We start from the raw sequence: 282,702 nt of genomic DNA on the forward strand, positions 1-282,702 counted from the left end.
CAATATAGCCCTAGAGCCTACATTCTTAGCCACTATGCAGACCCTCAACAACCCATTGGCCCAGAGCAGTGGTCCCCAATCAAGGTCAGTTTTGTCCCCAGGATACATCTGGCAGTGCCTGGAAACGGTTGGTTGTCACCACTGTTAGGGAGATGCTACTGGCATCCAGTAAGCAGAGCCAGGGGTGCTGCTAAATCACCACAACAAAGAATCATCCGGCCCCCGTGTCAGTGCCAAGGCTGAGATGTGCTGGCCTAGAGTAGAGGTTTCCAGTCCCAGCTGCATGTTAAAATCACCAGAGCTTTCAAAAACCCTAGTGCCCAGGCAGTACCCCAGACCAATGAAATTGGAATCTTGGGGCACAGAACTCAGACATTCACCATTTTTGAAAGCTCCGGTTGACTCCAAGGTTGAGGGCCTCTGGCCTAAGAGCGGCTACTCCTCCTTGACCACCACGTCCCGCAGTGGTACATGGGAAATGCACCAGGGCCACAACTGCAGGCCTGAAAGCCACCTTCCTCCCAAGTACCCAGGCAGCTACTGGCCCGCGCGTTCCCCATTACCTCCGTGACTGATGTGGGTGTCCCCCCAACTCACTTTTGGAAAAACACTCTCAGTGCTTTTCGTAATAAGTGAGGAGTCTGTCCCCAACCCGTCATTCCCACACAGAGCACAGACCTCAGGGATAGAAACAGAATGACTTTAATCTGTGATGAGCTGAACTTTAGAAACCAGGTGGGGGTGGGGAAGCCCTGCAGTAGCAGAGGCATGCTACTTGGGGCACAGCTGAAGCACAGAAACCACTGGAAGGGTGGAGGGAGGGGGTGGGAGGGACTTACAGTCAGCTTCCCCTGACTGGCCAATAAGAAGTTGAGGTTGCAGTATTAAAAGTGGTTCCTGAGCCCACAGGAAGTGCCAGCCCCAACCTGGTGGTAGGGTAGGCCTCTAGGCCCCTGGGCAACCCCATGTGACCACAGGGCAGCCTCATCCCTTCTTGGTCCCCTTCCTCCTCCTGCCCCATAGAGGGAAGCAGGTCCCTGAGCACATTTGGCCCAGCCCTTGACCAAGCTGGGCCAGACAGCCAAGCAGGATCTTAGACCCACTGATGCTTCTGGTTGAGCCCCAGCAGCTCCCATTCTGCCATCTGTCCTCCAGGCTGTACCCGAGGAAGGCAAAGGAGCAGGACACCAGGCTGGCAAAAGTGGCTCCTGCCCAAAGATGCAGGCAGTGTCCTCAGCAGGGTGGCCTTGCCACACCTCTCACACTGTCTTAATGTCCAGGGTTTGGGCTTGTGACAGATTCTGGCGCTGGGCTTTGACCACGTGCAAGCGTCTCCCGTGCAATGTAAACTTGGACCAGGTGAACAGCTGCAGCAGAGCACAGGTGATGGGCACCAGCACCAGCAGGTAGAAGCAGCCCTGGCGGAGCGTCGGGGCCTGAGCTGGGGGAGGGGCCGGGGGCTCTGGCCAGGGCTGGGCACTCCCCACAGGGATCAGTGGGGGCTGCTGGAAGAGATCATGACCTAGGATGAGAGAGCGCGCAGAAAGAACAGGGTCAGCCCTGGGCTCCTGCAAAGTCCAGTGCCACATCTCAAACGCCACATGTACATGTCCAAACCACAGCTCTTGATCCCTCCCCCAACCCTGCTTCTCCCGTTCTTCCCGTCTCCCGTCTCGATAAATCGCACCACCATCCACCCAACAACTGGGGCCAAAAACCCTAAAGTCTCCCTAGATTCCTTGTTTAATTTCAGTGCTCTCCAACAGCCAATCGTTCACCTCCCCCCAACTCTAAAAACTTCCCAAGCCCAAACACACACTTCTTTCCAGCCCCCCAGCACCACCCTGGTCCAAACCTCCATTGCCTCTGCCACAGCCTCTCTACAATCCATTCTCCATACAGCAACCAGAACCAGCTCTTAAAAAATAAATCAGACCATGTCACTCTGCTCACAACCCTTCCAATAGCTTCTCTTCGCACCAAGAATACAATCCAAACCCTGACCCGCTCTCCAGAGCCCTCACCACTTTTCCAGCCTCATCTAACCACCCCTGAAACCTTGGGCCTTTGCACTGGACACTCCCTGTGTCTGGGATTCAATGAGCTCTTTCTAGACCAAATCCTTCCCAGTTAGTTCACATCCTGAGTACCACCTCAGAGAGACCATCCCAGACTATACTAAATAGCTTCTCAGTGACACTACAGTAAGCACTCAGTGCCATCGGGACGTTCTGCGACCTTAAGCAAAATGATGTATAACAAACCAGTGTTACTACAGGCTAACTGGTAGGAACAAGAGTTAAGTTCCCACGGCACCTCATCAATGTTATAACAAAACCATGCTGAACAAAACGACGTTATTTGAGGATCTGCTGTATTTTTACCATCGTACTTCTTACTACCTGCTATTTTCTTGTTTGGCTGTTTATCACCACCACCCCTTGCCCTGACTAGAATATAAGCTCCATGGTGGCAAAGACCTCGCTGTCTTATTCATTGTTTATATCCCTAGCACCCAGAGCAGCACCTGGCAGAGATGGTATGCTATACACATTTATTGAATCGATGAATGAACTATTAAAAGAACAGAAGAATCAAAGACCCAGTTCCTCTACCTATGTGGGGGAAGACGGGAAGTGTGGCAGCCCAGGGTGGCCCAGACCCAGCCTCTGTCGGCCAGGTGCCATTTTCTCTCCCTCAATGGACTTAGAGCCAGGCATGTCAGCTGGTGTGCCAGGTAAGCTGTGCCCCCTGGAGCCTCAAGAGCCCCTCACCAGTCCCTGGGCCCTCACCTGTGTAGAAGCACAGCAGCCAGGTACCCAGCAGCGGGGCGAAGGTCTGGCCTGGCTTGGTCACCAGGGCCACCATGCCAAAGAGGAGCGCCGAGGCCGCCTGCTTGCGGTGGTTCAGTACCAGGTCCTCGTCCACCAGGTCAGTGACTACCAAGGTCAACAGCTTACAGGTGCCCTCAGTAAAGACACGGTTGCTGCCAGCAGAGGGAGAAAGCAGGCAGGAGTGAGGGGGTGGGCCAGAGGTGTGGGGGTGAGGGAGGGCAGAGCATACCTGGCAATGAAGAGGCAGAGCAGGCCGGGGTGGTCCGGGCCAGCCAAAAGCATGAGCAGACTCAGGCCCAGCTTAAGCAGGAAGAGTCCCCGCACCACGGTGTAGACACCCCAGCGCTGGCACAGGGGCAGGAAGTACAGGTTGTTGAGATGGGGAGCGACATAGGAGACGCCTGGGGAGAAGGGGTGCAGCCTTGTCAGGGGGCATTGCCACAGCTTCCACAATTCTCCCCATTTTAACAATCGGAATCAGTTTGCATAGGGACCTGCCAGGCTCTGTGCTAGGAGCTAATTCGCACCCTTATATTTAATCTCACAGTCCTTTAAGGTGAGTACCCTCATTATCCCGACTTTGCAGGCCTAAAAATATAGAGTAAATGAAAGACACCCAACGCCACACAGTAAATATAAATAAGTACAGTCAAGACACACACCCTGGCCTATCTGTAGTCCTCCCTGTAAACCAGCCACGGTGCCGCGTCGCCTCTGGGTGGCACCATCACCAGAAGGACCACCATGACAGCCGGAGCCCCTCACACCCACAGCCCTGCCCCTTCCTACGGAAAACAGAGCTGGGGGCTGGAAGTGCAGCCCCACAGCAGATTCTGCTCTCTGTCCCCTGGGCTCCAGCTGGGGAAGTGGTTGTGCCTGCCGCTGGGCTAGGGGTTCTGGGGTGCAAGCCTCCGTCCTTCCAGCCTGCCCAAGGCACCCACTCACCCAACAGGAAGGAGCCTGTGGAGAGGGAGATGTGGTCTGACAACAGGTGCTCCAGGAAGAGGGGGAAGAAGTTGCTGTTGAAGTGGCAGTGAAAGACCTGCAACCCAACAGGGGCAGTGAGGAGGCGGCTGGGGTGAGAAGGGAGCCGGGGACAGGGCAAAAGCCAACAAGAGCAGCCTATATCCCCATGTGCCTGAACATGGAACATTCCAGAACAAAACCTAAAACCGATTCCTGTTGCTTATCTAATTTTGCTAAAAGTTAGAAGGAATGATAAAATTGTCATTACAACAAATACGTTTTTTTTTTCTAATTTGAATACACTCTAGTAAAACGAGCTTGAGGCCATATAAATAATCTGTTTCTAAATTTGGCCAGCTGATACACTACATGTGTTTTAGTGTCGTGACACTTGGTATTTTAAAAAGATTGTCACGGGGTAGCCGGTTAGCTCTGTTGGTTAGAGTGTGGTGCTAATAACACCAAGGTTGCCTGTTCGATCCCCACATGGGCCACTATGAGCTGCACCCTCATTAAAAAAAATTGTCACAGAGTCCCCAAAGGGGCGCCTCTTTTCATATCCTCACTTTGCAGGTGAGGACATGGCTGTCCTGAGAGGCTGAGTCTCCCTAAAATCACACAGGGAGTTAGGAGCTCAGATGGTGCTAGAATCCAGATCTCCTAACTACCCAAACTGTGTTCCCATCCTCGAATCACCCACCAGTCCTCACTGATTTCCCAGCACTTGAGGAGCCTGTTCTGTTGAGTGAGACATATCCTGGCCACACTGGGCATAGGGACTGCTCCCATACCTGCACCAGGTCCATGCCCACGAACCACAGGAAGTTCCGGTGATGTGCTAGCTGCCGGAGGTACTGGCCCAAGGTAACGCTGCCCACCTCCTCACTGCCCACAGGCAGCTCCTCTCCACACAGGCTGTGGGGCAGAGGGGAGTCAAAAAGGGCCTAGGGCTGGGCCAGAGCCATCCCCCACCCCAAGGCAGCCACCCATCAGCCAGAAGACCCAGGGTTGAAATCAGACTCGAAACAGTGTTGGTGGGAACCTGGAGAGCTGGAGCTGACCACTCACCCGCTATCCACAGCCAGATCTGGGTAGCCCGGCTGCCTGCCGGTCACTTCAACCCGCCGCCTCAGCAGCCGTGTGGCCCCCACAAAGCCTAGCCCAGAGCCAGCGGCCAGTGCCACGCAGAAGGCGCGGAAGGAGGAGAAGTCCCCCTTGTTCCAGAAGGCGTAGGAGGCAAAGACAGAGAGGGAGCCAGCTGCACTGAAGAGGGAGCAGTAGAAGTTGAGGTGGGTGCGGTCGTGGGCTGAGAGAGCCAGGTCAGCCAGCAAGGCGTGATGGTGCAGGTCCACGAGCGTCAGGAAGCCATCATAGAGGCACAGACACAGCAAGAACTGCAGGCCGGCTGGGGCCCATGGCACCCAGAATGCCAGGAATGACAGCGCCAGCAGTGGCCCGTGCCAGCCCAGGGCCCGCACCCGGGCCAGCACCACAGCCCTTGAGGAGAACCCAGCGCCCGACCTGCCAGGGAGACGAGCGCTGTTGGGAGATACCCTTGCAGCCTTGGGCCCCAGGTCCCCCTGAGTCCCAAGTCCTCAGCCTCCGATTTAGGAAGCACAACTCACCAGTGGGTACTCTTTCCTCTGCTCCCTTGTCAGCCTGCCAGGGCTGATACCCATTTTTCAGGGTTGGGGGAAATGATGGGCCCACGCCAGGATGGGGTAAAGGAATCTACCAGAAGTAGCAGAGTGTGTGCAGTACAGCACCTAGTGCTGAGGGCCTGGCGAGCCGAGCTGGAGTCACTCTCTCCCCCAGGTGATTAAGGCCAACAGTTAGTCAAGGCCACTTCTCCCACCTGGACAGACTCTGCCCTGACCTCGGGAAGGAGGAAGCCTGGACAGCATCTGAAAATGATGTCCCTTTCTTTCCCTACCCCAAACACAGGTAGGGGGTCCTCCAGCCCTGGGGAAGGATGGGGTGGGAATAGGACCAGTTATGAGCCATCCCCAAGACACAAACCGGGGCTGGGAGCTGAGGAACTGACGGTCACTCAACCAGCCGAAGAGGGGGTCGTTGAGGCTGTTCCAGAGGAGAAACACCGTCTGCAGGCAGAGGGAAGATGGGGCAGGTGGGCTCCAGGCAGCCTCTTCTCCGGAGCTTTCCCTGCCCAACCTGCGCACCCCCCCTCAAAGATAACACCAGCTTTCCTGCTGCAAACCTTTGCTCGGGTCAGTCCCTCTGCTAAAATCCACTCTAGCAGCCACTGTCCCCATCAAACTCCCACCCATTCAGGGCCCAGCTGGTAAATGTATCCAGCTGATTAATATATATGAATACATAAGACAGTCCCGGGCACATAGGACAGCGACCAGGAGAGCTGGTGTAATCCCCACTGAGGAGTCAGCAGGGCTCCAGCTTTTCTTGCTGAGTCTTGGTGGGCAACCTGGCCTGCCCCATGCGCCTGTCTGGGTGGGACTCAGCACTGCAATCTGCCTGGCTCCCATCCCGGGTGGCCACCGAACCGTCGGCCTACCTCTCCGACCCAGAAGGCAGTTTTGCTGATCTTGTACACTGAGACAAAAGTGTCCACATAGTAAAGCAGGAACACGTTGTGCAGGATGGAGATGAAGAGGGCCAGGGAGCCATAGACCACAGCCGTGGGCAGGCCCAACAGCCAGTCCTGGGGCCTGCCCAGCCCCATGGCTGGCAGCCCAGCTTCAGCCTAGGAGCACTGAGAAGTACTCATGGCCACGGGCAGTCTGGCCATCCTCGTCCCTGGGGAAGAAGGAGCCAGTTAGCTGCAAGGATCAGAGCCAGCTCTGCTCGTAACCCCAGACCTGTGAGTCATTTAAAAACTCATTTCCAACTGGGAGAAAGTTTTCACGTAAAATAAAGCTGAGGGATCGTTAATGACATACAGCTGAAACAATGCTGGGCCAGATACCATACCCAGGAGTAACCTGAGGAAACTGATACAGGCGTGGGAAGCAAAGGCAGGCATCCAACAAGTACTGAGCCAGGTCCAACTGTGCTCAGGCCGTGTGCTTGGTATCTTCTTTCATCTGCATTACCCGACCTTAACGGTCTAAGCGTGACAACCCTGGGCTTGGGTGCACAATGTAACTACAGCATAACCTCAGGCAAGCTACTTAACCCAAGCTTCAGTTTCCTATTCTGTAAAAGGGAAAAGGGGATGACCATGCCTACTCTTCAGAGAAACGTAAGGGTTAAATGAGGGAACTCATAGAAGGGCTCAATGCATGGCTATTGGTGGTGTCATTATTTATAAAATCCCTACAAAGTGTATAGCACTATTACAGTGTTATAGAGCAACACCAAGCTCAGAGATGTTAAGTAATTTGCCCAATGTCACACAGCAAAAATGTAGATTTGAAACTTGGCCTGTCTGGCTCCAAAGCCTTTTCTGCCACCTCACTTCCCAAATCAGGTTCCTATGCACTGTTGGGTAGAACAGAGAAACCTGCTGTGAGGAGATATAAGAGTCCACAACTGCTCGTGCAGTTTGATTCCAGAAATTCCACCTCAAGAAAATAACCCCAAAGAAACGTGTATAGAGATGTTCATGGCAGCAACATTTATAAACAGCAAAACGTTGGACAAAGCCCAAGACCGCAACAAAGGGGAAGCACATGGGCAACCTCGACATGTGGGAGAGAAACTGAAAAACATGTTACAAGAAAACAGAGAACAAAAAACACCTGGGTGCCCGGCTTCCAACCCCGCCAATTCATGCACAGAAACTGGCAGGCTGGGCTGACCATGGGTGGGATTTTTATTAGAGCACCATTTCTCACACTGAAATGTGTTTTCAAGTCACCTAGGAACTTTATTAAACTGTAGATTTTGACCCAGGGGGTCTGAGGAGGAACCTGAGCTCCGCATTTCAAACAGGCTCCCAGGTGACACTGAGCTGGTCCTTAACCACACCAACCAGTGAGGCATTAAGTCTGCGTCTTTTTTTAGGCTCAAAGCTGCTGTTCTCTTTTCAGAAAAATAATCCCATGTGTGCTTGTCTGACCCCTAGCCGGAAGCTATGGGGGCTTCCTTCTCTCAGACTTCCTGTTGTGAGTTAAATTGCATCCCCCCAAAAGACAGACTCAAGTCCTAAGCCCCAGTACCTGTGAGAGTGACCTTATTTGGAAATAGGGTCTTTGCAACCAAATTAAAATAAGGTCAGAATGAATTCAAGTGGGCCGTGATCCCATGACTTGTATCCTTATAAGGAGATGGAAATTTGGACCCAGAGACAGATACACACAGAAGGAAGATGCCAGGTGAAGACAAAGGCAGAAATTGGAGTGATGCAGCCACAAGTCAAGGATTGGGGGCAATCACCAGGAGCTGGAAGAGGCAAAGGATTCTTCTCTAGAGCCTCCTTCTAGAGGGAGCATAACCCTGCTGACACCTTGATTTTGGACATCTACCCTCCAGAACTATGAGAGAAGACATTTTGGTTGTTTTAAGCCATCCAGTTTGTGGTCATTTGTTACGGCAGCACCAGGAGACTTATACCCACCCTCAGGGGCTGATCCTCTGTGAGTCCTTGTGACTCAAGCCTGCCCACGGGACTCATCTACATGTCCCTGCGCGTGCACACACACGCACGCACGCACACACACACACACACACACACACACAGAGAACTGAAACTTCTGTTTCCTGTTAGGGAGGCCCTGCACAGATGACTTCAGCCCCAGTCCAAGAGTAATGACCCCACAAGACCTGCCCTTGCCCCAAGACCCACCATGGCTCCCCCTCCCTGCCCAACCTTCAAGGGCCTCTGCTGTCTGGCCTCTCCTGGCCTCTCCAGCCCGGCCTTTCTTGGATTTTCAAGCCACCTTCTCCTCTGGCCAGGCCTTTGTTCTGCTTGGTGCCTCCCGATCTCATCACCAGCTCACCCAGCCTTCAGTAGCCAGCGCTGTGTCCAGTGGACCTTCTCCAACTCCTTGGGCACTCACTGATGCCTCCAGCCTCAGCTGTGCCTGCCCCCCTCTCCAGCCTGACTGGGGGTTTCGGGGGCAGGTCCTGGGTCTCCTCCCTCTATCTCACTCAGAGAGAATAGGCTGGACTCGATCACTCTTAACTGTGGGAGTGTGACTGATAGGTAAAGAGGCTCTGATGAGAAAATAGGAGAGAATCTCACTGGGGTTGCTCTCAGGCTCTTTGGAAGTCAAGTGGCAATCACTCAAGAGATCTGTATGCACCCTCACCCTCACCCCCGTGCCAGTCTACGCCGAGTGGTGGGGGAATGAGAGAAGCAACAGCCCAAACTATCTGAAACCAGCTAAGTCTGTGAGACTCTCTCACAGGCCACACTGATCCTACCTTGCCCCAAAGCAGGAGGATGGCCAGGTGGCCTCTCCCTGGAGTCCTGCAGGAATGGTTGGTAGGAAATGCTTTTCTTTTCTTTTTTTTTTCCCCCACAGCTTTATTGAAGTATTGTTGACATACAATAATCTGCACATACTCAAAGTGTACAGTCTGACCAGCTGTAACATGTATGCACCTGTGAAACCATCACTACGATTGACACAGCCATCACCTTGTAAGTTTCCTCGGCACTTTCTAAGTAACATAGCTGAAAGACACACTGGAGGTCTCCGAAGTCCTGACTCCATCCTTTACTACCTGGGTGACCTGGAGCGACTTGTTAACCTCTCTATGCTTGTTCTTGATCTGCTATGCGGGGCCAACCTTCCTAGGGCTATTGTTAGCAGTCAATGAGGAAATATCCTAAAGCACTTAGATAAACGTGGTGAGCACTTTAAAGAGTATTACGATTGAACCTCTCAGGCCTTCCCTACCCACCACACAAGCATGGGGTGGGGAATTGATCTAAAGGTGCCTTGGGGCTAGAAAGCACTTTCTCTGATTCCCCATGGCCCTCCAGAACTCCCCCACCCCACCTCCAAAGCCTGTGGCCCAGGGAGTAAAGCTCCCTGTCTCCACCCAGATGTCCAGCCACTTGCTCCAGTTGCTAGAGAAGGTGAACCCGGCATGCAAGCTCCCAAGTCTCCAACAGCTGGCTCCCAGCAACCGCACTGGGGCAACAGTAGAAGAAATCCTCTAAGGAAGTGAGACGGAAAGGGTATGTCTGTGCCATCAGAAGGGCCAGGTCTTAATGCCAACTGCAATTCCTACTAAGAGTGTAACCTCAGGCAATTCACTTAACCAGGTTGAGCCTTGGTTTTCTATCTATAAAATGGAATAATATAAAATGCCTATCTTTATAGGGGTGCAGGGAGGACTAAGCAAACTAATGTCCAGGAAGCCTCAGCACCATGCCAGTCACGTAGAAGGTGCTCAGAAACTGGCTTTTTCTTGGGCTCACTTATAACAGATCAGGGTAGCAGCAGGGTACTATCCTGGTCATCAGTCCCCTTAAAGTAGTAAAGGAGTTCAAGAGATCTGGGAAAGTCAGAAAAGGAGGGCCTGCAAGGAGCAGGGACACATAGATGCATGGGAGTGCCAGAGGCAAACCCCTACCAGACCTGCAGGCAGAGCTGCAGGCGAAGCAGCTAAACCCAGGTAAGCCTCTGCCCAGGAGAGGGAGCTGAGCCAGGAGTGTGCCGAGTCACCAAAGCGGTTTCTCTTTCATATTCTGTTCCTCCATCAGGAAAAGCCTTCCCCTACTAGCCCTCGTCACCCCAGCAGAGAACAACAGCTCTGCCTCTCTCAGGGAGAAACAGCAGGAGCCCACACCAGCCTGGTTGCATAATCTGGGTGAAATATCCTGTAACCTGCAACCAACTCCACCCCCACCTTGGCACCTTGTGGGTGAGCCTGCTGGAGGCCCCCACAGCCTATCCCGGCAACCTGCTGAGACGGCCCAGTTGTGTGGCCTTGAGCCAGCCACTCCCCTTCCCTGGGCTTCAGTCTCCTCTATAAAGTGGGAATGATAAAGCCAACCTCTGCGATTGCTATGGGCTAAAATGCACAAGGTATTTCAAGCACCAAGTATAGTGCCTGGCACATAGAAGACCCTCAATAAACAGTAGCTATTATTACTTTTTTTCATGTCTTTGAAGTTTGATTTCGTGATCTGCCAAATCCATGATGGAAGTGGTCTTTCCAGCAGCCAACATTGATGCCTCTCACTGCTGGGTGTATCCTGCCACCCTCCAAATTCTTTTTTAAAGGCCACCTCCACACCTTTCTTCATGCTGTTTCTTCTACCTAAATACCCCAGCTGTAACTATATACCATTTCTCAGGCGTATAGGATATGCCTGGCTTTTACATCCATTATCATGAATCCTTACAACTCCTGTTACTACGTATTTCCATCTTCATTTTATAAATGAAGAAACCAAGCCTCTCAAGGTTAAATAACTGGCCCCAAATCACACAGGCTATCTAGAGCCAAGATTGAAAACAGGTGTTTTTGACTTAAAAAAATTCAGCATTTCTCACGTCACTGTGCTGACCCCCCCACCATCTTATCAAATCCTGCTACTGTGTTTCCCCAAAAATAAGACCTACCCCGAAAATAAGCTCCAGTTAAGATCGTCAGCCAGGTGGACGCATTTAGTACGTTATGATGATGTTCCAGAAGAAGATGACATAACTGTATTTGAATAAATGTAGATTGTTGTACATGAAAAAATAAGACATCCCCTGAAAAATACGCCCTAATGTGTCTTTTGGAGCAAAAATTAATATAAGACTCGGTCTTATTTTGGGGGAAATACAGTATAAGACCGGCCTTATTTTCGGGGAAACATGGTAATTCACGGTCCAGGTCAGTGGCACTAGACTTCCCTAGTCAGGTGTTCTCTCCCCTTTTCAGGTCCCTTGGCTCCTGTATCAGGATCCAAATACCTCCCTTATCCTTCTCTAACTCCCAAGCTCCTTAAGAGCAGAGCCAGGTCAGATCCGCCCTCCCTGCCTCCACCAGGCTCCTTCACCACAGTAGGTGCTCAACTAATACCCATCGGGTCAATTTGCCCCTAACAGGCCAATATGTACATCCCCAGCCCCAGGGAAGAGCAGCAGCCATAGGCAGAGTGTTACCCCCAGATCCCTCTGTGCCCCTCGGCTCTTCATTCTGCTTGGCAATGGGAGTCAGAAATTGGCAACCTGGGGAATCTGTCAGGATTATTATGATGTGCCCTGCTGAGTAAAACACTTACAGCAAGGCAACAGGTGAACAAAGAGGACTAATAATAACAAAAAGTAACATTTATTAAGCTTTTACCACGTGCCCAGCACTGTGCTAAGAAATACAGAAACAATATAGGAAGACTGCTCAGAGCAGGGAGTTAGAGAGACACCAGATCAGGAAGGGTTTTATAAACCACACAGAAGATTCTATCTTGAGGACAATGAGAAGGGGGGGTGGGAGGGCAGACACTGAAAGTGATGAGGTAACAGAATCAGATCTGTTTGGAAGGAGCCCCAACATTATGTAAAAACTCTCCCTTCTTCACCCCATCAGGCTTCTGGGAGATAAAGACTAGGAAAGGATGGAAACTGTAGCATCTCCCTGTTTGGGTGGCGGGGGCGATGGACGTGGGGGAGGAAACCGAGGATGCCTGGGGTGAGGAGCATTAGAAGGAAGGTGGGTGTTTGCTTCTGAGGGGAAATGCTCCTAATGAGCTAAATTCGGAGTTGGGAGCCCTGGGTCCAGTCCCATTGTTAACACTAACAAACCATCTGAGTTTATTCCTACCTCTGTGAAGCCGGAGAAACAAATCCATTCCCTGCCTGTCCTCAGGGGGATCAAATGAAACTGAAAAGTATAATACCCTACACAAATATTAGGTGTGTCCTTTTCTCAACAAGCAGCTGACCTCGGGATTGTCTGCTGTGTTTATTGTTTCACACCCCAGAGCCTTATCTCCCTGCCCAGTCTCCCCACAGCAAGGTCCCGCCCTGGCAGAGTCATTGGGGGTGCTCCACGCTGGTGGGACCTTCTCCCTCTCCCTCTCTTGCAGGTGACTACAGCAGCACTGGAGGGTCAGCAGCTTCACCCTAGGACCACCACCCCCTCCCAAGCCACTGAGGAGTCTGAGGTCAACCCAGGATCTCTTGACTCAAGAGCTGGCGCTGAAACACGTGGTGGTTCCCCAACACGTCTGCACATTAAAATCACCTGCTCAGTAACACCGAGGACCAAGCCTTAGCCCTGATCAATTAAATTGGAATTTCTAGGGATGGGGTTCAGCATAATGTTTTTTTAAAGCTCCCCTAGAGGTTCTACTACGTCACCAGGGTTAAAGGCCATTATGTTAATGAAATGGATCCCGACCTGATGCATGCCGCGATCCCAGCCCCAGAGAGACTTTCTGCAAGGATTCTACCCTTACCCCTTAAGCCCAAGCTTCTCCCACCCTGACCCAAGGACTCTTCCAACGCACAACCTTATCACCGCAGAGACCCCCCACAGACACCCAGGACTCCCAGAGCAGACGGCATTCCCGTCCCCATAGGTCTGTCCTTTGCGTCTGATTGGCCCCCAGGCCGGCCCGCTCCTGCCCCAAAGCCCCTCCGCCGCCAGCCCCTCACCGATACAGTGGCAGCGAAGCTTAATCTCGGCTGCCCGGAGCCAGATGCGAGCCAGTGTTCCTGTGCGCGCCTGAGGCTGCTTCCCCAGCCTTTCCCTCCGCCCCCGCCCAGCGATTGGCTCCGCGCGGCTCCGGGGACTGCCGCCTGGCAGGTGCCCCCGCCCGAGGCTGCCGCCGCCATATTTATCATGGGCGCTTGCCCTTAGGGACCAAAAAGAACGTGTATGCTAGTTAAGAAGGGGGCGGGCAGGTTGCCTGGATTCCTGACCCGCATATCCCCTCCTGGATGACTTCATGTCATTTCAGTTTGAGGAAAAAGTGAAGAAATAAAATGGAATCACTGTAGTCAAGCTGCTCAATTACTAAAATCAAGTAGGCTGGGGCATGAGGAAAAGATTCTATTCTTGCTTTAACTAGCCTGGGAACTTAAACGTTTTCAGTTGTGCATCAATGCCTGCAAATATATACGTAAATCCTATGGATAACCCCCTGAAGATCTTAGGAAAGAATATTTAGTGTCCAGACCACCTGACATCTGGAAGATTACCATCCCCAGATCCCATCAATTCAGAGGCTAAGAGTGAAGGGACTGATTCTTCTCAAGAGAATGTATTTTTTACTGTAAGAACTTTCAGCTTTTCTTTCTTCTTTGGAACACTGTGTATTGCCTAGCTGTATTTCCCATTTGCAAATTCCAAGACCCTTGAACAAAATCTTTATCATTTATTTCTAGCCAAAGCCTCCTGATTTATACTCAATTGACAAGTTCAAATCAACAAAATTTTTCTAAGCATCCCCTCCCTTCTCCTCCATCCTTCCTTAGTCTTAATTTAGAGAATGAAGAGAGCTCAGCAGCTTCCTACAAGTTATTGTCTGACTGGATGCACAGCTGAGATAGATAAAGAGATGGCAGTGGCACGACCTGAGACTCCATAATGCTTGATTGTGAGCCCCTCAAGAGTGGACAGACCCAGCTTGGGCTATGGGCACCAGAGCTTAGGCCACAGACGCCAGGCTCTCAGAAAGCGACCATGCATCCCAACCTCCTATTCTTAGTAATAGTAATAATAAAATATAAGGAGTATTGAACTCTCAATGTGCCCTGTATTATGTCAAGCACTCGATTTGCATTATCTTGTTGAGTCCTCACACCATCCCTCCTCCCCAATCCCACCCCTTCAGACCTTCTTCTTACTTCCTATGTCTCCTCCAAAGCGCGCGGGGGCGCACACACACACCCCTTCTCTCTTCTAGACTTCAAGCAATTGTAGAAACCCCTCCTGCTCCAGAAAGTACTCATGAGTAGAAGAAGGAAGGTGACCATTTCTCCCCATCCCTACCCTTACCCTCATCTGTGCATTCTTGGCTATGAGAATAGAGGGCAAGAAACCCAGCATTCAGAATGGAGCCTGGCACACTACAGCCATTGTAAATTGACAAAAGGAGTGCCCCCTGCCTTTCCATCTCTGGCCAGCATGTTCCTTTATTTCAAAGCAAACCCTGAGTCTTTATTTAGCTCTCCCTGTGTGCGGGGGGCGGGGGGGGGGGGATTGGGAAGGGCTGCCAATGGGCCAGAACTGGATGTGAAACAACAGGAAAGACTGTGTTACATTTAATGCCCCATGGTTACATTCTGAGGCCCCTCAGCTCCGATTTTACAGTGTAACCAGTTACCCTTTTGTGTCAGCACCAGGGCTGGACCTTGTGATGATCTCTGATTTCCCTTCCTGGTTGCCAAGCACAGAGCTAACTGGGAGGGGACATGGAGTTCCTGGATTGTGGGACAGATAGATACACAAATACTCTCTCTCCTTGAAATTCTCTCCCATGGCTTCCGGCCTCTGCTCTAGGTCCCACCATGTTCTCCTCCTACCTAACAACTCCTCCTCACTCCCCTTCACTGGGGCACTTTTTCCCAGGGCTTTCTAAAGGCGGAGGGAAGGTCCCCCAAGTTTCCATTTTTAATACTCTTCATTTGTTCAAATTTGCCAGGCCATTGGCTACAGGAGGTAAAGGAGTTTCAAAAATAAGATCGATGTCCTCAAAAGGCGTAAGTGGAAGCCAACAAATTGGCATCGCATTGTGATGATAGTGCGATGTAGGGCTAAGTAGCAGCTGTTCTGGTAACTTCACCTCGTCCCTTTCTTCATAACTGTCTCAGGTCTCATCTCCCGTCTCCAGTCTGAATATAAAATAGCCTGCTGGACAGCTCCCCTAATATCCTAAAGGAACCCACCATTCCCTCAACTTCCAATCGCCCACTAAGGATTTTATCTCCAGGATTGCCTTGATTACCCACCCAGGCGGCCAAGCTAAAAGCATGTTTATCCACCTCTATCCTACCCTCTCCATCCAGGCAGTTATATGGGATCAAGTCCAGGTGAATATGCTCCCATTTCTCTCTTCCTTCCCCTGTGTGTTTTGGTTGTCAGTTTTCCTGGGCTAATGTGAGAACCTCCTCTAAGACTGGCTTCCAGCCTCTCTCTTGCCAATCTGTCCTCTACTTTGCCCACAAGAGCCTCTGATCATTAGCCTTCTAATCAGAAACTACTCAGGTTGCTTTATTTTCAACTTTCTAATAATAAAATTCTAGGGGCAGGTGGGACACATTCAGAGTGTATTATTGATGCAAGCAACAGAGGACTCCACAGTATAATCCAAATCTAAAGACTTAGATGATAGTACCTGGTAATTTAAAAAAATGCCCATTTCATTATGTCATCTGTTGATATATATGAAATATAACTGCCTATGTGGGGGAAAAAAAGGAAGACTCCACTCAAACTACATTAAGCAAGAAAGGTATTTATTGAAAAGTGGGGGGTGGGGGGATGAAGGAAGGTGGTCAAAAGGTACAAATTTCCAGTTACACGATAAATAAGTACTAGAGAGGTAATGTACAACAGGATGACTATAGTTAATACTGCTCTGTGGTATATTTGAAAGTTGTTAGTAGATCCTGAGTTCTCATCACACACAAAAAATTTTTTTCCTTTTCCTTTTTGTATATGAGATGATAGACATTAACTAAATTTTTGGTAATAATTTCACGATATATGCAAGTCAAGTCATTATGCTCTACCCCTTAAACTTATACAGCAGTGTACATCAATGATAGCTCAATAAAACTAGAGGAGAAAAAAGAAATTTATTGGCTTGTGTAACTTTGAAGTCCAGGATTCAAATCATGTCATCAGGGCCAAATCACTCTCTCTGTCCCTTGGCTCCACTTCTGGGGCTCCATGCTCAGACAGGCCTTCACCTCTCCACCCAGATTGCATTCTTTTGAATTTCTGTCCAGAGGAAAAAAAGCACTTCCCTCCACACAAGAGAACAAAGTTCTGTGACTGGCTCCCATTGGCCCAAATTGAGTCACATGGCCACCCTTAAAAAGAAAAAATCACCATAGCCAGAGGGATGACAGTGCTGATTGGTTTAGCCCTAAATCACCCTAACTTAAGGATGCAATAGCACAAACTCCCCCAGAACCACTTTACTGAGAGTAAAGTGTGGGACCCCAAAAATCTGGGGCTGTTACTGGAATCAAGGTAAATGAATGCTGAGAAATTCACAGCTTGGTTCTTATTTTTCTCATTTTGTCTGAAAACTCCCTCCCCAGAGGATGCAGAGGTCTATGCAGAGGTCTTCAGCAAGCATATTGGGACCACTATTAAAATGCAGGCTCCTCACCCTCCCAGGCTCCAACTTGAGCTTGGTTTCACAATCTCCCCACCACCTGGTAATGACCAGATTCCCATCGATGAGTGGGAACAGGTGGAGAAATTGGCTCGTCCCACACGGTCCATCATTGATCTCCATGCTGGGATGAGATCAGTCTCCAGGTAGTCTTGGACATTCCTCATGTGTTGGGTTTTGGAGGGAGGGGCAAAATCATCAACAGGAGTAGAGAGGTGTGTTAATTTCCTATTGGTGCTATAACAAATTACCACAAGCTTAATGGCTTAAAATAATACACATTTATTATCTTATTCTGGAGATCAGAAGTCTAAAATGGGTCTCACTGACTAAAATCAAGGTGTTGGCAGGACTGCATTCCTTTCTGGAGGCTCTAGGGAGAATCCATTTTCTTGCCTTTTCCAGCTTCTAGAGGTTGCCTGCATTTCTTAGCTCACGATCCCCCTCCAGATTTTCAAAGCCCAGAATGGCTGGCCAACTCTCATATTACATCACTCCAACTCTTCTGCCTCCCTCTTCCATGTTTAAAAACGCTTGTGATTATACTGGATCCACACGGATAATCAATGATGATCTCATTTTAAGGTCAGCTAATTAACAACCTTAATCCCCCTTTGCCATGTAACATATTCACAGGTTCTCAGGGATTAGGCCATGGACACCCTGGGGGTGGGAGGGTGAGGGTAAGTGTAGGAGACCTTCCCAGAGGGTAGCTGGGCATTGACAAATGCTGAGAACCTAGGAGAACCTATGGGGATTACTCGTAATGCCACGTGAGTCAAAAGAAGGGGGAAGGAAAGTATGACAGCCTGGCAGCCCAGCAGCTGGGAGAGGGCATCAGTTTTAATCTTCCAGCAACAACCAGTCACCCCTCTAGGAGAGAGGTGGAGCGTTATAACCAGCAGTAAGACGGGACTAGAGCTCAAACAGGGCTCACCCCATCTGGATGAAACAATCTTTCTGGCTTCCCCCAACTAGCTTCTGGGCTTTACAATCAGTTGCACTGGGTTCAAATCCCACTGTGCTACTTACAGTGTGACACTGGGAATATGGCCTAACTTCTCTGAGTCTCTGGTTCCTTATCTATTAAATGAGAATGATATCATCATGTTCTTCACACAGTTATTAAGAACTTGAAGTTCTCATGTAACATTCTAGAGGGGGAAGATTGTGAGATAGCCAGAAAGAAGCCCCAGCATAGATTGGTGGTAAGGTTAATATCTTGAGAGAGACATGGGGTTAAATATTCCCTTACCACAACGGACTGTGTGAGTCTGAGCCAGTTGTGCGGGCATCACCGAGCACAAGCCTCAGCATTTAGTTTATCACTGGTACGACCAGTAGGCTCACCCAATGTAGACACTGGCTGGCTGGCTCCTGGCCAGCCGATGTTTCCTTTGCCTAGAAACCAGGAGGCGTGGCTGAAGCAGGGCACGGAGGGGAGAGAAGCTCAACTAAAAAGTGGTGGAAAGGAGTCCAGCTCTGGACCTCTCTGGTTCCCCCAAATGCTGAGGACCAACTCCTCACAGCTGAAGGAAACAAGTGAGTGGGAGAGCATTTCAGGGCTGGGGGCTTGAAAAGGCCTTGGGTCCTTATTGTCTGCCGCGAGCCTAGGGGTCAGTCCCAGCCCTGGGACAAGAGGGAAGGTGGGAGCTGAACACCGTAGGAAGTGCTCCCCAAAACCAGGATGCACACACGCAAGGGCTATGCTATGAACCAGAGCCCGGGAATATGAGGCCCCAGGGACAGGGAGTGTGTTCATGAGAACAAAGTGTACCCACACATACCCCCACCACAGGTTTGGCCCAGGACCAGGACCCAGTAAAAATGCGCGCTGCCTGAGCTTCCCACCAGGATGTACTCATACAGCTGCCTGGCGCCTGGGGAAGGCGTTTGGCCTCCACCGCAGCCCCTCACCTACACCTACCTGTCCGGCCCCCTGCTACTGCCCCCCATCCAGGCCCACAACTTCTGCAGCCGGCCCCCAGCCCTGGGTGCGGGCGACTGGATGGCCCCGCGGCAATACCACTGCTTCCACGGCCTGGGCGCGTCCCCGGGGGCCATGCTGCCCTGGTGGGCCTTCCCGCCGGCCTACGCCGCGGCCCTGCGCCCGCCGTTCCCCGCGTCCGGCTACCCGGGGCCGTCGCTGCAGTCGCCCGCGGCAGCAGGGACTGCGGTGGCCGAAGGCTGGGCGCCGTGGCCAGAGGGCAGCAGCCTAGGGTTGGAGCTGCGCTGGGGCCGCGTAGAGCGCACCCTCGGCCCGCGCCGGGAGCTGCCGGACTTCGTGCACCGGGAGCTGCGGCGCGTGTACGGCACGTACCCGCGCACTGACGTGCGCGTCACCTTCCGCGGAGGGGAGTTCCTGCTGCAGGCCACGCCGCGCGTCGGTGAGCCCGAGTACCGTGTGCAGAGGCGACTGCTGCGCGCGTCCCCCAGCAGCAGCAGCAGCGGCGGCGACAGCAGCCCAGCAGGGGCAGCGGCGGAGCACGGCGGCCGGAAAAAGAGGAAAAGCCTGGGCTGAGGGCGCCGCAGGGCCTGGCCACCGGCTGGGGGAGCACACGCGCAGATGTCCTCCCAGGCGAGGAGGGAGACAGCTGTGCGTCGTAGTTGGGTACACCTGTCACCTGTCTTTTTGCTTTTTTACCAAGATACTGCAGCCCGTCTCGTGCACTTCCTTGATTTCTCTTAAGTTATTGCTGGAGGTGGGGGAAGGGCGAGAAGGGCTGGAGGACATCTCTGGGTGCGTGTCCTGTTACTCTTTCCTTCTGCTTGGGCTTGGGAAGCCTGGGTGTGGGTGGAAGAAGGGCCTGAACCCTTTCTCGCATCCCTCCCTTCTCCCTATCGTCCCCTTAGAAACCTGCCCTGCAATAAGCCCGGACTTTTCCTTTTTCTTTCCTCCCTCAAGCAAAGCTTCCCAAACTCCCCAAGCCAAGGGCCCACCTGTCCCCAGCTTGTAATAAAAAGAAAATAAATGAGTGAAGTCAAGTGTATGGTGTGAGATCGTTTTTTATGTTTGGAGGTGGGGGTGTTTCCTCATCTGTGGAATGTGAGCCTTACTCCTCTGCCCGGGGCACAAGAAGTTGGGGGGATTGGAGTGGACCTCTGGAGAAAGTGTGCCTCTTCTTCACCATTTTCCTCGAGTGTGCAGGATGACACCCGTCCTGCAGCCACAGGATTCTGAAGGTATAAGTTCTTTAGTTGAAATGTGGGTGGCAGGCATGGCTGGGGAAGGGATACTTAACACATAGATTTAGAGCTGGTGTTGACATTTTCTATCATGTAACTAGACTCTCAGAGCTTTAGTTTCTTCATCTGTAAAAGAAGTATAAAAACAACCCAGCCTACCTGGAAAATTCACTAGTGTTGAAATTTAAGATGAATGTCACTTCTCGTCTCCTGATACTTGCTACTTAGTCTTTAATAGATTGAATTTGCAATATGGTGGGAGTTTGCTGGAGATCCATCCAATTTTAACTATAGGTCTAGCCAGACCACCAGATCTGATACCCAGGCTGTATAAATTTGGCTTCTTGTGGAGTTGCTATTACTGAACTTCCATTTGTAGCTGGCCAACTGCTACCTGGGTATCCAGGTACATTATTGAAGCTGTGGACCACTTGATTGAACACTGCTGTGTTTATGAGCTTCATGGAGAAGTTCTCTCAAACCTCAGCACTTTGGACAGGTTTTCTCCTGGTGATTGTTTTGCTTTATCTTTGAAGCACTAAGGATCTCATAACTGATCATATGTTTCTCTTTGCCCTGATTTAGGGAGCCTAGAGCCATATTTGCTTAGCATCTTTTGTGTAAAGCCTGGATCCTAAGCTGTTACCCTAGTTTCATCTTATTTTCCTTTCCTTTTTATTTTTATTTTTTAATTATAAAAACACAGGGAGTTAGTATAGTGTGATGGGTCTGCTGTGTGACCTGAGGTAAATTAATGTGCCTGAACCAATTGCAAATGGGGGTGGTGGTATTAGGATCCATCTCATAAGGCTTTTTGCGAAAATGCCGTGTAGTCCTGCACTTAAAATGTTTACCACAGTGCCTTGCATTTACTAAGTGCTCAAATATTAGTGATTAATAAAAAGAAGTTTGGGGCTGGCCCAGTGGCTCAGACGGTTGGAATTCCGTGCTCCTAACTCCGAAGGCTGCCGGTTCCATTCCCACGTGGGCCAGTGGGCTCTCAACCACAATGTTGCCAGTTCAACTCCTGGAGTCCAGCAAGGGATGGTGGGCTGTGCCCCCTGCAACTAGCAACGGCAACTAGACGTGGAGCTGAGCTGCGCCCTCCACAACTAAGATTGAAAGGACAACAACTTGACTTGGAAAAAAGTCCTAGAAGTACGCACTGTTCCCCAATAAAGTCCTGTTCCCCTTCCCCAGTAAAATCTTAAAAATAAAAAAGAAGTTTGCAATACAGAAATATAGGAAATAGGAAGTTAAAATATTTTCTAACATCCCTCAACTCCACATGGTCACTGGGGGCCAATCTACTTTTTTTTTTCCTAATTTTTTCTGGGCACTTGGTATTAATTACATGAAAAGAACCTCACTGTTTTGCCAGCTGTATTTTACATTAAGTATACCTTGGACATCATTCCGAGCCTATACACATGGAGCTACCTCATTCTTTAACAGCCATCCAATATTCTATAGCATTTGGATTCCTTCCAGTTTTTAGCCATTAGAAGTCCAACAAATTTCTTGGGTGCCTGTTAATTGCCACAACTATTCTAGGCCCTGGGGATCCAGTAGTGAATAAGACAGCCATGGCAGTCTCTGCCCTTACAGAGTTTGCATTTTAGTAAGGAGAAATGGGAATGCGACAACAGGCAACAGACTAAATGGAAGTTGTTATAAGTACTACAGCAGGAATAAGAGGCTAACATAGAAAATGTGAGTGGGGTAGTGGAACTTAGAATAAGGTAATCAGGGAAAGCTCTGAGGAGGTGACATTAAGCTAAGATCTACAGAGTGTGGAGAAGCTAGCCATGCAAAGAGATGGGTGAGGGGGAGGCCAGACAGAGGGTATGGTGGGTGCCAAAGCCCCAAGGAGTGAAAGTTATCTTCATTCACTCAATAGGCATTTGAGAACCCACAATACACCAGGCAGTATTCAAGACACGGGCTACAGGAGGAAAGCAAAAAAGTCCTTGCCCTCATGGAGCTTACTTTAGAGGTGCAATGTAGAGACATAGAGACAACAAGCAAATGGGTGAATATATGATTTAATGTCAGATAGCGGTAAGTGATGGGATGCTGTTTAGTAGAATAGTTAGGGAAGAGGTGACTCGAATGGAGACTAATAAAGACCTTTACAAGTCATTTGAATACCTAGGGGAGAAAAGCAGGTTGTCATGGAGGGTCTCTGGTCTCGTTCCCTGCACCAGAACGCAGGACATGTGAGGCCAAAAAGGAACACCAACGGAACCATGGATAGGGGGCTCAGAGCACTATATTCTCAATGGCAGCTGGTCGAGACACAAAAGCAAACATCCACCAGTACCCCAACAAGGGGTCTTTCTGCACCCCAGTCTCACTGGCGGCCGGGCGAGACACAGGAAGTAGGATCCACACAATCTGCAATCTGCCATCCACACTTGCTAAGCCCACTTGCTGGCCGCAATCCACCGTCCGCTTCTCCGCCAACCAACCAACCCCCTTGCTAACTGCAATCTGCCCTTGCTAGTTCAGCCACAGCACTTATATCAGTGGCCAATGGCTAACCGGTTACAGCTGATGACCAACTAGTTACAGCTGATGACCATCTACTACCTGAGTCAGCACCTTTCCACGTGAGGTCGAGAACCTGGAAACTGCTCTCTAGACTTTGTCCCCACACTCCACCCCTACAGGTTCTCATCTCACAATCTATGCGACAAGCATTTTCCACGAGGGGTCCTGTGTCAGGAACCCAATTCACGAGAAAAAGTTTCAGTCCAGTTCAAGTAATGTCCCAGGGGGTGTCCCTCAATGTCCACCTCCTTTCTGGGCACAACCAGGGTTTCTCAGGGTACTGTCAGTCTTTCTGGGCACAGCCAAACTTCCTGGGCACAGCCAGGGTTCTCACATATTCTCAACAGCGGAGGGTCAAGACACAGGAAGTAAACATCCGCCTGTACCCCAACAAGGGGTCTTCCTACACCAGTCTCGCTGGCGGCCGGAAGCAAACATCCGCCAGTTCCACTACATGGTGGTATGTTCCCAAGCAAACAGTCAAATCAGGGATGGAAGGCACTGCAGCGTACACAGGTGGCATCACCTTACTCAATTCCCCAGAGTCTCCAGTCATTTGCCAGGGCTGTGCGTTGGCCTCACAATGTGTGCCCTCTCCACAGGGCGAGGGCTCCAAGTCCTCCCCAACCTGGGGGTGAGGGACGACCTTGACCTCACCCGCATCCTCCACGGAGGACTCAGCAAGCGTTTCCTCCTGGGATCACAAGTCTCACACCTGGGCTGCCTCAGCACGCACTGCCCAGCCCACACAGCCGCAGCGACCTTCGCTTTCTCCGGCCTACGCTGACTGGAGAACCATCCACATCTTCCCACCCCTCCTCAAGGGTCCAACTTCTGAGAACAGTGGCCACCAGGCACCACACACTGTGTGGGGGGCTACATGTACTCCTGCCCAGGGTCAGACATCATTCTTACCTGGCTGGAATTCTGCTTGCAGTGCCAGGTGTCCGGCGGGGTGGTGGCCTCGGTGTAAAATGTCCACAACTCTAGGAGCCCACAGCAGCAGACCACCAAAAAGCAGACGACACTTGCTTTGACCAACAGGGTGGCGTGCCATCCGGAGGCTTGAGAGAACCACCAATTCACCACGGGGTCACGTTTCTCCCTGGCAGATCGCATTTTCTGCTCCTTGCGCTGCTCCTCGCGCTGCTCCTCATGGGCTTCTGGAGACAGTGTTCATACGCACAAATTGCTCCACTGCCCTTTGGAGAGTTTTGGCCGGCACTGTACCCTGCTCGCTGCACCATGTGTCATGCAGGGTGTCGTGCGGGGTCTCAGCTCCCACTCCCCGCATAAGGACGTGGAATATGGGTGAGGCCAAAAAGAAACACCAACGGAGCCATAGATAGGGGCTTATACCACTATATTCTCCATAGCAGCTGGTTGAGACACAAAAGCACACATCCGCCACTACCCCAACAAGGGGTCTTTCTGCACCCCAGTCTCACTGGCGGCCGGGCGAGACACAGGAAGTAGGATCCACACAATCTGCAATCTGCCATCCACACTTGCTAAGCCCACTTGCTGGCCGCAATCCACCGTCCGCTTCTCCGCCAAGCAACCAACCCCCTTGCTAAGTGCAATCTGCCCTTGCTAGTTCAGCAACAGCACTTATATCAGTGGCCAATGGCTAACAGCTGATGGCCAACAGGTCACAGCTGATGGCCATCTACTACCGGAGCCCGCACCTTTCCACGTGAGGCCAAGAGCCTGGAAACTCCTCTCTGGGATTCCGTCCCCACACAGGTACAACAACTCTGACTGGAGTGTTGTCCCGTGAGCAAGCGAAAAAGTAGTTAATGAAGTTGGAAATGAAACCAGATCCTGAGGTGCCTTAAAGCCATATTGAGAATTTTGGATTTTATCCTTAGAGGTAGAGGATTATGAGCAGGGGAGAATGTGATCTGACTTTTTTTTTTAATTAGTTTCAGGTGTACAAAACAATGTACTAGTTAGACATTTACACCCCTCACAAAGAGATAACACCCCCCCCCCCGCCATCTACTACCCCTCTGACATCATAAATAGCATTACAATTCCATTGACTCTATTCCCTATGCTGTACTCCACATCCTGTGACTATATATATATTAAATTATAGTTGACATTTAGTATTATTCAACTTCATCTTCAGGTGTACACTTCAGTGGTCAGGCATTTATACCATCCATGAAGCAGTCTCCCTAATAAGACAAATGTCCATCTGCCCCCCAAAAATCTTTACAACATTATTGATTATATTCCCCAAACTTACTTTTGTATCCCCACAGCAATCTTGTAGTTACCAATTTGTGTTTTCTAATCCCCTCACCTTCTCCCTTATCCGCACCCCCCAACCATCTAGCAAGCCTCAGTTTTTTCTCCATATCTCTGAGACTGTTTCTAATTAGTTTGCTCATTATTCTTTAGATTCCACATGTAAGTGAGATCATATGGTATTTGTCTTTCTCCATCTGACTTATTTCACTTAGCATAATGTTCTCTAGGTCCGTCCATATCGTTGCAAATTGATCAGACTTTTTAAAAAAATATTCTGGATGTTGTATGGAAAAGAGACTGTAGAGGGGCCATTGTGGAAATAAGCAGATTAGTTAGGAGTTAGGAGCCTTTTGAAATAACACAGGCAAAATAAGATGATGGCTTTGTCTTACTTGGAAGTAGTGAGGGTGATGAGAAAACAAATGTCCTTGAATGTGTAGCTTTGTCCACAAATACAAATGTCAAATTGTAGAATCTAAAGTCTTAAAATTAGAAATTAATCACTGAACAAGGACAACCTAGAAGCAACAAACACAGCCAGCGCCCCGATCTCTGGTTCTAAATTCCATTCTCCACTAAAAGGAAAATGTCTGATTCCAAGGCTGTGACAGGGAAGGTACAAGAGAAAGGAGCCAGTTTGAAGGGACTTCCACTGGCCAAATCAGAAATGATTTAAGCATCAAAACAAATAATCACAGTAACAGATTATAACCTACTGAATAAAATCGGGATCCATAAGTCCATACTAATATTATCTAAATAAATAAATATGAAAGTTCTTCTTTACAGTAGAAGGAATGATGAAATTAGAAAGTCACCATTCCCCACCATCACAGTAATTGATTCAGAGGAGAATCATTCATGGATACTAAAATTAATGGATGAAAGCTTGATGAGAAACACTATATAATATAGGTTAAAGTATGTTCCAACAAGGTATTTATGAATTACAAAGTAAAAAATAGTAACCTAGTATAGTAGGGAAAACTGGTGTATAACACTTTAACCCCATTGCAGCAACTCCTTCTTGAATGAAGTCTTTCTTAACCGTCTTGAATGAGGGTCTTGAATATTTATTCTTTACCAGAGACAAATCGACATCATGAGCTTTCTGAGTTAAACTGAGAAAACACAACATCAATTCAGGAGTAATGTATAATCATGAGGAAACATCAGATAAACCTAAACTGAGATACAACCCCACTGGTCTTTATTGTTAAAAAATGTCAATGGAACATTTGAGACAAAGGAAGGCTGAGAAACTGTTTTGGGTCAAAGGAGACTAAAGAGACATGAAAACAATAAAATGCACGATCCTAGATCTCAGACCAGAATGAAAAGTGTTGTAAAGGACATTATTGGGACAAGTAGCCAAGATTTGAATAAGGACTACAGGTTAGAGAAAGCAACATGGCAAAAGTTTAACAGTTGTTAAATCTGGTACAAGGGTAAGCAAGAGTTCTTTGCACTATTCTGGCAACTTATCTATAAGTTTGAAATAATTTCTAACTAAAAAAAAAAAAGCAATAAGTAAATTGAATCTCTGGGTCAAAAAGGATACACATTTAAAATGTACTACGTATCTATGGCACAGATTTGATGTTTTAATCTTTAAGAATTGTTTTCAGGCTTATAAGCCTCCTCAGATCTTTTTTGAAACAAAGCAGGTTTGTGCATCTCACACCAAATAAGGTGTGCTGTCTCCCCTTCTCTAGCCTCTCGGATCCAGACCCTTGAAGTCTCTCAACTTCTCCCTCTCTGAGGATTCACACTGCTCACAGACATTCCTCCCAAGGCTTCCACTTGTGCCCTGGAAGTGCCCATAGGCTGCACACAAGCTTACTCCTATCCTCTGATTATAGGCTTTTGAAGGGGGTGCTGCCACTCAGCTCAGTCCAGCATGCCCTGTACTTCCAAACCCCAGGGCTGCTCCAGGCCCTGTGGATGTAGGGAGCCCCGCAGAGAGCCTAGATGCTTCTTTCTTTGATCTTCTCTTTCAACTTAACATTAGACGCTTAGAACTCATAAAACATCTGGACTGCCACGGACCTTGCTGGTCACCTGGTCCAACCCTCTCAATGTACATTATGCTGGGAAACCGAGGCCAGAGAGAGGGAGTGACTCATCTCAGGTCAAACAGTAGGTGGGAATCCAGAGGTCCTGTCCTAGATCTCAGCAGGTCTTGGGCCACCAAACCCTGATACTGATGGCCTCCCTCTCCTGGCCCTGCCCCAGCCTTACCCAACCCTGGCATCTGGTCTGGAGCCCTTCATTAAATGAACCCTGACTGACCAATTTTAAGCCATATCCTACCTCTCAACTGGGTGGCTCATATTCTACTCAAGGGAGCACAGTAAGAATCATAACCTCACATAACCTCACATAACAAAATTTACTATGTGCAAGCACTGTGCTGATGCTCTGAAGAGAAACTATCAACTCAGTTTAATTGTCACAAAACCTTGAAGTAAATATAATTATTCCCATTTCCAGAGGAGGAAACCAAGGCCTACAGAAGTTTAACAACTAACCCAAGGTCATACATGGAGGAGGCACCTGGGAAATCTGACTGCAGCCTTAACCTCTAGGCCAAACTGCCTCTTCACACATGAGACACACTCAGCAAAATTCAAGGAACATTTATTGAAAGGCTACTATGTGCAAAACACTGGACTAGACACTATGGGGCTCACAACTCAAGCCTGATGGAGGGGAGAGTGGAGGATTTGCAGAGATCATGTGCACTATTGGGGCATTGAGAGAGGCTTCTTGGAAGAGGCATCTGAAAGAGGCTTTGAAGGATGTATAGGATTCCAACAGATAGTAATGGGAAGGTGTCCCGGGAAGGACAGAGGAGGTATCAGCATGAGTAAAAAAACCATGGCAGCAGAAGCAGGAAGCAGCAGGGTTTCATTGGAAGATCGGGCTTGAAAGCTAACCGGCAGCCACACTATGAAAGACTTTAATGGCAAGGTCAGGAGTTTTGGGGAGCTGCTGAAATCTTTGAGCAGAAGAGTAGCACAAGTTGCAGTTATTAAAAGATCTGGCCCGTGGGCAGATGGGTGCCTGGAGGAGCACCTGGCTGGGATGCCGTGAGCCTGAGCCGCAGCTTCCCCACAGCCTCAGCGTTGATGGCATAGCCCAGCCGGGCACCAGAACTGAGTCCCTAGGGCATGTGCTAGAGCTCACAGCCTATGGAATTCAGTTCTCAGAGCCAGGTAGGCAAAGGTCTCTCAGCCTTGATGCTGCCCTCCCATGCTGTCTTCTGTGAACGTTCCCCCATTCCCAGGACTGATCAGATAAGGAAACTGGGATCTCAAGATTCCTTTTATTCCAGGGAGGATTTGAGTTTAAAGCTAAAAATAGGGGCCCATTGCTAGGAAAAGGGGCAAAGGTTCTTTAAATTCCCAAACAAACTGATGTCGGATATGAGGGGAAGGGGCTCAGGACCATGGCAGGGATTCTGGGGGTACTGCCAAGTCAGTCCCAGTGCCTCCTGCCCAGATGTGCTCCTGGTGAAACCAGCTGTGAAGCTGGAGAGGTCAGGAGCTGGGAGAAGAGCCAGAACATGTACTCTGAGAAGGGTGTCTCTCTAGAGACTGCAGGGCTTCCTGAGCCAAAGGGGACCTCTAAAATGTGAATCCCCAACATAGAGGCCCAGGAATCCCAGCTCCCTGAAAATCTCCCCACCTGAAGTAAAGATCTGAAGTACCCAAAAGATAGAAGAGTAGAGGAGAAAGATTTCCCTGAAACACACTTACATTTTCTAGAGAGTTATACTGAGGGCTGGGTGCTATTCCCATTCACAAGGCAGAGCTGCAGCCTCTCCCCGGAAAGGGGAAGGCAAGGCAGCAGGCTCAGGAGCCATCCTACCCTCACCCTGCTTGAGTTGAGAGAAAGGGACCCACACTTACCCAAGAGGCCTCCTCGCTGGCTGCTGGGACTGGCTCTGCAGTGATGGTCTCCAAGAGCGCTCCTTAAATAGGGCCCTCAGCCGCCCAGCCAACTCCCGCCCCCGCCCCATCCTGGCTCTTCTGAGAAAGGAGGAAGGTGTGGGAGGGCTGGGCACACTGCCCAGAGAGCCCTTTCTGACCTCAAGCAAGAGTGGGACCTTCCCCTCATTCTTCCAATGTCTCCTTCCTCACCTCAGTCTCTGAGTCCTTCTCACCCCTTGAGACCAGCCAGCTGTGTTCCTTCTTTGCTCTTAATGTCTGGGAAATCTTCCCTTTATGCCTAATTCAAGCCCAATTCCTCAAGCACAGGCTTCTAGCTTTTCCACTCAACTAAGGAGACCCAGGCACCCAAACACCAGCTGCAAAATTCATTTGAGGAAATGGGGAGAAAGGAGGCATCACTTTACCCCCTTTCACTCTGTGTGGCTTCAAGCAGCACCCAAAGGGCAGGAAGAGTCTGTTCGCATCTTGGGGAGGGAGAGACTGATTGCTGAGGGGATGGAATATAAGGGGCTTAAGGTCCGGCCAGCTATGGAATGCCCAGCAGGACAAATGTTCCCTGGAGCGCTTACCTTACAGTTTGTGTGTGTCTTAGCCTCTGTGGTGGTCCTTCTCCTTTGCCTACCCTCTGTCCTCTGACCCCAGAACCTGAACCCTGCTGCACAGAGTTGTCACCCTCCAGAGTTTGAGCTAGGAATTGAGAGGCTCCCCCTAAGAAGTCTTTCCCATCATCCGTCCCCAAAAGCTCAGGAAGTTCTTTCTGATGATGATATCTAACTACATCCAACTGCCATCCAAGAAACAGGCAGTGGGGGAGGGGATTGCAGTGTCAGGGATGGCGGTAAGGGTTTGGGGCCAAAACTAGGGACAGCTCTACTGAGGAAACCTCAGAGTTCTCGTAATGGGGTGGTAGGGAGAGAAGAGTCATCATCTTGTATTGTGCAATGGCAGGCGCAGGGGGGGGTGCGGGGGGGACGGGGGGGGAAGGAAGGGGTGGGATGGTCTGTCTTTAGAGGGCTGGCAGAGGTCTGATGGAGCTACCCATCATCCCCTTCCCAGGGGCCTGTCTGGCCCGAGTTCAAAGTGGCTGTCACCCCACCCCTCATAACCTCAGCAGCACCAGTTTGGCAGCAGGAGTTTGTTTATGGGAGACACAATGACAAATGTGCTCCCTCCTTCCTTCCTCCCCTTTTCTGTCCCCTTTCCCCAGCAGCCAATTGTGCTCTCTTTGAGGCCAGGGACACTGGTGGGACGGTGGGAACCTGCAGTGAGGGTCAAGGCTGGAACAGGGAGCAGTGATCCCTGTTTTCTCCATATTTTGGCACTGCCTCAAGTCCTTAGAGGAAATGAAAGGATGGGACTTTCTACCTCGGGCTGTGAGCTACTGAGGGCATGGACAGTCTCTCGTTCCCAGCACTCTACAAGGAGACGAGCCCTGAAAAGTGGCTCATCCTGCTGATTGATGAGTTCCATCCTTGAAGGGGACTCTTTCCTTCATGACCCATTGCGGGGTTCCTGGGAAGAGATGGCTGTGGACTTCCCCCCAAGGTAGCACCTAGAAGCTGAGGCAGCAGGAGCAGAAAGAGGAAGCTGAGGCCTTGCTGGGTCCTGGAGTTCAGCTCTCCTGTCTTAAATGACAAGCTCTGCCAACAAGGACTTGAAGGCATTAGCCATAAGCATGACCTCAGGCCATCCTAAATCTGGGCTCAAGATGATCCTCACCCAGAGCATTTGCTTCTTTCTCCCCAATCCAAACCAGGCTCCACGGTCCCAAGACCCAGACCTTGTAACCCATCCTAATCTTGGGGAGATACCTCTGTTAAGGGAATCCAAAGGGAACACATATGGTGGGGAAGTCAGCACCTAGGAGTTGATTGGGTGACTACAGGGCTTGAACCTGGACTGGACAGAAAGGGGGAGAGACACGTGGATTTAGGAAGGAACACCAGATCTGGGAGAAGTCCCCTGATCCAACCAGGGAGCCGCGTCTGTAGAAGTATGGGGGAGACAAGGAGAGTGGGGAAAAGCTATAGGATTAGAGGACAAAGACTTAGGGGCAAGGAAATAAAGCGGATGGACAGACACTAGGTGGGGTCGAAAGGTTCTAGGTCTCTGACAATTGATAAGGAACTAGGCGGGGATACACTCAGCCACTGCGACTGCATCCACTGGCGGGACCTCCACATACAACTCCTCCCTACCTGCAACAAAAATGGCCACGGCGGAAGCCCGTCCAAAACCCGGAGACAAATGAGAGTGAGAGCAGAAGCTCCGCCCAGTTATGGGCACTTGCCCTTCTCAAAAATGGCTACTTCGGTGCTTCTGGAAGGGAACCGCTCTGGGCCCCTCCTTTGATCTCGTTGGTGGGGCTGGGGGATGAGAGCTGCACCGCGCGGGACAAGTCGCCGGCGGCGCCTGACCGAACAGGTGATTTCCCCTCCAGCCCCCGGCCCAGGGCTAGGAGAGTCGCGGAGAGCGTTGGCCCAGGGTACCTGCCTTGTGCGTTCCCCCACGGTACTCCCCGGGGACCGCCGGACCCCCATCTCTGATTCTCGCCGTGGCCTATATTAAGGCACACCCCAGCTTGCTCAGGCCTCCCTCGTCCTATGTCCCCCAGGGCCGCAACCGCATCCTTATGCCCTCGGTCCCGCTATTCTGGACCCTTGCGGGTACCCCGCTAGCTTGTTTAGGGAGCTCCTGCTTCAGTAGTCAGCCATAATTATGGTCCCTCTTCCTGTGTTCCCCGCTCCACCCGTTAGTTCTCCCGCCTGATTTTCGACGCCGGAATCCCACAGTGTCCTTGGCGCCTCTAAGACCTGACTTGCGGGTCGGGGGACAATGACGTCCTCTGGAATTCGCGTTATGGAACTAGGGCCTCAGGAGCCGGGCTTCATAGGGCGGTAGAGCTTATGAGTGCCCCAGGACTTCTTCCACACTGGTTCCCAGGACGACTCCTCCCACATGGCCTTCTGCTCTCCCTCCACCTTGAGCACTTCCGCACCCTAAGGGAACAGCATGGTACTTTTTCCCTCAGGATCATTTAAATTTGTCCAGAGAGTCTGTATGGAGCTTCTAGAGAGTTCAGGCCTGGTCTTGGGGATGCCCTCAGGCCAGCTGGGGACAGTGAGGATGGGGCAGCCAGAGTTGGCTGCAGGAGAGAAAGGAGTCCTGCAGAATGAGGCAAAAGGAAAGGTGTTCTGAGTGGGGAGAAGGGTGTGAACAGACATTCTGAGGGTGGCAAGAGAGCTAGCCAAGCAGGAGAGGAGGATTTATACTGTGAGAGGTGATGTAGTGTAGTGGTTAACTGAAGGTTCTGGAGCCAGTGCGCCTGGGTGTAAATCTGCCAGTAACTTAGTGTGACCTTGGGCAAGTTACTTAACCTATCAGTGCCTCCATTTCGTTTTGGGTAAAATGGGATAATCAAAATTATAAGGTTATTGTGAGGATTTGGTAAGTTAATACATGTAAAGTACATAGGACAATCCCTGGTGCATTGTAAGCAGTCAGTAAATGCTGTTATCAGAGGTGTTTAAATAGGACTCATGACAGGATGACAATCACATTTCATGGCTCCACTAACCAGTGATTCCTGATTTAGAGGCCTCAGGAAGTAATGGGGCTGTGTGAGCTGCATCCAGAATTTGAAAAGTCTCGTGAAAATCATGTTCTTAACCTGGAGAAGGCCGGCTGCTCAGGTGGCAGCTTCCCCAAATCAGGGAGAAATGTTAGAGGAGAAGCCTCTGGGCAGGAAAGAAATGCCAGGAAGGTTAGTGGGATGGAGAAGGGTGAAAGAAAGAAGTGGCGAGCTTTGAAGGTTGGGTAGAATTTGGGCAGCCCAAGAACAGGAGGAGGGAGGGTGTTCACTTGAGAGACATGCTAGAGCAAAAGCTTGGGGGAGCAAGACATTTTATTCAGGCAAAGTGAAGAGTTTCCCAATAACAACTCCCTGGCCCTCAGACCTTGGTTAGAAACCTAGAGGCATCAGACACATCCATGAGAGCTTCTTTCCTAGAAATTGGGCTTTCATGCAGCATCCATGGATCTTTGTCCCAACAGAGGTTGCCAGGCAACTGAGAGCAGCCAGGATTCGATGTAACCAGGGTAGATGTCGGTCTCCATAGGGGGCTTACATCTTGGGGGAACTGCATGACGGGATCTGTTATGCCTGGTCTGAGCAGTTCTCCTCCTCGGGACCCATATTAGGGTCTGGAGCAAGAGGCAGGCATCCCCCTGGTAGGCTAGGGCTTCTCAGTCCTGCTGTCCAAAGCAACCCCTGTGCTGTCACAGCAACTCTATGTTACACTTGGGACCAGGAAACTGATCATAGATGGTGGGGCTGTTCCAACCTACTTAGAAGTCTTGATATTCCCCATCCATCCCAGAGCAGCCCCTAAAATATACACTCAACGAGGCAACCTGGATTTAAATCTTTACTACCAGAGTCAAACTAGCTGACTTCGGGCAAGTCATTAAACCCACTGAGCTTCAGTTTCTTCATCTGTAAAGTGGGGAGTAACTATTTGATGAGCATCTGTCTTCATTGGAGATACCGAGTGTATGAATAAATCGATGAATAAGCCAGGTGTGTGATCCCTGCCCTCATGAAACAACTGGAAGAAATATTAAACATTGCCCAAATAGTTATTTTTAAAAGCTGGAGGGAAAAAAAAGTGCTGCTAAGTAAGGAAAAGGGTAGTCTGCAATGAGGGTGTAATGTGGAGGGGACCAAAACAGTTCTAAAGGGTCTGGGACAGCATCCCTTGAGGAAGGAAATTATAAACTGAGACCTGATGGAATTAGATGAGTGAAGGGGTGGAGGTGGAAGATTGCCCAGGCAGAGGAAACAGTTTGTGCAGACGGCCTTGCCATGAAAGAGCTTGAAGGTTGGCAAATTGAAAGAAAGCCGGAGTGGAGGGGAGTGATCCAGGGAGGGTACATGGTAAGGTAGAGAGATGTAAGCAAGTATAAGGCCCTGAATCAAAAGGCCACAAAAAGAATCTGGAATTATGTGAAGGAAAGTGGGAAGTCACAGATTTTAAGCAGGAAAAACATGATTTTTGCTAAAGATCCCACAACTGTGATCTCTGTGGAGAACAGGTTGTTGGGAGAAAGATGGTAGTGGGTAGAAGGATTAGGAAGCTCTTGCAGTTAAGAAGAGATGAAGCAGAGTGGGAGTAGAGATGGAGGAAAGTAGAGTTGTTGAGAGAATGGTCAGGGCTTAGTGCCTGATTGGATATGGGAAGGCAGGAAGTAGGATAGTGGCAAGGATTAATTCCCAGACTTGTGGCAGGAACAGCTGGGTGCATGGACATGCATTTCCCGAGGATGGCCTCGAGGAGGAGTAAAAGACTTGGGAGAATGTCATTTTGAGACATCCACGTGGAGGTGTCAGAGTGGTAGCTGTACAGGTGTGTACCTCAGAACAGGGGACTCTGGACCGGAGGATTGGACATTTGGGGATTGGTGACATGGAGTTGGTACGTAAAGATGTAGGCCCAGAGGCGATCTTCCAGAGAGAGAGGGTGCAGAGTGCGGACAGAGGAGGAGCAGCTTTGCGCCTGGCTTTGCTGCCACATTTGGAAGGTAGCAGAGGAGAGGGGGACAGAGAGAGGAGCCTGGGAAGAAATGGCCAAAGAGGTAGAAGAGAAACAAAGTGTGATGCCTCAGAAATCAACATTGGTGCTGTTTGAAAGGGCAAATGTTAGGGGAAACCATAAGAAATTGCCTTTTTCTTTCTTTTTTATTTTGTAGATCAAAAACAGGCAATATTGGCAAGCTCATAGGGTTCAACCTAATTAGAGCAAACACTGAAAAAGTAACTTGTGACCTTAGCCTGATAAGTTTTGGTAGAGATGTTGGAACAGAAACCAGACTAGAGTTGGGGAAAAGCAGATAGAATGGAGATGAATGAGGGAATAGAGTCAGCAGGACTTGGTGACTGATTGAGTGCAGCAGCTGAGATTGAAAGAGGGTGAAATCAGGGGTAATCCCCAAGTTTCAGGGTTGGCAACTGATTAAGTGAGTGGTTGTGTGAGCCGGTGAAACAGGAGGAGGTGCATATTTGGAGAGGGAATGTACACAGATTGGAAGGATATAGTGAATTTGGAGTAGATGGAATGTGAGGTGCCTCTGAATCTTCTGAGGAATGGAGAGCTGACGTTTGAACCTATGGGTCTGGAGCCTTTCATTACCACCTATGTGTTCCTGACTGCTCAGTACAGACTTGGGAGTCAAGCACATGAGGTGGGAATGAAATAAGTCAGTAAGTATTTATTGAGCACCTACTAGTGCAGGTACTTTTCTAGGTGCTAGGGTTACATCAATGAGTAAGACAAAGTCCCCCCCCCCCCCAGTCCTGTACCTCCTTTTTCTTGAAGCTTACATTCTATGGGGGAGGACAGACAATAGGCAAACAAACCTAAAATAACATTAAGCTGTAGTAAATGCTATATAGAAAATAAAACAGGATAACAGATTAGGGAGTATGGGGAATACCTATTTTGGTAGGTTGGTCAGGGAAGGTCCCCCTAAGGAGGCAACATTTGAGCACAGCCCTGAAGGAAGTGAGGGAATGAGCCATGTGGATAGCTGGAGAAGACAGGTAGGAAGAAGCTGGGCAAGTTTGAGGAAAATGAGCCTCATGGGGTGGGAGTGGAGTGAGGAGGGAGGAGGGAGTTTGGAGAGGTGGGCAAAGGCCAGACCTTGTAGGGCTCTGCAGGCCTAGGGAAGGAGGTTGGAAGGTCCTTGGGAGATAGTCCCGAGCTGCTGGAAGAGCGAGAAGTGGGCAGGAAGAGAGAATTTATGAAAGACTTACCCTCCTATCTGGGCCCCGGAGCCAGAAAAGCCCCTTTGTGCCAGAGGTGGGTGGCCCATTCAGGGTGGGGGAAGGGCTATGCTCAGTCCTGAGGACTGCTCCTTGGGGGTCTGGACAATGGGCCCCTTGTGGTTGGACTTGGGGGCCAAGTGGCCCTCTCAATGATGGGATTCCTCGGCCAGGAGGCATGTGACCCCAAGACCCTGGCTTCTTGCCACGAGGTCTGGGGCCTGCTGTTGGCGAATGAGGTGGAGAGATGGAGAGAGGTCAGGGGGAGGGGCAAGGGACACTGCCACTAGGGAGTTCTTCTCCTGAGACAGTGCCCTGCCCTGTCTTGGGCTGGAGGAGGTGGAGAAGTGGGCAGGGAGGGGGCTGTGGCTCTGCTTGAGGCAGCGGGGAAAGGCTGGAGACCTGGAAGCTGTGGACAACATCAACAAATGGTTTCCACAACAGGGCAGGAGGGAGGAGTTAGTGAGTAGGGGCAGGCAGGAGAGGGCCTGAGAAACTTCCATCTTGTGTCCCTTCAGAAGAGGAGAGAGAATGGAGCTGGAGAGGATTGTCGGCGCAGCCCTCCTTGCCTTTGTCCGGACGCACCTCCCAGAGGCTGACCTCAGGTAGCAGCAGCTCTCCTTAGAAGGGTCATGCTAGGGCCAGGGTTGGAGCTGCTGGGCAGTACTCTGGGCCCTGGCCAATGGAGACTGGGGTGGGAACCCTCGGCCCTATTCCTGAGCTGGGGGAGGGCTGGTTATGATTTACTGGTATGGCTTTACTTCATATCCTGTCCGTCACCCTTTTTGGACATATGGGAAACCAAAGCTCGGAGGGAGGGTGGGATATACTCTGGCTTTAAGGCTTGAGGTCTGGCTCATGGACCCCATGAAGCCTAGGGCTAGAGCCTCAGGCTAGACGGGGGTGCTGGTGGTAGCCTAAGTCCTACCCACAGCTTATCCTGTCCCTTTCCTGCAGTGGCTTGGATGAGGTCATCTTCTCCTATGTGCTCGGGGTCCTGGAGGACCTGGGCCCCTCAGGCCCGTCAGAGGAGAACTTCGACATGGAGGCCTTCACGGAGATGATGGAGGCCTATGTGCCTGGCTTTGCCCACATCCCAAGGTGAGGCCTGGCTGGGGCCAAGACGGGTGGGGGAGCCGGCTGACTGTGGAGGGTGAGCGAAGTTGTCCTCTTACCACCCTCCTTGTCTTTTCAGGAATATGATAGGGGACATGATGCAGAAGCTCTCAGGGCAGTTGAGTGGTGCCAGGAACAAAGGTGAGTCTGGGGATTGGGTACTGGGTGACTCATTAACCCCCTCCCCAAAGCCCTAGCAAACCTGGTGCTCCCTCTGCCTCTTTAAGAGAACCTGCAACCACAGAGTTCTGAGGTCCAAGGTCAGGTGCTCATCTCCTCAGAGCGTCTGCAGCGGCCTGAAAAGCTCAAAGAAGAGACCAGGGCTTCTCCTGCTGCTGGGGACACCCAAGATGAGGTACTGAGACAGGAGGGGACCAATGAGGGAGCTAGGGGGCAGGAAAGGAGGAAGTACTGCCTTTTTTCTACATTTATGCCCACAGGCAGCTGGCGCTGAGGAAGAGCTGCTGCCAGGGGTGGATGTACTCCTGGAAGTGTTCCCTACCTGTTCGGTGGAGCAGGCCCAGTGGGTGCTGGCCAAAGCTCGGGGGGACTTGGAAGAAGCTGTGCAGATGCTGGTAGAGGGGAAGGAGGAGGGGCCTACAGCCTGGGATGGCTCCAACCAGGTATGCTTTGCTAGAGCCCCGCTCCCCTGCAAGCCCTGTAGCCCCAGCTACATTCCACCTTAGTGTTAAGCCCCTGCCCCTGGCCTGTTGCCAAATGCTTCTCAGGCTGGTGCTCTAGGGTCTAGAGCAGGTTTCCCCTCTCTGCAGGACCCGCCCAAGCGCCTCAGAGGCCCCCAAAAGGATGAGCTGAAGTCCTTCATTCTGCAGAAGTGAGTCTGGGCTGGGCTGGGCACTTAAAGGGTTTTCCCAGGGTAGCAGGAGCTTCACGCAGCCAGTTTTTGGCAGGTACATGATGGTGGATAGCGCAGAGGATCAGAAGATTCACCGGCCCATGGCTCCCAAGGAGGTGAGAGTTGGGTTTGCTAGGGGTGTTGAATGGATACGAGTATCTTCTGGTTTCTGCTACTCACTGCCTGATTCCCCGACAGGCCCCCAAGAAGCTAATCCGATACATTGACAACCAGGTAGTGAGCACCAAGGGGGAGCGATTCAAAGATGTGCGGAACCCTGAGGCCGAGGAGATGAAGGCCACATACATCAACCTCAAGCCAGCCAGAAAATACCGCTTCCATTGAGGTGTTCGCCGGACTCTGCTAGAGCCTTCTAGGCTCAGATCCCAGAGGGATGCAGGAGCCCTACACCCCCCCACAGGGCCCGCCCTAACTCCTGATCCCTTCTCTTACCTCCTTGCCCCACAGTGTTAACCTCCTCTTGGAGCTGCACAGTAAAGGTGGCCCCAGAAGATGAGTGCATTCTGGTCATTTCTGCTTCAGAGCTGGGGTGTTGGGGGACTGTGTCTGTCTGACCTTCTCTCCCAACCTCACATCCCCTATCTCCAATAGGGCAGCAGCGCCAGGCAGGAGGGGGTAAAAAGCTCTTTATTTGAAGCTCCAGGGTGGGGCAGGGCTTTGGCCTTTCACCAGAGGCCCCCACAATCCAGTTTCCCTGCAGTTCATAGTCAGGCCCCGTCACACAGTCCAGCTGTGCCCCATCCGCGGGCGGATCAGACCTGCAGGTTGACAAAGGGTGCAAAGCCCGCCATATCCTGCAGGAGCACTAGGGCCTGATGCAGCGGCGGCTCCACGTCGATGTCCACCCCGCGCTTCCGCAAGCGGCTCAAGCTGGGCTCCGCCACATGGTGGCAGTGCCGCACCCGCAGCGAGCGCAGTGCTGGGCAGTACTCGGCCAATGTCCTGGGGGAGGAGCGGGGTAAGACTAAGGGCATGAAACCGCTCCACCCACGGTGAGCAAGCCAGCAAAGCCCGTCTCCCTCCATCTCAGGGCATACTTTTTTCTTCCATACGCGACGGAGGGATCTGGAATGGGGTCATACACTCAATGCCTCCAGTGAAACGGAGATTTACTGTCCCTTAAATGGGGAGCTGCTGCTCCCCTGGTTGAAGAAAAGCCAGAAATCTGACTTTGTACGTGAATACTGCCAATGTGTAAATACTGGTTCAAAAAAGTTTTTAAACTATGGGCTCTCTGGTGTAGACAATCCTAGAGGTCTTTCCTGTTCAGAATGGGGGTGCCATGGTAGCAGGAAGCTCCAGAAACCGCAGTTCTACCGCTTGCCCCTCCACCCAGAGGCTAAGTGCTTGCTCTCCTCCCATCCCACCGACCCCAGGCCCAGGCACCTGACGCCGTCGCTTCCAACGCGGAGGCAGCCGGTTAGGTCGAGGTGCTCGAGTTCCGGGCAGTTCCGAGCCAACTCCTGGACCGCGGCGTCCCCCACATTGGCGTTGACTGCCAGCGAGAGGCTGCGGAGGCCTGCGCCGCGCCTCTGCGCCAGGTACACGATGGCCTCATCCTTGAGCTGACGGCAGGCGGTGAGGTCCAGCTCCTCAAGGGCCGGACAGCGGTCGGCGAGACCACGCAGCGCCAGCCCGTCTACCCAGTCACAGTGCGCGAGCGACAGGCGCCGCAGGTTAGGGCAGCCCTCCGCCAGCGCCCCCAGCGCGCGGCGGCTCAGTTGCCCGCAGCCGGCCAGCGCCACACTCCGCAACTGCGGGTTCCGCGCCAGCACCGGCACCAGGTCCTCGTCGGACAGCCATTCGTGACACGGCGCCAGCGCCAGCTCCTGCAGCCCCTTCGCGTCCCGCAGCATCCAGGCCAATGCGGCCCGCGGGATCTGCGGACCCACCTGCGGGCGGGCAGGCACCTCGACTCTCAGCTGGTCCCGGGGCGGGCGCTGCCTATCCACCCCTGAGGAGTTCTTTCCTAGCAGCAGCCTGCCCTCGGGGACCCTCCACCTGCCCTCCCAGGATAGACCCTACGTGCCCTCCGAATTGATACCCAGTACTCGCCCCTTAGAGTGCTTCCCACTGGGTGGAGCTCTTCCTGGGCATTCCTGGAGACCCAAAGGGGTCGGGCAGAGTAGACAGAGGGGCTGGGGGCTGGGCTGGAGGCGGGGGCAGTACCCGGCTCACCTGAGCGGCGTCGAAGCGGCGCAGCCTCTCCAGGTACAGCTGCACTAGGGCCCGGAAGGCTCGGCTGACGCGCTGCAGCCGGAGCAGCTGGCACAGCGGTACCCGGCTCAGTACGTGTGGGAGCAGCACGTCTTCCCAGGGCAGGTCCAGGAGCCTGCGGGAAAAGGGGCGTTGGCGGCGGCGTCCCTTGGCCGCTGTTACCTGCGAGTCTGCCTCCGTTATGCTCCTGCGCCTCGGTTGCTAGGAGCGGCCTCCAGGCTCGGCCCTGGTTCAGTTCCCCTTTTTCAGGTCCTTCCTTCTCTCGGCCCCTCCGGTGCTCGGTACCTGACGGCTCCGGGCTCTCGCTCCCCTCCGGACGGCTCCATCCGTGGCTCCATCGGCTGTCTATTGCGCGTGCGTAGTACGGTCTTCACGCTTTGGCCTAGGAGCAGCCGCCGCGAACCCGCCTCCTTGGGCTGTAGTGACAGACCGATTTAATCGAGTGCCGTCTCACTGAGGATCCTATCTGAAAGGATGGATCCTGAAATTAAGGGCGGAACAGACCGGTGGTGTAACATTAGATCTCGCCTTCTCCGCTGCAGAGCTTGAGAGCCGAGGCTAGAGAATGCGACGGTGCAGCACAGACAGGCTTCTTTTTTCGTTTTGGGCCAGTGATTGTCTCTGAGTCAAGTGGTGATGGGAGGAGCAGGCAAGGCCAAACGCAGAAGGGGCGGAGCTAGGACTCCAAGGTTCTGGGCCTACCCCTCTGCCCTCTGGTCGCTTTTACTGACTTTGAAAAAAGGGGAGGAACTATGCAGCCTCTTACTGTCTGGCACGTAGTAGGTGCTCGATTAATTGTTGAATTAATTGAATGGGCGAAGCTGCAATTTTTCTTACTTCATCAAGCAACTTGCCCAAACCTCCCATTTCTAGTTAATTGTGAAGTACAGAGCTATCCAGCCCCTTCCGCTACCGGATGATTAGGAACGGATTTACACCTTGCGGGTAGAAACGTAGGGGGCCCTAAAGGGCTGTATCTCCAGCCGGGTTTCTTTCCTTCCCCAGGAGGTCTAGAGTCCAGAGAAGAACGCATGCTCAGCCTTCCAAGAGTACTGCTTCTCGGTTGGCCTGGGGGTTTAGTTGTGGGGTCTGGTTCTGGGCCACCCTGGGGCAGTGACACCCCAAAGCTCTGAGCGCAGATTCTGCGCCGCCCTCTCACCGCGTGCCCAGGTCTTGGTTCCTGGGTCCAATCCGGGGGAGGAACCCCTAGAGCACTGCTATCTCCATCCATCGGTGGCCACGGTGTGAAGGATGCCTAGAGCTACTGCTGTCGCAGAAAGCTGGCTCCCAGCAAGGTTGAGCTCTCCCTTGGTGCAACCGCTTCACCTGCCTCTTCATAACGAAAACTGCTTCCCATTCATTATCAGGGCTTCCGGCACCTCTGCAAGGTGGGCAGGTCTGTGCTGTCACTCCACTTTACAGATGAAATCAAAACCCTGGAGAGGAAGCGCCTTGTCCAGGGCCAAGCGAGTCGGGATAGAGAACTCAGGTATCCTGGTTTTCCCAGAATTCTTTCCAAATTCCCCCGTGCCCCAATGCAGCGAGAAGAGAGAAGCCAGCAGCAAGGAAGGACCAAAGAGGGTCAACTTGGTTGAGGGACTTGCTCCTTCTTCCTCAGCCTGCTAGGGGAAGGGATAGCTGGAAGGATCGACCTCTGCTAAGAGCCACGTGGGCGCGCACCACCTCGGGCCGCGCGCCTTCTCCCCCTCCCCTGCTTTGTTAGCGCCTCTGCGCCTGCGCAGTGCGACAAATCTGGCGCTGTCCCCTTCAGCACCACGCGGAGCCCGCGCCGCCCCTCCCCGCGGTGAGCCCCGTGCGCCCCCGCCTCGCACGTACCTCGAGCCCCCTCCCCCCCGACCAGACCCCTTCTTCCTTCCGAGGTCACCATCTGCTTGCCATAGCTTTCCCAAGGAGAGCAGTTGCCATAGTGACTCTAGCGGCGCTTTCTTAAAATAATCGGGCCCCCTTTTACCTTGGCCAAGGGCACAAGGGTTGCCTGTCCCCCACTTCCTCCAGTCCCAGCCTCATCCCGCGTAACCTCTTACCCTCAGACGGGCGGGACACCTAACTCAGGCAGCAAGGAAGTTCTTCCTGAAGTCTGACTAATATCCCACCTATGGTCAGGGTTGAGTGTCCTGGGTCCAAGACTCAGAACCTGGAGGCTTTGAGGCAGTGTTCCCTAAATCTCTCTCCCATAAATTGATGCTCTTCTGGATTTAGGGGATGGGTCCGGTCTACACCCATACCGTGTGCTTGGCGCGGCCGTGTGCTCGTGGGGGCGGGAGCGCCTTGTGGCATGTAACAGGTCATGTGGCAACCTCCTAGGGACACGCGTGGGGTCTGCAGCGGGACACGCGTGAGCAACTGGGTCCTGTGTGTGGCTCACGGGGCGGTGGGCGAAAGGGACGTGGACACGATTGGGGTGGGGCACGTGAAGATCCTGGGAACATAATCAGGGGCTCCATATGTCCTCCCCTTCGTCAGGGGCAGGTCTCAGGTTGGCGCGAGAGCCCAGCGGGGACCTAACGTCGAGAGGGGGGGCAGCCTCCGGGGCCCAAGGCCCTGGGAGAGGCCGGGGGTGGGGGGTGGGGGTGGGATTAGCTCTGCGGGAGCCGCGCGTAGGGGGGAGGAGGAGGGACTCAGAGGCGGGCGGGCCTGGAGAAAGCGGGAGCAAGCGGGAGCCGCGCTGTCTTCACAGCTGAGCCTGGCCCAGCCTCTCCTTTGCCTCCTCGGCCCCAGCTCCAGGCGAGCAGCGGTGAGTACTGAGGCGGCTCGAGTCCGGGCTGCACTGGGGATACGCTGGGCCCCAATGAAGCTTCAGGAATCTGTCTGGGTTGCTGCCCCTGACCTCTGCCCCTACCCTGCATTGCCACCAGAAGCCCCTTTACCCCTTTATGGTCCCTCCTGGTCTGGACAAGATCTGTTATACCCTTGGCGGGGGGAGGGGAAGAGGAGGAGAGTGGTCTGGTGCAGCTTCCCCCTCCAGAGGCCAGAGACTGGTGGGGGTTGGGGGAAAGGGTGTGTGTCCCTGCTTAAGTATGTGTGTAAATGTGCATCTGTGTTTGTGTGTGATTGTTACCAGTAGGTCTCTGTATCTGATATGCCTGTGTGTCTGTGCATGAGAGAATGAAGGCTTGTGTGTATATTTGGGTATCTCTTTGTGTGTTCCTCCTGTTTGATGACAGTGTGTGTGTAAAACAAGCATGTGCCTTTCCATTACAGGCATATTTGTTATGACCATGAGAGTGTATGAGGGTGTGTCTTTGAGCAATGTGTGTGTGTGCCTGTGTCTGTGTGCGCTGGAAGGTGTAACCTGTGAATATGTTTAACTGTATACTGACATATTTGTCCCTAAGCATGTGTGTGTGCGTGATTATGTGTACCTGTATGGAGAACAAGAGTGTCCCTTTCCTATTCAGCATGTATGTATTAGGGGTAGTGACCTCTGTTTAGGCCTTTTTCCTCCCCTTCACCCTATGCCTCTCAGCTCCTCATGGTCCCTATATAATCCCTCTTCTTTCCTCTCCTTCCAGGGGGCCTGAATTGGGGCCTCCAAGAGAGGGACTGTGGGGGACTCATGGCTGTATGATAGTGATGGATGGCTGACACTCTTGGTTCAGAGGGCGGGGTACTTGCCTTCCCCCTCCTCCACCAAAAGTAACTCCAAAATGCCACAGGGACTCTGGGCTCACTCAACTTCTGAAATCGCTTCCTCTGTCCTCCCGGAGTGATGCTCAGGGTCCCCAGGCAGAAGGAGAGGATCCAGGGTCCTGTTAGGGGGGACAGTTCGTTTCTCCTCAGGCCTCCATGGAAGAAGCCTAAGCAGGAGGCCTGATCACCCCCAGGGCTGGTACCAATGATGACATATTCTCAGAGTGGGCTAGTCCCCTAGTGCTCAACAGCCCCAGCTGGCTTTCCCCTCCTCTCTGCTCTCCTGCCCATCCAACTCCCCAGCAGTTCACTCCCTGCTCCCCTTCCTCTCTTGCAGACCTGTCTGAAGAGCATGCTGCCCCCTCACTCCCCGCCTGGCCTCGCCATCCCTGCCCCCCCAGCCTGACCCCCGGCCCCAGCATGGCCCAGGGTGCCATGCGCTTCTGCTCGGAAGGCGACTGTGCCATCTCCCCGCCACGATGCCCGCGCCGATGGCTCCCCGAAGGCCCCGTGCCCCAGAGCCCCCCAGCCAGCATGTATGGCAGCACAGGCTCCCTGCTACGACGGGTGGCAGGTCCCCGAGGCCGGGAACTGGGACGTGTGACAGCACCCTGTACGCCCCTGCGTGCCCCCCCCTCACCCCGTGTTGCTCCCCCACCCTTGGCACCCTCTTCACCCACTGGGCAGCCCCCTCCAGGGGCCCGGAGCTCCGTGGTCATATTCCGCTTCGTGGAGAAGGCCAGAGTAAGGCCACTGAATGGGCTACCTGCTCCTGGAGGTTTGAGTCGGAGCTGGGACCTGGGTGGGGTCTCTCCGCCCAAGCCCACCCCAGCCCTTGGGCCTGGCTCCAATCGGAAGTTGCGACTGGAGGCATCTACTTCAGACCCACTCCCAGCAGGAGGAGGCTCAGTTCGGCCTGGCAGCCAAGGCCTTTTACATGGGCCACCAGCCCAACCTCAGGTTGGGGCAGATGGCCTTTATTCCTCTCTCCCCAATGGGCTGGAGGGGACCTCTGAGCACCTGGCCACACTATTCCGAGGACCTACTGACACTGGACTCCTGAACCAGGTATGCGACCTCTTGGGCTCCCTGAAACTCCAGAGTCCCAGTAAAGGGGCAAGACTTGGCCCCTTGGTGGTTTTGGACCTGTGAACTATTCACTCTGAATCCTTCAGTGTAACCTAAATCTGTCTCTTTTTTGACCTCTGTGCTTGTCCCTGTGTGTTTTTCTTTCTGTGTCCCATATTCTTGTGTCTTTGTATGTCTGGCTTTATCTTTGGGTGCTTGTGTCTATCTCTCCCTCCTTGGCTTAGGGGAACACTTGGTCCTCACCCCGGGAAGTCTCCTCTCATGCCCAGAGAATCGCTCGAGCCAAATGGGAATTCTTCTATGGCTCCTTGGACTCCCCCAGCTCAGGTAAGGCCTGGGACTGAGGCAAGGAGAATAGGATAGGGCCTTCTCCACTGTAGCTGAGGTATGGTAGGGAGGTTTAACCCCCGCAATCCTTTCCTGGGCTCCTGAGTCAGCAAATGCCTCTCCAGGCCTCAGTCTTTCCATCTGTGTTAGGACGGGGGCTTGGAGAATGGCGGCTGGGTTGGTACCTGCAGGAAGCTGGGTAGTGGAGGGAGGGGATGGCAGGATATCAAGGGTCAGTCCTTGTAGTAGAAAAGAGGCTGGTTCCCTCAGGCCCCTCAAAATTGTTTCACAAGAACTTGATTTGAAATGAGCTCCACTGGCACCAGGAACAAGCTGAGTTTGTAGCCGGAAGAATGGTGGTTAGACAGTGAAAGAACTTCCCTGCCAATACTAGGCGGTGGGGGAGAGTTCCTTCCTAGAACAGAGTCAGGACAGGAAGCTGACCTGGATTCCCTCCTGACTGGGATGCCTGTGCACACTGCAGGTGCTAAGCCCCCAGAGCAGGCCCCCCCATCTCCACTGGGGGTGGGGTCAGGGCAGGGCTCTGGGGTGGCTGTGGGGCGAGCAGCCAAGTACTCCGAGACGGACCTGGACACAGTGCCCCTGAGGTGCTACCGTGAAACTGACATCGATGAAGTGCTGGCTGAGCGGGAAGAGGCTGACTCGGCCATCGAGAGTCAGCCCAGCTCTGAGGGCCCGCCTGGCACTGCCCGTCCTCCTGCCCCACGTCCCAGCCCATGCCTCGGCCCTCGGCCCAGTCTGGGCAGTGGCGATGAGGATGAGGATGAGGCAGGTGGGGAAGAAGATGTGGACGACGAGGTGTTTGAGGTCTCAGAGGGGGCCCGGTGAGTGGGGTGGTGGGAGAGAAAACTGGCTTGCTTCTTCCCACTGGCCCAGAGGCAGGGCTGGGGTCAAAAGGACTGGAACAGAGATGAGGGTGGGGCTAGGAGGGTCAGGACCAAGCGCGTGGTAGCAACAGGGCAGTGTGGCAGGAGATTCTGGACAGAGGTCTGGCAGAAAACTGGGGGCGTGGGGGGTATCAGCAAGAACCCAAGGAGTGTAGGGGGCAGCCAGGATAGAGGAGGAAAGGGGTTCTATGGAAGAACAGGTCAGAGCGAGAGGCCAGAGACTGGAATCAAGCTTGGGGCTGTGGGAGCATCAATCCAGAGCCTGGCTCTTGGCGGGAGAGTAAGGAGTGTGGGGACTTTCTGTCTCACACCCTCCTGCAGCTTGGAGTCTCATCTTCCTCTCCTAAGATGTTGCCAGAAATAGAAATGGGATGGCAGGAGGGGAGAGGATCAGGCAGGAGGGGGAGAAAGGGAGATTAGCAGGGAGGGAGAGAGGAAGGAGATTGGGTGCTGGGGAGGGGGCACTGAGTAGCATGGAGAACCTATTGTGGGGACCCTCTACCCAGGTGGCTTTTTTTAGGGGGCTGGGGGCCTGTGAAAAGGAAATGATAATCCCCTTCACAGAATCTGTATGAAAGTTCAATGAAATGCTACCTGAAAGCTGTCCTCTGGGCCCCTGATCAGAGATTCTCCCTGCCCCTGCAGGCCAGGCACCCGGATGTCTCACCCTGGGCCTCTCAAGTCACCTGTGCCCTTTCTACCTGGGACCAGCCCCTCAGCTGATGGGCCTGACTCTTTCAGTTGTGTGTTTGAAGCCATCTTGGAGTCACACCGGGCCAAGGGCACCTCCTACACCAGCCTTGCCTCACTGGAAGCCCTGGCCTCACCAGGCCCAACCCAGAGCCCCTTCTTCACCTTTGAGCTGCCTCCCCAACTCCCCGCTCCCCGGCCTGACCCACCTGATCCTGCCCCACTTGCCCCTCTTGAACCCGATTCTGGTACCAGTTCTGCTGCTGATGGGCCTTGGACACAGAGAGGGGAGGAAGAGGAGGCAGAGGCTGCAGCCAAGCAAGCCCGAGGGAGGGAGCCCCCTAGTCCTTGCCGCTCAGAGGACAGCTTTGGGCTGGGGGCGGCACCTCTGGGCAGGTGAGTAATTCCTTTGGTTTCTCAGACCCGAGACCCCAGGGCCCTAGGAACAGCTGTTCCAAGGGACAGAGCTTGAGTATGAAGATGTGGTTTATATTCCTGACCCTTGATAGGGGTGGTTAGGGAATACAGATGCCTGTTTTCCCGTTTGGAGGACTAGTCCCCTTCACAGCCAACCTCCTTGGTCTCAGATCCAGTGACTTGAGAAACCATGACTCAGGATTGAAGGGTGCCCAGAGAAAACCCTCCTCTCTCTCCAGGAGGGCTCTTCCCTCCCCAGACAGAGCCTCCAAACTGCTTAGAATTTTTGTGACCTTACCCCCACACAGCCTGAGGGCTACTGCCAAAGATGCAGCCACCAGCCTCTCCCATCTCCTCCCTCCCATGTCGCCTCCCCCCTCCAATCAGGAGTCTCACCCTTCTCCAGGAAGTCCATTCACCAGTCTAACCTTTCTGCTCTCCCCTCTGCCAGCTACCCTCTCAGTCATGGAAGCCATGGCAACATGAGGGGGTGGCCAGGGAGATGGTTGCCTAGCAACCAGGAGTTTCCGGCCTCTGTCTCTGGGTGACAGGTGGCTTTGCGAGTAGAGCAGCTGGGGTGGGAAGGGAAAGAGTGAAGGAAATAGGGGATGAGGGGTTGCACTCTGACCCTGGTATCCTCTACCCCAGAGCCTGCTTCTTTGTGGGTGAAAGAGAAAGATCAAGGAGGAGGCTCCTCTCTCTAAAAGGCGTTGTGAGGAGGAAAGACACAGGAGCGGGAAGGTGTCCCTGCTGCCCTCAATTCTTTGACCGGCTACTGTTTCTTCCTGACAGCCTATGTGTGCCACATTTGCCTTCTATCTCTCTCAGAGATAGACTATATTCTGGGTAGGGCCAGTGTGGGGATGGGGAATCTATGTCTAATAGTAAAGTTAGGGAGCTTTGGGGAAGCAGCCAGAACTCCCACAGCAGTAAGATGGATGTGGGTTAGACTTGAGGCAGGACTTCCACAGAGAGGTGGTAATGATGGAATAGGGTGATGGAGGGAATCTGTACACTCTCCGCTGGAGAAAAGAAAATGCCTTCCCCATGACCCAGTCACCCTTTCTCTGCCTTCCGTGTCTGGAGGCAGAGGAAGGATCTGGATGGCCCCTGAGAGCCTGCCCCACCTCTGAGCGGGTGTTCTCTCCTGGCAGTGAACCACCCCTGAGCCAGCTGGTGTCCGATTCAGACTCAGAGCTGGACAGCACAGAGCGGCTGGCTCTGGGAAGCACGGACACCTTGTCCAACGGGCAGAAAGCAGACCTGGAAGCCGCGCAGCGCCTAGCTAAGAGGCTGTACCGGCTAGACGGCTTCAGGAAGGCTGATGTGGCCCGGCACCTGGGCAAGAAGTAAAGCCACTGGGCTGGGATTGAGAAGGGGGTCGGGGGATGCATCCTGTGGGCAGCACCTCTACATCCCCTCTATCTAATGCTCCCAGGTCTCTAGGTAACCCCCACCTGGCCCCTTGACACTTCCCCTTGAGACTCCACCTGTCTCTCTGCCCTGCCCACAGCAATGACTTCAGCAAACTCGTGGCTGGCGAGTACCTCAAGTTCTTTGTCTTCACGGGCATGACTCTGGACCAAGCTCTCAGGTGGGTGCTGAGCCCTCTGAGGGCAGCCCCCATTCCCCAGGCCTGGTATGCAGGGCCTCAGCTATGCCTCTTCAGTCTGTGCCTCCCCTAAGCTGCCCGGACGTCACCCTTTCTAAGTTGGCTCAGCATGGCCAAGAACCAGGGCTGCCTGGTAAGAGAAACTTGGGTAAGGGTAACATGCTCCCTCTTTCCTCCTCCCCAGGGTGTTTCTGAAGGAGCTGGCCTTAATGGGTGAGACCCAGGAACGGGAACGTGTGCTGGCCCACTTCTCCCAGAGATACTTCCAGTGCAATCCCGGAGCCCTGTCCTCAGAGGGTGAGGAGGCCAGGAGCAGGGCTTTCCTGGCTGGTCACTGAGGCAGATGGGCACTGGGAGTGAACATAGGAGCATGCGTGTGTGCGCAGGAGTGAACCAATGCACAAGACTATAGGCATGTCAGCATGCATGTGTGCAGACAGTGCTGATATGGCTGCACGGATATGGAACTGTGCATGTGGGCAGGCATATTGTTAGAGTCTAGTGTGTGTTGTGAAGAGGTAGGTGGCACGTGGGTTTGCATGCCATTGTTCACATATGTGTACAAGACAGTGCTTGGCTTGAGTGGCTGCACTGGTCTGCATAGTTGTGTGGGACGCACTTGTGTTTAGTGCAGAGACACAGAGGCATGTGGGTGTTGGGCGGCAAGCAGCGTCCAGCACCTTAGGGAGCTCGGGAGGGTGACCTGAGAAGAGGGTGAGGTCCCTTCTGAGGGATCTGCTGGAGGAGAGACTTTTTCGGGGGGAGGGGGGGTTCGCTAATAGGGTTCAGGACTTACAAAAGAGTGGTTGTGGGCCAAAGAGGGTCCTGAAAGGGGGCAGGGGATGAGCTGGAAGGCTGGGGAAGAGAGCTGTGGGAAGAGTCCCTGGGAGGTGGCTGAAGCTGAATATCAACTCTCCCGCAGATGGTGCCCACACGCTGACCTGCGCCCTCATGCTACTCAACACCGATCTCCATGGCCACGTGAGTGGGGTCTGGTGGGAGGGGACCTGGAGAACCGACCCCGGACCTACCGGGGATTTTAAATCCTGGGAGACGACAGGACGCCCAAGTTCACCGGTGCCTCTGTTCCCTCCCTTAGAACATTGGGAAGCGCATGACCTGCGGAGACTTCATCGGGAACTTGGAGGGCCTCAACGAAGGCGGCGACTTCCCCAGGGAGCTGCTCAAGGTGGGGGGCGGGTCAGGTACAGGTTGCTGGAGGGGAGGGATAGGGGACCTGTTAGCACCGTCGGAGGGAAGTGAGGTGAGGGGCCTACCAGCCTCGTGCCACCGGAGCCTGGACTCTTGTGACTCAGCCTGGGGACCAACCCCCTCCCTCCAGCCCCACACTCCGGCTCTCAGTACATGCGCACTGGCGTGCAGTGGTGGCTGTGCGCTGCGGGGGAGGGGAGGCAGCTCTCTAAAACACGTGATCAGGCGGCCCTGGACCCCGTATTTGCCTTCATTAGTGCCCCTCCTCCAGCGTTCACTGAGGATGGGAGGGACCGCCTGCATGGAGGTGGGGGGCACAGGTACACCGCTTCCCTCCTGCCCCTTCATTCCCCTGCCACAGGGCAAACAGTCACAAAGGCCATCCTGGTACCACTGCGCTGGAGTCACCCGGAGGTAGAGGGGCCTGAGAGGGACAAAGGCTTTTCCAAAGTCTGGTGACGAGTTAGTGCCAAACTGAGACTAGATACTTCGTTTCTGGTTCTCAAGACCTGGCGCCAGCACTTGAAGGGTTAGCTACCCAGGAGCTGGTCGGGATGGGAGGAGGAAGGGGCATCCTGGTCGCATGGGTTCGCTCCTCTCCCTGATGCATGGTGTTTCATCCTGGGAGGCCTGGATTCACTTGAAAACACCAGGGTTGGCAAAAGGGTCTCTGGGCCACCACATAAATGTGACTGCATAGGAATGTCCTTGGGATTGTCTGTGACCTTAGGCTGTGCTGGGTTTCTGAGTTTGAGACTGTAAATGGGGACGTCCATTTTGAGTTGGGGATATGCTTGAGTTGAGATGTATATATGTGTATATATGTATATATATGATTTAGGGTATCGGTGAATGAAGGGGCTTTGTCTGACTTGGGGTGTTTTGTGCTTTAGGGCTTATGATTTAGAGTGTGTATTTGAGTTGGGGTGTAGGTTGGGTGTTTACTTTTGTTGGGGTATACATCTGTGAATTGGCTGATTTACGACATGTGTCCGTGTGTAGAGGGTATGTTTGTGCGTTAAAGACTAAATTTTGAGGTGTGCATCTGAATCTGTAGTGTCCGTGAATTGTGGTAAATGTGAACTGGTGCATCTGGTTAGTTGGGATGTATGCCCGCAAACTGGGGTGTGTGTACATGAGTTGGGGTATACACACGGGTGTTCGAGGTATATGCGGCTTGGTGAGTTGGACGAGGCCGGTGCGATTCCAAGGCTGCCTCCATCCTGCGCCGCCGTGGCCCCTCCATGCTGGGACAAAGGGGCCAGCAGGAGGCGTTCCGACCTCTCCTCTCACTCCCCACCCCCAACTCTGACGTGCCTGGAGAGCTCTAGACCCCACAGGGTCCGCCCACCTTCACAGCCTCGGGCCCAGGGGCTCCCTGCGCCACCCCCCAGCGCCCCCAGAGCAGCCTGCCCCCCTCGCAGGTGCTCCCCTGGTGGCCCCGCCAGGCCCCACCCTCACGGCTGCGCACCGCGGGGGGGCCCCCCCCTCAGTCCACCGCCTCCATTTTGCGCCGTCCCCGCCCTCCCCTCCCCGTCGGAGCCCCCCTCCCGCTCACCGAACTGCAGAGCCTACAGCGCCGCCACCGCCACTGCGCGTTCCTGCGTCGGTGGGAGCCGGCCGGGCTCGAGCCGGGCCGGGCTGCTCGCGCCCGCTGTCGAGGGAGCCGTCCGCGGGCTGTCTGGGCCGTCAGGGGCCGAGGGTGGGCGGGGGCATGGCTGGGGGCCGCGGCGCGCCGGCCTGGCCAGCATGATTGGCGTCAACAGCATCCACAGCAGCGCCGGGCGGCTGCGCTCGCGCTCGCTGTGCTCTGTGCGCTACGGGCGCACCCACCGCGGCGCCGAGACCCTGTGCTACGGCTGGCCGCAGCGCTCGCGTAGTCTCAAGCCCGTGCTCTACACCGACTTGGTGGTCAGCCGCCTGCAGAGCCGCAAGAAGAAAAAGGCGGTGAGGGCGTTGGGGCGGCGGCCCACGCCAGGCTAGGGGGCGACCGAGGGGGGTTGCCGAGGGAGGTGAGGTTGAGGGGGGCGGCTGGAGGCAGGCAGTGAAGGCGGCACGAGATGAGGGGGACATCGGTGGGGCTAAGGCAGAGCACAACAGGGACGTAGCCTATGGGGTGGACATGGACTGGAGGGGGAAGGGCAGAGACCCTTGGATCAAGCTGGGCATCTCAAACTAAACGGTCTTTGGGTCTTCTAGATGTGGGCATGACGTGGGTATCGCGGATGGGGTTTAAGACTTTGGAAGGAAGACATGGTTGGGGGCCAAAAAGGGCAGGGGATAAACTGGAAGGCTGGAGACAAGGATCGCAGGTTGATTGTCATTGTCCACTTCAACCTCTGGCTAGAGAGTTGGAGTAAGGGTTTCAGGTCCGGGCTATGCTGGGTTTGGGCTGGGTGTGAGCTGGGACAGAAGCTTGGGTTGTGCTGCGTGGAGGGTGGCGGCTGTAGGGTGTACTCAACCCTTGACTGGGTATGCTTGGCATGGCAGTGGGCAGTGAGAGAGTCAGAGACTGGTGTGTTGGGGTGGGGGCTGTGTCCCATCACGGAGAAGGCACCGACGTCACCACTGCACCCAGCTCACACGCAGACAGCATCACACGCCACGCTTAGCCTAATACGCACATGCTGGGGACACACCCACTCACAGACAGGCTGTTGGAAGCGCCCCCACAGTGGGAGGCACTCATGTGGACCCATATTGCAGGCCACTCCCAAGAAGAGGGGTCCCCTACACTACTCCTGAACCCCATTCTCTGACTGCCCCAAGGTCCCCACAGGTCCCCCAGACCAACTGAATAGAGGGGAAGTGACTGGTTCAGGAGCTGAGAGGGAGTTTGGGGTGTACATGGTTTGGAAGCTAGAACTACTGCCTTTTAGACTAGTGTTCACTCCCCAGTAACATGAAGTGTGCGAGTGAGCGGGAGTAGGGGGTGGTGGACCACCCTGGCATTTGGCTTGGTGGGCAGTCTGGTTTGGGGGAAGGTCTCACCTTGTCCTGGGATTGGGAGCCAGGAGAGTAAGTTCTCTATTAGCCAAAGAAGGAGGTGACAGGGTGAGTCCCCTTTCCTGGGCCTCAGTTTCTCCATGTGCTGTGTGGGTTTATCCTGTGGAAACAGGCTCAAAGCACATGGTTGATGAAAAGGAGAGATTCTTTGGCTGCATTTTTCCATTCCCTCCAGAGCTGTGCTGCTCCCTTCCAGGATCTGAGCAGGATGACCCCTCAACAATAACAACAGTAAAGATAATAATATAATAGCAGCTATCATTTACTGTGCATTAACGATATGCAAGGATGCCCCGTGCGGCTTGTCCTTCATTAAACATGTGTTACTATGTTTGTTCTTCCCCATGAATATTTGCTCAAAGTCATGCAGCTAAAGTGGCAGAGCTGGGCCTGGGTCCTCGAAAACTGTTCCAGAGCCTGTATTCTTGGTCATTACACCCAGTTGCCCCCTTGCCCAGTTCTGTCTCCTCTCTCAGGTTGGGAGGGAGTGCTCTGAGCTCTGGCATTGGGGTACATTGGAAGGAAGACACGGTTGGGGGCCAAAAAGGGCAGGGGATGAACTGGAAGGCTGGAGACAAGGATGTGGGGGTGTGTGGTGCACCCCCACACACACACGCCACCCTGATTTGTTCTTCCCTCCCCAGGCCTTGTACAGCTCTATCAAGAATGAAAAATTGCAGTGGGCCATGTGAGTTCTGGGGCTGCGTAGTGGGGGTGGGATGAGGCGTGGGGGAGGGTAGGCCTGGAGAGGCCCAGGAGGTGAGATGGGCCCTGTGAGTCCTGGGGCTGTGGGGCAAGGGAGGCGGGGGAGGCCACGAGAGGCAGTGAGATGGCCTCACTTCCTTCTTTGGAGATGCCTGTCTGGACTTGGGGTTCTGTGTCTTGTCTCTAGCTGGCTTGTTATGACAAGCTGGGTTGGGGGGTGGCCATTGTCCGCTGGCCTAGGAGGAGGGGTGCTGAAACAAAAAGGGGAGGTCCCTTGGCAACCCTAGTGGGAAAGCAGAAGTCTCTGAAGTTAGGGCCCTAACCAATAGCATGAGCTCCCCCTCAGGTCCTAGGAGCCCAGAGTGTCACAGAACAAGGGACCACATTGTTGACTCTTGGCAGCTCCAGTGGAAACAGAGAGACTCCGAGTGAAGTCTTAGAAGAGTGCAATCTGAGGGAGGAGGTCCAGTTTTAGCCTTGCGTACCCCAGTGTGAGGGCAGAGCCCTCATCTAAACAGTCAATAGATCACTGATATTTGCTGGTACCTGCTGAGAGTTCAGTCACTGCTCAGGTTAGCTGGGAGCTCCCAGTAGGCAGGAGAGAAGACTTCAGGGAAGGCAGAGCTCAGGACTGGGGTAGAGGGAAAGATCAGGGAAAGCTTCTTGGAGGATTGGGACTTGGGGCAAGCCTTGAAGAGGGGAAGCATTTGTTTGGGGAGTCAAAGGGGAAGTTGATATTTAGGAGGCAAATAATGTGGTGGCTGAAATGAGTGTGGCATGGGGAGACCAAAAGAAGGCAGGCCTGGTTGGAATGGAGTGGAAGGAGAAAGAGACAGTGTTGGCGGGGATGTATCATAGGCTCCATGTGGGAGGGAATAGGGAACTTGCAGGTTCTTGAGCAAGGGAATGGCCAGACAGAATCAGACTTTATATCTGACAGAGCCTGCAGACCAGGGTGTACTAGGGGACAACTAGGAAGCAGTACTTCTGCCACCTTTTAGCCAACAAGCTGAGTTGGTGCTGAGTGTGGTTGAAACAGCTGAGTCAGACGTGTGTGTCCTGGTGGCAAAGGGTGTGAGATTTGGTATGTGTACAGAAATGGAGAGGATGGGGCTATTACACGAGGGGAGGGACAGACATGGCCCTACCCTTGGAAGCTTTAATCTGAGAGAGGAACAATGCTGCCTCGAGAAGCCCTGATCTGAGCAAGGGGACACAGCTGAGGAGACCTGGTCTGAGAGCAGCTGTTCCCCTACCTCCATGTCCACAAACACTGGAGGAGCTTTTCTGGGGGGGGCAGAGGCCAGGATTGAAGGGGGCTGAGTGGCTCCACGGCCAGCCCCTTCTGAGGTGATCACATCTGCAGAGACGAGGAGGAACTGAGACGCTCTCTGTCTGAGTTGGCCGACCCCAACCCTAAGGTCATCAAGAGGGTCAGCGGGGGCAGTGGCAGCGGCTCCAGCCCTTTCCTGGACCTGACTCCTGAGCCTGGGGCTGCCGTCTACAAGCACGGGGCCCTGGTGCGAAAGGTGCACGCAGACCCTGACTGCAGGAAGAGTATGTGGCCTGGTGGGAAGGTCTGGGGGATGGATGGGAGTGGGTCTGTCCCAGAACCCCCGTGACTTGTCTTTCTTCCCCCCAGCACCTCGGGGCAAGCGGGGCTGGAAGAATTTCCATGGGATCCTTAAGGGCATGATCCTCTACCTGCAGAAGGTGCGGGGCCAGCCCATGGGGTGGGATCCCAGCTGGCTCAGGGGTGTGGTTGGCTGGGCTGGGCCAGGCTGCGACTGGCCAGGACAAGATGGGCGCCCCTGCAGGAGGAGTACCAGCCTGGGAAGGCCCTGTCAGAGGCAGAGCTTAAGAATGCCATCAGCATCCATCATGCACTGGCCACGCGTGCCAGCGACTACAGCAAGAGGCCGCATGTCTTCTACCTGCGCACAGCTGACTGGCGGGTCTTCCTCTTCCAGGCCTCGTGAGTGCCTTGCTCCTGCCCATCCCAGACCCCTTCTTCCAACTCTCAACTTGCTCCCCTCCCTTGTCCCTGGGTTGCCTCTTTCCTTCTCAGGCCACATCCTGAACCAGGACCGGCACCCCTGGGCAGGAACCCTGGGCCCAGGTCCCAAGTGGCTGTGCTATCTCCTCAGGAGCTTGGAACAGATGCAGTCCTGGATCACTCGCATCAATGTGGTGGCTGCCATGTTCTCTGCACCCCCCTTCCCAGCTGCTGTTAGTTCCCAGAAGAAGTTCAGCCGCCCCCTACTGCCCAGCGCTGCCACCCGCCTCTCTCAGGTACCCTCAGCTCTGTTCAGCTGGCCAGTGGGATGGAGGGGGGCAGGCCCAGGCCAACTACATTCAAGGCTACCGTGTATGATTACGTAGACAGCCAATGTACCAGGACACTGGCCATGGGGTACTGGGTTTCAGCCCCTACTCCACTTGCCATGCCGTCAACCCAGATGTGGTAATTTGTTCAGCCAAAAGAAGGGGCACCTTTCAAATAAACTTGCACAAAGGCTCTGTACGTGCTCAAGTGACCCTGATCGTGTTCCCTCTGGCCTCTAGGAGGAGCAGGTGCGAACCCACGAGGCCAAGCTGAAGGCCATGGCAAATGAATTGCGGGAGCACCGGGCTGCCCAACTGGGCAAGAAGATCCGGGGCAAGGAGGCCGAGGAGCAGCGGCAGAAGGAGGCCTACCTGGACTTTGAGGTGAGCCTCCCAGCCTCTCGCACCTCTGTGACACCTCTGTCTATCAGCAGGACCTCTGTGTTCCCAAATACAGGCTCAGACTAGTGGTTACGGGCATGGATTCTTAAGAGCGGGACCAGTTGGGTGACCTTGGGCAGGTTGCTTAATCCTTCTCAGCTTCAGTTTCCTCTTCTGTGGAACCAGAAGAATATTCAATTCCCACTAGGGTAATTAAGTGAGATGGCTGTCAAGTGCTCAGTTTTCCCAACTCTGGTAAAGGCTTAAGAAACATTGACTGTTACCATAGGCAGTCTTGAGAGAGCCCAGAGAGTCACCAACCTACCAGGGGATTATGTCAGTCCTTGGGGCTTTAGAGATGGGCAAGAACCTGCCATCTCCTAGCCTTCTTCAGCATCCCTCCCTGATCCAGACGGGGTAGAGAAGGGGTGGGATGGGCAGAGGGTGGAAAGTGGGCTCACAGCCGCTGCCCTCTGCCTCAGAAATCCCGCTATGGCACATATGCAGCGCTGCTTCGGGTCAAGCTGAAGGCAGGCAGTGAAGAGCTGGATGCGGTAGAGGCAGCACTGGCCCAGGCGGGGAGCACAGAGGATGGAGTCCCCCCACCTCACTCCAGTCCCTCCTTGCAGCCCAACACCTCCAGCCAGCCCCGGGCTCAGTGTCACGGCTCAGAGCCACGGGCAAGGGCAGGCAGTGGGCGGCGGAAGCCCTGAGTTGGGGGTGGGAGTGTGGGGTGGTGGTGCCTGCTGGGCGCCTGCATGACACGGCCCTGCCTGAGCCCGGGCTGGCCTCGGGCCACCCCTGAGGGCTCCTCGGCCCAGGGCCCAACCGCGCCGGACGCGGTGTCCGGGGCAGGGCAGGGCTAGGGACTGACCTCGGGAGCCCAGGCGAAGGGCCCCTCTGAGACCCCCTTTTTGTGATAATGTTTTGCACTTTTTCGTACTGGGGGCTGGGGCGGGAGGGGCCAGGGCCCCTGGACTTTTGATGCTTTTTTTTTGTGGGGGAGGCCTGACCACGTTTCTGCTTTCTGCTGAGACCACCCCCACCCGACACCAGCAATCCCCCTCCATCCTGGGGCCTGGCTCAGACAGAGGCCAGGAGTTGGAGCTGAGCTGGTTTTCCCTCCTTCCTCCCTGAGGGCTCACCCTCTCTCTTTCCAGAGGTGGAGGATGGGTGTCCATGCCCAGGCCCCCGTACACAGGCTGGGGCAGCATGGCCTTGCTTTCCCTCCTTCAGTGGGCCCTGCCCTTTGTACAGCCTCCACCCCCATTAAAACTGCTCTGGACTTGCTGGCTGGACCTCCTTCTCTCCCCAGTGCCTAGCTTGGGGCCAGGGTCAGACAAGTCACTCAGGGGCTGCGATAAGTTGGAGAGGGGGCCGAGCCCCCTCCCTTTCCCATGAGAATCCTTTATTTACCCCAACTGAGGGGTGGGCCTGGGGTATTAAATAAGAACTGGAATAGGTGGGGATGCTGTACAGAGGGGCCCAGGAAGGGGGCTGGTGTGTGGACAGCAGTTCAGTGCACCTGAGGCTGGGGGTGCCCGTGGCAGAGCCCTCCTGGTGGCTCAGGGGACAGGCGCAGCTTCTCGGTCTCCTGTTCCACTGACTGGCTCCCATAGGCGCTGTCCTCCTTCACTTCTGCTTGGGGAGTGGACACAGGGAAAGGGACAGGGAAGAGTCAAGGTCTTAGGCCTCCCACTCACGAGGCCCAGATCCATCTTCCAGGTAGGACCCTTTTACCTGTACTGGGCAGCTTGTCTCGGGCCTCGGGACCCCTCAGCAGCCTCACTCCTTCCTCTAGGCCCATGTCAGACAGAGCTTCCAGGAGGCCTGCCAAGTCCCCACCAGCCAGCTGGAGAGAAGGAAGAGGTATAGTTAGGGTGTGGGGTCAGGAGTTCTGGGGCCAAGGAAGCACGTGGGATCTGAGACCGGGGAAAGGAGGCCAGTCACAGAGCAGGAAATGGGGTCAGACCGACCTTGTAACTGCGCAGGAGGCTGCCGCTGGGTGAGGTCGTCTTTCGATAAGTGTCCACCAGACTGCGCAGCCCCAGCCGTTCTGCCAGCTCTGCCCAGCTTCCCTGAGCTTCTGGCCCATCTAGCAGATGCTCCAGGTTCTGTAGGACTGTATCCTCAAGTGGCAGCTCTGGCCCTGAGGGGGACACACACACAGATTGTCAATGACCTCCAGAGATGAGTACAGGCACAGACCCCTGGATATCAACCAGGCAAGGCAGAGCCCTTCAGACGTCCTGAAGGAGAAGAGACCTCTGTGAGCAGGGGCAGGGGGCTGGCAATGGGTGAGGAGATCTCACCTGCAGGGCTGGGTGGGGTCAGGGGGAGCGCCATGGTGTCCTGAGCAGCATTTAGCAGCAAGGTCTTCACCTGGGGAGACAGCCTCAGTCTCGACTACTCCCATCCCAGCCCTAAAGCCTGAGTACCACACACGCTGCACCCCCTCTCTAATCCCAGGCCCCCTGTTCCCTGGTACTTCTAGTCCGAGGCTGGCTTCACCTTGGTGCTGCGAGTGAGGTCCACAGGTGTGTGGCCCCGGAAGTTGCTGTGGGTGTCCCTCTCGGGCTCCTCAGAATCGGAGTCGCTCCCAGAGGTGGGGGGCGAAGGCAGTGGGCACAGGGGCTCCTCGTTCTCTGCGTGGATGTCAGCACCTGGGGGAGGGAGGGAAATGGGAGTCCACGTTAAGGACTGCAGAGGGGGGGATTGGGAGCCACCCCGTTTTCTCTTCCCAGTCCTGTTCATATGCCCACAAAGGTGAGACTGACCAGCCTTTAAAAGGAGGCGCGTGAGTGTCGGGGATCCCAGTCCAGCTGCCAGGTGTAAGGGTGTGTTTCCCGCAAAGGTTCGAGCATTCACATTGGCACGGAGCTGTGGGGTGCAAGGGAGTGGTTAACGCAGCCCCAACTGACCGGCTGCCCCCTCGCCCCTGTATCTTCACCATCCTTGGTCCCTCCACAGTCCTCATTCCCACCTTGGTGACCAGATGGGTAACCAAGCCCAGCTCCTCCATCTCTGTGGCTAGATGCAGAGCTGTTCGGCCCCCCTGCCGCTCTGCAGCCTCCACTTCAGCACCGCTGTCCACCAGCAGATCCAGGCACTCGGGGCTTCGGGCACGGACCGCCAGGTGCACTGGGTACAGCCCTAGGGACACAGGAGTCTCAGCCTGTGGCTGTGACTCCAATGTGAGCCCCTAACCAGCTGACTTCTACATCTCATGTTCACCCTAGGCACTCACCAGTTACCCTCCCTGGTCCCCACCCTTGCCCCTGCTCCAGATGAGGTGAAGAACTCACCTTCGAAGTCCGGCATGTGCAACAGTTGGGGCATGGCAGGAACCCCACTCTGCAGCAGTGCACGAAGCAGGTTGGGGGCACTGGCACCTGCCCGCAGTGCCAGGTGCACCGCTGAGTCTCCGTGCCGATCCAGTAGTGCTGGGTCTGCGCCTACCTGCAGCAGGAAGCTCACCACGCTGGTCTGCCCGGTGATCACCGCCAGGTGCAGGGGCGTCTGGGTACGCAGGCAGAGTGAGCCAGGCCTGCCCCTGGCCTAGACCCACCTGCCTTCCAACCCCTCCCCTCTCACCAATAGGTGCCCCTGACCTGGTGCAGGTGGTTGGTGAGGTTGACAACACCGAGGTGCCGGGCATGGAAGATGACATGGGCTATCTGCTCGATGACACTGGTCTGCCCGTGGATGATAGCTAGGTGCAGGGGCCTGGGGGTTGGGGAGTGAGACTCTGGCCTAGCAGGCCCAGCCACTCAGATCACCCTCTACTCTTAAAACCCCCACCATCTCCATAATCTCCTTGCCTGGGGCCTGTTGAACCCAGATGTTTCCAAGGGCAACACAGCACCTGAACTTAATCCTTCCTGAGCACTGTTTGAGGTAGATAAGTGCTATTATTGTGCCCCTCTAATGGTCAACAAAACTGGAGAGACTAAGTACCTTGAACAGAACTACTAGTACATAGCGAGGTCAGACTTGAAAGCGGGTCTGGCCAACTCCAGGGCCCTGGCTCTCTGCGGGTCTTTCCCGCCCCGCACCCCACGACCTTCCACTGGGCGCCGAGTCCCGGGCCCCCCACCCTGCGAGCCCCAGTCTCCCACCACTCCCGCCCACCCGCCCACCTACGTGTCTCCGTTCTCGTCCTGCGCCATCAGCAGGTGGCGCTGTCCCGCCAGCAGCGCGCGCGCGTCCGCCGTGACGCCGTAGTCCAGCAGGGCTCGGGCGCTGCGCTGCGCCAGGCCGAACAGGCGCGCGTTGTACTCCCGGGCTGGGGGCGACAGGGGGCGTGGGCGGGGGCGAGGTTTCCCACCCCCAGCGTCTCGACCGCCCGGATTCTGGGGACCATACCTCGCTGCAGTAGCTCCGGGGCTTGCGGTTCAGGTTGGGGGGCCTCGGGGGACGCGCTCCGTTCTGCTGCTGCTTCCCCAGCATCCCTGCCAGGCGCCCCGGCAGCCATTTGCGCCCCGCCCCCGCCTCCTGGGTAACAGCCCATTGGAGCCGGGCCGGACTGGTAGGGGCTGTAGGCCAAGGAGGAGGGGAAAAAGCCGAGGCTGCCACCTGTGGAGACAGGCAGGGCTGTGGGGAGGGGGCAACAGCCAGGACTCTCCCAAATTTCTTCCCCCACAACTTCTCTCCCTTTTCCCCCTCCCTCCTCCATCGCCCTTCACTCCACAAGCACCCCCTCACCTCCTCCTCCAGCTCCTCCATAACCCCCAGCGGAGCCCCCAGAGCCTCCACCCATGTGGGAGCCGCCCCCGAAAGGCTGGGAGAAGGTGGGCAAGGCTTTCCTTCGCTTCCGCTGCACCTCCTCCTTGTCTGGGGGCAGAGGGAAATGAGACGTTAGAATCCCAACTCATGGGCCAATCCTTAAGATCCTTGTCCCAAGGTTGGTAATGGCCCTTTCTCCCAAAGCCCTCAGGCTGGCTCCTAGGACCACTTCTTCCTGAGACCCTCCCCACTCCTAACTTGACTCACAGGTCCCCTGATCTAATTCTTGGGTCCCTCGCACCCAGCTCCCACACTCCAGCCACCCTAGGATCTTCAGCCCAGCTCCACCTTCCACCAGCGGGTAATAGGTGAACTGTTTGGAATCAGAGACATCCCCTCCACGCTTGCGTTTCAGTTGCAGGAAAACGGTTACAGGACGCTCGATCTTCATCTTGTGATAGGGTGGCGTCCTGAACACAATGGCATACTGGGGCAGAAGGAAGATGTAAGGTGTCACCGAGGCCTTGGCCTAGATGGGCCCCCAGGCCTGGCCCCAGCTCTAAGGTACCTGTTTATGAACATCTGTGGGAGAGAAGTCCCCAAAGGCCTGCCATCCATTCTCATCATCCTCATAGAACCGAACCTCAATGTCATCTACAGGGAAAATTGAAACGTGGCCACAGCTCCTAGTGGAATCTCCAGGGCCATTTGTCCTGAAGTTTCCCTGGCCCTCAATCTTTACACTCAGTGTCCCTAGCTCCCAGCTTGGGCTCCAGCCTCACCTTTCTGCACCTTGTCACAAAGTAGATAAACCTCGTCTCCACCCCGCACAGAGCCGGCTGTCTTGTCCATTCGGGAAATCTTCAGGTTCGAGGCCCCAGGAGACTCTATGGGGGAGAGATATCAATTATTTGAGATGATGTAGGAGTCAAGGCCCTATTTGTGGAACCAGGTGCTTTGTGTCATTATCTGAACAGCACCACGAGATACAGGAACCTCTAGTATCTTCATTTACCCAAGACGGAAGCCATGCTCAAGAGACGGGAAATGACTTGCTCAAGATCACAGAGCTCATACATGGTGGGGCAAAGTTCAAACTCAGGCCTTTTTGACTCCACAGCTTGAGGTTGCCTCCCATGCTCTTTCTGACACCCAGGCCTTGCCTTCCAGGTAGTCAGGATACTCACTGCTGTCGTGGATGGGCTGGGAGATAACAGGTTTCAGGGGCAGGGAGAAGGAGCCATCACTGGCTCGAAGGAAGGCAGAAAAGCGCAGTCGCACAATGCTCAGATCCATCACCTTCTTCAGCTCCTTGGCCTCCTGCTCCAGCTCCCGACGTTCAGCCTCTGGGTGGTGACACACGTGACCCTTGGACACCTCCTCCTCTATTCCTTCCAAGAACACCTCCCATGGCCCCCTTCCTCCCCGCCATACCGGTAAGGCCCTGAGGCCTGGAGCGGAGTCGCTGCCTCTGAAGTTTTTGTATCATGATCTCCATCATGTTCTTCTTGGTCACATGCAGGACACCCAGGTTGTTAAATCTGGGTGAGGGAGGGGGAGTCAGGGATCTTGCAGACAGTTCTTTCTTCCTGAGGCACCCCCCCCACCCCACTGCCCAGGCTCAGCACAGCCCTACTTCCTCTAGGAAGCTTTTCTGGTTTTTACTTGGAGCCTTGGGTTCTAGGGCCAACCTAAGTCTTTCCCCTTGGTCAGACGCTAAGTTCAGAGAGGTGGGCTGGGGCCTAGGACTGGCAGGCAATGAGGGGGCATACCACTGGGGGGGCCGGGGTGGGGGACACCTACTGGGCAGTCATGTCCTTGGGCCCCACAGACACGGCGCAGACCCCCAGTTCCGAGCACTGCTTGCCCACCAGGCTGTGGGCGTGAGCACGAGGTGGGTCACTGTGCGTTACCAGGTCCACCTCGATCTTGGCTGGTCCCTCGTAGTTACAGATCTAGGAGGGGTGAGGGCTGTCAGTAATGCCCCTGGACACACTGTCCACTAGCCCACCCTCAAGCACCACCCTTGCTCACCTTGACAGTGGGATACGTTTTCCGGCCCTTCTCACTAGAGGCACCTGGCAGTCCTCCATGGGAGGGGCCTTCACAGCCATATCGAAATCGGAAGCCTCGCTGAAGATTCCAGGGCAGAGTGACATTGTGACCAGGAGGCCCCCCCCCCCAGCCAGCCATACCCCCTGCCAGCAGTGACCATAATGACTGGTAGTGCCTGTCCTGAACCACAACCACACTACTGATTCAGCAGCGGACAACCATCCCAACGCAACGTGGCTTCTGTGGTCAGTGACCCTCCCCAGGGCCACCCAGCTACAACTACCCCATCTGCCCTCAAAGCTGAAGCCATCCCACACCATCCCTTCCACCTCACTCACCTGCTTAGGCTGTTCCACAATCACCAGGTATGGTCCATCAGCTGGGGACAGAGGGGCCTTGCTGATCCCGGCTCTCTGACCCATCCCCAAGGCAGAGGGCACATACTCCTCCCTCCCCCTCCCTCTAAGACCAGGGGAGGTCAGAGGACTTATCAACCTGTGTCTAGGGCTGGCTCCTTGGGCTCCACAATGGATGGGTTGAATTTGAAATCATCGTATTCAATGATGCCATCCAGATCCTGGTTTGGAGACAGAATGGGATGGCAGCTGATTCGGAGCCACCCCCAGAGTCCTCCACCTCCCAGCTCTCTAAGCCCTCAGTAATCACCCCCTCTCCTCCCCAGGTCCATAAGAGAGGTCCCATTGGAAGCAGTTTTGCAGACAGACCAACAGGCAGGCTGAGATAAAGTGAAGGTACTACAGGTGTAGGGGAGCAGAGGGGACTCCGACAGACCCGCAGACAACCAGACAAACACAGGGGGTCAGCCAGCCGGGTTTGGGGCCAGGCGGAGTGACTCACTGGGTCGTAGCAACTCTCCATGTCTCTGGGCTAGGCCCGACTGTGTGGCGACTCCGGCCGGGTTCTCTTTCCCAGTTTCAGTCGCCCGCCTTGGGTCGGGGTTGGGGGGTGGGGGGAAGTGGCAGGGGGGCGGGAAAGACAGATCAGGACCGGAGTAGAGAGGAGAGGGGGGCCCAGATTTGGAGGAGGGTCGGATCTCCTCCAGCCACCCGTCCGGGTGTGGCGGACGAGATCCGGTGGAGCGCGAGATCGGGAGCTGGGCTGGGCCGGGCCGGGGAAGGGGCAGGAAAGTTAGAACAGCTTAGGAAAGTCCCGAAAATACCAGGGGGGAGGCGGGGCCGGAGGGGGCGGGCCTGGAAATGACGCCACTGGCCACGCCCCCGCGGCGGGAGGGGCGCCAGGTTGGCGGCGCTGGCCTGTGGACACTCGCAGCTTGTCTGTGGGCAGAGGGGCAACCAGACCTAGCGAAGCCCCCGTGAGGGTTGGGCCCCTCTCCTCACTGCAGAGCAGGGGTCGGGGACCGGAAGGTCTTTCACGGCTGGGAGAGGCTCCAAGCCCCGGGCCAGTCCTACCTCCCGCCCCTTTCACCTCCCCCATCCTGGAGTAACCTTGGGATTTTCTACCCTGAGGGAGGCCACGGCTGATTCACCCCGGGGGCTTTTGGGGGGACATTCCTGCTGTAGGAAGGCCGCCTCCCCGAAGGCCTGTAGGCGGGGGCTCTTCCCAGCGAGGGGCCCAGGGGTTCTGCCCCGAGAACCAGTCTCTTGGGCCGCGGAGCTAGGGGAGGAAAGGTGTCTCCTCCTTGGGATGGGTTCCTCTGTTCCCTCTCCTCGAAACACCTCGATAGCCGTTGACTCCCACGCCACATGAGTTTTGGGTGCCCACGCCCCTGCCCCAGTCCCAAAGCCGTTTGTAATACTTGTGTGTCTCCATCACAGGTATACAAGTGTGAGTCAGCTCATGTGCTTGCGTGCGTGTTGTGTGTGCATGGCGTCAACATGCGTGTGCAGCTGAGCATGTCTGTGTACAGGTGAGTGTCCTTAAAAGTCTCAGTGTGTACACATGTCTGAGCATATCTTGATATGTAGAGGCGCAGGTGAGCATATATTTGAGTTTGTGCGTGAAGGGTATGGGTCCAGGCTCACCTGTGCACGGGTGAGCGTGTTTGCGTGTGCATTTGTGTGCGAGTTTGAGTGATGGACTGTACACTCGCCGGCTTACGTACAAGTCCGCGTGTTTTGTACAAGGATGTCGATGTGTATCCGGGTGTCTTGTTCGTGTGCGTGCTCTCTGTGTGTGTGCATATGCTTTCTCCAGCTCTGAGTCTCCCTCAGTTTAGGACACACTCCTCCCGCCCTTCCCAGAGTCCTGGCCACCCAGGGGTCTGAACCCGGCCACTCACCGCGGCGGCGGCTCCGGTTCCGGCTTAGCTCCCGGCCCGACCCACCTGGGACGGGTCGCGACACCTCTCCAGCCACCAGCGCTCTAGTGGGGAAAGCCCCTTTACCGCCCCCGGGAGGGGGGAATTCCCGTGACGTTGCCGTGCGTCACGCCCCATGCCCTTTTTCATTGGCTGAAAGTTTAACTCCCGACGCGCACAACCAATCCGGAGCGACTCAGGCGCTCCCCTTAGGGGGCAAATATTCGCGCAGCGCGGGGAATCGGGAGTGGGTATGACGGTCAGCCAGGCGTGGGCTCTGGTGGGGGGACCAGTCCCAGGCGGGATCCGCTGAGCGAGCACCATCCCCCTGTCGACGCCCCGACTCCAGTCTCCTCACCCACTCAGGCCTGCCTCAGACGGCTGGCAGCCCCGCTGCTACTCGGCTTACGCTGCGCCTAACGCTTGGCCACCTCTGGAATTGGGGAACCCCAGGGGGAAGCTGACCGACCGGCCCAAGTCCTCCTGTCCCCCGCCCGGAGCGGGGCCCCGTTGCCGGGAAGTTAGGGGAAGAGGAAGGAAACTGATCTTTCAGTCGGTCCCAGGGTGCCATCTGGCGGCCCCCCTTTGGAGCCGCAAGGAGACCGCGTAATCCTTTTACTCAGTCTCTAACTCTTTGTCCCCTGGAAAAGACCATCTGGACCTAAACTTATTCTATCAACGGCAGGTTTACTGAGGGCCAGATTTTAAGACCTAAGCTCAGGAGCTCCGTGCTGGGAGGGAAATAAGGTGTTTATCTGAGAGACTCAGGCTGTGCTCATCCATCACGGAGATTTGGAATGTTAAGAGTTAAAAAGACATCCACAATCTTAATAGTTCAAACTTCCTCTGATGTAGGAAATTGCCTTTTATATAGTTCCCAAAGTATGCCTCACACTTCTAGTGGCAGCAAGGTCACTTTCACAAAGTACTGACTCCCAGGCCGGACATCTCTGGTTGGTAGAATTTCTCTTTAGAAGGTGCCATGAGTAATCTCCATTCCTGGAGTCCTACATTGGGCTCACAGTGGAACACAGACTGTTTGTTGTTTCGGATCTTTCCTGCAACTGCCTCCTGACCTTCTAAATAATGGACTTACAGGCCTGCACTAGCTATGCATAAAGGGAGACTATTATGGCCCTTGATTTGGGCTATTTCCTATTACTTCCCCTTCCTCTTCATCTTGCCCACAAATGGAATGTGCCAGGTACTATGTTAAGGTACTTCAGTGTAAGTTCTTGTTCTTCCTCCCAACAACCCTAGAAGGTAAATATTACCTTTCTTTACTGATGAAGTAATTAAGTCTCAGAGAGGTGAAGTAACACCTCTAGCTAGAAAGGGACAGAGTGAGAATTCAAACCCAGTCTGTTAGCTCTGGGATGAAGCTTTCCCCAGAAATTCATATAAAATAAAGCAGGCCTTTCCACCCAACTGTGGGCCTTTCAAGTGATTATCATAAGATACCATCAAACAATTTGCTAAAATCCAGGGATACTGTCTACGACATTCCCCTGGTAAATCAGTTCCTTAACCCTTAAATTAAAATGGAAGGTTAAATTTTAAAATGGGCAGAGGACCTGCATAGACGTTTCTCCAGAGAACATACGAGTACAAATGGCCAACAGACATGAAAAGATGCTCAAAGTCACTAATCATCAGAGAAATGCAATTTAAAACCACAATGAGCTATCACCTCACACCTGTCAGAATGGCCATCATCAATAAATCCACCAACAAATGTTGGTGAGGATGTGGAGAAAAGGGAACCCTCGTACACTGTTAGTGGGATTGCAAATTGGTGCAGCCATTGTGGGAAACAGAGAGGAGGTTCCTTAAAAAATTAAAAATAGAATTACTTCATGACCCAGCAATTCTACTTCTGGGTATTTATCTGATGAAATCCAAAACACTAATTTGAAAAGATACATGCACACCTATGTTCACTGCAGTGCTATTTATAATAGCTAAAATATGGAAGCAACCTAATTCCCCTCGATAGAGGATTGGGTAAAGATGTGGTATATATATGTATAATGGAATATTACTCGCCATAAAAAATGAAATATTACCATTTGTGATAACATGGATGGATCTAGAGGGTATTATGCTTAGTGAAATAGACAGAGAAAGACAAATACCATATGATCTCACTTATATGTGGAATCTAAAGAACAGAATAAATAATAAAACAAAACAGAGACAGACTCATAGATACAGAGAACTGATGGTTGCCAGATGGGAGAGGGGTGGGGGGACTAGGTAAAAAAGGTGAAGGGATTAAGAAGTACAAATTGGTAGTTACATAATAGTCATGGGGATGTAAAGTACAGCATAGGGAATAGAGTCAATAATATTGTAATAACTGTGTATGGTGTCAGATGGGTACTAGACTAATCAGGGGGATCACTTTGTAAATTATATAAATGTCTAACCACTATGCTGTACGTATGAAACTAATATAATGTTGAATGTAGAATGTAATTGAAAAAATAAATAAAATGGGAGCTTAGTTTGGAATATTCTAACTTAGTGAACCTGTGCTGATCACCGTTGATCACGACTGTCCCTTTAAAATGCTCATAAACCACCAGCTCAAATTGGCATGAATTTTTCTAGTTTCCACGTTTCTAAAAGCACCCCTAAGGTTTAGCTATTTTAGTTATAAGATTCTGAACTATAATTCATTTATCTGAAGATTTTAAAAAAGCCTTTATTATAGAAAATTTCAGACATATAAAGAATGGAGAGAAGAGTATAATAAACCCCCATGTACCCATCAATCAACTCCAACAATTCTTGATGTTGACCTGGAAATTTTGACTGACTCAAAGTTTATAGTCAGTTTCTATAGCCTCATCTATCTGGGCTTAGAAAACCCATTGTTTGTTCACTAATTTCCAACCGAATGATTATCTGTTTCTGTACCTAAGGCTAGCACTGCACCTGGCCCAAAGCAGACACACCATAAATTCACTGTCTTCATTCACCAATGAATAGTGAGGGCCTACTCTAGAAATCAGTGTCTTTGTTTGCAGATAAAAGTCAAATGAATGTATGTCAGTTGGTGATCAGTATGATGGAGAAAAAGTGGGCAAGGGGAGGGTGATCAGTATGATGGAGAAAAAGTGGGCAAGGGGAGGGGGTCAAGAGTGACAAGGGTTTCATACGTAGCAGACAGGGCAGGCTTTTCTGATAACATTTGAACAGTGACGTGAAAAAAGTTGAGGGAATGAGTTGTGTGAATATCTGGGGGAAGAGCATTCCCGGTGAAGGGACTAGCAGTGTAAAGATCTGATACGAATGTGTTTGGCATATTTGAAGAAAAGCAAGGTTAGGTAAGTGGGATAAAGTAAGAACTTTGCATTTTATTCTGAATGAGATGGAAAGCCACTTGAGCAATGGAGTGAAAATGATATGACGTTTTAAAAAGGCCCATTTTGGCTGCTGTGTGGACAGCACACAGATCATGGGACTAGAATATAAGAGGGAGATCGGTAGACCAGTAGTGGCTTAGACTTGGGTGGTAGTAGGTGAGGATGGTGGGACGTAGTATTCACATTCTGCATAAATTTGAAAGATAAAAGCAACACTACTTGCTGAGGAATTGGATGTAGGATGTGAGAAAAGAGGGGGTTGAGTTGTCCTTTAGTGACATGGGGCAGACTGGGAGAAGAGCAGATTCCTAGCGGGGGTAATCAAGAATTTTTCCTTTGAAGTTTGTTATGTTTGAGAGCCTATGAGGCATGCAAGTGGAGATGATGTGGGTGGTTGGACATAAAGTCAGTGCAATGGATGGTATTTAAAGTCTTGACTGTGGATGTTACCCAGCAATTGAGTAGAGAGAAAGGACTTGAGGACAAGAGCTGGGCCCTGAGGCGTGCTCATGTTCAGAGGCTGTGGAGATGAGGAAGAGAAAACAAAAGAAATTGAAAAGGCATGGCCAGTATCTCAGAAACCAGTGAAGAGTATTTCAAGGAGGGGGTGATAAACTGTTTACCTGAACTAAAGTTCCTTCTCAACTGAAGCCCAGGAACTGAGGGGGGGTTCTGCTTCCTCAAGGCCATTTGTCTCCTAAGTGGTGAGCCCTAAGCAAAGGTATATACTGAGAGCTGGAATAGCCACATTTTTCTGTTGTTCCTAGCAATGCTGTCCATTGTAGCTAATTCTGTACAGTTGACCTCTGAACAATGCAGGGGTTTAGAGGCACTGATGCCCCCCCAGTCAAAAATCCACGTACAACTTTCAACTCCCCCAAAACTTACCTAGTAATTAATTCTTCCCAATATCATTGTTTTATGTGCTTAGAAAATTCACATTTATTCTTGGTTGTGTATATCTCTTTCCAGTTTTCTAATGAATTCTTAGCTTACTAGGTAATAGCCTGTTTTTCAGATGGTCAACCTTTTATTTCTCATGAGAAGCTACAGAAAAGATATGTACAGACAGTCCCTGACTTACAACAGTTCAATTTAAGATTTTTCAACTTTACGGTGATGTGAAAGTGATACGCCTTCAGTAGAAATTGTGCTTTGAATTTTGATCTTTTCCCAGGCTAGCGATACGCTTGCTGTATGATACTCTCTTGTGATTCTGGGCAGCAGCAAGCTGTAGCCCCCGTCAGACACTCAATCATAAGGGTAAACAACCAGCACTCTACATTGTATTCATTGTGTTAGATGATTTTGTCCAACTATAAGCTAATGTAAGTGTTCTGAGTACATTTAAGGTAGGCTAGGCTAAACTATGATGTTTGGTAGGCTAGGTGTATTAAATGCATTTTCGATTCATGATATTTTCAACTTATGATGGGTTTATTGGAACATATCCCCATTTTGAGTCAAGGGGCATTTGTAGCTTTTCTTTTTTTTCCTTCTTCCACCCCCCCCCAGTTAATGGCAATGTGTCTTTTACTGTAGTAATTTAAACATTCACCATATTGTTTGATCATACCTTGTATATGTCAGCTGATCTTTCTGTAACAGAATGAGACTTCCCACAGGTTTTCTTTGCTACCGGCAGGGAGATCAGTTAGCAATCACTCCAGCTTCATTCATCTAATATTTGCAGACCAACACAGACTTGCCATATTCCTTTTTTCATAGGATGGTTTTCGGACTTCTTTGCAGCAGCCAACATTCTCTCCCCCACAGGGAAACACATAGAAGCTTCTAAAGCAGAGCTTGTGGGGCAGAGCTCTGTTCAGATGGTGGAACAGAGACATCATAGCTGTCATCAAGGCCTTAGTGTCTACCTGAGTGTAGATCCAGGCTTTTCTGCACTCATACAGAAAAGTGCAGATTAGAAGTGTAGTCAGAGTCCTAAGTTTCCCAGGGTCAGGGTCACGAGTCTTCTGGTTAGGGTAGAAACTAGGCATGGTCTGGACTACTCGGGGAAGAAGGAAGGGAAGAGGTTAAACTAGTGTGGGAGTTGCAGGCTTCATGTCAGTACTTTTCCACATCAGGCTGTTCTCATTTCCGAGGAGCCCTTTCATACACCTGAGGGAGGCACTTACAGAGTTCCAGACTTTTGGCAATATCCACATGAGTATCCACATCCACATGGCTGAGCAAAGGGAAGCCTTGGGTGCTGCATGATCACAGAGACAGCTGGGCCCAAATGAAGAGGGTGAGTGCCCCTAACTCTCCATGAGGAGGTCAGCTGGTAGTACAACGGCGTACCAGTCCCTGTCCTTCCCCCACCCCAGGGGGAAGGGACCATTATGGGGGAGGAAGTCTAGATGATGCAGATGCTTCACCGGGAAAGCTTAATACATAGCATTCTGCATCCCACCCACAGTACCTCAGCCACACAGCCTGCCCCATGCACACTCCCACCTGTTTTACCCTGACTCAAGGGACAGAAGGGAGGCGTTTTCCAATCATGCTTCAGTGACTGGGATGGATGGAGGCTGTGGGGTGGAAGAAACTGTTCTCTTCAGTTTGGGGCCAAAATGAATGTCCTGTGTCCATACACACACGATCACAGCTGTGGGCAAGATGGCCCTCTCTCCTAAGCCCCATGGGCTCCTTTGTGCTCCTGGACCAGGAGGCGCATCTGAGGGAAGACTTCTGAATAACCACAGCTCAGCTCTGGTTTCCCTTTGCCCACAGTCTAGGCTGTCTCAGGTGTCCCTCTTGGAGCAGTCAGGGAAGAGGACAACTGCACTAACCGCTGGGACACCCCTGGTGACAAGGATGCACTACTGTGCTGGGGGAAGGGGCAGGCGGGCAGCAGCAGTGAAGGAAAGCTGACCCCAGACCTGCCATCTGGCTGGCTAGTGGCCGGGGCCACATGGGCCAGACTGTTGGAGGCTCAGTGTGACTTCTGTCAATCAAGGCCCAAGCCCTGGGTATCCTAACAACATGGTGCCCACAAGCTCAAGAAGGAAACCAGAGGGAAAGGCAATGATGTTGCTAAGACATTTATTACATCATAAAAAGTCCACTGTTGTCCTGTTTTTCCATATGTACATGCTCCTGTGGGCAGTCGCCCATCCAGCCCCACCTGCCCACCCTCCATGGTACCAATCAACTCTCCAAACTGACCAACTAATTGATGAAAGAGGAAGAACTGGAGGAAGTGGCCCAGGGCTGATGGGAGTGGGGATGGGAGAGAGAAACAAAGTGCAGAGTGGTAGGTTGGGCTCTCAACACCTGACCACAGGCAGGAGGGGCATGGGGGCGGGCACTGCAGGGCTGGCACAGTGATGCCTCCCCAGAGCTGCCAAGCTGTAGGTGATACCTGAATGTGTTCTCAGGTTGGACCTCCATGAATGGAAAGCAGAGGAGGAAAAGGTCCTGCAGCCTGACTGGGTCCCAGGAAGGGCTACAGAAGTTCTTTTTCAGGTCCCCATTATTCATATAGCAGCAACGGCAGCTTGGGCTGGGCCTGAAGAGTCTGTGGCCCCTGGGACAGCTGGAAGGGGGGGCCAGGTACGGCCTGGTAGTACTGGTCGTGATATCTGAGGGGCTTGTCTTAGTTCACCTCAGAGGTGGGCATGGAGTCTGTGGGGCGGGGTGTGGCCAGGAGGGGCACTGGTGAGGTGGCCTCGATGAGAGCAGGGTTGAGGATGATGGGCAGAGTCATGGGTGGCACGCCCACCTGCAGGGGGGAGGCCAAGGGCTGCAGGATCAGTGGGGGCTGAGCCAGGGGTGGAGGCCCATCTGGGGCAGGGCTCAGCCTGCTGGGGCTAGATGCCACAGGTGATCCAGGGGAGCTGCTGTTGGCAGGTCGGGCGCCCTCAGGCTTCTCAAAGTCTACAGGGAAAGCAGGGTGGCTGCAGTCAGACTCCCTCACACTTCCTACCTGGTTCAGCTGCTCCTCCCCAGTCCTGTGAGCAAAATGGCCCCTTCCCAAGATAAACAGTTGGAAGTCTCCCTTGAAACTCATTCCAATGTCAGCTCTCTTATCTTTACCTTCTACCTCCTTTGCTGTACCCCTAGTCAGGTTAATTTTGGTCTGGTCTTTACTAGTATCCCTGAAGGGCAGCTTCTGCATATCCTCCAAGCCCTGACCCAGCCTTCTCCTCCCAAGCAGCTAGCTCATCATAGCTTATCTGGTCCTGCCATTTCCCATAGGAAGAACAGGCAAATAGGACTCTCCAGTTCCCTCCTTCCCCTGGCTCACAGCCCATGCGCAACAGCTATCCCAAGCGACCCTGGGCCTCCTCTCAGGCCTCCTGCTTCCTGCTCAACACCCCAGCAGGCTAGCTCAGATGGACTCACCACAGGCCCCCAGCTCAGAGGGCATCTCTGGGGGAGGTGGATGGCCAGCTGTCCTGGTATCCCCAGCAGCAGGAGTCAGGTGGGCTGAAGCCAGAGGTTTTTGGGCATGAGGCTCCATGGGCATGGGATCTGGGGAGGGCAGAGAATTCAGACGTCAGCTCAGTGCTTCCTTTCAAGTAGCACCCTGAACTACCCACCTAAAGTACAGAGAACTAGTTAGCTCCAGACTCTTTCTGATGAAGTGGGGCTGAGCTCCCTACCCTGGATGACAGTCTGCTTGAAGAGCTCATCTCGTAGGTGGGGCAGAAAACAATCAATGCGCTCCCAGGTGATCTCCCAGAGGGCTGAGGGGCTGCCTCCTCGGGCATCTGCACTGTGGAAAATCTCTGCTGTGTCCATCACCAGGAGCATGTTCTTCAGAGACTCAGGGATGGCCTCAGACTGCAGGTGGCAGTGGGACCATAAGAATAGAAAAGAGAGCATGGGGGAATATGGTAAGGAGGAGGTCGCCATCAAGGGGACACAGTAAGTCTTCCCAGCAGGTGGGAAAGAAGTAGGCGGCAGGAGTTGGGCTGAGGTAGAACATACCAGTAAGTCACTGGAGCCTGCGTGCATGTACTTGTCCATGAAGTCCAGGATGGTCAACCAGAGGGCCGCAAAGGTAGAGAGTGACAGCAGTGGAGACAGGTGCTGCAGGAAGACCTATGGCCGCCAGCCCCTTTGAGCCGAGGGTAGGGTAGGAGCCTTCTGTACCCCTCTCCAAGGCTGGCAGGCAAGCCTGCCCTATCTTGCATGGGGATCTTAGATCAGAGACACCTCTGAATTCCAGAATCCTCCCAGGTCCCTAAGTCCCACTGAGTCTTCATAGCTGGGGGTCCTGAGCACCTACATTGCATCTCTAGGTCCTACCAGAAGCCTTGGCTTCACTCCTGGTGAAGAGGCAGATATAGGAAAGTGGGTGGGTGTACGGTAGTGAGCAGTACCTTAGAGAGCAGGGTGGAAGCCCTCATCCGGGTCTCTTCCATCCCACCCACATCTGCAGGGCTGATGTTCTCCAAGAGCTTGGTCAGTAGAGGAAACAGCACCTGGTGGGTAAATAGCCAACATCTCCCTAGCAGGGGCAGTTGGTGGCCTTACCCCAAAGGAAGCCAGGGGCTGGGGTGGATGGGTACAGAGCAGAAGGGAAGGTATGATGCAGGCTGAGGACTGACATTAGGGGCTCTTCAGGCTGCCTGGGTCTCCTAGTCTTAAGGATATGAACTTTCCCTTAAGACTAGAGAGAAGTCCTACCTTGTTAAAACAGGACTCCCATTCCAGGGCATCGAGCTTTTGCAGATCATGTACCAGCAGTGCTCGCTGCAGATACGTCAGCGCCTGCATCCGCACCTGGCGCCGGGCATCACAGCAAAGGCAGGCAATGCCTGGGGGTGAGAACAGGCTCAGGATCCTGCAGGCATCTCCATCCTGGTACTTCCCAAGTTCCAGCTCCACCTCTGCCCCTGCCCCGCCTGCTCCCTGGGGGTTTACCCTGCAGCAAAGGGCACCAGCAGTGGGCCCAGAGGGTGCGTGAATCCGCTTCGATCTTCCGGCCACCTGTGTCCAGGTGGCGCTGCTCCTCAGCCCACGAGCTGTAGATAGAGGCGGCCCGAGTGTGCAGGGTGTGCATCAGGTCCAGCAACTGGGGTCACAGGAGGGGCAGGATATGAGTGGGATGAGGTCTGGTAAACCCCCCCGACCCCCAATGTTCACGACTGAGTCCTCAAGTGAACCCCAAGTACCAATCCTGTCATACGCCACCCCTTCCCTCTCCCTTCTTGACTGTATGACTTAGTTGCCCAGTCTGGCCAGTGTTTCCCCAAACTGGGAAGTACTCCTAGTAGAGGAGACCTAAGGAAAGATGTGGACTAAGCATTGAAAAACTGAATTACACAGTGAGAAAGACACTTTCTCTTCAATTCTCTTTCACATCTGATGATTGATAAAACCTCATCATGTTAAACTCATTTTAAAAACAGAAATCATACCTCAGGCTCAGAAGTTTTGATGGCCAATAGTGTCTGGCCAGATTTAATAAAGTGTTGTTTTCATCATTTTCCTAAGGTTTTCTATTTAAGGCCATTAGTTCCCCATTTATTTAGTGATATAAAGTCGGCTCATAAAATAAATTTTTGTATGCCTTGAATAGACACAGAATAACTCTGGAAGGTTATAAAACAAACTGGTGGCAGTGGTTTCTGGTGAGGGGAACTTACTGGCTGCAGACAGGAATGGAATGGGACTCTTCTCTGTTTTTAAGGGTAAACTTGATCTGTTTACCCTTTTGTATCTTTTGAACTCTGTACCATGTGCGTATACTACCTATTCAAAAAATAAACCTTAATTTCAAACTTAAGCAAATAAAGACTTATAGGTGGTCTTGGACAGGAGAACACTGGCGGTGATGGCTGAGGGCCTGGGCTGGAAAACATAGGCCCTTCCTCTGTCCTGGCTGTCCCTGGCCCTGCCCAGGCTCCCGATGTTAGGTGCAGGGAGAGGAGAGGAAGCAAAGGGTGCCATACTTACGTCCTGACTGACCTGTAAAGACACCGTATGGTAGCTGGCAGGCACGCCTTCATCCTCATCGTCGTCACTATGGCTGCCCCGAGTGGTATGTTGGCTGGAGGATCGAGGGCGCCGAAGCACTGAGCCCTCCTTGGATTTCTTCTTAAAGCGGTTCCCTTTGCTTTCATACTTGTGGCTCTTGGCACGTTTCTCCTGGGACTTGCACCCTGAGCAGAGCCAGAGCCAAGTCACATTTCCACGTCCATGGGCACAGGTGGACTGCCTTTCCCCATCCTCCCCTTCGTATATTCACATGGTTACTCCCCAAGTGCCCCTTCACTGGGTGACTCACCGCCATTAAGACTGGCCTCCACAAAGATGCGGAGAGTCTTGACGCAGAGCTCAAAGTTGTCGGGTGTGATGTGGGCAGCATCACGCACAATGAAGGACAATGACTCCACACACTTCAGCAGGGACTTAGTGTCATGAGGCCCGAGGTCCAGCCCCACTGTTAGGCTGTACTGATTGACTAGGGGTGAAGGGCCTGGCCAGTTGGGCCCAGGCCCTGGCTTGGAGTTATCGATGTCATCCTTCCCCACCTGTAAAGTACACAGAGGAGCTGGAAACCCAGACTTGACCCAGACCCTACCCTAGATTCCCTCTTAGAGGACCAGGAATCTTTCCCACAGGCCAAGGAGGCAAGATTCACCTGCTACCCGCCCGTATGCTCACTCACCACTAACCAACCGCTGTTGACCACGTCAACATCTGTGGCCGATCGGTGGATCTTGCCAGGCCTGCCATGGTCAGTGTAGACCTCTGAGTCAGACGTGTACCCTCGGTCCAGGCTCACATCATTTTGATGGTAGGATGGGAGTTCACTGTCAGATTGGGCCCCTGAGCCGGCAGGGACAAAGGCAGAGTCAAGGTGAGGATGGGGACATCAGGAAGGGATAATTTCAGCTCTCAGAAGAAAGGTGCTGAAGCCTGGCCTCTCCTCTCTCTAGGTCTGGCTTCGTTTCAGCCTTGTCACCAGAGGGCTGAAGGATGGTCTGGACAGCTTCTCTTTTGACCAAATAGGGCAGCAGGCTAATTTGGGCTCCTGATAGCATCTAGTAGCAGCTGTCAGGGGAGGGAGGGGGCAGTGAAGAGAGTTTCTGAGAAAACAGTCCTCAGGACAGTAGTAAGCCTGGCTTCATACTTCCCCGCTGCCTACTTGCCTTCATGCTGGTTAGCCTGTGGGTGTGCTGGGGAGAGGCCAGTGGGCATGGGAAGCTCTGGAAGCGGATGGCAGAAGCCATGGGTATTTAATCTGCTGAACACAATAACCTGTTTTATTTTCCTGTCTCAGCCCCTGGGCCATAACTGTTTATCTGCCAGTGCAGGTCTCCCTGGGACAGGGCTTACCAGTATCAGGTGCCTCGGCCCTGGCTGTGGCCTGCAGGGCAGCTGGAGGCTTCACACCTGAGCCAATGCACTCCAGCAGCGTGAAGAGGGTGGCCCAGTCATCACCTGAGTGGATGTTGGCGGCGTTGGTCTTAAGAAGTTCATGGAGCCCAAAGGCTACCTGGTGACTGACTCGGGAAAGCACGCTGGGCTTCATTAGTAGCAAAATGCGAAGAGAGAGCAGTACCTGGGGGTGGGATGGGTAGTAGGAAGTGGGATGTGACACATAGCTTCTTGTCTAGTCTCCTTTCACATCAGCCTCCTTAGGCCAGTGAGGACAGTTTGACTAGGACCCAACTTAGGGTACAGCTGCTGGTCTTATCTTTTTTTCAGTGTTTTTTTAATTGACATTTTTATTGAGATACTTATAGAGTCGTATGTAGAAGAAATAACACAAAGAGATCCCTTATATACTTTGTCCAGTTTATTCCAATGGTAACATTATGCAAAACTATAGTATAATATCATAATCAGGATACTGACATTGATCCACTCCACTGATCTTGTTCAGATTTCTTCAGAGTTCTACACAATGTCATCCCCTGTGTGGGTTTGTATCTACTACTGGTCAAGATGCTGAATAGTTCCAACATTACAGGATCCCTCATGTTGTCCTTTTATAACCACACCTGCCTCTTCCTCTTCCCATCCCTAACCCTGACAATCTGTCCACAACTTCTAAAACTATGTCATTTCAAAAATTTATATAAATGGAATTTTATAGTATGTAACCTTTTGGGATTGATATTTTTCACTCAGTGTAATTCCTTGGAGATTCACCCAAGTTGTCGCATGTACCAATAGTTGTTGCTTTTGATTGCTGAATAGTATTCCATAGTACATATGGAATACTTAAACCAGAGTTTAAGTATTCACCCATTGAAAATCATCTGAGCTGATTCTTTTTGGCTATTACAAATAAAGCTTCTATGAACGTTCATTTATAGGTTTTTATGAGAAAGTAGGCTTTCATTTCTCCGGGATAAATGCCCAAGAGTACAATTGCTGGACTGTATGGTAACTGCATGTTTAGTTTTATAAGAAACTGCTAACAGAGTAGCTATACTATTTTACATTCCCATCAGCAATATGTGAGTGACCCATATCCTTGCCAGCATTAGGTATTTTTATTTTAGCCTTTCTGATAAGTCTATAGTGGTATCTCACTGCAGCTTTAATTTTCATTTCCCTGCTCGTTAATGATGTTGAGCATCAATTAATGTCTTCCACGTGCTTAAGTGCCATCTGCATATCTTCTTCAGTGAAATGTCTGTTCATATCGTTTGCTCATTTTCTAATTGGGTTTTTTTTCTGGTTTGTTTTGAGTTCTTTCTCTTTTTTTTGCCCCCGCCCCCCACCCTCCCAACCCCCCCGGTTTTTAAGCCATTGTTTCTCAGTCTAGTTGTAGGGCGCAGCTTCCTGGCCCATGTGGGGATCGAACCAGTGGCCTTCGGCATTAGGAGCAGCGCACTCCAACCGCCTGAGCCACCAGGCCACCCCTTGAGTGCTTTCGTATTTTAGATAATAGTCTTTTTTCAAATATGTGACTTGCAAACATATGCTCCTTGTCTTTTCATCCTTTTCACATGGGCTATCATAGAGTAGAAGTTTTTAATGTTGATGAAGTATAATTTATCATTTTTTCCTTTTATGGATTGTTCTTTTGGTATCAAGTTTAAGAACTCTTTGCCTAGCTCCTGAAGATATCCACCTGTGTTTCTTCCTAAAGGTTTTATAGTTTTGTATTTTACATTGAAATCTATGATCCATTTTGAGTTAATTTTTGTGTAAGGTATGAGGCTTCGGTTAAGGTTCATTTGTTTTTCCCCACTATGGATTTCAATTGCTTCCACGACTGAAAACGCTATCCTTACTGCATTGAATTGTTTTTGTATCTTTGTTAAAAAATTAGTAGAGCATCTTTGTGCGGGTCTATTTCTGGGTTTTCTCTTCTGTTCCATTGATCTATGTGTCTATCCTTCCTCCAACACCACACAGTCTTGATTACTGTAGCTGTATAGTAAGCTTTAGTGTCACTTTCTTCTTTCTCAAGATGTTTGGTTATTCTAGGGCCTGTGCTTTTTCATCTAAATTTTAGAGTAAACTTATCTACGTCTACAAAAAACCCTGATGAGATTTTCACAGGAGTTGAATTAAATGTATAGGTCAATTTAGGGAGAATTGACATCTTTACTACGTTGAGTCTTCCAGTCCATGAACATGGTATGTCTTTTCATTTATTTAGATCTTCTTTTATTTCTTTCATTAACATTTTGTAATTTTCAGCATACAGATTTTATACGTGTTGTAGTAAGTGTACATCTAAGTATTTCTTTTTTTTTTTTTTTTGGAGCACTTGTAAATGATATTGTGTTTTTGGTTTTACTTTCCATATGTTCACTGTCAGTATATAGAAATGTGATTCATTTTTGTGTGTTGATTTTATATCCTGGGACCTTGCTGAACTCACTTATTACAGTAGTACCTCGGTTTTCAAACGTCTCCATTGATGAACATTTTCGTTTACGAACGCCGTAAACCCGGAAGTAAATACTTCAGTTTTCCAACATGCCTCGGAAGTTGAACATGTCACGCAGCTTCCGCTGAGTGCAAGATCCTGAGGCCTAGCTGTCAGCTGTTTTTGAACGTTTCAGAACTTGAACGGTCTTCTGGAATGGATTACGTTCGAAAACCGAGGTACCACTGTAGTTCTATGCTGGCGCTCTTTTATAGTTGGGCCAAGAGATCTCAGGAGGGTCCTAAGCATGAGAGGAACCAGGCACAGGGTTGGGACTGCCACAAAGCAGCAGCCTCCCAGCTCTAGAGAACAGATTTATAGGATCCTGCAGAGGTGCTGAGTACCAGCTTCATACCTCAGGCCATTCGAGACTCATCCCCAATGTTAACTGTTGTCACTGGACTCATGCTATGGGGCAGTAGATGTGCTCTCTGTCTCAAACCATATAAACAAGTGACTCTTGTGACTCTTGTGTCCCTTGCATACCTTTCTGCCCTCCCAGCGGCACTCTGCTTACCTGGCCACTGATCTCTTCTCTCCGGAGTAGCCGAATGGCTAGGCGTAGCAGCCCCACTACCGCCCGATCCACAAGGAAGCAGAAATCCTGTGCCTGGACACACAGGTGGTATAGATGGTCTCGGACAGTCTGCCACACACAGCCCACACGGTCCCTGAGTAACATAAGGGATGAGGACAGTCTCAGCTGGAGAGGCCACTGGGCAGTAAGCCTCCCTTTCTGATTCACAATAGGCCCTTCAGGGCTCATTGGTATTATATCCTGGACAGACAGGGATAACGAGCAAGCTTCTCCTCCACTGCCTGTGGCTTCATGTGCTTCTTACCCCTAGAGCCCACTCAGCAAGATGGCCCCAGGCTTTCATCCCTTTGGCATAAGCCCAGTATGAGGCCTCTAAAGACTGCCTTTTACCTGTTCTCCAGCACAATCCTCAGCAGCATCTCCAGGCAGAAAGCAGCATCCTCTTCATCATATGTCTCTTCATCTGGCGTCACTGAGACCAGAGCCTAGAGGAGGACAACGCCAGGAAAGTAGGCAGCCACTGGCCCTGCCCTGACAGAAAGTGAGGCACACACCACGGTCCCTGTCTCCCCTCCCAGACCCAGCTAGCCCTTCCATCTCTCTTTACTCCATTCTGTACCTTCATGAGCTCCTGCAGTGACTCCAGCTGGAGGAACTTGCTTTCCGTGATCATCTTTTCTGGGTCACATTGCTGGAGGGTGCACAAGAGAGAGGTAAGGCATCAGTGATAAGGGCTGGAGGGAAGAGAACTTTCCCAAGAGCCAGGGAGACAGAGCAGAAGGAGTCAGTTCTAGTCACAAGTCTTTGATGATTCTACACTTCATTTCACAAGGCAGTATCTATCCAGTAGGGAGGAGTCCAGGTTTATTCACTAAGCGCAGGCAGAGAGTTACCTTGATACAGTCTAAGGCAGCTCTCTTAGCTTCCTGGCTCTCAGTGGATGGGCCCCTCACGCTAGACTGCTCGGTGCCGCTTAGTGTCAGCCAGCTCACAAAGCTCAGCACTGTCGACTCTCCTCTGCAGAAAGAGTACAAGCCCCAGTGAGCTACAGAGTTCTGACCCTCTCTCCCCAAAGCCTTCAGCCTCTGATCTGTTCTCACCGGTTCGATGGTGTCTCCTCCCGCTGTAGAGAGATCTTGCCATTGGGATCCACAAAATCTTCTACCTGGACAAGCAGGTCAAGAATAATTTCCTTCCGTGTGCCCTTTGCATTTCCTGCTCCCCCCTGCAAAGTTCTCTGGCTTTCTTCTTATAGCTCTATTGACTAGGGCCCCTCCAAATGGTGACTGGCAATGGCTTCTACCAGCGTTCCTGGACAATTATCCCCCCATCAAGATCTGTGGCCTTACATTTGAAGTGTTACTCGTAAGCTTCAGCAGGCATCAGGCCCAGTGCTACTCTCAGCCAGTTCTACATACTGATAGCACACAATCTTGGAGCTCTTGCCTAATTATTGTGGATTAGTCTCCTACCAAGAATTACCTCCACCATAGCCTTGGGCAGCAGTTGGGCTCGGAAGAGTTGCAGCATGGCCTCCATGATATTCTTCCAGCCCTCTCTCAGGATGTCGCCATGACGATGAGCCAAATGGAATACTGTCTTGGCTGCAATGTGGGCTTTAGGGTTGCTTCCAAACACAGTGGGCAGGTTCTCAATAGACTGGAAAGAAGATGAGAAGCTTAGGGCCTGCCAAATGTCTGAAAAAGAGAACCTCTTACGCCTCAACCAATGGCTCCCTGAGTCCTTCTGCTGGCTCTGCTTCAGTCACCCATAATACTAGTGGTAAAGGCTAACCTACATAAGGCCTTCCCCACTATGGCATCTCCTTCCCCACCCTCCCCGTTATGAGGTGACGCTACTCTCATCCTAGGGTATGCAAGACAGAAATGGCCTAAGCTCTACTGTAGTCAAAGGTGTGTGTGTGCGTGTGTGTGTGTATGTGTGTAAATATGCTGAGGGAAAGCAGCTCTGGAGATAAAGAGTAATGGCTAAAAGAGAGGTCCTCCTTTGAAACTCCAGATACAGAGTTCTTGCCCATTGCTCACCTCACTGCTGAGCGCTGTGAATTTGCACAGAGAGATGATGAGATTGTCAAACACATCGCTGAGGCCATAGTGGGCGGAGATCATGGCGCACTTCCTGTAACGTCCATCCCAGAAAGAGAGTCACTGGAAGGCCAGGCAGCCCTTCCAAGTCCCTGAGGAGGCTTGCTTGGGATTCTTCCCAAATCAGTCCCAGGAAGAAACCTTTTACTCTTAAATCTGTTTAAAACTGTCCCAAGCTTCAGCCTCCCTCCAAAAACTCAGGAAGAACCCACTCTAAGGAAAAAAAGAGTAGGATTCAGAGAGGTATATAGTCAACCAAGTTAGCTCAGAGAGGTGGGAAGACAACACCAAGACCAAAGCTGGGCTACCTGAAGCCTGAGATGGCTTTCTGGATGATTGTCTCCTCAAGGCTTTTGTCAAAGACATAAGAGAGAGCAGCAATAGTGGGGCCCCAGGTCATGGTGAAGAGGTCAAGATCGTAGCTGCCAGCAGGCACACGCAGGAATATGCCCTCTGGGGTGGCACCTCGATGAAGCAGCACATTCCACACATAGTTCTCCCGAACCAAGCCTGTCTGCTCCTCAGGCATCACAATTTCCTCGTTCCTGCCAGGAAATAAGGAAAGGAGTAGGCACACTACTGTGAACCTGACTGCTCCCAAACTGAAACAAGGGGCTTTGCCTTGGCACTCTCCATCAATGAGAGGTCATCGAAACTGCAGTTCAGTGGTTTGCTGCCCACCCACCAGGGATAAAGAAAGAAACACCCCATGACTCCCCATAATCTCAAAGACCTGTTTCTAAGTGGAGTTTTGTAGTACGATGTCACATTCTTTCTGTGACATCTGAATGAACAGTTCTACCTTTTCTGATTTGCACTAAAGAACTAAGTGTCCCATCTCTGACCTCTGTCCCAAGCCTCACTCTCCAGTGTCCATTTTGTGTTGTCTACCAGCCCCAGAATGTATCTTGGGAGTTAGACAGGAAAACCCAGTCACTCTGGGTTTGAGAAATGGGGCCATGACACTCCACTTAGAGGGGCAGTTTAGATCCTGGCTTAGAGTACTAGAGTTCCAAGACTGTTCAGGCTTCTTTAAGGAAGAAATGAGTTGGGAGAGAGGGGGCTGCCCAGCTAAGTCCCAAGGCTAAATCCAGGCATATGAATCATTGCAGAATGTTGTGACTGTAAAATCTGGAAAAGGGAGCAATGTGCTTCTCCTTAACAGAGGTGCTCCACCATCCTCCAAACATACTCACTTGATGGCATGATACATGTCCTCCAGGATGTCTTGTTCAAAGTCCTTGCCTCCATTCACACCTTTTAGGTTTTTGCGAAACTCCTAGAGATAGACCAATAAGCCGTTCCCTGCTATGTGTCAATGCTGAAGCCCCACCCAAGGAAGCCCTGGGTCTGCGGTAAATAGGATTTAGGAAACAGTAAGTGAAAGGACCCACCTCCCCGCCCGTTCCTCTTCTGGATTGGCCAGCCCTCCCTGATTCCCTTGGACAGAGTCCTGTCGATTGTGCCCTTTGGAAATCCCAAGTCATTTCTCCTATCTGCAAAGCTTGCTGGATCTTCTCTGCCTAGGCCGGGATCCAAGCTTACCTCCAGGGTCATGGGTGCATTCTGTTTGCGAACATTGTGGTTGTGCTGGTCAGTATTAAGCATGATGACAGCATAGGCCAGGGCAAAGCAGGCATCGCTATTGGCAAATGGGGAGCCATTACAATTCTGAAAAAGTAAAGACCCCGGCTGTGTCAATGCCCTTCTCCAGCCAATTAGACCCTCACAATCAACCCACTGGTCAATGCTTGTACAGAGGGGATATACCGCCCAGAAAGCAGCCAATCTCTTGCCAACTCCTTAGCAGAAGGTGGCCTCGCTATGGAAAGCTCACTGATGATGCTCTCAGACTTCTTGGGAGACCGCAACTGGGTCCTTCAGTTGGAGCCGTAGAAACACTCAGTCAAATGAACTTGAGAGGGTGGGCTCAGCCCGTTCGTCAGACTCACCCTCCAATGCTCTGTGAATGCCTCCAACAACCTCTGGATGACTGGCGCTTCCCCAGGCAAGCGGAAGGCTTCCAGGTAGAGGCGAAGAGCTTCGTCCAGCCGCAGACCCTGAAAGCTGAAGGTGCTATAGGGAGAGGAAAAAGGGTGAAGGTGCTGAAGATATGTAAGCTGCAAATGTTGGGTTCTCATTAGCCACAGTCCCTTTAACCTTCTCCTACTAGAAAAGAGGAGGCTGAGGGCTCTGGCAAAGGGGTTATCTCCAGGCCATTTCCAACACAGACCAGAATTTGACAACTCCTAACCTTAGTACTTTTCACATCAGTGCACTCTTGCCTAGAAACCTCATCCCCTGGAACCCAGAACCTACCCTGTGCTCAGGAACCCTGCTCCACCCCTTTGCAAGGCTGTTTATGCAGAATGGAGTGGCTCCCAAAGCTATCTTGCTAGAGACACTTTCAGGTCCAACAGATAAAAGGGATGGGGAAAGGCAGAGTGTGTGAGCTGAGTCACCAGCAGGAAATGACTGAGACTGCTTTGAGGGAGGGATGCTCTGTCTCCTCAATGGATCCTAATATGTCCCACAATTCTTGCAGCTTCCTCACCTCACAAAGCTCTCCAACAGGTCAATGTTTTTGCGGTCACTCACAAACTCTCCAATCATTTTCTTGTCTAATCGCGGGTTCTCTCGGAGCCACTGGGCTACCTCTGTGTTGTCCATCGGGATGGTGAGGAGGCCTTTCTCCTGCAGAAACTGGATCCCCTTCTTTGGTTTCTGGTTGAACTGCTCTGTGCCAGTGATGAGAAGCTGGAGAAATACTAGGGTGTCAGAAGCTGCTGTGCCCCTAAACCAGACAAGGCCAGGCCGGACTTCATCACAGTTCACAGCTTCTCACCTAACAGGCTCCTAGGAAGTGGTTCTAAGTGACTGCAGGACTAAGGCTGGGTCATACCGGCCTTGGCTTTCCTCAGTCTTCACGTCTCTGAGAAGCTTCACTGGCTGAGGAGCTCGTTTTCACTCCTTTTATGAGTGCTCAAGATGCATGGGACAGCCCCCCTCCTCCAACGATAGGATCAGGAAAAAAGTGGAAGAGACTAGAAAAGGTTTTCTTCTTCTCTATGGTTTTATAGCAATCCCTGACATCTGTTTATATGCAGCATCTTGTTTATAACCCAGCTTGGTTTCCCTGTCTTTTTGTGGCTTCCTAGCTCTTGAGGCCCTGGGGTTTGAAGGACAAGGTGAACTAACTGTGATGAATGATAAGATAATTGTTTGTCCAGCCACAGCCCTGCAATCAAGGGCACACAAAACCCAAAGTCATTTATTTAGGCTAGCAATAAGAAGAAAGGGTTAAATAAAGGTTTTCTTTGTATTAAGAAAACCAAAAAAACACAGTTATTTGAACTTTACTAAAGCACCAGAATAAATGTCAATCTTCCTTTATTGCCAATCATCACCCCAGAGCTGGAGATGACCACTAACCTTCAGTAACCCACATGATACCAGCTCACAGAGTTCTGTGCCCACCGGTAACACTTGGCTCTCAGCTAGAACAGCATTTTCCCAGAGGCATATAATAGAGTATGACAAACTGCATGGCTCTGGAATAAGGGAAAAGCTTCAAAGGAAACTGCGGGGGGTTGCTGAAGTCCCAACAAGCCAAAAGACTAGCCTTAGGAAGCTGTACAATGAGCTGCTAGAGTCTCGCTCATCCTCTGGGACAGAAACCCCACCAAGAACACCCAGATAGAGGTGGGCAGAGGCTGGGCTCCAGGGATATTGGTATGTACCTTCTTTTTGTTTTTAATTTCAATCAGTTCTCGTGGATCTGGCAGGAGACAGGAAAATCGAGGTGGCTTCCGGGTAAATTTTTTGTCAGCTAGCAATGAGAGGAAGAGAGGGAAAAAGCCGTAAGACCTCTTTTACCAGGATAATGACTTTTGGAAGGTTGCTGATATGTTCCCCAGTGAAAAAGAAGGATGCCTCCAATTGTCGTCTCATCAGTCTTCTTCCTTAGAAGTCCTATCTTCTAGGGCTCCACATGTTTCCTTTCTTCTCTCAGGGTTTGAAGGTATGGCGAGTAGCCCAGGTTCCCTCAGGTACTGCCCTAGGGTATCTCTGCTCCCTCACCTCTACTCTCCACCAGGCCCTCGAGTTGAGGGGGCTCAGGAGCACAGACACCCAGTACCTACCCCCAGAGTCACCAGCTTCCTCCAGATCACTGCATCCTGGCTTCCCATGTTCTGCTGGCAGCCGCCCTCCACCTGGCAGATGCAGACCTGGGATGTCTGGGGCCATGCCTACAGCCTTCCCCTCGCTGGCTGCTCTCTCAGCTGGTAGGAGAGAAGAAGATAAGTGAAGACTTATGGGGTAGGAAGCCAAGCAGAGCTGTGGGAGGTTGAATCCCTGGCCAAGGAGACCTGCATGCTCCCACATAGGTTGCCAGCCCTGAACAGGACAAACCCAAGGCCAAATAAGTAGTCACTGTCCCAGGTCAGCCAAGCATTAGATTCTATAATTTAAGAAGATTACGCAGTCACTTTCGTTGACCTTATGCAACCTCTATTTTAAGGGGGAGTTAGAGAAGAATAAAAGTGGAGACAGATACTGGTACTGGAGGAAAGCAGGCCTAGAGCTTTCAGGGACAAAAGTCCTATGTACTTTAATTTTCTTTTCTCCCCATAAATAATAGTTTTGTAAAAAAGCCAAAGCATGCAGAGGAGAAAAGGAAAAAACCACGAGTCTTGCTAACCTACCTGCCTGGCCTGTGATTCAAACCACCAAACCTCAAAAACACAGAACTGGGAGTACCCCAGAAGTGCTATAAGGGCAGGAGAAAGGATTCACGGTAGAGAAGGGATAAGCATAGAACTCTGGGATCCTCAAAGAAAGAAATGCCTCTTACTACTGCTGGCTTCTCGGGTGCTATCCACTGCTTCGTAGCTGGGCCTGGCTACCTCTTTCTTCTCTTGCTGGGTAAGGTTGTTGAGGACTTTAGCCTGGCAGTGGGCCTCAGTGCTGTCAATCACTGTCAGTAGGGCATCAAGAGACAGTAGGTGTGTTGTATAGAGCTGACCAGATACAGGGAAGGCATTCTGGAAAGTAAACAGATCCAGTAGACTTGAGGTTAGAATATTTTACACTTAAATGATCCTTTTCCAAAAATCCCCAAACTTCCTATAACTTCTACATTGCTGAGAAAAATGCCTTTCTTCTTCCTGTTCCCAAACTCTCAAGTGCTTCCCTCCCTGTATATAGCATCCTCACTACCGCCAGAGATTTCCTTAACAGAGATTTCTTTCTAGAAGCCAATAACAATGTTCAGCACCTTGGACAGCAGCTTGGTGAGGTCTTCAAAGAGGTTGGAACAGTAGTAGTCACAATCATAGTTGATGTAGAGCTCAGTGACAAAGCTGGGGATGTGCCACAGCTGTACAATGGCCTCCAGTGCCATCTCCTTCATCTCGTAAGGCATCTTGGGGTTCTCCACAGTGATGATCTCCATGAGCTTTTTGATGTACATCTGGCAATAACCCAGTAATTACCATGTGGGTGTGAAAAGGATTCAAAATAGGAAGAGACAAAATGAGACAGGAAAAACACTAAACAGGAAGCAGAAGTCCTGCCAGGAGGCATGCACTGAAAGAGAGTTATTCCATCCCCTAAATACATCCCCTCTGGCCGCCATATTGGGGGAGAAGGCCTGGTTCTCTCCCTCAGGCCTCATCCAAAACAAGGTGCCTGTTGACCTTTCTGTGCACTCTATGTGAGCCTGACCTGGTTCTAGTCAGAGCTGCTTATTGCGATTTAGTGACAAAGCCAGCTTGACTTGCCTGCCTGTGTTGCAGAGGATTTGCTAGGCAGAAGAGGCTCTGTACCAACTCACGGTGAGGTTAACTGCCGGTCCTCAAATACTGGCTGGCTACATTTGGGTTCTCCCATTTTATAGCCAGCCAATGTTCTCTAGGCTCCTTTTAACTTCTCCACTAAAGAGACCAGCCAATGAAGCAAACTTTGGAGGCTAGAAGCACTCTCCTACAGAAGCCCCTAAATCCTACCCCTGCAGCATGACAGAGCTGGCCCCACTGAAGATGCCATACCTCTTTCCTATTTTTTTTCTCCTTCTTCCAAGGTTTAGAAACTTACCTCCAGTTGGAACTTGAGGTACTCCCTCATGCTCTCAAACAGTAGGAAGCATACTCGCAGAGAAGCAGCATAAAGGTTCAGTCGCTCTACGCTGAGTAGCTGTAAATCAGAGTAGGGTAGGCCATGAGGTTTTGGAACCTGACTATGGCTCCAGAGAAAAGCAGGAGAGCAAACTGTGAAGTTTCTACTAAGGTCCTGTGCTCTGAGGGGACTCTACATCTAGCCATTCCTATATTTCCCTTTGGCTGCCAGAGTCCCTGGGAACTAATGGAGTCCTCTTGACTGTGACTACTGGCCAACTGGGGAGGGAGGTTCTTTCCTGGGTCCCATACTCTTCTCATTAATCAGCCAACCCACTCCGTGCTCCCCTGGCCCTTGAGAGACCCTGAAGAACAGCCAGGGGCTCAGAGCCCCTCTAGAAATCCAGTCTTACCTGGAATAAGTGGCGGCACATCTCATCCTTGATGAGTCCCAAGAGGGTTTGGCACTGGGCTACAGGGGCTGACTCCAGAGCCACTGTCAGCAAATGCAGTCCCATGTGGATCATAACCTCTGAGTTGTGGCGGTCATGTGGATTGGTGAGGGAGATGAGGAAACGGAAGAGCTCACGGATGCAGGGAAGACCATAGGGAACCAAAGCTGTACCTGGAGAAGGCCAGGAGGGAAGTAGGACTACTAAGAAATGACTGGCTTGATAGCTTGGCCTAGCTTGTCCTGTATTTTACAAGACAATTTCTGATAAGTGATTCTCTTCAAGAGAAAAAATGTTTTTTTCTGGGGTGGTAAGGAGACTAGTCTCATGTATTTAAGGAAATCAGAATTGATGATTCTACCTTTCTGTTAAAAGTCCCAAGATTTCTCTTCTTCCCTCTCACTTCCTATTGTCCGCCAAACTCACTCTCTGTATAAAGGAGGGAAGGGCTCTATCTATGCCAACAGTTCTCTGGCTTGATTCCATTTCCTGACTAGAGCATGGCCTAAGACTTGTACCAGAAGATAACACGGGTCCAAGACAGTCTAGGCTCAGGCAGCTTGACGGGTAGCATGGGGGAGGTGAACAGGCGGAGGCTGCCCAAGAGTACCTACCTTCTTTCTGGGAGGACTGTGTGAAGCGCACACCCCGGGGATTGACGTAATCCATGTCGTGGACAGAGGCCGAGTCAGAGTGCTCAACAGGGGACGTGCACTCCTCCAACACTTCAGGGATAGATTCCACGGATGCTGACTGGGCCTTTTCCACATAGGCTCCTTCCTGCTATGAGCAGTCGCAGGGGGACATAGGAAGAGGGATGAGGCAAGAGCAACTTGGAACTTACTCCCTGAAATACCTGTCCTCCAAGTCTCTCTCACGCACTGCAGGCGTAGTAGGGACAGCTCAGTGGGCTATGAATCAATGCGAGAGGGCTCAGGGCAGGAATATGATGAAGAACTCAGAACACTCTCCTAAGGCATCCTAGGGACAAGAATTCTAGGGGCAACAGAGGCTCTCCTAAGCTTGGGATTTAGAACATTACCTTTCAGAAAAAGCCACAGCCAGCTCCCCCCGCCCCCCTTTGCCAAGTACTACCAGCATGTAAAACTTGATAAATCCCATAAGCTACCTCTCACAGTGAGTCATGCTGTGGGTTTTCAAAGCAGCACAGCTAATTCTAGAAAATGGGGAAGAACCCCAGTACCCTATCTTCTTTTGAGCCAAGGCCTGGATATAGGATCTAAAGGATCAAGCCAATTCCCACAGTTGAAGACCGGAGAGGGGCCTTTAGAAATCAAAGCCATACCTGGGGGTCAGACTGCTCAGGAACCCCTAGCTCACTGCCACCAGGCTCTGCAGCTGTGCTGTACCCTGGAGAGCCAGGTTGCTCCAGGTCAGTGAGGTCCTCTTTGGAAGTGGTCTGGGAGGAGAACTCCAGGCCACTGTCTGTAGAGGGGCTGACCACTGCTGAGGCAGCTTCTGAACTTGCGGAGGAGATGGGAGTGGGCACATCAATGAAGGGCATGCCACCTGCCAAGCAAAATAAGAGGCCTGAGAGACTCTGTGGGGAGCACGTACCCTCTGTGGTACCAGGGGCTCTGTTTCCTAGACTGCCATCTCTGTGTATGCCAGTCTCTAAAGTAGTCAGAGTCCCTCTGGAAGGAAAGCAACCTTAAGTCACTGCAGAATTGCTAAATGGTCACTGTCAGATCTGACCTGGAGGTTTCCCTTTTGACTCTCAGCAGAAAGAAACCAAAGCCCCTCGGTTGGTCCTCAATGTCAAAATCCATGAGAGAAAAAGTGTTTCTTCTATTCTAATCAGATGATGCAACCCAGGGCACTTACCAGTGAGGTTAGAGGATAAGGTGGTTCCATTGGAGGTGGGCAGCTCTGAACCTGGTGTAACTTTGGTCATATGACGTGGGGGCCGGGGGGATCTCTTCTGTTTCTTCCACTTGGATGAATCACTCATGCCTCCTGCTCTCATTTTCAGCTGGAAATATTACACCTTATTAGCACTGGTTTTTAAACTAAAACTCTATCCCTAGAAATCTCCCTTTTCTTAGTTCTACTACTGGACCCCAGAAAATAGCCTATACCCTACCAAAGGAAGAGTCTAACCCATCAGAGCACATTCCTACTGCTCTAACCTGGCTTCTATATTGGCCACTTTATAGATCAGCCTGACAGCCTCCACATGGATGGTGACACTCTGCTTGTAGGCTGGTCATTGATAGGGCCAGCCCTCACACATCACTCGAAGGGCTGAGTGATGGTGACAAACTTGAGTCCTGTAGATGGTGCCCGGCCCTCCTGCAGAATAGGTAAGCACAGGGATTCCTTTCCTGGAGCTTTAAATCTACAGGCCCTGGACTCCTGGGCTTTCCTCCTCAACTTCGTGCAGAGAAGCCTCCTACTCCTACTAGTTCTTAAGAGAGCCTACCCCTTTCTATTGCTTAATGAACTGGGCCTCGATCTTAAACATAGTCATTACTCTGTTGAATTTCTGTATCAAACTGGTCAAAGGCTCATTCCTTGGAGTTAAGGAAGGTGTGGCATCCTGGCTGGCTTATGGAGTTAAGGATGGAGGGTCATGTCATGCTGTTGCTCTGCTCTCTGTTACTCCCAATTTTTGTGTATCAATGGGACCTCCTGTCCTTCTCATTGTGGGGTCTTTCTAGATGCAATTTTATGTTTCCAGATGGTAAGGCTACTGATTTCTTAGGCCCTTGCTCCATTCCATTTCCCTCTCTCTTGCTGTATTTCTATTCTTCCTACAGCTTCCTGTTAGTCACAGAGGAAATACTCTATCTAATCTGTTGACTACTCTAGGAGTAAATTTTTATGCATTTTCTCCACCCTAAATTCGTAGCTACTTTGTTTAGGCCCATTTTGTTTCCTAGTGCTGATGCCTTCTCAGTGAGGGTTTGAATTCAGTCCCTCTGCAGAATTAGACCAAATTATTCCTAGACTAATGGACCATTCCTGGACTGGGCAACAGCGGTTCTCTTCCAGGAATCAAGAGAATGACTTTAAAGAGGGTAGAAGCACTTTTCTTTCCTGCTTCTTTCTAAAAGCTGAATATACCCATATTATCCTTGTCCTGTTCAATTCCTTCTGATATTTGGGGAATAGGACCCCTTTCCTCAACCTTTCCCAAGTTCTCTAGAACCTGGATAACTTTTGATCCCTTGCTTAGAAACTACATAATTCTTCTTTCCCTCCCCATAGCTCCTTCCATAAGGGAGAGAGGTATGTGAGCTGAGCTGCACCCCTAGCTTATATTAACATAGCAACAGCCTTGTACGGGATTTACACTTCAGGTCTATCCATCTCCAAAATGCCTGCAGTCAAATGCTTAGAATGGAACTTCAAGTACTCTGAGGACTGTGACTAAGCAGGAAATAGGATACTCTCTCCAGGAACCACTGAAGCTCATCTGGGTCAAGTTCCTGGTAAAAATGTTCTGGAGGTAAAACATGCAGACAGGCAGGAAGCACAAGAGATCAATGAAAGAAAACAAGAACTCCCAGCTTTATTGGCAATTGTCACTGAGCTCCAAAAAGTACTAACATCTGGATCTACTTTAGTCAGATATCTTTTCTCTCAAGGAAGCCCTTCTTTACTTCAGAGACTCTAGGTAGTCGTACTTCCACTGAGAAGCCAGTCACTCATTGAAATTCCTTCCCACACTAGGATCACTCTTTCCTGTTTCCTTCTCTACCTTCAGCAAAGCTAGCTCCAACCTGATCATTTCAAAGAGTGTTCTCTGCCTCCTGGCTGGAGTAGGGGTAAAGAAGCTGCCAGTTCTCACAACTGTCTTAGCTCTTAAAAAGTATAGCTATTCCTTGTCCTAAGGTGCTACGGTGCCGGGAGGTCAGTAGGAGTTCATGGAACCCTCACCATCCTATCCATAAAACTCTGTATTTCCAAAGGATAGTATAAGCTTTACAAAGAAAGGGCAGGTCCTAGGTTAAAAATCATGGCAGAATGCTGGGTAGTCAATGAAGAGAGATGCAACTTGAGATTAGGCAAGCACACAAATGGAACTTGAGGCAATGCATGCAAAGAGAACACAAGTCTATGGACTGTCCAGCTAGGTATACACATCCCCCACCCCACCACACACACACAGTTCATTTTATCTTCAGTGACCTGGATGTCTAAAACCATACTTCTAGCATGCACACTCTTGCAATAGACAGCCCATCCTCTTAAGGTAGGGATATGGGGATTAGGGTAATCTTTAGCTTGAACCCCTCCCCTAAATCTTGACTCTTAAAGAACAGAGGGCATCTCTGCAGATCCCAAAGTATTCTCAGTGTCCTGGGCTATCCTGGCACCTGGCTCCTTTTCTTTCATCCAGTCTTAAACCATGGAATGACCCCTTTAATGGTACCAAGAAAAAAAAAGACCCCAACTAGATGGACTACCCTTTCCCTCCAAACCCAGTTCAGGTCTCCAGATAGTCAAGGACAGCTTAAGCTCTCCATGCCAGCTGTGAGCAGGGAAAGGCTAGAAGAGGGAAGGGTCTTGCTGGAGGTCCCTCATAGTTCTCCTAGGAATGGTAGATATTAAGCTTCTCCACAATGTGTCAACAGGACCGAGGCTCTCTATCGAGGCTTACTATACGATACATCAACAGTTCAAGGATTCCTTCTGCCTCCAAGCAACTAGATGTCCCAGGAAAATTCCCAACACTGCAAAGCTACAAACACATGCAACTCTTTCAAAGCCGTGCTATATTACTAGGGAGGGGTAAGTTGTGCTTTACATAATGGAAATGGGACCCAGATGTTACACATAAACATTTAAATAAATAAATAAAGAGGGGGAAAGGAGAGGGAGAGAGACCTTGAGGTTCTTAAAGAGCAGTACCCTCTCTAACTGGTTCAGGGCTTTGGTCTGCTCCCCACTACTTAGTTGCAGTTTGTTGAGGAGACATGGAGAAATCTGTGAAAGACAGGCAGATGATCGATTTAAACAGAGTGAAATAAACTCAGACACATGCCAACAGGGCACAGGGCAGGAATGGGGACGGATGGCAGGGGAGAGGGAAGGTCAGGTGCATGCACCAAACAGCCAAGGTCATCTCCACGGGCAGAACCTCTGAGGGCTGCAAGCAAAACCTTCACAAGAGGCCAGTGAAGTCCAGGGCTTCCATTCAAGATAGAAAGAGGCCATTCTTCTGACCATCATTCTTCTCCTGGCAGTTGGAGAACCTTCTGATCTGGAGTCAGGCTTGATGTGTCTCGTCAACAAGACTAGCCCAAGCGTGAGCCCAGTCTAATCTAGCATTACGGTGGGATTTGGGGCAGAGCCTCTTTTGGCCTCCTACTTGCTGACAAGGCTGGACCCTGAGGTGCTGGCAGGTCTTTCACCTTTAGCCCAACCCAAAGAGCCTCACCCGGTTTCTAGGAAGGACTAACTCACCAGTTTATGTGGTAGCTCAACAAGATAGGCTGGAAAGGAAGGGCTAGGGAATGAGAGGTATCTGGGAAAGAATAAATTTCTCACTAAAGTTGTGACAGTTATTTCTAGATTCCAAGCAGACCCATCTATGCAAAAAAAGCATGTTTTTGCTAAGTAAGGGTATCCAGGAAACTGCCCACAGCACAGACATCGGGAGATCAAGGTTTGGATGAGAGATAGCAGGTCATACCTTTTTCATGTTGGTCCCCATATAGTTCTTGGGTTCTTCTTTAAACTGAGGTAACCTATAACACAGAGAATCCCATGGACATTATTAGGGATAATACTACATCGCCCGCTCCATGCCAACCACAGCTTATACACGCTCGGGGCCAGAGCATGCCCTGTCTCTCAGGAATAACTAGAAAGAGAAGCCGGCTAGTTTCACCCTTTTCAGAGCTTCATCAAAGAGCCACAGGAATTGGGGGATGTATGACATAGACACTTTCTAAAAAAGGTGGTGGTCATCAGGACAAGGTGACTAAGTGCCCTTGGAGTGTGGCGCTCTTTTCACCCTTAACCTGACTCCTTCCTGCTTCATTTAGCAAGTATTGCAGAAAGCCACGCGATGGGGAGAAACCCCAGGAGACTGGGCATAGAGTGAGAAGTATAAGGCAACTTGAAATTCTGAAACCAGGAAATGTGAATCAGAGGAATAAGAAACTCTTTGTAGCAGAATCCAGTGGTATAAGCTAGTCTGTAGATAATAAGGATTATTATTTATAGATCTGAGAGTAAAAAGAAATCCCAGGGCGAGGCTTTTATTTCTTTTTAAATAGACTATTTTTAGAGCAATTTTAGGTTCACAGCAAAATTGACTTGAAGTTAGACTGATTTCCCATATAAGCCGTCGCCACACATGTATAACCTCCCCCATTATCAATATCCCCTGGGTGGGGCCTTTCAAGCTCTCGCCTCAGGCCTTCTCAAAGTTAAGCTATTGGAAGAAGTGTAGGAAACGATAAATTAGGCACAGTATGAAAAGGCCTCCTATGCCCTAAGCTCAGGGCCGACAAGGGCAACCAACAGTCTTGGTTTGCCTGAGACTGAGGGGTTTGCGGGGATGTGGGACTTGCAGTGCTACAATTGGGACAATCTAGGCCAACCAGGATTGTTGATCACCCAGCCTCGATCCTTCCTCACAGAAATCAGGCTGAGCTTTGGGAGCTGGGCAACCTATTCCAGGCTCTCTTGAGTCTGGCTTCCTCTCTGGGTTGCCTTTCCCAGCTGCTACCTGTACAGAAACAGACACAAGTTTGGGAAGCAGGACGAGGTCTGTCAACCTAGTTCAAATAACCCTCTGCCTCCTCCTGAGGCCAAGCTGGCTCCCTTCTCCTTCTTCCTTGATCAGTAACCCTGGGCCCAGAGAACTACCCCCTTCCATAAGCCCATCGGCCTCTGATGTGGCTGTGAGATTGGCCAGGTCCCTGAAGCGGCTGTGTGAAAGCAGGCAGGCTCAAGAGGCCTGGGCAGCAGGGCTGAAGCAAACAGCAGCAGGTTTACCTTGTGAAGAGCAGCTGCACCATGTCTACGAGAGTGTGCTCTGCGGATTTTCTCAATAACTCTGCACAGGCAAAAACAAATAACACAGGTGTCATTACTTGCTGTGCTATTATCAGGAGGCTTCTCAGAGCAGACTCCCCTCCAAACCTTGTTTACCAAGGATTATGCCAAACTTATTAAAACCAGCTCCAGCCCAGCCTGGCAGGCATAACTTCCCTGGCCCACTAGGTGGCATTACTGAGTCAGGAAAAAGGGGAGCACAATCGTGTTCTCAAGGGTTACAGGCTGGTGTCAATCCCAGAAACCCCAAGGGATGGAGATTTGGTACCTGGGCTGAGTTAGTCAGGGATCTATTCTAATTCTTGCCCTGGAACAACAGGCTAAGTTCTCTATTCTAGCTTCACAACAAACAGTCAAGTAAAGAGACTTCTAGATCCCTATGGCTCCATAAGGTAGGTGATGGAGAAATTCTGAGTTTTTCCATTTCTCTGGGTTCACAGACAGCATCGTGTATTCGTACTCACACACAATGGCCCAATGTTCAAGCACCTACCACTGAGCCTCATTTCAAAGCAGATCCGGAAGCAAGACTGCATAATCTCACACACAGATTCATTGGTTAGGTGGGCACCCACTGGTGTCAGCAAGAGAGTCCGCAGCACCTACCAGGAAGAAAGAGGAGGTACTGTGATAAACAAAGCAGTCTGCGTCAAGGAACAGAGAAGCTGTTCCTTGTTCCTCTAGTCTCCTACGGAAGCACTCAGGGTAAGAAAGAGAGGCTAGCGAGAATGGTGCCCTCGCTTCAGTTTGGCAGAGGGAGGGGTTTCCCAGGAGCCTGTCTTGGGAACCATGTCTTTCCTCCGCATGAGCCTGACACAGTTCAGCACTCTTTCCAGCCCTAGCCCACCAGACCAGCTGATGGATGCCACTGATACAGTCTGCTAGAGGTACAAGTGTATTAAGGGCTTACAGTATTTGATGTCAATTCATTTAAAGCTTTTAATTATTTTCCTTAGCAAAAAGCTTTTACTTTGGGTACCCGAGCTGCTTGTTTGGAAACAAAGTAGCTCCCTAAGCCCCAGTGGAGTCAAAACACAGCTTCATGCTGCCTGCAGACTTGGGTAAGTAGAGCCGATGGCATCAGCTCCTGGCCATTAGCCTAATTGCTCTTCCCCTCCATTTACCTGAAGGATTTTCATCAGGACAACCTCATCGCTGGCAGGATCCGTGCCCACAAAACGGGCGTGGGTGACAGCATCTGCCATGTTCTCCATGCCCTCTGCTGTGCCCTCATGCGTGGGATCTGCTCCAGCGAAAAAGGAAAGACTAAATGATGTGGAGAGGAGAAAGAAAAGGCAAGACATCCTGTCTAGGGATTGCTTTGACGGACTTTGGTTTTCTCCTCTCCAATTCCCTAACCCATGGTTCCTTGGGCTACCTGAGAATTTCTGTCTGTAAACAACTTTAATGAGGTCCTCAGCACAAACTTTACTGTTTCTTAAACTCAAGAATCAGAATCACTTGGAGGGCTTGTTAAAAATACAAATTGCTGGGCCTACTCAAAATTTTTGATTTAGCTGGTCTAGAGTGAGGCCTTAGAATTTGCATTAGTAACAAGATGCCAGGTAACGTTAACACTGCTGGTCAGGGACAGTATTTTGGGATTCACTGGTGTAGAGCTACTCATTTCATAGAGAAAAAGCCTGGAAATATGAGTTTTTGGCCCAGAGCAAGGGCCGAGTAGGGCCAGACCTTTGAATGCCAAGGTTTCAGCCTTTCTCTTTTCATGTATTTGTTCCCCCTTCACATTTCTCTCTGGTAGCTTTTGGGGTTTTATGTTCAGGTGCAACTGAGGCAGGGGAGTAGGGGGAAGAAACGGACAGTCACTGCTGCCAATACTCATATCTGGGTGCCACATTACAGCAAATCAGAGACCTCTTCCAGTTGGTTTCATTCTTATTTAAAACAATATAACAGAGCAAGAATCTAGTTACCAGTTTAATTAAACGGGCATTAGGAGAGAAAAGGGACAAACTACACAGGACTGGGAGCTGGCTACTTGGGTCGTAGGAGGAAGGGAGAATTCAACTGTGAATAAGAGGTGAGAAGCTAGAGGTCACACAACCAACACCATGCTGGAAGCTAACACAAATGCCCCCAAGGGGGAAATTCTGCTCCATTCATGTGTTAAATATCCACAAGGAGTAGCCAAAAAAGTGGCCTCCATCAAGACCTACATCGGTCCTGCAGAACTATCTGGATTGTCCTTGAAAGGAACATAAGTAGGAATAAAAGGGGCAGAGATGTAACAAAATTTTGCAACTGACAGAAAGTTGCCTTGCAGGTGTCACGGTGTAATTCAGAAGCATCTCCTACTTCTAAGTGGTAGGAATTACAAAAAATTCTTACAATTTTCTCTTTCCTGGTACCTGTAATTAATAGTTTCTGGGCCTGAAGCTCAAGAGATGGCTGAGAAGAAACAAGAATACTTCTCTTGCAACAATGAGCCACAAGACTTTCATTAATTGTGAGTGGTTTTCATTTGTTTTCTTCTTTTCTGTCCTGGTTAGTCTCTCACACCTAGTCAAAGGCTGTTTTTGTCCTATATATAGCATGCCTTTACTCAGCTTCAGGAGTGGCTACTTGAAGAGGTCATGCAGAAGAAAGCCAATTTCATGATGATATATAGTACATGGGGTGAACCATCTCCTTCTATCACCCCAACTCTACTCATTTTTTCCAATCAACACAGAAAATCCTATACAGGCATACCTCTCTTTACTTCATTTCACTTTATTGCAATTCACAGATGTTGCTTTTTTTTTTTTTTTTTAACAAATTGAGGCAAGACTTTCCACCAGCAAAAAGATGACGACTCGTGTTATTGCAGTGGTTTGGAAGCAAACCCACAATATTTCTGAGGTATGCCTGTACGCTCAAGGCCCTGGCCTGATTCCTCTCTCTGCCCTGCTGGACAGTCCTTTTTCAGGCCTCCAAGGTCCACAGCACCTTTCCTTACACAGGAAACCCAGGTCCTTATCACTGTTGCATGGTGTTTCAGAGCTCATGAATTGCTCCCATCTCAAAGGCTCCTGGGGGTCCATTTATTCCCCTCTTTCAATAATCTCCCTTATTAAAGTAGTTTAAGCTTTACCAATCTTTTTGTAGCTCTTATCCTCTGAGCTTGAATGAAGTAGCAAAGTCAATTTTCTAAAAAGGCAGGTTAAGAGTGACAGGTCTTTAGGGCCACAGGCATGGCCCACCAGTAAGCTAGGCAATCAGTGGCACAAATCCTGGTCTGGCAGCTGTGTGGGGCCAAACAAAAGGCTGGTTCTTGGAGTGAGACCTAAAATAATCCTAGAAGCCTTGGGTCACAGTATTGAGGGGGGCAGGTAGTTTCTTTGAGAAGGGCAGCCTCAACAAAGTAGTGTTTGGCTTGGGCTCACTTAGCAGACCTCGTCTTCCTTAGAATGTCCTCCCTCCCTGGCCATTCTGGAGCACACTGCAGGGAAATGTGCCAATCTCATCTCCTTTGCCTTCTGGTTTTCATACACTCCTTCCTGCTTCTTTTCTCAGGCCCACTGCAATCACCACCTCCAGCATTCTCTTTTCCCACCACAGGAAACTCCAATGACCAGCTGGCCTGAGGTCTCCAATGACCAGCTTGGCTGCCAAGTCCAGGAAGGGGAGAGAGTAACATCGACAAGAGAGCAGAGAAAAAAGGCACAGAGGGCAGCTGCTGGAGGCTGTGGAGAGAGATGACCTGCAGGTGGTGCTCAGGGCAAGGCTGGAAGTCGCTGGGCCTGATTTCTGCTGAGGAAAAGTATGAAGCCAGGACTAGGTGCTGGAGAGGCTGATGCACCGATTCAGAAACTAGCTGGCATGCAGGATTCCTGCTCAGGATCCTGAATACTTCAGCTAAGCAGATCCAACTTGCTAGAAAAGATAAAGGGTGTTTTCGCCCTGAACTGAAGGCCATTTTCCTTTCTGGCTGGCCACGGCCTGAGCTGCCTCTTTTTTTGTCTCCCTACTTAGAAACAAAGACAGCTGCCTGTTTTTTATGCTCCTCACCCTTGCACATGGACTGGTAACAGGGGAAAAGGAATTCAGTGTCCTGAGTGACAAGACCAACTAAAAAGAATCCAAAAAAGACACCATAAACAAATTCAGAGACATACAATAGACTGGATAAAATATCTGGGCAACAGTGGGAGAAAATATTTGTAATACTGTGATAGACAATGGGTTAGTATCCCCACTATATAAAAATCTCCTACAAATTGATAAGAAAACAAAAACAACTCAGTAACATAACAGGCAAAGGAAAAGAAATTCAAATGTTCAACCTCAAGGAAATAAAAACAACAAAATACCGGTTTTCATCCACCAAATAAGCACAAATAAATAATACTGATAATATTTAGTGCCGGTAACAGGGTGAGGAAATGGAAACTCTCAAACATTACTGTTGGAAGTGCAAATGCTATGATCTTTTGGGAAGCAACCTAGCAGTACCTATGAAAATTTAGTAAGCACATGGCCTTTAATCCAGAAATTTCAAGTACGGGAATCTGTCATATAAAAGGAAAATTAACAAATAAGGACATATGAACAAGGATGCTTATTTCAGCATTATTTGTAATGGCTCAAAATAGGAAACAACCTAAATAATAATCAACAAGATAATGATTGAATGAACTGTGTTGTATGTATACTATGGAAAGTAAATGGCTACTAAAATGAAAAAAATCTTACCAGGGGCTGAGGAGAAGGGAAAATGGTATATCATTGCTTAATGGTTAGTTTCTTCTTGGTGTGATGAAAAAGTTTGGAAAATAGATGCTGGTGATGGTTACACAACATTATGAATGTAATTAATGCCACTGAATTATACATTTAAAAATGATTAAAATCGCAAATTTCGTATATATTTTACCACAATGAAAAAAGACTATACAGACTTCCCATGATAAGATGAATAGGTTTGGGGATGGCATACACGGCATGATCACTGTCATTAACAATACTGTATTGTAGAGCTGAAGATCTAAGACAGTGGATCTTAAAAGTTCTCATCACAGGAAAACAATTTGTAACTGCGATGGATGTTAACAAAACTTATTGTGGTAATCATTTTGCAACATATACATACATCAAATCATTGTGTTGTATACCTTAAATTAATACAATGTTATATGTCAATTATATTTCAATTAAACTGTGGGAAAGAATAAATCAGATGGACAATTATATCTATACATTTTTCTAAGTTAATACTACTAAGTGAAAAAAGAATGCATGTAGCACATAATCCTATTTTTATTTCTTTTTTTAAAAAGGAGGTACTCCCTATATATTTATATACATGTAGAGAAAAGTGTAGAAAGATTCAAACCAGTCTGTTAACATTATTTACTAACTAAGGAGGAGGAGCATTGAGAAAGACAGAGGAGTGACCATTAACTTTTCTTTTAGACACCTCTTTATTGTTTATCTTCTTAAAATAAGCATGCATTACATTTAAAAAATAACTTTAAAAATAAACCAAACCTCCAAGGGCACCTACCACACCCCTAACTCCCTCCAAAGCACAAAGAAACCAGAGTCCCAAGAAACCTCCCCACCTTCCCCACTCTGCAAAACCTGAGTCAATTAGCATGATGAGCAACCAATAATTAATTTCTCCTCTCCAAGGAAACACACGGCTGGGAAAAACTTTCCAGTATCACCAGCTGATTGCCTAAAGCCTGAGTGGCCCAGGAGAGGCAAGAAAGGAAGTGCTGTGGTCATCCAACAAAGCCCGAGCTCTTACCTATGAGCGCATAGGACAGGAACTTGTTGACGGAGGTGAGCGCCAGTCCAGTGATAGGGCCAGTGGTATCTTCAGAGCGAATCACTTCCAGAAATGGACGTAGGAACACATTGGGCTCAATTTCTGAGAGTTCTGCAAGAAAAGAAGGAATGAAGAGATGCCATTTAACAAAAAGTTAAATCCTAGAAAAAAGCCCTTCTTATCTGTGCCATGAGGCCAGAGTTCTTAGTTGCTGGGTCAGTCTTCCTCTGTTTTACCTTGAATCAAATCCCAGACACTATCATGTCATCGGTAAGGTTTTTAGTATGTAGCTCTGAAAGATTAAGAAGCTTAAAAAAAACCACAGTATCATTATCATGCTTTAAAAATTAACAATAAAATGATTAAGATGTTAGATTTTATGTATTTAATACAATTTTAAAAATTAATAATAAATTCTTTAATGCAATTAAATATTGCTGGGTCAATTTTCCATGTCCACACTCCCTAGTAATACACAGGTAAAGCTCATCTTGAGTACAGCAAACGTGACCAAAGAGATACCAGGGTGAGCAACTGTCTTTCTGTCTTTTGTTGTCATGGTCAAGGTCATCTCAGAGATACAGAATGTAGCACATCCCAGGAAGGTGAGGAGAAACCTTGAGTTTTATAAAACCTTGCTGAAAAATAAGGCTAAAAAGAACAAAAGGCTGAACAGGTCCCTACTCAGGGTGGCAGTTTGTAATTTTGGAGAGATCTTCACTCTCCAGCCTCTCTGCCTAGAGCAAGCAGAGACACCCTGAAATGAAGGGCAATGTGCATTCTGCCTCTTTTCATAATCTTTATTTTACAGACGAGAAAAACAAGGTTCAGATAAAATACATGATTGGCCCCAAATTACACAGCTAATAAGAAGTAGAGCTGGGATTTGAACCCAGTCTATATACTATATGGTTACAAAACTTGTAAAACCATTACATCCTTTCAACCAAATTACATACTCCTGAATTTAGAAGGTTTAAGAAGCTCCACTGGACTTGCTCCCTACCCTACTCTGCCCAGGGTTTAATTTGTTTTTCTAGAGTCTGCTGTGCTTTCATCATTCAGAGACAAGCTCCCTAAAAGGCTTCCTAAATAGGTCAGAAAGATTTAGGGACATGATCAATACTTTTAGAGACAAAAGCAAGCTAGGTTTCCAAAGCAGTTTTATTTTCATGCATACACAGGGAGCATACACACTCAATTCTTACCATCGCCCCCACCCCCACCCCCGGCTGCCGCACTCCCCCTTCCCCCCTCAGATAAACATTTCCTGGGCCCGGCTGCTTCTCAGATTAATGCTTTAATTAATTGGCAGATTGGGTAGCATTTTCCAAGCTTGTCTGTACATTGATCACATCAGCTGTATAAAACCTGCTTCTCATCCCCCACTAACCTCACCTAGAGATGTACAATTTGCAGGAAAAAAACCTAAGAGAAAAACGTGTGTGTGTGTGCAATGGTGGAAGGTTGAGATGTAACCAATAGAAATATTTAGAAAAACTGAAATATATAAAATACTTTTACTTAACAGTATTAACATTTTAAATACTTTTTAAAAAGCACATTAAAACATTTAAAGTCATCTAGCCTTGCTGCTTTAGGAACACAACTGTATTATGTACAATGTGGTCCGTCATTTAAAAAATGGTCATGGTTGGTATACTTGAGATATAACAGTTTAGATGGGAAAAAAGTCTTTAATTGAGAGGCGGGACAGGGAACAGATCTTTTGAGCTTTCATACAATTGCTCCTGGCTTCATGTCTTCTTTCATGGTGAAAGAAGAGGACAATTTTACAGCCATGGTTTGATACTTTCAAGGCAAAGTGCATTCCGCCTCTTTTAAAAAATTTATTTTAATTTAGTAAAACTGCCTCGTTGGGTATAGAGTTCTATGAATTTTATCACATATATAGGCCCTGTAACCACTGTGGCAATCGGGATACAAAACAGTTTCATCGCCCCAGAAAACTCCTACTATTACCCCGTTGTAGTCACACCCTCCCCCACATCTAACCTTTGCCGACCACTCATCTCTATCATCAGCGTTTTATCAAGAAGGTCATATAAGTGGAATCATGCAGTATGCAACCTTTTGAGACTGGCTTCTTTCACTCAGCATGATGCCCTTGAGGTTCGTCTAAACTGTTGCATAGATCAATAGTTTGTTCCCTTTTTATTGTGAGGTAGTCTTCCTTTGCATGTATGTTCCACAGTTTGTGTATCCATTCTCTAGCTGAAGGACATTTGGCTTCTCCAGTTTGGGGCAGTTGTGAATTAGCGCTGCTATACACATTTGTGTACAGGATTTTGTGTGAAGAACATCGGTATCTCCACGTGGTTTAAATTTGCATTTCTCTAACGGTAACGGACATCAAACATCTTTTTGGTGTGCTTATTTGCCATCCATGCATCCTTTTTGGTGATGTTCAAGTCTTTTGCCCATTTTTAATTGGTTTGTTTCCTTACTGTTGAATTTAGAGACTTTATGATCTATTCTGGATTCAAGTCCTTTATTGGCAATACAGTTATTTACAAATATTCCTCCCAGTGTGTAGCTTGTCTTTTCAGTCTCTTAACAGTATCTGTCATAGAGCAGACATTTTTACTTTTGATGAAGTCCAGTGTTATCAGTTTTTTTCTTTTGTGAATTGTGCTTTTGGTGTCAATTCTAAGTACCCCTTGCCCAATCCCAGGTCACAGAGATTTTTCCTGTCTTTTACTTTTTCTAAAAGGTATACAGATTTATATATTCATTTACATCTACGATCTACTTAATTTTTGTGTAACATGTAAGGTTTAGACCAAGTTTCCTTTTTTTTTTTTGCATAGGGATGTCCAATTGTTCCAACACCATTTATTGAAAAAATGACACTTTCTCCATTGAGCTGTCTTTGCACCTTTGTCACAAGTCAGTTGGCTATATTTGTGTGAGTCTGTTCTGGGTTCTCTATTCTGTCCCACTGATCTTCGTGTCTAACTCTCTGACACTACCACACAGTCTTGATTACTATAGATATATTCTAAGTATTAGGTTGGTGCAAAAGTAGGTTGCGGTTTAAAAGGTTAAAAATTGCAAAAACTGCAATTACTTTCCCACCAACCTAAATTAAAATCAGATAATGTGATTCCTCTAATTTTATTTCTCTTTTTTTTCAATACTGTGAGTATTCTAGTTCCTTTGTCTTTCCATTTCAATTTTAAGATAAACTTGTCTATATTTATAAAAAATATTGTTGGGAGTTGGATAGAAATTGCACTGAGTCTATAGATCAGTTTGGGGAGGAATGATATCTTTACTATATTATGCCTACCAATCCATGCACATGGTATGTCTCCCTTTATTTAGATCTTAATTTATTTTATCAGTGTATTGTAGTTTTCAGTATACAGGTTCTGTATATGTTTTGCTAGATTTATACCTAAGTATTCAATTTTATGTTTGTAAATGGTATTGTTTTAATTTCAGTTTCCAGATATTCATTGTTAGTATAGACAAATGTAATTGATTTTTGTGTGTAGACCTTGTATCCTGTGACCCTACTAAACTCAGTTATTAGTTCTAGGATTGTGTGTATGTGTGTGTGTGTGTGTGTGTGTGCGTGTGTGTATGTTAGATTCCTTGTGGTTTTCTACATAGACAATTATGTTACTTGTAAATAGGGATAGTTTTATCTGTTCCTTTCCAATTTCCATGCCTTTTATTTCCTTTTCTTGTCTCTTGTACAGGCTAGGACTTCCAGTACTAGGAAAGTAGACACCTTGTCTTGTTTCCAATTTTAGGGTAAACACATTCAGTGTTTCACTGCAAAGTATAATGTTAGCCATAAGTTTTTTGTAGATGTTCATTATGATGAATGGATGTTTTATTTTGTCAAGTGTCTTTTGTTCATTAATTGATAAGATCATGTGGTTTTTCTTCTTTAGAATGTTAATGTGGTAGATTAATTTTCAGATATTGAATCAGCTTTGCATTCCCAGGATAAGCCTCATTTAGCCTTGGTATATTATTCTTTTTATACATTGCTAGGTTTGATTTGCTAATCTGCTCCTTAAGATGAAAGAGCTCAAAATGCCACTGAGATGCTTGGAGGGTGCAGGAGTTACACCATACAGAGGCTTGGACAAAGTGCCATGGAGAACGCTCTGGAGGCTCTGGATGTGGCCCTCACACAGTGTACAATCCAGTCAATGGACAAGGGATCATTAGTCTCACCCCTACCAATAGCCAGGCATATGAGACCCAAGCTCATCTGTCAAATTAGGTGCTGGAATCTGTGACTACTAAAATACGTTCATTCCAGCACTTCCATTCCGTGAATCAATGCTTTATGGAAACTTAATGATAGAAAAGTAGAAGGGCTGGACTTTTTAATGAGCTCACAGGGAACCTTCACTATCACCCTCACTCCTCCACCACTCCAAAAAAGAGAACTGCAGCGTATGAAATCACCTTTCCCAAGAGAGTGGTCAAGGCAAAACTGGAGTTTTGCTCGCTAGGTTCCACCGTTGATTTCCAAGAACATAAAAGACGCTCTAACAGGAGCAACTCTTGAAGCTTTTGGTGGTGGTGGGGTGGGGGAGGGCAGGGAAGGGAGGTTGTGCTCCTAGCAGGACACTGGTAGTAAGGACATTTCTTTTTTTTTTAAGGAGGCGCAGCTCACAGTGGCCTATGCGGGGATCGAACTGGCAACCTTGGTGTTATTAGCACCATGCTTTAACCAACTGAGCTAATTGGCCACCCCAGCACATTTCTGATTTAAGGGGCACTTCTTTGTAAACATGTTATCTAAAAAAAAACAAAAACAAAAAAAAAACCCCTAAAATTTCAACTCATAATCCTGCTAATATGTTCAGATGGTCCTCTAGAATGGTGCTTCTCAAACTACATGTGGTGGTGAAGGGCCAGTTTCTTTTTCCTTTATGTCAATCCATTGTAGACCTATAGTTTTATAAACTACAATTAAACAAAGTACTAGAAAATAAAATTTGAAAAACAAAGACATAGTATAAACTCCACTTTTTATTATTAGAACATACATAAAATTATTCTGTCAAGATGTTATAAACCAAGCAGCAGTTTGTGAACATGGAAGGTTTACAGATTGTACTTTGAGTAATAGTGCTCTACAAAAATAACTCTAACTTTCGAGTAGCCATTCCAGAAAATCCTCCAAAGCCTAGATATTAGAGCTAAAATAAGCCCTAAAAATAATTTACAAAGGAGTTAATTAAGGTTTAGGTAGGTTAAGAAATGTGTACAATGCTACAAAGCCAGTTAGTGTTGGAACCAGGATTAGAAGTTGAGGGCACCAGGTAAAAACATGGGCTTTAAGTAGGGTTCAAATCCTAGTTCTGCAACTTAATGGCTATGTGATAGATACCTAACTTTTCTAAGCCTGTATTTTATCACCGGTAAAATGGGTGTTAGAGAATTCAAATAAATCACATTAAAAAGTAAATAACAGCTGTGGCCGGCCCAGTGGCTCAGGCGATTGGAGCGCGTCCTCTCAACCACAAGGTCACCGGTTCAATTCCTCGACTCCCGCAAGGGATGGTGGCCTGCGCCCCCTGCAACTAACAACGGCAACTGGACCTGGAGCTGAGCTGCGCCCTCTACAACTAAGACTGAAAGGACAACAACTTGAAGCTGAACAGCACTCTCCACAACTAAGATTGAAGGGACAATAACTTGACTTGGAAAAGTCCCGGAAGTACACACTGTTCCCCAGTAAAGTCCTGTTCCCCTTCCCCAATAAAATCTTTAAAATAAATAAATAAAAATAAATAACAGGTAACATTTATCGAACACAGACTATGTGCCAGGCAATGTGCTCAGCAATTACATATATTATCTCATTTGATTCTGTAAAATGAGATGGTACAGTGCATGGAATAAAGTAAATGTGCAATAAATATAACTAAGATATTGTTATTCTAGTTGTTTTTTGTTTTTCAGCTCTAGAGTTCGAGTTCAATGATCTTGACACTGTAATGTACTATAAGTTCAGTTTATTTCTTAAGACATAAGTAAATATCAAAAACTTCAAAGGTATGCCTTCTACCTTTGCTTACCAAACTTTAAAATTGATACAATTTAAAGATAAATATTAGGTTGGTGCAAAAGTAATTGCGGTTTAAAAGGTTAAAAATAATTGCAAAAATGGCAATTACTTTTGCACCAACCTAACACCAAGATAACTGGTGGTTGTTATTTATGTATGTTATTTATGTGGAATTGGAAATAGCCTTTACTTTCTGAGGGTTTCAGCTTGCTACAAGATATGCATACAAGTTGTCAGAGAAAGGAATAGGCTTCTTTTTTTAAATAAACGTTTGAAATATTCATCCCCTTTTAGAAGAGATAATAATAATAATAGCAGCTATCATTTATTACCTTGTGCCATGCTGTGTGCTAAGCACTTTATATACCTTCTTTCTTCATAATTTTTTCCATTTTGAAGATGCAAGTGAGACTCAGAAAGGATATGCGGATCTATCCACTAGCTAACTAGCAAGTGGTGGAAATGGGAATCAAATCCAGGTTCATCTGACTCCAAAATCTGTTCTCTTAGCCATTCATCTCTACTGCTTCCTACGAAGCCAGAACAGAAAAGTTTCTGGTATTCTACCTCCTGGCTTGGCCTGCCCGGGAACTGAAGTTCAATTGTTTAGCTCTTCTTCAGAAGAGTGGGAAGAGGTGCCTGAGTTCTGGGGAGAGGTGCCACAATGCTGCCCATAAGCAGGCTGAGTAATTTCACAACGAAGGAGACATCTGACACCCCTGCCAAGCAGCCAACATTCCCACCCTGGAAGGCTGTCAACCTCAAAGCACAAATAGTCCAGTAAACAGGGAGTGCAGATCAGGTAGAGGGGTGCTCCAAAGGTGACTGGTTCATGTTCTAAGATGGGAAGAAAGAAAAGAAATGGGTAAAAGGAGGGAAAATTGGAGAAAGAACACTTGGGATCCTTCTAGTATTAGGCTACTTGCTTCTAAAATCAAATCCAGGTCCAATTTCTGGCTAGTCCGTGCCGAATAAGAAAAATTACAAGAACTATTAAACCATTTCTGGAGAAGCTCATAGGCCACTTCAATACAAAGCAAAGTGAAGCCCTTTAGAGGTCTTGGCGGTGGTCTGCTCCACACCAGTGGGCAGGGAGCTCAGCTCCCTATATTAGGACATTAAAACCAAGAAGTCTGTTTGACCCAACGTCAGTCTGAGAATCTGCAGATGTCCCCTAAGTCTCCTGTCTTCTCAGATGATGAGGTTACCTGTCCAAAGGGGATGAATCCTGACACTGTTTTCTCTTTTCACATCAGAGCTGCCACCCTCTCCTATGCGGCATCAAGCACTGACTGCCCTTAAACAAAAGGGAACACTCTCTTTTCAGCCTACAGGGGAGCAGTCACCATCTTCCCAGGAGGCTTGTGTTCTCCAGACTGCAGCAGCCTTTTCTCATTTGGCCAGCATTGGGCTGGCACATTCCTGAGCCAAAATGCACACATAAGCTGCTTTCCCTGGTAGCGAGGCTCTTCACTCCTGAGTGACTCTTATCAGGGGCGGTTGGGCATTCTCAATTGGATTACGCTGACAAGGAAAAAGGCCTGTGGTATATTATTTCAACACCATTTGGCTTCAGAAATGCCTGTCTCGACCCTTTTGCCCTCAGAGCCTACTTCTCCATTCTTGCTTTCTGGAGGGTCACCAGCTTGCTCCCATCCTAGCCCTTCATCCTGCAAATATTGGCTCATGTTCCTGGAGACAGAATATCGTCATTCACAAGGTGATCATGTATGACAGACTAATAAATCAGAGTACGATAAAAACAGAAGTCTAGTTCATTTACCTCTCTTGACATTTCTGTATCCAGAGACACAGGACACAATTATTTGAGCACAAAAAGCTTCTTGGTTTTGGCTTTTCTGTCTATGCCTGCACATTCCATTTTAGGAGAAAGTGTTGGGTCCTTATGTTCTACTTTTCTGACTATACTGTACCCAGGAATATTTCTTGTAAAAGTAGAAGTAGGATGGAGAACTATCTGCAAATGGAATTTCTGAGATACTTTAAATTCAGTAGGAAGGAACTGTGCTCTTTTTGGTCACTAGGGGATATCAATAGTAGTGGTTCAAAGGATGAGAAAAACTGAACTTTGGCAAATCCAGAAGCCTCTGGAATATCTCCTACAGCTGCCATACCTTTATTTCCAGGCCTTGACTGGTCAGATGGGGATTCAGGCTTGATTTCAGGAACTGACTTGAGAGAAGACTGCCAAAGGGCAGCTCTCAGAGAAACGTTATTACCTAGTCCAGGCTTATGGGTCAAACCCAGACAAGCCTTTGCAACCCTGCCTTATATAACAGGAGAAATGAAATAAAGAAATGCACTAGGCTGACTATTGGTCTGTTAATTATTATGTGACCTTGGGCAAAACACTTCACTTCTCTGGGCCATAGTTTCTTATCCATAGGGCTTTCCTGGGGAATATGGTGGTGGTAGTAGTCTAGATTCTTTAAGGCTCCTTTAGATCCCTAAAACTTATTCTAAATGCAAAGTACAGTTTGGGAGTAAATGCACATGAATATAGACGGTCTGTTACAAAGGTAGCCTGTGGGGGGTTGGGGGGGAGTGGAGGGAAGCAAGCCCAGTTTGTTTGTCTGAACTCCTGACAGTGGATACTCTTTTTTCAGCTATCACCCAACATTTTCCCAGACCTGTTTTCTTTCCTCAAACACATGCTTAGTTTCTCAAGGTGCCTTTAGACGGGGAATTGGGAAGAGGGGATGGGGGTGGGAGGAGCAGGGGAGGTTTATCTTTGATATTATGACCCTTAAAGAGACAAAGTATGGCAATGGCTTAATCACTGCCACATCCTGGTATAACGGGAGTCCATGGGTCCCCCTCGGGCCAGCAGTAGAGGATACTGATACTAACCACCTTAAACTAAGAAAGGCAAATTATTTCTAAAACTTGATTCTTTAAAAATTCTTTGGAAAGTATTCATTTCTCAGACTGATCTATCCCTCAAAAACCAACTCAAACTGCTTTTTAAGGAACAAAACAACAAATTTAATTCTATCTATGATTAAACATGAGCAATTCCTGTACTTACACAACTTGGGGTTTTACTGAAAGTCTGAAAACCCCAAGAATTAGAAATCACAATTTTATATTTTCCCCTGAATTGTTTTTGATAAGCAATTTGTAGAAAGGTCATGTTCATGAGATTCCAACCTAAGCCAGAGATGACAGAAGTACTCTTACTCCTTAGATATCTGGCCCCAAAATGTTCAAGATGATCAAGACAGAAAAGGGTATTTGGCATTTACATATGCTCTCTGGTTCAAATACTTTATCAGACCTTGGCCACCTCTCTGTGTCTATAGCAGGTTTCCTTTCCTTAGGTAGAGTATAGGAAGATTTTTAAATTCAGGATTAAAATCCATGATAACAAATAGAGCCAATAGCAATGGCTGCCTTGCAGTAAATCTTTACTCCAGAAATATTCACTTTTACCATCTCCTTGTTGAGCAGGGCAATCCTTGTCTGCTGGAATATAAGACAGGCACTTAAAGGCAGCATATACATGGGAAAAACAGTCTGTTGCATGATTTTCTTCAACATGATGCATCAATCCTGACTGGAAGAGAAATGAGCTTCCCACTGTGGGTATTCCTGCTACGCAGCCAGTGCAGCTTGCTGCTAGGAGCTGCTACCTACCACCCTGACCAGAATCCCATTCCATCGCCTAGGACAACCACCTTAATTTGCCTCAGACATCAGCAACAACTACATAGGTTTTAAGCATAATTATTATACGTAGGTTATTTATCCTCCCAGTAATCCTGAGAAATAGTATCACTGTTCCCATTTTACAGATAAGGAAACCAAAGCACTAAGAGGTTAAGTGACTTGCCCAAGATTACATAGTAATGCAAGCAGTGGAATTTAAACCCCAGTCTGTTCTGGACTCCAAAGTCCATGTTCTTCAACACTGCATTATGTTCTTACATATTCTACCAGGCTATTTATTGATTGCTACAGGTTGACTACTAGATATATTAACTGCATGACTTGGATGGCAAATAAAAATTTAAAACTTAACTATCCTAGAATTGAAGTTTCTTCTGCACCTTTCCTCCTCCTCACCAGTGACTAAACACTGTTATTGATTTTAGCACTGCCATACAAATTAAACATCAGGTTTGCCCAGGTTCCCTCCTAATCCAAGAAGAAGAGTGAGGCCCCTTTAACAAGGCCAGAAGGGCTAAATGAGGCCCACAGGGGCTGGCCTCAAACACATCGCAGAAGCCTGAGGACAGACTGATCCATGTGTCTTACTGAGAGCACAAGTTTGATGCGTATCAACTCTAAACACTAGTGCTCTCCCTTCTAGGGGAAATTGGCACATATTGAAAGCAAAGCAATTAGGTTGTAACATACAGGCAAACCAGGGCGCCTATGGTCCTTTACTCTCCCTTGCCGTTTTCTGCATGCATTGTATAAAACCAAGCCCAAACTTAAGCAGGCAATTTGAAAGCCCAGGAGAAATTAAAAATTTCTGTTGCTATACTTTAAAACAGAACAATTCACCCCAGCTTTACACACTCATTACACTTGGCGCAACTTTTTCAATCCAAATTCCTCTCTTGCAGTCTAGTAAAAATGTTCATTGTTCAACAACAGCAAGAAGACAATTGCAGGTTTATTATCAATTACCACCCTGTCAGGTCTCCTCCAGGGCCCTGAAGGAAAATAAGATGGGGGGAGAAAAAAAAGCTAAATTCTGAACTGACATTAGCCAAGCCTACAGATGATGGAAAAGACTGAAGCTTTTCCAATAGCCAAAGCTTTTAAAGAATCAGAGCATCCCCAAAGAATATCAATTATGGGACTGGTAAGCAACCTCTCCCTGTTCCTTAGGTGTACAAAATCCTACTTACCCACCTTTCTCCAACAGCTGTAAATGGTTTCTAGGACAGCGTATCATAAATTCTTAATGACACTAAAACTGAAGAATCTTATTCTGCTTCAGCCAACCTTCGTGCTAATGGGCTCAAGCAGTTTATGGCAAGGGATATTTCCCATTTTACTGACGGGGAAAACAAAGGCATGAAAAATGTAATCCATAAGGTACAGGATAAGTACTGAAATCACTTGCCATTGTTGCATCTGAAGACATATTTGTGAGCTGGAGAATGAACAAATAAAGTTTGTTGGGAGCAGCAGTACTCTGAGAAATCACACATTATTTGCTCTGAAAGGTGCCCAGAGAACCTTCAAAGACAGCTGAATCTGAAGGAGCAATCCTGAAAGGGTTAGGAAACAACTTCAGAAAACATGGAACCGAACCCGGGGTTCAGCCAACACCTGTTCCCTCAACAATATCTGTCTCTCTGTCTCTCATTTTATCCCAACTGCATACAATACAAAAGCTGCATTATTCTGGTAAAGTTGCATTCCAGGCCAGGGTGCACAGTTAATGTTTTTTACAGCCCACATGCCTCCTTGTGATAGATGGCCACTTTATAATAAAATACTTTGTGCTCAATCAACTTACAAATAATGAGTGTTCCATTACATGGCATTAAAAACAAACCCAAATTCAGAAAGACCCAGAAAGAAACAAGGAACAGGAACAAGGGTGAGTCCTGGAAAGAAAGAAGCCCAAGAGAGAATCCTCTGTAACCCCTTCATTTCTAAGGAATGTACAGTCCTAAGGAGAATCTGGTATCTAAAAAGGCACTGATTTCAATAAGTCGTGTTAAAAAAATTGTTCATATGCAAAAAAAAAAAAAAGAAACTTAGTCTAAACCTTACACGTTATACAAAAATTAACTCAAAATAGATCATAGACATAAATGAATATATAAATCTGTATGCCTTTTAGAAAAAGAAAAAAAAAACAGGAAAAATCTGTGACCTGGGATTGGTCAAAGATAACTTAGATATGACACCAAAAGCACAATGCAGAAAAGAAAAAAACTGATACACTGGATGGACTTCATCAAAAGTAAAAATGTCTGCTTTATGAAAGATACTGTTAAGAGACTGAAAAGACAAGCTACAGGCTGGGAGGAATATTTGTAAATAATTGTATTATGGGAGGGGAGGGGAAGAAAAAAAAAACTGTACTGCCAATATAGGACTTGAATCAAGAATAGATCAAAAAGTCTCTAAACGCAACAGTGAGGAAACAAACAATTCAATTAAAAATGGGCAAAAGACTTGAACATCACCAAAAAGGATGCATGGATGGCAAATAAGCACACCAAAAAGATGTTTGATGTCCGTTACCGTTAGAGAAATGCAAATTTAAACCACGTGGAGATACCGATGTTCTTCACACAAAATCCTGTACACAAATGTGTATAGCAGCGCTAATTCACAACTGCCCCAAACTGGAGAAGCCAAATGTCCTTCAGCTAGAGAATGGATACACAAACTGTGGAACATACATGCAAAGGAAGACTACCTCACAATAAAAAGGGAACAAACTATTGATCTATGCAACAGTTTAGACGAACCTCAAGGGCATCATGCTGAGTGAAAGAAGCCAGTCTCAAAAGGTTGCATACTGCATGATTCCACTTATATGACCTTCTTGATAAAACGCTGATGATAGAGATGAGTGGTCGGCAAAGGTTAGAGGTGGGGGAGGGTGTGACTACAACGGGGTAATAGTAGGAGTTTTCTGGGGCGATGAAACTGTTTTGTATCCTGATTGCCACAGTGATTACAGGGTCTATATATGTGATAAAATTCATAGAACTCTATACCCAACGAGGCAGTTTTACTATATGATAAAAGAAAAAGAAGGTACTGAACGAATCTTAATCTAGAAACTTCACCCTATTCATACCAAGAACGGCATCCACTTGATAAAGTCCAATATTAGGTCCTACCTTCCAAGACTGAGGTCTAAAGATATCCAGATTAGGTTTAAGGGCATGGCCACCTATGAAGGTGGAAGGTGGACCTGAATTCAGTAATGCCTTTTCCCTTCAAGGGTTTGTGGAAAGGCTAGAGTGGCATTTTTTCTAACCAATATTCGAAAAGATTTGGAATTGGAACCTAGTCTTTTGAAATCTTCAGTTGAAGCAGCCCTGTAAAGACAGATCACTTTTCTATCAATTTCAACCCCAATGAGCATGGTGAGAGGAATTATTGCTTTGGTACATTAAGTCATTTGGCTTTGGGAGTCTACACCCTAACCTTCAGTTTCCTGCTTTAACCTTTGGCCCATCAGAATTAGTTCCCCAACGCCTAGGTAAGATAGAGGCATTAAAAATTAGGAGAAAGAATTTACCAGGGCATAATTTCTCTCCCATAATATATGACTCACAGGATACCAAAATTCTACCTGGCTAAAAGACCTTGGCAATATTAATGTCACTAATGGAAGTGCTGACTTCTGCATACAGCTTCAAGGAGAAAAGGTGGAGGTAAGAAGAGTGGGGAGGGCCTATCATCTGGCACACAGACTAACTGCCCCAGGCTCATTTGGGCCACGAAAGGCCCCTCTCCTATATGAAGATGTACAGTATGTACAAAAAGCCACAGTATATCCACTATTATGTAGCCATGTCCTACAAAAGTCCCTAATCCAGCATCCATTAGATTAGGTCTGAATTCTGCTGGCCAAGTCCCAGCATCTCAGGGGGCTGGCATCAAATGGGGAGGCTGGAGTAGGGTTTCAAACACCTGTTTCAGCTTTTTAAGTGTCCGATTCGGGCCACTGTGCTCTGGCAGCAGGGACCCTGATGATGTCGGTTCTCTTCTCCTGCCAAATCCTCAACTTAAAGAGCCTAGGCTCTAGGGGAAGAAAAGTTAAGACTGGGGGGGAGGGGAGGAGTAGAGTCACTTTGAAGAACTGTTTCTTTTAAAGTTAAACACACATATACCCTATGATCAACAATTTCACTCCTAAGTATTTATCCAAGAGAAACTAAAACATATGTTCACAAAAAGACCTGTATAGGAAAGTTTATAGCAGCCTATTCATAACAGACAAAAACTGGAAACTATCCAAACGTCCTTCAATAAAAGAATGAGTAAATTCTCTTATGGTTTATCCATATAATTGAATACTGCTCAGTAACACAAAACAAATCAAAACAAAAAGACATAGTGATGGCTTTAGGCTCGGAGGAGGCCAAGGTGCAACTGCCTTGGGTGGACGTGCATCCGGATTCATCTGACACCTGCCGCCTCCGTCACGCTGTTGAAGTTCAACCCCAACGAGATCAAAGTCACAGACCTGAGGTGCACCACTGGGGAAGATGGTGCCATGTCTGCCCTGAGCCCCAAGATAGGCCCCTAGGGTCTGTCTCCAAAAAAGGTTCATGATGATGGGTCTGAGAAGTACAGTGAAACTGACCATTCAGAGCAGACAGGCCCAGAATGAGGCAGTACCGCTGCCTCTGCCCTGATCATCAAGCCCTCAAAGAACCACCAGGAGACAGAAAGAAGCAAAAAAAAATTAAGCACAGTGGAAATATCACTTGTGATGAGATTGTCAAGACTGCCTGACAGATGAGGTACCAATCTCTAGCTAGAAAACTCTCTGGAACATTAAAGAGATCTTGGGCACTGCCCAGTCTGCGGGCTACAGTGTTGATGGCTGCCACCCTTGTGACAACATGGATGACATCAACGGTGGTTCAGTGGAAGGCCCAGCTAGTTAGGAACTACAAAGGAAAATATTTCAATTAAAGATCATTTGACAGCCAGTGAGAGAAAAGAAAAAAAGAAACAGTGATACATGTCACAACATGGATAAATTCCAAAAACATGCTAAGTGAAAAGAAACTAGACACAAAAGAGTATATTCTGTATGATTCCACTTATACGAAATCCAAAAAACAAAACTAATCGTAATAGAACAAAGAAAGTGGTTTTGTGTATGTGTGTGGGGGGTAACTTCAAGGGGGTATGAGGAAACGTTCTAGGGTCATGAAAGTGTCCTATATCTTTTTTTTATTAATGCTGCTTACATGGGTTTATACAATTATCAACATTTATCAACTGAACACCTGTGCATTTTACTGTGTGTTAATTATACCTCAATTAAAAAAAAAAAGAGCTGGGGACTTGGGGTGAACCTCCCCTACTTGGCATTATTTAGAGAATGAAGATATAGAAGAAACAAATTTGCTTCCCAACTCACCATTCTGGGAGCAGAGGCTCAACAGCCAGCTGAGCTGCCACCTCAGTGCCCCTTGGGCAACCTTTGGGGAAAGAAGAGATTTTTCAGGTGGTAACTGATACACCTTCAATGAAGCCCTGTTGCTCCCCAAAGGAGTGTCACTGAAATATCTTCAACAGTGTTTACTTCCCCATTGCTAAAAGTATAATTAGGGTTCCAATTTAGAAGAAAGTTCACATAAAACAAAAGCTAGGCCCTGAGGATTTACAACTCAGACAGTCTTCCAAAAAATTAAGTTATAACTACAGTACTAGACAAGTCACAGCTCTAGTTCCAGAACTGCTGCTCTTCTGTCATGAGGTCTTGCACAAGACATCACCTCTAAGACACAGTTCTTTCTCTATAAAATGGTCTAGGTGACCTGTATGTTTCATTTTAGCTCTTCCACTGCATGATTTTATAACTCGCAAGTTCATGTGGCCTCCAGGATCAGATGGGAAGACTAGCCTTGTAATCCTTCTTAGCATTGTTACAGAGACTCATCCTTTAGCTTAATGAGGACACCCAGAGGGATTCTGCGTATCACATGGGACGCTTTCTTCCCTTTAACACACTTAGAGTCTGGGAGAAAACCATCAAATCTAAGATGTGAGAAGATGCTTACGTGGCGGCAAAGGATAAAATAAGAGTAGATACCCTCAAAATCTAGTGGGAATATTGGAGAAGAAAACAAATGTATATCAAGTCTCTATTATGTGCAACGTATGCATTGTACTAGACACCTTGCACACATCATTTGATTTAGTCTTCACAAGAACCCTGTAAGACAAGTTTTTAATCTCCATTTTACAGATGAAAAATGGAGGTTCGAATACGTCAAGTAACTGCCCAAGACCAGTCAGTGGTAGAGACGGGATTTGAACCTAGGTCTGTCCAACTCCAAAGTTATGCTTTTTCCACAACCCTTTGGCAGGAAATAAGTTGGAGATCCTAGCTCTCAAAGGGGCCCCGTGAAATCCTAGCATTTTCTTCTTCTTGCAAATAACGCATTTCATGTATCTCTGACAGCCTTTGGCATACACAGAAGAAAGGGTTAAACCTACAGTTGGGAAGAGGAAATTCCCTGGAAAATTGAAACACATGCTGTGGCTCTGACTAAATTTCACACCCATTCTGTTGAGCAACATCCATAGTGTGTGAGAAAAGATTCCTTCCCTCTCCAGCACCCCCATCCTTTATGCATTCCATCACCTGCTGCTTTCCTTCAGCCTGGGCCGAGGAGAAGGTGGGGGGAGAAGACTACACATCTTTGCTTGATACATATTTAAGCTAGAGGTTAGTAAACCGAGGGTAAGAAGTACTATATGAAAAAAGAAAAGGAATAATACTTTCTCATTTCTACTTGGACCAGCATGGGAAGGAACTCTTATGACAAGCCATAATGAGGGAAGGGGTTGGACTTCTGCCAGGGAGGAAAGGGAGAAGCTGGTCTTCCTGGAGAGTAGGCAGAATTCAAGAGAACAAGGTCCCTTCTCTGGTATTTTATGCTCAAGTGAATTCTGTATTTCTGTCCATAAGAGTTATACCTCACTCAGGAGAGCAAATGGAAAGGTAGAAACATTAAACTTTTTTTTAAACCTCTGCTACCCCCCTTCAACCAGATTCCTGCTTATAACAATGAATATAGTGATTTGGTACTAGAAGACTGGATAAAAGATGTTTGTGGGAACCTCAGAGTCTAGGGTAGCTACCTGGTATAAAAGAAGGGAGACAAGGAGGAAGAGAAGGAAAATGAACAGATGCCATTATGATACTTAGTCTCCAAAGACAGTCCCATACAATGCCACTCTTGACATGCCCCTCTTCCAATAAAGAAGTGGAGCTTATGTCGGCTTCCCTTGAATCTGGTCTGTGACTGCTTTGTCAGATACAATGGAGAGGAAGTGACAAACTGGGACTTCCTTGCTCAGGTACTAAAAAGGCTTTACAGCTTCTATTTCTTCCATTTTGTAGATCTGAACTGCCATGCACAAAGCTTAAGCCACCCTTTGGGGGACAGAGGTCATGAAGAAAAGCCCTGGAGATTCAGGCATCACCTCAACAGAAGCCACATAGCACCGACATTCAATCCACAGCCACAGCTGACTCCAACTGCAGGAGAGACCCCAAGTGAGACCACTAGAAGAACTGCCCACCTGAGCCCTAGTCAACCCATGGAATTGTGAGATACAACAAAATGGTACTTGTTTCAAGACACTTACTTTTGGAGTAACTGGTTGTGTAGCAATAGGTAACTGAAACAGTTGGCTTTTGTTAAAAATGAAGCTAGTAATTCTTTTGTCCTGGGCATACAGCATACACTGCATTGCAAGAATACAGGACAATCTACACAGTTTTAGTTAAAATAAAAGGAATTTATAATGGGGTGGGGGAAAATCCCATTCCCATTAGCAATTGAAAATAAAAAATACCTAAGAATTATACCTGAGAGGTTTATGGCACATAAACCGGGGAAAGAAAAACCAATGAATTTTACTAGTCACAAAAGAAGTCCTGAATAAATAAAGAAGCTACAACATGTTCTGGATAGGAGGCTAAATATATTATGAAGATGTCAATTCTCCCCGTATTAACTTATGTTCCTGAATTAAAATCCCAATGGAAATTTAAAAAAGAACTTGAGTAAGTGACTCTGTACTTAATGTAAAACAAATACCAGATGATATCCAGAATATTTTTTAAAACAACTAATAACAGAAAGTTTGCAGCTATAACAAAAACAAAGCTATAACAAATAAACAAGTATACTACTAGCAAAAGAATGGGTAGAACAATATGTAGTATATGATATATGATAAAAAAATATTCAATAGATGGTCTTGTAACACATGATTAATTATTAGAGAGTAAAAGTTAAATCCCTACTGCATTCCACTTGACAAAATACATTCTATTTGATTAAAGAAAAATACTAATTAATTCACTCAACAAATATTTATGAGCATCAACTTTGTGCCAGTCACTTAGCTAGAAAATAGAAATATAGTGGTAAACAATGCAGTGCAATACGTGCCCTCATGGAGTTTCCTACAGAGTGAAAGAGAACGGCATTAGGCAAGGGCTCACACTATTAAAGAGAAGTGCAAGGTGCTAAGAGTATTTAAGAGTTAAATATGAAAACTGAAACATATAGTAGGCAGAATAAAGGTGAGGAGAATGTAGTGAATAATATTCAACAACATATTATTAGCAGAAGAAAAGGATATGGGAACAGAGCTGAAAAGGCTGAATACTAAGTGCCTTTAGAAGGAAGCACCAATGAGAAACAAGCTCTCACCCACCAGCTGGAGGGTGAGAAAATAGAAGACCAGTTCAGAGAATATAAAAAAAATGGAAGAAGGGAAAATCATTTAAGAACTAATAAAAGATCATCTCCCAAAGTCAAATGATATGATTTTCTAGATCAAAAGAAACTAAGAACCTCACTAAGAACCTAGCGTAATGAATAAAAAGAGACCCACACCAAGTGTTTCAGAACACTAGGTGGGGGGAGGGCATTGGTGATATGCCTTGCAGCACTACTGGACTTTTTAAAACTATATATTACCAGGGCCGGCCCAGTGGCTCAGGCGGTTAGAGTTCCAGGCTCCTAACGCTGAAGGCTGCGGTTCGATTCCCACATGGGCCAGTGCCAGATGGCTCAGTTGGTTGGAGCCAGTCCTCTCAACCACAAGGTTGCCGGTTTCGACTCCTCACCTCCGGCAACGGATGGTGGGCTGCGCCCCCTGCAACTAACAACGGCAACTAGACCTGGAGCTGAGCTGCACCCTCCACCCTCCATAACTAAGACTGAAAGGACAACAACTTGACTTGGAAAAGTCCCGGAAGTACACACTGTTCCCCAATAAAGTCCTGTTCCCTTTCCCCAATAAAAAAATCTTTAAAAAAAACCTCAAAAACTATATATTACCTAAATCGAAATAAAAATAAGAAAAAGAATGTACCATAAAGAAGAGTGATAGGCAAAGAATTTTATACAAAGGCATTTAAACTATATTTCTTATAATATTGAAAAACGAAATAATCTAAATAACCAATGACATGAAACTCAATTTTAAAACATACAATGAATAACATTAAATCTTGTTTTCTGAGATTATGTAATGATGTGGAAAATGCCCATAATAAACGATAAAAGAAAAAAGCAAAAGGCAAAAATATATAGAATACGATCCCAATTTTTTTTTTCCAGTTTTGCTAAAGGGTGTTATATGTGTATGTACATAAGAAAATATAAAGTAATATTATTTCTTGAACTATGGATGGTGTTTATTTCCATCTCTTTATACTGCTCTGTATTTTCCAAGTTTTTCTACATGGAATATTTTTATTACATTATTTATAATTATTGAAAATTATTTTTAATATTTTTAAGCTAATTGGAAAAAAGGGAAAATTAGGCAGCCCTAAATCACAGAGTCTGATGGAATATTATCATTAAGTTTTAGTAAAATTCTCACTTAACCAAAACTTAATATAAATACTGATTTGTTTTGTTCATGAAAAGCTAAGAATAATTTTTTACTACAATAGTCTTTCCATTTTTAGAAAATTAAAAATAATCATAAAAACTTGGCACTTATAACATCACTGAAACAATCCTGGCCTTTCTGGATTCAAATCCCTCATCCACTCCTTCAACAAACACTATTTTGCAACTTCTGTGGGCCTGGCCCTTCGTTAGACTTTAGAGATACAAAGATGAATAACCCAGAGTCGTTGCTTACACACTACAGATTGCAGTAGCTTGTATGACCATGACCAAACTTCCAAATTTTCTGGTTCCTAATTTATGTTTTTCTGTCTATCTAAAAGGATAAGAACTGGAAAGGACTAGACAGCTCTGAAATTAATGACTATGATTTCTAATTGTGAGGCATGCCAAGTGCTCCTACTTGTTAACAGAGCAATTTTAAATCTGTAGCTCACGTAGGACCTAAATGGTGGTTCTGTTCCTAATGCTTATTGAATAATCACTAATACTGTAATGAGATAGAGTATGAAGAAAGGGGAAGGGGAGGAGGACAACTTAAATTAGCTAGAAATTGAAGCCAGCCATGTCCTCACCTAAACTGTATTCAGTCAAAAACTAGAGAGGTAGAGCCTCTCAAGAGTATGATCGAAACAGAGGTAATGTAACTGACAGGAGGCTATTGTCCTCATTTGGACGTGAGTTGTTTATGCCACTTTGAAATAAAGTGGAAAAGGGAATTACAAAGAAAACTGAGGAGTACAAACAATGAAGAGGATTTGCCACTCCCCACCTTGCAGTAAAAGTAGGAAGCATTATTACCACCATGATATGTCAAGATCTCTATTCCAGGTCAGTTCTCATCCACAGGTCTCTTGCCTTGAGGGCAGTAACAAAACCCAGAATCTACTCACTTTCTGATTTCAGCAAAGATAACTGACTACCCTTGATTTCTTGCTACCAGAATTAATCTCTTCCTTCTTTGTACTTCTAGAGTACTGTTGCGTTAGGATAGCACATTCTGGTTTATGGAATAGCTAATTGTGGTCTGTAAGTTCCTGGAAGGCAGAGAGGGACAAAGCTTTTTTTTTTTTTTTAATTTTTTTTTTTTAAGTGTGTTTTTCCAGGACCCATGAGTTCCAAGACAAGTCGTTGTTTTCAATCTAGTTGTGGAGGGCGCAGCTCACTGGCCCATGTGGGAATCCAACCGGCAACCTTGGTGTTATGAGCACTGCACTCTAACCAACTGAGACCACCAGCCGCCCACCAGAGACAAAGCTTCTTTGCTTTTGTATTAACCACAGTGTCTAGTTGAGGGCCACAGTAGTAGCGCTCAACCAATGTTTTTGAATTAGTTGAAAAAGGTCACAGGAAGTACTGAAAAAATCCAAACCCCTATTTTCCTATCAAAGATTTCTTGTCATTTCCAGGGAAAACTGGTAAAAAAAAAAAAAGTGGTATTTACAAGGAATTGGGTGGGCAGCACCTGAACAGAAGGTTCCCCCATATGTGACCAATCGCTGTTGGCCAAGAATGAGAGTTTCGAGAAGTAACATCTCTGAGAACAGCCTGCCAATGGTGATGGAAAGCAGCCTAAACTTTGAGGTGGCTGTATTGGGAGGGGAGACGGAGGAGAGGCCATTTTGTGCTCTTTGGGGAAAATGTTAATGAGAAGTTTCACAAATGTCAGACTTGCCTGATTAAACGAAGCCAGCTAGGTAGATGTTTTTCATATTAATGCCATCTCTGCTAAAAGAGCAAAGAGGGAGAAGAAAAGGAGGTTCGAGAAAGAAAAATAATAAACCTCAATTATTTACCAAAGAAATTATGCTTCTGCTAGCTTGGGCAATGATCAAAGAAGAGAACTGTTACCTGGCAGGCCTGGCTGCTCTACCTCCTTGCCCCTTTCCAAAAGAAAAATTTAAGCCCTGAAATTTAAGGGCTAGGAGGCAAGGACCTGACCAGCCTAGGGTGTTTACTGATTATGAACTCAAAGAATCTAAGCAAGTCAAGTCACAGAGAAAGTTCTATTTCAATAGTTACTCTTAAAACTGAAAGGAATAAAAACATGTGGGAGGAAAGTCATTCAAATAATTGATATGTATAAGGGATTTCTTCCTTAGTTTAGGCCTATGTCTATAGAGTTTTTACAGTTTCTGCCACTTAAATTAAAGGCTAGGGGTGGGGAAATGCTGTTGATTAGAGCTCAGCCTCCTTTTGCCCTTGTTTCTCCCCAGTCCCGCCTGCGATTGTGTCCCAATCAACCAGCATTAATATAGATACACAGAGGTATTTATTTGCTGCTGATTCTGCCTGGCTGTATTCAGAGGCGATCTCCATGTGTATTTAATAAATCACACTAGTTAGGTGGATAGGATTAGTTCCAAGTCACCTAATGACTATATCATGAACTGGAGCATTAAAGGGATTAATATTAATCTGAGCCGTTGCAGTTCAGTGGGAAAGGCCAGTCCGTTCTCCAACAGGAGCTCCGGCCGGCAAAAAATCCTCAACAAGACCAGGAAGATTAATGAGGGCTTCTACATTCTGCCTGCAAATCTTCACCTACCAGGGTGTAGGGTAGTGAATCCCAGCCCAGACGAGCTCATAAATAACACACAATATCACAAGTATTTGGGGCAGCTGAGCCCCAGCAAGGGAGGGCCAGCTAGCCCTCTCCATCTTCTCCTTCTGTAACCCACACCACTGGGATGGCACAAGAATTTTACAGGCCCACACGGCGGCCGGTTTTGTTTTCTTTCACGTAAGGGCCCACACCTCGTAAATCACTTTCTTACTTCAGGAAAAGAAGAGTACTAACTGCAGTTTGGACTTGTGTGTACTTAGAAGAACATGAAGCTTCTTGTTGTAGTGTCACTTCCCTAAAATTGGGAAAATAACCTGGTCTCCACAATACAAGGAGCCTGATTTCAAGTCATGAAATCTTCCCTTTGTCCAGAGGCACAATTCCTTCTCATGAGCACCCACACTACGCTTCCCTTGCACAAGCCTCTGGAGTGCACATTCAGAACGACTTTCTGGGTCCTGCCAAAGTAAGCACTGACTGGGAAGAACTATAGCCACTAGACACCATAGAAACCAGCATTGCCTTGTGCCTGGGCCCTAATTTCACCATTAGGAGACCACCAAGATGAGCCTAGTCAAGCCTCAGATCGCCATAGGACAACACACATCTTTGTTTTAAGTGGCTTAGGAAGCAAACTAATGGTGCCAGTGTGAGGTGTAGATAGAGAAAGCAATAGGCCACAATTAAACTCAATTCACTGGAAACGTCTTTCTTCCTCAGCGACTCTGTAGGCACCAGAGGAAAACAGCTGGAGCAGGGGTTCATGAGCACAGTTGTTTCTGTTGGGGAAACCAAACTGAAACAGCTGTTTCTACCTTGCAGCATTACAGCTTCATAGCCGACGAACACCAAAAGTATGGGTTTACTCCAACTAAAGACTCTTTAAACTGCATAGACAACAGTGGATCAGCCGCCAAGATCCTCTTGCAATGGATGAAACTGCCAGCTAAAACGGTTAGGCCCCTACCAACAAAGGTTACTGAACTAAAAGCTGAACTTCAATAGCATTAAAACATAAGTGAACAGAGGGCTTGGTGCCAGGTTATCCAAAGTTGACAAATGCTTGCTAAGCAACCTAAGCATAGAGCTGCTGTGGCTGCAGCTGAGAAGGGAAGAGACTCATTAAGTGCATTATACCTCAACACCACAGTAGAGTGAGGGGCAGAGAGAAATTTAACATTTTTTAAGTTTACAAACATTCCACCATAACAAGGAACCATGTCTAAAAGTGGGGCCCACTCAAGCTCTTCATTAAGGAGGAGATGAGGGAATTGTTAAGGCTGGATTTCTGTTTTTCAGTTAAGATGCAAGGGGAGAAAATCCTCATTTGCTGGGGAAATGCCCTGATAAATTGGAAAAATATAAACTCTCAGTTCAGCTGGAGGAGTTCAACTTTGGGGAAATTCACAGGGCACAGGAATGGCTGGTTCTACAGTCAACAAAGACCGCTCACTTGAGTGGGAGCAGAAGAAAATCAGGCCTGTATCCACAATTCATGTTTTCGTGATCGCCAGGCTGATTAGCATGAAGTTCCAAAGGGACTGACGGGGTGAAGTGACAGGGGCTTTCTCATAACCCTTACCAAACCAAAGCTCATAAGCTCCCATCAAACATCCAAACCTCCCTGTCCACAAGACAGAGACATTGGAATAGCAGCATGAGATCATCCCGGAGACAAAGATGGGTACATGTAGCAACTTTTCTTGATAGTTGCAAAAGGCTCGATTCTCTCTCTCCACCTACATTCCCTGGACCATTTCTCCCCCTTCCCATCCCCTACAGTCTCTCTCTCCTGGTTCCAACAAGATTAACTACCCCACACGTGGAATCCAAAGTCCTCTTTTCCACCAATCAGCCCGACTTAAGGCTCAAGCCAGTAGCCTCATGACAACTAAGGACATTAATCAGAAGTGTTACCATGCTAAGGTCATGCGTATACACCACAGCAATCTCCTTAGAGCTTCAGCCCCAATACAGAGTGACTAGAAGTATTTATAGTACTTAAAAGCTCCTCTGCCTCTTGCCAGACATTCCTGTCCTTCTAACAAATAAGTCCTCAAACCATTACAGGAAAGATGCTCCGACATAAGGAACGTGCGTGGCATAAGTCTACAGGAAGGAGACTTCCGTAAGCAGCAACAAACTTTCTTTCTTCAAAACACTCTCAAAGAGAGCACCCTGCACACTGCTGAGTCCCCAGGCCGTCATGTACACAGGAACAGGGCCATCCAGTGGGATGCATCAGGCTCCAGGAATGCTGAAGTCTACATATTTGCCATTCAACACCAAAATGGCTTTTCAAGTTCAATCAGCTATAAATGTTGCTTTGTTTTAATTTTCCACTGAACTTCCTGGAACCTATTATCCAACTGTCAGGGATGTATATTTAGCAAGAGCAACATGGTCTCTATGCCACTGTCCCACTGCTCATGTCACCTCTAATAAATAGAAAAGCAACCCCTTCTGCAATCCCTACGGCATGGGGCTGATAAAGAACAATCTTGGTGTACAGGCCACAAACTGACCAGTCCTCCACAATTACTTGCAAACCCCAAATCTCTCCTAGGTTAATGCTCCTGTAAGGTTTTCTAACAACCCCAGAAAAAATAACCCTGGTGTTTACACTTACCAGACTACAAGCATGCATGCATGCCTCTATTTTAGGGGATGCTAGTAGTATAAATGCCCTAAGAGAGACCAGATATCTAACACAGATTAATAGGAATCTCAACCAATACAGGCATAGCAAACATTGAAATATGAAATGCTACTGTAACATATATTTAATAGGGAAGATTTGAAAAATCAAAATCTGAGCTAAGAAGAATAATCAGGGCAGATGTAAGGCTTCAATTTCACCTCAGGAAGCAAGTTTGAAAATATAACCTCCTCTTGGTCAACAGAACACGAGACACAACTTTTTCCACTCTGTCAAGATGCTTTTGCCTTTTCCAGCTACTGACACTTTACTGACATTAATAGACTAGACTTGAATGAGAAACATGTGTACCCTGCCACTTTTCAATTCACCACTTCTACCAACTACAAATTCACCTAAATCCCATAACTATCCACATGGCCTCTTTCCAGTTTCACAATATCCAACACAGCTCTTTAAGCCCAACAGAAAAAATAAGGCCTATATATATTTAAAATATAGGTGGTCATATTTTCCTAAATTGTACAAATGTAAACTAAGAATCATAAAATGAAATTTTTCCACAACTCAGAAATAGAATAAATTAAACTAGAATTGAAGGCAATTTCTAAGCCTAACTTAGCACCACTAAATTAGCTTCTGATTAAAGCTTTGACTGGAGATCTAGAATAGATCTAGAATAGAAAATTCGGAGAACAAAATAAACCTTACCTTTCATTCTACAACTAATAATGAATCAAGTTCCAGATCCACAAACAAGGACACATAAAAATCGTAACTAGAAAGACCAGAAATTCTCAAAAGGAAAAAAAAAAAGGCAGCCCTATCTGAACCAGAGCTGTTTATCAGCCATAGAAGATGGGCAAACAATATCTCACTGAGGACAGTGAGGCAAGGCTAGGAAAAGCCATACACTGCGCTGCCTGAAGAGAAAAAGCAAGCTTCACATTTACAAGCCCTGAAGCCTGACTATGACAGAGGGAAAATCAGTCTTATCAAGGGAAATAGAAGACCTCTTGCCATTTCATTTGAGTGATCTTACACTCATTTCCCCAAACACCATCTTATCAGTATTGATGACAAAAATAATATATACTCTTGCAACCAAAGATTTAACATTTACTATTTCAACAATTTAAGACTGACTCTGAAGATCCAAAACAAACTGTAATTAATAACTTTTCTGAGACAAAAGTTTGAACCCTGCTCTATGGCTAATTTGTAGCAGTAAGTTATTTAGCTAGTGAGTGAGCCTGGCTGATTGCTCAGCATCTGCAAATTTAACCCTTCCTCCCCATTTTAGGAAACTGTTAAGTTAACGTTATAACATCATTAAATGTACCAGTCAACCAATTTTTACAAACTTAACCACCTATGTAACCAGCACCCAAATCAAGACACAGAACACTAGCAGAACCCAGAAATTCCTACATGACTTCTTCCAGTCACAATCCCTCCAAAGTAACCATTATCTAGACTTTTAATACCACCGATTTGTTCTGCATCATCATTGCAAAGCATCTCGTATATAAATGGTATCATGTAATATGGATTCCTTTGTGCTTGGTTCCCTTTGTTCAATACTACATTGGAAAAATTCATTTGTGTTGTAATATGTTGTAGTTCACTAATTCTCCCTGCTGCATAGTATTCCACTGTGAGAACATACCACCTTTTACTTACCCATTTTATTTCCGATGGACATTTGGGTAGTTTCCCCCTTCTTTTTACTTCATGAACAACACTGCTATAAATAGTCCTATATACATCTTTTGGTGAATGTATGTATGAATTCCTATTGGGCATATCACTAGATATGCAATTGCTGGCTCACAGGGTACGAGTGTATCAGCTCATTTTAGTCATTCTGCTCTATGTATAGTAGTATTCCATTGGGGCTTTGAATTTCACTAATGACTAAAGTTCAACACCTTGTCTTATGTCTACTGACTACTCAGATATCCTCTTCTTGAGGTATCTGTTCAAGTCTTTTGCCCATTTTTCTAATGGAAAATCTGCCTTTTTCTTATTGATTTATACAAGTTCTTATATGAACTTTTTTGTTTGCCAAGTTTGGTGATTTGTGAGTATCAATAGAAATATTCCTCTCAAAAATCAGAAGTGTATGGTATTTCATACACGTCTCTATCATTCTCTGGATAAAACTCAAGTCCAACTAAACTCTTATTCCGATTTTTATCTAGCAGTTCCAACCTCTGATTTTTACCATCCTGAGGCCCTTGGCATCTAAGAATAGCAGGAAGCACTAAAGTGTCAGGTCCCAACAAGAGCTGCAAATCATCTTCCCCACAACGTGTGGGGAAAGAGGAAGAGGAGAAAGCAATACCTTTCCTGGGATGAAAGCTCCTACAGCATACAGGCCTGATTAGTAAATGGAAATTCTAGATAGCCTCCGAATAGAATCCTTTTCCACCTTTCAAATAATTTACAGCTTAATGTCAGCTAAACTTAGTAACTTCTCCCATTTGTCCATGGCAAGGAGATTCTTGGCTGGCTTTCCATGGTCATTACGGGCCTTCTCATAGATCTCTGAAATATGATGTGGCCATCAAAATGTCAGCACTTACCTGCTGCCCACACTCTGGACATATGGTCCAGCTCTCAGGACTGATAACGTGAAGAAACAAGATTATCTTCAGATCTGACTCAAGAACAAACACTTAGTGATTCCCATGTTCTTGATAAAATAAACTACTAATGATAATGATGGCCAACTCCTTGACCACATCAAGAACTATCTAAAGTGACAGTACCTCCAGAGCAATCACATACGGGTGGAAGAGGCAGCAATGATAAATAGGAGCATCCAAGCAGCGAAACAGCAGTAATTCTGCTGATGAATTCCTATGCTCACAAACCTTCAATGATTTCCCACTTTTAACTGAATTAAGGAGAATAATAGAATTTTAAAGCTGCAAGAAAAACAAGTATTCATCCAACCCACTTCCCCATCCCTTTTGTATGTGTGAGTGTACGTACTGAAACTCAAGTCAAGAGAGGTTATTAAGTCACTTACCCAAGATCACACACATAATTATGACAAAGGCCAGTATATGTCAAGTTAGGTATCTTTTCCAGTTCGGTGTCTATCAGATTTCCAGTTAGGTATCTTTACATTGTAGCTAGTGGCCTTCCTCAGGTGGCAGGTAAGGCCCTCCATCCAGAACATGAATCCAACCTACCTATCACCCTTCTCTCCCACTTGATTCCTTGCTCTTCCCCAAACCCTGGACTTCCCCAAACCTCCATCCTTTCGGCAGGAATGCTCACCTTTTACTCTTTACCTGTCCAGAACAGTACCTGACACTTATTAAATATAATTATCTTTGTCTTCCACAAAGCACCCATAAGTGTCTGGCATAAAGAACACACTCAATAAAAATTTATTGAAATGACCTTTAGAAGAGAAACATAGTTGAAAGGACTTCAACTTCTATACCTGGAGAGAGATATTGTACATAATTAGAAGGACAGTGGTACCTCTTAGCACTATTTCACTGAGGTGACCAAGTTTAAAGTTAACACTTCCTCAGTCTTGGGGAACCAAGAATATCAATTAGGAAAAAGGAAGTCTTAAACCAGAGTTGGAAGGAAACTAGGGATCACAGGATAGCTCCATCATTTTATAGGTGAAAGAAAATGAAGCACAGAAAGGTAAAGTTCCTTGCCCAAGTTCACGGAGATTTAGAACATAGGTCTCTTTGAGATGCTGATGAGATAAGGATCTCCCCAGAAAAGTGTGTATGTGTGTATGTGTGTGCATATACACGCACACACACACACACAATTTCACATATAATTTCAGGGTGTTTATTAATACCCTGAATCAATACCATTCCTAGACCACAGATCAGAATATGATTTCAATCCTTCTTAAATCAATCTCTTGTATAAAATTTTATAAATTTACTTACAACTACACAGGAAGAACTTTTTCTTATACCTAATTCCAAATTGCAGACTATGTTCTAGAATTCTAATATTCCAAAACTTAGAAGTTCCTTCTTCATTTTATTTTACCCTTCTCTGAATGTTTTTCAAACAGACACACACACACACACACACACACACACACACACACACACAGAGGGTGCCAAAAAAATGTATACACATTTTAAGAACGGAGAAAACTGTATTAAAATTGTAGTACTCAATATATACCAAACACAAAAGACAAATACAAGTCACGTTTGACTTCTGCAATTACAAGAGGTGCTCAGAGTGGTTACCATCAGCGTAATTTTAATATAGTTTTTTCCTTTCTTAAAACATGTATACATTTCTCTCTCTCTCTCTCTCTTTCTATATAGCTATATCTATATAATATATATGTGTATACACACACAAACACACACACACATATGTTAGATGCTGCAACCAAAACCACATACTATACAGTGTTCAAGTTGTTGGCATACTATAATTTTGTTTTCAAAATCCTATAGGATGAGGCTCACCATTGTAAGAATGTCTTTAGCAATAGAGCAAATAAGAAGGCACTGTATTCAGAGAACAGTCTGCATTCCTTTTATGGATCAGAATATAGACTACAAAAGGTTAATGAATCTTAAATGTAGTTTAGATTTCCCTGCTAAGTATATATTGGCTTAAACTTAAACCTCATGTACCATATTTCTGTTTGCATATATGTTTGTAGTTATTTTATTCCCATTAGAAGAACTCAATTTTATGTGAAGATGGAGACCTCATTATATGCTCTCTCTCTCAGTAGCTTTGGAATCAAAAAGGCTTAGATTCAAATTCCAGTTCTGGTGTGACAACTGCAAATAAACTTCTCTAAGCCTCAGTTTCCACATCTGTAAAATGGAGAGTTAAAAAACCCTAACTCATGGGGCTGGCCCGGTGGCTCAGGCGGTTGGAGCTCCATGCTCCTAACTCCGAAGGCTGCAGGTTCGATTCCCACATGGGCCAGTAGGCTCTAACCACAAGGTTGCTGGTTCAACTCCTCAAGTCCCGCAAGACATGGTGGGCTCCGCCCCCTGCAACTAAGATTGAACATGGCACCTTGAGCTGAGCTGCCGCTGGCTCAGTTGGTTGGAGCGTGTCCTCTCAACAAGGTTGCTGGTTCGACTCCTGCAAGGGATGATGGGCTGCGCCCCCTGCAACTAGCAATGGCAACTGGACCTGGAGCTGAGCTGCACCCTCCACAACTAAGACTGAAAGGACAACAACTTGAAGCTGAACGGCACCCTCCACAACTAAGACTGAAAGGACAACAACTTGACTTGGAAAAAAGTCCTGGAAGTACATACACACTGTTTCCCAATAAAGTCCTAAAAAAAACCCAAAAAAAACCCTAACTCATGGGGTTGCTTGAAAATTAAATGAAATAATGTATATAAAACATTCAGATAAGAATAAGAAAATTTTTGAAAAAGCTAGGCGCTGAAAGGGTATTTGCCTTGTACATTAAAATGTATCATAAAAAACAATGTTAGAATTCAGAGTACTTGGTAGAGAGCTGGATCAAATGATCATTAGGGTCCTTCACAATTTTAATGCCACACCTTAACTTGGGGAACCCTGAGACTGCATGGTATGAGCTGCCTGAATATATGACAGGAGGAAGCTTAAAGAGCCCCTAATCCTTAACCTGTTCTCACTCAGGTATAGTAGCATCTGTATGGAAACACCGAGTTACCCTTTAGATAGCTGAAGCAATACAGAGTCATCAGATTATCTAAGATTTCAGGGAGCAACTTTTCTAGGAAAAATCTGTATAGATATCAAAATTTTGTACCAGGGATATTTATGGTCAATTGATTTTGACAAGGGTGCCAAGGCCATTCAATGGGTACAGAAAAGTCTTTTTAACAAATGATGTTGGGTCAACTAGATATCCACACACAAAGAATGAAGTTGGGCTCTTTTCCTCCCTGGCTGCTTGAGGGGCCTGGCCGCCATCATGAATGACACAGTAACTATCTGGACCTGGAAGTCCATGACCAACAGAATACTTCAGCAGAAACAAATGATCATCAACGTCCTTCACCCTATAAGAGCAACAGAACCTAAGACAGAAATTAGAGAAAAACTAGACGAAATGTACAAGACAACACCAGATGTCATCTTTGTATTTGGATTCAGAACCCATTTTGGTGGTGGCAAGACAACTGGCTTTGGCATGATTTATGATTCCTTGGAATATGCAAAGAAAAATGAAACAAACACAGACTTGCGAGACATGCCTGTATGAGAAGGAAAATACCTCAAGACAACAGTGAAAAGAACGAAGAAAGTCAGGGGGACTGTAAAAGCCAATGTTAGTGCTGGCAAAAAAAGGAGTAAAGATTTGTCAGTGACTTTGTCTGTGGTGACTGTGCAGATTTTTCATGAGAGGATTAAAAAAAAAGAATGAAATTGGACCACTACCTCACACCATATACAAAAATTAATTCAAAATGGATTAAAGACCTAAATTACATGTAGGAGCTGAGACTATAAAACTCTTAGAAGAAAACATAGGTGTAAATTTTATACCAGGGTTTCTCAACCTTGAGACTAATACTAATCGTTTGTGCCAGATAATGCTTTTTTGTGGAAAAATATGTGCAGCAGCATCTCTTCTGGCTTCCACCCACTAGATACTAGTAGCACACCTCCCTCCCCAGTGTTGACAACCAAAAATACCTCAAGATATTGCCAGATTTCCCTTGGGAGGCAAAATTGCCTAGTTGAAAATCACTATTTTAGATTAAATTATGCTTCTTGCCCTCCTCCCTTGCAAAATTACCAACATCTATGTCATGACTACCTGAATAGCATTTGCTCAGTAGATGAACTCTAAGAACTGTTCAGAAAAGTCACTTAATACTCCATAATCCATCATTCTGGCGTGATCTCAGAACCCTGCCTAAGAAGTTAGCCACATTTTGAAAATAATCCCATTCTGAAAAGTTCCTAGTCCAATTCCTGAAAAGTTCCTAGTCCAATTTCTTCCATTAAAATGTCACAGATCAATAAACGATTTTTTTTTGGTATTGAATTTTTTGGTAATAGTTTTATTCAGATATAATTCACATGCCATATATTTCACCCCTTTAAAGCATACAGTTCCATGGGATTTTTACGTATATTCAGAGTTGTGCAACTAAGCACGATGATTTCTGAAATTACTGATCCTTTTATATTTTAAACCATTGTCCTAACCAACTACTCAGCGTTAACTACCAAGGAACTAAAAACCATACCAAAACCAAAGCAAATCAACAGGCTAGTCACCCTGGCATTGTCTGCTCACAACCTAGAAAAGAGTAATGTTCCTCATAGAAATCAATGACTTAGCCACATATATACAAAAAAGACAATCTATGAAAGAAACAAATCGAATGATAAAGCTTTTTTTGAAATTTAGTGTCAATGCTGTTTAAAGAAATTAGGAAAAATAAGTCACTCCCAAACTAGTCCTGTACCAACAATCCCAAACATTCCTGTTTTTTTTCCTGGTTCCTGAATTCCAGTGTCATTAGCTAAAATGCATGTAATTCTCAGTAAGTGCTAGTGAGACTAGTAAGTAACTAGCATAGCAGGTATTATAAGATCAGAATCCTTTTTACCATGAATTCAACTTGCTTTGATTCAGGTTCTGAGGTCTTGTACAAGACAACAAACATACACGACGGAAAGGCCAAGGTTTCACTTTAGAGCCTCTTTTTCACTGCTAGCACAACTACAATGCCACTTTGACCTTAACTTTTTTTTAGCTCTTGAATAATGCTTGCCCTGCTACTGTCACTATCTAATCCAGAGACTCGCTGGCAGGAGGAAATGGCTCTGGAAGCCACAGCTGTTATACAGACCAGTTACCATCTTCCAAGTATGAGAACCACTTCCAGCTCCTCCTCTGATCAGTTTGCTCAATTAAAATTTCAGATCTAATCTGAAGCCAGTGAAAAGAGCTGTGACTTCCAAAACCAAAGCTATTTTGTTGAAGAATAATATCAAGGGAACTGTATGAGCAGCCAGAAAAGCCAGCTGAAAGATATTCCAGAAATACGAGGCTTAATCTTCTCTTACCTTCCAGAAGACCTCAAGTCCCTTGCTGAGTCATGTGAAAACACGTACTCCATCTGACTCACGGTTACTCATTTTTCTCACTGTTTACTAACTGTACCCATGCAGATGGTGTGACAGTTTATCCCACTGTCCTTTCAATGAATGTCACTAAATTTAATATCATACTATTAATGATAAAAGTAACAATAAAACAACCATTTAGTCATTGTGTACTACATATCAGGTACTGTGATAAACACTTTAGTTACATTATCTTATTTTTAATTTTCACAATGACCTTATGAGAAAAGTTTTATTACTACCCCCATTTACTTTTATTTTCTAAAATGGACATCCAGTAAATTGACTTTTTTTCTTTTGCGTACTTTTTATGAGTTTTAGCATATAAACAGTTATATAACTACCACCATAATGAGGATACAGAACAGTTCCATCACCTCAAACATTCCCTCTACTCCCTTCTTTGTAGTCATACCCTGTCCCCACCTCTAACCTCTGTCAATCATAATCCGTTCCTTGTCTCCATAGTTTTGCCTTTTCCAGAATGACATATAACTAAAATCATTCACTCAGCATAATGGCTTTGAGATTCATCCAAGCTCTTGTGTTTATCGATAGTTTATTCCTTCTTATTGTTGAGTAGTATTCCATAATGTCCTTATTTTATAGATAAGGCAGTCGAGGCTCAGAAAGGTTAAGTAAACAACCTACTGGAGGTTAGCAAGGTGAGGCCAGTATTCAAGCCTAGGTCTGTGTGCCTCTAGAACCCATACGCTTAACTTTTATGCTCTACTGCCCCCATTAGCCTAGGCGCTCAGTAGAGCAGTCCAAGAGATAAACATGAAGGACTTTTCTGGAACAACAGAATAAAAGAGTTTCATATTTACCAAAAATTCGGCTGAGAACAGTTTGTTAAGACTTCTAGCAATGATTCTAAAGCTCTTAAGGGAGCATGATATGGAGGTAAAAGCAAGAGGTATCATCAGTGAAACAGGCATACGTTTAGAATCCCAGTTCTGCCCCTTACTAAATATGTGACCTTACACAAGTTCTTCACTTTTTGAAACCTCAGTTTCCTCTTCTATAAAATGGGGGTCATATTATATTGAAATATTCTTAGAAATATTAAATAGATGATATATGCAAAGTTCCTGACACACAATATTATTACCACATATATTGAATAGAGCCAAGAAAGTCATGGCAAGAAGGTCCAAGATGGCAGATTAAGTAAACGCTATGCCTGCTGCCTCCCAGAATCCATCAAAATTACAACTAAATTATAGAACAATCAACCTCAAGAATCATCTGAAGACTAGCTGAACAGAACCCCTATAACTAAGGATATAAAGAAGAGGCCACATTGAGACTAGCAGGAGGGGTGGAGACATGAAACAGGCTGACCCCAAACCTGTTGCACAGTGGTAGGAACACCTCAGTGATGGAGGTTCCCCCTGAAGACAGAGGGGTCCCAACCCCATACTGGGATCCCCAGCCCAGAGGTTCTGTGCCTGCAAGGGAAGTGCCCCCAATATCTGGCAGTGAAAATCAGCGAGGACTCTGTCCATCCTTCCCAGTGAGACAGAAGGCACCTAGAAACTCAGATGTCCTCTTAAAGAGCCTGCGCACAGACTCACTCACTTGCATCCGGTGGAGCGGCAGCAACTTGAGAGGCGCCAGAGACATACAGGGAAAGAATGAATTTTGTGGCACCAGGGTGAGGGCTTGAGGGACAGCCACTATTGTCCCTGTAGGGAGCTTGCCTCATGTGTAGCCTACAGGAGGGTGCCATCTTTTCTATGTTGAACCCTCCTCCAAAGGGCCAAATCTAAGGCCGCGTTAGTCTGGTAAAATCCACACGTGCATACCACCTTGGTGAGGCCCTGGTTCCCTCCCCACCCAGCTAGTGCTGCATCACCAAGGGCACTCTCAGCTCCTGGGTAGCCTACCACTGGTACAAGAACTGAATCTGCATCAATTTTGTAAAAACCACAGCCCATACCCCATGACTCCCTGGAACCCTATCCCACCCAGCTAGTGCTATGTCGCCCATGGTACTCTCAGCTCCTGGGCCGCCAGCCTACCCTACAAGCAGCAAAAGCCTTTCACAGCAGTGGAAGACTCGGGGTGGTCTGGGGAATTTTCGGTGGCGGTAAACCACAACTTGTCCCAAATAAAAGAACAAGAGAAACTGACACAAAAAGAACTAAATGAAATGGAGGCAACCAACCTAACAGAGACAGAGTTTAAACACTGGTTATAAGATGACTTAGTGAGAACTTCAACAAAGAGACAGTAAGCATAAAGAAGAACACAGAAAACATAAAAAAGAACCAGTCAGAAATAAAGAATAACTGAAATGAAGAATACACTAGAAGAAATCAACAGCAGATTAGACGAAGCAGAGGATCGAATTAGTGATATACAAGACAAGGTAGCAGAAAAAACCCAATCAGAACGACAAAAAGAAAAACGCATAATAATTTTAAAAACCCAAAGATAGTTTAAGGGACTTTGGGACAACATCAAGCATAACAACATTCACATCACAGGAGCACCGGAAGGAGAAGAGAGGAAGCAAGGGATTGAGAACCTATTTGAAGAAATAATGATGGAAAACTTCCCTAACCTGCGGAAGGAAATAGACATACAAGCCCAGGAAGTACAGCGTCCCAAACAAGATTAACCCAAATAGGCCCACACCAAGACACATTATAATCAAAATGACAAAGGTTAAAGACAAAGAGAGAATCCTAAAAATAGGAAGAGAAAGACAACTAATTACTTACAACAAAGCTCCTAATAGACCATCAGTTGATTTTTCTACAGAAACTTTGCAGGCCAGAAGGGAGTGGCAGGAAATATTCAAAGTGATGAAAAACAAAGGCCTACAACCAAGACTACTCTACCCAGCAAGGCTATCATTGAAAATTGAAGGAGAGATAAAAAGCTTCCCAGATAAGAAAAAGCTAAAGAAATTTATTACCACCAAGCCAGTATACAAGAAATGTTAAAATGACTTCTTTAAGCAGAAGAAAGGAGAAAACAAACAAAAGAAGATCAGAAATATGAATAATAAAATGGCAGTAACTATCAATAATCAGTTTAAATGTAAATAGATTAAATTGTCCAATCAAAAGACATAGGATAGCTGAATGGATAAGAAAACAAGACCCATGCATGTGCTGTCTACAAGAGACCCACCTCAGATCCAAAGCCACACATAAACTAAAAGTAAAGGGATGGAAAAAGGTATTTCATGCAAATGGAAATGAGAAAAAAATCTGGAGTAGCGATACTTGTATCAGACAACAAGGACTTTAAAATGAAGACTATAATAAGAGATCAAAAAGTACATTACATAATGATAAAGGGATCAATCCAACAAGAGGAAATAACCCTAGTAAACATCTATGCACCCAACATAGGAGCACCTAAATATACAAAACAAATATTGACCAACATAAAGGCAGAGATCAACAGTAACATAATCATAGTAGGGGACTTTAACACCCCACTGACACCAATGGACAAATTTTCCATACAGAAAATCAACAAGGAAAAAACAGTCTTAAATGACACACTAGACCATATGGATTTAATTGATATTTTTAGAGCATTTTACCCCAGCAGAATATACATTCTTTTCGAGTGCACAAGAAACATTTCCCAAGATAGACCACATGGTAGGCCACAAAAACAAGTCTCAATAAACTTAAGAAGACTGAAATCATATCAAGCGTCTTCTCTGACCACAAGGGTATGAAACTAGAAATCAATTACAAGGGGGAAAAAACTGAAAAACACACAAACACATGGAGGATAAATAACATACTACTAAATAATGAACAGATGAACAATGAGATCAAGGAAGAAATCAAAAGATACCTTGAGACGAACAAAAATGAAATCACAACGACCCAAAATCTATGGGACACAGCAAAAACAGTCCTAAGGGCGAATTCAAAGTAATGCAGACCTATGTAAAGAAACAAGAAAAATGACAAATAAACCGCCTAACTTTATACCTAAGGGAACTGGAAAAAGAACAATGAACAAAGCCCAAAGTGAGTACAGGAAGAAAATAATAAAGATCGGAGCAGAAATAAATGAAATAGAGGCTAAAAATAAATAAATAAATACAAAAGATCAGTGAAACCAAGTGACAGGTTTTTAAAAAGATAAACAAAATTGACAAACCTTTAACCAGACTCATCAAGAAAAAAAGAGAAAGGACCCAAATAAATAAAATCAGAAATGAAAGAGGATAAGTGACAATGGACACCACAGAAATACAAAAAAATTTAAGAAAATACTATGAGCAACTATAAGCCAATAAATTGGACAATCTGGAAGAAACGGATAAATTCGTAGAAGCGTATAATCTTCCAAGGCTGAATCAAGAAGAAACAGAAAATCTGAACTGACCAATTACTACTAATGAAATTGAATCAATAATCAACACACTCCAAACAAAGTCCTGGACCAGATGGCTTCACGTGTGTATTTTACCAAACATTCAAAAAAGAATTAATACCTATTCTTCTCAAACAATTCCAAAAAATTCAAGAGGAGGGAGGGAAGGCTCCCTAGCTCATTTTATGCGGCCACCATTACTCTGATTCCAAAACCAGACAAAGACATTACAAAAACAAACAAACAAAAAAACTATAGGCCAATATTCCTAATCAACATAGATTCAAAAATCCTCAACAAAATATTAGCAAACTAAATTCAGCAATACAGTAAAAAGGTCATACACCATGATCAAGTGGGATTCATTCCTGTTATGCAAGGTTGGTTCAATATCCACAAATCAATTAATGTGATACACCACATAATAAAATGAAAAATAAAAATCATATGGTCATATCAATAGATGTAGAAAAAGCATTTGACAAAATCCAGCATCCATTTATGATAAAAACTCTCAGCAAAGTGGGACTAGAGGGAACATATCTCAATATAATAAAGGCCATATATGACAAACCCACAGCTAATATCACACTCACTGGGGAAAAGCTAAAAGCATTCTCCTCAAGATCAGGAACAAGACAAGGATGTCCACTTTTACCACTTTTATTCAAGACAGTAGTGGAAGTCCTAGTCACAGCCATCTGACAAGAAAAAGAAATAAAAGGCATCCAAATTGGAAAGGGAAAAGTAAAACTGTCATTATTTGCAGATGACACGCTACTACATAGAGAAACGCAAAGACTCCACTAAAAAACTATTAAAACAAATGAATTTAGTAAAGTAGGATACAAAATTAATATTCAGAAATCGACTGCATTTTTATACACCAATAACAAACTATCAGAAAGATAAATTTAAAAAAATCCAATTTACAATTGCATCAAAAATAAAATAAAATAACTAGGAATAAATTTAACCAAGTAAGTAAAAGGACTGTACTCAGAAAATTATAAGACATTGGAGAAATTAAATAAGATACAAAAAATGGAAACATATACCATGCTCATGGATAGAAAGAATGAATAGTTAAAATATCCATACTACCCAAAGCAATATATAGATTCATTATAATCCCTATCAAAATACCAATGGCATTTTTCCACAGAACTAGAACAAATAATCTTAAAATTTATGTGGAAACATAAAAGACCCCAAATAGCCACAGCAATCCTGAGAAAGAAAAACAAAGCTGGAGGTATCGTGCTACCTGACATCAAACTACTGCAAGGCCACAGTAATCAAAACAATGTGGTATTGGCATAAAAACAGACACGTAGATCAATGTAACAGAATAGAGAAATAAATCTATGCCCACATAGTCATTTAATCTATGACAAAAGAAGCAAGAATATACATTAGGGTAAAGACAATCTTTTCAATAAATGGTGCTGGGACAACTGGACAGATACATGCCAAAAAAGAAGAAAAGAAAAGAAAAGAAAAGAAAAGAAAAGAAAAGAAAAGAAAAGAAAAGAAAAGAAAAGAAAAGAAAAGAAAAGAAAAGAAAAGAAAAGAAAAGAAAAGAAAGAAAAAGAAAAAGAAGAAGAAACTGGACCACCTTCTCATGCCATATACAAGAATAAACTCAAAAAGGATTAGACTTAAATGTAAGACCCCAAACCATAAAACTCCTAGAAGCAAATATAGGAAGCAAACTCTCAGACATAACCCTTACTAATATTTTTATTAATATATCTCCTAGGGCAAGGGAAACAAAAGAAAAAATAAACAAATGGGACTACATCAAACTAAACAATTTTTGCACGGCAAAGGAAACCATCAACAAAACATCCTACTGAATGGGGAAGATATTTGCCAATGACACATCTGATAAGGGAATAATATGAAAAATTTATAAAAAATTCATACAACTCAATACCAAAAAAACAAACAGTCCAATTAAAAAATGGGTAGAGGACCTGAATAGACATGTCTCCCAAGAGGACATACAGATGGCCAACAGATATATGAAAAATGCTCAACGTCATTAATCCTCAGAGAAATGCAAATGAAAACCACAATGAGATATCACCTCAGACCTGTCAGAATGGCCATTATAAATCAACAAACAACAAGTGTGGCAAGGATGTGGAGAAAAGGTAACTCTTGTGCACTGTTGGTGGGATTGCAAATTGGTGTAGTCAGTATGGAAAACAGTATGGAGGTTCCTCAAAAAATTAAAAATAGAGCTACCTTATGACCCAGAAATTCCACTCCTGGGTATTTATCCAAAGAAATTCAAAACACTAATTTGAAAGTATATACTCGTCTGCATCTCTATGTTTACTGCAGTGCCATTCACAATAGCCAAGATATGGAAACACCTGAAATGCCCATTAAAAGACAAATGGATAATGAAATTATGGTACATATATATACAATGGAGTATTACGCTGCCATAAAAAGAACGAAATCTTACCATTTGCAACATGGATGGATCTAGAGGGTATTATGCTAAGTGAAACAAGTCAGACTGAGAAAGACAAATACCATATGATCTCACTTATATATGGAATCTAAAGAACAGAGTAAATAAGTAAATGAAACAAACTCATAGATACAGAGAACAAACTGATGGTTGCTAGATGGGAGAGGGTAGAGTAATGGGTGAGAAAGGTGAAAGGATTAGGAAGTATCAAATTGGTAGTCAGAAATTGTCATGGGGGTGTGAAATAAAGTATGCGGACTATAGTCAATAATATTGTGAAAACTACGTATGTATACTGCCAGATGGATACTAGACTTATAAATTATATAAATGCCTAACCACTACACTGTATATCTGAAACTAATATAAAATAATATTGAATGTCAACTATAATTAAAAATATATAGGGCCAGCCCGGTGGCTCAGGCGGTTAGAGCTCCATGCTCCTAACTCCGAAGGCTGCCGGTTCGATTCCCACATGGGCCAGTAGGCTCTCAACCACAAGGCTGCCAGTTCAATTCCTCGAGTCCCGCAAGAGATGGTGGGCTCCGCCCCCTGCAACTAAGATTGAACACGGCACCTTGAGCTGAGCTGCCGCTGAACTCCCGGATGGCTCAGTTGGTTGGAGTGCATCCTCTCAACCACAAGGTTGCCGGTTCAACTCCCGCAAGGGATGGTGGGCTGTGCCCCCTGCAACTAGTAACGGCAACTGGACCTGGAGCTGAGCTGCGCCCTCCACAACTAAGACTGAAAGGACAACAACTTGACTTGGAAAAAAGGCCTGGAAGTACCCACTGTTCCCCAATAAAGTCCTGTTCCCCTTCCCCAATAAAATCTTTAAAAAAAAAATAAAATAAAAAAAAAAATATATATATATATATATATATATATATATATATATATATATATAGTGACGGGATGTAAAATACAGCATAGGGAATACACTCAATGGTATTGTAATAGCTATGTACGGTGTCTGAAGGGTACTAGATTTGTTGGGGTTATTACTTTGTGAGGTATGTAAATATCTAATCACTCTGTTGTTTTGCACACTTTAAACTAATAATAATAATAAAAAGAAAGTCATGACAAACAAAATACCTACCAAATATACAAGTCAGTATTTATTAAGTTCGGAAAGATGTAAAAAGACATGGTCCCTAACTACAAGGAGCATATACTCTAGCTAAAGAGTCAAACACTTTCCTAAAAATAGAATCTATGCCATTATATAATACGATGCTAAATTGTGTGGTAGGATCTATAAATAAAATATAGAGATAAACTCAATTTTATTTTAGCCAATAGCTTTTTCTATTTAATTATTTTTAAAAATCAAAATAAAGACTCAGGCATGGACTCTACCTGTCTTCTAGTCTAGAACAGTCCCTAGGCATAGGTAAGGACAAAGTCTTTACTAGTCAACATCTGGAATGTATTCTAAAAACTACTAGTTCCAATTCTCATTTTGGGTGTCTGCATCAATTTCAAAATGGTATTTGTCCTAATAATTTTTGACACCTGAGAGGAAGAAAAATACATAAAAGCCTGAGTTCTGTGACACTTGACAAGTGACTGGTTCTTTAGGAAAACAGGGTATGCGTCAAAAAGATTATTGAAATAAAGTTTAAAAGAACTCAAATTCTTTGCCCGAAATAATTCTGTAAGATCATGTCCTCCCCTCCTGCCTCTGTTTGGTCTTAATGGGAAAATATATTAACAAACAGGTGTAGGTTAGGAAGGTGAAAAAATAAATAAATAAATAAAAAGGAAAATAAGCTGGAATGGGAGAACAACTTAAAAATCTATCTACAAGAGTCTCTCTACTTTCTTCCGGTGCTTTCTATAAATCCTCTTCCCTCAACTGATGTTTATTATGTTCATCTTTGCCAGTACAACAGTAACTCTTTGAAAGTCAACTCAGGTTTATTAATTAGGCTTTTAAATGAAACATGAAAATAAAACATATATAAAATAAGGCTGCCCAAGTTCTTATTTCCCAATTTGACCTGGGAGCAAAACATAGTAACAGCTCCATAGCAAAGGCTCTGTGTCACAGCTACTTAGCAATACATTCCCCACAGTTGGCAACTCTGTACATCTATGCTACTGGCTTTGGACTGAGAAAATAGTTTTAAAAAATTTCTTTTAAGTTAAAGTCCACACACAGAAGTAGTTTTTAATGGGAGTGAAATCTCACTTGGGGATCAAATAGAACCAAGGGTTCATTTTTCCAGCCCTGCCTCAGCTAAAGTTCTATGCTTATAACTTGCCTAAGCTTTGCAATTCCTTATCATCCTAAGAAACATAACCATCTCTAGGCCTGGATTTCCACCAGATTTTAAGGCTGAATCTCTTAATCCCTATCATCTTACAAAAAGAGAGAAGCTAAATCTCTAACCAGTGTTCTAAAAACAAATATCTAAGGTTAGGAAACAGAAGAAAACTGCCAGGCAAAACCATAACCCTTTTTTCTTAAGTCAGTTGGGCAATTTTCTCATAAAAAGCAATGGATGTGAAATTAGGAAACCTGAGTTCTAGCTCTCCCCATTAATAAGCTGCGTGATCTTGGTCAAATCATAACCACTCTGTGCTTTAGTTTCTTCTTCTATAAAATGAGAAGGCTGCAGCACACTCAGGAATCACAAACTGAAAGCCAGGTGAGAAATCTGGGCTGGTCCATAGATGTGTTTTGCTTGGGGTATGCTGTGAGTTTAATTTTTTTATAGCAATAAATTAATTTATTGAGAATAACTAAAACCACATTTAAGGATGTGTCATTATCCACTACTTAAGAATACAAAGAGGGCCAGTGCGGTGGCTCAAGTGGTTAGAGCTCCATGCTCCTAACTCCAAAGGCTGCCGGTTCGATTCCCACATGGGCCAGTGGGCTCTCAACCACAAGGTTGCCAGTTCAATTCCTCGAGTCCTGCAAGGGATGGTGGCCCCCTGCAACTAAGATTGAACTCGGCACCTTGAGCTGAGCTGCCACTGAGCTCCTGGATGGCTCAGTTGGTTGGAGCGTGTCCTCTCAACCACAAGGTTGCCGGTTCGACTCCCGCAAGGGATGGTGGGCTGTGCCTCCTGCAACTAGAAACGGCAACTGGAGCTGGAGCTGAGCTGCGCCCTCCACAACTAAGACTGAAAGGACAACAACTTAAAGCTGAATGGCACCCTCCACAACTAAGACTGAAAGGACAACAACTTGACTTAGAAAAAAGGCCTGGAAGTACACACTATTCCCCAATAAAGTCCTGTTCCCCTTCCCCAATAAAATCTTTAAAAAAAGAAAAAAGAATACAAAGAAATATTTATTTAACTGAGTATACAAAAAAATGTGTAACAATATACTAGACAAATGAGTATTTATAATAATACTTATTTAACTGAATATATAATACTATTAAGGGTCTGGTGACAACTTTTAAACAGTATAGGTAACTGCTTTTGTTCTAGCCTATTCTGGATTCCTTTCCTCCTCATTGTAATACTCCTGTGCTAAAGGGACCAGGTTCTGAACCATATAATTTTTTTAAAACATTTATTATGGAAAATTTTCAAAATTATATAAAAGCAGATTGGTATAATGAAATCCCATGCACCCCAAACCCAGTCTCAATAATTAGCAACTCAGGGCTAATCTTGTTTTTTATTATCCCCTCCAACTCCCATATTATTTTGAAGCAAATCCTGAACATTGTATCATTTTATCCATGTTGAACATAACCATAATATCATCACATCTAAAAGAGTAATATTGCTTTAGTATCAAAGTTTTAGTTAGTATTAATTTGAAACTCTTCAATTTGTATAATTGCCATAAACTTTTGTTTTATATTGTATGAATCAGAATCCAAATAAGGTCCATATATTGCAACTGTTTGATATATGCAGTTAAAAACAGAATTGAATAGCTTTAGATAGAGGTGGCCTTTCAGTTTGCTGCAGTCCACACTGCCCCCTACTCTTGTACTCGTTTAAGTTAACTGCTAGGCCCTTGACGTTTTTTGAGTGTGGGTCTCTGGTGGATATGAAGTCTCTTCCAGTTCTAAGATACCTTGACTCTTGTAAACGTTAACAGACAGATAAAACAAGTGAGTGAAACGTCATTCTTAAAACTGAAACACCAAGTAGCACAATGAGCTTGTTACTTAGAAATGAAGAAGTAAATTCCAAAAGAGTGTGCTAAATGAGATGAAAGAGGTTGCCTCTCAGGAATAGCATAGGATGAAAAGAGTAGGTATTGGGGGCTACTATTCCACATCCTCTTGCCTACCTCACAGGATTGTTGTGAAGCTAAACTGAGATAGATTTGTGTATCTTTATATATATTAATATATAAAATGTAAGGTATTTTAATATGAGTAAAAATTTTTAAATCAAAATAGAACATGTTCACTTGACATTCAGGCACTATTAATCCATTTTCAAGAATTATTGAAAAATTTAAAAGATACAAAGATCTGAAAATCATCCACTTGGAACTAAATGGCTATTATAAAATTATATAACAAGTCTGAAGCACAGTTTATCTGACTGTGCTTTACTGGACAATAGAAAGACAAAGGGAAATTGTAAAGTTAGGCTACCTTAAAATGCATAGAAGCAAAGATTGTGTATTTTCTTCTGTAACATTCTAACACCAAAAATATTCATTACAAAGTGTAATGACATTCATATAGAATAGAATCCCTCTGGAAGTATTTCCAAACTTGTGTGAGCGACAATGGATCCAAAGAATCTTAGGACTTTAGGGATGTTAGAGATGATTTGGTATTTTTTTCTCATTTTAGAGGAGAAAATTGACAGCCGAGAGAACACTAGAAACTAGGACCTTAGAAAAAATTCTAGGAGTCTGGGCCTCTCACTCTCTGCAGAGAAACCAATGAGAATGATTAGGTATGGCAGTCTCTATTAGAGGTAAAAAAGGACTTCACTCAATGGTGAGGAAGATGACATGCTGGGTTACCAGCTCCGCCTTTCACATGGTCAGTCTGTCCTAGGCATGGTGCCATGGCAAAGGGATACAGGGCCTTTCACTTTCTTACTTAGGAAGCTGGATATCCAATCTAGTTAAACAAATCCACAAACCCAGACTTTTCATTCAGTCATCTCACTCTAAGACAAAGGAGAAAACAAGAGGCAAAAAGGAAAAAGAAAAGGAAAAATTAAAACGAAAAAGCAAAAAAATAACAAAAAGAAAAAAACAAGAGGCAGAACTGACCTGTATCAGCACTTTGCACTTTATGAGAGCTGAAAACAGTAACATTTTCTCCCAAAATCCTAATGCCTCCTCTTCATGGCCAACCAGTAAATAAGTTGGGGAAGACAATAAAAGTGACCTAATTCCTATTTCGAAGTACAAAGCTAAACCTTAGGTTATTTATAGATGTGGTGTCAGCCTCGTCCTCATCTCGCCTTCTTACACCTTGGATTGCCTGCTCTCCACGCAGGGAGACTCTCATGCACTCTGAGCCAAAGGTCCTCACAGCACCTCTCATTTCCACACTTCGAATGCAAATCAACTAGCTGATGCCCAAGCACTTCTCTGTACAAACCAAAAATACCACTACCTACCTAGGTGTCAAATAGCCCACAGTAACAGGGAGAAAAAAAAGAGACACTGGCAATAAATGTGAAAAGGTAAAAAAGCGTTATCCAGGGATGAAAGTTGTTGATACAAATCTGAAATGACACTATCCAATTTTGGTCATAAGTGGTCAAGAATTAAGAAGAGATCATTCACATAGGAAAAAATCCAAACAGTAAAACACTTGAGAAAATGCAAGTAATTAAAGACATGTAAAACAAATTATAAAGGTATCATCTTGTCAGTTAAATTAGCAAAAATAAAAAGAAGTTAGAAAAGTCAATACCAGATACAGCACAGCTATAAAACCCAGTCATTCTACTAGTGGGACTATTATTTTGTAAAAGTAATTAGAAAGAAAAACAATGCTATCAGTACAAAGATGACTGAAGTTCACTAATAAATAAAAAATTTATGGAGAGGCTGTGGAGAAAAAGGAACCCTCATACACTGTTGCTGGGAATGCAGACTGGTGCAGCCGTTATGGAAGGCAGTGTGGAGATTCCTCAAAAAATTACGAATAGAATTACCATATGACCCAGCAATCCCTCTCCTGGGTATCTACCCAAAAATTCTGAAAACATTTATCCATAAAGACATGTATGCTCCAATGTTCAGTGCAGCTTTATTTACGGTGGCCATGACATGGAAACAACCAAAATGTTCTTCAACAGATGAATGGATAAAGAAGTTGTGGTATATATACACAATGGAATACTATTCGGCGATAAGAAAAGATAAAATAGTACAATTTGTGACAACATAGATGGATCATGAGATTATAATACTAAGCGAAATAAGTCAGACAGAAAAAGTAGAGAACTGTATGATTTCACTGACATGTGGTCAGTGAAATCATATAAAACTGAAAACAACAAAAGAACAAGACAAACAAATGAAGAAACAAAAATTCATAGACACAGACAATAGTTTAGGGGTTACCAGAGGGTAAGGGGGGAGCAGGGCTCTAGAAGAGGGTAAACAGGGTCTAATATATGTTGATGGAAAGAGAACTGACTCTGGGTGGTGAACACACAATGTGAGACATAGATAATGTATTACAGAATTGTACACCTGAAATCTTTGTAACTTTACTAACAATTGTCACTCCAATAAACTTCAATGTAAAAAAATTAATTAATTAATTAAAAATTTCAAAAGGGGTGGGGGTGGGGGGGAGGGTGAGGGGATTGGAGGGCAGTCGGTGACCACAGGATGGCCACGGGGTTTGAAAATTAATCTGGGGAATGTAATTTAGTGGTTACCAGAGGGTAAGGGGGTTGGGGGGTGGGAGATGAGGGTAAGGGGGATCAAATATACGGTGATGGAAGGAGAACTGACTCTGGGTGGTGAACACACAATGTAATTTATAGATGATGTGATACAGAATTGCACACCTGAAATCTATGTAATTTTACTAACAATTGTCACCCCAATAAATTTAAAAAACTAATAAAATAAAAAAATTTAAAAAGAATAACCTATGGCATTCTAATTTGATGTATTTTATAGTGCCATTAAAGATGATAAATATATAGGTGAATGGACGGAAAATTCTGTATTAAATTATGCTAAGTGAATAAAAGGAACAAAAATAATATGGCGTATTGATTACATTATTTAAATTACGTTTATATAATGATAAAGATTAGAGGAGGTCAGAGTTAGGTAAATAGTGACTTTATGGAGAAAAGGTTTTTTTGGTCCTGTTTGCCTGCTTTGTTACTTTTGTTTATAGTCTTCTATAAACACAACTTTGGATCCTCTCTGGTTCTGTACAGCCTAAGCCAAAAAAAGCATTCAATGGATTTTCCCAGGTATGAATTTCCTACTAGGCCAGTCAATGGCAACAGGAATATGAGACCAGAGTTCATTCACGGTTTCAGGCTATTTCTTAGGAAGCCAAAGATGTTCTGGAATTTTTGAGAAAGGAAACTAATTTTCCATTGTAACCCTCCAAGGACTGAAAAAGCTCAATTTCACAACAGAGGATTTTATTACCAGGTATAGAGTTTGGTATATACCAAGGCGGGGGAAAGATGTCAATGTAACAGCATAGCTCGCACAGTCACCAAACAGGCAGGACGGTGTCCCTGGTTAGCTTCGGGGTCAACCTGTGCATTCTTCATCACCGTGTATAGACCTAGTCCTAGAAAAGCGATGAATAGCAAGTAACTCTTCAGGCTCTTTTCTTACTGGACCAGATGAATCCATCACGTAACAAATAATTTAGTTTTAAAATATCTCCTACACACAAGGCCTTTATCTCCATTTCAGAGTTCCTGAAGAGAACCCAAGAAGAACTCATATCATTACATATCTTTGTCTGGAAGATCAATGGTGGCCCCAAAACTCTGGTCACTCTAGTCTATTTGCACCAATTTTAGATGATCAGTGGTAACAGGCTGAGGAAATACAAAGGATTACTTGAGGAGTGCTCATAAGGAGAGAGCTCCTTGGACCAGCAGCTACAAATGCCCCCGCAAAAGGAAGAGAAAGAGAGAGAAGGGGAGGGGAAGGAGGGAGAGAGCAGCAGGAGAGGAAGGGATCATGCTTACTGGCTTGCTTTAGAAAAAGGTTTTTATTAGTACTTAAGGCTGACATGGTGATGGAAGAGAAAAAGATTCACATGTTGAAGCAATATTCACACATCTATTTGCCATATACACCCTGGATAATTTCAGAGACACAAGAGTTTGAGAAAAGGCAGAGAGAGAGGGCTGAGTGGGGAAAACACAATTTCTCAGGGGGAAAAAACTAAATTTTTAAGTCCAAGTGAACATCTGAAAGTGTCCCATTAACATCTATGTAGCCAGGCTCCAGGACAACTCCCAATGACAATGACTTTTGTGCGATCCTCTCCCAGATTATATCAAGGTGGTCTGGGTGACCAAATAGTATGGCAGAAGTGATGGTCCGTTACTTCTGAGACTAGTCAGAAACGATACTGTGGCTTCTGCTGTCTCTCTTGAATCATTCGCCTAGGAGGAAGCCAACTGCCATGTTGTCAGCAGTCCTATGGGGAGGCCCACATTATAAGGAACTGAGGCCTCGGGACTAGCCTGTGAGAAACGGACTTCTGACCAACAGCCACATGCGTTGAGCTTCAGAATGGATCCTCTAGCCCAGCCACGCCTTCCAATGACTATAGCCTGGCTGACCATCTTGAGAGGGGCCCCAAGCCAGAATCATTGGCTAAGCTGCTCCCAGATACCTGACCCTCAGAAACTGCATAAAATAATAAAACATGTTTAAGCTGCTAAGGTTTAGGGTAATTTGTTATATAGCAACAGATAACACGATAATACCATCTCAAACTGAACAAGTTTGATGGTAATATCATGGTTTCATCTACTGGGTGAAAAAAAAGAATCATCGTCAAATTAAAAGTGGTCTGTTGCCCATCTGTCCTACAGCCATAGACATGGGGTTAGTGAACGGTTGGCTTCATGTGCAAGCCTCTGTGAGGGTGTTGTCCCCTATCAGAGCAGTCAAGGGTTAAAGTTGAGGCAGCAAACTTATCCCCAGAGATTTATGTCTGGCACTAAGCTGAGATTCACAAGATTCTCCCTGAGTTTTCCTTACCTCTAAATGCTGGGATAACTGATGCTCACTGAATGCTGATATTTGTATGAATAAAAATGAAGGGATTTAGCAAATCTTGTTCCTGCACACAGTTGTCAAAAAAAATCTGACCTTTACAACAGGAAAAAGAGGGGGGATTTAAAGATTTAAAGAAGAGGCAGTGGCTGTCTGATGTATAACAAACCTTTGAAAAATTATGAAGCAGTGAAAATCCCCTACAGGTCCCAACAAAATGTGTCCAATTTGCATTCCAGCAAAGCTTTCCATACATACCATTTGGCTCCTGTGTGTACTTCCAGGCAAATAAATCCCAGGGAATAATCCCACTGGGACCTACATCGGATCTCTGATATATTACTGCTCCACAGCTCCAGACCAGGCTCCACAAACTGCCTTTTTGGTTCCAAATAACTAAATCAAAGTCATCCTGATAAGCTTTGAAAACAGGGAATGTGAGGAGTGGTTTAATGAATGTTACAACTCAACCTATTATAGGCCACAGTACATTATTGGAAGAGAGAGGGAAAAAAACCCTCATACTTGTACATCCCCAAATCTCTCAAGACCAAATCCAGACACACCTGTCATTCAACCACACCTGACTATAAAGCCTTATTCAAAACCTGACTTTGATCAAATGGTTAGGATGCATTTGCAAACCTCACACCAGTGTTTGTTGGGGGGAAGAAACAGTAGAGACTACAATTTTGTTTCCTTTGAAAACTGGTCTAAACTCATTAAAATAAAAAAGCAACCCATGGAAGCAATAAACACTGAAACATATTCTGATTTAAAATATTGTAAGGAAAAAACACAGCAAACGTTATGGCAGCAAAAAAATTCTTTTCTAGAAGTCAGAAAAATGGACCACCCAACACATAAACGGAGAAAACAGTGTTAAGAAAAACAGAAAGTTAGATTCATAGAGAAAACAGAGAACTAGAAGTTCAAGCATCCTAGATCCCCGCATCAATTTTCTCCTTCCACAGTAAGTAATTTTCACAAAAGAAAAATACATTTAGATAAGACATACTAAGTACACATTAACCATAGTGACTCCTATTAGACAAATCACAAAATATATAGATACAAGAAGTAGAAATTGACGGCCGAAAAAACAGAAGGTAAGAAAACGGCATTTAGGAACTTAATAATTTGATGCAGAAGACATCAAAACAAGAAATCATCCTGCCAGATAGCAAAGAAATGGGAACATACTGTATTTCCCTGAAAATAAGGCCTGTCCGGACAATCAGCTCTAATGCGTCTTTTGGAGCAAAAATTAATATAAGATCCGGTATTATATTACATCATATCATATCATATCATATTATATAAGACCTGATACTTATTATATTCTATTACATTACATTATATTATATTATTATTATAAGACCCGGTCTTACATTACAGTAAAATAAGACCAGGTCTTATATTAATTTTTGCTCCAAAAGACGCATTAAGCTGATTGTCCAGCTAGGTCTTATTTTCAGGGAAACACGGTAGAGTTTTAATATTTGTATGTAATTTCATACAAGTAGTAATGGAATAACAACTGAAATCAGTTTATACAGCACCTTAAAAAAGAACCAGTCATTCAGGAATTAGAGTTAACCCATTCTCCAGAAGGTTCTTCAGCACGAAGGAAAGTAAGCTGGCAATCTGCTAGCAAACTGAGCCTCCTATATAGAGAGCAAGACCCAGACCCCTGCCAGGTTCAGGATTCTAATGGCAGATGAAACCAGAAATACCATCATCTACTCTCAAGACCCAAAGTGTAACCTACACTTTCTTTTTGGCAAATCAGATTTCAGCCCTGTCTAGGCAACCCGTATCAGCTGTGATCACTATGTTTGCTGCAGATTTTAGAAGAAAGTCTTTCTTCAGCACAAAACCTAGAACCTCAATACCTTATTTGACCCAGAAGACCCATCCAGCTACTTCCAGAGAAGCATGCTAGGAGATCCATAGGGACTGCAAGGAGTTTTATCATCACAGTCCTATCCAGTCTCAAAAGATTTTGAAGCTGTAATCAAAACACCAGAACATCACAAGTGTTACTGAAGATGGGGAAAAACTAGAACTCTCACACATTGCTGCTGGGAGACTATAAAATGGTTCAGCTGCTGTAGAAAACAGTCTGGCAGTTCCTCAAAAAGTTAAACACTGAGTTACCAGTGTTTATGACCCAGTAATTCCCCTCCTAAGTATATAATTCAAAAAACTTAAAAACAAATACTCAAATATTCCTAGCAGCACCATTCACAATAGCCAAAAGGTAGAAGCAGTCCAACAGTCCATCAGTGGATGAATGGAAAAACAAACTGTGGTATATACACACAATGGTATACTATTCAGCCACAAGAAAGGAATAAAGTACTGACCCATGCTACAATGTGGATGCACCTCAAAAGCACTATTCTAAGTCAAAGAAGCAGGATACAAAAGATCACATATTAATATATGATTCTATTTATATTAAATATCCAAATAGGTAAATTCATAGAGACAGAATACAGATTGGTGGTTGCCAGGATTTGGAAGGAAGGAAGAAAGGGAAATATTATAACTACTTAATGAGCATAGGCTTTCCTTTTAGGGTGAAAAAAATGTTTTGGAGCCAGATAGAGGTGGTAGTTGTACAACATTATGAATGTACTAAATGCCACTAAATTGTTCACTTTATGTTAAATGTGAAATAATCTTTACCTCAATTTTTTTTTATAAAGCTCTTGAAAATGGAAGTATAGATTCTCTTATCTCTAATTCTACTTTATTTTTCTAAAGTGCTTTAACAGGACATGAGCTTTACTTCTGGGAAACCATAAACAAGTTCCAGTTAAAGCCTGTGGGATCTCCTCTGTAGCTTTTGTAGAGACAAGCAGTCACTTCAGGCCATAGTGCAAAGGGATCATTCTGGATTCCTGCAAAAGTGAAGTAGAGCTGGTAGCCTTCCACTCACCAAAACTGGTTGCCCTGATGCAGACATGTAGTGAGCCATCTGTCTTGCCCTCCCACTGGTGGCTTACAGAACCTAAGCTACTTCAGCTAGCCACAAACTCCTCCTGGGAGACCCTACATCTGCTGAGACTCAGATGAAGATTTCACACTATGCAATGCAAGACCACAGTAAGGAATTGCCCCTCCTCCACTGCAGCTCAATGCAGAGTTCCTGGAGACACACGCACTTCATCATCTCATGTCTTGCGTTCTGCACGAGACCCTCTCCCAGTCTTTACCCCTACCTAAAGACAGTTCACCAGTGGACAGGCTTTTCTGGAAGAAGCACCTTGAATAGTCATCCTTCATATTGTCCCTTTGTCTTGCACATTTTTCCTTTCAAATTATTTAAGCAACAGCATTTTCGGAGTATGAGGTCCATCCTGTGATGTTTAATACCTGTTGTCATGTTTGCTCCCATCAATAACCTCCCACCCTCCTGGCAAAAAGCCTCCGTCACCCATACCCTTAATTTAAAGCCTCCTGTAATTGGTGGTTTATAATAGCTACCCTGTCCCCAACCCACTCCGTGATGCCATGAAGATACACAACATATGCGAACTTCCAAAGCTCTTTCTCATTGTTTTACTCATTGCTATTTCCAGCTTCCTTTTGGAGAAAACAAATCAGGCTTCTCCTTGGCCTCAGAGTCAACAAAAGAGGGCAATGGTCACTCACCATCAAGGGTTCCCAAAGCAGCCTGTACGCTAACGAATATATATCATAAAAGCATAAACTGAGAAGTATCCTGATTCCCATTAATTAAAATAAAATTGTCCTAATAAAAGTGGTTGTTAATAGTATCAATAAACTGCTTACCCTGTCGGTTTAAGTCGCAGCACTTTAAAAATTGCCCTTTAGGATCCACGTACAATCCTTATGACCAGTTCTTTAGGCAACAGGTGCCATTCCGTCCCTTAACATATGCTGCTTTGTAGCCCCATAGTTTCCATCACCGGGAGATGGCTTGTTAATAGTATCTAGGACCATCAGTAGCATACTACACTTTACCTCCCCGAACCCCTCCCCCTCACTCATCGCCCTGGGGAGAGCATTCAGAGCCAGTAGTTGTCATGTATTATTGGATTTTAAATTGTTCCACTACCGCTCAGCACTATAGTTCTGCGAATCTCCTAACCCCAAGCCAGAACTTCAGCCTGCCCAACTAAACACTGGAACTAAAAAAACTCATCTGCTTTATTCCCAGATAGTACCTTCACACATGACAAAAGCAGCCTGGCTGTGTTAGTGTATGTGTCATGCTTTCAGTGGGCCTTACTATTGAACTCAGATGTCTAACAACAGGGGCCTGTGAGCAGCCTGAAGTCTGCTGCTAGAGAGCAAGGTCGACTGGCCAGGCAGCCCACGATTCTCTGGGATAAGCTCCTTTGGTAAACATAGCAGAATCACAAAGAGAAAGGGTTTTCCCCACGAAATTGTGATTAAAATAGTAATGTTAATTTGTATCCAGGTAAGACAGAAAGGTCCAGAAACAAGTAAGCTATATTCACCTCTGTCTCTTGTACCTCTTCTGCAAATGGCCCACCTAAAAGTTAGCTATAGTTCTGCCCTCATCCACATAAAAAGCAAATAAATAGTTACCTCATTGCCTTTTTCATATATCATAATCACATTTTAATAGAAGCTTTTACTAACTGTGTAACCTTGAACATGTTATTTAACCTTTCTGGAGCCTGTGTTTTTTTTGTAAAGGGATACTAATTAGGGCTCCATCTATTTTGTGGGTTGTTACGAAATGTAAATGAAAAAAATATATGCAAATTGTCACAGCCAAGAGAAGCCTAGGGAGACATGACAAATAAATGTAATGTGGAATCCTGGATACACTCCTAAAACAGAAAAAGGCCATTATGTAAAAACCAAGAAAATTTGGATAAAGTATGAACTTTTAGTTAATATAATGCATCAATACTGGTTCATTAATTGTGACAAATGTACCATACTCATATGACATATTAACTTCTCACATTAGTATGGTACTAATAGGGGAAACTTGGTGTGGGAAATATCAGAACTTCTTTTACAACTTCTCTATAAATCTAAATCTATTCTAAAATAAAACGGCTATTTTAAAAAGTAAAAATATATGCAAAGCACTTTATAGATTGTAAAGTTCTAGTCAACTGAAAAACATCACATAATGTAGTAGCTTTAGTCTTTTATGTAGATTGTTGGTAGGCAGGCAGCCATCTTAAGTAAATCAAATAACAGAGATAGCTTCAAGAGTTAAGTTCTGGTGTGGAAGAGTCCAACCCCCAGAAACATCCCAGCTGTTTCCTGCCAGCTGGTGCCTCATGTCCAACTTTCAATGGAGTTGATTTTCATTGTACAATTATTTTTGTCTTTCAACCTGTCTGTTTTACTAAAAGAATGGTTACTTTTTAAAAACAAGCTCTATGCAGGTCTGTTTTGATTTAAGACTGCAAAAAATCAACTGTATGGCCTGGGTATGGCTATTTATTGGGTCTCCTTCTTAACTGGCTGAAATAGATCTGATTTCTACTCCCAACTTCAAATGTCTCAGGCAGACACCCAGAGATAGAACAGGGCAAGTGTACCCAACCCCTGCCAACTCCTGCTCTGCCCTGGAAAAAAAAAAGAGAAAGAAAGAGTCCCAGAAGTGCAGGAAATTGTTTCTCAGACGAAAGACAACACTTCCTTTCCCAGAACAATCCATCTCCCACACTGACATCCTGCTCCTGCTATATTTACCCAGCCCAAATCTGCCGATGATATACTTCCAGCTGCACTCCTGCCACATGGTCCTGTCACTCAGCCACAGCACTCAGAGGGGAATCTATCCAGAGGACAGAGCCTAGAAATCACTACACACTAATCCATGCTTCCTCTATCGGTAGCCTTCAGAGTAAAGTGAGACAAAATATGGACAGTATCACTCCCTGTTTATTTTGGAAGTGACTGGGGAGACAAGAGGTACTTAATTTTATATAGTTGCTAATTTTGACTGATCTCATGGTAGCCAATGGAGGAGACTGAAGAATAAAGGGACTGAAATGTGAGGTTAAAAATAACTGTTAATGTTAGCTGCCCAAAAAGCATCACTTAATAGCCTTTTCCATTCCAACCTACTAGGATCAGGCTATCAAGTCACCTTAGTACAGGGTAAATCCTTCAGTTCTGGGCGGATGGATCCAAGGAGTCAAGAATGGGACCATTTCATTCAGTCCGCCTCACTCTACCTCATAGCACACTCTACGGAAAGGGGAAAAACCCAAACCTTGGGCTGGGTAAAGGTAAATGTTAGAGCTGACTCTCATTTTCCTATTTTAGCAGCTCTGTATTCTTGGTCCTTCCCTCCCACTCCTGTATTCCAGTCCCAAGTCCTTTTCTTCTGTTCCTTTCTGTTCATTCCTCCATACTTTCTGCTTCTCTAATTGCTTTTTTTTCCTTCTCTTTCCTTTCCCTACTTAACTCTCTTTTTTTATTTATCACAGGTAAGGTTCTCTCAACAAAACATAGCTGATAGCTAACAAGCCTTCATTAGTAATGTCCCAGCCTTCATCAGCCTACCCTCTACAGTAGTTAACAGCAAGGAACTGACATGAAGAGCAATACCTCTTTCTCTCTCTGCCTTTTCTTAAGGAGTCACAGTCATGCATATTGATCAGATCCTTCAAAGAACTGAAAGTAGAGGCAAAAGGAAAAATGCAAAGAAAAAAGAGGGAAGGAGAGAAAAGGGTGATAGTAAATAAAAATGGGGAAATGATTTTCTAACCGTTTCTCTCTTTAAGCTCCTGGACAATGGACATTTCCAAAGGTTGTAAAACGCTAAAGTAGAAGTTTTTAATGAACCAAATCAGGCTTTTAAAATAGATTTGAGAATAAAAATTGAAAAATGATGATGCATTCATATTGCTATCCCACTTATTAAAAGGAGGAAGAAAGAAAAAAGAGAGCGAGAGAAAGGAATCAGTTTCACATAGCTGTTCCAGTCTGGCTTAGAGAAGAATTTATGCTGTCAGTTGAGTGGAGAACAAATTTCACTTGGGTGATGCTGCCATATTCTAGAAAATCACCAAGCCCCTAGTCAAGCTCCATTGAGAAAATTTTTCCAATTTTCAACACTCTTTTTCGTTACCATTCTTTAAAAACAGTATCACCAAAGCCATAAAGAAATATAGACCTTTAGGGCATGTAATTGTGTTTCTTAAAAAGAAGAGAAACTCTTAAAACAAGCAAGCTGGGAAGACAGTTCATGCCCACCCCTAAGAATGAGTCCTTTAAGAATAGGTAATATAAGTAATCATTTGCAATTTACCATCACTGAAACCTGAAAATATTTCAGGCAAGAATCATCAATGTATGATTAAATTGTGAGGGGAAGTTTAATGAGGAGTATGGTCTTACAGTGTCTCCCACAGATTGTTTGTGAGTTCCAAAGGGAAGAATAGCATCTATCCAGTGGACAAATAAAATAATACCTTGATCAAGTGATCAAAATTAATATCGCCAATAAGGAGTATTTCCACATATGATATCACGAGGAGGGCACGATTATCAGTAGTGGCATGTAGATTCCTGCTAGACGTGCATAACTTGAATCTAATCATGAGGAAATATCAGACAAACCCAAGATGAGGAATATTCTGAAGGAGAAGGAGGAGGAGAGGATGGAGGAGGAAGAGGAGGAAGAGAAAAAAACTGGCCTGTGTTTATTAAAAATGTCAATGTCATGAAAGATATAGAAAGGTTGAAGAAGTATTCCAGATTAAAGGAGATAGAGAAACATGACCTAAATGCAATATGTGATCCTTAACTAAAGGGGAAAAAAATTTTAAGTTTATTATTGGGACAATTGACAAAATTGGAACATGAACAGTATTGTGTCAATGTTAAATTTCTTGAATTTGATAACTGTACTACATAAAGATTATGTAAGAGAATATCCTTATTCTTAGGAAAGCTACACTGAGGTATTAAGGGATAAAAGGTCATGATGTATATAACCTACACTCAAATGGTATAGAAACAATTTTATATATGTGTGTGTATATAGAAATAAAATATTTTAAAAATTCACAGAAAGGAATAGTGGAGACCTCTGTATCATTCTTGCAACATTTCTGTAAATTTGAAATGATTTCAAAATAAAAAATTTGAAAAAATTCACCATCGGTTGCCCTAATTAAATGTCCTGACACCGATTGGTAAAGAACTAGGGATGACCTCACACTCTAGATAACACTAAAACAAACTCTAGTAGGGGAACAAGCCAACTTTTTCCTTCCCTGGGAGCTTTTAGAGGAAGACTATTACCAACATAAATATTTCCCACTCTCTGCCTTCCATTACTGCATGCACACAACCCAGTTTTGTTGACTGTTTAGCCTGTAGCTAATCTAGGATGGCTTAGGACTCTGGCAATGTCTTCCTTCTTTAAATACCAAAGAGTTCTACCAAACACAGCCACTGCTCATTTTCCTCCTTATAATGAACCTAGAGAACAAAGTGAGTCTTTAAAACCTCAGAAATTACATTGATTAAGATGCTAATATTGGGCTTACTTGGGAGGATTAATGAGCTACCTTTGGATTCCGGCAACAGAAATTCATTTCCCTTGACTACTTTCCCCACAGCGCTTCTGTCCAGGTGGGCTGAACCAAGAACTTCTCTTCCTGAGCCAGAGGGAACCAGGGTTGTCTGCCAGTGTCAGTAGGCTCTGGTCACAAAAAGTATTTGGCTATAGTAGGTATTAATGAAATACCTTGTATTTCTATTGATGTATTGATGATGTAGACTCATACCAGAAAAAAAGAGGCAAAGGAGAAAGCACTGCACTTTAAATTCAGAACACAATAAGCTATCAAGAAAATGATCAGCACCTGAAATGAACATAATAAAAAGTAAAAAGAAAATAATTGGTCACAGGTATTTTTGCAGAATTCATCTGTACCCCAATATCCACTCCAGCTCTCTTTTTTAGAAAGAGCTTAACTACCTTTTAATTACTTCACTGCCTCACTATCTCTTTCTGCCCTTGAAAAATCCTAGGAATACTTTTCCTAAGGAAAAGGTTCAATTCTTAAGGGAATTCTGAGGACCCAAGGTTCCCAAGGACTATTCTAAATATGGATGCTTTCCCTGGGATGCAGAAGATAAATATATGATGTGATATTCAACTAACTTGAAGCTAAATCCTATCCAAAGTTACATGGGTTTTGATACTTCTATTTCACATGAGGCCCTTGGGCTAAAGACAATGGGTTGGTACTAAAAAAATGCTCATTTTATTTTTGTACTGGCCTATTAGATCTGAACTATAGAAAATGACTCTCCTTGTTCTTTTAGCACCTTAGCTAAATAGCTATTAAAATCTTTGTTTTGTGCTCCTAGACTTCAAAATCCTAATAATTGTGTCCAAAGCCCAAGCCTAAGAGGACTCAAATGCAAAGCTGAATTTTATTACAAAAGGCAATCAGCCATTGATATTGTTGACCTTAAACAAACAGCCAGAAATTTCTCCAGCAAAATGGCTTTATTCAGGAACAACAAAGAATTGCCATTTGGGACTTGGGGTCTAATGGTGAACCACATGCAAATCCAGAGAAATAAAGAAAAGGAATGCTCTTTTACAGACTTGGGAAGAGCTGTTGTAAACAAAAAGTCCATTGGAGGAAAATGAATGTTTGAAGTATAGTGACTTTTCAGATTGGCTGAGTTATGGCAGTCTCCCATTGGCTGAGCTATCACTGGGTAAGGGAGAATCTTTTCTTCTTTCAGTTGAGGTGGTAAAGTAGTATCACTTCTTGTAGTGTGCGTTGAGTGACACATGCGTGAAGAGTTCTCGCTTCTGTTTATTAATTTTCACAATATCTTATCGTCCAGTACAATCTTAGTCAATTCAGATCTGAGATGCACAGACTGATTAGTCAAAGGTGAATATAAATGAACTAATCAAACCCTAAGACATCCAAGGCCCTAAAGCAGCTAATGAAGCTGCCATACACTCAGTTACTGCCTGGCTGCCAGGGCTAGGGCAGAAGGTGGGGGTGGGAAAGACGACGCAGACAAACACCTCTGCTATTCTTCTGACCGTCCCAGAACCTTTCAGCACACAGAACATACAATTTCCAGAGGTCACATGTGGAAGCTGGGCAGACTTCAAACCAGTGCCCAGCTGTCCACTCAAATTCCAGAGCTTCTCAAATCACTAGCCTACTGGACCATAAACTTTGTGAGGACAGGAACTATGTCAGTCTTCCTGAAACCCAGGTCCATAATACCTAGCTAGTTCAGTGTCTGGCACACATTAAGTGCTCAAGAAATATTTGTTGACTATATATATAAACGAATTTCTGCCAAGAGCAAAGTTCTTGGAGAAGATGCTGTTTTGGGGTCTTTCCAGTACAAATGCCTCCCTCCTCGACCCACCAAAAGGACTCAAACGGATGGCCAGGCCATATCTATTATGATGTGCTATCCCCCTTTCCCTGAACAATCAGCTTAACATTACATAAAAGGGATAAGGCACAAGATTCAAAGTGACTAGTCACTCACAATTACATCCCCAATCCTTATTTCCTTGGGGAAGGATACTTACTCTAACATTCTCCAGGATTGCTATGACTCAGATGGTCTCAAATTAATCTCTGCCTTGCAAAAGCTGATTCATTCTGAGAGAAACAACCATATAAATAGAACTGCTTCAGCCATAAAAAAGAAGGAAATCCTGCCATTTGCAACAACATGGATGGACCTTAGGACATTATGCTAAGTAAAATAAGTCAGACAGAGAAAGATAAATAATGTATGATCTCACTTATATGTGGAATCTTAAAAAAAAAAAAAAGCTGAATTCATGGAAATAAGAGAGTAGAATGGTGGTTGCCAAGGGGTTGGGTGATGAAGGAAATGGGGAGATATTGATCAAAGAGCACAAATTTTCAGTTATAAGATGAATAAATTCTGGGGATCTAATATACAGCATGGTAACTATAGTTAACAATACTATATTATGTATTCGAAAGTTGTTAAGAGTGGAGATCTTAAATGTTCTCACCCTCCATACACACACACAAATTGTAATTATGTGAGGTGATGGATATGCTAACTAACCTTAGTGTGGTAATCATCTCTCAATATATACCTGTATCAAATCATCAGGTTTCACCCCTTAAACTAATACTATACTATATGTCAAATACATCACAATACAACTAGGGGGAAAAAACAAAATAATATGTGAATATGTAAATAAATAAATAGAAAGAAGTGCTTTACAGAAACCAAAGTCAATAGGGATAAAACACAGATGTAATAGTCCATTGGTTCCAAAGGTCAAGGCGGCTAAGGCACCTTCAGAGTCCTTCACAGAATGCCAAGAATGTGGTGGAAGACGCACCCTGATTCAACACTCTCTTTGACTGCTTGCCCAAGAAATAACATTGAGAGAGAAATTTAAACCAGTGCTGGAACAGGGGTAAATCACAAGCTCTATCTACCAGGGCTTTCAAACTTTTTTGACCTACAGAAAGAAATACAGTTTATACTACAATCCAGGACATACACATTTCTAACTGAAACAAAAGTTTCTCAAAACAATACTTATCCTTATTATGTGTGATGCACTGATACTTTCTAGTCTATTCCTCTCTTTTCCTCCCTTAATGCCTATAGCTTGTACCAGAAAGCAAGAAGTGCTCAAAGGGATCATATTAAAGGAACAAAGAACTAGTTTGAAGGGGCTCTCACTGGCCAAACTTGGAATGATTGAGCACCAAAATTAATCATGTAAATTAAATGTAAATCATGTAAATTAAATCATTAAATGTAAAACATTGAATAAGTAAAAATTCAAAACCCACCAAAAGGGAGGAAACCCTTCATCTGCCAACATTAGTGGTCATTAACACTAACTACTTACTTTGAAAATTGGCAATTAAAGGGAAAGAATTAAGCATTTTCCCTGCTTTCTTAGAATAAACTGTGGTTTATCCTCCAGTGTACAAAAGAAAGCTATTCTTTATAAAGAATGCTAGCTAATAAATGTAGAAAGAACAAAAATTAGAAAAAGCATTATTTCTGCGACCTTGAGTGAAATAAATGATTCTGGCAAAACTTCATCAGAGGATTATTATCAGGTTTAAATGATATTAGAGGGGCAGACCGGTGGCTCAGTTGGTTAGAGCGCAAGCTCTGAGCAATAAGGTTTCCGGGTCGATTCCCACATGGGCCAGCGAGCTGTGCCCTCCGCAACTAGAATGAAGTCAATGAGCTGCCACTCAGCTCCCGGATGGCCAGATGGCTCAGTTGGTTGGAGCACATCCTCTCAACCACAAGGTTGCCGGTTCAATTCCCATGTGGGCCAGTGGGCTCTCAACCACAAGGTTGCCGGTTTGACTCTTCGACTCCCACAGGGGAGGTGGGCTCCGCCCCTTGCAACAACTGGCAACTGGATCTGGATTTGAACTGCACCCTCCACAACAAAGATCGAAAGGACAACAACTTGACTTGGAAAAAGTCCTGGAAGTACACACTGCTCCCCAATAAATGTCCTGTTCCCTTCCCCCCCCAAAAAAATGAATATTAGAGAACAGGATATTCACAAGGTACCAAATTATTACTTCACAGATTACTAATTGAAAAGGGAAAAATAAATTTCTTTTACAATGGGGAGATATGGCAGTCACCACCAGAAGCAAGTAATCACAGTTACCACCACCAATAGTGGAACAACCTGACAGCATATGCCTCCTGTGGTGGTATAATATGAAGTACACAGTATTCTTGCCAAAAATGTTTAACCTGAATTGAATTAAGCCTTTAATCCTAACTTCTAGAATACAGGAAATACATGGGATAGAGAAACAAGTTAAATGACACAACAAAGACAAACCCAGAATGTAGAACATAAATGCCCTGGTCTCTTCAAAAAGAGAAATAAAAAGGGGAGGGGAGTAAAGAAAACTGTGTTAGATTTTAAAAGTCTAAAGAGATATAACTATCTAATGAAATGAGAATTTTGCTTGGATTTTGGTTTGTAAAACCAACTACAGCTATAAAAGGAAATCTGGGGACAAATGGGAAGTTTTTAATATGGACTGCATATTAGCTAATATTGGTAAATTATTGTTAAGTTTCTTAGGTGTGATACTGGTACTATGGTTATGTAGGACAATAATGTCCTTATTTAGGACGCATGCTGAAGTATTCAAGGATGAAATGGCAACATATCTGCAACTTACTTTCAAATAGCTTATGAAAAACCACACACATATATTGATAAAGCAAGTATGGCTAAACTTTAAAATTTTTGACACTGGGGCGGCCGGTTAGCTCAGATGTTTAGAGCGCAGAACGCGGTGCTCTTAACAACAAGGTTGCCGGTTCCATCCCTACATGGGCCACTGTGAGCTGCGCCCTCCACAACTAGATTGAAACAACTACTTGACTTGGAGCTGAGGGGTCCTGGAAAAACACATTTAAATAAATAAAAGTTTAAAAAAAATTTTTTTTGACAGGGTGTGATGTGGGTGGTCACTGTGGTATTATTTCAATTTTTGGTATGTTTGAAATTTTTCACAATAAAAAATTAAGGAAAAATGCCGTACGACCCTTTAAAATGATATCACAATCCACTAATTGAACACAACCTACACTCTGAAAGATACCACTCTAGCTCATGGTAGGGCAATCATAATAATATCTTAGCTCTCGCTTTGTTATCAATTTGGAGCTAGTTTTCTTAAACCTGTGCCCAAAGAGAGGAATAAACCTTCATGAAAAAGCTCATGTGAGATAGGGCTTTCTTATTCTGCAACCCCTTGTCAAGAGTCTCTCAAGTTTTATATCTTTTCTACCAATTAATAACTCATTTTACTTGAAAAGGAAGAATAATTACTGGAAAAATTCCTACTGATGTCAGGGAAATTTTATTTGTCCTTCTACTTTTAGAGGATTTCTTCCCAAATCAGGGCCCATAACAGATAACACTGAAGTCCTTTGATCCTTTTCTTTCCCAATTAATGTCCCCAACTACCCTTAGCCTCCAGTTCCCAAGCTGCTTTCCAGGACACCTGGAGGCAAGCTGTATGGCTGACTGCAGAAAAACCCTTGCTCCCACACATCTGGCCCTGCCTTTCCACCAAATCAAATGCCAATTTATTGCCCTCTGATGTACAGTCTATAAGGCCACTTCCTGGATGCCCCCACTTCACACTGGGCCAGAAACCCAAGGCAATAATGTGAGTTCCACAAACGGGCAAGTAATCGCTCAATAAGCGTGGAACAAGGAAAGGTCAGTTGTGATGTGTGCACATGTGGCAGCCCTTCACAACCCAACCTACAGTGGGAACAGTGGGAACAGAAGGCTGGTGTTCCAGAAGAAGCGTGCAATAAGAAGCCAGCCAACAGGCAGCCAGGAGTGCTTGTCCATCTAAGTCCTTCAGGATCTCCAAAGACCAAAGTAAGGAAACAAAGGCCTCAAAACTGGTAAGGAGCGACTTATCTCCTAGTTTCCAGAAGCAAAACCGGGAGCTTAAGGAAGTCGCTGCTTTCCAGTCACAACCCTTTTTTTAAAAAAAAAGATTTTATTGGGGAAGGGGAACAGGACTTTATTGGGGAACAGTGTATACTTCCAGGACTTTTTCCAAGTCAAGTTGTTGTCCTTTCAGTCTTAGTTGTGGAGGGCGCAGCTCAGCTCCAGGTCCAGCTGCCATTGCTAGTTGCTAGTTGCAGGGGCACTTGAGGGAGTCAAACCGGCAACCTTGTAGTTGAGAGCCCCGCGCTCCAACCAACTGAGCCATCCGGGAGCTCAGCGGCAGCACAGCTCAAGGTGCTGCGTTCAATCTTAGTTGCAGGGGACAGAGCCCACCATCCCTTGCAGGACTTGAGAAGTTGAACCGGCAACCTTGTGGTTGAGAGCCCACTGGCCCACGTGGGAATCGAACTGGCAGCCTTCGGAGTTAGGAGCATGGAGCTCCAACCGCCTGAGCCACCGGGCCAGCCCTCACCAGCCTTTTTTAATGAGGTGATCTGAGCTGAAGAGATATAATGTCCATTTTGCTGTATACCTGGTTCTATCTTTTAATGGGTGCCAGGAAAGAAAGGACAAATGCACTCACCTTTTCCATAAACATAGTCAATATTGCTTTAGAAATCAGGGTGACCAATTAAGCATCTAGGAGCACATAGAAGTAGTTAGAGGGGGCAAGGCTGAGACAAATAACTCTTCTCTATCTCTCCTAAGTAAAACGGCACATTGAATTTCAAACATTTGGCTTCTTCTGAAACCCTATTGGCACTTGCCCTGAGTTTGAGTGGGTGGAAAAGAAGAAAGGGACTCTGCCTGCCTTCTTGTTAAAAACAAAGCAGCAGCCGGCTTTTCCTCTTTTTACTCATCTGACTGCTGTCATAGCAAGTTGGGCACATACCCAGAGAATAACTTCAGGCGTCTTAAGAGGTGGCTGTGCTAAAGAGGACAAATGGCCATGAGACAATAGAAGCAACTTTGACACCCACCACAGACCACAGTCACCTAATCTCTGTTAGAAAAAAATTAGGTTCCTTTGCCTCTGCTTTTGAGAGCCACACTATTAAGAATGCCCCTTTTACCACAACCTCCTTTCAGATACATGTAGTGGAAGACGTGCCAGCAGACTGGTTCTGATGGCTAAGTATGTGTGGGTATTAGGAAGAGAAAAAGGGAGAGCTGGAGCCATAAGAAACCAGACTATGCAAAGCTGCTCCTTCTCAAGAAAGTCTTCATTTTCTAATCTCAAGGACAAACAAACGTTTGGAAGAACTTGGTTTACAAGTGAGAAGTGAAGATGGTTCAGATCAGTTGGGGAAGCTAAAACAAAGTAAAGTCATCAAAACACAGGCCTTTTCGACCCTATTTATATGAACAGTCCCTTGGGAAAAAAGAATCACAGTATTTTTATTTCTCTGTGCTGAAATGGCCACAAGTCTGAGGCCAATCAAGCTACCAAGATTTTAAGGTGCCAAAGTCAGCCTGACTCAAATTCAAGTCACATCTTAATGTGTTGCTCAACAATCTTCAAACTAATATAGTCTTATATTTTATTATAGAACAAGAAAGTCAAAACGGGCACTGGAAATAGATACTTATATAAGTGTGTCCAACCTTGACTCTTCCAACCCTCAGCCCATTACATGAATTTGTCTGCCAAATTTTATATGGTTCTTTTAGCCTCCACTTAGTCAGGCCTTGAACAATTCACAAGCTCAATTCCAAGTGGGACAAAGCTACTGACTCATTCAACCTTCTTCTCATGCTGATTAATAGTGATATATTGTTTACTCTGCTACTCCCTAAATCATATGCCCCTACAGAAAAAAAGAGGGAGAAAAGGAAGTATGAATTTAATCAGTATGGGAGATGAAAAGCAAATTTTTTTTTCAAACAATGTACCCTTACTCAATCTTTTTCCTGACAGTGACTACTAAAATTTCTTTTAATACCTCCCCATCTTCCAATTGAAACAGATTAAAATTGAGGTATGAGGCATCCTTAGATACTTTCACTTCTACCGGAAGGCTATTTCTAAGAGGCCTAGGCCAGACAGGTGTTAAATCGCAGTTCCTCCCAGGTTGGCTTCCAGACTGTTTAAATGTTCTCTGCAAACCTCTGGAGGTTACATGGATTCAAAACTCCCAGCTCAAACGCTAATTCACAAAGCTTGAGACAGTACCCTACAGGTGTGTTTGTCCAGGACAAATTATATTTAAATTCCTGATATATCCACTTTCTCCTGGCACCTGCTTCTCCTTGTTAAACTCAAGCACACCATATCATGCTAACCAGGTGAGCTCAGGAAAGAAATATCCTATCCCTCAGAGTTACTCTATGTAATCTACCAATGTCTTTAGGAATATCTAAACTCTGGCCAGAATGGCTTTACATGAGAAAGTCAAATAAGCAAATGTATAAGCTATAATTTGTATTCATTTCTTTTGACTCGTTTGTTAGCAAAGGTAAGAGCAGGAATAAGAAAAGATGGCAATAGAGTCAGCCGGTGAGCTCAGTTGGTTAGAGCATGGTGCTCTTAACAACAACGTTGCCGGTTCGATCCCCACATGGGCCACTGTGAGCTGCACCCTCCACAGCTAGATTGAAACAACTATTTGACTTGGAGCTGATGGGTCCTGGAAAAACACACTTAAAAAAAAAAGTTATATAAAAAAAGAAAAGATGGCAATAGGTTGTTCTCATTCACTATCACCCATCCCATGCCTGATAGGGAACTACATGGCATGCAGTAGAGGCCATAATGGTTAGCCTTGGAATGGTTAGCTAGAGTCACTAGTCTTACAAACCAGTTGCTATGAAGGCAGGAAGGAAGTTTGCCTGTTTGTCTACCATTACAGACCCAATGCTTAACTGCTGAAGCAAAATGCCTACCACATAGCAGAAATTAGTCAATAAATATTGGTTAGAAGCAATTCAATAAGCCAGACCCGGAAAGAATTCAAATCTTGCTGAATTCCAGAAAAAACAAGGCCCAAGAACAGTTCCATAGCTAATACATGTTCTTATACTGGACCTCAAGACCACCTTAGTCTTATGCTGAACACCCTCAATCCTATAGGTCCTCAAAATTAAAAAGGCCTGAGGTTAAAGCTCCAAAGGCAAACTCACTACCCCCCACACCACCACCCACTAAGAAGTTTTCCTCAAGCCCTGGCCCTGAGGGCTTTAAAGTCATTAACAGGTGATTCCTTAAGAGAATATCCTGATTGTGACTTTTAGACTGTTTAGACTTTTAGATTTCTTACACTGTTCCTCTCTCACTGCTTTAAACCAAAAATTTTAAAAAAAAAAAATCTTTTTGTAATGATCTAAGTTTAAAGGCCAAGGACAAAGGCGGCCTAAACCTGGAGGCAGATGATCACAGCCAAACACCACAAATCACAACTGACTAGCGCCCTTTCCACGAAGGATACTGGATGAAGGATACTAAGGCTTGCAAAGACTTGTCTAGTATGGGAACAAAGAGATCAAAGCCACAGACCGTGTCAGCTAGAAGGATTCTACTAAACTGTCTACTCTCTTCAGCTCTAAAACCAAGAGCATTATCAAGTGTCCTGATATTTCCCTTTCCTTTCCATCCGCTAGCCCAAGCCACAGATCTTATCACACAGTCTAGCTGTGAAACTGAAGATAAGTCCAACATGCAAGAGCCCACACACGATCTCTAGAATAAAAGGACATGTGCCTTTGGATTCTCAGCCCACAACGGGGCTTAGACAGATGTAAGGGAGAGGCAGTGGGCCTTCTACCTCTGAGGCCAGGACCCCCCAGCCCTGCAGGCAGCACAGAGTTAACTGCCCACCCGCTTTGAGAAGCACAAAGGTACATCACTGCAACATGCCTAACATTTACATTGCCTCTCTCTGCTCATTAAACAGGTTTTGGTTAAATAATGAACAAACTGTATTACAGACTCCGATGAGAATTCCAAAATTATAAATCAACTGGGAAAGCCCAAAGGGGCAGACAGACAGGGAGGGGGGAGAAGGATAATATTGACTAATATAAAGGGCGCAGCTTGACAGTGGATATTCCTGCCACACCTGATCAAACACACTCTGTGGGGGGAGGGGAAAGAGAGCAAGAGAGGGAAGATGGGACAAGACAGACTGAAATTTGCATCCGGAAAAGATTAAAACGGATTCTTTGGGGATAGAGAAAATACATAATATATATTACTATAAATGCAAAACTGTACTAAAAGCTAACTCAAATGTCAAAGATTACAGCTTGAATAAATTTAAATATAAAAGCCATGTGCTTCTTGAGTTAATGAGAGAGATATAAAAGGACAAACTGGGCCAGGAGGCTGAACAGAGCCTTATCCTGCCTTTGCTGGACAATGGGTTCAAAGCACAGCAGCGAATACAGCCAAAGGCTTCCCTTTTGAGCTCTGAGCCCTGAGAAAGAACTGGCGAATTCCAGCCTACATTTGCTGTTTTTTAAAAATTAAGATAAAGGGCCAGCCTGGTGGCTCAGGTGGTTGGAGCGCCATGCTCCTAACACCGAGGTCACCGGTCCCATTCCCACATGGGCCAGTGAGCTGCACCCTCTACAGCTAAGATTGTGAACAATGGCTCTCGCTGGAGCTGGGCTGCCGTGAGCAGCCGGAGGTTGGTGTGAGCTGCCGTGGCCTACCCTGTGCTGCCATGAGCGGCCGGTGGCCAGTGTGAGTGGCCGGCAGCCAGTGTGAGCGGCCGGCAGCCAGTGTGAGCTGCTGTGAGTGGCTGACCAACGACCGGAGACCCACTGCCTCAGCTGGTGGTGGGGGAAGGGGAAGCGCAAGGCTCGTAATACCAGCAGGGGCCAGGAAGCTGTGTCCTACACAACTAGACTGAGAAACAATGGCTTGAACCAGAGTGGGTGCGGGGAGGTGAAAAAGGTGGGGGGGGAATTAAGATATAATTCACATTCCATAAAATTCACTCTTTTAATTAAAGTGGTTTTGTACACTATCTAATTCCAGAACATTCTTCATCACCCCCAAAAGAAACCCTGTACCCATTAGCAGTCATTCCTCATGCCCACTCCCCACCCCTGGCAACCACACATCTACTTTAACTCCTTCAGAATAACCTCCTAAAAGGATTCCTAAGAGGATCAAATGAGAGGCAACAGTCAAGTCTCACTGGCAGTAAGCTAAGGCTTTATCCAAAGTAGCAATATGCAAACTTTGCTCTTCGGCACCCTGTATATTCTAAGTGCAACCTTCTCTTTAAATTTGGTGTTAGAATAGTCGATGACTCTAAGTGCTACAGAGCATGAAGTCATCATACAGTTTGGGCAAATACTGACTGTAAACATGGAACAGAGATACGTATAACAAGTACGGACCTAGCCAACCTTACTAGAGACAATGGACTTATTTCCTTCACAATGCTCAAATACTCCTGGAGGAGTAGGTAATCTTATGTACTTAAACGATCCTCTATTTTACAGGGGGAAGAAATTATTTTGGTTTATTGACAATGTCCAATGAACCACCCATTTCCAACAGTGAGTGATACTCTTAATCAACTAAGTCAGCAGACAAACAGCCTAGGAAAATGCAAATAGAAAGCCTTTGTAAAAAGAGACCAAGCCCAAGTCAGTTTCATGAGTTAAACTGAGTGGCAGTCCTAGAACTCCGGCCATACACCCTCCAGTTTGAATGGTACACCATTCCCAGTCACATAGCAAGGGCAAGTCCCTTCAGTTTCTCTCTCCAAGTTCAAAACCCTTTCCCAGCCTTCTAGCACTAACAGGCTTCCAAGAAAGCAGTCCTCCTGACACTGCCAATCAGAAAAATCTGTTTGTTTCAGTAAAAGAAACAAGAAATTGGTCATGGATTGTGGTCCAGGACCACAGGGGCAGCTGACCCATAAACCTGCTCCTGGGAGCCAGCACTGTGTGGGGGGTCAGAACCGATCAAAAGGCCATGAAATGCTCTATTTTGGACCCGCTCTGTCATTTTCTTAGGCAGGTAATATGCTAAAACCCAAGAACAATGGGACAACCTTGGCAGGCACCATTTCAACATTTGCCATAGGTGTTGACCCTTAGAAAACACTAGCACCTTCTTCCTTCTTCCAGAGGAAAGCTTGGCAACCCCAGCTATGTTCCTAGTACCACTGAGAGAACTGGCTCCTCAGTACATTCTGGTCTTATTCGTTTGAAGCAGCAGATAATCTGGATTCCTGACCCAAGGATGTAAGAAAATTAGGCAACAGACTCCATTTTGGTAGCTCTTACATGGTCTAGAGACACCACGTCCCAGACTGCATCACTCGCCACAAAAGTGATCTCTGAGCTGAAGTCTCAGGATATGTCAGGATGGAGAAAACAAGTGCGGGATACGGACTGGATGGCAAACAGGAAATGTGGCTCTGTCAGCATAGCAGCACCACCTCAGCTCCTCATGTCTGTACAGTGCCCAAAAGGTCTGTACAAGTCTGATCTCAGCCATTTTAGTGTTCCCCACCACTTACAACCACAATCCCATGCTGCGCATAAATGTTTGCCAAGTGTTTCCAAATATAGTCACTTGTTTAATCCTCTTAACATCTCTTAGAAAGATAGTACTCTGAACTCTGACCCACCAAAATAAGTTGTAAATATCTACTCACTACATTTTCTTTCTCATTGGGACACGTAAGCTTTATCTGTAAAAAAATAATAATAATAATCTGCGCAAGCAGCTCTTTCTAAAGCAGCCAAGTCACTTACAGTACAGGACATAAAATAAGAACCTGCCACCTAGTTACAGCATTCACCCTGCTAACTAGCTAACAACCATCTCCTCTATATCTGATCCTTCTTGGCTAACACTTCCAATGCTTTTCAATAGAATGGAATTTGCTCTGTTAAAGAAAACAGGTAGGGAATCCTTGGGTAACTTCAGCCCATGTTTAGGAAAGTAAAAAGGAACTTTTCTCAAGATATTCTCCGACACTCCTCATGAAAGGAGAAATTTATCTATTGTCATTTAATTTGCATAAGCCTAAAACGTATTTCTTAGATATGTTACTAGCTAAAATTATTCCAGGGATATACAAAAGTCCTTTATAGTCAACAGAGCAACACAGCTAAGGCTTCCCTTTCAGTCTATATTTCCCCCTTGAAAAACTCAAAGGTGTTGAGACTTGCCCCCAACACACCACATATATATACATATATAAGGCACTTCCTGTGTACATTCTCCTCTAATTGTATAAACAGAAGCAATACAGAACAGGGCACTAACCGAGGCATCGGGGCCAGAATTCTAGTTTTGACTCCACCTCTTAAGGATCAGTGTGACCTCAGCTAAACCACTTAAAATGGCTCTAAGTTTCAACTTCATTCATAAAAAGTGAACAATATATGTCATGCCTCCCTTACAGAGTTGCGTAAAAGTTCAATATGGTAATAAACATGAAAATGGCTTTGAAAATTCTAAACATAAATATTACATAAGCTTACTGTAATTAGGGAAACATGGTGGGGAAAAAAGATTCTGGGAACACATGAAGATTGAACGATCTGCATTATAGAGAGCTAAGGCCCTAAAACCGACACTGACTTTCTATAAGAGAAGGATTCTGTTGCAAATACTAAAAATTTTACTTGTGCCATCAACTTCCTACCTCAATGAGGTAGACAAAGAAAGTAGTTAAAACAAAAGCAAACCAAAAAATAACCAAAAATAACTTACTTATAATTCAACAACGAAGGAAGCTTGTGACTGTATGAATACTGATTCCCCACTAAAGTGGGAAGCCCTACTAGGAACTGTAGGAAAAGTATCAGCAATACAATAAATCAGGGGCAAACTATACCCATGGGCCAAACCTGGCTTGCAACCTGTTTAAAGAAAATTTGATTTATCACTCATTCATTTAAGTATTATATTATCTATGTCTGTTTTTGAGCTACAACTTAATTGAGTAGTTGCATTTCCTACAAAGCCAAAAATATTTACAGAAAAAGTCTATCCATCCCTGGAATAGTTCTTTACAGAAAGTTTGTCCATTCCTGTAATAAATCAAGCACATGTGTTTTTTTAACCTGGATAAGTAATCCTACCTAGATGTGGGGACTTACCTGTTATTTTGTTTAAAACCTCCTTTAGATGACTGAAACTATGCAGCAGGGGATCCCGTTCTTCATCCTGTAACACAGAGGTTTTGTTGTTTTTTAAAAAGTCATTATCAGAAAAAGTAAATAAAAGACAGATCAAGGGCTCTTTCTCTGAATCCAATAGAAAATCCAGTAATTTTTTCTTCTGAGGAAAAGAAAGTTAGTTCTGGTTCATTTTTTCCAGTTTCTTAATCTCTTAATTCATAGAGATTCTCTGGGCTTACCTAAAATAATAAATTCTGAAATATTCATCTACACCATGAAGTATTCATCTACACTGGTCATAGATTGCCACTGCTACATAGATTGCCAGGTCCTTATGTGTTATGCTATGGTCTGAATGTTTGTGTCCCCTCAAAATTTATATGTTGAATTTTGCCCAGTGTGATAATATGAGGTGGGGCCTTTAGAAGGTGGGTAATTAGGTCATGAGGACAGAGCCCTCATGCATAAAACGAATGCCCTATAAAAAGACCCAAAAGAGCTCCCTTGTCCCTTCGACCATGTGTGTTACAATGAGAAGTCTGAGACCCAAAAAACGGTCCTCACCCAACCCCGCTGGCATCCTGATCTCAGACTTCCAAGCTCCAGAACTGTGAGAAATGAATTTCTGTTATTTATAAGCTACCCAGTCTGTGGTATTTTGTTATAGCAGCCCAAACCGACTAAGACATGTGTATTATTCTCTTTTCTCCTTCTTCATACTCATTATATAATCACACATATTCATTTCAAAGACATTCCTGACTCCACTCTCACTTCTAAAACAATCTATTTTTATAAATGAACATGAGAAATTTCCAAATGCCAAGTTGGAAATGTCTAAACTTGTTTTTACAATTGTGCCAAAAGTTGTTTTATACAACTGTACGAAAAATATTCTTGAACATACATATGCAACAAAGAAAGCCAGGTTTACAACAGGTAAATTGCTTACTCATCTGATTGGCAAAATATGGCCTCCTCTATATACAGGAGCTTGCTGAACTCCCGGAGAGTACCATCACCAAGCCATGCTCCATGTATCAATACCTACACTGATTTAAGTTAATTTGATAGCCCTAGGAAATTATAAGATGAGGAATCTTACAATTTTTAGGCATTTTAAAGAGGTCCCAAATACCAGCTTACTCGTAAGTCATTTACAAAAATAGTTAGAAGAATGGCATCATCCTTTGGGTCCCAGAGAAAAAAAGTAGCCTGTAAATTTGACGCTAGTTGAAATGAAAGAGAAGGTTCCTTGATATTAAGAACAATTCCAAATGTCTACTATTCTCTTTATTACTGAGAAATCGATCACTATTTTAACCATGCATCAGATCCCCTACAACAAACCAGTGATCCAGCTATCTGCCATTCCCCACTTACCAGTGGAGTATGGGTGCTCCATCGGGCATTTCGTTTGATAGCCCCAACCACAATGTTAATCTCCCCTTGAATGATGTAAATATTCTTATCCACCATCCTGGCAAACCTACCAAAACAGTTAAGAAAAAAGTCTAGTTAATGTTTGGTTACCCAGAGCATACCCATGCTTAAATAAGTACCTGGTAAGGTTAGAATAGTAATTTACCTTTTTCAATACCAAAACTTCCCACCTATAACACCAAGATGGGATGAAGTCTATCTTATGTTATGAATCCAACTACCTGGCTTTCCTAGAGGTCTCTGGAAGTTCAAGATACACCTCAAAAAGCGTCAATCCAGAAAATTTTTCTAACGCACCCCAACAATCCCTAGCAAGCTTGTCAAATTCTTCAAAGTCAAATGTCTCCAAAAATCTACGAGGCCCTCAGGTATGCAGATATATCTGTGTTGCTAGTTTATTACAGATATATTTCAGATCTTCCCTGTTTTCTTTTTTGTCCACTCAATAAAGTAATAATGAAGGTTCAAGTTAAAAGAAAAGAATGAAGGCTGTCAGAAAAACAGCGTTGGTTTGGAACCACAGTTACAACATCAATTTACAGACTACATCCATTCTGCCAAGTCAGCTCCAGACAACTGGAGAGAAGCAGTGAAATCACCTTTGAAAAGTTCTGAAAAGTAAAATTCACTTGCTTATAGCAGGAAATCTCTAATAAGCAGACTGAAAGGTAGACTATTTTTAAAGCTGCTTCTATATGAATCTCTGAAGTAAAGCTGAAATACTATTTTAGTACTTTAAATGCTCCCAACTTAACTATCACTTAATTACCATTTTCTTTGCTGCCTTTTGCAGCACTTAGAAAAGATATTTAATTCTCTCCCCAGGTGAAAATATTTTAAAAACAGAATTTCTTCTTGGCATAGAGAAAAGTAGGAGCATGTAAAACCAACCTTACCCCTTTCCATTATTTAGAAACCCTCCTCAGAAAGACTAAATTTTTAAAAGCGGAAAGGGAGAGAAAAGGTGGGAGTGGGTATAGAGTTAGACAAACATTTCCTTGGTCAGGCTCAAGGAAAGTTAAAAAAGTAAGGCTATAAGCATGAGGAAAGAAGGAATTCCAGAAACATTTACTTATTAAGCACCTACTATGCATAAGGCACCTTTCAGAGTGCTAAGGATACAAAGCAAGTAAGACATGGAAAGAGCTCTCAGACATATTGTGGGATAAAAAAAAAATTGGAGTCTATGACTGTATGTTACCATTTATGTAAAAACCAACTCATCGTACATAAAATACTAGATTTTTGTTTTTAAAAATATGCAATATTTAACAGTAAGATATAAAGAGTAATATAAGGGCCAGCATCCAGATTATTAAGAATAGCACAACAGAAGTCTCGTGTGCCCTCCCAATCACAGTCTCTCTTCATCCGTAGGGCTCACTATTCTAAATCTGTTCTTTATTAAACTTTTACGTTGTTTTATACTTTTACTTCATTAATATGTATCTTTAAACAATACACAGTATTATTCTGCATATTCTATACTTTATATAACTAATATCACATTGTATGTATTCTGCAATTTGCTCTTTTCCCTTGAAACATTGCTTGTGAGTCATCCATATTGTTAAGAATACTTAAAATATTGTATACAGGTATATATATAGATAGATATATAAACACAGAATAAAAGGTCTGGGCAGATGTACCCCAAACTCAATAACCATAGTTATCTCTAGAGAAGGTTCTGTGAAATTGGGGCATAATCAGAAGATATTTTAGCCTTATCTATGATGTTTAAATTTTTTACAAGAATGTATTACTGTACATGGCTGCCCATGATGCATTTATAGAGTTCAGTGAGATCTAAAAGAAAACTGAGCCAAAGATATAGAGGGGGAAAAAAATGAATCCTGCAAGTAGCTCCATTTGCATATTGTGCACAAGATCAGGCCCCAAAAAGTGAGAAGTATGAAAACTACTACAATCAAGGAAAAAAGAACTGGTACAAATTTTGTCCAGGCCCATAACACCTCCCCAAATCCATAACAGAATCCAAAGTAAGACAAAATTTATTTTAATGACAATTTAAAGAAATAACTAGGTCAGTCTCAGAAGACTATCTGTTTCCAAATGATCTAGGCATACAACAATGTTCTCTCCTAAGAAGATTCAATGATGAGAACATACAACAACGTTCTCTTCTGAAGACAAGAACCAAGAAATAGAACATAAATGAATTTGAAAAGAATTTAAAATACCAGTAGAGAAAAGAGAAACTATCTAGTATCCCTCCTTCCTTAAATTATTTAGGCAAGATGAGTATGTTCTACATCTCTGTAAGGATTTTTGAGAAACTGCTAACAGAAGTTGCCTCCAGAGAAAGGAACTGGGAAACTGGGGACAGGGGTGAGAGGAAGACTTACTTTCTCTGTATATTCTTTTGTACCTTTTGAATTTTGTGTCACACACATATATTGCCTATTATCTATTTTTAAATTTTGATTAACTGATTTTTTAAAAATGAGTAGACTCTTTAGAAAAGCAGTTGTATTATTCCAGGTGTAAATGATTAAGAGCAGCAATCAAAGTTAATTAACAAACAGTTACTTCAGTCAATCAGACATTTCTTAGCAGATGCTGAGCAAAATGTTAGGCACAGTCATACAAAATTGTTCCTGTACCGTGACCAACCCACAAGGAATTTATAACCTAGTAGATTAGATAAAACATATACATATACACACAAACTTATGTAATGCCTCCAATACATGAGTGATACAGTGTCACAGTTGTGAAGCAAAGAAAATTATTTCAGGCAGAAGCCCTAGAAAGGCAACTGAAAGACAAGTTTCAAATAGTCAAAAATATAAGGAGACAATGGCATAAGTAAAGGCTTATAGGTAGGAAAATTCGGTATATATTTAGGGGATCGTGATAATTCCAGACTGGCTAGAACATTATTCCTAGGGAAATAACTGGAGGTAAAGCTAGAAAAACATGTCGGGGGGCATATCATGGAAGGTCTTCAATATATTGTTATTATTCAGTATATATACTGAATACTTACCATTGTAAAAATATTTTGGGGGTACTGGAAGGGGAACTACCTACAAAATAACAATACTTAATTTCTCTTTCAAAAAACTAAGAGAATGAGAGAAAACACCCATACTGAAAACAACAGCAATAAGTAAACAACACTATATAACAAATTGGAAACAAAAGTGCCAGTAGGACTAATTGATAACTAATAAATTCTACATGCTATTTAGAAAACTTCCTAGAGGAGATAAATTTTCAACCGGGATTTCCAACTGAAGTAATCAACCTAACATTTGATCAAAATTCATTAGACACCAGAAGGTAACAACTTTCTAAGACAGAATATCTAAGCAAAAACTAATTGTCTTAAGCTTCTTTTCTTAGTAAAAAAAGCCACATCTAGGGAATGAAGAGGAATTATTTTCAAGAACTATGCAGAGTTCCCTAATCTCCCTCCATGTCTCTGAACCTTTGGCTCCTTACCCGGGAAATCTCTTAAGGGAATCTGTCTTTCAGCTTCAAATGGGAAGCTCTGATGAATTACTTGCTGTCTGATAGCCGATGGCTTAGAACCCCTTGTCACAGGGTCACAGAAGCCTGTGGAGATCTCATATCACAGTGTGGTAGAAAAGAACTTAAGATTTATTTTGTATCAGAAATAACATGAGATGGAACAACCAAATACACACCAACCAACATTCCCAGCCAGATAAGCCACTGGTCCAGAGACTCTGAGCAACATACATCTTTTGAAAGCCCCATCTGTTTAAAGCTGGGTCTATACCATTCCCCTGGTGTTTTGCAGCACCCCAGTTACTCACCCCAAGAGGATCCAAAGAGAAAGTCACTAGATCAACTGGCAACTCCCTCTAGATCTAAACAAAAGCAGGAGAAACAGAAACAATAAATTGGATCCTTTCTTCATGGAATACCAAAAATTCTATTTCAAATGAATTAAAGACTTATATGTAAAAAAGGCAAAACTTGGGGCCGGCCCAGTGGCTCAGGCGGTTGGAGCTCCATGCTCCTAACTCCGAGGGCTGCCGGTTCGATTCCCACATGGGCCAGTGGGCTCTCAACCACAAGGTTGCCAGTTCAATTCCTCGAGTCCCACAAGGGATGGTGGGCAGCGCCCCCTGCAACTAAAATTGAACACGGCGCCTTGAGCTCCCAGATGGCTCAGTTGGTTGGAGCGCGTCCTCTCAAGCACAAGGTTGCCAGTTCGACTCACGTGGGGGATGGTGGGCTGTGCCCCCTTCAACTAGAAAACAGCGACTGGACCTGGAGCTGAGCTGCGCCCTCCACAACTGAAAGGACAACAACTTGAAACTGAACAGCACCCTCCACAGCTAAGATTGAGGGGACAACTTGACTTGGAAAAAAAGTCCTGGAAGTACACACTGTTCCCCAATAAAGTTCTGTTCCCCTTCCCCAATAAAATCTTTAAAAAAAAAAAAAAGGCAAAACTTGAAAACTTTTAGAAGAAAATATATGGAATATTTTTATAACCTCAACATAGAGGTGAAACACTAAACAGGAAGCAAAAAGCACAACCCATGGGCGGCCGGATGGCTCAGTTGGTTAGAGCGCGAGCTCTCAACAGCAGGGTTGCCAGTTCAATTCCCGCATGGGATGGTGGGCTGCGCCCCCCCCCCCCCCCCCCGCAACTAAGATTGAAAACGGCTGGGGATGGAGGGTGGGAGATGAGGGTAAGGGGGATCAAATATATGGTGATGAAAGGAGAACTGACTCTGGGTGGTGAACACACAATGGGATTTATAGATGATGTAATACAGAATTGCACACCTGAAATCTATGTAATTTTACTAACAATTGTCACCCCAATAAATTTAAAAAAAAAAAAAAAGAAAGAAAAAAAAACGGCGATTGGACTTGGAGCTGAGCTGCGCCCTCCAGAACTAAATTGAAGGACAACGACTTGGAGCTGATGGGCCCTGGAGAAACACACTGTTCCCCAATATTCCCCAATTTAAAGAAAAAAAAAACCCATTAAAAAAAAACCAACAACAACAAACCAGGTTAAAATTAAAGATGTCTGTTCAAAAGACACCATAAAAAATAGGGAAAAGATCAGTCACAAACTGGGAGAAAATATTTTAACACATACAACTAATAAAGAAGCAATATCGTAATATAAAATAACTTCTACAAAACTGTAAGAATAGACATACAAACCCTTCCCAAAATTGGCAAGAGACACGAATAGGCATGTCACAGAATAAGGAAATACAAACAGCAAATAAATATATGAAAAGATAATTAACTTCATTAATAATCAAGAAAATTACAAAATAAGATTATAATGAGATACCATTTTATAGCCCCAAAATAGCACAAAACTTTTAATCTGACAATATTAAGAATTGGTAAAAATGCAGATCAAATGTCTGATACGTAAATCGATACAACTTGTTTGGATAATAATTTGGCATTATCTTGCAAAGTTGAATAACTTCATATTAATGAAGTTCATAACTTCACAACAAATTTAGAGCAGTGGCTGGGGGAGGGGAGATGTAACTGTCAGGAAAGGACATACATGTGGCCTCAGTTTGGGTGATGCTCTGTTTTTTAAGCTGGGGGGGGGCACGAATGCCCCCTGTATGCTATGTCTATTGTTTATATGTATAAAATAGACCATCAAAAGTCCTTGTTTTTAAAGTTACAGTCCTTGCTGTCTCTCTGCATTTGCGCATGCTGTTCCCTTTCCATTTGGAATATTTTCCCCCACTCTTGTCCACTTGGTAAAGCCTTACTCATTCCATCCCAAAGTCCACGAGAGAGTCAGAATACCACAGTGGTTACAAGAACAAGCTTCAAACTCAACACAGATCCAAGCTCCAGATCTGTTACTACCTGTGTGATCTTAGCCAAGTTTCTTATCCTCTCTGAGCCCAGCTGACAGTTCTCCATTGCAAAATATTTGTTGCGAGACCTAAATAAAAAGCCTATAAAGTACCTAGCATGATGCCAGGGATATTAAAACTCCAACATCTTAGCTGTTATTATGATAATGCCTGCTCTGTGAAGTTTTCCCTAGCTAACCCACTCCCCCAGAGAGTATTAGTACTCCTTTTTCGTCACCCCATAACATTGTACATAGTTCTATTTCAATGCATCTTATACTGATTTACAATTATTTTGTCTGTCTCTTCCATGAATGAGCATCTCAGCAAGAGACCATGATTTATTCACTTTTCTATTCCCAGTGTCTGATACATAGTAAAGAAATGATAAATAGTGAGTGAACAAATGAATGAACTAAATCAAGACTGACTCTTCAATAGTGGTACTGCTCACATCCACCTCTTGTGAAAATAATGACTTCCTAGGACAAGGACTCTAAGCCAGGCAAGTAAACCTTCTTTCTGCTTCCCATACTTGTTTCCATACAGGCCACCCTATAGACAGAAAGAACCCATATTTACCCACGAGCCAAATTTTAACACTTCCATTCTCACATCTATCCTCCTGAAGTCTCCTCATGTGCTATTTGTACGTTCACATTTCTTCTGTGAAATATATAATTCTCATGTAATTGTCAATTCTTCATATATATGTATATGTTATTTTCTTTGGTTCTACATAGTAGTCATTAGTACAGCATTGTTTAAACTTTTAAAAGTTGTCTTTATCCAATTAGAAATTCAACTCTCCAAAGGCAAAGACTCATTTTTTTTCTTTTTTCCTGGTGCTTTGGTGTCTAGCACAGAACTCTGTAAACCAAGAAAATGCTGATGGGCTTTCTAAAAGGATAATAGGTACCAGGGAGCTGAACAATCCTCAACTAGCCCTTCCAAGCTTTACCTTCACTCAACCTCTCAAAAATTCCAGAGAAACACTAAAGATGCAGGGCTTACAAGATTTCTAGAGCTAGCCAAGGGACACACCATAGTTGTGTTTTATTGAAAGTGACCAAGAATTACTGAACTAGTAAACAACTTACCGGGCTCAAGAAATTTACTCAAAGGGTGGAGGTAAGAGAAAGTCAAACCAGGAAAAAAGCTGGTGTCCTGACAGAACACAACTGGAAAATCTTCCCAAACCTGATAATCAGGTGACCACTGTACCTCAGCTCTGCCATGGCACCTCCCCTTTCTGTGGAGATTCTGAGTCTATCCCAAGAACCACATGCAAGATGAGCCACTAAGATCTGTCCAAAGCTGTCCTTTCTGCCAGCTTGTAGATGAAAAATAAAACAAGGCTTCTCTCTCTCACTCATCTTTTAACCACTCAGAGGGCACCCATGGTATAAGGATGACAGTTGGCAGAGTAGGACAAAGATAAAAAGTTAGTCTGTATGATTATATAAAGAGAACTGTAGTAATTAAGTCTCATAAAGCCTGCCCATCTTGTATATCAGGGGTCATCATTCACTGTCATGGGGCAGAATCCAGTCCACAGATAAATTTTGTTGTTCTATCTGCAAAAGGTTTTAAAAACAATTTAACTAGTTGCCAACAGTTTAAGGCATAATGACCTGAATTTCCAGTTTCTCCTGAGAAACAGGAAAACTGGGCATACTGTGTCCACATTGCAGTGCAGGACAGTCCCCACTACATTATAATATATTCCCACCTGGCTGATTTCACTCATTTACATTCACCTGCTTGATATTCAGGCATTTGAGCTTGTAATCCCTGGTTTATATGATGGTAACAAATCATTACTTCCATGATCACTTCCACAACTGACGCTCCAAATCCCCATACTGCTCTATTATATTTTCATTTAATTAATTAAACAACTATTGTTGAAGATACTGACATATAAGAAAAAAGGAACAATAATAGCTAAACACCTGCCAATTATATTTACATAGCTCTTCCAGCCGTGGGTAAAATGAACCTCCCTTCTCCTTCAACTCAACTCCATTATCCCAACAGCAGAATTATTTTAATTTGTCACCCTGAACCACAGGGACAGACTGCAATCAATCAACAGAAATAGCGTACAAAGGCTAGGATAACCCTTCCAGCGAGTATTGTATTAATACAGTGGGTCTCCTCCAGACAAAGCAGGAGCTGTGTCTTTTTCCCCTCTATCTGCCCACAGTAGCCAGTCTAAGTACCCTATCAGTGAAGTTATTACCTAAAAGTGGCAGTCATGCTGCCTTTTGGAACACAGGGAACTGAAATAGTAGTGGAACTCTGAGAACTGCGAGTTCAGCTGGGATTGGTACCCAGCGACTCACAGGATGTGTCTACAACCTGACTTCTCGCTGTGCCAGTGAGCATCACGGTCAAGATTAGAATGTAGTATCTCACCCACTTTTAAAAATAAGCTCTATATGGTGATGGAAGGAGAACTGACTCTGGGTGGTGAACACACAATGGGATTTATAGATGATGTAATACAGAATTGCACACCTGAAATCTATGTAATTTTACTAACAATTGTCACCCCAATAAATTAAAAAAAAAATTTAAAACCAAACATAATTCTTAAAAATAAATGAAAAAAATAGAAATTACTGAATTTAAAAAAAAAAAAAGCTCAAATACAAGTCTTGAAGAACCAATTTAATGGTGTGCGGTGGGGGTTGGGGGTGAAGAATGATTCCTATCTAGAAAATGACTTTTTAAGTAAAGAAAGGGAAAATCTTTGATGCCTGAGTCACCTCCAGGCCCAACTAAAAAGATGCTGGATTGGTCACACTCTACCCAAAGACTAGATTCCCTATTACGCAAAGTCTTTCAGCCCAACAGGACTCAACAGGGCATATCAACCCAGATGAGCAAGGCAGGCCTATCAAACCTGGACACTTCCTAGACTGACTAATACCATTTCGTTAGTCACTTTCAACTACTTTTTTGGAAATTTCTGCAACTTGGATCAAGTTAAAATGCAAATAGTTGCCTGTACCATTTCTATCGCACGTATTTCAAATCAATAAATGCAAACAATAAAAGTTATCCCCCACCACACACATCCACAACTTCAGGAGAGCAGAGGGCATTAGATAAAAAGAGTTTAGTCACTCTAGATCTTAGATAGTTTTCCCTTCTAACACAATGAGGTTTTGGCTCTCCTTGTTACTATCTCACCATGCAAAAGTCCTGACTGCCAGGACTAGAACCAGGTCACAAGTTAGGACCACATACTAAAACTAACACTAGGTACAAGTAACATTTATTGAGTGTCCATACATGCTGAAAGGCATTAGATTGATACTACCTTACCCCTACTATCTGCTCTGACTAGGCCACTGCACATCCATGCTACCGCTTTTCAGAAGTGCATAATCTGAGCAGAGCAATCCCAAAACAGACCTTCCCATTTATATCCTTCCCAGGGTCCAGAGGAGTGCCTGGTGTACCTGAATTAAAGGCCTACAAATTTCTATGTTGTGCATTAAAAAATACTATCTACACTAGTCCTCAATTCTAAAGGCACTCTTTCCCTTTGGGGACTGTAAGGTTTACAACACAGCAATTTATCAAATGTCATTACAGTGCCATAAACGACACTCATTCACTGCTGCCCTGACCCTACCACTTTTAAATTGGCTGAACATCTCTCATGACTCCTTTTAACCACTAAAAATAACAGGCCAACAGCACCAAACTTCACCAGTCTACAAATCTGTCTCTACTCTCAGCCAAATAAATATGTCATAAAAGAGTGGCTTCCTTGTGATTGAACCTCTGTCTCCGTAGGCGTAGTGAACTGAAGACCTGGGGAGAAAATGCCAGCCAAAACCACACACCAGGAGAGATTATTTGTAAAATAGATCGTGTTAAGGCAGAAACAGACTCAGAAGATAAGTCCAGTGTTTACATACGGACCCAGATGGCAACTGAGCTGCCCTATAAGAGGAAAGCCTTCTCACAGCCCAGGTCCCCCACACTGCTGGCCTCAATCCTTCCACACCTCTCCTCACTGCCTGAGCCTAGGTTGCACTAGTTCATCATTCAGTATTAATGAAGCAGTTAGGCTGTGTTAAACGGGGTAGTCACACAGAAGTGGACGCTCTATACAATCTGGACTTACACATAGAAGGCATAAAAATCAACCCTGAAAAATAGATACAAAGATCTTTAGGTTGGCTTTCAGCTTTTGAGGACTGGGCTCTTAAGCAGAAAGCTCCGGAAGAGAGGAGCTGAAGCCTAGGTTAAGTCTTGGAACACAAGAAGGACTAGGGAACCTGCAAGGGATCAGAAGTCAGAGCTGAAGTCGCCCCTCCTGTGGCTGGGGCCTGACCTTTGCCCCCTCCACGCCTCCCAGTTCCTTTCCACAACAATCTCTCCCTCGTCTTATTCCTGCCCCTGCGCGCTTAATCCACCCAGCTCCTCCATTTTAAGGGCCCTCGTCCCCTTATTCCCTATCGCGATGTCAGGGCACCCTTCACGACACTGGAACTCTAAGAGGAGACTTCGCTGACCTGTCAGCGGATCCAAAATGGCGGGGCCTAGTCCCAGGACCAGCAGCCGCTGCTCATGTCCACCCCGGGCCCCGAAGGCGTCTCCGAGCGGCTCTCCCGGCTCTGGTGGCAGATGGGAGAAGGAAAGTAGCCCGTTTCCTGGAAGTTGAGGCCGAAGTCAGGGACCGCACAGAGGCCGGTTAGAGTCGGCCGGAACGGGCGGTGGAGCCGGGTACCTTCCCTGTCAGCTCACTGACGTGGTAACTAGCCTCAGTCTAGCCCGCTGCCTGGTAACTGCGCGAGCCTTGCCGCTCACAACCAATAATAGCTTCGCACCGTGAAAAGTGGCATTCCAGCTATCCAATCGATGAATGGAAGTTGGCTTCGGGAGGCGGGGTGTACCTAAGGAGGCGAGATTACAAGAAAAAGAAAAGGGTAGGTAGGAACAACCAACGGATACAAGGACTCTCTGAGTGACAGTTATAAAACCCAATAAAAATGGACACATTGTGCTGGGCGGTTGGAGAGGTGGAGTTAGCTAGAGTTCGGTTGCCCCGCGGCTTGGAAGTGGCTGCTGGGCATTATGGGGAGGAGAGCTACGATTTGCTGGGAAGGGGGCGGGGTCCGTTTTGAGAGCCTGAGCGGGCGACTCTACTCCATTCTCCCTACCCCATTCCGGACACTCCCTATCAAAGTCAGCCAGGCCAAAACCGTGCCCCTTAAGGGAACACTTCCATACGAGGCAGCTTCTGGACTCACTCCATCCTAGGACCAATCCCGCAATTTCCAATCTCCCCTCCCCCACTCTCCCATCTGCCTGCCCTGTCTGGCTTCTCATAGATGTGTTTGTCCCAACCCAACTGTTTCTGTTCTTGTACCCCATTCCTGTCATCCAGAAATAGAGAAAATGAGAGGTGGCAGAAACGTTGGGTATCTAATTCAGGTGTCCTCATTTTACAAAGCGGGAAACTTGAGTCCCAGAGTGCAAAGATAGCACCCACATTCGCATAACTAGTTATTGGCAGAGAGACAAACCCAGGTGTCCTCACACCCCAGTTCAGCTTTCTTTTTCACTGCGCTTCACTTCCGTTTATGCCCTAGTCTATCAGGTTGTGACCCCCAGTTCTGCCCCTCACACTAAGCCTTGGACACTCTTTACCTACCTGGAATGAAGCTAATCACCCAGGTTAGTGACAGGAATCACCAGTGACAGAAGATGGAAGCCTTCCCTATCTGCCTTAGAAATGCTAAGAAGCCTTTGGGCCAGATGCCCCCCCCCCCCCAGTCTTCACTCTCCTGCACCACGGTACCTGTCCTCTTGCAAGAGATGATAAAGGTTGCTAGGATATTTAGAATTACCTAGAAGTGAGAGTGTGTACGAAGGGGACAGGAGGGTGTTTCCTCCTTGAAGACTGACTGGTGGAATTCCCAGCCTATCATCTGGAATAGAGCCCTGGTGTCCCTGCAGACCTGAAGAAACTGCTGGGAGGCAATGAAAAAAGATACCAATTCTCTCCACATTTCCTCTCACTTATGGATAACCCAAGTCCAGGAAAGCTGCATACCTAACTCCATAGAAATGTGGTCTTAAACCCAGATAGCCAAACACCATCCATGTGCTAGGATCCTCTAATTAGAAGAACCCATCAGACATGAAAAACTCAACAGTTCCCTGCACCTGCACATCGGTTCCTGGTCTCTGGGTCCAGCTGAGGATCTTGCCTTTCACCCAAAGAAAGGGGAAGAGGATACAACCACCACAGTACCTCTTTCCACAGTATCTCTGAGCCATTTTCCACCTTCACTTGAAAACTGGGATTTGGACTCCTGGGTCTATCTCAGATTGAGAGGTCCTAAATAGCCAAAAATTGGAAAATCGTCTAAGTAGGCCAAAACTCCTTACTCCCCCATCTCCACTCTCACATATCTTCAAAAATTCATCAACTTAAAAGCATGAATGCGATTGTGTGTTAGAAATGAGGAAGAGATGATAATACTCTAGCCCAACCTCCATCATCTTACCAGGCAGAACATCTCCCTTTCAGATTTCAGTATTGAGGTCCTACGTTATGCCTAGGAATAAAATCATGAGAAAGACATGGTACTTGCCCTCCTAAATCTTAGTTAGCATCGTAAGGACAACATACAAGCTGATCTCTTCAATATAGCGGGCAGAGTACTAGAGGGTATGCACAGGAGGGTTATGGGAGCAAGAGGCTAGACATCTGGCTAATCTGGGAGTTCAGGAACAGCTTCCCAGAGAAAAGGAGGCCTGAGTGGAGCTTAGGAAGATAAATAGGAATTGACAAGATGAAGACTGGCTGGAAATACGTCACTGTCAGAAAAAACGGCCAGAGGTGTACAGAAAACCACTAGGAGGTTGGAGACTAAGACAGGGTCAGATCCTGTATGCCAGGCAAGGGAGTTTGGTCTTTATCCTGAGGGCAATTAAGACCCACTGAAGGGTTTTAAGCAGAAACAAAACTGGTCAAATTTACCTTAGGAGCATATTGCGTGGTAGGGTTTAGGGCTCTCAGGGGCACCCAAGCATCCCAGCCTGACTCCACATGTTCCTTGGGACATCTGTCCTATCCCTTGCAACTCCCTAACAAACAAGCACCAAGGCCACACCTCGCCCACAGAACTGAACCTGGTATCACCGAAGAGAAGCTAGCCCTATTAAGGTTGCGATAGCATAGCCTGGGCAAGCCAAAAGTGCAGACTGACATAGTAAACTGCCCAGGCCTCTGAGGAGTGCTCAGCTCAAGCCCGGGGATCCAGTGAGTCTCCTTTAACTTCTTTTTTTTCGGGGGGGGGGGGAGCGGGGGTGTAGGAGGGAGTGACTTGTCCAATGTCACTCACTCATGGTGTGATTGGTGGCAGGGTTAGAATGGTACTTTGATTTGTGTCATTCCAAACTCTGCTTTCTCCACGAAGCCACCTTCCTTGGAGGAGAGACAAGGGGGGGGTTGAAGGCAGGAGATAGCCAAGAAGAGGAAAAAGAAAAGATGTGAGGAAAAAGAGAAGCAGAGAGAAAGAGAAATTAGTCTTTCAAACTGGCAGAGGAGGGAGGAAAGGGACAAACAGCAAGAGCAAAGCGGTGGAGAAGAGGAAAGAAAGGCGAGACGTGGGAAGATTGGAGCAGAGACAAAAGGGCAGAGAGATAGACAGCGACAAGTGGAGAAAATCGCCGAAACTTGAGCGGCAACGAAGTCTGAGCGCTGAAAACCAGCGGCCTCTCCCGGCCGGTGCGCCCTCCCACCTGACACCCCGGCAGCCCTGTCACCCGGCACCGTTCCACTTCTCTCGGGGTAGTGGTCTGGTTCTCCCTTGCTGCTAGCAGGCCCCGGATCGGTGGGGCTACACGGCCCACCCTACGTCCGCCGTTTTGGCTCTGCCAAAGCGCTCCTGCTGAAGCGGGGTTTCAGCCACGTGGGGAGGGGCGTGTACCCGTTGCTGAAGAGTGCCTCCTATTGGTCAAGGGGCGGGGTTCTTGGCGTCTCGCCGGCCCGACCCCACCCCCGAAGGCGGGGCCTAAAGATTCACAGCTGGAAAGGGTGGAGCCCGGAGAGCGCAGCTGGAAGGGGGCGGGGCCCTACGAGCGAGGCTCGCTGCCGCGGGCTGGGGGCGCCCTGGGCTGCCATAAAGTGAATGGGCGCCGGCTGGGGGTGGCAGTCCGCGCCAAGGCTCACTCTCTCCCTTTGCGAGTCCGGGAGCGCCAGAGCGGAGCTGCGGCCCGGGCGCAGGGGGACGGCCCCCACCCCGGCCGGGTGCCCGGCCCACGGCCCCTGCCTGCCCTCCAGACTACGGCCGCCACTGCCGCTGCCGGGAGTCTGCCTGCTGCGGGACTCACTGTGAGTGTTTGACCGTGCGGGGGACAGGGGCTCACGGGGCAGGGGGACCATGGCCGGACTTCGGGATCCCTAAAACAGGAGCTGGGTCGACCGAATAGGGGAACGGTGCCTGGGGAAAGGGTCGAAAGTGGGAGGGCGGACTGCAGACCCGGGGGATTAAGGGAAAGAGAAACTCAGCGTCAGAACTCGGGGAACAGAGAAGGGAGACTCAGGGAATCCGGAGGGAAACGGAGACATGAAGCCAGGACGGGGACTCCGAGAAGCGAGGAGGAGAGCGAGTCAGGAAACCATTACCAGAAAGCACCCTGGAATCCGAGGACGCGAGGCAGGCAGCCAGGGAGCGAAAGGAGTTGCCGAGGCCCTGTCCAGTGGGGGGAGCTGGCGGCGGCTGCCCAGCATGGGGCAGTTAGCGGCGCCCGACGTCCCTTAGCTGGGGCTCAGACTCCAGGGACTGGGAACAGGGGTGAGTCTAGTCGCACACGCTTCTCTTCCCAGCTCTTCGCAGTTGGGAATGGGACCAGTGTTGTGAGAGCCCGGCCGCGAACGGGTCAGATGGCCGCTGTGCTGGCGGCAGGGCAGTGGCAGGGCAGCCGGAGAGACCAGGCAGCGATTCTGGCGCGTCCGACTGGCGGTGTCCGGGCCCGCATGGGTCCCGGCCTGGGGCCGCCACGGAATCGGACGGAATGTCCGCAGCACGCGGGGCTGAGAGCGGATAGAATGTCCGGAGTGGCGAGGTGGGTCTCTCTGGAGCAGGCGCTGTGTCAGGCAGTGGTGGACAGAATGTCCCTGGCCGAGTGGCATGTCCATTTACCCGGCAGCGCCTGCCCAGCTACTGCGTGTGCGGTGGGGTTCGCTGTGGTGGGTCACCTCGAATCCCACTTTGAAAACTTGTTTCTGCTCCTATGGGCTGTGGGGCCCAGGAGCGAGGAGTGAGTGTAAAGGCTGCAGCCTGGCCGTGGGGTGGAGTGGTGCTGGGAGAGAAGCCCTCTCTGGTCCAAACCAGATCTGAGCATCACCTGAACTTCCAGAATCCAAATTTGAGGAGAGAAAGCTAATGGTGAGACTGCTAGTGGGTATCAAGACCAGGAAAGGAAAGAATGAACCACAAACGGCAATGGGAGGGCCAGGAAGAGCCCAGCACAAGCCCCTGCCAGCCTCAGTTCCCTCACAAACTCAGGGGCAAACTCTAATTCCAATACAGCTGATCAGACACCCCAGACTTCTTGCCTGGGTGTCAGCAAGCTAAAGGTGCCTTCTCTGTGGGGAGCAGGAGCCCAGGCCTGAAGAGAAAATTGCAGCCCTTTAGCAAAGCAAACCCTGTGGTCTTCTTTCCCTTTTCGCTCCCTCTCAGCCCCACCAGTTTGGAGTCTAAAAGAAGGTAGGAAAGAGATACATGGAATCCAGACTCCCCTCCAACACGAGACCTTCACTGCCCTCTAACTCTGGTTGGGAAGGAGGTCTCAGCCCTATTCAGCTGCCCCGTGTGCTTTCCCTGTAGCTGGGGAAGGGTCTTGATTCCTTTGGACTACTACAATGTCCACCCACCCTGGCCCTAACTCTTTAACCAGACTTCAGTTAAGCTGAAGGGAACAGAGTGGAGAGAACTCTCCCAGTCTATGTAAGTGAGCAAAACAGCTCATCCGGGGATTGAATTTTCATGGGGAAAAGTGTTTTGCAATGAGTAAGTAATCTAAACAAGTGGGTCTCAACCTTTCTCAACCTCCACCCATGAGTGACACACAGTACATATTCCCCACACTCCCACCTCCATTCCTCAATTTTAAAATGTGTTTATTACCAGCTACAACATTGTTTCTCAACATTTTTTTGTCCCTTGCTCCCTTTTACTAAATATAGAGTCACAAACCAATACCGCCACCACATTCCGATACCATTTTCAGGGGCTCATGCTCCCATCATCTTTGAAAAATCACTGAAGTTATGGGTGAAATGAAAGGCTCTGAGTCAGGAAAGGAATAGGGAAGGCAGTACAGATGTTTCCCTAAAGACCTTAGCCTAAAGTTTTGCTTTTGCCCGAAGGCCAAAAAGCAACAGCATCATAATGAAGATGACTGGAAACAAAAGGCAGAACCTTCTCCCATCCTTGCATAAAACCATGAGCTGAGTCCATGCCTGGGTAACTAGCTCTTAGGGAGAATGTCATGAGCCTACCGAAGTGTCAGAGAATAGTCGGTAGAATGGGGAGTCAGTGGCTGCTGGAGAAAGCAAACTTCAAAGTTTAGGCCTCTCGAAAGTGAGATAGGATGGAAATCCACAAAACAATGAAAGGCATGGATAAGCAGAAGCAGATTTGTTTGCCCCCAAATCCTGAAACCATAGATGAGGATTTCCTCTTAAAGGAACCAGAGTGATGCAAGTGCAGGATGAATAGGAAAATGTTCCTTGGCACATAGTGGGCAGCAAACTTCCAGAGCTCATTTCCAGAGAGGTGGTAGAGGCAGGAAGTAGAAATGGAATCCTTCGGGGCTTGGGAGGATCAGTGTGTGTCAGAGCCACAAATGGCTGCTGGGGTGGCGGGGGCGAGGAGTGAAGAGCTCAGTCCCTGGTTTTAGGAAAACGGGATTCAAATCTCTTCAATCTGGGTAACCTTGGACAAATTCATCTTCTTAGAGGTGAAATGGGGATGGTCATTCCTGCCACTCACAATGGTTGTAAGAGTTAAATGAAATCGTATATATGAAAGCCCTTTGCAAATGGAAAAGCACCACAGAAATAAAAAGCATTACTGCCATTGTTATGCCCAAACTGTAGAATCTTTGTTTGGAAGGGTGGTGTCTCAAGTCTCAGATCAGCCAGATAACACTCCTGATCCAGCCACAGGAAGATTCTCAGTGACAGATGGAACCCCCTCTCTCAGGCTTCAGATGCTAGCCATTACCCCTACCCCTCTCTGAGAAGAGTTCAAGGGAGCTCCCCAAATGCTTAATACTTCTACCAGGCCAAAGATCCTGATCTGATCCCTGCCTGCCTGCTGCTCAAGGATGTGAATATGGGCCCAGGACCCAGATCCAAGAAAGGAGGGCAGGGGAGGCAGACTGAAGCTGAGCTGGGGTTGGCATGAGAGAAGGAAGGAGCCATCCAAATCTTTCCTTCTCCATTCACTCTACATGATGCTTTCTAGAGTGTGGAGGAGGGAGATGGCAGCTAACCTGCAGGATCCATTAGGTCCTCAGCTTTGGGATTATCTAGAGTGTCTAGCCCATGGTCACCAACAGGGACCCATGATAAGAGTGATGGGAAGAGAAAGGAAAAGATAGGTGGTGGGATGAGAAAGAGCTGCTTTCAAAGAGCCCCTTTTCTATCTCTCCTCTGCCCAATCCATTCTGCTCACCAATGCCAAATAAAGGTCCCAAAGATCCTGCTTTTATGTCACCCCCCTGCCTACAAGCCTCTAGTGACACCCACTCATTGGAGCAGTGCTTCTCTTCAGGGGACTGGGGTGGGAGAGGGCACTAGAGAACTGGGAGGAGCATGATGCTATAAGCTAAACATGGCTCATCGTCATGGTGTGATGTCACTTGAAGATGTCACTTGGAGATTTTTAGAGAAAACTTTATTTTTATATTAAAATAAACATAATAACTTAAGTATAGAATAGCATGCAACATTTGCTTCCATTTTTAACATAAGGCTGGAGATCTCAAAGAAATTTCATACTGTTGACAGCAGTTTCGGGTTGTGCCCCTAGTTTCCCAGGGTGATTTCTCTCTTATTAGTGTTAGGGGTTTTTCAGTGGGAAAACTGGAGATGCCCCAGCCTGGACTGTATCAAACCTGAACCACCACCCTTTGCCTCTTATTGGAGGTCCCCTCAGCCTGATCCATTTTTCTCTGATGATTTCCCATTGCCCACACTGAGACCCTGGCCAAGCTGGGCTCCTTGTTGCCCTCTGAACCTGCCAGCTCAACCCTGCTCTAATTATTTAGAAGCCTCTGCCCCTTCTTTGCCTCCCCAATTCCCAGCTCAGCCATGTGCTACATTCTCTGAGCCCCCAAACATGATGCCACTTTCTATGGACTGCCGTTTCTCTGATCTCCCATAATGTGAGAATCACGTCCATGCAGCCCATCATTTCCTCCTGTGCTCTGGTTGCCTTCGCAGACCGCAGGCACCTAGAAGTTAGTGTCTGTGTCTTACCATTCTTGGAGATCTGCCTGAGCACCTAACACTTGCTGAAGGAAAGAAGGAAGAGAAGAAAGGATGTGGAAGCCCATTTCTCTGATTTACCCCTGAATGAATTCAGTGCATCAAGTCAGGGCAGCCTCCACCTGAGTCCTAGGGTTTCCTCTTGGGGCTGTGAGCTTTGTCTACAGCTGTCTTCATTTGCTCCCATTTGTCACTGCAGTTCAGCAGACCAGACAGTTCGGGGGATCGGCATCACGAATACACGTGAGGCCATGTGCACTTAAGGGCCTCACTTCAGTTTCGGGTTCACAGGATGGTTTCGGGCCCTGGTTTACACCTGTTTGCCAACTTGCTGCTTGCTGAGCTGAGCCACAGCATCACAACTCCATCTGCTCTTCCTCTTCATTCTTCCTCTGCAAGAGAATGTCTTCTCCCGCTTAAATTCCAGGGTGTGCCTCCTATCTGGGGCATTATTATTGCAACTTCTTTGAGGCTCTCTGGATGTGACCCTGGTTTACCCCTCTTTGACTTCAGGACAAAAGTGGGTGCGCATGGCAGTTACCCTCTTGCCACGAATCTGGGTCCCTTGGAAACCATGGCCTCCCCACTGTGGCCTTTCTGGCATGTGATAGTCTCTGCTCTCCACCTTGATGTATCTTGGATATTTTGATCTTGCTGTAATCCATGACAGCTTCCTGTAATTCCAGCCTTAACTTCAGAATCAGAGCACACCTGTAGGCCCTCTCTTCTCCCTAGGGCTGGGATTACCTCCCTGACTTGACTGGGGCCTGGGCCATGCATCCCCAGTGGGGGATGTCAGAAAGGCTGGAGGTGGGGCAGGCAGCCTCTCCCAGAACTGGCCTCAGCACCACTGTTATCTTTTGACTCTCTTTGGCCCTTCCTGGTAATTCCTACCAGAATCAAGCAAACCTGTGGCTCCTAGACCTACTGCTTGTCCCTGTCCACTGAGCGAGGTGAAGTCCCTGGCCTCAGTCCCAACTCCCCAGCTTCCTGACCTCCAGCAGTTTGGGGGAGCTTAATCCTCAGCCAGCCTGTCTCCAACTCAGACAACCACTTGGCGTCCCCAGCCTCTGCCTGACCAACCCACCCAGACACAAGTCTGCTAGAGGTCTGGGCCCCCACCTTCTATCTCTCTATTGCCTGCCTAGCTTTAGTGTTCTTGCCTTTTCAGTTTCACAGTCAGGGCTCTTCTCAGCCTCGCCCCCTCTATCTGCTATTACAAACCCAGTCAGGAGCCTAAGGCTTCATTCTTTCCTTTACCAGTACCTGGTCCTCATTTGAGTTATTCTACCAATTTGGCTGTTACTTTGGTGACTGGGGTCTCCCTTATGTTCAGAACAGAATGCTCACAATACACACTCACATCCCTCTGTAAAATGTAGCATACTCACCTTTATTCACCAGGGAAATGTTTCCCTGGGAGAGCCATCGTTTAGGGAGGTAAACCCCTCAAGCAAGGGCAGAGACAAGGATGAGATCTTATTTACCCCTCTCTCCTCAGTGCCTCACTCAATACCCAGCTCACAGAACATGCCAAATAAACATCTCTTCAATGAATGAGGGAAAAAGAATACTTGGATAGAGTTGTACCTCTACCCATTTTTATATGTCATGTTTTATTTTAACCTTATAACAATACTGAAGGCAGGTAGGGAAGGGATTATGATCTCCCTTTAAGAGATGAAAAAATATGCTCAGAGAGGTAATTTGCCAGTTAGTAAGTTGGGGAACCATGACATGAACCTAGATCTTTTGACTCCAAACCTAATTTCTTTGGGCTACATCAGATTTCTTTCCTACGAGGGGCCTGGGCAGTTTCTGCCCCCCACCCCCATCATCTTCTTCCAGCGTTCTCCTGCCCTCTCCCCACTCAGCCAAACAGGCGCTCCCCAACAGTCACCGACTACAGACCACTCCCCTGGCCCCTTTGGCTTCCTCCTCCCCCACAGAGTCCTTAGTTCCTGAGATTGAGAGCTGAGGTTCAGAGGGGCCAGGAGTGGGGGGTAGGGAAATGGCTAACTCCAAAACAGCCGAGGCAGCTGTCCCTGTCACAGAGAGAGGAGACTGTGACGGTGTGTGTCTGTCTGCCTGAATGTGGGAGCGCATGTGTGGGAGAGTGTGTGTTTGTATGCCCCTAGCTCCAAGTCCAAGTGCTTATTTTGTCTGAGTGGGGGCTTGTGTGTGTCTGCATGTGTGTCTGTCTGTCTCTGGAAACATACAGCCTGAACTCTGCTTTCTCGGCCTCAGCCTTGTCTTTTACTCTGGCCCTTATCTCTCTTCACCCTGCTTCCCTCTGCTGAAATAAAGGGTGAAACCAAGACACAGGTATGGAATGCTGGGGGAAGGGGAGTTTGGAATATTAGAAGTCTGGAGCCAAAGCAGACTGGAAGGATAAATGGCAATAGTGGGATTTAGCTTTTCCTACAGGCAAACCCCTGTCCCTCTTTTCCCAATTCTGTTGCTCTCATGGCCTCTGGAGAAGTCAGGGGCATGATTTGCATTTTGAGGGCATTCTCTTTTTAAAATGTTTTATTTTAGTTAAATTTCTTGGGGGTAACATTGATTAATAACATAAATTTCAGGTGTACAACTTTATGACATCTGTATACTCTATTGTGAATCTAGTCTCCTCTATCACCATGTATTGGACCCCCCCTTTATCCTCTTCATCCTCTTGGGTCTGAAGTAAGAGGAGACTTCAGAACACCCTTTCTTCTAGCTCTCAGTTCTAAGCCTTCTCAGCTATTTTGGAAGAGCTACTAGTCAACGTTGCCAGTTGCCACAGGTCCCGCCTAAGGGCATCTCCCTCCCATCAGAGCATTGTTGAGCCAGCCCCAAGCCTCTGTCTGACTCCTGATCTCAGACCTGGAAGGGGAGGTAGGCTGAGCACCCCCACCCAGGCCTGGCCTGACTTCTCTCCTTCTCCTTCCTTCCCAGGTTCCCTTCAGCCCTGCCTCTTTAACCCTAGGAAAAGGTCCAAGGTCTTGTCCCTTCTGCCTGTGGAAAGAACAGGGACTGTTTCTCAACTTCCTGCCTTGACCTCTGTCCCACACCAATCTTGCTTGAGAGGTGGGGGCAAGGGGCAGCTGTCATCTCTGAGTCAGTTGAAGGGGGCATTACCATGTGCAAATACATGCCGCTGCCCATCTGCGCCTCCCTGAGAAAGGCTCCTAATAAATTCAGAGCAGCCAAGTGACACACATCTCAATCTAGGCTAATCCACAACATTAACGCCACCTTGCACAGCCTGCATTAAGTCTCTGTTAATAGGAATGCAGATGGACCCCTCCCACCCAGCTCTTCACCCGTTCCTCTGTTCCTAGCCTCCTTTGGTTCTCCTCTGACCAAGAAGCATCCAGAGTTCTTGATTCCACTAGTGTCCTTTTCCCTTCCTCCCACCAGAGGGGGCCTGGGAGAGCCAATAGGGGAGACTTGGAGACTCTGGCAGGCTTCTGGGCGATGTCAGGCAAAGTCTGGGATAGGGAGTGAGGGTAACTAAGTGGTTTTAAGATGCTCACATTTACTGCCTGGGGTGTGCCTGGTAGAAGCGGTGCATGAGAGTGGAACAATGACCGGTAGGCTGCAGTGTGTGTCTGGGCAGGCACACAAGCAGCCAGCCAGCCAGAATGCATAGTGATTTTCAAACTTGTTTTTGATTCTGAAACCCTTTCTTCAAATGAAATCTCTCCAGAAAGCATAAACAAAACAGACAAAAGCAGAGCTGCCCTAGTTAAAGCAGATCCAAGCAAGGCCAAGCTAAGTTTCCATCCCTGAGGCCAGCCCCAAGTTCTCATCTCTGAGGGGGTTTCTGGGTAGGGCCCCAAAGAACACAATTTGAAAAAGCAAATGAAGAAAAAGCATTAGCTTAGGGTCTCCCAGGCCTGGTGCAGATCCAAGTTCCACTACTTACAAGCTCTGTGACCTTAATTGTTACTTCAAGGCTCAGTTTCGTCACCTGAAAAAGGTGACAATACTTAATATTGATGCATTCTTGTGAGGAGAGAATGAGGTGAAGGAATACAGTAAGTACTTTTAAATGATAGTAGTGATTATTCTTATGGGAGAAATATCAGGCCTGGTTCAAAAAGAAATCTGTCCCACTGGAGAGTGAATAACAGAGGTTCCAGCAGCGTCTCAGGTGTGATTGGCTGAGGGGCATTTAAAACTTTATGGGAATATTGGAACTGAAGTTTTCGAGGATGTGGCATAGGGCATGTCGTATGCAATAGTGTGGTTTTCATTAATTCAGTAAATACCTGTTGAACACCAACTGCACCAGGCACCGTTCTAGGTGCCCAGCAGTGAACAAAGCAAAGTCTAGTGCATATATCTGTGTATAAAACCTCTGAAATACACTTTTTTCCTCTTAGGCTGCTGTTTCCCCATTGTATCTTTGGGCACCCCATACAGGGGTAGCTTTATGTTGGTGGCTGAGAAAGGGGACAGTGAACCTGTGGGGAAACGCTACTGGGAACCAGATAACCCCGAGATTGTATCCCCATTAACCTGATCTATGTCTTCTCTTCCCACCAGAGTCTTCCCTCCATGGAGTTCGGCCTGCTCAGCGAGACAGAGGCCCGGAGCCCGGCCCTGTCGCTGTCAGATGCGGGCACTCCCCACCCTCCTCTCCCAGAACACAGCTGCAAGGGCCAAGAACACAGCGGTGAGCATGCTCCCTTCTGGGTATGGGGGACATAACAGCTCAATCTCTAATGGGGGTGGGGTCCGGGTGGGAGTGAGGGGCCCAGGGAAGAGGTTCCCCAGCTGGGGAAAGCTTTTGACCTGCCCTTACCCGGCCCCTAGACTCGGAGAAGGCCTCAGCTTCACTGCCCGGAGGCTCCCCCGAAGACGGCTCGCTGAAGAAGAAGCAGCGGCGGCAGCGTACTCACTTCACCAGCCAGCAGCTGCAGGAACTAGAAGCAACCTTCCAGAGAAACCGCTACCCTGACATGAGTACGCGCGAAGAGATCGCCGTGTGGACCAACCTCACCGAGGCCCGCGTACGGGTATGGTGCTCCCAGATCCATGACCCTCACCCCACCCCGGTGTCCCTCTCGCCCGCCGCTTAGCGAGTAGTTTCGAAACATGCAACCTGTGGTTCTGCCCTGCCTACTCCATCCTTGGACCGGACACCCGACGTACCCAGTCCTGGTCCTGGCCCGCTGCCCCACACGGCCTTCTTTCCACCAACCTCCAATCTCACTCCACCCCATCACTCCAGGCCACTCTTCTCCCCTGACACTGTTGCTTGTTCTCGTCACCCCTCCGTGACCCCATCCTACTGCCCCCACCACGCTGTCGCCCTTGACTCAGTCCTGCCTCCCACTACTTCTGTTCTCAGCTCCTTGACTCAATACACTCCTCCAAGACCCCCATTCCCGTCTCCAGCCACCCCATCTTGTTTATTCAAGCTGGCCCAGGCCCCGGCTTGAACCCCCATCTGGGTGACCCACCCCCATCCACGCTGACCAGCTCTGGGACCCCTGCGCGGTTCTGTGCCGTGACAGCCTTTTCTCTTGCGCCCGCAGGTTTGGTTCAAGAACCGGCGCGCCAAGTGGCGAAAGCGCGAGCGCAGCCAGCAGGCGGAGCTTTGTAAGGGCGGCTTTGCGGCGCCGCTGGGGGGGCTGGTGCCGCCATACGAGGAGGTGTACCCCGGCTACTCCTACGGCAACTGGCCACCCAAGGCCCTCGGCCCGCCGCTCGCCGCCAAGACCTTCCCGTTCGCCTTCAACTCGGTCAACGTGGGGCCTCTGGCTTCGCAGCCCGTCTTCTCGCCACCCAGCTCCATCGCCGCCTCCATGGTGCCCTCGGCCGCGGCCGCCCCAGGCACCGTGCCTGGGCCCGGGACCCTGCAGGGCCTGGGCGGGGGGCCCCCCGGGCTGGCTCCGGCCGCAGTGTCCTCCGGGGCAGTATCCTGCCCTTACGCCTCGGCTGCCGCAGCAGCTGCTGCGGCCGCCTCCTCCCCCTACGTATATCGGGACCCGTGTAACTCGAGTCTGGCCAGCCTGAGGCTCAAGGCCAAACAACACGCCTCTTTCAGCTACCCCACGGTGCCCGGGCCGCCCCCGGCCGCCAACCTCAGTCCGTGCCAGTATGCTGTGGAACGGCCCGTATGAGTGACCCTGCCCATGGATCATCCTCGAGGGCGGGGGCGATAATTCTCAGCCTCCCCGGACTGGGGACGTCTTGACTGGCTTGTCCCCGCCCCGGAGTCTGAGAAGGATGCTGGGGCAGCTGGGGGCGGGAGAGCGGCCGACTCAGGAGACAGCCTTCCCCCTCCCAACCCTGAGGGGTGGACTGGGCCCTACACAGTCTGCGCTCCTGGGACTAAGGCCAGGAACAGGGACCAGTTCCCCGGGGGCCAACTCACCCTTGGCCCACCCCACCTTCTCCAGGTGCCCCCTCCCCCCATTTATCATTTTCAAAGATAAATGAAATAAACGTGCGCGGACTGTCAAAGGCTTGATGATTCAGAGTTGCGGTTGAGCCCTCTCCCCTCATCCTCCCTCTTGTCTTAAGGAGAGCTAGGTGCTAGGGAAAGAGGTGAGGGCCCAAGCTTCTAGGGCTTCAGTCCCCCTCAGCCGCTAACACCAGGATGGGGAAGCCAGGACATTCCTGAAGCAGAGGGACGCACATGTGCGTGGGTATTTGTATTGATGTCTGGAGGACTACTTGCAGTTTGGCGGGCGTTGGCCAAAGCTGGTGCTGCGGCGCCACCTTGTGGTCCCATGAAGGATAACTGGAAGATCTGGTCTGCAATGCCTACTTGCAGGTGTCACTTCTGCAACTTAGAAAGCCTATATGACCTTAGATAGACCTCCGCCTTTCTGCACCTGTTTCTCACTGTTCTGATGAGGGGCTTGGGCCTCTAACAGCAATAAAATTCTGGTCTGTAACAGACATTTATTAAGTGCCTACCAGGCCTAGGATTCTTATTGAGTGCCTGTGTGTGTGCCTCTCATCTTTCCACACACCCTCTTAAGCTCTTCAACTATTGATCATCCCACTGCCAGCAGCTGTCTACCATCACAGCCGACTCTTTCTTCCCGCAAATCCCCCAAATCCAAAAATCTTGTTGAGATATTTAATTAAAAAATAGAGCAAGAAGAAAGGTTTTTGTATAGAAATATAAATAACAGCTCTGGGGATCCTCCTCAGTCCCACTCCATCTCAGGACCTGCTCAGCCTTCACATTAAAAACAAACATCAAAGTACTAGATCATACCCGCTTCCCAGGGGTGATGCTTCTTGTCTGTTATAACTTCCTGTCACCTTGGGGCACACATCCTGTGGGGAAACCATGCAGGGAAGGCATCCTAATCATTCTCCCAAACCTAAGCCCAACCGCTCAAGGCCCTGGGGAGGAGAGAGACTGAGGATCCTTCTTCTTCTCCAACCCTTTACTCCCTCTTGGTATTGGCTTTGACCTTGGGCATTACGTAGGTTTTGTGGAAGAAGTGGGCAAAGAGGATGAAATAGGTCGTATACAAGATGAAGGACCAGAAGAAGTGTTCCACTGTGGTGTGGCATCCCTGTTCCTGTCTCCAGATGTAAGTCAGGATGACGACAATGGCTCCCATAAACATCTGCAGGATCTGCAGGGTGGTGATGAGCCTGGGAAACCACCTGGGGGGCTTCACTTTGGCAGCCCTCAGAGTGTAGTAGGTGTACATGATGGCATGCACACCGAAATTCATGGTCATGAACCAGCCGCCTGCAGCCACCTTGTTCTTGTATGCAAAGCTTGTGAACACTAGCACTGTGCTGTGATGGTACCAGTGCACAAAGATGAGTGGCCGCTTACGTAGGATGATGAAGGCCGTGTCTCCTGGGAGATGGGGAGTCATAGCTGGCATACCACCCAGTGTTGGGACCACCCTCCGCACTGAATGTGGGGGCACAGGGGAAGTTCTCAGGGTGGGAAAAGGGGTCTTTATGACAGAGAATCTCAAGAGGGGCTTGGGTATGAGGTGTTATTAGGACCCAGGGGTGGGGGAGGGACTCTCCATGTGATAGGTGAGGGATGCAGTTGACTGGGTGTCAGAGAGACAAAGCCTTGCCACTCACCAAGTTCAATGATCTTGCTGAGAAGAAAGACGCAGGACCAGAATTGCGTTACGGAATCGTCGATGAAGATGGAGAAGCACACAGTGTTCTTTAGTCTACCGCTAAGTACCAGGGTCCCCATATAGCCCCATGTCCTCACTGCCCCCAGGATACTGAAATGGGACAGAGGAAAAGGGTGTAAGTTCATCTCTAGACACCAATCCACCCTTCCCCCTCAGCCTGGTCAGGTTGATCCAACCAATAATCTAGAAGAGATGAGGGCTGAAGAGATGATGGGACTGAAAGTTGAATTAGGGAATAGAGTTCTTGGGATGGGTAGGAGCCTATGAGGAAACGGGTAGCAGGATGGAGGAGACTGAAGGAGTTTGGGAGAGAAAATATGGGAGGGAGAGGATGGGGAAGTTATTGGAGGGTCTTGGGAGGGGGCCTGGAGAAATTTGTTGGAAGTATACAGACTCCATGAGCACAAGAGAACTTGTGAGAGAGAATAGAAACTGCCAGTTTGGAGCCTCAGAAAGAAGGAAAACAGGGTAATATGAGAGGAAGGTAAAAGCTGGCGAGGGGAGCAGGGGTGAGCAAATGAAATAGAGAGAGTTGCTGGCAACTTGGGGAGTTGATGCAGTTGAGGTTTCTGGAAAGGTTTTAGGAATAGAGTGAGGGTCTAGGGTCTACAGGATAGGCGAGGAGAGTCTTACCTGAAGATTGCAAGGCAGAAGGACCAAAGGATGAGAGGCCCCTGCAGGTTGAAGCCCTTCCGTGACTTCATGTAGTTATGCCCCACAAAGATGAGTAGCAGGTAGATCAGAGCTATGGGGAATGAAGTTGCCCTGGTAGGCAGAAGGCAGAGGGGATGGATTCATGGGTGCGTGCTGGTTAGAGGAATGCCCCCTCATCTCTCCATATGAGTGCTCTGGGTTGGAGTCCCAGCTCTGCCACCTACTAGCTGTGTGACATTGGAAAAACCTACTTAGTTCTCTGAGCCTCAGCTTCCTAATTTGTAATGGGGGAATAACAGTCCTCCCTGGACAGTGTTAATATATATAAAGTACCCAGCACATGGCAGGGGCTATGTCCAAGGTTCCTGTGACGATTGCTCTCTCAGTAAGGCTATAAGTAGGTGACAGGTGCTGGCCCATGCCTAGAACCAACCCAGGGTTGTGGTGTAAGAAGAGTGTGGCAAAAGCTTCCACTTAGTTGGGTCATAGCAAATTGGCTGCAGCACAAAGCCCACAAATACCATTGAGAAGAGTCAGTGCAAAGCCAGAGAGCCTGGGGAAATCTTGGAAGAGCTCCCTGACTTTGCCTCCTTCTCCACAGCAGGGACGATAGAATACTTGGGGAACAACGTGATAATTGTGAAGGGCAGGCTGTCCCTGGGCACCAGCACTTTGCACGTGCATGCACGGACACAAAGGACGGAGAACAGTCATCTATAAGCTGGTGGCAAAAGGATTTCAAATCAACCCCATTCCTCAGAGACCAGTTCTCACTACATATACTCTTTCCCCTTGGTTTCTGTCTCCTCCCACATTCCTCACCCCATCCTCTCTTCCTCTTTTTTTCTTTCTCTCTCTTTTTTTCTTTCCCCACCCCCCCTCCTCTCTTCTCTCCTTTGCTTTTTAAGAAAATCATTGCGGGCAGTGTCTTCCCCCACCCTCACCCCCCAAATTGCAGTCATTAGGACAGGGTCCCGGCATGGCCCTTCCCCTTCCCCAGGTCTCACCAGTACTCCCTCAAAAAGGGGATTATGTCCTGTAAGCCCTCTAACCGCTCGAAGTTGTAGGGCTGGAGCAGCGACTCTGTATCCTCTGAGCTATTCATGACTGTGCCCATTTTGTTCTGCAGAGGTCGAGGTCTGGAGCTTGGGGAGCTGGGTGAGAGGCTGGGGGACCGAGGATGGAGCGAACCTTGGAGCAGGACGGAATGGATCCAGGAACCAGGGAACTCCGCGGCAAGCCGAGGAGCGTCCAATTCAGGCACAGGCGCTGCAGTCCAGCCCCATTCCGCCGCCGCGGCCACTGCGGTATATAACGCGGAATTGCAAAGCTGCGGGCCCAGGTGGCGCGCGGCCCCCTCCCAGCACCCAGCGGTTATCCAATCTCGACCAAGACACACCCCTATCCCACCCCTAGGCCGCAGAAGGCTCTCTGATTGGTTATCTTTGCCACCCCCAAATGCCCGTCCTAGGCCCTCGCCACGCCCTTTTCCATCTTTTTCTCCCCCAACACACCCACTCGTGCTAGCTTGGCTTAGCCCCCGTGACCTTGCCAGGTGCCCGGAAGTGCTAGTCTTCTCCCGGCACGGCCAACCTCAGCCTTTGCCTCAGTTTGTTTTAATCCTGGCCTACTTGGCAGTGAGGAGAGAGTGGAAGTGTCCTCAGCCTCTGGTGCCTCGACCCAGAGATAGTGGTGTCAGTTTCCCACTTCTCTGAGACCCCGGGAAACGCAGGACTGGGTTGAGGATGAATAAGGCTGAGGAAGCAGCGTCAGAGAGCCCCTCCCATAGTCCCATCTGCCTCTTTCAAGTCTGTGATTGTGGGTGGGAGGACGGTAACTTTTGATGAATTTTATTGTTGAAGTTGTTGGTGTTTGGGCAGGTGGTTGTTGAGGCTGTTGTGGTTTCTTTAAAATTTCCTGAATTCCTGAACTGCCCCAGCCTGACACCCAGTAACCCTGGGGACGAAATGGGTTCACCCTCTGGGCTTCTGGGTTTATTGTCTTCAGGTATCCTGGAGGCTTCCTAAGGTTTATAGAAGGTGTCCTGATCTCTCCCTTAGTCTGTGCTTTTCTAATCAAATCTACTTTTTCCTTGCCTGTGTACTCAGCCCCAAAGAAATAAATAATTTAAAACTTTTAAGGCCTTACTTGTCTGTCCCTTATTACTCTCCTAGGTTTTATGAAAGTGAGGGAGAAATACAAGGCTTGACAGCAGTTAGAGATAAGATAGAGATTTGCAAAACAAGTGCTAAGAGAAATATAAAATATTTAAAATCAAGATGTGGTTATAAATGACTATGTGCAGTAAAGCCCACAGGCAGGCTCTGGAGCCAGAGGAGCCAGGTAGGAATCCCAGCTCCACTTCCTTGAAACTCAGTAGCTATCTAGGGAAGGGTTCAGTGAGAAGTCCTGTTCATGTGACCTAAATGACTCTCAAGTGCATTCCTTTGTCTCTGTACCTCATCACTTCTCACCTGGTTACTACAGCCACTACCTTAGTCATGTTAACTGGTTGTACCACCTCCTTCTCTCATACAGTGCTTCTTTCTCTTTATTGCATTAGAACCAAAAAAGAATTCCCAAATCTGGCTGATCATAAAATTCCTGATCCCCAGTCTCAGGGATTCTGACCCAGTAGTTGGTCTCAGACCATACTTTGAAAACTGCCACTTTCTGTCCTCTCATCCCGAAGAGGGTTCTAGAACTTAAATTGGATCATGCTGCTTTCCTGCTTAAAACTTCAGTGGTTCTTGATTGCTTCAAAAATACCCTGACACTCAGAAGGTGATCAGCACATGTTTGATGGATGAATGAATAAGTGAAAGAATGAATATTACAAGAAAAATACCATTTAGGTATTACAAGACCTGGATTCAAATCCCAGCTCCACCATTAACTAGTCATGTGATTTTAGGCAAGTTGCCTAACCTCTCTGAGACTCAAATTCTTCATTAGTAAAACATAGATAGTCATACTTGCCTGCCTACCTCACAAGGTTGGGGGCAGTATACAAGTCAGATAATGTCAATGAAAGGATATTGTGGACTAGACATGGATGTGTCAGGGTAATTCATTTTGGGAGATTTACAAATGCATATAGAATATATATACACAGTCCTGGGTTTCTCTCAAATGAAGATATTTTACATTGTCTTTCCCTGTGAAGTTTAATGCTGAGGCTTGGGGGTGGGGTGTGTGGAAGAGAAGAAGAAATCTCCAGAAGTTATTTCCTAGGGGAAATGTTCCCTGACCCTTGGACTTGGTCTGGTACCCCTGTTATATGTAAATGGTCCCCATACCATGGTATTTCTTTCCTTCAATGAGGGTTAATAATTGCTTCATTATTTTTATGATTTCTTGATTAATGCCTATTTCCCCCAATAGTCCTTGAGCTCCATAAATGCAGGGAATATGTCTATTTTGCTCAACACCATTCTCCTAACACTGGGCACACTGTAGGTACTCAGGTAATATTTGTTGCATGAGTGATTGAATGGATGAAATCCTCAGCCTATAAATCTGGGTGACGCTTTTTGTTTCTCCAAGATAAACATGCCAAGCTTGTTGGGTCTTTTTATCTCTTGGCCTCAGCTTTCTCATCTGTAAAATGGGGATAATATCCACCTCAGAAGCATGTTTATGAGGCTCAAAGGAGATCATATATGTTAAAGAGCATTATACAATGTGAAGTGTTAAACAAATATCAGTAATTATCACCCAAAATAGTAAATTTGTACACATTTCAACTTCTTTTTAATAAAACTCGATTAAATTAATTAAAAAGGAAAGCCATGAGCTGGTGATTGGTTGAACAATAATGTGAATGTACTTAACACTACTGAATAGTACATTTAAAAATGGTTAAGATGGTAAATTTCATGTTATGTATATTTTACCACAATTTAGACCTTTTTAAAAAGGAAAGCCATGAAAAAGGAATATAGTTTTAAGTAGGACATATACAGAGTTAATGTGCACACTACATAAAAATCTTATCCTCAGTCCTATCTCTGACCCTTGGTAAGTGGCTGGGGCTCATCTTATAGACTCCAGTGTCCCCAAATCTACCTCTTATTTATTAGCTGCCAGAAAGGTCTTTCTGAAACACACGTTAGCTCATGTCATTCCTCTTTAAGAACAAAAAATGTCTTCAGGACTAAAGTCAGATTCCTGAAGGGGGCCCGGACCCTTCCTTTCCAGCCAATGTCCCATCATCCCTCAATTCAGCCCCAGCATTCCACATTTTAGCGATAGTGGAACAGTCACAACTCCATAACACAAGTACCGTATTTTCAGGTTTTTCAATCCCCTTTACCTCTCTCCATATTATGCCCTCTCCCCAGACATCTTTTTCTCACCTGTACAAATTACCCATTGTTTGACCCTACCTCTAAAGTCACTTGTCCTGCAAAAGCCTAATTCGTTTTAGACAGGGTCAGCCCCTCCCTACTTTGTCCTCTACCCACAGGATTTTGCCAAAACTACCTGCCAGTATTGTGATTCTACCAATTGAGTACAATTAGTCATATATTTTGCTATAACATCCTGGCTCCCCCACCCTATTCCAAATGGTCATTTTTATTAGGTCATTCATCCTTGAGGGAAGCACACAGCACCTGCACATAGTGGCACTCAAATATGTCAGTTGCTTTGAATTGAATAGGCACCTAAGAGGAAACACAAACAAACTGTAAAGATTTAAAGATTCAGCTCCTTAGTAATTAGGGAAATGCAAATTAAAGACTGTATATATAGTACAGTCCCAATTAACAGCTATTAAACCACATAAAAATTAAATACCCAATGCTGGTCAAAGCTTTAGGAAACAGATACATTCACACCTGGCTAGTGGCCAGGTAAAATGACATAATCCTTCAAGAAGCACACTTAAGTAACACTTCGCGAGAACTATCCGGTATCCTTTGACCCAGTCCCTCACCTAGCAATTTAAAACTCAAGTGAAATAGGCCAAAAGAAAAAGAAAATTTGTATGTGCTAAAATACTTAAGTCGGTGGGACTTAACATAATAGAGAACAGGAAACAACCCACTGATCAGTGACAAAATTATTAAATACTTACATTATAAAACGCAGCTACCAGAACATGAAGAAACATGAAACCATGTTTGTAAAATAATGTGAAAGAAAAACAATACTTAAAACTGTACGTATCCCATTACCTCGGTTATCTAAAGGTGATGATGTCCCTAAAGATTAAAGTTGAAAAGAAACACTAAAATGTGAAATCATTTGATGGGGTGGGTGAGATTATAGAAAATAATTAGAATTATTTTAAGTTTTCTTTCATGATATTTTTCAATTGATGTCATAACATTCTGGAATGCGATTCATCCAGGGATAATGGTTCCTCACTCTATGCTTTCTTTCCTGGCTATCTAATTCCCTTTCATGACTTTACCTGTTACTTCTTTTTGGATAACTCCACTTTCCCTATCTTCTATCTTGACCTCACTTTACTTTTGCTCACATTTCCAGCTACCCATTGGAATTCTCCACCTGGCTGACTTGAGTCACTGAGGTGTTGAAACCCAGCTCACCTTCTTCCCAGACCTGTTGTTTGTGCTGACTTCCCTATTTCTATTAAAGTCACTACCAGTCTCCTTGGCTCGTAGGCAGGGCTGGCTACATAATTTGCAGGGCCCAGAGCAAAATAAAAATGTAAGGGTCCTTGTTCAAAACGTATTAAGAATTTCAAGATGGCAAGAGCAGAACATCAAACCAAATGCAGGGTGCTTCTGTATGGTGGCACAGGTCGCACACCCCGGAAGTTGGCTCCGCTCCTAAGGCTTACATCTGAGGGTCATCTTTGACTCCCCTCTCTCCTTTAATTTGGTTTGGATGGTAGGGTATAGATAGTGCACCCACTCACAAAGATGGGAAATAATGGAGGAGGAATATATTTGAAGAGCAGGATGAAAAAGGAGATGAGTTCATTTTGGGCCCTATGAATACAAGGTGCCAGTGGGACATCCAGGTGAGATGATCCAATAACCAGTTGTCTAGAACTCAGGCTGTCAGTCTGGCTTCAACACTCGGGGTAGAGGATGCAGATGAAATTGGTCAGGGAGCGAGAAGGAAGCGCAGGGCTTTTCAAAGTTGGGTCCATGGACCATTTGCTGTGTAATCTCCAGCTTAGAAATGAAACCTCCTGTGCCCACCCCAGACATCTGAATCTGAATACATCTGGAGGTAGGTAGGGCTTGGGAATGAAAGCTTAAGAAGCTTCCCAGATCATTCTCATGCTTATTAGAGTTTGAGACCTATTGAGGTAAGTGAGAAGATTGAAAAGCCTGTAACTCCAGAGGAAATATCAATGTATAAGCAAGTAGCTTTCATACTTTTTTGACTGAAACACACAAGGAGAAATATATGTTATGTTGTAACTCTGTACATACACGTGTTTAAAACAAACTTTTCAAACATACATTTCCTTACCATATCGTGTCTGATATTTTTATTCTATCGTATTTCAACATTTTAAAATGCTCATCATGACCCAATAGTAGGCTGCATCCTGTAAGTTGAAAAACACTGGTTAAGGAGTTATCAGAGGGAGAGGATGCTGCTAGAGAACAGAAAAAAAAAATAAATCTAAACTCTCCAGGGGTTCTTCAGAGTCTAAACTACATTTCAAAGCTTTGAGAGGAAAATACTAGGCCTCGGTGTTGTTAGAAGTGGGCCTGGTGCTCACGGCTGGGCCATTTTATTCTGCTAGATATAAACAATCTCACAGACTATGAACATCAGACAAAGTCACTCAGAAGCCATGATAGAGTGAGACAAAACAAAGCTACCTCATAATTGTAGCTAAACTCAAAGACAAGGTCACTGTGTAACCCACAAAATACTAAACGTCCCCCTCTCTCAGCTTATGAGTAGCAGTTGCTTCTTAACCAATGACAGCTTCATTCCAATGACAGCTTCATTCTCACTCTAGTCTGTCCTCCCTATAGATAAGATTTATTGAGATACTAAATCATAGAATTGTTCTGTTTTCTGTCAGCACTCAGTCTACAGTGAACTTCCATTTCCTTGCCCCACCTAATCACCCAACAAAGCCCAACTCTTATAACAGGCTTCTTTCTAACACCCTCTTCCTGAGATATCCCACAGTTCCCATGGTGTACTCCCTCACTGCAACGAGTAATAAATTCAACTTATTCAACTACAAGTGTATTCCTGGTACTTTCAAAGGTTCCAGTCTTTGGCTGGAAGGCACCAACAAGGCTATACAAAAACTCCAAGACTTTCCCATGTCCCTGTCTCCTCTTCCCTAGCTTGTCTCAAGTATTCTAAAGTGACTCTCCAGCATCATCCTCTGCTCCCATCCTCTCTCACCTCAGAGCTTAGTCTGCATTTGGTATGTCATGTCTTCATTTTCATTCATCTCAAAGTATTTTCTAATTTCTCTTGTGATTTCTTCTTTAATCCATTGGTTATTAAGAGTGTTGTTTAATTTTCAAATATTTGTGAATCTTCCAGTTTTCCTTCTGTTACTGATTTTCAGTTTCATTCCGTTGTGTTCGGAGAAGATATTTTGTATGATTTCAATCTTTTAAAATGTATTGAGACTTGCTTTGTGGCCTAACATATAGCCTATCCTGGAAAAGGTTCCATGTGCAATTGAGAATATGCGTTCTGCTATTGTTGGGTAGGGCATTTTGTATATGTCTATTAAGTCTAGTTCATTATCTAAGTCCTCTTTTTCCTTAATGATCTTCTGTTTAGTTGTTTTACCCATTTTTACAAATGAGGTATTGAAGTCTCCAACTATCATTGTAGAACTGTCTATTTCTCTCTTCAATTCTGTCCATTTTTGCTTCATGTATTTTGTGGAATGTATGTTTATAATTGTTCTATCTCTTGATGGATTGACCCTTATCTCTACATAATGTCCTTTGTCTCTAATAAGATTTTTGGACTTAAAGTCTATTTTGTCTGATATTACTATAGCTTCCCCAGCTCTCTTTCGGTTACTATTTGCATGTCATACTTTTTTCCACCCTTTTACTTTCAACCAATTTGTGTCTTTGGATCTAAAGTGAGTCACTGGTAAATGGCATATAGTTGGATCATTTAAAAAATCAATTTGGCCAATATTTGCCTTTTAATGAAGAGCTTAATCCACTTACATTTAAAGTAATTACTGATAAGGAAGAACTGATTTCTGCCATTTTGCCATTTGTTTTCTACATATCTCATATCTTTTTTATTCCTTAATCCCTCCATTACAGCCCTTTTGTGTTTAACTTTTTTCTACTTGTACTATTCTGATTCTCTTCTAATTTCTTTCTTTCTTTCTTTCTTTCTTTTAAACTTATTTCCTTAGTATTTACCCTGGGGGTTACAAATAACCCCTTAGGATAATGATAGTCCTCTAGTTTGAATTGACCCAACTTAGCTTCAATAGTACAAAAAACTCTGCCCCTATGCAGCTGTCCTACCCTCACTTATGTTGCTACTGTCACAGATTACATCTGTATGCATTGTGTGCCCATTAACATAGATTTATAATAACTGTCTTACGTATCTGTCTTTTAAGTCACCTAAGAGAAAAAGAGGAGTTACAAACCAATAATACTAGATTTTATATTTATCTATGCAGGTATAATTACTGGTGTTCTTTATTTCTTTGCATAGATTCTAGTTACTGTCTAGTATCCCTTCATTTCAGTCTGAAGGACTTCCTTTAAAAGGAATTTCTTGGAGGGCATGTCTACTAATAATGAACTCCTTTAGCTTTTGTTTACCTGGGGATGCCTTAATTTCTCTTATTTCTTTCATTAATAATTTTTATTTTTTTCTGTTATAAAAGTCCCACATATTTGTGCTTTAAAATGTTAATAATTGTTCTGTGTATTACTCAATATATTTTCCCATTTTATTTATTGTGGTAAAATACACAGAACCTAAAATTCAACATCTTAACCACTTTTGAGTATACAGTTCAATAGTATTAAGCATATTCCTATTGTTAGGCAACCATCTCCAGCACTCTTTTCATTTCACAAAACCGGCATTCCATGCCCATTCAACAGTAACTCCTCATTCCCTCCCCTACCTGCAGCTCCTGACAGCCACCATTCTACTTTCTGTCTCTATAATTCTGACTACTCTAGGGACCTTAAATAAGTGGAGTCACACAATATTTGTCCTTTTGTGACTGACTGGCTTATTTCACTTAGCACAATGTCCTCAGGGTTCACTCATGTTGTAGCTTTTGTCTTTCTTTAAAGCTGAATAATATTATACACACACATACAACATGTTTTGCTTATCCATTCATCTGATCATACACACTTGGGTTGCTTCCATGTGTTAACTATTATGAATAATGCTACTATGAATATAGGTGTACAAATATCTCTTTGAGACTCTGCTTTCAATTTTTTTCAGTGGAATTCACCTTGATTTTTGAAGGACAGTCTTGCCAGATATAGAATTCTTTTTTGACAGGTTTTTTTTTTTCTTTTGACACTTTAAATATGTCATCCCACTGACTTCTGGCCTCCATGGTTTCTTATGAGAAATTAGCTGTAAATCTTATTGTCTGGAGAAAAAAAAAAGGAAAGAAAACAGAAAGAAAAATATTTTCCAAATCTTTGCAGATTAGCTCTGTGTTGGTGCCAACATGTAGGCAGTTTACAAATATTCCACTTTAGCCTTTACTTGCTCCTTGTGCAGAGCCCGAAGATCAGCCAGCGGTGAAAACTTAGGGTCTTCTCTGGTTGTTTCTAGCATGTGTCCAACACTGGGCATGCACAGGGTCTTCTACATTCCCTGATACACACAGAAGCTTTTCAAAGTTCTTATTCACCCATATGTTTCCTTCCCTAACCTCTTCCTACCCAGACCTTTTAGTCTATCTGCTGCTTGCCCCACCTGTTACCCCTTCCTCAGTCAATTGTGTGTAGTATATTTCTCTTTAAATGCTTTCAACAAACAAAGCATTTCATCACCTAGGAAGCCACACCAGCCCTGAGGAAGTTCTGGAACACAGGCATTCCCCTGAGCCAATGCCACAGGGAGCAACCAGACAGGTAGAAACATGCAAAAATCCTTTGAGAATAAGGTCCATATTGTCCCTTCTGTTACCACCAAGTGCAGCAGGAACATGGGCCGCTATTCCCACAGCAGACACTAAACTTTACAATTCTTTCCATGTCTAGAAAGTCTTCTGAAATTAACCAGAAGAAAGGACACATGATATTTTTCCCATTACAAATACACACACACACACACACACACACACACACACACACACACACACAATTGAAGCAAGTGGTAAAAAAGAATAAAAGGTAAACTAAGAAAATTAACTCTGCCTCTGCCTCCCACTCCAATCCTCAGTTCTTCTTCCCAGAGGCAACCACAGTTATGCTTCTTGTGTATCCTTTCAAATATCATCGATGCATAAAAAGATATGTTTGTATGTATCTTCTTAAAGGGTAGCACATTTTCACATTATTTTATAGTCTCTTTTTAAATATGTCTTGGGGAGTATACCATATTAGTATATCTAGAGCTTCCTTATCTTTTTGGATAGCTGTATACTATTTCATTATATGATGTACCATGTTCCTATTATTCAACAAAAACAAAAAGAAAAGCTTGTGGAAGCCCACACACTTTCATGAGTTTTACTTCTAGGATCCTACCAGGTTCTCATGGTGAAGGTCAGAGAAAAAAATCCTGTGCTTCTGACAGGAGAAAAGGAAATGCGACCACTCTGAAATACACTCAGAATAAAAGTAATCATTTTAAAACATGACCAGAGCTATTTATCTTCCATAACAAAGGTTTGTCCTCACAGGAAACTACTTTACCAGAGCCTCATCTGACCTAAGGAAAGGCCAATTGGACAACTCTAGCTCCTTGTAGCCTTCCTGCTTCATATTAGGGGATGAGGGGAAAAACAAGAAACTCTTCTGAAGGTCACAGCCCAGGAACTCAGGCCCACTATAAATAAATTGAGTTTTAATAATACGATCATGGAACACTTCTCTTCCCCCAATACATTACCACCACATCAACAGGGCTCCAATATAGTAACAGTAAATTATAACTGAGAGAGCTGCAAGATGCCCACTCTCTTTAGTAGGAATTTCTAGGGAAACCCAAAAATAGCAGAAAAGACAACAACAAGGACAGTAAAAGAAATAGAAGCTTCTAACACCTACAGCTACAGCACGCATTAAAAACAGCCTAATCCCTAGCCAGAGAAACAGGAAAAAGAAAAACAAACCCCTCACAGGAAAGGCCTACTTATCTCAGTTCTTATAACCTGATACATTATGTCTGGCTTTCAACAAAAAATTAATTATAAGGCATGCTAACAGGAAAGAAAGACACTATCTGAAGAAACAAAGCAAGCCTCAGAACCAGACTCAGATATGGCAGATTTTGGAATTACTAGACTAGGAATTTAAAATACCTTTGATTAATATGCTACGGGTGCGAATGGAAAAAGTACACAACATACAAGAAAAGTAAGTAGTGTAAGGAGAGAGACAGAAATATTAAGAAATAATCTGGGCCGGCCTAGTGGCTCCAGTGTTTGGAGCACCGAGCTTCTAACTCCAAGGTTGAGATTTGATTCCCACATGGGCCAGTGAGCTGCACCCTCTACAGCTAAGATGGTGAACAACAACTCTCCCTGGAGCTGAGCTGCTGCGGGCTGCCATGAGCGGCCGGTGGACAGAGTGAGTGGCTGGCAGCCAGCGAGAGCTGCTGTGAGCGGCCTACCTACGACTGGAGAGACTGCCTCAGCGGGGGTGGCGGGGGAGCTCAAGACTCAAACCAGAGTGTGGGGGTGGGGAGGCAAAAGAAGGGGTGAAAAAAAAAGAAAGAATCTAAAGGACATGCTGGAAATCAAAAACATTATAACAGAAATGAGGAATGCCTTTAATGCCCTCGTGAGTGGATGGGACATGGCCAAGAAAAGAATCAGTGAGCTTGAAGATGTTATCAATAGAAACTTCCCAAAATGACAAAAAGAAAAAAGAATGGATATGTGGGTAAATAAGAAAAGGTGTAATATCCACATAACAGGAATACCAGAAGGAGGGGAGGAGAGAAGAGCAAGGAGAAGAACTATTTGAAGCAATAATCACTGGGAATTTTTAAAAATTGACAGAACCAAACCACACATCCAGGAAGATCAGAGGACACCACACAGGGTGAATGCCAAAAATTCTACACCTGGGCATACCATATCAAAACACATAAAACAAAAGACCAAAAAATCTTGAAAGCAGCCACAGGGAAAAAATAAACCACCTTACATACAAAGAAACAAAGATAAGAATTACACTGAATTTCCCTTTAGAAACTACGCAAGCAAGAACTATGGAAGAAGATACTCGAGTGAAATATTTTAAGTTTTGAAAGAAAAAAATCCATCAACCTAAAATTCTGTATACAGAAAAATTATCCTTTAGAAATAAAGAAGAAATAAAGACTGTTCCAGACAAAAACTGAGGGAATTTGTTGCCAGCAGACTTGTCTCGCAAAAAAACATTAAAGGGTGCTCTTCGGAAAGAAGGAAAATGATGCAGGTCAGAAACTTGGATCGACACAAAGAAAGGAAAAGCATTCAGAAGATATAAAATGAATTAAGATCTTTCATTTTATTGATTTAATAATAACTGTTCAATAATAGCAACAATGTATTGGGAGATTTTAGCTTATGGATAAGTGAAATGAATGACAGCAACGTTATAAGGGACAGGAAGGGGAAATTGTAATACTTATAAGGTATTTTCACTACTCATGAAGTGACACAGTGTATTTGAAAATGGACTTAAATTAGCTGTAAATATATACTACATACTCTAGAGCAACCACTAGAAATTTCTTCAAGAAGTATAATTAATATGCTAAGAGAGGAGAGAAAATGGAATCATATAAAATGTTTAATTAAAACTAAAGAACACAGAAAAAAGAAGATAAAAAACAAACAAAGAACTGCAACAATAGAAAACAATTACAAATATGGTAGGTATTAATACAACTTGATCAATAAACATTTTAAACGTGGATAGTCTAAATACATCGATTAAAAGGCAGAGTGAATAAAGAAACAAGACCCAACTGTAAGTTGTCTATAAGAAAACTACTTTAAACATATAACACAGGTAGATTAAAAGTAAAGGGAAGGACAAACAATCCAAGTTTAAAAATAGGTAAATTACTTGAATAGACATTTCTCCAAAGAATATATACAAATGGCCAATAAGTGCATGATACGATGATTAAGATCATTAGTCATTAAGTAAATGCAAATCAAAATCCTCAGTGATATGCTATTTCACACCTACTAGATACAGCAAGGATGTGGAGAAACTGGAACTTTTATACATTATGGCTGGGAATGTAAATGGTGCCACTGCTATGAAAAACAGTTTGGCAATTCCGCAAGGAACTGAACATTGAATTACTTTATAACTCAGTAATTCCACTCCTAGGTACATACCCAAAAGAATTGAAAGCAGGGTCTCAGAGAGATATTTGCAAACCCATGTTCATAGCAGCATTGTTCACAATATCCAAAAGGTAAAAACAAGCCAAGTGTCCATCAACAGATGAACGGATAAGCAAAATGTGTTATATACATACAATGAACTTATTATTCAATCGTAGAAAGGAGTAAAGTTTTGATACATGCTACAATATGGATGAACCCTGAAAATATTATGCTTAGTGAAAGAAGCCAGACACAAAAGGACAAATATTGCATGATTTCACTTATATGAAATACCTAGAATAGGCAAATCCATAGGGACAGAAAGTAGACTAGAGGTTATAAGCAGCTAGGAAGAGGTGGTAATGGAAATTTATTGCTTAATGGGTACAGAATGTCTGTTTGGGGTGATGAAAAAGTTTTGGACATAGATAGTGATAATGGTTGCACAACATTCTGAAGTAATTAATGACACTGAATTGTACACTTAATAGTTCAATGGCAATTTTTATGTCATATGTTTTACCACAATTTTTAAAAATTAATGATGTAATTTACCAAAATCCACTGAGTCGTACATAAGGACCAAGGACTATGGAGGAGGGATTAACTACAAAGAGTCATAGGGAAATTTTGGGGTGGCAAAAGTGTTTCAATTGCGGTGATGGTTACACATTTGCATGTATTTGTCCAAACTCATTACACAGTATACTTAAAACTTGTTAACTTATTACATATGAATACACCAATAAGACTGGCAAAACATGAAAATATAAAAGCAATCCTTCAAAACAGAAAGTAAAACGGAATGAAACGTTCTCAATAAAACTGGGGGAAAAGAAACGTTATTAAATGAATCGATGCATTGAACTAGATAAAAAAAACTCAAACTGTTTTTCGTTTTTTTTTAAGGAGGGCGCAGCTCACAGTGGCCCATGCGGGGATCGAACCAGCAACCCTGGTGCTATTAGCACCACGCTCTAACCAACTGAGCTAACCAGCCACCCCTCAAACTGTTTTTAGTAATCATATCCTTGGTAGTTATTGCTGTCATTGTTGTTCTGAGACTGTGTACTGTGGAAGAAATGAAAGAATAATTATGTTGCTGTTGAGAACGGAGTTTTTGTTTAATATTGCTGAAAGGAGATACTGACTGACATAAGGTTTATGAGGTTAAGTGAAAACTCTGTAGCCTGATTTTGAATGGGAAGTGTCAGTATGAATTCATGATGTGTTTTATCCTTTTTTTTTTAAAATTAGATTTTCTAGCTCTGCCAGCTGAAAAGACCTAGGACCCATGACCAATCCAGTACCAACGAGCCTCTCTGGCACCCAGCCTGGCGGAATTGGTGAGAGCTGTCTTTGGACAGGTGAATTGGGTGGTTGGGAGAAGTGGTGGGCCTTTTTACTTTTTTGGAATGTTTTCTGGGTGCACATAATACCTAGTTAAGAATAAATAACAAAATAAAATAAAACAAGTATAAATATAAAATGAATTTAGACTCAGAATTTAAAAAAAAGAGAAATGTGACCATTTTTTAGAATCAAATTTGGTGATGTGGACCATACCAGTCACATGAACGTTTTGCTATTTTTTAAATATAACAACAACAACAACAACAACTAACATTCACTGAGTTTTGCCATGTGCCAGGCATTGGCTAAGAACTTAATAACAACTTGAGGCATACAGAAGTTAAGTAATGGGTCTGAGATCATACAGCTGGCTAGAAGCTGTGAACGTCTAAAGGCTGTCTGGATCCTACAGCATGGAAGGGAGCAAGATTAAGTGAATCAGTGCTTCTTTTGGAAGTAAAGTGTGACAAGAAAGTTTACTGTACTGGCACAGTACAAGGGGCCTTGATCTGAAAGGCTGGGCTGAAACAACTAACAGACTCCAGAGGATGGGTCCAGGGGCTCAAGACCTAAGGATTATGTTGTGGGAGTTACACCCCAATCGGAGTTCTCCGTGTTTAATCGAAGGGAAATTAGGCAGGCAGGACATTAAAGGTTTCCAGTGTGATCCAGGACAAACTGAAATGTGTGGGTAACACCTCAATCTCTGCTGCTCTGCTGCCTAGCAAGGAATATAGATTTGATGTGTGCCTTTCAGCCGCTGGAAGAGCCAGGGTAGGAGAGGTATTCAAGGAAAAGAGGAAAAGAGGCAAAAGGAAAAAAAAAATTATGGCTATACATGGTGTAGGGTCTGTGATGGAGAAGTCTCCCCTATTTTGTCCTGGGTATGGTTTCGGGGATGGAATATGTATAGGAGGACAGCTGACAGATGTAACAGGATGTTGCTTCATTAACCCAGAGACCTGAATACACGTATCTCCACAAACTGCTGTTCCTGTTTATCGCCAAATTGCCTGGTTGAGAGACTGAGCCATTGCAAGCCAGTGTCTGAATCTTGACACTTTACCCAACCGATTAGACACTTTTCCTGGTATCATTTCCAAGCACCTGTATTTTCACTGCTTCCTTGGGACATCCTACTTCTCTGATTCCTCTGTGGAAACAAACCAACCCCCTCCTGTATATGTGACAGCCTGGAGAAGAGTCAATTCTGTCCCCAAGGCAGGGAGATAGATAGATTAACACATTGAGTAGCTTATTCCAACCACTTTGGAACTTGATACTATAACTAGACTGTAATTGGTTGGTATGAGTCTGAATCTTGTGGGGGTTTTTTTCTGGACTGTGTGTCAGGCCTCATCCAATTTATGGAAACTTTTCTTAGAGCCAGGGGCCATGTATGTCATACCATCCAATCAATCAAAACCTCAAGGCTCTACCTCCAAATACCGTGTTTCCCTGAAAATAAGACCTAGCCGGACTATCAGCTCTACTGCGTCTTTTGGAGCAAAAATTAATATAAGACCCGGTCTTATTTTATTATAAGACTGGGTCTAAAATATAATAATATAATATAAAAGACTGGGTCTTATATAAGAATGGGTATAATACCGGGTTTTATATAAGACCGGGTCTTACATTAATTTTTGCTCCAAAAGACGCATTAGAGCTGACGGTCTGGCTAGGTCTTCTTTTTGGGGAAAACATGGTATATCTATCTATTGCTCTCTCCACTACATCCACCCTCATCTAAGGCAGAAAACTAATAGGACACTCAAATTGGGTACTTCTTGGAAAGATTAATAAAGGAACTATTAAACTAATGAACTGATGTAGGGAAATACAAGTGCACTCTGTGCTACTATTGCCCTAGAAAAAATGGGGAGAGGGGGCATTACTAGAATACTAAGATTGCTTTATGGAAAGGGCTGCCTGACAGGAGCTGTGACTTTTCATCAGGGTATATAGGTACCCATAGAAATCCTACAGATTAGGAGCCAGGGGAATACCCTGATCTCACTCTCTTTGCACCCTCTGACCTCTTGCCAGGGCTCCACATTGGCTTCTTCTTCAACCAGAAGAAGCCAGAGGGTTCAGTCAACAGAGGTCAGCTTCCTGGAGCACAGAGAAGCAGAGAAGGATAGAGTAGACCTAGAAGGATTAAACAGAACATCATCTTTAACTGTATTTATCTTAACCTATAGTCTGATTTCTTCACAGCTGCCAAGCAGTCTTTTTTATAAATTGTGATGAAATACATATAACATACAATTTGCCATTTTAACCATTTTAAGTGTATAATTCAGTGACATTACATTCACTATGTTCTGCAACCATCACCATCTATTTCCAAACCTCTTTCATAACCGCAGAGAAACTCTGTACCCATGAAGCAATAATTTTTTATTCCTCCTAGCCCAAAGCCTCTGTCCATCTCTAATCTACTTTCCATCTCTGTGAATTTGCCTATGATATTGCATATAAGTGAAATCATGCAATATTTACCTGTTTGTTTCTGGCTTCTTTCACATAGCATAACGTTTACAAGGTTCATCCATGTTGTAGCACGTGTCAGTACTTCACTTTTGTATGGCTAAAATTCATTGTATGCATGTACTACATTCATTTCTTTCCTTCCTTCCTTTCTTTCTTTCCTACCTTCCTTCCTTCCTTCCTTCCAAGATTTTATTGGGGAAGGGGAACAGGACTTTATTGGGGAAGTGTGTACTTCCCGGACTTTTTTCCAACTCAAATTGTTCCAAGTCAAGTTGTTGTCCTTTCAGTCTTAGTTGTAGAGGGCGCAGCTCAGCTCCAGGTCCAGTTGCCGTTGCTAGTTGCAGGGGGCGCAGCCCACCATCCCTCGCAGGACTCGAGGGGTTGAACCAGCAACCTTGTGGTTGAGAGACCACTGGCCCATGTGGGAATTGAACCGGCAGCCTTTGGAGTTAGGAGCACGGAGCTCCAACCACCTGAGCCACCGGGCCAGCCCTACATTTCTTTATCCATTCATCTGCTGATGGACACTTTGGTTGTTTTTACCATTTGGCTATTGTGAATAATGCTGCAATGAACATTAGCATACAAATATTTGAGTCCCTATTTTCAATTCTTTTATTCTTTCACTTTATACATAAGAGTGAAATGTCTGGGTTATAGGTAATTCTAACTTTTTGAGGAACCCCAATGTAACCTTTAAAAAATATAAATTGATGATGGTATTCTCCTCCTTAAAACTCTGTAATGCTTCCCAATTTTAAAACTTATTATAAAGTTACAGTAATCAAGACAGTGTGGTACTGGCATTAAGGATAGATATAGATCAATGGAATAAAACTGAGAGCCATACATTTATAGGCAATTGATTTCAGACAAGAGTCCAAAGACAATTCAATGGGAAAAGAATAGTCTTTTCAACAAATAGTTCTGGGACATCTGGATAGCCACACACAAAAAAATGAAATTGGACCCCTTACTTATACAAACAAAAACTTAACTCAAAATAGACCATATGCCTAAATGTAAGAGCTAAATGCATAAAGCTCTTAGAAAAAAACATAGGAGTAAAACTTTTTGATGGTGGGTTAGGTAAAAGCTTTTAGCTATGACACCAAAAGCATAAGCAACCAAAGAAAAAAATGATAAATTAGACTTCATCAAATTAAAAAGTTGTACTTTGAAGGGCACTGTCAAGAAAGTAAAAAGACAATCCACAGAGTAAGAAAATATTTGCAAATCATATGTTTGATAAGGGATTTGTATTGAAAATATATAAAGAATTCTTACCACTCAACAATACAAAGACAACCCAGTAAAAAATGGGCAAAGGATTTGAACAGACAATTCTCCAAAGAAGATATACAAGTGGCTGATAAGGACATGAAGAAATACTCAACGTCGTTAGCCATCAGGGAAATACAAATCAAAACCACAATGAGATACCATTTCACTTGCTCTAGGATAGCTATAATCAAAAAGACAGATAATAACAAATGTTGATGAGAATGTGTAGAAATTGGACCCCTTTGTTTCTCTCTTGATTTAACTTAAAAAGATTATATAAATACTTGGTTTTTTCCTTCTTTTAAATTACAAGTTCCTTGAGTACTGGGACTGCATCTTATATAAAATGTATCAATCGCAAACTTTTAACAGATTTAAAACTAATATCCCTATATGACAACTTACCTCATCTAATCACACGTGTATATTTTGCAACTTTGTCTTGACAGGGTCACCACAGACCTATATTACTCAAGCTGAATGTATGTCTTTTCATTCCCTAGTAGTGGGAGTAGAAATGTGTGTGCAACATTCTAGAGGACATTGTAGCAATACAGTGAGCAGCTACTTTCTTATCACTGTAGAGTCCAGAGTTCCATAAATGGCTGACCAGTGTCTTTCACACTGTGGTTGTCATATCCCTACCTCCATGTAGCCTGCCACAGCAGTCAAATCACCAGTATTAGCTGCATTGTCTGTAGTCGCACTCAGATCCAACGAGGAGGTTTTATCCCCAGATTAAATGTCTACAATACAGCTCACCAGTGAAGAACTCAGAGGAAGCTTAGAAGGAAGGAACTCAGAACTGTGATTATCATCACAGTTGGAACTTGCACTTCTGGTCAACACGGACTAACAGGGACTGGATTTACCCTCTGCCTTAAATAACTAGAAAACAAATAACAAAATATATATAACAACAAAATAAAACAATGGTTTTCAGACATTGGACAGGAGGCAGCACAAGACTGTGACCCCTGAGAAGAGGGAAACAATGTGAGCCCTGTGATCGTGCTCTCTTACTGCCTGGAGGAAGCTTCCAGGCTGCTGTCCAAGGAAGGGGAAACCAAACGTGGCCCAGAAGTCTCTCTGAAATGAGGAAACAGAGATAAGAGTTCAGGAAGGCCAAGGTGGATAGACTGCAGGGCAGTGTATTGAAGAGGAAGGAGATGCACAGAGAAAGAATGACAGAAATATGCAAAGTGGTCCCCTCAAGTCTTTGAGTACTGATCTGTGCATGCATACTATGAGGAAACTACCCAAGGCTGAGGAAAGAACTATGGGAAAGAATAGCCAGGACAGTTTCTGGACTTCTTACAGATGTGGGAATAGTTTGTGTTCCTGCCAGCCAGGCTAGAAAGGCCTTGTAATGCACAGGGCATTAGGTAGAATTCCCAGAATGGTATGTTATCTTAGTCATAGAAATCAATTAGATTAAAGGTTGTGTGGATCTACCCTAATGAAGTTTAAACACAAGCTTCAAAAGGATCCATCTGATTCCAACTAATTTAACTGCACACACAAAAAAATACAATATTATTTAAAGGAATTTAACATAATCTGGGAACCAACAATGTAAAATTCAAAATGTCTGGAATACACTCAAAAAATACTAAACATCCAAAAAAGCAAGAAAATATGATCCATAAACAGGTCAATCAATAGAGGCCAGTGGCAGATGTGAAGATACAGTGATCTGGGGTCGCAGCAGCAGGGTGGCCCACTGGCAGGGATACACCAAGGCAGGATGGGAGCCGTATTATAACCCAGAAGCTTGCCAAGGCCGCTATAAGAAGCGAGGGAATGGCTTGGCTGAGGATCAGCTAATCCAGATGTCAAAGCTGTTGGACACGTTTAAGGTTAATCTGGGGCAATTTGCCCACAAACATAAGAGGAGATCCAGAAGAACCCCAAGTTCCAGGTATAATTCCAAGACATGCGTGCTACCCTGTGGCTCCACTGACTTTTGGAAAAGGATTTTGGTTTAAGATGCTGGGCATACAGATTATTAAAGTGTACATAGCCTCGAAGCACCCAAATGGAGGTCTGAGAACTTTGGAGGTATTAAAAGGAAGGAAAAATTTGCCCAGGATGTCAGCCAAGATGACCTGATTAGGGCCATCAAGTAATTAAAGGCACCTGGTACTGGCTTTGTCATCATCTCTGTGGGTGGCACTTAACCACATTCATTCTGTTCCCGCTGAGCTCAATATGGCTCACACTGTGGTGCTGCAGCTGGCAGGGAAAAATGGCTACATGACCACCAGTGAGATCAAAGCCAGTCTTTTTTTTTTTTTAAATCAAGATTATTTTTTTTTTTGTGGGGGAAAAGGACTTTATTGGGGAACAGTGAGTACTTCCAGGACTTTTTTTTTTTTCCCAAGTCAAGTTGTCCTTTCAGTCTTAGTTGTGGAGGGCGCAGCTCAGCTCCAGGTCCAGTTGCCGTTGCTAGTTGCAGGGGGCGCAGCCCACCATCCCTTGCGGGACTCGAGGAATCGAACTGGCAACTTTGTGGTTGAGAGACCACGCTCCAACCAACTGAGCCATCCGGGAGGCAGCTCAGTTCAAGATGCCCTGTTCAATCTTAGTTGCAGGGGGCAGAGTACACTATCCCTTGCGGGACTCGGAAAGCCCACTGGCCCATGTGGGAATTGAACCGGCAGCCTTCGGAGTTAGGAGCATGGAGGAGCTCCAACTGCCTGAACCACCGGGCCAGCCCAAAGCCAGTCTTAAATGGGACACAGAATGAGTAAGACAAGTGCTGGAACACCTGTTGAAGGAAGGGCTGATCTGGATGGATTTGTAGACCCAGGGGAGCCACACTACTGTCTTCCAGCTCTGTTCACTGGCCTCTGCTCCCAGGAGGTTACAGCTAAGGAGGGTGCAGGGTGGAGAAGTCCTCTATTGAATTTGGGTGAGGAACGGGGCACAGCAGTAGGCAGGCAGAAGAGAGAGAATAAAACCTGAACAATTTTGTTTTTATAAAACAGAAGAAAAATCAATCAATAAAAACAGATCCAGAAATTTTAATGGTGATGGAACTAACAAACAAGGACATAAAAGCAGCTAGGGTAAATCTGCTCTATGTATTCAAAAAGATAGAGGAAAACATGACCATGATAATTAGAGAAGCAGATGACATAAGAAACATCCAAATGAAACTTCTAGATATGAAAAGTACAATATCTGAAATGGAAAACACACTAGATGAGATAAAAGAAGATGCTGAAGAGGGGCGGCCAGATGGCTCAGTTGGTTAGAGAGCGAGCTCTCAACAACAAACTTGATGGTTCAATTCCCACATGGGATGGTGGACTGTGCTCCCTGCAACTAAAGATTGAAAATGGCGACTGGACTTGGAGCTGAGCTGCGCTCTCCACAACTGCTGTGCCCCCCACAACTAGACTGAAGGACAACTACTTGGAGCTGATGGGCCCTGGAGAAACACACAGTTCCCCAATATTCCCCAATAAAATTTATTAAAAAAAAAAAAGCAGATGCTGAAGAAAAGATCAGTGATCTGAAGAAACAGCTATAGAAACTAACCAACATGAAGTACAGAGACAATAAAGAATTTTAAAAATCAACAGAGCACCATTTATGTGTGGAATAATATTTAGCACACCGGCATATGTCATGCCCCATAAGGACTCCGTAAGGAAAGATGGGTGAGAAGAGGTTTAGAAACACAATTTAAAGATAAAATGGCCAGAAAATTCCCAAATTTGTTGAAAGCTCTAAACCCACAGATCCAAGAAGTTCAATGAATCCTACACAGAATAAACCTAAAGAAAATGACACCAAGTCATTTCATAATGAAATTGACGACACCAGTGATAAAGAGAAAAATCTAAAGAACAGCCAGAGGAAAAAAGCATATCTCTTACAGAAAAAGAGAGTTCTCATCAGAAACTACGTAAGAGGAAAAATATCTTTAGAGTACTGAAAGACAAAAACCTTTCAACCTAAGATTCTTTACCCAGCAAAATTATCATTCAGAAATGAAGATACAGTCCCTCAAAAAGTTAAACATACAATTACCGTATATCTCAGAAATCCCACTTCTAGGTATAAAACCAAAGGATTGAAAATAGGGACTCTAACAGATATTTGGCAAATGTTCATTGCAGCATTATTCACAAATGGTAGAAACAACCAAAGTGTCCATCGGCAGATGAATGGATAAACAAATGTAGTATACGCATATAATGGAATATTAGTCAGCCATACAAAGAAATGAAGTTCTGACACATGTTACAACATGAATGAACCTTGTAAACATTACGTTACATGAAAGAAGCCAGACACAAAAGGATAAATATTGCCTGATTCCACTTACATGAAATTTCTATAGCACACAAATTCACAGACACAAAAAGTAGATTAGAAGATACTAGGGGCTGGCAAGAGGAGGTAATAGGGAGTTACTGCTTAATGGGTAAAGTTTCTGTTTGGGGTGATGAACAAGTTTTGGTAATAGTACTGATGGTTGTACAATATTGTGGATTTAATTGCCACTGAATTGTACACTTAAAATTGTTCAAATAGAAGACTTTATCTATGTATATTTCACCACAATAACAAAATGAAGGTAAAATGAACTATTTTTTAGACAAACAAAAGATGAGAAAATTCATCACTGGAATTTTCATGAATGAGAAAATTCATGCTCCACAAGAAATGTTAAAGGAAGTTCTCCAGGCAGAAGGAAATGATAGCATGTGGAAATCTGGGTCTACACAACAGAATAAAGAGTGTCAAAAGTAGTAAATATATGAGTAAATGTAAAAGACATTTCTTTAATCTCTTCAAAAGATACTACACATAAAGTGATATGTTATTTGAAGATAGACTGATATTTAAAGATGTATTTTATAACCTCTAGAACTAAAAAAATAAATGTATAACTAATATGCCAATAGTGGAGACAAAATGGAATCATGAAAAAGATTCAATCCAAAGGAAATCAGGAAAACAAGAAAAACGGAACAATGTGTGGTGTCAGATGGGTACTAATCGGGGTGATCACTTCATAAGGTATATAAATGTCTAATCGCGATGTTGTACACCTGAAACTAATGTATTGTACATCAACTGTTTAAATAAAACGAGATGGGACAAATAAATAGCAAGATGGTAGCTTCAAATTCAACCATATTGATAATTACATTAAATGTTCATGTTGTAAGTACCCCAATTAAAGGCAAGGATGGTCAGATTGGATTAAAAAAATCTAGGACCCGGGCTGTCCCAGTGGCTCAGGCGGTTGGAGCTCCATGCTCCTAAAGCCGAGGGCTGCTGGTTCGATTCCCACATGGGCCAGTGGGCTCTCAACCACAAGGTTGCCGGTTGGACTCCTCAACTCCTGCAAGGGATGGTGGGCTCCGCCCCCTGCAACTAAAATTGAACATGGCATCTTGAGCTGAGCTGCCACTGAACTCCTGGATGGCTCAGTTGGTTGGCATGCATCCTCTCGGCCACAAGATTGCCAGTTCAACTCCTGCAAGGGATGGTGGGCTGTGCCTTCTGCAACTAACAATGGCAACTGGACCTGGAGCTGGGCTGTGCCCTCCACAGCTAAGATTGAAAGGACAACAACTTGACTTGGAAAAAGTCCTGCAGATACACACTGTTCCCCAATAAAGTCCTGCACCCCTTCCCCAATAAAATCTTTTTTAAAAAAATCTAGGACCCAACTATATGTTGTCTACAAGAAACTCACTTAAATGTAAAGAAATTGATAGTTAAAAGTAAAGAGATAGGAAAATGTATACTGTATATAATCAAGCAAGAATCAAAGTTGAAGTGGCTATATTGAAAATAAGAAATAAACAAATCTATAACTATAGTTGGAGATTTCAGCACTTTTCCATAAGTAACTGATAGAAAAACTATACAGAAAATCAGTAATATAGATTTGAAGATCACTATCAGCCAATTTGAACTAGCTGACTTTTATAGGACATGTCACCAAACTCCAGAATACATATTCTTTTCAGGTGCACACGAAACACTTTATCAAGATAGGCCATGTTCTGGGCCATAAATACAAATACAAAAGGATCTCAATAAATATACAAGGATTCAAGTCATGCAAATTATGTTCTCTGACCACAATGGAATTAAACTAGAAATCCATAAGAGAGAGATATAAGGAAAATCCTTCAAATATTTGGAAATTAAATAACAAACTTCTAAACCCACTAATTAAAGGAGAGATCTGTCAAGGGCAATTATAACATATTTTGAACCTAACTGACAATGGAAATATAACATATTAAAATATGTGAGATGCAGCTAAGGTACTTCCTAGAGGAAAATTTATGGTATTGAATGCTTATATTGAAAAAAGAAGGCGCCTATTAGATTGGCTAAAATCCAAAAATACCACCACCACCAAATGCTGGCAAGGAACTCTTGTTCATTGCTGGTGGGAATGCAAAGTGGTACAGCCACTTTGGAAAACAGTTTGGAAGTTTCTTACAAAACTAAACTTACTATAAAATCCAGCAGTTGCACTCCTTGGTATTTACCCAAATGAGTTGAAAACATGTTCATACAAAAACCTGCATACAAATGTTTATAGCAGTCTTATTCATAATTACGAAAATTTGGAAACAACCAAGATGTCCTTCATTAGGGGAATGGATAAACAAACTGTGGTATGTCCATGCAATGGAATATAATTCAGCAATAAAAAGAAATGAATTAGCAAGCCATGAAGACCAGAGGGAAACTTTAATGCATTTTATTAAATGAAAGAAGCCAACTGAAAATGCTAAATATTGTATGATTCAAACTATATGACATCCTGGAAAAGGCAAAACTATAGAGACAGTAAAAACTTCAGTGGTTGCCAGGGAGTTGGGAGAAAGAGGGAAATATAGGCCTAGCATAGAGTATTTTTAGGGCAGTGAAACTATTCTGCATGATACAATAATGGTGGATATATTTAATTATTCATTTGTCAAAACCTGTAGAATATACAACACCAAGCATACACCTAATGTAAACCATGGACTTGAGTGATAATGATTTGTTAATGTAGACTCATCAATGGTAAAAAATACACCACTCTGATACGGGATGTTGGTATTGGGGTTGTGTGTGAGATCAGGGGGTTTATAGGAACTCTCTACATTTTCTGCTCAATTTTTCTGTGAACTTTAAATTTCTCTAAAATATAAAGTCTACTGATTTTAAAAAAGAAAGGTCTAAATCATGTTTTTGTCTATTGTTATTGTTACCTGGTGATGGTATCAAATGGATTTTGAATGTTAAACCGACTTGTGTCTCTTATAAGCAGCATGTAAATGGGTTTGGTTTTTGTTTTTTATATATGGTCTGGTATTCTTTTTTTATTGGATTGCTTAGCCCATTCACATTTAATGTAACTACTGATTTTATAGATGGGCTTAAAATGACCATATTGCTATTGATTTTCTATTTTTCCCACCTGTTTTGTCCTTTATTCCCCCTTTCTCATTTCCTTTTGGATTAATAAAGGAATTTTCACTCCAGTTTTTTCCTTCTGTTTGGCTTTTTGTGTTTTCTTTTATTATGCGTCTAGTGATGATTAGAGATTGTAATATACATCATTACGATAGCTTACCACCATTTAGCCCACTTTGATAGTCATTGTTACCAGCTTCATGTGTATCCTGCTACCTTTTTCCTTATTGTATTCATTTTAACAGTTGCATCATATTCCATTATATATGTAGTATTATTGAAATAAGACCACAACTCAGAAAATTTTTAAACATGACTTTTGGCATTTACTAAGAAATCTGCATTTAGGAAGTGAGAGGACTTTCTACCAGTCAGAAGCCGGACAACTATTTCACCTCAATTCCTAACACATTTCTTTTATTGGTTCGCTTCTATAGAAGTCAACTCAAGACCTGTTTCCTCCCCAGTCTTTCCAGAAATCATTTTGGAATCTGGGGATAAAGAAGGCCTTTGTCCTTAAAAGTAAACAAATTTCAAAAGATTGAAAACGGATTGCGGTATGTATTTTGAAAATGGCAGGGGGTACTAATAATAACTCAGATAAAAGATATACTTGAAAATGCTCCAAATACACATTTTGAAAACAAATGAAAACACAGTAAACAAGGTAAAGTATACATCTGAAAGGAGATACAAAATATTTATTTGAAAAGAAAGGGAGTCCTAGTATTATATTCAGTGTTTAACCTGTTGAATATGTGACTTAAGAGTTGTTTTGATTAGGGGACTGGCAGATCTCCCCCATCATAAACTGATATATTCATAGGCTTTCCCCACCATTCTCTGATGGGTCACATTTGTAGCCACACCCAAATCTCAAAGCTCTGATTCCAGGATCTCCCTCATAGTTATTTACCTAGGGGTCTTTAGAGGTGCGGGTGGAGATATTTATTGTTCATATAATCAGAACAGCTGCCAACAGCTATGCAAGCCATCAGCTTTTGTTTCAACTGCTATTGCTGGTTTGTTGGCTAGTGCTTTGCTGGCTGCTGTCACCCTGCTGCACACAAGCCAATGCCCACGTTGGTGCCAACTAATCATGATGGGGCTCAGGCTGCTGCTGACCTCTTTTTTCTTCAGTGTCAGGGCTGCCTGGCTGGCCACTATCTCAGCAGCTGCAGTTGCTTCCAGCCTCCTCTGAACTGCCAACCTTTAGTGCTCAAAAAGCCTCTGGGCAAAGGGAAAATCCCTCTATCACAACCACAGGGCATTCCCACAGAGTTGTTGAGCTCCTAAGAACCAGATCGTTCCTTGGCACTACAGAGTCTCCCACTACAGATTCTCCCTTCATTGAACATTTAGGCTCTCTGAGAGGCTGTCAGAACACGGTCAGTATTCCTCACCACCATAGGTCCATAAAATCCATAAAGTCTATAAACACCAGTAAAGAGACATCGTACCATCAAAGACATCTTCAATTGTAAAATAATAAATACTATTATTGTCTATGTTTCCAGACTTTGTGGACATCCTGTATATAGACTGGAACCACTGCTCTTAACAAAATCCAGCTTTGATATATGGTCTAGCCCACTCCAGCAGTTTGCAGCGGATGATTTATCTTTCAAGGTTTCCAATGATTCTGACTTTTTCAGAAACCCTCCGGCCACATGGGAGCTTAAATTTGAATTCTAAGTATGGGCTAGGTTCCAGTTCTTGCCTTACATGACTCCTAGGGCATTACTTCATGTTTCAGTGTCTGTCAACATTGCATGACCCTTTCAGAAGCACTACAGTATTCTAACAGTTGAGGCTGGTCTGGAGGAAGCACACAGAGGGCCTCTGAAGGGTAGTGTTACATCACTGCATTCCAGCCTCAGTGTCTCATCTGTACCCAGCTAAAATACTATTGTGTAAATTTATTATTACACACAGAAGTTAGCTAATACAAATTAACAATGAACTTTTTTTCAAATGTTGGATTGAAAACCCTTTAGAAGAGTTAGACAGTGGAAAGGTTACAATGCTCCTCCCTATCCCTGTATAAAAAAATAAAATAAATAAATACGAATGTTAAATCAAGTATAAGAAATTCCAGCAAAGTTGATTTTTCTCAAGATGATTTACTCAATGCTGTTTTAGAATATCAAACACCAAATTATTTCAAAAAGCTTTTTTCTCATCATTTTGCTACCCTTGCTCTGTTGGTGCACTAAACAAGTGTTTAGTGTCCCTTTCTGTCACAGTTCTGAGTCTTAAATATATAGTTTTACCTTTATGTGAGAAATTCTCAGGGACACCTCTCCCTAGAAATGAAATTATTAGGACAAAGGGCATAAAATTTAAAATTTTAAAAGATATTGCGAAATTGCCCTCCCTCAAAACTATACCAATTTGCACACTATCCAACAATATATAAGAATGTCTATTTCCTCACTCCCTAATTGGGTTTCATTAATCTTTTTCATCTTTGCCAAACTAGTAGGTAAAAATGACCTGTTATATGTATTGATTTATTTAAGAATTAGTGTGGTTGACCATCTTTTTATATTGGCTCTTTTTATTTTATTTTCTGCAACCTATTCAACTTTTCTTTATGATTCCTTTGTATGATAAAGAAATGGTCCTTTTCCTGTTGTGTGTTTTGCAAATATTTTTCCCATGTGTCTTCTGTCTTTTGACTTTGTTTTTTCCTCCCTGGAAAGATGTCCTACATTTTTCTGTAGTCAAACTTATCTGTCTTATCCTTCCTCATGGCTTATGGCTTGATATCATGACGAAAAAGGTCTTTCCCATTCAAATATTACACAGTAGTACCTCAGTTTTCGAACGTCTCCGTTGACGAACATTTCGGTTTACTAACGCCATAAACCAGGAAGTAAATGCTTCGGTTTTTGAAGATGCCTCGGAAGTCAAACATGTCACGTGGCTTCAGCTGAGTGCAAGATCCTGAGGCCTAGCTGTCGGCTGTTTTCGAATGTTTCAGAACTCGAACGGTCTTCCGGGAATGGATTACATTCGAAAACCAAGGTACCACTGTAAAAATATTTCATGTTTTATATATTTAATCTTAGCTTTATCTGAGGTGTTCGTTTTGGTGTAAGAAGTAAGGAAGTCATTCATACCTTGCTGGTGGTACTACCGTGTTTCCCGAAAATAAGACCTAACCGGAAAACAAGCCCTAGCATGATTTTTCAGGATGACATCTTCTGAACATAAGCCCTAATGCGTCTTTTGGAGCAAAAATTATTATAAGACCCAGTTTTATTTTCAAGGAAACATGGTATAAAATGGTGCAGCCACTTTAAAAAACAGTCTGGCAGTTCATCAATATGTTAAACAGAGAGTTACTATATGACCCAGCAATTCCACTCTTAGGTATCTAACCAAAATAAATGAAAATTTAACACTCTGGTATGATCTAGCACATCACTGGATGGATTACAAAGAATTACATGAAAACGAAACTGTTCATTATCTTAATTGTGGTAATGATTTCACAGTTGTATACATTTGTCAAACCTCATAAAATTTACACCTAAAATATGTGCAGTTTATTGTATGTCAATTAAACCTCAATAAAGCTGTGGAAAAAAGGTAGGGAAAAATAACAGATTATTTTTCTTCTGCCTCCCCCGCTCCCCATTCCAGTTCAAGCTGTTGTTTCTCAGTTTAGTTGTGTAGAACACAGGTCCCTGGCTCATGCTGGTATTATGAGCCCTGCGCTCTCCCCCACTCCCGGCTGAGTGAGGCAGTCAGTCGCCAGTCATTGATTGGCGACTCCCATGGCAGCACACAGCAGCCCACGCCAACCTCCAGCTGCTCACAGCAGCCCATCTCCAGGGAGAGCTGTTGTTCACAATCTTAGCTGTAGAGTGCACAGCTCACTGGCCCATGTGGGAATTGAAATGGCGACCTCGGCGTTAGGAGCACAGCGCTCCAACCACCTGAGCCACCGGGCCGGCCCAATAACTGATTATTTAAAGCAAATATAATAACATTTGGTTTTATAACATGTTGAAGTAAAATATATGACAATGATAACACAAAGAATGGGGTAGGAGAAATGGAAGGCTTTTGTATTATACATGAATTTAAAAGTAAAAGGAAGAGATAAAATAATAAAAAGGAAAAAAAGGAAGGGAAAAAATAGAAAACACATAGTAAAATGATAGATTTTAACCCAATTATACTGATAACTATATTAAATATAAATGGTTTAAGCACATCAGTTAAAAGAGATCAGACTGGATTAAAAAAAAACAAGACTATGCTGTTTTTTCTTTTTTTTAATTTCCTTTAAATATAAAGACATGGGTGGAATTAATAGTATGGAAAGAGCTAATACTATTCAAACACTAACCAAAAGAAAGCTAGAATGGGGATATTAATATCAGACAAAATAGACTTCAGAGCAAGGAATGTTATCAGAGATAGAGGGATATTTCCTAATAGTGTATTATACCAAGAAGACATAAGCACCTTAAATGTGTAGGTACTCAATAACAGAGCTTAAAAATACATGAAGAAAAAACTAAGAGAACAACAAAGGAAAAACAGATAAATACACAATCATAGTTGCTTCAATACTTCTCTCTCAGTAATTGAACAAATAAACAGAAAATCAGCAAACATATAGAAGACTTGAAGAACACTATCAACCAACCTACCATAGGTGACAGAACATTCCACCAAGAGCAAAATACACATTCTTTTCAAATGCATGTGGAAGAGTCACCAAGATAGACCTTATGCTGGGCCATAAAACAATCTCTCTATTACAGAAGGATGGAAAAATCAACATCAGGTGAACTACAAACCAAAACAAGGAAAACAAACAGTAAATCTTTTAGAATATAGATTATCTTCATTACATTAGGATAAGGAAAATTTTTTATTTAAATAACACACAAAAAGCACTAATTATAGATTAATAAACATATCAGTAAGAAATCCAACAGGAAACAGATGACACACTCAAATTAAAATAGTCTGAGAAAAGGTCAAAGATTGTTTACAGAGGTGTGGGAATAGGGGAATATAAGGACAGTGTTATGACTAGCAGCTAGTAGCAGTAGGATGTTACCACAAAAGCAATGAGATTAAGGAGAAGGTTCAGGATCCCTGAAGGAAAAAGTCTGTAGAGGAGACTTACTGGAGGGGAACAATGATCTCTGATTTGAGGACACAGCAGGTTGGAGCTAGGAAAAATAAATACCTAATTTCATTCTACACCTTCTTCTGATTTCCTGCTGGGGCACCCTATTGCCAAACCCAACCAGAAGCCAAAGTGCACAGGGTCCAATGATGTAGTTCCTAGAGGTCAACTTCCCCAGTAAGCCAGAGGAGAAACATGGAAAGTTTCTATGGAGAGGCAAATGAAAGATATCTGGCATATCTGATTAAATAAAAAGCAAACTTTCTATTCATCCAAAAACACAACAGACTGAGAATCGCCTGTAGTCTAGCTGAACGGAAGTGCTACTTCTAAGGACATACAGAAGAAGCCACCTCAAGAATAGTAGGAGGGGGCCGGCCCGGTGGCTCAGGCGGTTAGAACTCCATGCTCCTAACTCCAAAGGCTGCCGGTTCGATTTCCACATGGGCCACTGGGCTCTCAACCACAAGGTTGCCAGTTCGATTCCTTGACTCCTGCAAGGGATGGTGGGCAGCGCCCCCTGCAACTAAAATTGAACACGGCACCTTGAGCTGAGCTGCCTCCCAGATGGCTCAGCTGGTTGGCTCAGTTGGTTGAAGTGCATCCTCTCAACCACAAGGTTACCAGTTCGATTCCTCGACTCCTGCAAGGGATGGTGGGCAGCGCCCCCTGAAACTATGATTGAACATGGCACCTTGAGCTGAACTGCCGCTGAGCTCCCGGATGGCCCAGTTGGTGGAGAGCGTCCTCTCAACCACAAGGTTGCCGGTTCAACTCCCGCAAGGGATGGTGGGCTGTGCCCCCTGCAACTAGCAACGGCAACAGGACATGGAGCTGAACTGCGCCCTCCACAACTAAGACTGAAAGGACAACAACTTGAAGATGAATGGCACCCTCCACAACTAAGATTGAAAGGACAACAACTTTACTTGGAAAAAAGTCCTGGAAGTACACACTGTTCCTCAATAAAGTCCTGTTCCCCTTCCCCAATAAAATCTTAAAAAAAAAAAAAAAAGAATAGTAGGAGGGGTAGAGATGCGGTATAGACTGGTCCCACACCCACGTGACCACTGGAAATCAGAAGGGATATCTCAGCTGTGGAGGTACCCACAAAAGAGCGAGGAGTTCCAGCCCTATGCCAGACTCCCCAGCACAGGGTTTCAGTGCCAGGAAGAGAAGCCCCCATAACTTCTGGCTGTGAAAACCACAGAGGAGATTGTGGCTGAGTGAGAATAAGGCAGCTGCAGTCCAAGGAAGTCTTCTTAAAGAGACTTACTCATTGACTCACTCACTTGATCTCAGCTCCAGCACTGGGGAAGTAGCTCAAAAGGCGCCAGGGATATATGGAGAGGAACTGAACTGTCTGGCTCCAAAGTGAGGGCTGTAGGGGCAGAGACAGAGGAGCTGGCAGAAGCCACTGTTTCTTTGTTGAGCCCTCCCGGCTTCCAGCGTGGATATGAAGGTGGCCACAATATCTGAGTCTCCATCAACCTGGCTAACACTATTCCTTCACCCTGATTCCCTGAGACCCTGCCCCATCGAACTTTTGGGGCCAACAAAGCTACTTTGAGTGGCTTTTCCATATAAATGAACTGTCTTGGCTCATGCAGCAGACTTTCCTAAAATCTCTCAAAGGTTCACAAAACCCAAACAAGCAACAACTGGCTTCACCATGTCCCATACCCTTGGCTGAGAAGCCCTGAGACTGGCACTAGCGAAAGCTGACCTCAGTTCACGACTTGGCCTTTCAAGGCAAGTCCAACCCCAGCACAGGTGGCAGCCATCTGCAGATTGCTTTGTGACTCCTGCCAGGTGGCCCCGGGCAGGGCACAGGCTGTGGCTGAACTTGGCCTGCGGTGAGGCTCCTCCCAGGAGGCCCTGGGCCTGGCATGCCTAGTGGCCAGCTTCAGACCCAGCTGAAGCATCACCTGGCTATCTCCACAGATGACACACTCAAGGGCACACTGGGTAGGCACCAGAGCCCTGCTAAAGCAAATCCTGCTCTGTAGGGTCAGTCCCTGCACCACAGCTCCACCACTATAGTTACAGCTAGTCCTCACAACCAATCAGCCCAGGACTCATCCTTCCCACTGAACAGCAACCAAGGCTTAACTACAACAGGAGGGCACACAGAACCCACACAAGGGACACACCTGGAGTGTGTGGCTCAGATGATCAGAAAGATTGTGCCACTGAACCCCACAGCACACCTACCACATAAAGCCATTCTACTAAGACTGGAAGACATAGCAGCCCTATCTGATACATAGAAACAAACACAGGGAGGCAGCCAAAATGAGGAAACAAAGAAATATGTACCAAATAAAAGAACAGAACAAAGCTCCAGAAAAAGAACTAAGCGAAATGGAGATAAGCAATCTATCAGACGCAGAGTTCCAAACACTGGTTATAAGAATGCTCAGTGATCTCAGGGAGAACTTCAGCAGAGAGGTAGGAAGCATAAAAATGGAGACGGAAACCATAAAAAAGAACCAGTCAGAAATAAAGGATACAATAATGGAAATGAAGACTATATTACGGGGAATCAACAGTAGATTAGATGAAGCAGAGGATCCAACCAGCGATGTAGAAGATAAGGCAGCAGAAAACATCCAACCAGAACAGCAAAAAGAAAAAAGAATCCAAAAAGCTGAGGAGAGTTTAAGGGGCCTCTGGGACAATAGCAAGTGTACCAACACTTGCATTATAGGGGTACCAGAAAGAGAAGAGAGACAGCAAGGAATTGAAAACCTATTTGAAGAAATAATGACAGAAAACTTCCCTAACCTGGTGAAGGAAATAGACATACAATCTCAGGAAGCAGAGAGTCCCAAACAAGATAAGCCCAAGGAGGCCAACACGAAGACACATCATAATTAAAATGCCAAAGTTAAAGACAAAGAGAGTATCTTAAAAGCAGCAAGAGAAAAACAGCTAGTTACCTACAAGGGAGCCCCCAAAAGACTGTCTGCTGATTTCTCAACAAACACTTTGCAGGCAAGAAGGGAGTGGCAGGAAATATTCCAAGTGATGAAAAGCAACGACATACAACCAAGATTGCTCTACCCAGCAAGACTGTCATTTAGAATTGATGGACAGATAAGGAGCTTCCCAGACAAGAAACAGCTGAAGGAGTTCATCACCACCAAACCAGTATTACAAGGAATCTTAGGGGGACTTCTTTAAGATGGGAGGGGTGTTAAGGATGGGTGAAAGGGGAGGGGATTAAGAAGTGCTAATTGGTTGTTATACAGTAGTCATGGGGATGTAGGGTATAGCATAAGGAATACAGTCAATAATATCATATAACTAGGTAAGGTGCCAGATAGATACTAGATCTACCAGGGTGATAGATGGGAATGGGGTTGGGGGCAGAGTGAAAAGGGTGAAGGCATTAAGAAATACAAATTGGTAGTAGGGGTAATATAATCAACAATGTTGTAAAGAGCATGTAAAGTGCCAGATGGACACTGGACTTATCAGGGGGATCATGTCATAGACTGTGTAGATGTCTGACCAATGCACTATATACACCTGAAGAGCTGAAGTAGAATAATATTGAATGTCAACTATAACTAAATATATAGGTATATATAGTCACGGGATGTGCAATACAACATAGGGAAGGTAGTCTATGGTATTGTAACAGCTATATAAGATGTCAGAGGGTAGTAGCTTGGGGGGTGGGTTATCACTTTATGAGGGATTTAAATGTCTAACTATTATGTTGCTTTGTACACCTGAGACTACTAACAATAAATAAATTAAAAAAGAAAAGAAAGAAAACATATTTGAAGAAATAATGATGGAAAACTTCCTAACTTGGCAAAGGAAATAAATATACAAGCCCAGGAAGCGCAGTCTCAAACAAGATGAACCCAAAGAGACCCACACCAAGACACATCATAATTAAAATGCCAAAGTTTAAAGACAAAGAAAGAATCTTAAAAGTAGCAAAAGTAGCTCCTACAAGGGAGCTCCCATAAAACTGTCAGCTGATTGCTCAACAGAAACTTTGCAGGACAGAAAGAATTGGCAAGAAATATTCAAACTGACGAAAAGTGGGGACCTACAACCAAGATTACTCTACCCAGCAAAGCTATCATTTAAAATTGAAGGACAGATAAAGAGTTTCCCAGACCAAAAAAAGCTAAAGTTCATCAACACCAAACCAGAATAACAAAGAATCTTAGAGGGACATCTTTAAGATGAAAAATAAAGATCAACGATATGAATAAAAAAATGGTAATAACTATGTCAACAATTACTTTCAATGTAAATGGATTAAATGCTCCAATCAAAAGATAGGTTGGCTGAATGTATAAGAAAACAAGACCCTTATATAATGCTGCCTATAGGAGATTCACTTCAGATCAAAAGATACACAGAGACTGAAAGTAAAGGGATGGGGAAAAGATATTTCATGAAAATGGGAACAAACAAACAAACAAAAAGCTGGGGTAGTAATATTTGTACCAGACAGAATAAACTTTAAAACAAAGGCTATAACAAAACACAGAGAAGAACCCAGTAATCCCACTTCAGGGTGTTTAGCTGAAGAAACCCAAAATGCTACACCAAGGGGATGTATGTATCCATCTTTACTGCAGCATTGTTTACAATGGCCAAGACGTGGAGGCAGCCTGGGTGTTCGTGGATGAATGAATGGATAAAGAGGAGGTGGTACATATACACAATGGAATGTTGCTCGGCCAGGGAAAGGAATAGATTCTTGCCACCTGCGGCAGCACAGATGTACCTGGAGGGTATTGTGCTGAGTGGAATATGTCAGAGAGCATAAGATACAATGAGATTTCACTTATAACTTGAATCTAAAGAACAAAATAAACAATAAAACAGAAACAAACTCATAGATACAGAGAACATTTTGATGGCTGTCAGACAGGAGGGGGTTTGGGGGTAGGCGAAAAAAAGGAAAGGATTAAGAAGTACAAATCAGTGTTACAAAGTAGTCATGGGGATGTAGGGTATGGCATAAGGAATATAGTCCATAATACTGTAATAATTATGTATGATGTCAGATGGGAACTACATTTATCGGGGTGATAGATGGGAAGGGGTTGGGGGCAGGGTGAAAAAGGTGAAGGGATTAAGAAGTACAAAATGATAGTTACAAAATAGTCATGGGGATGTAAAGTAAAGCATAGGGAAATATAGTCCATGATATGGTAATACCTATGCATAGTGCCAGGTGGGTATTAGACTAGTCAGAGGGATCACTTCTTAAATTATATAAATGTCTAACCACTATGCTATACACCTGAAATTAATATAAAATAATACTGAATGTCAACTATAATTGAAAAAAGAGGAGGGGAAAAAGTAACGGAGAATAAGAGGTTCAAACATCCAGGTATAAAACAAACAAGTCATGGGGATATAACACACAGTATAGGGAATATAGTCAATAATATTGTGATAGCGTGGTACTGTCAGATGGACTAATCATGGTGATCACTTGTTTTGGTATATAAATATTGACTAACTATTTTATATACCTGAAGCTAATATAATATTGTATGTTAGCTATACTTTAATAAAAATCTTTAAAAAATAAAATAAAATTTTAAAAAACACAATAAAGTAAAGCAAGACACAGAACTATAGAAAATATTTACATTGTATAAAACCAACAAAGGAACTGTATCCAAAATGTACAAAGAACTCCTACAAATCAATAAAAGACAACACAATAGAAAAATGGGCAAAAGACTTAAGCAGCCACCTTAAAAAGAAATCCAAACAGTCAATAAATATATGAAAAGGTGTTCAACATCATTTTTAAGCAGGAAAATCCAAATAAAAACCACAATAAGATACCATTCCACACCCAGAGGTTGGGTGGAATTTGATTTAATGACTTACCTAGTGTTGGGGAGAATATAGAACACAGGAAGATCTGTTGAGATGCTGGTGTGAGTGTAAATTAGTAAATACCTTTGGAAAACTGGCATTATCTGGAAAATTGAAGATGTACTTACTCTATGACCAGCACTTTCCCTTCTAGATTTAAACTCAGAGAACTCTTGCACATGTACACCAGTAGACACTTACAAATGTTCAGAGCGAAAAAAAAAAATGTTCACAGCAGGATCACAAGCAGAATGCCTGTCAACAATGAATAAAGAAATGCAAGTATACAGTAGACTACTACACATCAGAGAAATAAGCAAGTCACAGGAGAATAGATACAGTGTGGTCCACAAAATTATGTAAAACAAGATGACATATTCCTTAGATATATGTATACCAAAACTATAAAGAAGCATGCAAATGATAAATACCAAATTCAGGATGCTTCAGGAGATGAAGAGAGGAAAAGGAAGATGATTGGGAAGGGGTGGGGTGAAAAAAATTAACGTTAAAGTTTTAAGGACCCCCTCTGTGCCAGGTATTAACCCTTCTATTTGTTGGATTATGGAATACTGACAGTCTTGGGGAGGAAGTGAGTTGCCCAAAGTTACCTGTGAGTACAAAGCAGGGCAGGAAGTAGAATCCAGGACTCCACACTCGTGCCCCAATGCCCTTCTCATTACACTGCTGTCTCAAAACTATACACTTATGAGTCCCTATTTTATATCCTCAGCCTGACCTCTCCACCAAGCTCCAGTAGCATAAATCTCCACTGACCTCTAACATTTTCACTTAGATGTCTCAAAAGCACCTCAAATATGTCCCAAACCAAGCTTTTCCAGTGTTCCTCATCCCCATGAATGGTATCACCATTCATCTAGTCCTCAGAAAAAAAGCATCTAAAAGTCATTCTTAATACTCTTCCTTACTGCTCCCCAACCCTCACTCCACCAACCAAGTTCTAATTTATCTCCTAAATATTTCTCAAACCCATGCACCTCTCTCCATCTTCTCTATCCTACCACTTCAATTCAGGTGCCTGAAAGATCTCTCATCTGGCCTATTGTACTAGCCAAATCACTCCAGACCCCTTCAGTCTATTCTCACAGCAGCCAGATTAGGCTTTTTAGCATGCAAATCTGATCATGTCACCATTCAGTGATACTAACAGGGTATTTACTGTCAACTGATTACTGTACTGATAATTCGTTTAGACGCAGTAATGGAAATGTGGTTATTTGTTTTTAAGGCTTTAATTTTTAGAGATACATACGTAAATTATTTATGGATATAATTAAAATCTTATTTTCACTTCAAAACAACCCAATGGGAAGGCAATGGGGAAAGGTATGAGTTGGGGTATTAGAGATAAAACAAGATAGACCATAAATCATAAAAGCTGGATGAGAAGATGGGGGTTTATCATATTATTCTCTTATTTTGGTATATATTTGAAATTTTCCCTAACAAAAAATTGTTAAGACACATACATATACACTCACTGTTATGAACTGAATGTTTGTGTCCCCCAAAATTCCTATGTTCAAGTCCTAACTCCCAATGGGATGGTGTGAGGCGGTGGGACCTTTGGGAGGTAATTAGCTCTGAATGAGGTCATGAAGGTAGAGCTCCCATGATGGAATTAGTGCCCTTATAAAAAGAGACCAGAGAGCTTGCTCTCTCTCCCTGCCATGTGAGGACACAGCAAGAAGCCATCTGCAAACCAGAAAGAGAGCTCTCATCAGGAACCAAACAGGCCAGCATCTTGATCTTGGCCTTCCCAGCACCTAGAACTATGAGAAGAAATTTCTTAAGCCACACAGTCTGCACTACTTTGTTACAGCAGCCCAAGCTAAGACACACACTCTTCAATAACTTCCCACTGACTTCAGAATAAAGACCAAAATTGTTTTTCTTTCTTGCTTAAACAATAGACATTTATTTCTTACAGCTTTGGACACTGAAAGTCCAAGATCAAGGTGCCCACTTTGGTCAGGTTCTGGTGAGTGCTCTTCCTGGCTTGCAGACAGCTTTTTTCTCACTATGTCCCCACATGGTGGACAGAAACCCAAAGAGCTCTCTGGTATTTCAAAGACCAAAATCTTAAACACGCCTTATAAGGGCTCTGCATGTGCTGGTCCCTCCCTACCTCTCTAGCCTCATCTTACATTCCTCTACCCCTCACTCTGCCTTTCAGCTGCACAGGCATTCTTTCAGTTTTGGAGTCTCCATCATGCTCCTTCTCACTAAAAGGCCTTTGCACATGCTATTTCCTGTAGCTGGAAAAAACAGAGCCCAGCTCATTCTCACCATGTTCACATAACTCTCACCTTCAAGTCTCAGCTGAAACATCGTTTCCTCAGTAAAGATTTTTATTATTATAACGACCATGTCTTAGCTTGCTTAAGATAGTTTCAGTTTACCCCCGTTCATCTCAGCCTATTAACTGCTCTTCCTTTCACTCTCTAAAGCATTCCAGGTTAGATGATAAATTACATGGTCACCCTACCCATGAGGAAGTTCCACCACCATGTGGGTCGGTTGCCCTGTTACATGTTCTATATAGCTCTTTTCAATTTGCCTTCATCACACTGGTTTATATTTATTTACACATTTATTTGTGAGGATTAGTATCTTTGCCCCTCATTAGCCTGGGGAAACTTTAGTCACTGGGACTGTGTCTGTTTTTTCGTTCATTAATGATTGTATTTTCAACATCTCTCACACAAAATCACATATCATGTGCCTGGCACATAGTAAGAATTCATATTTGCTGAATGGATGAATTGTGTCTGGCCAGCTTATTTATTGAAATACTCTGTACTCCCTCTCCACCCACCTCCAACCCACGTCCAAGGTGGAAGACTGCTGTTTGTTCTCCTCAATCCTGACCTCTATAAGGGGATTCTCCTGGGAGAGGAGGGGAGACAGGCTTAGGAAAGACACAGGTCTAGTTTCCATAACCAGTGGGAACCTGTGGCTGGCCCCCTTTGCGGGAATTCCAGTGCCCTATAGAACCTGAGGAAAAGATTGAGGGTTCCATGGCGGTCAGGGTTCCTCTACAAGCCATGTTGCCTGCCATGGGCTGCCAGGTAACAGGTGACCTCTCATAGATAACCACAACAGACTAGAGACCGGAAGGGACATCCCCTCTCCACGCTCCACAAGGGTCTTCAGACAAGGTCCCTATGTCTTATTCATCTTTGTATCCAAAAGCTCGTGGCAGGTTCTCTGAGTTTGTTGAACAAAACTGGAACAATGACAATGTCAAGCTTCAATTTAAGTCGAGTCCAGCTCCCTGCAGTGGGCAAGAGCCCCACCCACTGGCCTCTTCAGTAACTGCAGACAGTTTAAGCAGGCTGTGCAGGGAGGTGGGTGAGAACTCAGTTTAGGAACTTTGCTTTCTTGGCAGCTTAATTGGCGCCAGAAGTACTGCATTGGACTATCAATCCCCTAACATACTCAGTTGGACAAAATAAAGTACTAACTCCTGACTTGGGACCAAAGGCCATTGCCACTGAACTCAGAATTTATCTAAATCACTTAGCGCAGTCCCTTACTTAGGATTATCGAGCCGCTACCTCGCCACACACTCTCCACTCCTTCCTAAAGGCCCTCTTCTCCTACTGGAAAAACATCCTCTTCCTCGCGTGGTATGTGCCTTCCTCACACCTGGCAAGCTGCTACTCGCCTCAAAATCCTGGGCTAAGGTCAGCTGAGTGTTTTCCTGCTTGTCCTCTTTGGGGTGCTACTCTGGCCCTTGGTGAAATACTCAGCACAGTGTACAGAACTGTTTTCCTGCCCAACTTCGCCCATTAGGAATTGAGCTTTCAGGGAGTCCTATGACTAGTACAGAGTAGGCACTCAATGTTGAACACAGGTAGATCGATTTTCAAACATAGAGATCTGGGTTCTTGTCTCAGTGTGCCACTAAGTTGCAATTTTATCAGCCCCAAGCAAATCATTTGATAATCAGCCATTTTCCCAGTGGTTCTCAACTAGGGGCAATTTTGCCTCCCAGGAGATAGATGGAAATATCTGGAGCATTTTTGGTTGTCCAAACTAAGGGACACTACTGGCATCCAGTAGGGGCCAGGAATGTTGCTACACATGCTAGCTGGAATACACAGGACAGTCTCCACAACAATTATCTGGCCCAAAATGGCAAAGGAGTGAGATTGGGAAACCCTGATCTAGTTAATACCTGCCTAACAGGGTCGAGTTGCAGTGAGGATGTAACCTGCAAAGCACCCACAAAGGGGTGTTGGAAAGTCTCCCGCTTTGTGTCCTTTTGAAGTACACTGCAGAGGGGCACGAGCCACTATGTTTGTGATTCACTGAACTTGTAGATTTCAGCCACAGTGCCAGAACACGTCAGCAATAGGTGAAAATTCCAGATCCCTCACAAAACTAGTTTCTAAGAAATAGGATCAGTTCTGTGTATCAATGTTTGACATCATGAATGAAGATGCTAAACAAACAAAATACTACTGCTAGATATACTACTGTTTAAGATATGATTTGAGCTTTTGTTGAAATGGCATGTTGCACATCACAGGATACCAAGGAAAGTCATTTCTAAAATCCTTTTTATTTTGCAAGTGGCAGTCATGGAGTGTTTGCAATGTGTCAGGGACTGTGCTAAGTGCTTTAGATAAATTCTCAGTCCTTAGAGCAGCCCTCTGGAGTAGTCAGATTTTACAGAAAAGATGAGCGAATACGCTCTCATTTTAAATATGAGAAAGTAGATTCAGAGACGTTAAGTAATTTCCTAGTAAATGCTATTACAATTTGTTAAACTGCCTCACTTGTGTAACACAGCTGCATATATGTAGCAGGTTCAGCTTTGTAAGACCTAAAAAGAAAGGAGGTCTGTTACGTTAAAAAAGCAAACAAGATTAGAAAAGGTTATGTTTATGAGATGCAAAAGAAAAAAACAGTAAGTCATAGCTTTAAACAATAAATAGTAAACTTACAAATTATTCATCTATTTTCAGGAAAAAAGTTAATGGGTATATATTATAATCCATTTTAAGATGAAAATACCTGAAAATACCTGCCCAATCTATGATAAGGGCAACATAGTAAAACAACCTAAACGTCTACAAATAAGGTACTAGTTTAAATAACTTACGCTATTTTCCATAGAATGGAGTACCACGGGCCCATTAAAAGTGAACTGCTGTATTGTTATGAAATAAGCTCCAAAGTTATGAAACACTGCATATAGCAAGCTACCCCATTTGTTTAAGGAAAACCGTGAGAGGATGCACATATTACATACAGAGAAACTCTCAGGGCAGCCGGGTGGCTCAGTTGGTTAGAGCGCGAGCTCTCAACAAGGTTGCCGGTTCAATTCCCGCATGGCATGGTGGGCTGCGCCCTCTGCAAGTAAAGACTGAAAATGGCAACTGGACTTGGAGCTGAGCTGCGCCCTCAACAACTGATTGAAGGACGACTTGGAGCTGACGGGCCCTCGAGAAACACACTGTTCCTCAATATTCACCAATAATCCCCAATAAAAATGAAAAAAAAAATACAGAGAAACTCTCTCTAGAAGGAGGTACAAGAATCAAGTCCCAGGAAACAGCTAAAAGGAGATGGAAATTTACTTTCACTTTATACTATTAGTTATAACAAATACACTAGAAAATGGAAACATGAGGAAAGAAAAAATATCATTTCTTTCCAAATACCTACATCAATGGGTTTCAACACTGGTTGCTTACTAGAATCACCTAGGAGCTAACAGGCCCCACCAGAGAACACCAGGGTCGGACTCAACCGTCTGAGGAGGGGCCCCTGCGTATCAGTGTTTCTAGAAGTGCCCCAGATGATTGTAATTTTCAGCTAGTGTTATGAAATCACTGATTTACACCAGCAGTTAGCAAACTTTTTCTGTAAAAGGCCAGACAGTAAATATTGTAGGCTTTGTGGGCCACAGGAAGTCTGTCATACAGTCTTTTTTAAAAACCCTTTAAGCATGTAAACATCATTCTTAGCTCCTAAGTAATACGAAAACTAGCCATGGGCTGGATCTGGCCCATAGGTCATTTTGCAAACCTCCAATTTAGACTACACACTGGCTGGACGATTGCCTGGAAAAGGCAATGAGACAAGGTATGGCCAAGAAGAGCAGCATGGCAAGCTGCTGCCAAGAAGGTTCTGCGGTTAACTCACAGGTCTGGACCCCAGCCCTCTAACTGGCACCTCAGTTATCGTGATTTGAGTAGAGGGTGGGAGGACTTTGGACTCACAATAATAAAACTCCCAAGACACATTATAAACCAGCTAGTTTATTATTTTGTAGTAAGATGTGTAACTTTTACCATGCAGACTGAAATACCTGTGTCAGCACAAGAACAGTGCGTTTTCTTCCTAGAGGCAGTTACATGAAAAACCAGGTTATTATCAGGTTACTTGGCAAGTACGGAATCCAAACAAGGGGAGGTTAATCTTAAGACCTCCACCTTCCCACCACAGGGACAGCCCAACCTCCAGAGTTCACCAACTATTCCCTCTCCATCTTGCATTGGCTGAGCACTGCCAACAGACATGTCCTACAGCGTTCCAATCAGCCAGCCTGGCCTAGGAGTCACATCTCAGCTTACTAGTTTTTTATCGTTACCTCCACTTTGCTGACAGTTAAGGTTCTGAAGGGGGCACATCAGTTCTTCCCATGTACCAACTACAAAAGACAATAATCCCATTAGGATGTTCTCCCAACTCCACTCTACTCAAGTATTACCAGATAATATGCTTTGTAAAGATTCTTCCCATTTCCATTAGCACATACTTAGGTGACTATAAATTTACCTGACTAATGTAACCTAATTCCTACTGAGGATTGAGGTTATTAATTATAGTTTTTCTTCTTTCTTCTTGATCAGTGATGTAGGAGTTAACAAAACTAATTTTGTGTCACCACTGCTACGAAGACAGAAATACCAAGTGATATGCACTTTCCAGGTTAAATTGTTATTTTGTTCTCTAAAATGTAAAAAAAAAAGTCAGACAATACAGTCCTCATTTTAGTACTCAACACTATTAAGGGTCATCAAAACAAGTCTTTGAACAATAGAAAAGTTTATGCTTTCAAATTAAGAACCATGTATTGCAAACATTATTATGTAATAATATTACAGAAAACAAAATATTCAGACTGACCCCACCGCATTCACACCACACCAGAATTTCACATGTAACAAAAGAGTGAATTTTATCCCCAAAAGTAGCTAAGTCCATACTGTCTGAGAATTTCAGTCCGAGACCCAATGAACGAGCATGAACTACACAGTGCATGCTTAACAGACATATACATTAACCATTCTTAACTGCCCCTCACCAGGGCTGAGGGGTAGGAGGGATGAAATGTGGACATGTACATTCACATAGGCAGAATTCTCCAATTATAAAAATTTATACATGTGACTTTTTACTATGTCTTGAGCAATAGCTTTTATCTGTGGGATAAATCACAACAAAAACCAATAGGAAATGTTTAATATAAAATATACAAATTTCTCAGTATGAGGATTTCTACGGAACAGGGTAAGGGGATGACAACTAAAATGATTTTTTCTTAAAAAAGAACAGTCCCTTTATTTTGTCCTTGCTACTCAACACTCAAAAACAAATCTATATACAAAACTACGAACACAGAAAAGGACCAGAGAGGATGTCCCAATGCAAAGTCTTCGGTCTATTCTAGACTGCGGTCCTCACCCAGACCTCCCCTAATAGAGCCGAGGGCTCCTGGGTCCAGTGGGGAAAGTAAGTAGTAAGATCATTGCCTCTGCTTCACTATGATAGCCCCAGGTCATTCACTGTCAAACTTAATTGAATTGACCTGGACAGAGATGGAGCCTCCTCGGTAGCTGCCCCGCTTCTTTTTGGTCTTCTCATGCCGGAAGGATTTGCCTTTGGTGAACTTTAGGACCTCATTGGCTCTTTCCCCCCAGTCTCCGGCTGCACCCCGCTGGTGAGGAGAGAGGTGGTTAACACGCAGAAGAACACCAGAGCCCTGTCCTGTTCTTCTCCCTGCTCAAGGCCACCTGAACCCAGAGAGCTTCCCCCCAGTCGGAAGCAAAGCTGTCCTCTCTTCCACACCACCCACCTCAAGAATAGTGAACACCCTCTCTCCTCACCTTGGCGTCAAAGGAGTTGTCTGCCACTCGAGCATCTACCTTAATTTCCTCCTCCCTGATCCTTCGGAATGGGGATGATGCCCTTTTTTCTGCCTGGAGAAGAATGAAGTAGGAAATTAAAGATGGAGTAGTCAGGTTACAGAAAAGCCCTCCTGAGCTACACACAGGTGCACGTGTGCCAGGCCAGGCAGAGCTGTCAGGATGATCCCAGATTCTTCCTCCTACTCTTTATAAAGGCTGGCTCCTGAGAGGAAAATAAGACAACTCACTTTCTTCCTTTTTGGAAATGTGTTTGGGGTCTGAGGCTTTATCTTCTTGGCTTGAGGAGTTTCTGCCTCTGTGGCAACCTCATTCTGCTTCCGCTTCTTTACTGAACCTACAAAAAAAAAAAAAGGCAGACTCAGGGGACCACTTTCCTGTTCCCAGGTTCCCACACTAAGAACCTGCAACTGGAAACTGGTCGTTTTGCCTCCTCTCCCTACCCCATCCCCCAGGAGTATATATCCCACCCTGATTTTTCTGGGGGGCGGGGGGCTCTAGGGGGAAGCTTCTTTGGATACAAACCTGGCTTAGAAACTGCCATGGCTGCCTTTGTCTTTTTTCCTTCCTCCTCCTCGTCGCTATCCCTGTCAGCTTTTCCATTCTGGGCAGTGAGTGCAGAGGTGCCATTGGTTTTGGGGGCTTGTGGTCTAGCACTCCCCTTGCCCTTGGCCTTCTCCTCGTGGTCCTCCTCACTGGAGTCATCAGAAGAACTGCTGCTGCTCTTGGCCTTTACTTTCTTTGTGGCGGCTGGCTTGGAAGAGGCTACTGCTCCCGTTGTCTTCTGTGGCTTTTTAACTGGAGGTTTAGATGTCTTCTCTTCCTCCTCTTCCTCACTGCTAGAGCTGTCTGAATCAGAGCTGCTATCCCCACCACCCTGAGAGGCCTGTTTGGCAGGCAATGGTGGAGCTGCTTTGGCCATCACCTTGGACTTAGGGGTGGCCACAGTCTTCTTCATTTTCTCCTCCTCCTCCTCCTCACTAGAACTGCTCTCCTCCTCGCTGGAGCTGCTATCAGCCTTTCTGGTCAGAGGCTTCTGGCTACTGCCTGCGGGCTGCTTGGGAGTTGTGGCTGGTTTAGCTGCAGGATGCTTGGGAGTGGCAGCTGGCTTACTTGAGGGATTCTTGGTGGTACCGGCTGGCTTGGCAGGTGCTTCATCCTCAGAACTGTCAGAGTCTAGACAGGACAGAACAGAATGAATAGCTCCCCAAATCAGACTAAGGAGAGCCCCTGAAGCTCCCACTATCCCGAGGGCCTCCATATGCCTTACCGGAGCTGTCTGAAGAGCTCTCTGCTGCCTTCTTTGCTGGAGCTGGTTTAGCAGCTGCTTTAGAGATGACTACCTTAGCTGGCGGTTTCTTTTCTTCCTCAGAGCTTGAATCTGGAGAGAACCTATGGCATTAAGCTGGGTCCAGCATCCCAACCCCACCAGGAGCAGTGAAAAGGCCGCACAGACCCACAGAGCCTTAGCCCTGTCTTGCTTCAGTGAAAGGACAGGACATTTCTGTCTTCCCATTCCTCAGACATTCCCCAGACCCACTCTCCACTGGTGGTGACTCACCAGACTCCTCACTGCTGTCCTCACTGCTCTCCACAGGCTGTTTCTTCTCTGCAGCTTTCTTGGGAGCCTGCGTTCCCAGGGACTTCTTGGGTGGGGGAGCAGAAGGTGGGGGGACTGAACTATACGGACCTATTTAAAAGGAACAGTGTGGTGGTGTTAAAATATGTACACAAATTCATTGATACCACTCCTTTCTAGAAATGGAACTTAACCCCTTCCCTTGAGTGTGGGTTACGTTGTTTCCCCCAAAATAAGACCTAAACGGAAAATAAGCCCTAGCATGATTTTTCAGAAGGACATCTCCTAAACATAAGCCCTAAAGCGTCTTTTGGAGCAAAACTTAATATAAGACCCGGTCTTATTTTCAGGGAAACACGGTAGTGTTAGTGACTCATTTTTAACAAACAGAATATGGCAGAGATGCTGACATGTCTGTCATTTTCCAGTCTAGGTTATAAAAGGCAATGCGGCTTTCTCCTTTCTCTGGGAGGAACTAGCTGTCCTGTCAAGTTCTATGGAGAGGTTCCCATGGTGACTAGAGGTCGTCTTGCAACTGGGCCCTGGTAACAGTCATGCAGCCTAACTCCCCATGTCCTGTCACCTGGTTTTTTCTTCACCGGTTTTTTCTGCTCCTGCTCCTCGTCCTCCTCACTGGAGGAGTCCTCACTGCTGGAACTCTCTTGGGTAGGGGCGGCAGCTACTTTCACTGGGGCCTTGGCCACCACTTGCTTTTTAGGTACAGCCTGCATCATACAGAGAAAATCAGTTACCACAGGAAAATGTTGACCCAACCAGTCCTGCCATGAAATAGAGACCCTCCCGTCACACCCTGCCCCGCCCCCTCTGCCCTGGTAGTTTTGGCAGAGACCTTCTTGGTGATGGCTGCTGCTTTCTCCTCCTCAGAGTCGTCGCTGCTGCTGCTGCTACTGCTGCTGCTGCTGCTGCTGCTGCCAGCTGCTTTGCCATTGGCTACTTTAGGTGCTGCTCGAGCAGGTGTGCCTAAGAAAAAAGAGTATAAGAAGTACCATGACATTAAAGGCTCAGAAAAACCTCCTTCCTATTAGCTCAGAACTTGGGGGGGGGGGGCGTCTATCAATTCTCTTGCGTTTAGAGCAGGCATGAAGGAGACCGCTGTGGTTTACGGTATCACAGGATGTCTTTCCTGCCTAATTTAAGGAATAAAACTATCTTTAAAAAATGGTATGACGCAAGTAATTTAAATATGCTCTCTGAAGTCTTTCACTCCAACTTCTAGAGAAGCTCCTCTAAATCATAACCTAATCTTTATCACAGGAAAATCACAGAAAAAAATAAAAATTCTCACTTCTCCTATTAAGTGAAGGTATAGGAGGAAAAACGGTACTGAAAAGCATAAAGAATAGAGGTATAAGTGGTCGCAGTAGAATGTTTGTGGGAATATAAAATGTCTATGAAATACAACTAAAGAATGACAAACGTACCATTTTTTAAAACACATTTTCCCTTGCTGCAAACTGTTTCTTTAGTTACTAGTCCTTAATTATGAAATCTTTTACTCATTAATAAAAATAACAATAATCACTATCTCCAGTTCAACAACCAGTACCATTTCACCTGTGTAGAATGAGCAATTTAAACACCAGTCCCCAGAACAAACGGGTCCCCAGCCCAGCCTTTTAGAAACAGAAACAGTACCTGGTTTGGCTGGGGCTTTAACCTGAGCTTTAGCTGCCACAGGTGTTGTCTTTGGCTTCTGATTCTTTGGTGGTGCCTCATCCTCTGAGCTTGAGTCAGAATCAGAATCAGAGCTCTCGGCCTTCTTAGGAGGAGCTCTGACTGCCTTGACTTGAGGCTTAACTCCCTTCGGCGAAAAAACACAATGAAGAGAATCTGCAAGAGCTCTGGGTATCCAAACGGCATCCTAAGGTAGAAAGCTTCCTAGGCTCCTTTACTTTTTAGGGGCTGACGGAACAGTTATGAGCAAGGGAAAGCTAAGCAGGACAGCATATGGAAAGGGCAACAAACTCTTAACAAGAAACAAAAAATTCAGCCACTTAATCTATTGGCCCTGACCCTGCCATTCCCTGCCTAGAGCTCCCAACACCTGTGTACAAAACACATTATCTTACTCTTGGAGTACTAGACAGTGTCCTAGAGAAACCCAGTACCTCTAGAGAAGCAGAATGGGTGGAATTTCCTCTAGATTCAGAGTCCAACATCAACCTCAGACATATCCTTTCCAGAACCTCCTATTCTATCACCTCTCTGAAAGTCCCCAGGTTTTCTGCCCCATAATCACTTACCCCACCACCACCCCTTAGTCATAAGCCAGAAGCCAAGATATTAGGTTTCTTCTTACACATCCCTTAAGCAACCCCCCTCCTTCCCAAAGTCGCAAACCTGGACTGGCTTTTTCTTTTTGTCCTCCTCCTCATCATCATCACTGGATTCTTCACTGCTGCTGCTCTCTGATGCTTTGGCAACGGCCTTTCCAGGATGCTGAGGCAGACTGGCCCACTTGGCAGGTACAGCTGAACAAAAGCACAGGTCCCAATAAGAATCAGCCATGCAGTATAGGCAGACTACAGATTCTTTTCCTGGAACCGCTATCCCCAACTCCCTGCCCAGCTGCCTTACCAGCTTTCTTAGCTGGAGGCCCTTGGGCTTTTTCCTCCTCACTACTGTCTTCACTGCTGTCACTAGATGAAGTCTTCTTCTTAGCCTTCTTAGTCACTGGTCCATTTGCCTGTAACTTCCGCTTTGGAGCCTTGGTGGACCTGCTGAGGTAGATCAGGCTAACTTCTGGATGATCAGAAGTTCCTTCCCAAACCAAGGAACACATTCCAGCCCACTTGGGGGTAGAAAATAGCCACAGTGGTACACAGAACACTTACTTGAGCCAGAAGCTATAGATTTCCAAGAGGGAAGAGGCGTTGGCATCCTGTTGGGTCTGTAGGAGAAAAGAAAAGAGACTGGGTAAAAATAATTTATCCTTTATCCTGGTTATTCTAGGGGAGATCAGATTTTGTTATTCTCTCATTAAATGACCTGCTTTATACCTGCTATAGTTCACATAAATGTTACAACTTTGTGTGACTTCTCCTACTTTCACAAATTAGGAAAAAAATATTCTCTTCATGTATTTCCCAATTTTTGGTACCAAAAGCTTGGGCTAGTCTTATAGTTTCTGGCACCATGTATCCCTCACCTGTCCATCCTATTTATCAAAGATTTTTAAAATGTGCATTTCCCTTACTCTAACAACGTATTATCTAGGAATTTATCTTACCCATGAAACAAGGGCACAAACATTTATAAAAAGGATGTTTGCTGCAATATGATTTATAAAACCAAATCACTGGAAAACAGCCTCCAAGAAAAGATTGGTAAAAAGCTATGTATGTCATGTATTCAGTACAGAATTGCATCCAGCTACTAATTACACTAGTATATACAGGGGGTGCCAAAAAAATGTATACAAGTGGATACTTTGGTCAATGTTGCTCAAGCAATAGTTCGCCTGTAATCAGAAGTGTCTGGATCTTGGAGCCTGTGGAGGCCTGCTGGGAACAGGACTTCTAAAACAACAAATATGTCTGGAAGGCTGGTACAAAGCCATTTTTGCTAGCTATAAGCGGGTCTACAGAACCAGAGAATGCACACAACTCTTCTTAAAACTGAAGGTGTTTATGCTCGGGATGAAACTGAATTCTACCCAGGCAAGAAATGTGCTTATGTGTACAAGGCAAAGAACAACAGTGACTCCTGGTGGCAAACCGAACAAAACCAGAGTAATCTGGGGAAAGGTAACTCCATGGAAACAGTGGCATGGTTCATGCCAAATGCCAAAGCAACCTTCCTGCTAAGGCCATAGGACACAGAATCCATGTAATGCTGTACCCCTCAAGGATTTAAACTTACTGAAAACTGAATAAAGTGGATTTATTCTCTTACATTAAAAAAAAAAAAAGGAAGTGTCTGGACGTGCTGATGGTAACCACTTTGAGCACCTCTTGTAATTGCAGAAGTCAAACAAGACTTGAATTCATCTTTTGTTATTGGTATATATTGATTATTACAATTTTAATAGTTTTCCTTTCTTAAAATGTGTATACATTTTTTTGGCACCCTCTGTATTACTGATGCAAAAAATGGCAAGGCATTACAGTACACATGAGTACAGGCTCCGAGTTAAATGAGCAAACTACTTAATCTAAGCTTGTTTTCTTCTCTATAAAATGGAGATGACTAACACTACACATTTTAAGTTGTTGAGAGGATATGAGATAAGGCACATAAAGGGTTTAGCATCTGGAAAACATCTGGCCCTTAGTAAGCCCTCCACAAAGATTAGCTTTTGACACATAAAAAAGAATCCCAATTCTGAAAGGGCCAATTCCATCCAGTCCATTGTGGAAACATTCTTTGCAGCCTCCCTAACAGTCAATTCCAGTTCCAATATGAAAGCAGTTATATCGGATCACATGGCAGCTTAAGGAAGGCATGCCCCAGCTTAAGGAAGTCCTTTCTGAGGCTGATCGGATTCTCAACTTGTGCAGCCTGATTCTGCATCAAATAACAAGTTTATCTTCTTCGTCAATGACTAGCACTGCGAGACACTCTACCCTCTCTTAAGGTTTTTTCCCATACAGTCATGTCTGTTTTTCTTGAGACGTAGCTTCCAAACCTTTTACATCCCTGGTCATCTTCCTTTTACTGTTTGGAACATCTTCAGTTACCAAAACTATAACAGCTTTCGCTCACTGATGCTTCCTGAGCACCAGGCACTGCGATTGCCATTTTGAATACAGGTTACTGAAACTTACAAAAATCCTATAAAGTGAATGACGATATCCCCATAGAAATAGAAACTGATCCAGTTTAAGCAAGCTGGAGTCATACATCTTTAAGCGGCAGAGCCTGGTCCCAAACCTGTATGTGTTTGATTCCACAAGTCAAAGATCCAAGCCCACTGCTGTGCCTGCTTGGTAGGGATATGAGGCTCAATCCCACTTCAGTATAACTGAAAACAGAACCCTGCCTCTACTCTCGTTCATTTTCTTTACTAACGAAAACCCCAGGCTTCTAAAGCAATTTTATTTATATTTGAATCCAGGATAAATTCGATTAAGAATTAAAATCTAGTCACGCTTGGCATCAGCCAACGTAAGGCCCAAAGAATGAACCAGGAGTCTCCAATGCCTCCCTCCGGTGGTACAGGGCACTCCCTCCACGCCGCACTCGCCAGCCACGTGATCTGGGCCACGAGGGTCCCACGCTGCCGCCAGAGCACTGCTCACCAGAAAAAAAGCAGCAAGACTCAGCGCTATTTAATCAGACCTCGTGGGCTCCAGGCTTTCTCCAGTCACCGCGGAGACTTCCGCACAGGCGCCACAGACACTGTGCTGGCAGACCCCACCGACCTACCTGGCAACCTAAGCATGTCAGGGCCGGGAGCCCCGTGGTCATCCCACCCGGCCCGTGCCCCAAGCCCGGGACTCACAGCGCCTGTTGCCTTGGCGAACTTATTGGCCACCTCCGAGAGCTGGTTATCGCGCAGAAAGCCGAGCACGAGAGGATACAGGTCGCTGGGAACCACGCGACGCAAGCCGGCGTCCGCCATCCTCCGGGCAATACGCGTCACTACCGTTCCCGACACGCACGACAGAGGAACTCAAGAACCCGGAGACGCGAGGACAAACCCTGTGACGCCATCGCGCCGCGCGAGCGCACAGCGGAAGGGGCGGGCACACCCCACAGGGCAGTCCCTCCTCCACCTGGAGGCAGGGTCAAGGCGAAATCTGTAAACTCTTTCCGGTCCCAGGAGTGTCGCCATCTTGGTAAGGGCGGAGTCTGCCGCCGCCACTTTGTGAAGGCGGAGCCCTGACGTAAGGGGTCACGCCCACGGCCATGGCGGGAAAACTCTGGACTTCCCGCGCCGTCTTTCTCCAGGAGGAACCTTTTCTCCCAGCAGCAGTTTTCCAGCGCCCTAGCTGGGATTCGGATTCTAGAGTAATGTGGACCCGTGGGCTCGAGCTATCCTGGGACTCTCTAGATCAGGGGTGTCCAACCTTTTTTCAACGTTTTTCACCAAGGGCCATATGTGGAAAAATACACAAACAGCTGGGCCATTCACTCCAGGTGCAGTACATACTGCCTCACCTGGTTTATTTAAGTAAACTAAATATATTTTTGGAATTTGCTGTGGGCCAATTAACAATGGATTGCGGACCGCAGTTGGCCTGCAGGCTGCAGTTTTGACACCCCTGCTCTAGCCCGGCATAAGATCTCCCAACCGCCCCCATTCTCCTCGCTACCAAAGGATTCCCACCCTTTTATCTTCACCGCCTCCAACACCTAGGGAGACCCTTTCTCAGATACCACCCCAGCCTCTGGATTCCCACCTCTATGAAAAAGGATCCTTCAGATTATCCGTGGTAGAGGTGGAGTGTTGATCCCCAAAACTGTCCCTCCCTCACTCATGTCTTGCCCATAAGACAACCCTTTCCCCTCCTTACTCAGTCTGTTAGTTCCATGAAGGTAAAAGGGGTTGTGCAGCAAACCTGGGTGACACAGCAGCAATCTGTTCAAACTATAGTCCTGATAATAACCCTTCTACCTCCTGGGTCACAGTTCACATAGATCTAGAAAACCCCCCAACTGCCTATCCCTTTGTCCTGAATACTCAAATGTCAATGCCCAGGCCTGCCAATTCCAAATTCTATCATATTTCAGTTCACATCAGCAGACATCAATTCCTTCAATCCTACCCACTACCCCTTGACTACTTCCCATTTAATGCCCCTCAGGAAGGGAAAGGATGCACTTTCTCAGGGGACACACCTCCTCCTTTGCCTTTCTCAAAATAGGCATTCCCTCTCATAGATATAACTCCTACATTTCCCTCTTCCCCAGAGGTCTACCCACATGCATGCTTTCTTTAAACATCTGAGCACCGGTTGTGTGCCAAGCATTGTGCTCAAGCTAAAATGTACAAGTCTATTTAGAAAATCTTTATACAGAGCAAGTGTAAGTTTCCTCTAGGTCCGTGGTATTAAAACCCTTTACTAGACCAGTAGCATCAGCATCCCCTTGTTTGAAATGCAGAATATAAGGCCCCCATCCCAGAAGTCAAAATCTGAATTCTAAAAAGATCTCCAGATGATTAAAGTGCCTTTTTAAAGTTTGAGAAGCACTGCCCTAAATGACTGATTTCACTGAGGAGCCAAGTTTCAAGTCCAATAGGATTTTGCACCTGAGCAGAGGGGTCCCAGTAACTCAATGGAGGTAAGCACGACACTGTTCAGAGAGCAAAAGTGAGTATGTCTGGCACTAACACCACAGAAAGAAAAGAAGCACAAAGAGCACATGGGAGTTCTCTCTAGTTTATGTTTATTAGTTTGCGTAGTGATGTAGATCTTCCAAACACGGGGGGGGGGAACCCCTCAACCTCACCCATCTTACATAGAAATGCAAGTTAACGTGTTTCAATTCCTGTTATAAAAAAACAAACCATACCCTTTAAAAAATCTGATTTAACACATTTTTTATTTCACGTTTTTTCCATTTCTTTATAAAAGTCATCTCCTCACTAGCAGCTCTCTCCCCTAGAGTGGGAGAGGGGGATGGAGATGGTTGGACACCTCCAAAGAAAAGGGGAAAAGGGGAGAAGGGCCCAGGGTTACCTCCTGAGGTTCTTCTGGGCCTGTTTCAACAATGTGTCAAAGTCAAGAGAATCAAATTTGCTCTTTACAGGAGCAGGGTCAAAGTCTTCCCAGTTGGAGTCTATAAAGGTAGAGATAGACAAACATCAAGGTCTCTGACGGCACTTCCCAGCTACAGGGTCCTCAGCGGGCCCTCCACCTCCCATCCCAATAATGGATGGAGCTAAACTCACCCTGATTTTAAGTAAAAAATATGAGAGCCCCCATTTCTCCTTTTCCCATCCCTTAGGTTCTTCGCATGTCAGGTGACAAGTCTGCCTAGCCCACTCTCAAAAGGGCAGGGAACCCTTCCGGGGATATCAAGTACACCAAAGCCTCAGGGCCTCCCTCCACTCACCAAGATCAGAATAGCTTCTCTTGCAGAACTGCCTGCGGCCCCCAAAGCAAAGATCAAAGGGCTGCTCATCTGCCTGCCTCAGCTTGTGGCCACTCTCGATGGCTGCAAATGCCTCCTCAGCATAGCGGTAAGTGACGAAGCCATAGTTGTCACTGGTGGGGAGGGTGAGGCAGAGGCTGGCTATGTGGGCACATGCCATGGAGGAGAAACAGCCCCCCGGGGTACAGAGAGGGACTGGAGTGGTTCTTCTAAGTTCCCAAATGGCCAACCCCAAACATAGGAATGAAGTTGTCCGACATTGACTGTATACCAGAGCAAGAGGAAACGACAAAGAAGCATCAAGGTACATGAATGGGACAAAAGGACATCCTGACCTTCGGGCCCAAGCTTACCCTTGGACACGGAAGTGGATGGTGCACTCCTCAATCTCTCCAAAAACAGAGAACCTCTGTTTCAGCTCTGACCGAGTCATGCGGCCAGGTATCTTCCCAATGAAGACCACTCTTCTCTCCTCCTATGTTGGGTCAAGGAAAATTGACACACCATGAGCCAGGGCCAGAGCTACAAATGGCTCTCTGAGCTCATGGCTCAGAGGCAAGCCCCTTCCTCCCACAACCTATTCCTCTACTCACTATTGCACGCTCCTTCTGCAGCACTCTTTGCCTTTGGTAATGGTCGTGTGAACGATAAGAGCTGTACCTAACGAGAAGAAGGTGCCATCAGTCTCACTGACATTAGACAGCTCAAGTTTCAGAACTCTCAGTAACTTGTAGTGACTCCCTGAACACATGCTACATGCTCACCGCCGCCTCCTGTCACTTCTCCGGCGGGGGGATGGGGAACGGGACCGGCTTCGGGAACTAGATGAGGATGAGGAAGATGAGGAAGATGAAGAAGAGGAAGAACATCTTCCGGAACGTCCAGAGGAACTGCAACTGGACCTGGAGAATAAAAGGGCACAAAGAAATGCTGGGAGAGGTGCAGGTGTATTCCACTTACCTCACCTTGGCCCTAACCCTGCCTCCCTATAAGGAAGCTCAGGGGCAAAGGAGAGCAGAAGAAGTCGAGAAAAACTTCACAGATGACCAAACAGGTCCTTATGAATTTTAGACGTATCTGGAATGTTTTACAATGTTTTGGCACAGATCCTATTTCTTTTCAATTACACAATTAAAAATTGAAAAATATTTCACAAATCAGAAAGAAGAAAAATAAACAGAGACACAGAGAAATAAAGGCCTCTTTATCTAAGTGGGAAAATCTGGACCTTTACTGAGAAAAAGATACTGCCAGGAAACAGATGAGGCCACAATGACACCCAAAGGAACTGCCCAGACACTTTCCCCAACAGAACATGAAAGGGAAGACTATCTACCATTAACAACCCACGATCCCACCTTCCCACATACCACCAGGGAAATACCAGAAATGAGGACTGATACAGTATGCGAAGGAATCAACATGGTCAAGATGAAACCCTAATGGGCCTCCCCAAGGCAGGTCTCAAGGAAGCAGGAGACCTCAGGGATACCCCAAACGCCAACAGGGGACAGAAGCTATCTTCTCACAGCTTGCCTCCTTAAACAATCCATGAAAGGGGGAAAAGACAAAAGCCAAAGACAGAAGTAAAAGCCTTAATGCCTAAAAGTATCAAACTCAATGTGCAAAAGCGTTCAAAGTGAACCAGAGAGTACAGAACTTCCTAAATGGAAAGGACCTAACAGGCTATCAGAGCTCACCTTCGCCACCTCTTGTGTGGAGGGGAGAGGGACCTGGACCGGGATCGGGATGAAGACGACGATGAGGATGAGGAGGAAGATGCTTCACTGGTCCGGTTGGACCCAGAGCTGACAGAACTGCTGCGGCCACGGTGGCCCTGCCAGCCCCTGCTTGGGGGGCTGGCTGACCTGCAGGCTTTTCGATAACAGCGCATTGACCGCTGCTTGGCTGAGGCCTTGGGGGGAGTCCTAGTGTTCGTGTCATTCCGGCAGGGTGAGGCCTCAGGGGACAGCAAGGCAGATGGGGCAAGGCAAGAGACCGGGGAATCTGCCTGCTCACTGCTAGTCCTGTGATCAAGTGGCTCCTGGGAGGCAGCTGTGCGTGAGGGCAGGGGGGCAGCTGGGCCCAGGGACAAGACAGGTTTGATGGTGATATCCTGATGGCGTTTGACATTCCATCGGGAACCTGCCTCTGGAAAGACTAAAGCAGGCATCTTTTTTGGGGGTGTCCTGCTCCGGACACAATAGTCATGGTCCCCAGAGCCCACATGGATTGGACTAGGGCCATGGACCCCTTCTTGGAGGCGGGCTGCAGCTGGATGTTTGGCCTCTGTAACTCCTTCAGGCTTCAGGGTTCCCTCCTGGCCGGTGGACTTAGGAGATTTGGCTTTGGCCAGCAGTGAAACAGCAGCCAAGGGCTTCCATAACTGGTGGGGAGGGGTAGCTGGAGGGGTGAGCCCTGTGAGGGGAGGGAGGATGGAGATAGCAGGATGAGATCCGATTCTACTCTTCCAAACACTGCGTATATAGGATCGAGAGACCCCACCTCATCTCACCAAGTACACCACAAATGGTCAATAGCCCAAATTCTCCCACTGTTGCAACTACTCGTTCTCGAAGGGCCCTATTTTGGGGACCAGCAATAGAAACCGAGCCAGCCAGGGTCTTCCTGAACCCCTCAACAGTTCACTGCCCAAACCCAGCTGGTGACCAGGTTCTGTCTGACCTGCCTCTCCATTCCTAGATCCACACTTTCCCCCAGCACTGCCTGACTTCTGAATGCATCTTTTCCGGACTCAGGTAATCATCTTCCTACGAAGCCCTACCTGAGGCTTTACACCCATCCGCCTGTCTTCTACATCCCTGCTGGAGGGAGCACCCAAAAACCAATCTGGTAAAGCTTTTTCAATGCACAGGATAAAGTCCAAATAGCTTACCATTTTATTCCAAGTTCCCATAATCTGACCTCCTACTTACCACTCCAGCTTTATCCCTTACTTTAGCTCTACCCACCATCCTGATCAGCTACAACACTCCCGATAAACTGAACCACTGGCAATTCCCCAAAACACACCAGGCTTGTTTTATTTTAGTTCACTCAAGTTGCTCCATCTACCTAGAATGCTCGATCCCCTAAACCTACTTAATTGGTATCAGTGATTTTCTCAAGCCTCTGCTTTGGGGATTACCTTTCATATAACCCTCCCGACTGTCCCCCTTCAGGCCCCACTATACACATACAACCTCTTTACCATACAACCTCTGATACTCAAGATATTCATTTCACACTTGCCCCCTGGACTGTGAGAATTTCAAGCATGAGGATCGGATCTCTGTATCCCAACACCTACACACACTTGGTGCAGAACGGGCTCTACAGACATTTGCTGCATAAACTAGTCAAAGGCAGAGTTCCCCACCCTGAACCCACCTGCCACGTTGGCCAGTTCTGGGGCTTGTAACCGGTCTAGGGGCCTCTTCTCCTGGGGAGGGTCAACGCTGCTGGCAGGGGGGAAAAGGGAAAGCCTGGTTCATTGCCTCCTCAACATCTTGTACAGCTGCTTTCCTCACAAAGAATGGAAGAGGGGTGCGTGCAGAGGGACAGGATGAACAAACTGCCCCTATCATTCTCCTCCAGCACAAAAGGCAGCTTAGCGCTGTACTGTAGATTGGGTCTTAGCTCTGCCCAATGCCAGGAAGCCGGCGACTATGACCTTATGACTTTGAATACCAACCCCCCACCCTAACACCAACCTCCTTTAAGCCAGGAGCCTCGCCTCCCTGGCTCAAATCAACCCAAAATCAATGTGGAGAGGAATATGCTTGGCAGAATAGGATGGGGTACCATGAAAAAGAAAAATGAGATTGGGGAACAAGGAGTCCAGGGTGCCTGTGTCACCCAAGGAGTCAGGGAAGCCCTAGCTATGAACATCTCCCCCCACTTTCTTAGACCATCACCAGTGTTTAGCAAGTTTAAAAGTTTGTTACATGAAAGAAAGAAATCCCCAAAGGCACGACTTGCCAGACGATACAAGGCACCTCCCAGGACATTTGGAACCCCAGACTGGAATCAGCCAGAGGCTAGTTGGTATACATTCTCCTACCTCGCCACCCAAGACGGATGGGGAAACAGGGAAAGATTCGAGAGCTGTCTAAACGTCCCTGCAAAAGAGGCATCCAGTGGACAGTCCTGGAAAGCCGGTCGGCTGCTGACCAACAGCTGTAGGGTAACTTGCTCACGTCTCTATACTTACCCTGAGTTTCCTACAGCCAAGCTGTCAGCAGGAGCCGGGGGAGGACACTCCTTTTTGGCTGCAAGGAAACCATACTATAATAGTTAAAAGCCCAACTAGATGTTCCAGATTGAGGAGGCTTGGAAGAAGGCTTTGTGACCCAAAGAAGGAAAATCCACTTTGCCTATGTATTCCACTGGGCTCTCCCCAGAGATCCATTCTCCTCCAGTGGGTGCCCAGCTACTATTTTCAATCATCTCTTCTCTGTTCAGAAACATCCACACTCCCCACTGCATCTGAGATGCGATTCCAAACTTCTAAGCCTAACATTCAAGGTTCTCCATGACCTACCTAACTTCCTAAGCCTAACATTCAAGGTTCTCCATGACCTACCTAACTTCCTAGTCTTGTAGCCTACTCTTGTTCTACAGTAATCATATTTTATATTTTGTCTTGAACTACAGATACCCATTACCAATTCAGGAGTCATTTCTGCAGATTTTTCTTCCCAATTAGACCATTCGTGCCTTGAGAACAGGACATGGTATCCTCCACAGCACGCAGATCCACTGCCTTCCACATATTCCATACTCAATCATTCCTAGGCCTCCGTCTTTATTCACCACATGTACTCTATGAAATCCTGTCTTTCAAGGCCTAGGCTGAGAGCCACTTCCCTCTAGAGAAATGTCCCCACACAATCCAATCCACTTGGATCTCCCCATTGGTCTACTTTTGATAGTTCTCCCCATGCTGTACCACCACCCTCTCCCTGGCTTAGATTGCATCACAGGTGAATCTTGTCTCCTTATTCCAATTAGGGCGCTGCTCTAGAGGCTGAGACTGCCCACCCTCCCCAGTTTAAGTAACTATAGACTGGGCCAAAAGTAAGTATCAACAAAAAGGGGTTGGAGCAAAGCTACTCAGGTTCCCTCACCTTCTGATTTCTCAAACTGCTCCAGCAGACTGGACAGGTCTGACGCCTCAATTCCTGTGGAAGCACACACACAACACAGGATTAGAGAAACCAGCCCCTATCCACTCAGTACACAGGTCCCAGAAAGTCCCAGATCACCTCACTTCTCCCTGTATGCTACTCCTGAGCACTGTACTAAGTAAACCAAGACAGCAACACAAAGCAGGAAAGAATGAAATAAACCCAGAGCGCTACCTCTCAAGAATCCTCCAAAGAAATCCAACAAAGGCCAGCCCCACCAAGGTGCTTTATCCTGTTCTATGGAGGACATTCCCCACCCAACCCCATGCCCTTCTGCACATGGAGGACATTCCCCACCCAACCCCATGCCCTTCTTCACATGGAGGACATTCCCCACCCAACCCCATGCCCTTCTTCACACCAACTTAACGGTATGGCACTCACCAATCTCACTGATGAAAGCCTGCACCACATCCTCAGGACCCTGGGTACGTGGGGTAGGCAGAAAGGAGAGTTTCCTTACACGGGCTGGGTGGACAGCAGGCAACTTGGTGACAGTGCTCTGCCGTGGTGTGGGTGTGGGAACAGCCTTGGCAACAGGAGAGGGGGGCTCCTCCCGGGACCTGTTCTCCTGGGTCTCAAGTTTTAGACTCTCTGATGCAGGCTCCTGAACAGCCACTTTCTCAGCATACAAACATGGTGGAACCTTATTCTGGGGGCTCTGGACGGGGGAGGACACCTTGTGTTTCAGCTGGGGAGATGCAGGCACTGGCTTAACCTCCACCTTGGTGGGCTCTATCTGTGGAGTTCCCTGGCCAGCTGACCCAAGACTGAGGGGAGCAGCCATCGGCACAGGAAGTACACTTTCAGGAGGGCCAGCTGGGATGCCACTGGGATCCACCGTGGGTGGGGGAACAGCTCTCCCAACAGAGGCTAGAGGCAAAGGAGGTGGGGGCACAGTAGGCCAGAATGGAGGGCGTTGCAGCCCTGGACCCCAACCCAAGGGCCCATAAGTACAGCTAGAGCTATAAGGTGGGACTGGGGCAGGAGGGGATACCCAAGGCACATTGTACGTGGGGGGAACAGCATAGGAGCCAGGAGTACCAGACACTAGGGGCACCGCTGATGGCGGGGACAGGCAAGGATAGCCAGAAGGGGACACTGAGGGATAACAAGGCCAGGGTGGCATGGGGGCATAGTGAGTATAGGGATCAGGTGGCACTGGCCCCACAGACATAGGAAGACTAGGAGGGTGCAAGGGTGGTGGGGGCTGACCTGTGACCCCTTGCCCACTTGCAGAAAGGGGCAACATAGGGGTCATGCCGAGGCCACCTGGTGGAAAAGGCAGAGCAGTGGGTATTGTAGGGGGCATGGACTGTATAGTCGGAGGTGGAGGTCTTGCCGGCAGTGGCATCTCTTGGGATGACACCTGCTCAGTGGGAGTTGAGGCCATAGGTTTGCTTGCTGGTGGCTCAGGACTAGAAGCAGGGCTGGGACCCACAGACACAAAGCAAGCCTCTGAAGGAGTCTCAGGGCTTTTTTGTAGAGCTGTCTTTTTGGCTGGGGCTGGTGGCATGACAAGACAAGGGATGTCTGCCAGCCCTGTGGGGGTCTCTGGGAGGCTAGGCCACTTCCCAGCTGGGGGCTGGGAACTCCTTTCTTCTGCCTCTGCTTGGCGCTGCTGCCTTCGTCGCCGATATTCGGACAGACTAAGAGGCCGAGGTCTGGCTTCCTGGGTTGTGGCACTGGTACCACTTTCTACTTTCAGAGGACCCACAACCTCCTTGACTTCAGAAATGATGGCCTTTGGGGAGTCCAAGGACTCTGACTCCAGAAGGAACTGGGGGGCTGGACTCCCCTGGGCTGACGACACTGCGGCACGTCTGGGATCAGTTGGCCTAGACTTAACTAGCACAGGGTTAACCGGAGCCAGATCATTGGAAACAGAGTCAACTGGTGCTGGGTTGGCCGAGACAGAGTCAACTAGTGGCAAGTCACCTGAGATAGGAACAACTACTGCACGGTCAGTTGCTGCCAAGTCAGCTAGGACTGGCTCAGTGAGCAGTGGGTCAGCTGGGAGATGGTCAACCAGCTCTGTATTGGCCGAAGGAAAGTCAACCAATGCAGGGTCAACAGGTACAGGGTCAGCTAGAACAGGAACAACTGCAGTGGGATCAGCTTCCACGGAGTCAAGTGGCATGGGGTCGACTCGAGCAGAGTCAACCAATGAGAGAGAGTTGGTTTCAATGGTGTCACCCAGGTTGGGGCAGAGGTCTAGAGGACCTTCTTTAGCAGGACTAGCTTGTCCAGTACTACTCTTCAAGTTCCCAGGGCTAGGTTTTTCCACCGTAGCTGCCCAGGCCCGAGCCCAAGCCCGGGGCTTCCCTTTACCACGAGGCGGCCCCACCTCTCTTTGAAGTTCCTGCTGAGGCAAGGTGCCTTCCTGAGAGGTCACCTCTGTAGTCACTGTAGGGTGCCCACGAGAGGATGACCTCAGCCTCCTGGCATAGCCTTCTGTACAGGCTGCTAGCTGTTCCTTGACCTTCTTTCTCCTGCCCTTTCGAGCTCTCTGGGAACTCAGCACTGCATTGCCTGGTGGGTTCTGAGGCCCCTTGGGCGCCGCTGGCTCCACAACCTCCCTGGGCTCCAACAAGCAGGCTGACTCCAGCTTTTCCTCTGAATCCAGTGACAACCCTTCTTTCTCAGGGCAGAGGGCTTCCTTGGGCATAGCAGCCTCTGTCTCTGACTCTAGTGTAGGCATGAGCAGCTGCAAAGCCGGACTGGCCTCTAGCAAGTCGTCTAGGAGCACAGGCTGGGGTCCAGCAGGGATCTGCCGCACCACAACTGGAATCTCCAGGTCATTGCCAGCTGTAGCTGCCTGGCCCACAATCTCTAGCACCATACAATCCTCAGGCAGTGTCAAATCATCCAGCTGCTCCTGAAGCTCATTCTCGAGGGATGTCAGGTGGGTCAGGTTGGGAAGGCAATACGGGTGCATGGCCCGCACCAGCTCACTCAGGGAAGAGATGCTCTCATCACCAGCTGCCCGTACCGCCATCTCTGCTGCTACTGTTTTATCTTCCTCCTCGGGGCAGGCCAGGTGCATGGGGAAATCTGGGATGCTGCTCATGGAGTTGTCATGCTCCCCAGCAAGCATCTGGCCACTGAAGCTGGCCACCTCCTCCTCTTCTTCCCCATCACTACGCTGCTGGGGAGAAGGGGATTGGCCCCTGCGGGGTCTAGATCTTGGGGGTCTCCAGCTAGGAAGTTTGGGGGAAGAGGTCTCCACGAAGGAGGGGGTGGAGAAGTCCCAAGGAGGATCTGCGAGAGACATCTCAACCTGAAGGAGAGACAAGAAGCCACAGGGGTTTTCTCCAGGAATGTTCTTCCAGACCTGTCCCCACACACTCCCTCCTGGGATTCCGAGGCCACTGAGTCAGGCTTACCCCACTCACTCTACTACTGCCTGTGCTGGGACCCAGTGGGTCAACTGGAGTGATGAGGTCACGTTCTGAGGGTGTCCGAGAGAGAGTAAGCAGCTTGTGCAGCTACGAGGGAAAAGGACCTGAGATGAGCTTGTGCTTCAGAACTTTGTGAATAGGTCCACAGATGTGGTTCTAACCTTGGCACCAACCATACATCCCCTTGCCCTGGTCCCACACTCACAGAGGAGCCCTCCCGAGGTGACACAAGTAGCTCCGAGTCAGGAATGCTGTCAAACGGAGACAGGTTCTCGGAATCTGCATTGTCCAAGATCTCCGTCAGAGCTGTGAGCAGTGACATTTCATTCTGGTCCTCCAGAGATAACCTGCTCTGCTCCAGAAAGACAACAGGAAGGTTCCACCAACATCCCTAATGACCTACTGTGCCACTGAGAAGAACTGGATGCCAAGAGAATCAGTCTCCCAGGCCCAGTTCAGCTAAATGTGACAGGGAGACATTTGCGTCCCGGGGACATGGGTTCCAACCTGATTTACTACCATCCACGACATCTCTAGTGTCAACAAACCTGTTAGAATTGAGTCTTAAACTTATGTTTCACACGCTCCCGCTCCCTCTACACTCAAGTAAGAAGTGGGATGCTCAGTAGACAACCCTTGACTAAGCTGGAATTGGAATCAAAACAGGGATCAGAACCTTCTGGACATGTACGTCAGGGGCCCAGGCAGGGAGAAGGGCCTTGGACTATAGTCCAAGCCTGCCAGGTCATCCTTACATGGGACATAATCTGGCAGCCTGCAGCCCGACTCTCACCTAGAGACAAAAAACATATTTCAAGAACTCAGGTTGAGTATCCAGGAGCCAAAGTTCTAGAAGAGCCACTGAATCATAGACTCCCATGAAGAGCTCCTGCCTGAAGACCTCCCAGCCCAGCTCCAGCTCACCTCCCCAAGGCCCCCAAAGTCCTCGATGAGAGAGATGAGGGAGGCGTCCATGTAGCTCTGCATGGTCCCCAGCAGGGTCTCATCCTGCAGCATTAGTTCCTCCATCTCCAGGTCCTTGTCCTTCAGGCAGGGGCCCAGCCGAGACAGACTGACAAAACCAGAATTATCCACCTCTTCATGCAGCAGCACCTGGGGCCAAAGGGGGGAAGGTCAGAAGGGCGTGATGAAGGCTGCAGGACACGGGTCCCCTGGGCCAGCTGACTGAGCTACTCTGTAAACAAGGTGCCAGCCGTCCACTAATGCCCCCACACCTGGCAGGAGCCCTACCACAGCCAAACCTCCAGACTTGCTAGGCAGGGAAAAGTATAGCCCAGGAGCCAAAGCCCCAATCAGGATGGCAGCTTTCAAGGATATCTGGGCAAAAAAGTTTGGACTCCATCCAGAACAGGTGGAGTCACAAGAGATGATTAAACTAGAGAGTGAAAACATCAAAAAGATCAAGATTGTTCAGAAGAGTCGTCTGCTGGCAGTGTGAAGGCAGGCAGTCTGAGGAGCACACCAAAGGAGAGGAGATCAGCAGGCAGGCAGTCTCAGCCACCACCACCTTACCGCCCTCAAATCCTGCTTAGGCCTCTCTTCTCTGCTTAGCTCAAACTCCACCTTTCCCAAAAAGACACCTCAGGCTGCCCCAACCCAAAACGATCTCTCCCCGGATTTCACACACGTTTCTGTACCACTCCCTTTTCTGGATGTCACATTTTGCCCCCTCCCCAGCCCATGACATTCTTTCCATCATGACTAAAACTCCATCATGACTAAAACTCCAAGTTCCTTTGGGGCAAATAACCCTTTACATTTTATTAGCTTATATTTTTCTGGGCTCTTAGAAGGGTTTAAATTGTGCATGTACTTCCTGGTAATCGCCTAGCACAGTGTCTTATACACAGTTGATTTTCACACTTCACACTTTCGTTTGAAGGCCCTACAGTGTGCCACCCAACCTCTCAATGGTAGTCCCAAGGGAAAAAAAAGTCTCTTCCCTACCCCACCAGGTGAGAGCAAAAGATGAGAAAGCTTGATTCTGTAGATGGAAAAGCCCCACCCCATCACTTCCCTGAGAACTAGAAATGTCATCACCCTTGTTAGGCAGGGAGCCACCCGTCCAGGCCTGTCAAGCATGTGGGCGTAGGCAGGGCCAGAAGTGGCTGGAATGGGGCTGGCAAGGCTACAGGCCACACTCCAGAGGCACAGGTATCTCCACTATAGGAACAGATGATGCAAAGGCTGGAGAATAGGAACAGACACGGACACGCCAGTCCCCTTTCCCCTTCTGCAGCAAAGGGAAACTCTGCACCTCTTCCAAAAAGAAAAAAAAAAAGCAACAGGTGTAACTACACCCCACACCCACCCTCCTAACTAAGTGGAGGAGTTCTGATACCCAGGGAGAGAAAAGGCTAGATAGGGACACTTTAAGAGGCCAGGCCCAGAGGTGAAGTGAAAAGTGGCAAATTTTAGACACTAACTCCTCCCAGGCCTTCACAATCCTGTAATTACAACCAGCAGCTGAATAGCACCTGGCTCAGCAAACACTCCTGGGTGAGCAAAGAGGCTGCATCTCGACTTGCCCTGCCACTTACCTGGCCCAGCCACTGGGCCAGAATCTCAAGACAATGCCCAGCTCTACAGACCACTCATCACTACCTCCATTAGACAAGTACTAGAGCCCCAGTCAGAGACACTCCCCTTTTCAGCTGACCTCACCCATCATTCAGTCCCCAAACAGCACAGCTCCCAGGCTACCATGATCATCTAGGGACTAAGCCCGGGCTAAAAGTGAGCCAGCCACTGGCATCTTTAACTTCAACAACTTCCCAACTGGCTTTCCCACATCCAGTCTTGTCCTGGCATGGTTCAAAATCCGCTACAAACTTTTAAAAATACAATCTGATCACTTCCCAAGACCCTCCCTAAGTCCCTCCAATGGTTTCTTTCTGCTCTTGGCATTAGGTTTGAACTCATTAAAATGGCTTAGAGGGGTCCTGGTCTTCCCCACCAGACTCTTCTGCTCCAGTGTGTCTTCTCTCACCAACTTGCCTGTCGCTCTACACACCAGCCATATAGGTCTCTGTTTCTCTGATAAGCCATGTTCTCTCCCACCTCAAGGCCTTCACATACTCTTCCCTCTAATGAAAGTGTCCCCCACCTGCCACACAGCCTTCGAGTCTCAGCTTAAAATGTCCTTTCCCAGACCCTGCAAAGTACATTACTACTGCTGAATTACATAATCCCAAATATGCTGCACTTCCCTTTTTGTCCCACTCATCATTTATTGTGCCGAGCCTGTAGGACAGACACCACGTGTGGTTTATCATAGTACCCCGTATCTGAACATAATGGTACCTCAATAAATACCTAGTTGACTAGCTTCTACCTACCCTTCTTTTTGTTGGGGGAGACGGGGAGGGGCGCAGGGGGGAACAGGACAATCCCTCCAGAAGACCCCTTCCAACCCCAAATGACCACCCAACTTGGATTACTGCTGGTCATGGATCCTTCCTACCTCTCCCCCCAGGGGTGGGCAGCACCAGTCCCACAAGTTGTGACCTCTGAGAAAATGTAGGAAAAGGGGGTGGGCATCTCCCAAGTTAGAGCCCCAGAAGCCATTCTTTCCTGGGATAAGGGCCTGGATTGGTCTGCTTGAACTAACATTACCTGGCAACCTGCAGCCCAACTCCCACCTACAGAAGAACAAAAAAAGTTTTCAAGGACTCAACTTAATTGCTTTAGAGAGATAACAGTTCAAACTAAGTCCTGCCCACCTCCACTCTGGGAGGGAAATTTTAAGAAGCCCTTTGCTGAGGAGTAAGAAGATAACACGTTGTAAGTATGGAGAACTGAAGGACAAGAAGAAAAAAATCCGACAGAAAGAGTTCTCCTCATCCCATAAATGTTCAATTAGTGTTGAATAGTTCTCAAATCGCCTCCAACTTTTACCATCCCCAGCAAAAATTCCAGAGAGTCTTAAATACAGCCCACCTCAATGTGTATGTCAGTTCACAGAAGCAGGCCTTCGTTGCCTCCTCAAAAGAGATGCTGAAGGAAAAAGTGAGAGGGGAGAGGATTCCCTTTCCTTTAATTCTGTCCCATGTATATGTTGACACTCCCCACTCCCCTTGAATCAAGACTAAGGCAGAACTGAAGGCAACCAAAACGCCAGTGCTCGTGACTCATAACCCACCCTAAGCAGGTCAGTCTGAGGCCGCCACAAGCTCATTCCACAGCCCTTCAACCTACCTCAGTCCTCTACCCTCCCCAACACACTCCGCCATCTGCAGGGAACAGACTCCCCGGACATCTGGAAAGTCCTTCACCATCCGCTGTCTAGAGGCGCCGTGTACCAAAGCGGGAGGAAAAAAACTCCTCCATGGCTCTCAACAAAGTTGACTCAAGCAGCCTCTACCTTCCTTCCCGGCCAGGGGCCCCCAGCCGGGTGCGAGATGGCGGGACCCGCTGAGACACACCCAGTTCCCGGCAGTGCGGCTCTAGCGCGGATACGAGATGCCGGCAGCCTGGGGCGGGAGCCACGTGGACATCCCCTCCCCGCCCCCACGTGGACCCGCGGCCCCCCCAACCTCGAGCCCAACCCACGTGGGTGCCGGGGCCGCCTAGAGGGGGAGGGGTAGCAGACAAGTTCTCCCGGGAAAATCGCTCCCCCCACCCCACGTGGCTCCTAAAAGGCACTGCGGCGCGGGATTAGGGGGCTAGGGGAACCCCCACTCGGCATCCTTAGAGGGAGATCTTAGCCCTCGACTCCAAATCTGAATCCTTGACACTCTCCCCCTTCTCCCCCGCATCACGGGCCATGTTTCCGACACCGGTCTCTACCCCTCCGGCTTTCCGAAGGCATGGCTATAGAGACCTTGCCTCTGCCCGTGTCTCCCCAGCAAACGGCCCAGGTTCACTCGGCCCAACCCGTCTCCCACAGCCAGCCGGCATCGACTCCAGAGCGCTTCCTCTCTTTCCTGTGGCGTCCACGTGTCACAGCCCGGCACACGCCGCTTTGCTGCCAGCCGCGGGCCGCCAGCCAGTCTCTCACCTGCTCCCCGCCGCTCACAGTGCCCACAGTCCCATATGGCGCTTGGCTCCGACTCCCCCTACTGCTGCCGCGGACTCCACCGCCAGGGTCGGGGCCGGGGCCACCAGTCGGAGGTGGCACGACTCGGTCTCTCCGTCCCCGGCGCGCCGCCATCTTGGCCCCTGAACACCCAGTGCAGCTCTGATAGCCGGCGCCGCCTCCGAGTCGCCTGCCTCGCCCAGCCGATTGTGGGAAGGGAACTACAACTCCCGGAAGACACTGCAAGACTACGAATCCCAGAAGGTCATGCGGCGAGATCCACTTGCACCCGGAAAGAGGGCTCTGGCCTGGCGAGGGAGCCTGGGAGTAGTAGTCACTTTAAGCAAAGCCAGAGTGGCACATGCTGTAGGCTTACTGTAATGCTTAGTTTTTGCTGTGTAGTGGGGACCCAGTTGGGGAGCGAAAGGTAAGGGAAGAGTTAACATTTGCTCATTTTATCGGAACGCCCTCTTTGCCTGATGTTTTACCTGCTGTACTGTATGTACATTCCTTTCACCGAAGTCCAAGTGGGTCTATGTTTTGAAACAGCACCCCCTAGTGAGCACCCGCGCTCCAGGCTCTGACCCTCACCTAGTCTCATACTGCGGTACTACTGTGAGTTTCTTTAATCTCAGAACTTTAAAGCACTGCATTCTCAGCGTTTATCTGGGCCGCTCAGAAACCCAGGTTGGTGTCTCATTACCAAATTTATTTCCTGCTAATGCAGATCACCTTGCTGTCCTCCAAAGACAACAGGTGTTCTCCTGCATTGGTTTTTCTGTGGAATAGTGGCACCTGGAAGTATCTTTCCTGCCCTATTTTATCCAAGAAAGCCTTTTGGATCATCCCAGCCAAGTGTGATCCCTCTCTGTATTTCTACAGCCTATCACTATCTCTACTATTCACTCACTTGCCATTTAGAAACTACTTCATACTGTTTTCCTATTTTTAAAAAGTTTTTTATTACAAAAGTTTAAGAATCATTTCACACTGTATAAAACGATATACATACATATCAAGTAAAAAATGTATTTGGTGTGCAATTCTCCTCCAGATTTATTTAGTTCTCCCCAGATTTAACCCTTGTCACTTTCAGTGTGTATTCATCCACACTTTTTCTATGAATATAAAATTATATAGGTTTGCACATTGGTCTTTTTTTGTTGTTCAAAAATAGGACAACTCCATGTGTATGGTTCTACAACTTGCTTTTTTTCATGTAACAATATGTTAGTTCACCCATTAACCAAATATTTGCTGAGATCTTAGTACATACTAATTCCATTATATAACTATATCATTATTTAAATTACATTTATCTCCAGTTTTTGGTTTTTTTCCTAATAGGCCATGAGAAAAGTTAGGCTTGCTACAGTATATTCCATCCAATAAACATTCACTGGAGCTTGGAATAGTTCTGAAGGCTGGGAAATCCAAGCTAAAAGTGCCAGCAGAGTTGGTGTCTAGTGGTGGTCCTCATCCTGGGTTGTAGACGACCACCTTCTCACTGTTTTCTCACAGGGTCTTTCCTTGGTATGTGTTTGTGGGGAGGGAGGGAGAGAGTAAGTGAGGTGGGGAGAGAGAGAGAAGGAAAGAAAGAGAGGAAGAGAGAAGGGAAGAGAGCTATTTCCAGTTTTTATTTAAGTTATATTTATTTCCAGTTTTTCACTATAACGAATTGTTACAGTGAACATTCTTATACATGTGTACATGTATCTTCACACTTTTGTACACTCTTTCTATGGAATAATTTCCTTAAAATGAGATTGCTGAATTAAAGGATATATACATTTGAAATTTTGGTGGATAATACCAAATGGCCCTTGAGGAAGGTTGCATCAATATACATTCCCACAAAAAAATTCATGAGAGGAGAGCATCTCTGTTCTGGACTGAATTGTGCCCACCTCCACACCCACACCAGGCAAAATTCATACATTGAAGGGCTCCACCCCCAATATGATTGTATTTGGAGATAAGAGTGATAAAGAGGTAAAATTAAATGACATCATTAAGGTGGGAGCCTAATTCAACAGGACTGCCGTCAGAAGTGGAAGAGACACCTGCAAGACAGGAAAAGAGGTCTCACCAGAAACCAGCCCCGCCAGCACCTTGATCTTTGACTTCCAGCCTCTAGAGCTGTAAGAAAATAAATTTCTGTTGTTTAAGCCACTTCATCTGTGGTATTCTGTTATGGCAGCCTGGGCAGACTAATACAACTGCCTTTTAGTTAGTTTTGTAATCTTTCAGGTGTATTAGTTTTGTCTTTCCAAATAAGCTTTAAAAGCCACAAATTCAGAAACTGAGTCTGTTCACAATTATCTCTATAAAATAGTCCTATGAGGGCAACAATAAAGTTTATTTCCAATAAACTTGGAAATAATCTGCCTATGAGAAATCAGTAAGAACCAATATAAGACGGCACAATTTTTCCTCTGTGGAAGAAACATACTCTAAGAGATGCTTGGTAATATTGGTGATTTGGGCACTGGTTATAATCATTATTATGGTGATTAGGCTTCGGGAAGAAGATTAATGATAAAGAAAAAAAGTTGTGCCATTTTTGCTTTGTTCAGCATCTGACAAAACAATGTATTCACCTAAGTATGGTATCTGCATGGAATCTACTCAAAAAGATAAAAATATATCTGAGTCTCCAGTACCACTGAGACAAGGGTGGTATCATGGCTACTAGTGTCCTTGGCAGGTGCATTCCTAAGGGCCATGAAGGAAAACCTCAGAGACATAAGCCACCGAACATTGGAACCTCCAATCATGCGTCCTTGCCTGACTCCATGCTCACCAAAGACTCACCTGATTATAATAACTGACTTCACGTATCATTTTCTATGGGGATAAAGAGTATTGATTAAGTGAGACAAAATGTCCTGTTCACATGATCTATATTTCTCAGTATGAATTAACAAATCAGCTTTCTGGTTTATTTACTGAGCACTTACTATGTGCCAGGCACTGTTTTAGGCACTGGAGATGCAGTAATGACAAAAAGACAAACAAAACAAAACAAAAAGCCCTTAACAAAGCTCACATTCTAGTGGGGAGACAATCTCCAAGTAAACAAAGAGTCAAAATAATTTGAAAGAGCTGTAAGTGCTATCAGAAAATAAATGGGAGAGTGTAAAAAGTAAGAGGAGACAATTTTGTACAGAATGATCAGGTAAGGCCTCTGAAGAAGAGATATTTGAAGTAAGACCTGAATCACAAGAAGACCTACCGTTCAAAGAGTGTTCTGTTGTAAGAACAGCTAGTGCATGGGCTCTGAAGTGGGAACACATTTATTGTGTTTAAAAGGAAGACCAGTGAAAATTCTTTAAAATCCAGATTTCAGGGGCCGGCCCAGTGGCACAAGCGGTTAGAGCTCCATGCTCCTAACTCCAAAGGCTGCCGGTTCGATTCCCACATGGGCCAGTGGGCTCTCAACCACAAGGCTGCTAGTTCAACTCCTCGAGTCCCGCAAGGGATGGTGGGCAGTGCCCCCTGCAACTAAGATCGAACACGGCACCTTGAGCTGAGCTGCCGCTGAGCTCTCCGACGGCTCAGTTGGTTGGAGCGTGTCACCTCAACCACAAGGTTGCCAGTTCGACTCCCCCAAGGGATGGTGGGCTGTGCCTCCTGCAACTAGAAACAGCAACTGGACCTGGAGCTGAGCTGCACCCTCCACAACTAAGACTGAAAGGACAACACCTTGAAGCTGAATGGCACCCTCCACAACTAAGATTGAAAGGACAACAACTTGACTTGGAAAAAAGGCCTGGAAGTACACACTGTTCCCCAATAAAGTCCTGTTCCCCTTCCCCAATAAAATCTTAAAAAAAAAAAAAATACAGATTTCAGATCCCTTTCCCTCTTCAGAGAGAGGATTTCCTCTTATGTGAAGGTGGGGCTTTCTACATGTTTAACATGTTTCCTGGGAGTTTCTTATACACTCTGAAAAACTGTTTTGGCAGGGAAAAGAAGGAATGGTGGTAGTTAAATGAAGATGGTGATGATGATGGTCAATGGACAAGAGGGGAAGGAGTCATGTGCTGAGGCAGGAGAAGATAAATCCTATCATATAATTCTTATCATTCACCAAATGCTATAGGACACATACTAGGTTCTAGGCACCCTGTTAGGTGCTGGGGACACAGCCATCAATAAGACATATATATATCATCTACTATCTTGATGGAAAAAGAAAATTCATTCTTGAAAGAACAATGTCAGTAAGAATTTGAAGTAGTTTCAGGGGTAAGAGAAATGTGGGAGGAAATAGAAGGCCAAGGTCAAGTTCAGCAGAAGGGGTTAGATGGGACAGTTTATAGGGGCTAGAAGCAGCAGGAAACTCACCTCTTCTGGAGTTAGTCTCACCAGTTGTTTCTGCTGTCTGCCTCTCTGTGGAGCTCCTCTTCCCTTCCCATTTTCTCGCCTCACCTCTTCTCAGTCCCTCCCACTTTGCTTCATTCCCTGTGTCTAGAGTTCATCCTTCACTAATGACTGGTATTAAAAATGCTGGCATGCTGCTGAGTTTTCAGTTTTAAATCATTAATTTACGTCATGTGATTTCACCTAAAAAAAAAATACTCATATCCATCCATCCAATCAGCCAAGCCTGCCATCCTCCAGGACACTGTCATTAAAGACCCTCTACATAGGCTCACCGCCTCCCTACCATACCTCAGGTCCATCTGCCAGGCATCCGTGACTTCTCTTCCTGTTTTTGCTTGCACCACAATTCCCAGACCTGCTCCAAAGATGTTCTCTCCTTCACTAGGTTTGGTCCATACTAGAAATAAGGCAGGGAAAAGAGCTTGGTACTTAGCTGTGTGACCTGGGTAAGTTACTTAACCTCCCTAAACCTGGTTCTTCAAGGAGCTGAAACCCCTTAACTTAATCACCCATTCAACAGTATGAGATGATTATTTCCTTAAAGGAAACAGGGCTACCAGATCAGCTGGGGTGGGGATGGGAAATGAAGTTCCAGAGGAGATGAAGCTGGAACTGAGGTTTAAATGAAGCATTAACTAGTTAGTAGGCAAAGAAGAGGAAGAAGAATGTTTTACAAACAAGTTCAAATTTATTAACCACTCTAAACCTCCGTTTTCTTGTTCGTTCAATGGAAGTAAAAGCACCTTCTTCCAAAGGTCCTCAAGAAAAATAAATGAGACTTCAAATGTGAAACACCTAGCACAGTGCCTGGCACACAGTATATGTTCAACAAATGCTGTTTTTTCTTCTTTGCTTTCCACCTTTCACATGTGTAATTTAGGAGAAGGGAATCTTAGATTCAAAGGAGTGGGTTGTAAGTCCCTTCATCCACCCAGGTAATTGGTGATCATCGTGGAATCTGGCCAAGCTAGTTGTTTGGAATGAGTGGCCTTAGGGGTAAGTGGTCGCAGTATTAGGGGAAGGCAAATTCAGGGACAGCAGAGAGTGAAAAGTCAAAGTAGCTAGTCCCTCTCCTCCACACTATCTCTCGTCCTTCAAGCAATCCAGCCCACTCCTGATGCTGTTAAAATAACAGATAACCTCAAAGAAAGCAGAAAGGGGCTAATGTATATGGAGTACTGACATGGCTGGCATTGGGCTAAGTGACTGGGCATGCATTGTCTAGTTTGATTCTCACCAAGTTGCAGGTACCAATTACAGAGGGTAAAGTTAAAGGGTAAAGCTCAGAGTGGGGGAGTCAGTTGTCCCAGGTCATTTGCTAGTGAGGAGCAAAGCTGAAATATATCCAAAATTCCAGGCCAGTGTTCTGTTGCTTTTGGTTCCCTTTACTCCCTCTAGTGCTGACCTCTGCCTGGGGAAATGTGAGGAGGAGGTAGACACAGGCAGGGGATGCTGTCAAGGAAATATTTGTGTGTGTTTGCCTTCAGTCAGGTCCATCAGCAATCCCTGCCACTCCCTCCCCCCTCCTTTGGGGGTGGGGATAGGGAAAGCTGGGGTGAGGGAATCCACATTGTGAATGGGAAGGCTGCTTACAGCTCCCCTCCCCCACCATTTCCTAAACACAGGGGAGGGGGTCCCCATAGGAAGGCCATCTTTTCAACCCCCCGACTCCGCATCCGCCCATCATTTCACGCTCCCTCAGCAAAAGCTAAGGTGGAGAGAAAGAGATCTCCTAAACACTTAAGCCTCCATATCTGTAACCCTTCCCCAGCCAGTCAATCCAGCTGTGCAGACTGGGGAAGGAGTGAGGGAACTTTCATAATCAATCCCCCTTACTAAATAACAAGGGGAGGAGGACCCCCTACCCAGTCTGGGCCAGATGCCCTAGGGAGGAGACACGAGCCCTGGTCCACAGCGTCTACTTCTGGGGCCCACCCAGAAGTTTAAGGAAGAGAAGCTAGCAGCTGGGGACCCCACAGAAGAGAGGGGGCCAACTCTCTTTTCCAGACGTCTTCCCTCCCCTCTCTCCTCCTTGCTAATAGGTATTTCCTGTTTATGAGGCAGCTACGGCTGAGCTCTAGGGAAGGGATGGAGATGGAGCCCCCCCTCGGGCTGGGTTGGGGAGTCCTTCAGGAGCGCCTGAAGGTTGTTGAGGCTCCTCCCTGGGGAAGGAGCGTTCCACAAACATTGACCATCCAGAACCCCCACATACACCTTGGCCACAGACCCTTCGAGTAGGGGGCACTGGAGGAATCTGCTTCCAGTTCTTCCCAGTCTCCAGGCCCTCAAAGGAGAGCAGCTTCCAGGCGAGGGCGGGGGTGGGGGGTAGGGGGAGGTTGGGACTGGATGGAGAAAGGGGGAAGGGAGCAGTGTCTTGACTGATGAGTCAGAGCCTGCAAGGGGGAAAGATGGCCTGCGGATTTCCCCCCCTCCCCAGTCCAACCTGGCTGGTCATTCCGCTGGCCCCTCCCCCCCCAACAAAACGCAGATCCTTGGGCCTTAGGCGGGGGAGGGCGGGGACCCCATTTAATTAGCTCTAGTCCCAACTGGTTTAGCAGGCAAGGGAGGGATGGTTAATTTAGGGAGGTGAATTGAGGGGTTACTACAGGAATTAGGATAATGCTTCTTTTCCCCACCCAGGTTGGGGCGGAGGTGTACAACAAGGGGAGTCCAGAATAAGACTGGGGTCTCAGCAGTCTCTTTTTCCCTCCCTGATCGCGGCCGGGGGTGGAGAAAGAACTACACCTCACAGCCCATCCTGGCTCCGCCTCTCGCAGTACCGGCTCCCGCTCCGGCTCCGGCTTCTACGCTCCCAACTCGGCGACGCCCGTAGGACGGACACCGAGTGTGAGGCTTCGCCTCTTATCCCGCCCCCTCGCCCTCCCTCTGGGGTCTCTGCCTCCGTCTCCTTTTTTAAAAGCTGCGTCACATGCATGCTGTTCCCTGAACGCTCCCGGCCTCTAGCCGCCCGCCCGCCGCGCGGCGCACGCACGTCGTCGCTCGCCGCGCACCCGCCCGGGTCACTTTGACACGGCTCTCCCCTCCCACTAGCAGGCAATTAGCATATTAATAAAGCCCAGCCCAGCCCGGCTGGGGCTGGAGAGCGGGCGCCTATTAGAGCGGGAGTGAGGAGGACGAGAGGGAGAGGGGGGCGAGCGGCGGCGGCGTTGGCGGCGGGGAGGGCGGCGGGAGCGTACAGACACGCACACGCACACGCGCACACACGGACACACACTCGGGGGACGCACACCCGCGCGCACACACTTAGAGGCAGCTCGCCTTCCTGCCTGGCTTCCTTCCTGTCTGCTCTGCGCCTGACAGGCCCCTCACTGCAGCCAGGGCCCTCCCGCACCGGGCCGAGGCCGGGCCGGGCCGCCGGCGAGGGCAGCGGGGGCCGCAGGCAGCGGCGGTAGCTCATGCCCGGCCTGTCCCCGAGCGGGGCAGGCACCGTGACTCGGCTGGGCCCCCAGCGGCGGGCGATGTGAAGATGTCAGTGGGCTGTGCCTGTCCTGGTGAGTGGGGCGCGCGGCCGCCTGGCCCCTCCCTCCCTCATCCTCCCGCGGATCCTTCACCCCTTGTTTGGCGAGAACTTGTGTGGGGGCATCGATGGCATGGCGGAGGTCTGGCGGAGGGCTGTGAGGGTATGCGGGGCCTCAGACCGGGGAAGTGTTCTTCCCAACTGTGTAAAATGCGCAGCAGCCTGGAGACACGGGGAGGGGGTGCTGGGGATAGCTTGTGTATACGTTTTTTTTTTGTGGGGGAGATTACTTAGGGGGGGCTGAAATTCCCAGAATTCCACGGTGTTAGCCAATCAGAAGTGAGTCTGGACTTTTGACCCCCCCCTCAGGTCACCATAGAGTTGTGATTGGCTGGTTTGGGTTGTCCCCCCCTTCCCTGTTGCCTATTCCCTCTGTTACATATCCTGTGACACCCCCCTCCAGGCTGTTTTTGAGGACCGTGTTTGGGGGGAGGGATTAATTGGGGCCCCTCTTGCCCCCCTCCAAATTTTCCTGCCTGTTGCCTAGGAAGGTTGGCCGTCCTGGGGGACAGGAGGTACTCCTGGGGGGGGGCGGGAACAGATAATTGGGCCCTGGGGTCTGGCATCTACGTCCTAGTGGGAGGAGGAATGTGGCAGCCCAAGGCAAGCTAGGAACTAGAGTGATTTGTGAGAGTTGAGTTGAGGGGAGTAATGCTTGACCCCAAAGTGAGAACTTGAAAGAGGACTTAGGCTCAGCTCCCTGCCCCCGCAAACCCCATATGAACTCTTGCCAGTGACAGCCTGGGTCTGAGTCTTTCCTGGAGAGGGGAGGAGAGGCTCGCACTCACTGCCAAGAGGAAAGAGAGAAGTGATGTGGCTGGAGAAGTCTTCAGAGGACCTCAGAACACTGTCAGCATCCCCAGGACTCTGGGTTCTTCCATATCTGCAGGACCCCAGTCTGTCTCAGGCTGGAGTTAGCTTTCTTCTGAAAGTCAGGTGTTCCTGAATCTACCCTGGTTTGGATCCTTTACCCCTCTAGAGGCCCATACCCCACAAGTGCCCTCCCTCCCCCCCAACCCTCAAGGGAAGCTGCCAGTGAGGAAGCTTCCTTGAAAATCATGTGACCCAAGCCAGGCTGGGCTGGGCACACAAAGTGCCTGCTGAAGCTGACGTTTAAGGGGTATGGGGCCCAGAGGGAGGGCCAGTAGAGCCTGAGGATCCTAGAATATCTGGGTGTGGGAACCGCTGGCTTCTGCTGCAGAGGGTGGGAGAGAGGAGAGGAAAGAGCTTACTAAGCTGGAATCCTGCCTGGCCCCATCATTTCTCCTCCTACCAGCGTGGTGTACATATTTATATTTTCTTCTTTGTAGTTGTCCCATGCTGGGTACCCTGTTCACATCCATGAATGCCAATAGCCTTGGGCATTGCCACACATAAGCATAGCAGAAACTAAGGCGCTGGACGTACTAGAAGGCCAAGTCTTTTGATTCTTAGTTCCTACAAATAGTGGGTAAGAGGTGGGTATGGGTTGTCAGGTTGAAGGTAGATGGAAGGTTGGCCCAGAACTTGGGGCAGAGTGCCTGGGACCAGTAAGAGAAGGGAGAAAGTTTCCCCCTCAGTCTGGGAGTAGCATGGGGACAGGATGAGGATCTATGCGCAGGTGTGTGAGTGTGAAGGGGGACAACTTTGGTCAGTGCCCCAAAAGGCATGTTCCTTTTGTGTCTGGTGGCCTGGTTGGGTGACAGGGGCCAGAAGATGGCCAGGAGTGGGGAATCTTTTTCCCAAATGTGAAGGAATCTTATGGATTGATGCCACAGAGGATGGATGGAGGTTAGACTTCAAGGAGAACCACATGAGGAAGGACTTGAGAGTGGCCTGGGGATGGGGAATGGTAGGAGTTGGAGTAAAAGAGGGGGCCAAGCTTGCATGGGTGGGTGGGAGCACATGGCTGAACACAAGGGCATCGTGGCAGCATGTACAGTCCAGGCCCAAAGACCCGGGTGCCCCCCCAACCCCCAACCTGAGCAGCTTTAGGTTGGGGGCCGAGGCGCCCTGGCAGGCCGCCTGCCTGCTGCCTGCCTGCCTGTCTGAGTCTCCTTTGTGCTCTGCTGTCTCCCAGCTCCTCCTCCCCCAGCCCGGCAGAGACAGCACATGCCCCACACATGTGACTGAGGGAAGCCAGAGCACACACAGACTCACACATATGCACACACAGAAGGAAACACCACAAGATACACACACACACACACACACACACACACTCACACCCAGCTCCCATAGTGCTCCTAGGGTGAGGAAATAGCTTCTGGGGCTTTGGTCAGGAGCAGGGAGAACCTCTGCTAAGGGGCATCATCCTGGGCAGGGCAGGTTGTTGAGGGGTCCAGGGCCTGTCTGGGGCAGCATGTGGCTCAGAAGGGTTAAGGCAGGGAGGAGTAGGGGGAGGGGAGAAGGCAGCAGTGGTGGCGGCTGGGAGCCAGGAGAGGAGGATGGCAGAGCGCCAGGCCAACGGGAGGCCGGGCACAGACAAAGGAAGGGGGGCAGGCACACTGGAGGCCTGGGTCAGGGAGCCCCAGGGGCCCAGGCAGGGGGCAGTGCTGGTACCTTATCCTGTGGGCTGGGGCAGGCTGCTGCCCTTCAGACTCCCCACCTCCAGGAGGGGTGCTCTCCCTCTTCTCTCCCTCATCACCTTTGTCATTCTTTGCTGCTTCTTACCCCCTCCCCCCAATGTTAGGGCCCTCTGATTCAGATCTCTTCTGCCTCTGTGCGGGTGGGGGAATTAAGTCAGAACTGAGAGGAGCAGACTTGCTAGAGAAGGGGAACTACTAGGAGGGGCCCTGTTTTGAGTGATGTGCCAGAGTCTTGGTATATCTTGGTATTTAGGGTCCCTTCTCCCCGAAATTTGAGGAGACAGACTGGGTGAGGGTCCTGAGCTCTGAACTGAAGGTAGAAGCCAGAGCACACGCCTGTATCCCCCCCTTCCCCATGTGGACAGTCATTTGGGGCCTGGAATGACCATTCCTTGGAGGGACGAGGGACGAGGGAGTAGGAATGGCTGCAGTGCCCCAGGACTGGGCTTGGATGAGTGGGGTTAGAAATCCAGGAATCCAGCCTCAGGCCCTCCTGTCTCACTGTAATCTGTTGAAGTTGGGATAATATTTGGCCCTGTGTGCTTTAAGGATCTCTGGAGGTACTGCCTATGAATGCACTTTGGAAAGTTTAAAGGCAGGAAGCAAATGACAGGAATTGTCCTGTCAGTGGTGAAGGAATGTGGACATCCCAGAGTTGGGCTGTAAATTTGGGAGTTATTGGGAATGTCTCCAGTCCTAGTGTAGGCTGTATGTTGCAGGGTATCTGAATGTCATAAATTTTTATATATTTGTGAAAGCTGGGGTGTACCATGGCCAGGCCATGATGGAGAATAGTGTGCAGGTTTCTGGAAGGGTGGTTGATGGGGTTAGTCCCTGGGTAATAAGTGGTCGGGGTATGTATGTAATAGTCTGTCACAGGTTCAGAAGGTAGAATGCAGTTTTGGTGTGTATATTGGGGTCAAGGGGCGTACATGTCACAGTTTCCAGTGTGTATGGAAGTCAGGGTCTGACATTGGCTGTGTATGTGAGTGATCCTGGGGTTGGGTTTTCTTAGGGTTGAGGTATATCATAGGTTGAAGTGTGTATCAGGTACTTACTTACGTGAAAGTAAGATGTGTTATTTATGTGTGGATGATAGACACAGGGCCAGGTGCAACGTTATTACTCCATAGTCAACTGGTGTGTATGTCATGAGAAATCCTGTCATGGGACAGTGTGTGGGGGGTGGGGGAGGCAGGGAATAGGGAGCAGAGATCAACCTTCAGTGAAATAGGAGGCCATACGCTACCCCCTCCAGTGTGTGTGTTTCCTTTTTCCTGTCTGTCTAGGTAGTAGGGCCTGGACGATTACCCAAGTTTTAGAAACACCCCCTGTCTTGGGATTTAGCAGCAGACTAGGCCCCTTCTGGGGACCCTTGGTTAGGCAAGTTTGCCTTCCTTAACTCTGACAGTGCCTCTTTCCCCTGCACCCACGTGTCTCCAGTGGTTGGTGGGGGAGGGGCTTCCTGCTAAGGCAGATCTAAGTCAGGGCTTGGAACTTAGCTGGGTTGGGGTCAGGGAGCCTGGACTGTCCCCCTCCCTCCAATCAGTGTTTACAGGCTGAAGTCAGAGTGTGTCTCTGTCAAAAATAACCCACTGGAGCCTCCCCCCAGCTGCTCTGGCATTTCACAAGGGTCTGAAACCCAGGGTGGCAGCCCTGACCAGCCTTCAACCGGAGAGATCACAGGAGAGAGGAAGAGAGATTTGGGGGACTTGAAAGATACAG

At 45.9% G+C, this 282,702-nt stretch overlaps 12 protein-coding genes and 1 pseudogene across 26 annotated transcripts in view; 6 read left to right on the plus strand and 7 right to left on the minus strand.

Annotated features, from left to right (window-relative positions):
* Positions 1-686: 686 nt before the first annotated feature.
* MFSD13A (major facilitator superfamily domain containing 13A) lies at positions 687-28,984 on the minus strand. 2 transcript variants are annotated; one of them, XM_033131304.1, is made up of 9 exons: positions 28,935-28,984; positions 6,334-6,575; positions 5,820-5,902; positions 4,869-5,321; positions 4,592-4,715; positions 3,780-3,876; positions 3,064-3,235; positions 2,793-2,986; positions 687-1,522 (listed from the first exon to the last, which is right to left on the minus strand). In XM_033131304.1, the coding sequence occupies exons 2-9, from the start codon at positions 6,499-6,501 to the stop codon at positions 1,260-1,262; spliced, it is 1,554 nt and encodes a 517-aa protein (XP_032987195.1). In that variant the 5' UTR covers positions 6,502-6,575; positions 28,935-28,984; the 3' UTR covers positions 687-1,259. The 2 variants fall into 2 exon arrangements, with proteins under 2 accessions (XP_032987195.1, XP_032987194.1); XM_033131303.1 differs by lacking the exon at positions 28,935-28,984 and adding an exon at positions 13,328-13,435.
* On the plus strand, positions 16,984-21,205 carry C16H10orf95 (chromosome 16 C10orf95 homolog). The gene is made up of 2 exons (XM_033131306.1): positions 16,984-18,564; positions 18,821-21,205. The coding sequence occupies exon 2, from the start codon at positions 18,878-18,880 to the stop codon at positions 19,541-19,543; it is 666 nt and encodes a 221-aa protein (XP_032987197.1). The 5' UTR covers positions 16,984-18,564; positions 18,821-18,877; the 3' UTR covers positions 19,544-21,205.
* Positions 28,985-31,257: 2,273 nt separating the features above from the next.
* On the plus strand, positions 31,258-38,282 carry CUEDC2 (CUE domain containing 2). 2 transcript variants are annotated; one of them, XM_033131389.1, is made up of 9 exons: positions 31,258-31,400; positions 36,315-36,401; positions 36,754-36,897; positions 36,992-37,053; positions 37,140-37,267; positions 37,353-37,535; positions 37,683-37,744; positions 37,821-37,881; positions 37,964-38,282. In XM_033131389.1, exons 2-9 carry the CDS (start codon positions 36,328-36,330, stop codon positions 38,108-38,110), a joined length of 861 nt encoding a protein of 286 aa, XP_032987280.1. In that variant the 5' UTR covers positions 31,258-31,400; positions 36,315-36,327; the 3' UTR covers positions 38,111-38,282. The 2 variants fall into 2 exon arrangements, with proteins under 2 accessions (XP_032987280.1, XP_032987281.1); XM_033131390.1 differs by having other exon boundaries at positions 31,279-31,400; positions 36,318-36,401.
* A 112-nt stretch (positions 38,283-38,394) lies between these two features.
* FBXL15 (F-box and leucine rich repeat protein 15) lies at positions 38,395-40,478 on the minus strand. The gene is made up of 4 exons (XM_033130020.1): positions 40,289-40,478; positions 39,965-40,118; positions 39,173-39,678; positions 38,395-38,728 (listed from the first exon to the last, which is right to left on the minus strand). The coding sequence occupies exons 1-4, from the start codon at positions 40,339-40,341 to the stop codon at positions 38,539-38,541; spliced, it is 903 nt and encodes a 300-aa protein (XP_032985911.1). The 5' UTR covers positions 40,342-40,478; the 3' UTR covers positions 38,395-38,538.
* Positions 40,479-41,225: 747 nt separating this feature from the next.
* PSD (pleckstrin and Sec7 domain containing) lies at positions 41,226-57,616 on the plus strand. 3 transcript variants are annotated; one of them, XM_033130018.1, is made up of 19 exons: positions 41,756-41,807; positions 42,224-42,359; positions 42,702-42,758; positions 43,992-44,722; positions 44,968-45,070; positions 45,555-45,915; positions 46,624-47,064; positions 48,240-48,434; positions 48,599-48,679; positions 48,882-48,994; positions 49,620-49,678; positions 49,797-49,886; positions 53,560-53,603; positions 54,987-55,177; positions 55,263-55,333; positions 55,438-55,595; positions 55,768-55,912; positions 56,186-56,329; positions 56,809-57,616. In XM_033130018.1, exons 4-19 carry the CDS (start codon positions 44,075-44,077, stop codon positions 57,037-57,039), a joined length of 3,075 nt encoding a protein of 1,024 aa, XP_032985909.1. In that variant the 5' UTR covers positions 41,756-41,807; positions 42,224-42,359; positions 42,702-42,758; positions 43,992-44,074; the 3' UTR covers positions 57,040-57,616. The 3 variants fall into 3 exon arrangements, with proteins under 3 accessions (XP_032985907.1, XP_032985908.1, XP_032985909.1); XM_033130016.1 differs by lacking the exons at positions 41,756-41,807; positions 42,224-42,359 and adding an exon at positions 41,226-41,492; XM_033130017.1 differs by lacking the exon at positions 42,224-42,359 and having other exon boundaries at positions 41,684-41,807.
* Positions 57,617-57,704: 88 nt separating this feature from the next.
* On the minus strand, positions 57,705-65,487 carry NFKB2 (nuclear factor kappa B subunit 2). The gene is made up of 23 exons (XM_033130019.1): positions 65,367-65,487; positions 63,965-64,053; positions 63,602-63,683; positions 63,445-63,485; positions 63,086-63,184; positions 62,855-63,006; positions 62,486-62,592; positions 62,239-62,397; positions 61,834-61,938; positions 61,620-61,705; positions 61,400-61,538; positions 61,031-61,159; positions 60,692-60,901; positions 60,470-60,611; positions 59,938-60,052; positions 59,632-59,845; positions 59,310-59,479; positions 59,104-59,206; positions 58,838-58,989; positions 58,639-58,708; positions 58,303-58,475; positions 58,067-58,178; positions 57,705-57,964 (listed from the first exon to the last, which is right to left on the minus strand). The coding sequence occupies exons 2-23, from the start codon at positions 63,983-63,985 to the stop codon at positions 57,843-57,845; spliced, it is 2,703 nt and encodes a 900-aa protein (XP_032985910.1). The 5' UTR covers positions 63,986-64,053; positions 65,367-65,487; the 3' UTR covers positions 57,705-57,842.
* Positions 65,488-71,786: 6,299 nt separating this feature from the next.
* GBF1 (golgi brefeldin A resistant guanine nucleotide exchange factor 1) lies at positions 71,787-185,406 on the minus strand. Of its 5 annotated transcripts, XM_033130184.1 has the most exons (41): positions 185,144-185,406; positions 178,560-178,613; positions 174,691-174,796; positions 173,287-173,353; positions 101,609-101,740; positions 96,981-97,099; positions 96,350-96,458; positions 95,797-95,857; positions 94,484-94,538; positions 90,667-90,814; positions 90,128-90,351; positions 89,436-89,604; positions 88,783-88,994; positions 88,350-88,448; positions 87,532-87,726; positions 87,109-87,298; positions 86,396-86,536; positions 85,994-86,082; positions 84,808-85,010; positions 84,206-84,329; positions 83,799-83,924; positions 83,450-83,532; positions 82,562-82,798; positions 82,194-82,287; positions 81,631-81,807; positions 81,249-81,313; positions 81,042-81,165; positions 80,768-80,839; positions 80,539-80,633; positions 80,128-80,281; positions 77,054-77,279; positions 76,383-76,543; positions 75,999-76,245; positions 75,668-75,873; positions 74,633-74,783; positions 74,396-74,526; positions 74,089-74,190; positions 73,694-73,807; positions 73,366-73,546; positions 73,106-73,234; positions 71,787-72,637 (listed from the first exon to the last, which is right to left on the minus strand). In XM_033130184.1, exons 3-41 carry the CDS (start codon positions 174,784-174,786, stop codon positions 72,357-72,359), a joined length of 5,589 nt encoding a protein of 1,862 aa, XP_032986075.1. In that variant the 5' UTR covers positions 174,787-174,796; positions 178,560-178,613; positions 185,144-185,406; the 3' UTR covers positions 71,787-72,356. The 5 variants fall into 5 exon arrangements, with proteins under 5 accessions (XP_032986075.1, XP_032986078.1, XP_032986076.1 ...); XM_033130187.1 differs by lacking the exon at positions 178,560-178,613 and having other exon boundaries at positions 75,680-75,873; positions 89,436-89,601; XM_033130185.1 differs by lacking the exon at positions 178,560-178,613 and having other exon boundaries at positions 89,436-89,601.
* A 3,294-nt stretch (positions 185,407-188,700) lies between these two features.
* Positions 188,701-199,602, plus strand: PITX3 (paired like homeodomain 3). Its single transcript, XM_033131160.1, has 4 exons — positions 188,701-188,976; positions 197,677-197,806; positions 197,947-198,149; positions 198,672-199,602. The coding sequence occupies exons 2-4, from the start codon at positions 197,689-197,691 to the stop codon at positions 199,257-199,259; spliced, it is 909 nt and encodes a 302-aa protein (XP_032987051.1). The 5' UTR covers positions 188,701-188,976; positions 197,677-197,688; the 3' UTR covers positions 199,260-199,602.
* Positions 199,603-200,213: 611 nt separating this feature from the next.
* ELOVL3 (ELOVL fatty acid elongase 3) lies at positions 200,214-203,274 on the minus strand. The gene is made up of 4 exons (XM_033131161.1): positions 202,934-203,274; positions 201,906-202,037; positions 201,211-201,362; positions 200,214-200,971 (listed from the first exon to the last, which is right to left on the minus strand). Exons 1-4 carry the CDS (start codon positions 203,041-203,043, stop codon positions 200,544-200,546), a joined length of 822 nt encoding a protein of 273 aa, XP_032987052.1. The 5' UTR covers positions 203,044-203,274; the 3' UTR covers positions 200,214-200,543.
* Positions 203,275-222,335: 19,061 nt separating this feature from the next.
* On the plus strand, positions 222,336-224,491 carry LOC117035844 (vacuolar-sorting protein SNF8-like; annotated as a pseudogene).
* Positions 224,492-246,835: 22,344 nt separating this feature from the next.
* Positions 246,836-254,465, minus strand: NOLC1 (nucleolar and coiled-body phosphoprotein 1). Of its 2 annotated transcripts, none has more exons than XM_033131076.1 (13): positions 254,259-254,465; positions 251,650-251,705; positions 251,393-251,532; positions 251,156-251,286; positions 250,451-250,616; positions 249,645-249,775; positions 249,378-249,519; positions 248,777-248,905; positions 248,486-248,596; positions 247,741-248,391; positions 247,446-247,552; positions 247,177-247,269; positions 246,836-247,007 (listed from the first exon to the last, which is right to left on the minus strand). In XM_033131076.1, the coding sequence occupies exons 1-13, from the start codon at positions 254,376-254,378 to the stop codon at positions 246,849-246,851; spliced, it is 2,136 nt and encodes a 711-aa protein (XP_032986967.1). In that variant the 5' UTR covers positions 254,379-254,465; the 3' UTR covers positions 246,836-246,848. The 2 variants fall into 2 exon arrangements, with proteins under 2 accessions (XP_032986967.1, XP_032986966.1); XM_033131075.1 differs by having other exon boundaries at positions 251,393-251,535.
* A 1,673-nt stretch (positions 254,466-256,138) lies between these two features.
* On the minus strand, positions 256,139-270,660 carry PPRC1 (PPARG related coactivator 1). 5 transcript variants are annotated; one of them, XM_033130788.1, is made up of 14 exons: positions 270,466-270,659; positions 266,370-266,558; positions 265,651-265,797; positions 265,440-265,532; positions 262,429-265,324; positions 261,985-262,038; positions 261,069-261,126; positions 260,246-260,316; positions 258,556-259,273; positions 257,620-257,757; positions 257,449-257,515; positions 257,209-257,330; positions 256,817-256,968; positions 256,139-256,540 (listed from the first exon to the last, which is right to left on the minus strand). In XM_033130788.1, the coding sequence occupies exons 1-14, from the start codon at positions 270,616-270,618 to the stop codon at positions 256,437-256,439; spliced, it is 4,962 nt and encodes a 1,653-aa protein (XP_032986679.1). In that variant the 5' UTR covers positions 270,619-270,659; the 3' UTR covers positions 256,139-256,436. The 5 variants fall into 5 exon arrangements, with proteins under 5 accessions (XP_032986679.1, XP_032986678.1, XP_032986677.1 ...); XM_033130787.1 differs by having other exon boundaries at positions 260,246-260,313; positions 265,431-265,532; XM_033130786.1 differs by having other exon boundaries at positions 265,431-265,532.
* Positions 270,661-278,031: 7,371 nt separating this feature from the next.
* Positions 278,032-282,702, plus strand: part of LDB1 (LIM domain binding 1) — a 13,392-nt gene continuing 8,721 nt past the window's right edge. The window contains exon 1 of one of the 2 annotated variants that reach the window (XM_033130409.1): positions 278,032-278,384. In XM_033130409.1, coding sequence (XP_032986300.1) covers positions 278,360-278,384 — 25 coding nt within the window. In that variant the 5' untranslated portion in view covers positions 278,032-278,359. The remainder of the gene's footprint in view (positions 278,385-282,702) is intronic. The other variant, XM_033130406.1, reaches the window with a different exon arrangement.

Source organism: Rhinolophus ferrumequinum, chromosome 16, assembly GCF_004115265.2.
Source record: "Rhinolophus ferrumequinum isolate MPI-CBG mRhiFer1 chromosome 16, mRhiFer1_v1.p, whole genome shotgun sequence".
In the NCBI taxonomy this organism is placed as follows: domain Eukaryota; kingdom Metazoa; phylum Chordata; class Mammalia; order Chiroptera; family Rhinolophidae; genus Rhinolophus; species Rhinolophus ferrumequinum.

What these genes read in the sequence shown, in the direction of transcription:
- PSD (XM_033130016.1), top strand. Translation starts at nt 41,255, where the DNA reads ATGCCTAGAGCTACTGCTGTCGCAGAAAGCTGGCTCCCAGCAAGGTTG. An exon ending in AGTCGGGATAGAGAACTCAG is followed by an intron (nt 41,493 to 42,701) that starts GTATCCTGGTTT and finishes CTGTCTTCACAG; the next exon opens with CTGAGCCTGGCCCAGCCTCT. An exon ending in AGACCCTGACTGCAGGAAGA is followed by an intron (nt 55,178 to 55,262) that starts GTATGTGGCCTG and finishes TCTTCCCCCCAG; the next exon opens with CACCTCGGGGCAAGCGGGGC.
- NOLC1 (XM_033131075.1), bottom strand. Translation starts at nt 254,378, where the DNA reads ATGGCGGACGCCGGCTTGCGTCGCGTGGTTCCCAGCGACCTGTATCCT. An exon ending in GCCTCCAGCTAAGAAAGCTG is followed by an intron (nt 251,287 to 251,392) that starts GTAAGGCAGCTG and finishes GCTTTTGTTCAG; the next exon opens with CTGTACCTGCCAAGTGGGCC. An exon ending in TAAAGCCCCAGCCAAACCAG is followed by an intron (nt 249,776 to 250,450) that starts GTACTGTTTCTG and finishes CTTTTTTCTTAG; the next exon opens with GCACACCTGCTCGAGCAGCA.
- GBF1 (XM_033130183.1), bottom strand. Translation starts at nt 174,786, where the DNA reads ATGGTGGATAAGAATATTTACATCATTCAAGGGGAGATTAACATTGTG. An exon ending in CTGCCTTAGACTGTATCAAG is followed by an intron (nt 80,840 to 81,041) that starts GTAACTCTCTGC and finishes TGCACCCTCCAG; the next exon opens with CAATGTGACCCAGAAAAGAT. An exon ending in CTTTACAGGTCAGTCAGGAC is followed by an intron (nt 74,784 to 75,667) that starts GTAAGTATGGCA and finishes CTGTGACCCCAG; the next exon opens with TTGCTGGACCTGATGCACAC.
- C16H10orf95 (XM_033131306.1), top strand. Translation starts at nt 18,878, where the DNA reads ATGTACTCATACAGCTGCCTGGCGCCTGGGGAAGGCGTTTGGCCTCCA.
- PPRC1 (XM_033130786.1), bottom strand. Translation starts at nt 270,618, where the DNA reads ATGGCGGCGCGCCGGGGACGGAGAGACCGAGTCGTGCCACCTCCGACT. An exon ending in CCACACAAGAGGTGGCGAAG is followed by an intron (nt 257,758 to 258,555) that starts GTGAGCTCTGAT and finishes TTTATTCTCCAG; the next exon opens with GTCCAGTTGCAGTTCCTCTG. An exon ending in ATCCACTTCCGTGTCCAAGG is followed by an intron (nt 256,969 to 257,208) that starts GTAAGCTTGGGC and finishes CCTCCCCACCAG; the next exon opens with TGACAACTATGGCTTCGTCA.
- ELOVL3 (XM_033131161.1), bottom strand. Translation starts at nt 203,043, where the DNA reads ATGGGCACAGTCATGAATAGCTCAGAGGATACAGAGTCGCTGCTCCAG. An exon ending in TTCTGCCTTGCAATCTTCAG is followed by an intron (nt 201,363 to 201,905) that starts GTAAGACTCTCC and finishes GTCCCATTTCAG; the next exon opens with TATCCTGGGGGCAGTGAGGA. An exon ending in CAGCAAGATCATTGAACTTG is followed by an intron (nt 200,972 to 201,210) that starts GTGAGTGGCAAG and finishes CCCATCTCCCAG; the next exon opens with GAGACACGGCCTTCATCATC.
- MFSD13A (XM_033131304.1), bottom strand. Translation starts at nt 6,501, where the DNA reads ATGGGGCTGGGCAGGCCCCAGGACTGGCTGTTGGGCCTGCCCACGGCT. An exon ending in TGGGCATGGACCTGGTGCAG is followed by an intron (nt 3,877 to 4,591) that starts GTATGGGAGCAG and finishes GTTGGGTTGCAG; the next exon opens with GTCTTTCACTGCCACTTCAA. An exon ending in GCTGCTGTGCTTCTACACAG is followed by an intron (nt 1,523 to 2,792) that starts GTGAGGGCCCAG and finishes CTCTCATCCTAG; the next exon opens with GTCATGATCTCTTCCAGCAG.
- PITX3 (XM_033131160.1), top strand. Translation starts at nt 197,689, where the DNA reads ATGGAGTTCGGCCTGCTCAGCGAGACAGAGGCCCGGAGCCCGGCCCTG. An exon ending in CAAGGGCCAAGAACACAGCG is followed by an intron (nt 197,807 to 197,946) that starts GTGAGCATGCTC and finishes CCCGGCCCCTAG; the next exon opens with ACTCGGAGAAGGCCTCAGCT. An exon ending in TCACCGAGGCCCGCGTACGG is followed by an intron (nt 198,150 to 198,671) that starts GTATGGTGCTCC and finishes TTGCGCCCGCAG; the next exon opens with GTTTGGTTCAAGAACCGGCG.
- NFKB2 (XM_033130019.1), bottom strand. Translation starts at nt 63,985, where the DNA reads ATGGAGAGTTGCTACGACCCA. An exon ending in CAGGCCTCAGGGCCTTACCG is followed by an intron (nt 62,398 to 62,485) that starts GTATGGCGGGGA and finishes GTCACCACCCAG; the next exon opens with AGGCTGAACGTCGGGAGCTG. An exon ending in ACCTCACTCGCAGCACCAAG is followed by an intron (nt 58,709 to 58,837) that starts GTGAAGCCAGCC and finishes CTGTCTCCCCAG; the next exon opens with GTGAAGACCTTGCTGCTAAA.
- CUEDC2 (XM_033131389.1), top strand. Translation starts at nt 36,328, where the DNA reads ATGGAGCTGGAGAGGATTGTCGGCGCAGCCCTCCTTGCCTTTGTCCGG. An exon ending in AAGTCCTTCATTCTGCAGAA is followed by an intron (nt 37,745 to 37,820) that starts GTGAGTCTGGGC and finishes AGTTTTTGGCAG; the next exon opens with GTACATGATGGTGGATAGCG. An exon ending in GGCCCATGGCTCCCAAGGAG is followed by an intron (nt 37,882 to 37,963) that starts GTGAGAGTTGGG and finishes ATTCCCCGACAG; the next exon opens with GCCCCCAAGAAGCTAATCCG.
- FBXL15 (XM_033130020.1), bottom strand. Translation starts at nt 40,341, where the DNA reads ATGGAGCCACGGATGGAGCCGTCCGGAGGGGAGCGAGAGCCCGGAGCC. An exon ending in CGAGAGCCCGGAGCCGTCAG is followed by an intron (nt 40,119 to 40,288) that starts GTACCGAGCACC and finishes CTTTTCCCGCAG; the next exon opens with GCTCCTGGACCTGCCCTGGG. An exon ending in GCCGCTTCGACGCCGCTCAG is followed by an intron (nt 39,679 to 39,964) that starts GTGAGCCGGGTA and finishes GCCCGCCCGCAG; the next exon opens with GTGGGTCCGCAGATCCCGCG.